This window comes from Capra hircus, chromosome 13 (genome assembly GCF_001704415.2).
Source record: "Capra hircus breed San Clemente chromosome 13, ASM170441v1, whole genome shotgun sequence".
NCBI classification, from domain to species: domain Eukaryota; kingdom Metazoa; phylum Chordata; class Mammalia; order Artiodactyla; family Bovidae; genus Capra; species Capra hircus.
The window spans coordinates 50,840,325-51,128,682 of NC_030820.1; the positions used below are offsets into that span (position 1 = coordinate 50,840,325).

The 288,358-nt window shown below is 42.3% G+C and overlaps 5 protein-coding genes and 1 pseudogene across 14 annotated transcripts; 3 read left to right on the forward strand and 3 right to left on the reverse strand.

The window, feature by feature from the left end:
- Window positions 1,767-20,112, forward strand: SIGLEC1 (sialic acid binding Ig like lectin 1). The gene is made up of 21 exons (XM_005688201.3): window positions 1,767-2,081; window positions 2,368-2,727; window positions 3,005-3,301; window positions 4,819-5,085; window positions 5,393-5,647; window positions 6,853-7,152; window positions 7,808-8,065; window positions 9,345-9,674; window positions 9,949-10,203; window positions 10,411-10,713; window positions 12,251-12,511; window positions 12,672-12,983; window positions 13,482-13,736; window positions 14,033-14,302; window positions 14,381-14,632; window positions 14,952-15,257; window positions 15,869-16,129; window positions 16,866-17,168; window positions 17,427-17,529; window positions 17,891-17,963; window positions 18,612-20,112. The coding sequence occupies exons 1-21, from the start codon at window positions 2,033-2,035 to the stop codon at window positions 18,684-18,686; spliced, it is 5,145 nt and encodes a 1,714-aa protein (XP_005688258.2). The 5' UTR covers window positions 1,767-2,032; the 3' UTR covers window positions 18,687-20,112.
- ADAM33 (ADAM metallopeptidase domain 33) lies at window positions 25,181-39,022 on the forward strand. Of its 9 annotated transcripts, XM_018057408.1 has the most exons (22): window positions 25,181-25,347; window positions 27,557-27,636; window positions 29,882-29,958; window positions 32,476-32,554; window positions 32,742-32,818; window positions 32,906-33,095; window positions 33,338-33,403; window positions 33,491-33,562; window positions 33,722-33,888; window positions 33,972-34,056; window positions 34,144-34,286; window positions 34,778-34,955; window positions 35,068-35,157; window positions 35,370-35,565; window positions 35,721-35,829; window positions 35,911-36,109; window positions 36,204-36,281; window positions 36,365-36,473; window positions 36,565-36,712; window positions 37,953-38,044; window positions 38,227-38,301; window positions 38,528-39,022. In XM_018057408.1, the coding sequence occupies exons 1-21, from the start codon at window positions 25,248-25,250 to the stop codon at window positions 38,262-38,264; spliced, it is 2,373 nt and encodes a 790-aa protein (XP_017912897.1). In that variant the 5' UTR covers window positions 25,181-25,247; the 3' UTR covers window positions 38,265-38,301; window positions 38,528-39,022. The 9 variants fall into 9 exon arrangements, with proteins under 9 accessions (XP_017912897.1, XP_017912896.1, XP_017912894.1 ...); XM_018057407.1 differs by having other exon boundaries at window positions 35,721-36,109; XM_018057405.1 differs by having other exon boundaries at window positions 35,721-36,109; window positions 36,204-36,489.
- GFRA4 (GDNF family receptor alpha 4) lies at window positions 41,712-46,420 on the forward strand. The gene is made up of 7 exons (XM_018056860.1): window positions 41,712-41,757; window positions 43,834-43,891; window positions 43,992-44,399; window positions 44,490-44,599; window positions 44,680-44,814; window positions 45,486-45,577; window positions 45,935-46,420. Exons 1-7 carry the CDS (start codon window positions 41,712-41,714, stop codon window positions 45,959-45,961), a joined length of 876 nt encoding a protein of 291 aa, XP_017912349.1. The 3' UTR covers window positions 45,962-46,420.
- ATRN (attractin) lies at window positions 54,336-239,349 on the reverse strand. Of its 2 annotated transcripts, XM_018057410.1 has the most exons (29): window positions 238,869-239,349; window positions 189,300-189,383; window positions 186,946-187,059; window positions 179,471-179,599; window positions 177,128-177,333; window positions 175,789-175,957; window positions 160,514-160,604; window positions 159,446-159,689; window positions 158,995-159,178; window positions 157,821-157,975; window positions 154,682-154,766; window positions 151,845-152,062; window positions 148,134-148,255; window positions 147,104-147,242; window positions 145,357-145,547; window positions 143,233-143,452; window positions 140,758-140,943; window positions 139,988-140,221; window positions 131,656-131,793; window positions 128,481-128,574; window positions 126,314-126,366; window positions 120,819-120,913; window positions 118,529-118,607; window positions 116,796-116,953; window positions 95,398-95,459; window positions 77,308-77,386; window positions 73,765-73,872; window positions 65,152-65,266; window positions 54,336-58,763 (listed from the first exon to the last, which is right to left on the reverse strand). In XM_018057410.1, exons 1-29 carry the CDS (start codon window positions 239,237-239,239, stop codon window positions 58,639-58,641), a joined length of 4,248 nt encoding a protein of 1,415 aa, XP_017912899.1. In that variant the 5' UTR covers window positions 239,240-239,349; the 3' UTR covers window positions 54,336-58,638. The 2 variants fall into 2 exon arrangements, with proteins under 2 accessions (XP_017912899.1, XP_017912900.1); XM_018057411.1 differs by lacking the exons at window positions 54,336-58,763; window positions 65,152-65,266; window positions 73,765-73,872; window positions 77,308-77,386 and adding an exon at window positions 91,016-92,151.
- LOC108633174 (ubiquitin-conjugating enzyme E2 N-like) lies at window positions 79,160-80,403 on the reverse strand. Its single transcript, XM_005688202.3, has one exon. The coding sequence runs from the start codon at window positions 80,315-80,317 to the stop codon at window positions 79,859-79,861; it is 459 nt and encodes a 152-aa protein (XP_005688259.2). The 5' UTR covers window positions 80,318-80,403; the 3' UTR covers window positions 79,160-79,858.
- LOC108637397 lies at window positions 96,618-101,130 on the reverse strand (annotated as a pseudogene).

Consider the following 288,358-nt stretch of genomic DNA (forward strand, 5'->3'; position numbering starts at 1 on the left):
GGTGATTGCAGCCATGAAATTAAGATGCTTACTCCTTGGAAGGAAAGTTATGACCAACCTAGACAGCATATTTTAAAGCAGAGATATTACTTTGTCAACAAAGGTCCATCTAGTCAAGGCTATGGTTTTTCCAGTGGTCATGTATGGATGTGAGAGTTGGACTGTGAAGAAAGCTGAGTGCCAAAGAACTGATGCTTTTGAACTGTGGTGTTGGAGAAGACGCTTGAGAGTCCCTTGGACTGCAAGGAGATCCAACCAGTCCATCCTAAAGGAGATCAGTCCTGGGTGTTCTTTGGAAGGAATGATGCTAAAGAAACTCCAATACTTTGGCCACCTCATGCAAAGAGTTGACTCATTGGAAAAGACTCTGATGCTGGGAGGGATTGGGGGCAGGAGGAAAAGGGGATGACAGAGGATGAGATGGCTGGATGGCATCACCGACTTGATGGACGTGAGTTTGAGTGAACTCTGGGAGTTGGTGATGGACAGGGAGGCCTGGCGTGCTGCGATTCATGGGGTCGCAAAGAGTCAGACACGACTGAGTGACTGAACTGAACTGAATGACTACTGATGTTGAATATCTTCTCATGGGCTTGTTGACCATTTGTATATCATCTTTGGAGAAATGTCTATTCAAGCCTTCAGCACATTTTTTCAAATTTAGGTTGTTTTTGGGGGGGGGTGTTTGTTGTTAAATTATAGGAATTCTTTATAAATTCCAGATGTTAATCCGTTATCAGCTATATGATTTGCAGGTATTTTCCTCCGATTCTGTGGGTTTCACTCACAGTTTTCACTCTCTGGATAGTATCCTTTGATGCAAAAAACATTTTGCATTTTGATTGAGTTCAATTTATCTATTTTTTCTTTTGTTGCTTTGCTTTTGGTGTCATGCTTAAGAAATCATTGCCTGCTACTAGGTCATGAAGATTTTCACCTGTTTTCTTCTAAGAATTTTATGGTTCCAGAGGTACTCTCTGGTGAAGGGCCTGCCTTCTTGTGCATGGCATACAGTAGGCATTTATCTCTTGTTTGTGAGCTATATGTCACGCAGGGTTCTTGTGTCCCCTGTCACACCAAACTTGCCCTGCCACCAACTCTAAACCCTCAAGGACTACACTCTTCTCTTGCCCACTGCTGCAGGGGGCGAGGGGCTCTGCACTGCTGCAGGACACATGTCCTCAGTCCCAAGTCCTGAGAAATGGGTGCTCACAGCTACAAAGAACAAGGCAAATACAGAAATGGCTCTAGGGTGGCTAGAGACCCCAAAGGGAAAGTTTCAGCTAGAAGCCACTTTGAAGACTGAATGAGATTTCAACAGGCAAAGATCATTTGTGGTGAAGCCAGAGCTGGATAGCTGGAGAGCTTGTGGGCAGAGAGTACCTGCCCCAGGGTGGGAACTGATCGCAGGGGGAGCATTAAATGGGGGCAGAGCTGGCAGTAGGAAAGGAAGGCCTTTTGGGGATGTAGGGAAGCCACATCTCATGGGCAATGGGGAGCCATAGTAGGTTTTTGAGTAAGGGAGGACTCTTGAAGGCTGAAGTTTTCTAAGTGCTCAAATTCCATTATGGTCTACAGCTGGTAAGACTGGTGGTAGGGAGACAAATTTCAAGTAAAAAACCATCATTTTTGCTGGATGCCTTGGAGTAAGTCTTTGTGCCTCTCTGGGCTCCAGTTGCTGGTGACTTGGACGGCAGGGAGGGGGCAAGGAAGTGGGGGAAATAGAGACACAGCTGTTCATCTTTGAAGAGGCTGGGAAAGCAGAACTTAGGGTGGGGCCAAGCGACAGACAGGATTTTCTGGGGCCACCAAGTGAAGGCATTCCTGGACACAGCCTGAGCTGGGAACATGGGCTCCTGGATGCCAGCTGGCAGCTGCCCTGCCCTCTCACTGGGTTTGCCAGCATAGTGTATGGGGAAACAGGACTGGGATCCCAGCAGGCTCTGAGACTGAGGTTCCCTAGGAGATCCCTGTGTGCCCAGCTCAGTGCTCCCCGACCTCGTAGGCAACAGAACCAGAGTGACAACCTGCTATGGACTTCCTGCTCCAGCTCCTCCTCCTGGCCTTACCCATCCCAGCAGGTAAGCTTTGCTGGCCTTTTCCTTCTCACAGGGCCTGGCCGCGGCGAGTTCAGCCTCTGTTGGCCTGGGCAGACTGAACTGTGTCTGGTCACAGGTTTAGCTGCTGAGGTTGAAGGATGGCATGAGGAGGCAGTGACAGGGTACAAGGATCCTCTCTGGGGTGCCCAGAGGGATTGCATTGCTGGGGGCAGGGCAGGATTTGCGAGGGCGTCTGGAACACCTTCTGGGGGGCAGAGCATGACCCCAAGCCTGCATTACGCTCTTTCTTGTCCTGCCTCTCCCTCAGACCTGACCTCGTGGGGCGTCTCCAGTCCTGAGACTGTGAAGGGTATGAAGGGGTCCTGCCTCGTCATCCCCTGCACCTTCAGCTTCCCTGCCAGTGTGAAAGTGCCTGATGGCATCACAGCCATCTGGTACTATGACTACTCAGGCAGACGGCAGGTAGTGAGTCACTCTACAAACCCCCAGCTGGTGGAGGCCCGCTTCCAAGGCCGTGCCCAGCTGGTGGGGAATCCTGAGCTCAAGGTGTGCAACCTGCTGCTGAAGGACCTGCAGCCTGAGGACTCAGGCTCCTACAACTTCCGCTTCGAGATCAGCGAGGTCAACCGCTGGGTAGATGTCAGAGGCACAGCAGTCACTGTAACGGGTGAGAGCAGGGTCACCGACTGGAAGGGACTCCAGGCTGCTCCTGGCCCCACTGGCTCATAGCTCCAACCCTGGTCCTAAACCAAAACCCAAACCCAAACCCAGCCCTAATCTTGGCTTCAGTTCCAGCCCATCCCTGTGCCCCCGAGCATTCGCCCCCAGTGAACCCCTGGCTTTCTCCTTCCCCTTGAAGTCCCCTGCCCTGGGCTGAGGTCTCCAGGGCAGGTGGTCTCAGGTACGGTGAAGGGGAGCCCCCAACCTCCTGTCTTTGTCCTCAGAGGAGCTCATCATGCCCACCGTTGCCTCTCCGGCTGAGCTACATGAGGGCATGGAGGTGGACTTCAACTGTTCCACTCCCTACGCGTGCTTGCAGGAGCCGGTCACCCTGCGGTGGCAAGGCCAGGACCCTGCCCGCTCCATCACCTCCACACTCCAGAAGCTTGAGCCCACGGGCATCCACCACCAGGAGACGCTTCACATGGCCCTGTCCTGGCAGGACCATGGCCGGACCCTGAGCTGCCAGCTCTCGGCGGCCAACCATAGGACTCAGCGCGAGATTCACCTCCAAGTGCAGTGTGAGTGAACGTGGCAGGCTGAGTGGGTAGCACATCCTTGTTACTGAGCTCACACACATCTGTGGTTCCCCAGTGGAAACCATCTGCTTCCGGCCTGCAGGAATAGCCAGGCTGTGCTTGGACTTCCAGGGCGGAGCAGGCGGAAAGACTGCTAATCCCCGAGAGTAGTACTGAAAGGCTCCCTCCACCTCCAGTCCCTAAAGCTAGGCTGGGCAGGGAAGGGAAGACTCAGCTGGAGCACTGGGGGTTGGGCAGTAGGGGCCCTGGGATTTAGACCAGCTCTGGAGGATGAGGAGGTGGTGAGGGTTCACCCCTTTCTTGCCTCTCACACTCAACAACCAGGGTAACACTTGGACGTGGCAAAGAGACAGTGGGAGGAATTCCAAGTTTTCACTTGATTATGCATCTTCCCATCACAGTAAAGATGGGCAGCCTGTTCTAGAACAACTGTTGTACATAGGCATCAGGCTGCTGGCTTCACCATTGACTAGATGAGCAAACTTTGGGCAAGTTACTTGCCTCTCAGAGCCTCTGTTTTCTCACTACCTCTCTGTAGTGGAGATAATAATAAATATGTTTTATCTCACAGGATTGTTATGAAAATTAAAAGTGTGCTTGGCACCTATTAAGCATGCAAAAATATTAGCTTCTATTATTTTCATAGTTACATAGATTAAGAACTTGAAAATACTAGCTTTTTTTTTTTTTTTTTGCCACACCACATGGCTTGTTTTGGCGGGAGGAGAAGGGGACGGCAGAGGATGGGATGGTTGGATGGCATCACCAACTCAGTGGACATGAGTTTGAGTAAACTGTAGGAGTTGGTGACGGACAGAGAGGCCTGGCGTGCTGCAGTCCACGGAGTTGCAAAGAGTCAGACACAACTGAGCAACTGAACTGAACTGAACTGAACTGAACTGCATGGCTTGTGAGATTTCAGTTCCCTGACTAGGGACTGAACCCCGGTCACAGCAGTGAAAGCCCAGAGTCCTAACTACTAGGCAATCAGGGAACTCCTGAAAATATTCGCTGTTATTAGCATAGTTACATAGAGAGAGGCTTGAGAACGAGATTTAAAGAAATGCAGTTTCTTTGTATCATTGGCATCTCCCAACAAATGAGTTAACTATTCTCAGAGAGAATTTGACTCTGCCTTTAGCCCTTGTGTTAGGTGGTTTGTCCCTTGCCAGCAGCTGCCACAAGCCACTAAAGCAAGCAGTGTGCCCATGGCCCTCAGATAGAAGAGATGGCGATGGACACGTCATGAGGCAGAAAGCCACTGAAGGCAGTGCAGGCTGAATGCTGTGCCAAGCATCACGGCATCAGGCTGTCAGTAGACAAGGACAGGAGCAGGCTTCCTCACAATGTGAGGCCAGGGCCTGCCCTGGACAGGGGACTGATGGGAGTTCCGATTTATCTGGGTGGGCTTCCTTAGGGCAGAGTGTTGAAAGAGGAGTGGGAAAGTGCCCCTGCCTTCCCTGGGCACCATACTCGACAACACCTGTCATGCTTTGCAGATGCCCCCAAGGGTGTGGAAATCCTCCTCAGCCCCTCGGGGCGGAACATCCTTCCAGGGGATCTGGTCACACTCATCTGCCAGGTGAACAGCAGTCACCCTCAGGTCAGTTCTGTGCAGTGGGTCAAGGATGGGACGCACCTCAAAACCCGGAGTCGTGTACTACAGTTGCCCCAGGCAGCCTGGGCTGATGCTGGCGTCTACACCTGTGAAGCTGGGAATGGTGTGGGCTCTTCGGTCTCACCTCCTGTCAGCCTTCACATCTTCAGTGAGTCCTGGGTGAGCCTGGGTCTTGACCAGAGGGTAGGGAGGCATCCAGGCCATGGGAGCTGAGGGAAACGAGGCCAAGGTGCCTCCTGGGATGCCTGTGAGGAGTTCCAGCTTAGCTTCTGACAGGTGACAAACCTCCCTGGCAGTAAACAGGGCAAAGAGATGCATGGCCAGCCCAGGAGGCTCCTCCTCAGTGGGGTGTGATGTACAGGGTGCGGAGCTTTAGGCCGATGGGCTGCAACCCTGAGGGGCGGGGCCTGAAAGTCCCCGGAGTAGCCCTCAGTGTGCTCTATGCTGCCCCCCAGTGGCTGTGGTCCAGGTGAGCCCAGCAGGCTCGATTCTGGAGAACCAGACTGTGACGCTGGCCTGCAACACACCGAAAGAAGCGCCCAGGGAGCTGCGCTACACATGGTACAAAAACCACGGCCTGATGAAGGACACCCACAGTCGCACCCTCCAGCTGCACTCAGTGACCAGGGCCGATACAGGCTTCTACTTCTGTGAGGTGCAGAATGCCCAGGGCAGAGAGCGCTCTGACCCAGTCAGCGTGGTGGTCCACCGTAAGTGGTGGGGACGAGGGCACTGGAGCTGGGAGCCCGGCCAAAGATTAGAGCCCCTGCAGGAGGGTTGGGGTCCTCGGCCGGGGTGCCCTTGAGCTCACGTCTGGGCAAGGCTTTGAACTCCCCAGGCCTCAGTGTCCTATTTTAAACAACTTTTTATTTTGAAATAAGTTCAAACTTAAAAGTTGCAAGGAAAATACAAAGAATTATCATACACCTTTAACCTCGACTCCCATTTTTTAACATTTGATTTTCTTTCTAACTATATATTATATTTGTGTGTACATATGTACTTACACACATATATGTATGCATATACACATGCACATATATGTGTGCACGCTTGCACACATTTTCGCTACATATACATTCTATTCACATGTGTATATACATATGCCCTCTATATGTATACATGCACACATAATCTATCTATGTATCCATTTATATTCTTCAGTCATAATGGCCCTTTACTCCTTAATTTCTCAGCATGTATTTCCTAGGGTCATTCTCATGCATAACCACAGCACAACAATTATATGTAGTCAAGAAACTTAACATTCATACAAGATCATTATCTAATTTACAATCCATGTTTAAATTTTACCAGTCGGCCCAATAATGTCCTTTATGGTAATTATTTTTCTGGTTTAGGATTCAGTTCAGGATCTTGTACTGCATTAAGTTGTCAAGTCTCTTTATTCTCCTTTCTTCAGTCTTTCCTTGTCTTCTTTGACATTGAACCCTGACGAGCACAGGTCAGTTGTTCTGTGATATTCTCCCCTTGCATCAGTCTGAATGGAGCAGACCAAGCCCGTGCACCTGGGCAGAGACACCACGGACATGATTCTGTGTCTGTCTCCCTGTGTCACCTCAAGAGGCACATGGGGGCAGTTTGTCTCATTGCTGGGAGTGTGGACTTTGATCATTTGCTGCTGTGCTGTCCCCTGCCAGCTTTCTTTACCAGTTTTCCCACCATTAAAGTGGGGTCTCTGGATCCCCACTCTCAGGGTGACTGCAAGGATTGACTAGGATGAACTAGGATAACAGAATGATTTGCCCAGTCTGAGGACAAATAGGAGCTGCTGGGGGTCACTAACTTTTCCCAGGGCATCATGGGACAAAGTAGGTGCAGGGGTCAGAGGCTGTAAGAGGAAATCAGGAATGCACCTGTTGAGGGTAACAGGCCTGTCCCTCATTCCGTGCAGACCCGCCCCTCACCCCACACCTGACTGCCTTCCTGGAGACGCAGGAGGGACTGGTGGGCATCCTCCAGTGCTCAGTGGTCAGCGAGCCCCTGGCTTCTCTGGTGTTGTCACGTGAGGGCCTCATCCTCGCCTCAACTTCCGGAGAGGGTGACCAGAGCCCACGCTTCAGTGTCTACTCTGCCCCAAACTCCCTGCGCCTGGAGATTCGAGACCTGGGGCCAACTGACAGTGGGGAGTACACATGCTCAGCCACCAATTCCCTTGGGAATTCATCCTCCACCCTGGACTTCCATGCCAATGGTAAGAGGGCCCCACTGGGGCTGGTAGAAGGAGCCTGAGGAGGAGGCCTGCTCTGGCCTCTTCCTCCTGAGAACCAAGAGGGCTCAACTGAGGGCCTGACCTAGCTGGCTAGAAAAAAAAAATCACATCAAAGATCTGAGCTATACAGTCATCCCAGTCCCAGAGTTTCCCCCTAAGTCAAAGCAAAACAAGAAACATGGCAGATTGAGTTATTCCTTTTGTATCCACTCTGACTCTGAACTTATAGGGTTTTTCAATGCGCATTCATTTGTTTTTTATTTACTAAACATCTGGAGCAGACTCTGTGGTAGGAGTCAGATGCAGAAGCCCAAATAGAGAGGCTGAGTCTTGGTGCACATGTTGGCCTTCCCTCCTTCTGAGGCAGGCATAGCTAACTGATCAAGCCAGGTTTTGACAAAGGCCTAGGATCTGGCCCAGAATCCTGCTCAACCATGCTGCAGCCAGCTACCAATAGATCTGAATTGGCATTCAAGGCCAAACCCTTCTGATCATCAAGAGATTTACAGAGCTGATGCCATGATGTTCAGACCTTCTGATAATTGAGTTGGGAGAAGCCCAGGAGGGCTTCCTACAGTGGGTGGCATGGAGCTGCAGACATGCAGGGGAGCTGAGCTTTCTTCTCTCCTCCCGCTAGTGGCCCGCCTCCTCATCAGCCCAGCAGCAGAAGTGGCGGAAGGGCAGGCGGTAACACTTAGCTGTAGGAGCAGCCTGAGCCCAATGCCTGACACCCGCTTCTCCTGGTACCGAAATGGGGCCCTGCTCCTCGAGGGGCCCAGCAGCAGCCTCCTGCTCCCTGTGGTCTCCAGCACTGACGCCGGCTCATACCACTGTCGGGCCCAGGATGGCCATGGCACCAGCGGGCTCTCCTCACCTGCTGTCCTCACCGTCCTCTGTGAGTAGCCTTCCCTCCAGCCCCTGCCTGCTGTGGGAAGATCAGCCACCAGAGCCCATCAGCCCCCTCCTCCAGACCTCCTGACTCTGTCCTGCCCAGAGTTCCGATGGAAGGCAGCCACGAACCTGGGCACCATGGCCCTGACCGCCCTAGCTGAAACATGGAGACCGAGTCTAGGGCATCCCATTTCCCCATCCCAGTCCCATTAGAGCTCTGCCTCTAGCCTCAGACCCATCATGGACACCATGTCCAAGCTGTAGCCTCTGCAGCTGGGCCCTGGGACACTACTCCTATATATGTAGACACGCCCCATAGGCGGCACCCTCACAGGTGCAGACACAAAGGCAGAGCCTCCCCACACAGGGCCTGCATCTTGTCAAGGGTGGATGCTCCTGAGCGGCTGACCAACATTCAGGACACACTCAGCTTCCAGCACAGCTTCCCTAACGTGTGCAGGACACATGTCCAGGGACTGTCAGGAAGAGCGGTCACCTCTTGGGGGTTTTCTAGTGTTCAGGGTGAGATCACCTGGGGCTCTTGGTCCCACTCTTCAGAAACTTCTAGGAGAAAGGCAATTTAGGCATTATCTGTTCTCATGGGAGCTGGCTTGGAGATAAGAGATAAGAGACAGGCAGGGTCTTAGGGGAGGGGGTGTGAAGAGAGGAAGCAGACAGTAAAACAGCCAGGGATTGCTCTGTAGGTACCCTGCCCAGGAGCACATGGCGGGGATGCAAGGTGGCTGCTAGCCCATACAGTTCTGACGATGGCAGCCCACTCCAGCACTCTTGCCTGGAAAATCCCAGGACGGAGGAGCCTGGTGGGCTGCAGTCCATGGGGTCGTGAAGAGTCGGGCATGACTGAGCGACTTCTTTCACTTTTCACTTTCCTGCATTGGAGAAGGAAATGGCAACCCACTGTTGGCAACCCAATGTTCTTGCCTGGAGAATCCCAGGGATGGCGGAGCCTGGTGGGCTGCCATCTATGGGGTCACACAGAGTCGGACATGACTGAAGTGACTTAGCAGCAAGATAGAAAAAGGCCCTCCTTCCTCTGGGAAGACTCAGGCCAGTGCTAAGGCATAGTTCAGCACACGGGCATGGGCTGAGGTCGTGCCACCCCGGTCCGGTGATCCTTGTACAATGCACTGTCTGCACAGCTGTTTGCAGCAGCTCCGGGTTCATGCCTTTGCTCAGTGTGTTCTGGGCGCCTAGCTAGCTTTGACTGTACCTGTGGGAGCCTGGCAGAGGCTGTGGGATAGTGCCCATACTCCTCTCTCCAGATGCCCCACGCCGGCCCACGTTCACTGCCCAGCTGGACCCTGACACTGCCGGAGCCGGTCAGCGAGGCCTCCTGTTGTGCCGTGTGGACAGCGACCCCCCGGCCCAGCTGCGGCTGCTCCATAGGGGTCGCGTGGTGGCCTCTGCCCTCCCATCAGGGGGCAGCTGTAGCGCCTGCGAGAGCTGTTCCTCACGCACAAAGGTTACCAGAGCCCCCAACCTGCTGCGGGTAGAGATCCAAGACCCGGTGCTGGAGGACGAGGGCGTGTACCTCTGCGAGGCCAGCAATGTCCTGGGCAACGCCTCTGCCTCAGCGAACTTCAATGCCCAGGGTGAGGCAGGGCAGGGAGCATATCACTTGGGGTCGGGGGCTGGTACTTGGGACCCTATTCATTTGCAACCCCCAGCTCCGAGGAGGGTCAGTTGGGTGAAACCACCTCCTGTCAGCGGAGGGAGTTCGGTTTCCTCCCCTTGCCACATGGGCACCCAGAGGGGCTCCTTCCCACCTGCTCCAGACAGGGAGGCAGGACCGCTCACCCTGGGGACTAGGGGGAAGCCATCAGGGTTGAGGCCCATCTCAGTGAGCCTGTGCTGCCTGCTCTCCAGCCACCGTCCTGGTCATCACACCGTCGCACACGCTGCAGGAGGGCACTGGAGCCAACCTGACTTGCAGGGTGAACCGGGAAGCTGGCGGCCCTGCCAACTTCACCTGGTTCCGAGATGGGGCCCTGTGGGCCCAGGGCCCCCTGGAGAACCTGACGCTGCTGCCTGTGGCCAGAACAGATGCCGCCCTGTATGCCTGCTGCATCCTCACTGAGGCCGGTGCCCAGCTCTCCACCCCTGTGGTCCTGCGAGTGCTCTGTGGGTGATAGGCAAGGGGATTTGGGCCCTTGGAGGGTGGAAGGGGCGGTCTGGGGCAAACAGGGCTGAGGTTGAGTTTGAGGAGGCAAGAACACAGCTTGGGTGTGGGTGCATGTGGGCCTGGACTGCGTATCTGGAGGACAGCCTGGCGGCTGAAAGGTGGTGAGCTGGGTAGGGGCTGGCCTGAGCTCCCCACTGTCTCTACAGACCCTCCAGACCCTCCAAAGCTGTCTGCTCTCCTGGATGTGGACCAGGGCCACACGGCTGTGTTTGTCTGCACTGTGGACAGTCGCCCTCCCGCCCAGCTGGCTCTGTTCCACGGCGAGCACCTCTTGGCCACCAGCCCGGGGCCCCAGCTTCCATCCCGTGGCCGCCTCCAGGCCAAAACCACAGCCAACTTCCTGCAGCTAGAGGTCCAAGACTTGAGCCTTAAGGACTCTGGCAGTTACCGCTGTGAGGCCAACAATGCCCTGGGATCAACTAACACTTCCCTTTTCTTCCAGGTCCGAGGTGAGTGTCCTCTGTAGCTGCGGTGCATCCAAGTGTCCTGGGGGCCACTCTGCATGCTTGTGTAGAGATGTGTCATATACGGGCTTCCCAGGTGGTGCTAGTGGTAAAAAAAGAAACCCTGTGCCAATGCAAGAGATGCAAGGGATACGGGTTTGATCCCTGGGCTGGGAAGATCCTCTGGAGGAGGAAATGGCAACCCACTCCAGTATTCTTGCCTGGAGAATCCCATAGACAGAGGAGCCTGGTGGGCTACAGACCATGGGGTCGCAGAGTTGGAAACAACTGAAGCGACTTAGCACGTGCATGGAATATGTAATCTGTGTGTTAAGTCACTCAGTCATGTTGGACTCTTTGTTACCCCAAGGACTGTAGCCCACCAGACTCCTCAGTCCATGAGGTTCTCCAGGCAAGAATACTGGAGTGGGTTGCCATTTCCTCCTCCAGAGGATCTTCCTGATGCAGGGATTGAACCCATGTCTTTTACGTCTCCTGCATTGGCAGGAGGGTTCTTTACCACTAGTGCCACTTGGGAAGCCCCATATAATGTGCAAATGATCACATTTGTACATACATTGTTGGTTGCTGTTTAGTTGCTAAGTTGTGTCTGACTATACATATATATATATGTATATGAATATATCCATATTCATTTATCTATCTGTATATATCTTCTGTAATAATCCTGCCTAAGTGAATAAGCCAGAAAAAACAAAGTTAATACCAATAATGCTGAAAAACAAAACCTTTTTTTTTTCCTCCCACAGTGACAAACATCAATTTTTGAACATTTTCCCTGGGACTTGTTTCTGTATCTCCTATTTATCATACCCTTTTCACAGGCAGAGAAACTGAAGGTCAGAGATCTAGGGGCTTGCTCACGGTCGCATGACCAGGAGGGGCCCTGTTAGCTCTGGATGAATTCAATGCTGGTCTCTGACACAGTCTGAGCTCTCAATCACCACTCTAGCTGTCCCTCACCTGCTCTCTTCCTGCCTTAAATCTGGGGGGAACCAGAGACAGCCCTTTGCCTGGTCTTCCATTCCTGGGCTCTCATGACTTGGAAGTTGGGTGCGGAGATGGGCTAGAGAGAGCTGCTAATTTCCCCTTCCAAGCTGTTGGTCACCATGCTGAGGTCAGCTCATGATCAGGACAGTGGTCCTTGGTTGGACCTAAGTCCTTACCATTTCTGTGCTTTATGGGGTCAAAACAACATTTGTCAAGAGCTAACACGTGCAGGTGCTGTGCATGGCACTAGGGTTAGACCCAGGTGAGGCTCACCCTGTGGTAGGTGAGATATGATTGACCAAGCAAAACCATAACTCAAGGTGATGGGCAGTGAATGCCAGGTCAGAACCAGAGCAAAGGAGTCAGGCGCAGGAGAGGAAGAGGTGTGAAGCTGCAGTGGGGCCCTCGGCAGTGGTCTGGTGGGTGAGCAGTGGCTCTGGCACGTGGGGTTGGGGTCTTGGTGTCCTCATGGGTACACAAACGCCGTCCCAGATGTGGAAGGCCCTCATCTGCTCTTGGTTTCTCCCTGTAGGAGCCTGGGTCCGGGTGTCACCATCGCCTGAGCTCCAGGAGGGCCAGGCTGTGGTCCTGAGCTGCCAAGTACCCACAGGGGTCCTGGAGGGGACCTCATACCGTTGGTACCGAGATGGCCAGCCCCTCCAGGAGTTCACCTCAGCCACAATCCATTTTGCAGCCATAACTTTGAGCCAAGCTGGGGCCTACCATTGCCAAGCCCAGGCTCCTGGCTCAGCCACCACGAACCTGGCAGCCCCGGTCAGCCTCCATGTGTCTTGTAAGCATTTTGATCCCGTTTGTGTTTCTTGGGGAAGGAGGGAGCCAAGGGCATGACTGGGGAAGGGGATATTGAGCCCTTGGTCCTGGACTCTACTTCTGAGAGAGTCCTAGATGAGGGAACACCTGGTTGGGCCCTGACCATGGTCTGCCTTGTGTAGACGCCCCTCGCCAGGCCACACTCACTACCCTCATGGACACAGGCCCTGGGCGACTGGGCCTCCTCCTGTGCCGTGTGAACAGTGACCCTCCAGCCCAGCTACGACTGCTGCACGGGGACCGCCTCGTGGCCTCTACCCTGCAAGGAGTGGGGGAGCTTGCAGGCAGCTCTCCCCGGCTACAGGTGGCTGTGGCCCCCAACACGCTGCGCCTGGAGATTCACAATGCAGTGCTGGAGGATGAAGGCATCTATACCTGTGAGGCCACCAATGCCCTGGGCCAGGCCTTGGCCTCAGCCACCTTTGATGCCCAAGGTCAGAATGGGGCTGTGAGTGTGTGAGTGGGTGGTTCTTTTAAGAGAAGAGGAGGCTGGAGAGGGTTCTGGAAGCCTGAGACACCAGCAGGAGGGCTGAACATAGGACAGTGCATTCCCACTCTTCTTAAGGGCAGCAATCTCCAAACTTGGTTTTCACTGAAGAACCTTTTTGAAAACAGAATTTTACATGGATGCTCACGGGATAAAACTAATCAGACGGGTCACTCAAGGAGAAACCACAGCAGGGCTTTTGAGGCCTGTGTTCTCCCAGGTGCCCTCCAACAGGGTCAGGGAGGGCTCAGGGCACTCCAGGGAGAACTCAGCTGGGGAACACCTGACAGGTGATAAGCTGTTTCCCAAGTTCCATCTCTGAGCCCCACTCACAGGCGAGTCACCTGTGCCTCCCAGAGGTTGAGAGGCTTCCCACCCTACAGGTGGCTTGCTTTACACAGCCTTCGGTATTCCCTGGTATCCCTGTGCCCTCTTCTCTCTCCAGCTGTGAGTGTGCAGGTGTGGCCCAAAGCCACCGTGCAGGAGGGACAGCTGGTGAACCTGACCTGCCTTGTATGGACCACTCACATGACCCAGCTCACCTACACATGGTACCAAGATGGGCAGCAGCGTCCAGATGCTGCCCACTCCATCGCCCTCCCCAATGTCACGGTCGTGGACGCCACCTCCTACAGCTGTGGCGTGTTGATCCCTGGCCAGACACTCCATCTCTCTAGGCCTGTCACCCTGGATGTCCTCTGTGAGTCTGGTTGGGTGCAGGGTGGAGCTTGCAGGGATGACAACAGCTTGTGGGGATCAGGGCATGGCCAAGTCCCACAGTCATCTACCCCAGGAACTCAGTACCCAGCTGGCTAGCACTGGACAAGGAGCATTAGAGTTGGGGGACACTAGGGTAGAGGAGCAGTGCTGCAGGTTGGGCAAGTGGAGGCCGTTGAGAGCAGAGAGCCAAAGCCTTCCTGTTTTGAATGCCACCTGCAAACTGGCCTCCTTACCGCTGTGGGCGCTGAACTCCTTCTCTGCCTTCCTGCATCGCAGATGCCCCCCGCAGCCTGCGCCTGACCTATCTCCTGGAGAGCCGTGGCGGGCAGCTTGCCCTGGTGCTGTGCACCGTGGACAGCCGTCCACCTGCTCAGCTGGTCCTCAGCCATGCTGGCCGTCTCCTGGCCTCCTCGACCACAGCCTCTGTCCCCAACACCCTGCAGCTGGAGCTGTGGGAGCCCGGGCCCAGCGATGAGGGTCTTTACAGCTGCTCAGCCCGCAGTCCTCTGGGTCAGGTCAACACATCCTTAGAGCTGCGGCTAGAGGGTGAGGCAGGGCCTAGCCAGGGGTGGGATCAGCTATGGTGTCTTGCTGGACCCAGCTGACCCTGTCTTCTTGGTACAGGCGTGCAGGTGACTCTGGCTCCGTCAGCCGCTGTGCCCGAGGGAGCCCCTATCACAGTGAGCTGTGAAGACCCTGCTGCCCGCCCACCCACCGTCTATGCCTGGTACCACAATAGCCGTTGGCTGCAGGAGGGGCCAGAGGCCTCTCTCTCCTTCCCAGTGGTTACACGGGCTCACGCAGGAGCCTATACCTGTCAGGTCCGGGATGCCCAGGGTACACGCAGCTCCCGGCCCACAGCGCTGCATGTCCTCTGTAAGCAAGGGTCCTTGCCTGGGGGTGCCCAGGGTGAGGGGAGGGCGCTTCTGGGCCCTAGTCCGGGTGGGCACAAGACTGCACAGGACTGAACCTGGGAATGGACACTTGGGGAAAAACATAGGGGATGAGGGAAGATTCCTGAGGGTCCTCTGAACCCTGCCTGGAGGAATCTGCCCACAGGATTCCTGAAGCTGTCACTCCCTAGAAGTGACCATTTCCCCAAAGGCTTCAGCCTCACCAATGCCAGGCAGGTGGGCAATGGATAGCACAGGGTTTCCAAGCAAGACCCTCAACTCTGCCCTGCTCCACCATCCAGATGCCCCCCGGGACGCCGCTGTGTCCTCCTTTTGGGACTCAAGGACCAGCCCCATGGCTGTGGTACAGTGCACCGTGGACAGTGAGCCACCTGCTGAGCTGGCCCTGGCCCGCAATGGCAAAGTTCTGGCCACCAGCAACGGCATCCCTGGCTTGGCAGTGGAGACGGGCCATGTCCAGGTGGCCCGCAATGCCCTGCGGCTGCGAGTGCAAGCCGTGCCCTCAGGGGATGAGGACACCTACGTCTGCACAGCTCGCAACTTGCTGGGCTCAGTCAGCACCACCTTGGGGCAGCTGCAGGCAGAAGGTGAGCCGGCCAGGAGGCAGGAGGGGCGCTGTTGCTGTGCGGTCTGAGTCTGTGTGTGGGGTGGGGCTCCCACAAGAAGAAGCTGGCTGGCCTGACTTGATAGGAAGAAACAGTGCCCACTGGAGGGGGGTTGCTCAGCCTGAGGGGGATAAACAGCCTGGCTTTTGGAGAGCTCCCTACAAGAGAGGTGGGTGGAGGTATGGCAACAGCTCAAGGGGAGCATGGGTAGAGGGGAGACATAACCTTGCCCTGAGAGAGCCCAGACTGGGTGGGAGCACAGACCTGCCCTGGGGAAACTGGGAATGGGAGGACTGATCCAATCTTACCTTCAGGGAGCTCAGTTTGCAGGACAAGGTGCAGCCCCATCCTTGGGGAGTTCAATCTGGGGGCAAGACAGAGCCTCATCCATCAAAAAGCCTGAATTGATGAGAGAGGGAGGCACTGCTTTGCCCCAGAAGTCCCCAGGGCAAGGAGAGGTAGCCCTAATGGCAGTCTGATGGGGGAGACACAGTCCCACCTTTGGGATCCAGATCCTATATTATGCACAGAGGACAAGCCAGAGGCTGCAGCTCCCACAGGCCTCCAGACCCCAACTGCATCTGCTCCTGCAGGTGTGCATGTGCTGGCCGAGCCAGGGCTAGATGTGCCCGAGGGAGCAGCACTGAACTTGAGTTGTCAGCTCCCTGGTGGCCCTGGGCTCATGGGCAACTCCACCTTCACTTGGTTCTGGAATGGCCGGCAACTACACACGGAGCCTGTACCCACCCTCGCCTTCACCCACGTGGCCCGCGACCACGCTGGGATGTACCACTGCCAGGCTGAGCTCCCCACTGGGGCCACCGCCTCTGCTCCAGTCACCCTCCACGTGCTCTGTGAGTGTCACATCCTTGACATCCTCCCCCTGCCTCAGTCTCCCTGCCTCTCACATGCTCTTCTGCCTGCAAAAACCAAGGGCTTCACAGCAATGGAGTCCTGGGTCAGAGAATCCCCACTGACTGGTGTGTGATCTTGTGTCTCTCTGCTTTGGTTTCCTTATCTATAAAATGTCAGTCCCCTCTCCTTGTGAGGAGTGCAGAAGGTAGAGCATGCAGCATGCCTGGCACAGAGTAAGCCCTCATCAGCCTTAGCCCCCTATTTTACTCTTCACAAGGGCCCACACTGTATTAGTCAGCTATTGCTGTGTAACAAGCCACCCCAAAACCTAGTGCTTAAAACAACAGCCACTTTTTATTTGCTCACAAGTCTACAGGTCAGAAATTTGGGCTGGGCTAGCAGTTCTGTGGCCTTATATCACGTGGCTGCAGCTATTTCATCTTCTTGGCTGGCAAATGGAGTGGGCTGTCAGTTGGGCCTCATGTGTCCAACAGGCAGGCCTGGGCTTCTACTTGGTTGTTTTCCAAGGAAAGCAGAAGCTGCAAGGCCCATTGAGGTCTAGCCCTGAAGTCACACAAAGGCACTTCTGCCTTCAAAGGGAGTCGCAGATTTAAAGAGTGAGGAAACAAGCTCTGCCTCTTAATGGAAGGAGCAGCAGTCGCCTTGCATGGGCTACAAGGAGGGAGGAATTGTGTAGTTGTTTCTGCAGTCACCACACACCCTGTCTTCCTGCAGATCCCCCCAAGACACCCACGATGACGGTTTTTGTGGAGCCTGAGGGTGGCATCCAAGGCATTCTGGACTGCCGAGTAGACAGCGAGCCCCTGGCCAGCCTGACCCTCCACCTTGGCAGTCGGCTGGTGGCCTCTAGCCAGTCCAAGATTGCTCCTGCCAAGCCACACATCCATGTCTCAGTCACCCCCAATGCCTTGAGGGTGGTCATAGAGGAGCTGAGGCCCAGTGACCAGGGGGAATATGTGTGCTCCGCCTCTAATTCCCTGGGCTCTGCCTCTGCTGCCACCTACTTTGGAACCAGAGGTGAGAGCCCCCGCCCTATCTCCTAGGCTGTGCTGCACAAAGGCCCAGCTCCCAGGTCCAGAGGCTTCCTTCTGAGGTCTTTCCTGAATCCCTTCCGCTTGTCGAGTCTAGACTGATTGCTTGAAACTCCTTTGCAGGGGGAAATTTCCAAGAAAAAGTAGAACTTAAAATAGGTTTCATCTTGGGGGAGTCCGCTTGGGAGGGAGAATCAGAGGCCTGGAGCCACAGCCACCCCCTAAGCCTCACCTCGTGTTATAGCCCTGCACCGCCTGCAGCTGTTCCAGCAGCTCCTCTGGGTCCTGGGACTGCTGGCTGGCCTTCTCTGCCTACTGCTGGGCCTGGGGGCCTACTACACCTGGAGGTGGGTCTGGAGCTAGAAGATGAACAGAGTAACCTCTTCCTTCCCCCGTGTCCCTCCCACCAAATTCACAAGCTCCATACTTTCTAGACTGTCCCCTCTCCTTCCCTCTGCTCCAAATTTGGGAAGCCCATCTAAAATTGTCTCTAAATCTATCTTTCCATAGTTTTCTTCTTTCCTTATCTCTGCTCTCTCACTGCTGAAGAAAGGACTGGGGAGGACGAAAGATCAAATAGCCTACTCTCCACAAATCTCCCCCACAGCTCTGTGTATCGAGCAGGGTGTAAGCTCACGGGGTCGGGGGATGGAACGGGGGCAGGCAGGGGAGGAGAGAGGCTCTCTGAGTCCACTCTTGTCCTTGCAGAAGGAGGCATTTCCAGAAGCTGAGAGAGGGTGAAAATTCAGTGGAGATGGCTTCTCACAAGGAAACCATGCAGGTATCCATTCACCATGTGGGCACGTGCAGCTGCAGTCCTTGGCTAACCTGCACGGTGGACTGGCACTGAGAGATTATTCTCATTTGTAGGACAGTGCTTGGGGCTGGGGGAGATTGGAGAGGGAGCACAGAGACCCAGCGCCCCCTGAGAAGACAGTGGGGGCCATATTCTGAGTAGAGCAGAGCAGTCACGGGCTTGCTGCCTGGCTGCCTGAATAGCTGGAGCAGACATTCTGACTGAGCAGCATCGCCGCTACTTCCAGAACACATCTTGCAACACAGGACCCCACCTGGGTTTTAGGGTCTCTCTTCCTCACTCCTGATTCTGCCCATCACCTGAGCAGGAGTGAAAGTCTGTTTCCCCTCCCCCGTGGTGTGTCCCTTTCTGTAAATAATCCATTTGGTGGGCCAGGGCTCCCAGCCACACTTTCAGCTATGCACACTCTCTCCAATCCCCTGGGGACCCATACCCAGGCCTGGGGACTTGGAGGACTGCCCTCCAGAGCTAGAGGTCAGGTGATGACTGCTCCCAGAGTCTTCTAGTGACCAGTTTTCTCGGTGGGAAGCTCATTGATCCTAATGCAGCCACATGTTGGACCTCATGCTGAGCTCCGCCCCTGAGCTGACCTGTGGCGTTTCCTGCCTTTAGGAGGAGGAAGTCACCAGAATCTGTGATGACTCGAGCCCTGTGAACAATGCAGCATTGGGTCCTGACTCCCTCTGAAAACATCTCTGTGGCATCTGACTTTCTATGATCTGGCTCCAACCCCCAAGAAAAATGGGTGGTGAGAGGTGGTGGTGAACCTCAATCTACCCAAAAGGGTGTTGACCCTGGGCAACTCTGAAGAGAAATGAATTGATCACGTTGTCTATTTCTCTTTCTCTCTTCTCTGGATCTCATCTCTCTATTTATCTTCCAATGCATTACCTCTTCACATCTTCTTCCTTCAAGCGCACCGTGGACTTCTGGGATGGATTAGAATAGAAGAAGAGCTTTCTATATCGTTACAAGCTGGTCAAGGCACCCTATAGTGACTAGAATATAAGCTAGGCTGCTCTAAAAAGACCAAATACAGTAACTTCAACATGAAAGAATTTGATTTTTCTCTCTCATACTAGTCTGCATATGTTATGGTGGTTTAAGATGTTGGAGCTCTGGATCCTTCTCTTTTGCTTTTCTCCATCCCTAAAATGTTGCTTTTGATTGTGAAGTTCACAATGATCCCATTGGGCTCATACTCCTTCCAGCAAGAAGAGGGAAGAGTGGAAGTGAAATGAAAGGCACACTCATTCCCATTGTGGATACAACCCAGAAGTTCTGGCTGGAATTTGGTCATATAGCTACTCCAAGCTGCAAGGGATTTTGGGAAATGTAGTTTTTATTATATTTCCAAAGGACTCCCAACTATGGACTCACCCCTGAGACTTTGAGAACACTGACGAGAATGCTGCCAGCAGGCCATATTCTGTCTCAGTGCCCATCTACTGAAGGCCAGGGCATGCCTCTGTCCTTTCTGGTCATGAGTCCTGGAGGAGGTAGTGCCTGTCACATATTAAGACTGAGAAAGTCAAGAAGGATTCATGGTCCCTAGGGAGAGGGAATGCCAGGCAGTCGAGTTGCCTGAACAGGCATCTTGTGCCAGGTCTAGCCCTTGAAAGAAGAGGTGCCCCCATTACACTCCCCACCCCCAGAGAGTGTGGGGAGCAGACATCGTGTCAGCATCCTTGTTTCTGCTCCAAGTGTATTCCTGTCCACGATCAAGCGAGCTCACATCCTCTTCCTGGAAGTGTGTGCACCAGGGGCTACTAAGACAAACAACGGCCACAAAGAAAGAATAACGTGCCCCTAGGGAAGTCAGTGCCTGAGGGGAACCAGTTCTCAGGTGGGCTAGTGACTCCTTTGGCATCCTGGTGGCAGATGGTGGGAGGAGCACAAAGCTCACCACTCTGGGATTTGAGTTGAGAAATGTGGAGAGAAGTGGGAAGTTGGCAAAGGAGCTAACAGGTTGGGAAGAGATTCGAGGCCAGGTGAGCTTATGCAGCGTAGATGGACCCTTCTGGTTCCAGGCCCCATTCTTATCAGTGCCCGATTGCCAGGCTCTTCCTGGGGTCTATCAAACATGTCCTCCCAATAAACATCCATCCTGTGACATAACTGGAATGAATCTTTTTCATTCTAATCCTGAACACAGAGGATTAGAATGTGAGTGGGGTTTCTTCTGGAAGACTGTCTGCTGAAGGCAGCAGTGGGTGCAAAGTACATAACATTTACCACAAACTACCTTACACTCAAGCGATTCGGGCTCCTTCCTGCTCCCTGAGGCTCTGGGCACTGCTCACCTCTGCTCCCATGACCAGCGCTGTGCTTGGCATGCTGTGGGCAAGCACTTGGTAAGGGGTGTTTTGTCTACATTGCTGTTAAGTGGAAACTGTGGGTTAAAATCAGACGGGACGGGGAGAGAGCAAACCAAATGCACCCGATTATCCCCTGGTGGCTCAGGTAAAGAATCTATGTGCAATGCAGGAGACTTGGGTTTGATCCCTGGGTTGGGAGGATTCCCTGGAGACGGCAATGGCAACCCACTCCAGTATTCTTGCCTGGAGAATTCCTTGGACAGAGGAGCCTGTCGTGCTACAGTCCATGGGGTCGCAAAGAGTGTGACACAACTGAGCATGCACGCACCTAGCAAGGAAGAGAGGGCAAGGGGAGGACCACGAGTAGACCCAGAAAGGATGGCTACTGGGGGATTTGGGAACATTTGACCTGGAGTCTTCATCTGCTTCTGTGCACCTCCAAGCGGGTGTAGGTCCACCAGGGATTGGAAGGTTCTCAGAGAGGTTAGTTGTGTCCATCCCCAGTGGTCTGAGCCTCCTCAAGACTGTTGAAATAACATTTATTTCAAGCGTAGCACACATAGAAAAGTGCACACATTTTAAGTGTACAGCTCAATGACTTTTCACAAAGTGAATATACCCATGCAACCAGCCCCCAGAGTCTCCTTTGTGTCCCTCGCCCAGTCACAAGCCCCCAAAGCTATCTAGAAAAAGACATCCCTCTTTTCTCCCCTTCAGGGAGGATTTGGGGAAGAGGTTTCGCAAGAGAATGTGGCTCCTGAGAGAGGGCAAATCAGGAAGCTACAAGTCCTTATCCACAGGAGGAGGGGTTGATGCCTCTCTAGCCTGTTTATACTGGAGCACCCAGGATAACCAAAGTGATCTATGTCTGTACTAGGTCTGGTTCCCCAAGACAAGGATTCATGTGCAAGTGACCTATTAAGGATATGTTCCCAGGGGAGACCAGCAAAGGGGTGGAGGAAGCAGGACAGGCAAAGGGAGGAAGTTAAGGACACACACAGCAATTTTTAATAACGTCTCAAAACTAAGAACCACCCAAAGGTCCAGCAACAGTAGTGTCAATGAAAAAAACACATGGTTATAGTCCACAATTGAATGCTACTTAGCAGTGAGTATAATTGAGCTGAAGTCATACGCCCCAGGCTGGATACATCTCACAAACTGGGAAAAATGTTTTCAACTCATACTCCAGACAAAGGGTTCATCTTCCTTATATAGAGAGTTCCTTCAAGTTGTTAAGAGAAAGACCTCAATAGAAAAATGAGCTGGAGATATGAATAGGCAATTCAGGGAAAAAGACAGACAAACTGTTCTTAAATGTGTGAATAAATATTCAACCTGACTCATAAGACAAAATGGAAATGAAGACTCCATTTTCACTTGCAGACTAGCAAATATCATATCAATAAAGTCTCGATAACTGTTTTGGGAAGGCTGGAGGAAAATGAGCACCCCAGATGCAATTGTAAACTGGTACAAATCGGAGGGCAGCTTAACTCTATCTGCCCAAATAACAAGAGCACATATCTTTTGACCCAGAAGTCCTGCTTGTAGGAAATCATCTCACAAATGAATTTGTGTATGAAACTGTCCACTACAGCATTGTTTGTAAGAGCAAAGGGATTGGAAACCATTTCTATGCCCAAGAGGAGACTATGAATAAATGACATCATTTAACTATTAAAACTGATGTAGATTTTAGCTATTAGAATGGCTAAAATTTTAAAGGTTGGCCAACACTAAAATGTTGGTGAGGATATAAAAAACTCTGACACATTGCTGGTGGGACTGTAAAATGGTACAGGTACTTTGGAAAATAGCTTCTTTAAAAAATTAAACATGCCTTTTACTGTATGACCTTTCAATTGTACTTCTAGGTATTTACAGGTGAGAAATGAAAACATGTTCATAAAAAGATTTACACAGTAATTTGTGGCAGCTGTATTTAGAAGAATCGAAACTGGAAAAGAACCCAAATGCCTAGCTGGAGAATAAAGAAACTGCGCTTCCCTCATACCACCGACCATGCTCAGTACTACAAAAGAGCAAATTACTGCTACATGAAACATCATAAATGAATCTCAAATGCAGAGATGGGAGGAAACCAGACACAAAAGAGTACATGCTTTGTGATTCTACTTGTTTGAGGTTCTAGAATAAGCAAATCTATAGATAGAAAATTTATCAGTGGTTGCTTGGGGTTAGGAGTGGGGGAGAGACTGCAGTCAGTTCAGTCACTCAGTCGTGACTCTGTGACCCCATAGACTGCAGCACACCAGGCCTCCTTGTCCATCACCAACTCCCAGAGTTTACCCAAACTCAGGTCCATTGAGTCAGTGATACCATCCAACCATCTCATCCTCTGACGTCCCCTTCTCCCACCTTCAATCTTTCTCAGCATCAGGGTCTTTTCAAATGAGTCAGTTCTTTGCATCAGGTGAACAAAGTATTGGAATTTCAGCTTCAGCATCAGTCCTTCCAATGGATATTCAGGACTGATTTTCTTCAGAATGGACTGGTTAGATCTCCTTGCTGTCCAAGGGACTCTCAAGAGTCTTCTCCAACACTATAGTTGAAGAGCATCAATTTTTCGGCGCTCAGCTTTCTTTATAGTCCAGCTCTCACATCCATATATGACTACTGGAAAAACCACAGCCTTCACTCGATGGACCTCTGTTGGCAACGTAATGTCTCTGCTTTTCAATATGCTATCTAGGTTGGTTACCCACTCCAGTGTTCTTGCCTGGAGAATCCCAGGGATGGCGGAGCCTGGTGAGCTGCCGTCTATGGGGTCGCACAGAGTCAGACACAACTGAAGCGACTTAGCAGTAGTAGCAGCAGCAGGTTGGTCATAACTTTTCTTCCAAGGAGTAAACATCTTTTAATTTCATGGTTACAGTCACCATCTGCAGTGATTTTGGAGCCCCTCCAAAATAAAGTCTGTCCCTGTTTCCCTTGTTTTCCTATCTATTTGCCATGAAGTGATGGGACTGGATGCCATGATCTTCGTTTTCTGAATGTTGAGCTTTAAGCCAACTTTTTCACTCCCCTCTTTCACTTTCATCAAGAGGCTCTTTAGTTCTTCGCTTTCTGCCATAAGTGTGGTGTCATCTGCATATCTGAGGTTATTGACTGGGAAGAGGCACAGGGAAATTATTTGGGGGTGATGGAAATATTCTATCTAGACTGTGGAAGTGATGACACAGGTGTATAAAGTTATCAAAACTCATCTAACTGTACACTTAAAATAAGTGCATTTTTATTGTGTGTAATAATGTTAATTTTAACATCCAAAGTAATAATAATAGAATAGTAGTAATAATCATAAGAATAGTGTTGATGTGGACTTCCCCAGTGATCCAGTTCCTAAGGCTCCCCACTTCCACTGCAGGGGCAGGGGGGTTCCATCCCCTGTCAGGAACTAAGATCCCACCTGCTGCCGCAGTATAGCCTCTCCCCCCTCCCCCTGCAAAAAAAAAAAAAAAGAAATAATGTTAATGAGATCTCCGATAAGAAGGATCTTCAAGGCATATTAACTGGGGGGAAAAAGGTGCAAAAAATGTTTAAAAAGAGGGGGAAAATGTTTGTATTGTCTTGGACACACAATAAAATAATCAAAAAACCTATACAAGAAGGTAATAATAGCTTTCTGTTGGAGGGATGTGGTCTGAGAGGATGCGCTGTTCCCTGTACTTGCCACCATACTTCCTGATGTTTGAATCAGGTCAGCATAGGTTACCCACCCCACTGCAACTCTTACTAACTGAATTTTGAATACTCAAAAACAATACATTTGCTTAGAATTAACATTCCTCGCTGTCAGAACACATGCTACTCCCTATCCAAATTTATTACTCAGTAAACAAACTTGGGCTTCCCTGGTGGCTCAGAGGTTAAAGTGCTTGCCTACAATGCAGGAGACCTGGATCAAACCCTGGGTCAGGAAGAACCCCTGGAGAAGGAAATGGCAACCCACTCCAGTATTCTTGCCTGGAGAATCCCATGGATGGAGGAGCCTGGTGGGCTACAGTCCACGACTGAGTGACTTAACTAACTTTAACTAAACAAACTTTTTTAAACAAGAAACAAATGTCAGCGAGGCCCAAAGGATCCCCCACGTGTGGGGGTCTATGGCTGTGCGCCATTCTTCGCGCCCTGCCCACCTCCCCACCCCCATCTGCCGCCACCAGGGCCACAGGGCGGCCCCACTTTCCGCCCGCCCGCCCTGCTGCCTTGCCTGTGCGGCCAGGGAACCCCAGGCCCGGGGCCTCCACGAGTCCAGCCTCCCCCCGCGCGCCTCGGCCGGCAGGGGCTGGGGGCCCTGTGGCACAGAGGTTAGCTTGGGGCCATGGCCGCACCTGGCCGTCGCGGCTACCCCGGCCTCCCTTCTCTTAGGGGCCGCCAGTCTCTCACCTGGGCAACTCTGGGCAGGACTGGTGGCAAGGTGAGGACTAAGGTCCGCCCCGAGAGACTGCGGAGGAGGGCGCTTCTCGAGCAGACACGAGCAGCCACAGGTGGCCCCTAGCACTGTCCCTACTTCCCTGCTCGGGTCCCCAGAACCCCTTCTTGGGGGCCCCTGCCCCATCTCACTTCCCATCCCCATGAGCAGGGGCCCCTCTGAAACTTAAGCTGCGGGTCGGCTCGGGAGGGTCTCCCAAGGCGGGGGGCCTGCACAGATTCCCGCCCCCGCCCCTCCAAGCTCTAGGAAGATGGATCCGGCTCCCCGAGGGCACACGCCGCCGGCCTGGGGTCAGGACGGATGGGCGGCGATGGTGGCAGGGGCAGGCGGGGCTCCGCGCAGGGTCCCGCGAGGAGGGGGTGCGAGCCAGAGGGCCGGCTGTATAGGGCGTGGGTCGGCGGCGATCCAGCGGGGGTGGAGCCGGGAGCCGGGAGCCGCGAGCCGCAGCGACGACGCTGGGCGCTCAGAGCTATGCGTCCGGGGTCTCGGAGAGCTCGAGGGTCGCCCACGTGGGGGCTGCTGCTGCTATTGGGACTACGGTGGCCCGTGTGGGGGACGAAGGAGTTTCAAGGTGAGTGGGAGCTCCCCAACAGGGTCAGGCGAGGCACTGTTGGGATGGAGATTCAGAAATCCCCGGGAATCCCGCGGGCCAGGAGGACAGGCCCTGGGGAGGGTTTGGGAAAGTCTCCGCAGGAATTGCCCAGGGACTTTCACCTGCAGTTGGGCAGACCTCTCGCCCAATCTTCCACACTCTTCCCAGATGCCCTGTGCCAATAGTTAGGCAGAGTGGCAGGGCCCTTTCTCCTCTGAGTAGCCGCTCAGCACCCCCAAGCCCCTCTGGATTCTCTGCTCTTGCCCATCTGCCAGTGTGAAGGTCCCTGGACCTCCATTTCCTAGGGTTCAGCGGGCCTTGGTCCTCCAGGAAGCCCCAGACCACTGGTGCCCTGGAGTCCCTGCTGCGGCCTCACGCTAAGGGACGAGCTGTGGCCTCCACCCTCCTGCATCATCCCATGTTCGCTGCTTCATCCCTGGGCTCTGGGGCAGTGTGTATGTTTATACTGTTGCCTTGTTTGGTTAGACAGCAACTGCTTCAGACAGAAGGTGCCTGATAGCAGGGCCCTGAGGGAAGTCTCTAGCTCTGTCTCTTCTCAGAATGGCCCCTCCAAACTCTGTGCGAGATGGGGTTTACAAAAATCTCTCCTGTGCATCAGGTGCCTGACCAGGGGGGCAGGAAGGGCAGGGCAGCCTGGTGGCAGTGGGTTCCAGAGCACTGTGCAGGGTGTCACAGTGAGAGGCACAGTGCTAGGATCCTGCTGTGTTCTGGCATGTGTGTGGGGAGGGACAACAGCCCTCAGGCCTTCAGGAATGGTCCACAGGCATTCCAGCGCTCCTTCTTCAGCCTGAGGTCTGGGGATGATGAAGGAACCCCTGGGAGGAATGAAGAGGGGCTCTGTGCTCCCCAACACCACACTGACTCCTCCGTTTCCACTCCCATCTACCTAGTCACCACAGTTCCATCTCTGCCTCCTTGCCCCCATCAAGGTACCAATGGCCAGTGTGTGTGCGCAGGGCCAGGAGAGAACCCCCAACCCACACTCACACGTGCACAGCTTTCCCTCTCCACCTTGGGAAGCCCAGGGCCAGTTGGATCTAGTTAAATCCTCTCTGGCCTGAGACCCCCACCATGGCTCCCATACATGCACTCAGACCCCTCCCTGCACCAGCCCTTCAGCCTCCATTCCAAGGCCCTGAACCTCCCAACCCAGACCCCCATCTCCTTAATGGCAACTGCTGATCCTCTCAAGGAGGACCTGGCAGAAGGAGAATTCCTGGAGCTGCTGCTATCCCAGGTCTTTGATGATGGGGTCTAGAGGAGGAGATGGAGAAGGAGAAAGGAGTTGAGGTGGCCTGGCAGGAGCTGAGCCACTTCCACAGGCAGCCATCTCAGCCTGGTCAGCACTGGGGGCAGGGCTCGGGGGTGGGGGGTGGGGAGTGGTCAGTTCTGGGAGCTAGGCTTCCCCAGGGACTGAGTGCCAGAGAGGCGGGAAGGTTGCCTGCAAGTTCTGGGCAGCCTAAGGTCTAATTCCTTCAGGGCGGGTGTGGGTGTGGTGAGAGTTTCTGGGGCCCACTAGGGGGGACTGGGAGCATTCCAGGGGAGCATTCCAGGCGCCCTCTGAGTAATGCTTGGCTCCTGGAGCCCCTTTAAGCATTCCCAGCCTGGGAGCACTCAGGCTCTGACTCCAAAACAACCCCCATCCCACCCCCCCCCGCCTCCACAAAGGGGGGCTTCTGGGCCAGGGTCCCTGGAAGCCCTGCCCCTAGCACAAAACCCCAGGGGAAGCTCTGGGCAACATCTGGTTGTTGTTTTTCTCAGATGGTGCCAGAGGAACAGGCGTCCTTTTTCACAGATCTCTCACCCTAAAAGCATTTGCTGCCCCATCTAAAAATACCCAAAGCTGCCTCCCATTTCCTTTACCCTCTGTTTTGGGGGCCTTGGTCTCTTCCTGGTGATCTCTGATCCCCGTTTTCCCCTCCCAAGGTCATTAGAGCTCCCGAGTACCCAGCTGAGTTGTTCTTCTCAGACTCCTCTCTCTTCTGCCTCCCTGGCAGCTCCTGGGTTCCAAGGATGCCCCAAGGGTAGTCCCCCTTCTCCAGGCTAAACCTTTGAGTATTGAAGATGAAGTGTCCTATTCCTGCCTGCTGACATCCTCTGACTCTACCCCTGTGTTGTCTCCAACTTCCCTCTCTCCCTCTTACTCTGTGCTCTGTCCTCACCCCAGGAAACACCCTTGGAAAGCCAGTCGTTCTGCATTGGAGCCTAGATGGACGACCCCAGCGCATGGTCACCCTGGAGGAGCCGGTCAGTGCCAGACCATCCCTTTCCATGTAGAGGCCCAGAGTCTCTCGGCCCCTTTGCTCCTCCCCAGATTTCAGCATGGCAGTTTTGCTAGGGTCCCTAGATTCCCCAGTCCTTTAGGCCCCTCCCCAAAGGTTTGGCAGGTGGGGGTGGGAGACATCTAGATGGAGAGAGGTTTCACACATGGAAGTCATTTTCCCGTTTCCTCTCCCCCACCTCCTCCCTAACCCTTTCTTTCCAGTATTATTCAGGCCACCTCCACCCCATCAGGCAGAGGTGGAGCCAGAGTTTGTGGGGCCTAAAGTTTTTCAGGGACATTTTTAAGAAAACAACAAAATATCTTCCTTTTGCAAAGTGACACTGGATGCATTGCTGTCCTCACCAAGACCCTGTCGTTTAGGGACCTGCAACTTCAACCTCACTGACTCATGCAAGATCTACTTCTGCCCTTAGATGCAAATCCACCCTGTTTTGTTTCTTGTGGATGCTCTACCTCAGTCTCCCAACAGTCATCCATCACACACTTCCAGAATAACCTTGTCCCCATCTGTATGTGTCGCACAGCTGTGCTGCACAGAGCCCAACATCCTTTGTATGCCCATTTCACAGAGGGGCAGACTGAAGCCCAGAAAACTTGGAGAAACTGCTCAAGGTCACGCAGGTCTTTAATCCATAAGCCTGAGACCTGCTAAGGTCTGAAAAACTTCAAACCATTGGCCAATGTCTCCCACGCCTTGAAAGGCCTATTCATCCTGAATTATCAGGAAAGAGAGGACAACCCACTGTCCAAACCTGCAAGGAAGAAGGCAGAAGAGCGCTGCCGTGAAGGCCAGGGTGCCCCCAGGCCCAGCACCTCTCAATCTAGGGCCCTCCCTGGGTCCCCCAGACCCCCAGAGCCTCAATTCAAGTGGTCAGTATGGTGCTGGCCTGAGATTTGAGACTGTTCCTCACATGCTGGGGCCAGCCTGACTGTAGACCTCCTTCTGGGCCTGGCCTGGGTTGTGACCGAACAGGAGGAGAATGCCAGAAGGGCTTTGCTTTCCCCACTGTCTCTGTCCCTGGGAAGCCAGCCAAGATGAGGACAGCAGACAGCGTGGCAGGGAGTTGTGTCCTTGAGGCAGGGAACACCTACATTTCAGGTTGGAGATGGAGTACGTGGTGAGGGGTAGGGCCACTGGAGGGGGAGAAATGAGGAGAACAGAAAGAGGGATGGGAGTGGGGCAAGGGGACGCTTTCCAGCTGGACTGCCTCCTTTCTCCAATACAAGAAGTGGCATTCCGGCCACATGAGCTCATGCTGGGGGCACAGGGGTGGGGGTGGGGGGCTTTAGGCTGGGGGAAGGGACTATCTGCTCCCCACCTGCAGAGGAAGAGCCCTCCCAACAAGACTCTGAGCCTCTTGGCCTGAGGCCCAGGACAGTGCATTGTGGGATAAAAGGGAAGGGCCAGCATTTCAAAGACATAGCCTCTCTTCAGGAGGCTCCCAGCTTGCTCCAACTCTGGGCCCCCAGCCAGGCTGAGTGGACAAAGTGGGGCAGATGGAGTACTCCTGCAGGGTGGAAGCAGCAAAGAAGGTAGGGGGAAGGAGAGGTGGGCAGGCTGGCCCCAGGCTCACACTCCTGACATCTAGCCGAGAAGAAATCCAGTGTTTTTCTCTTGGCCTGGGTTGTGGGTCAGGGTTTATGTTCCAGGCTCAAGGATGCAGGTGTGAGGTGAGCCTGCTAGGGGCGTAGGAAAATTTGGTGGCAGGGGGAGGAGTTTGTCAGCTTTGGAGGCAGAGGTGCTAAGTCTGAATCCTACAGGGAGTGAAAGGGGAGGTTGTGAGGAGGCCCAGGCCGTGGCTACCCCACTCTCCAGCATCAACGTCTTCAGGACCGCACTGTACTCTCTGTGTAGAGGGAGCCTTCTGGGCATGAAAAAGGAAGGCAGGCCAGAAGAGCCCAGGGCCCTCAGGCAAGGAATGGCATCTTTCCAAGACCCTTCATCTCTCCAGGGAGGATGCGGAGTGAACCTAGAAGGCTCTGTCAAATGGCTGCTGTTAGAACAGACATTCTGAGTTTGAGGACATCTTTGCATGTTCGCAGCCCATACCCATCCGCACCCACCATGGCAAGTGGAGGTCTTCTGCCCTGTGCCTCGGTGCTCTCCCCGTGAACTCCCTTGTCAGCTACCTCTATATTCCTCCTGCTCCCTGGCAGGCAGAGGGCCTGGATGCCCACCCTCTCAGCCCTATACTCCTTCTTGCCCAGGTCCCAAAGCTAGAAGTGAGGCTGGTGGCCTTGGAGGCTGAAGGTCAGGAGCTCCTGCTAGAGCTGGAGAAGAATCAGTGAGTATCAGGCTGGGGAAAGAGCTGGGAGCCAAGAACAGCCCCTTTCTCTGGGGAAGGATCACTGCTGGGGGCAGGGATGGATGGGAACCCCAGAGGGAGGCTGGATGGGGTGACAGCCCCAGAGGAGGAGGTGCAGGTTACAGGGAGAGTCAATGTTAGTCTCGACTGGCTCCCTCGAGACTGAAATGGGTTATTGAGGCTGGATTCACTGTAGGGCATATCTCTCATCCCAGCCCCAGGCACATCTTGTCAACTTCCTGCCACAAATGAGTGAGCATCACCTTCTGGGTGCTCTCAGGGTGTGGTGAGTCAAAAGAGAATCCAAGATGGACTCCAAGAATGGGCAGGTGGTCCAGAAAGCGGGAATGCCAGGCACAAAAGTACAGTGACTACAAAGGTCAAGGCACATTCAGGGGGTAGCAGTTTGTCTGGCTTGCCTGGGGAGTCTCCTTCTATAGAGAAGGGAGCAAAGAGAAACAAATTTGGGGAGTCCTAGTAGGGCCAGATTACAGAAGGCCATTTTGGTGCTGAGTGTCCAGGATAGTGCAAAGCCAAAGATTTTGAGCTGTGAATGAACAAGCAGAGCTGGGCTGGGTGAGGTGAGTGTCTAGGATGGAGAGTGGGTCCTTGAAACCATCTAGATTGTATTACCGACGTCTCTCATTTTCAATTGCTTGTTTCATCACAGGCACTGTTCTGAGCATCCTACATACACATTTTTTTATTCTCCCCCATGCACTGAGAACAAACTTAGGTTCCACCATGCCTAACTACAGTTTCTCTGCGGTTCAATATCCCCATGTGTTAAAAGAGGTGATCACATCACCTCCTCCCTAGGTTTGAGTGTGTGGGTGGAGTGGGGGAGCAAAGCTGGAGGAGGGGGAAGGACTGGAGAGTGGAGACGCAGGTATCACAAGTTTTTGGGGGCAGTTTTGGGGTAAAGAGGTCAAGGTGGAGAGGGATGAAGGATTTTCTTCAAAGAGAAATTGACTGAATGTTGATCTATCTTGGTGGGAAGGATGCTGGTGAGGTGAAGCCTGAAGATGAAATCATTACTTGAGTGGGGTCTGGAGAAGGAGAGGAGGAGGATCCCTGCTCACATGGGCGGGATCTGCAGGTGTGATTTCTGTATCCTCTGGAAGTAGGGGGTGAGCCTCAGTGAAAGACAGCTGGGGAGATATGTAGCATCTGGGGGCCTGAGGAGATTTGAAGGAACTTTGAGTGGGAGGAGGTGCCCCAGAGCAAGGGTCTCCAACCTCTAGGATCTAATGCCTGATGATCTGAGGTGGCGCTGATGTAATAATAGAAATAAAGTGCATCATAAATATAATGTGCTTGAATCATCCCTACCCCATCCCACCCCTACCAACCCCACCTCACCCCGGTCCATGGAAGAATTGTCCTCCATGAAACTGGTCCCTGGTGCCCAAAATGGTGGGAACTTCTGGGCTAAAGGTTTGTCCAGATATCCAACAAGGGGAGGCAGCAGCCAGGGCCAAGGAGTTCACACTTCCTTGTCTCCAAGGTCCGCCTTCTCGGCAGGGTTTCCTGACTCCTCTCCTCCTGCCCAGTCTAATACCCCTGACCTGTGGATCCAGCTGCCTGCCACAGGTCCCACGAAAACCACAAACTTTCCCCTGTTCCTGCTCCTTCCTGGTGCTCCCCACACTCCCATTTCCACATCTAAGCCCTTACCAAGACTCCTTCCTGACCTTCACCTTGCTCCCTCTTGCCCAAGATTCTTCAGAGCTAAGCAATGCACAATCACTCCTGTCCTTTCTTTAAGAGACACCTTGAAAGGGAAAGTTGCTCAGCCATGTCTGACTCTTCGGGACCTCATGGCCTATACAGTCCATGGAATTCTTGAGGCCAGAATACTGGAGTGGGTAGCCTTTCCCTTCTCCAGGAGATTTCCCCAACCCAGGGATCAAACCCAGGTCTCCCGAATGATGGGCAGATTCTTTACCAACTGAGCTATGAGGGAAGCCCATATAAGACACACCTTGGCTGCTTCTTAAGTGCTAGCCCTGTGCCTCACTCATCAGTTCAGTTCAGTTCAGTTGCTCAATTGTGTCTGACTCTTTGCAACCCCATGGACTGCAGCACGTCAGGCCTCCCTGTCCATCACCAACTCCCGGAGTTCACTCAAACTCATGTCCATTGGAGTCAGTGATGCCATCCAACCATCTCATCCTCTTCTCCCGCCTTCAATCTTTCCCAGCATCAGGGGCTTTTCAAATGAGTCAGTTCTTCACATTAGGTGGCCAAAGTATTGGCGTTTCAACTTCAGCATCAGTCCTTCCAATGAATATTCAGGACTGATTTCCTTTAGGATGGACTGGTTGGATCCCCTTGGGACTCTCAAGAGTCTTTTCCAACACCACAGTTCAAAAGCATCAAAAGACATTACATTACTTTGCCTCACTCAAAGAGCTACTCAATTAGCATTTAGAGAGGAAGACCAGAGGGTGAGGCAGGGCTGGATTAGGTAATTTCTGCAACACCCCCTCCCAGCAGGCTGCTGGCCCCAGGATACACAGAAACCCACTACAGCCCAGATGGGCAGCCGGTAGTGCTGTTCCCCAACCACAAGGTGAGATGCTTCCAAGGGCCCTGAGGACAGGGTGAGGAGTGCTGGGGAACACACCCCTGAGGGCCTCTCCACCATTCCCCCCTTCTCCTGTTCTAAGAAGCTGGAGCTAGTCCCCCACCATGCTTTCTTTCTTGCCCCTCCACTTCCGCCCTGGCTGAGATTTGGGGCTGGGTCTTTTGCTCTCCAGGATCACTGCCACTACCATGGGCATGTGAGGGGCTTCCCGGACTCCTGGGTGGTCCTCAGCATCTGCTCTGGGATGAGGTGAGGAGTTCTGGGGGAGGAGGCTGGACCTGGGGCTAGGGAAAGATGTCCCCTGACTGCCCTCCCCTGCACCCCTTTGCACCCTAGGGGCCTGATCACACTCAGCAGCAATGCCAGCTATTATGTGCATCCCTGGCCAGCTGGGGACTCCAAGGACTTCTTGACCCATAGGATCTTCAGGGTGGAGCAGCTGTTCAGCGGGAAAGGAACCTGTGGCCACAGGGACCCAGGGGACAAAAGGGACATGACCAGCCTTTCGTGTGCCACCCAGATCAGGGTCAGGGGCATGGGCAGGGGTGGGAATGCAGTATCCAAAGCCCTTTAAAATCAGAAGAGACAGGAACAGTGCAGCCCCAATTTAGGGCCTCCTGTCCTGATACTTTTATTTGCAAGCTGAAGGAACAAATTCTAGCAAAATATTTTAGAGTTAATTTTGTGCTCTCTGAGGTCTGGGGTTGGTGGTCAGGGTTCAAGCCCAGCAGCCTGCCACTAAGGATCACCATTGCCACCCCTACCCAGGAGAGGCGGGAGTCCCTCCGAAGCCCAAGGTACCTGGAGCTGTACATAGTGGGGGACCACACCCTGGTGAGAGGAGCCCCAGGGGGGTTGGAGAGCCTGGTTGGGGTCAGTTCAGCCTGTCGTCACTCCGCCGCCGTATCTCTCCCACTCTAGTTTTTGACTCAGCACCGGAACTTGAACCACGCCAAACAGCGTCTTCTGGAGGTCGCCAATTATGTGGATCAGGTTGGGTCGGCAGGGAGAGAGCCCTTCTGGGGGTGACTGCGAGGGGGCAGACTTGGAGATAGGGAGAGGGAACGGAGGGGAGAAAAGAGAGGTGCTCCCGTGGAGAAGCCCAGGCACCAAGGGGGTCCTCCGCTTCAGTCTGCTCCCCTGCGTCCGCAGATTCTCAGGACTTTGGACATTAAGGTGGTGCTGACCGGCCTGGAAGTGTGGACCGAGCAGGACCAGAGCCACGTCACGCCAGACGCGAACGCCACGCTGTGGGCCTTCCTGCAGTGGCGCCGGGGGCTGTGGGCGCGGCAGCCACACGACTCTGCTCAGCTGCTCACGTGGGTGCCACCTACCTCCACGCGGTCCCCGCTTGGCGGCTCGGACTCCCGGCCCGCCTGGTCATGCCGCCCTCCGTTCTCAGGGGCCAAGCTTTCCGGGGCGCCACAGTGGGCCTGGCACCCGTCGCGGGCATGTGCCTCGCGGAGAGCTCTGGAGGCGTGACGACAGTGAGCACCACGTGGTACTGAAGCGGGAGGAGAGGTGCTGGGGAGTGGTCCTCGCAGCCCGCAGTGACCGTAGCCATGCCCTCCCAGGACCACTCGGAGTTCTCCATTGGTGCTGCAGCCACCATGGCCCACGAGATAGGCCACAGCCTGGGCCTCAGCCACGACCCCCACGGCTGCTGCGTGGAGGCGGCGGTGGAGCAGGGCGGCTGCGTGATGGCGGCGGCTACCGGGTATCCTCGCCAGGCCGCGGTGCGGGGGGGCGGGGGCGGGGCTGCCGGGCGGGACCTGGGCCTTCCTCTGCTGCCTTTCTGTGGGAGAAATGGTTATCCTTGTTTCTTCCGTGAAATCGGGAGGATGGTAACAGTTCCCGCCCTAAAGCAGGCAAAGTGGATTCCCATGATGTGATAAATTATTTTCGGAACAACCTTTCGAGGTGACTCCAACTCCGGGAAGAGTGGCGTTGGGTCGGGATTTGACCTTGGGTCCTGGGCCGCTCGCTCTTGGCGTCACACCCTCCTGCCTCGCGCTCGCTGTGTGACTTTGCGGTAGTTACTTACCCTTTCTGGGTTCTGCCTCTAGAGAGCTGTCCGTCGCGCAAGCGGTGTCTGCGCATCCACCGGCTGCGTAGCCAAGCGCCACTGTGCTGGGGGGGAGGGACTGCAGACACGCAGGGGTTGGCGGGGGTGGTCTCCGCACGCCCGACGCCCTCCCCCGTCCGTAGGCACCCGTTCCCTCGCGTGTTTAGCGCCTGCAGCCGCCGCCAGCTGCGCGCCTTCTTCCGAAAGGGAGGGGGCGCTTGTCTCTCCAACGCGCCGGACTCCGGGCTCCTGGTGCCGCAGGCGCGCTGCGGAAACGGCTTTGTAGAAAAGGGCGAGGAGTGCGATTGCGGCGCGGGCCAGGTGGGGTCCGCAAGACCAGCCCCGGGGGACCAAACTGGTTCCCGCTCGCCCCCTCCCCGGAGGTTTGAGCGCTGCACCCTCACCTGGTCCCTCCTCGCCTTCCCGGCTCCAGGAGTGCCCCGACTCCTGCTGCCTTGGCCACAACTGCTCGCTGCGTGCGGGAGCCCAGTGCACCCACGGGGACTGCTGCGCACACTGCCTGGTGAGAGTATGGGAGGCTGCGGGGTGAGGGTTGGGGGCACTTGGGAGCCGGCCTGTTGGTCTTGGCTAATTGGCGCCCTTGGGTTCCCTTGTGGGTGCTGGCTCTGCTCTGTGCATGGGTTCTCCTGAACTTCCCCACCGGGCTCTCCCGTATCTCTGTTCTTTGTCTCTCTATGCCTCGCCACCTTCCCTTCACCCGGGTCACCTACGTAGCTGAAGCCGGCGGGCACGCCATGCCGCCCGGCTGCGGGCGACTGTGACCTCCCCGAATTCTGCACCGGAGCCTCCCCTTATTGCCCGCCGGACATTTACCTACTGGACGGCTCGCCCTGCGCCAGAGGCCGCGGCTACTGTCGGGACGGCGCGTGTCCCACGCTGGAGCAGCAGTGCCAGCAGCTCTGGGGGCCTGGTGAGACCGGGAGTGCGCGCTCCGCCCCCATCCGCAGTTCTGCGCTGCTTGGTGCTCTAGGGGAGGTGGGCGGGGGGTGGGGTGGGGTGGAAACTGAGGCAGAAGGGGCGTGGCTCCAGTCTGGGCTGTCCCCAGTCCCGCCCCTGCTTCCTCAGGCTCGCGCCCAGCCCCGGAGGCTTGCTTCCAGGTCGTGAACTCGGCGGGAGACGCCCAGGGGAACTGCGGCCAGCAGGGGGACGGCAACTTCGTGCCCTGTGCGCAGAGGTGGGGAGCGGAGGGAAGGGAAGCTGGGGAAGAGGGTGTGGAGAAACACTACGCGGTTTGCCTACCTCCGCTTCTCCCTAGGGATGCGCGGTGTGGGAAACTGCAGTGCCAGGGCGGGGAACAGAGCGCACTGGTGCCGCACGCGGTTCCGGTGGACTCCACTGTACACCTGGGCAGCCGCGAGGTGACTTGCAGGGGAGCTTCCGTGCTGCCCGGTGCCCAGCTGGACCTGCCTGACTTGGGCCTGGTAGAGGCAGGCACCCAGTGTGGACCTAGAATGGTGAGCCCTGCCCACCCAACCCCTCGCTGCCACTTGACTCCCATGGGTCAGAGCCTCACTCCCCCTCACTGCCCAGTGCCCACACTGCCCATAGGTGTGCCAGGAAAGGCGCTGCCAGAACACTACTTTCCGAGAGCTGGAGCTCTGCCTGATGGCCTGCCATGGCCACGGGGTGAGTGGCCTGAAAGGTGTGTGGGGGTTGACCCTGGGAGTCCCCAGTCTCATGGGACCCTCTTTTTCTCTTTTCCAATTCAGGTTTGCAATAGCAACCATAACTGCCATTGTGCTCCAGGCTGGGCTCCGCCTTCCTGTGACAAGCCAGGGTTGGGTGGCAGTGTGGACAGCGGTCCTGTGCAGCCTCAAAGTGTGCCCACGGCGGGGTGAGGGGGGTAGAGGGCAGGCAGGGAGGAGCCATGTGGTGCACTCAGGACTCAGACGTAGCCTGTCCTCCGCAGACCGGGATGCCTTCACACTGGCGGTGATCCTTAGCTCTGTGATGCCTCTGCTCCCTGGGGCTGGCCTGGCCTGGTGCTGCTGCCGGCGTCCGGGACTCTGTCTCCAGCGATGCTTCTGGGGCTCCAGGAGGGACCTCATGTGCAGTGGGTAGGCACTGAAGTCTAAGGTTCTGCTCCTCAGAGCTCTGCTGGACCTGGCATAGCTGGGGTGGGGTCTGTTCTCCTCAGGTGCAGAGAGGCAGGCAGAAGCAATGGAAAGAAGCCTTGAGCAGAAGGCCCCAGTGGTCTTCCAGTGAAGCCAGAGGTGTAGGTCCATGCAGGGCCCCCACAGCCCCCATTACTGTGGTTCAGTACCCCTTTTCCACGTCTCCTGTTTCTCCCATCAAGAGACTGCTTTATCCTTGGCTTTACCCTGTTTTTCACCAGCTTATGGTGCAACTCTTGTTCTACTGTGCTCTTCAAGGCCCCTCCAGTTTCTCTCTCATGAACTTTCAGCCCTCTGACATTTCCTCTGCCAAAATCTCTGCTGTTACCCCCTTCAAGTTCCCAAATGCTGGGGCCAACACACCTTTCCTTTCCTTGTCACTGGGCAGCTGTGGTGCTGGCTGCCTTGTGCCAAGGGCCTGCCCCTAACCAGAGCTCCATGACCTGGGATGAGGGCCACGTGATACCAAGTATTGTCAGTCTAGGGCGGCCTCCTCACTGGGTGCTGGGCAAGGCAGGCCCCCTTTGACCACCTCTGACACGGTCTGGCCTTGGGGACATTCTGCGCAAAATGAGGGAGAAGGCATGGTTTGGACTGGAGATGGGAATACAGGGCATCCCAAATAGGAGCAGGGCACAACTGAAAGGGCCTTGACACAATGAGAGTTGATTGTGGGTCTGCGAGCAGAGGATCAAGGTGGTCAGAGCTTGGTGTGTCGTCACTGGGAGCTTACAGGAGGCAGCGACTACATGTCATCACCTGGTAAAGTATTGAGATTGTTGTTTCAAAGAGATATCAAAGGAAGTGGTAAGGCCCTGGAAGATGAGGTGTGAGCAGCTGAGCATAACTCAGAGTCATCAAAGGCAGCAGGGTTACCCGATAGCAAGGAGCACAGACATGGGTACCACTGGGAGAGGAAGTCCCATCCCTCTTTGGGACCCGTGTGACATCAACATCTGGAAGATGTTCGGGTGTGCCAGAGTTTGGGGAAAATGTCAGGGTTGGAGAGAGAAAGTGTCTAAGGCCCCGGGAAGCATAAGTCTCTAGGGTTCCCCTCAGAAGGGAGTAGGAAGCGAACTGGGGAGAGTGATCTGGGTACAAGCCTCTACCACAGGGAAGCAGCCCCAGGGTGCCATGCTAACGGTCGCTGTCTCAGTCTCCTGGTCTCTTACCCACTGCCCAGATCCAAAGATGGGCCATGCAGAGGCCACCCTCTGGGCAGCATTCACCCAATGGAGTTGCGCCTGACAGCCCCTCAGGAGCCCCAGCCCTTGGGTGAGTGAGGCACAGTAGGAGATGGGGAGGGAAGGGAAGGGATGGGCTCTTGTCTTCTCTTTCCAGCCGGGCCCCTCCTCTCCACCTAGCACCCAGTCACCTTGAGCCCTGTGCCCCACCCTGCACCAGGGACTCTTGCCACCTTTGTTCACAGCACTGTTCCCCCACCTGTTGCTTCCCAGACCTTGAGAACTCTGCTAGAACCCAACAGCCACCTTGAGAAGCCTGTTCCTCATAGTCCTGCTTGTACCCCTAAGGTAGGTGGGGCCCTCCCCCTCCCATAGTTCATTTATCCTCCTCTAGCCCCTTATCTCACAGTCCCTGACTCTGTTTTGAACTTGTACATTATGGAAATGAGACAGACCTTGTGGAGAAGCTGTTGTCTGAGGCAGGTTGCGGGAGGGGAGGAAGAAGTTCTATGGTTTTCCCTGAGGGAAGAGAGAGGGTCCCAGCCCTTCCCGGGAACCTCCACCTCATTCTCAGCAGGTAGAGTCCAAAAGCCAAGATCCTGTCTCTGGTGAAGTGACTCCTGACATGAGAAGACTTAAGGACAAGTGGCTACTAACTGCCACTCCAAGGAACTCAGACCCCCAGGGGGAAGAGCCAGCAACTCAGCTGACTTTTTGCACCTTCAGGCAGCTTTGAAATTTCTTCCCTGAGTTGCTGACATACGACCTACTCCAAGACCCTGGAACCTCATCAGAATTTACACGATGCTGTCCCCAGTCCTCAGGGCTGTGGGATCCTCTTAAGAGTACACCTTCTAGCGTAAGCAAGAATCCATCCGACCCAGGAGTGAAGGCCATGTAGTCACTGACCTCCTGTCACTAGGGAGTGCTGGGTCAGGCTGGGCACCCAGAGAGGCCTCTCTGTCCCAGGAGTCTGCTGTTGTTGCTCAGTCCCCTAGTCGCCTCTGACTCTTTGTGACTCCATGGACTGCAGCACCCCTGGCCTCCCTGTCCCTCACCACCTCCTGGAGTTTCCCCAAGTTCATGTCCATTGCATTGGTGATGCCGTCCAGTCATCTTATCCTCTGATGCCCTCTTCTCCTGCCCTTGATCTTTCCTAGCATCAGGGACTTTTCCAGTGAGTCATCTGATGATCAAATGATGTTCACATCAGATGATCAAAATACTGGAGCTTCAGCTTCAGCATCAGTCCTTTCAGTGAATATTCAGGATTGATCTCCCTTAAGATTGACTGGTTTGATCTCTTTGCAGTCCAAGGGTCTCTCAGGAGTCTTCTCCAACACCACAGTTCAAAGGCATCAATTCTTTGGCATTCTAGCTTCTTTATGGTCCAGCTCTCACAACCATATGTGACCATTGGGAAGATCATAGCACTGACTATACAGACCTTTGTCAGCAGAGTAATGTCTCTGCTTTTCAACACACCGTCTAGGTTTGTCATAGCTTTCCTGCCAAGAAGCAATCATCTTTCTGATTGCATGGTTGCAGTCACCGTCCAGTTAAGTACAATGCAGTCACCTGAACAGAACTGTATAAAAGGAGTCTGTTACTCATACTTTATTCAGACCTAGCTCTTAGGAGGCCAGCAACTGCTAGACCAGAACCCTGGACTCCAGGGGCCCTATATTTCAGACTGAAGCCACTTCCCTGGAATCTTACCCCTGCAAAACAAACAAAATCCTTGGGACGTCCTTTTCTGTGTCCTATTCTCTCTTATCCCTCATATGCATCCTCTGCCCCACCCCATTCCTAGTCCTCTGGCGAGATTTTAGAGGAGCCCGGGGCTGCTGCAGTCCCCTCATTTTGGATGTTAATCAACCCCTCCTTCATTTCATGAGAGGGAATAAAGAGAGCCATTTTGGAGAGGACTTCGAAGAAGTCAGAAGAAAACCATGTTGCCCTTGGGCCTCTGTGAGTCTTCTCTGTCTGTAAATTCAACACCATGGGACTCCCTGAGGGTGACAAAAGGTGGTGTCTGGAACCTCGGATGACAGCCAGGACCCAGAGATACTGGGCATACGATGGTGTTGCCTTGCTTGAATGATCCCTTGTCTCCACCTCTCCTGCCTCCCTTGGACACTCTCAGAAGCCATTTACTGTCTCCCCTTGCTGCATACAAGAGTTGCTTAGTGACCTTCTTTATCAGCTAGATATTGCTATATAACAAAACCACCCCAAAACTTAGTAGCTTAAAACAATAACCAATTCTGTGAGTTGGCAAATTAGGTTGAACTCAGCTGCTGGTTTGATCGGTCTCAACTCACCTCACTTATACATTTGCAGTCAACTGTTGGCCATTGCTTTTGGGGTTGGCTGGCTTTTGGGTAGGGGGTTGGGGAGAGTGGGCTTTGTGTCTCTCATTTTCCAGGAGGCTAGCCCAGGTTTGTTCACAAATAGCTGGCGAGGGTTCTAAGAGAGCAGGAACAGGATTAGAGTGAAACAAGGGAGGCACTTATCTTGGGCACAAAAAAAGTAATCAAGATAAGTAATATTTTAATGTAATATTTTGTAAAGATCAAAATTAATACAAAAGTCCATGATGAGCAAAATAACAGGATCAGTTACCGAAAGCTTTTAGGAAACTGAAACAAACAAAAAAATCTGTAGTTGTGATCTTGAGGCAAGTACCTCACTCACTGCCTCCTGCAGAAGAGCATGTGGAAGCTTGCCAGGCTTCTTGAGAGTCTATGACCTGCACATTTTACTTCCATAACATTCTGTTGGTCCAAGCAAGTCAAGGATTCCAGGGGTTGGGAGGTAAACTCCACCTACACTCCAGGGAGGAGCAGCAAAATCACATTTCAGAAAATGTGAAGAATTGCAAAATTTTTGCAATCACTCGCTGGCAGCAGAGTAGCAAGCCTCAAGGCTCAGGCCTTGCTTTCCCTCTACCACCGAAAGACGCTGAATGAGACTGTTTGCTAAAGCCCCTTCCTACGCTCTCTATGGGATTCTGATTCATAGAGATGACAGAACAATAACACACAGAGGTTAGTGCCATTGAAAGAAGTTTTTATCACTTACAGTTCCCTCAAGAAGGGGGTTGCCCACCGAGCAGAGTCAGATAGGGAAGCACCCAGTTTGTAAGGAAAGACTGAGGAACTGCCAGATTGGAAGAAACTAAGGCAACATTGACCACTAAGTGCATCGTGGGATTCTGGATGGGATCTTAAAACAAAGGACATAAGTGGAAAGACTGCGGAAATGCAAAGGGATTTACAGTTAAGTGTCTTGTACCAATGTTAATTTCCTTGTTTTAGTAATTGTACTATGGTCAGGTAAGATGGTGATGTTAGGGGAAACCACCAAACTGGTTTTATATCCTTCACCCAGAAGGAGATAAAGGGAGCACTAGCATTTTTGCAGTGTTCTAACTTTTCTGTAAGTCTAAATATCAGCTAATAAAAAGTTAAAAATGAAATTATAAAAGGAGAAGAATTATGTTGTTCCATAAATTTAATAATTTAGTATGGCAGAGACAAGGTCAAGTGGCTCCCAGATCTATCTGAAGGTGCAGCCTGGGCGGGGACTCAGTGAGGGCAGCAGGAATCATTCCCAATACAAAGGCTCCTCCCACCAGAGGAACCGTCAGCGGAGACACCTAGGTTTCCATCACTGTGGCCCAGGGGTGCTGGGAAGGAGGCACCTGTCCGACAGGGGTTCTGCCTCCAGCTGTCCACTCCTGTTTGCTGCCCAGCATGGCCAGCTGCTTGGTACCTGCACTGCTACTGCTACTGCTTCTAGGTGAGTGGCTGCCTCCCCCCAGACCTCTGAACCTTGGCTTCTCTGTCCCGGATCCTCCTGATCCTCAAGAAAAAGGTGGGAGTACAAGAAGATGATTGTAGGAAAAGCCAAAATGCAGGAAGAGGCACCAGTGAGACACCTGTGCCCGAGGTTTGAGGACACACACAGCACCCTGCCTCCAGCTTCTGGGCCCCGCAGAGCCATGGCCTCCCAAATCTCGCCTTGGTAACTTTGCCCCAGGGACTTTCTTTTTCCTATTGCCTGCCCTCCTACCTCTGTTACCCTTCTCCCAGACCCAGCCCTCCACCTTCAGTCTTGCAGCTTCACACTGATTCCTTGCCCTGCATCCTCAATGTCTCCATGCCATGCATCTGCTGTTCCAACCACCTGGACTGTCCCTCCCCAACTCGGGGCATCGTGGAGGGAGGGGGTCACTTTACCAGGTGGTGTATGGTAGGGAAAATGGAGAAGGTGACGGAGATCTTGGAGCTGAGATGTGCTGTTTTGAGGGGTGCTCCTGGTGGAGGGAAACAGGTAAGCAAAGAACAGAAATGGCACCAAGACCACAGGAGACACTAGGAGCTGATGTGTGTGGCTGAGGCCTGGGGATGTGAAGGCTTGGTTGGGAGAAAAGGGCAATGTTTGTCTGCTGCTCTGAAGTCCTGGAAGGACGGGAGGGAGCTTGGAGCGGGGGGAGAGGAGAGAGAAAGGAAAGGCCAGTGCCAGAGAGAGCCCTGCTCCCAGATTTGAGGTAGGAAATACCCCACTACACACACACACACACTCGGAAATAAATGGGTGCTGAGCCAAAGTCTAAGGGGCCAGAAGCCTTCTCATCTGAGGAAGGCTCCTGGAAGCAGACAGAACCGAGAGGCAGGGGTAGTCTGGTTGGTGCTCTAGGGGGAAGGGGCTGCCAAATTCCTCCAGAGACTCTAGCTTGGCTGGATTGATTTTTATTTTAAAAAATTTAGTTTTGGTTGTGCTGGGTCTTTCTCTAGTTGCGGCGAGTAGGCGCTACTCTTCTCTTGCGGTGCACGGGCTCAGTAGTTGCGGCGGGTGCGATCTTTTCGGACCAGGGATCGAACCCGTGTACCCTGCACTGGCAGATGGATTCTTATCCACTGGACCACCAGAGAAGTCCCTGGCTGGATATAGATGCCCATGGCATTCAGTGCCCATGGCACTTCCAGACAAAGCTCACCCTCTGCCCAACAGACCCCTGGTATGTGACCGGGCTGTGCCAGGCACACTCTATCCACAGTGGAGTGCCCTACGGCTGAGGACTGAGCCCCATGGCCTGCCATCTGGGGCTTCTCTTGAATCCACACCCCGCAGCCAGGACTAAATGGCTCCAGTACCTGAGTCCTTGCCAGGAACCCCTCTTTTACTTGGCTGGTGGAGAGGAGAGAGGCCGGGGGAGAAGCCAAAGTCCCTCCAGGTGGGGCAGCACCGGTTAGATCGGTAAGAAGGGAGCAGTAGAAGAGGATGGAGGGGGAAGATGCAGAGGCAGGAGGATGCTCTAGAGACGGTCAAGAAGGAAGGGAAGCAGAAAACTATAGGTCACTCGAAGGGTCTCCAAGGGAGAAGGGGAAGGAGGGGCATCTGACAAGTCGGGCGTCTCCGCATGTCAGAGAAAGGAAGAGGAGCAGCCACTGTGCTCAGTGCCTCGTCTTACATTACTTCTATTTTTCTGATCTACCTTCAGCTGCACTGGGTCTTCCTTGCTGTGCCGGAGCCTCTCTAGTTGCCTGGCCAGGCTTCTCTTACTGCGGAGCATAGGCTCTAGTGCCCTCCGCTCAGGGGCTCAGCAAGTGCGGCTCCCGCGCTGGAGACTTGGCTGCTCTGGGGCATGTGGGATCCTCCTAACCTCTGGACCTCGGCGCCATTTCTGATAGTCTCCATTAGCCAGGTCCCCAGGAGCCTTGCTGTTTTCCGTGTGAGGTGGGGCCTAGGACAATGGGAAGAATCTTAAGGACCCCTCTTTGGATGGGTGAGGGGTGGCGCCTGGGGAGGATGGGTCTCAGCTTTTGGGGGAGGCCAGCCAGGCCCAGCCTCGACGCTCCGCATCCACCGCAGACGTGCGGCAGGAATGCCCGGAGGCCGTCGCTGCCCATCCTCGCAACGGTATAGGCCAGTCAGTGCCAGTCGCTAACGCGTTTGGGTCACATTCTGCCCATCTCGAGTTTTGAGCACCCCGCATCTTCTGAGGCCCTGACCCAGAGGAGGAGGTGAAGTGTGCGTGTAGGGCACGCCAACAACCGCAGCCTACCCGCCTCTCCAACAGGATCGCGGAGCTCTGTAGCACCGAATCCATGCGTGGACGCGGCCGACGCGTGCACCGCCGACGAGCGGTGCCATCGGCTGCGCACCGCGTACGTGGTGCAGTGCTTGGGTCGTGCCGCGCCAGGGGGCTGCCCCCGCGCCCGCTGCCGCCGCGCCCTGCGCCACTTCTTCGCCCGCGGGCCGCCCGCGCTTACACACGCGTTGCTTTTCTGCCCTTGCGGCGGCCCCGCGTGCGCAGAGCGCCGGCGCCAGACCTTCGTGCCCTCCTGCGCTTTCTCAGGGCCTGGCCGGGCGCCACCTTCCTGCCTCGGGCCCTTAGACGCCTGCGAGCACAGCCGGATCTGCAGGTGCCGGAGGAGGTGGAGTAGACGGGGTGGGGGGTGGGGAAGGGCGGGCAGGGGTCGGAGCCACTTGTGGCCCACTCACCGCCTTCCGACCGCGCGGCGCAGGCCCCGCCTCCTGGCCTTCCAGGTCTCCTGCGCGACCACAGCCAGCAGCCATGACGGCTGCCTCCAAGACCAGGCCCCAAGCTGCCTGCGCGCCTACGCCGGCCTCGTGGGTATGCACCGGCCGGAGGGGATCTCCCGGGGATGCCTCCGCCTGGATGGGCCGATTACCCTGTTTTCGGGGTTTGACCAGGCACAGCCATCACGCCCAACTACGTGGACAACGCAAGCGCGCGCGTGGAGCCCTGGTGCGACTGCAGAGCCAGCGGAAATCGGCGTGAGGAGTGCGAAGTCTTCCGGGGGCTCTTTACGAGGAACCGCTGCTTGGGTGAAGGGCCGAGGAACCGCTGCTTGGGGGCGGGGCCCTGGAGGGGCGGGGCCCTGGGGGGGCGGGGCCCTGGAGGGGCGGGGCCCTGGAGGGGCGGGGCCCTGGAGGGGCGGGGCCCTGGAGGGGCGGGGCCCTGGAGGGGCGGGGCCCGGGAGGGGCGGGGCCCGGGAGCCAAGCTGCCTGGCTGGCTGTGAGGAGACTGAGGCCTGTAGCGGAAGCCACGGAGGCCCATTTCCTCGCTTCTGCCACTTCCGAGGCGGTTCCATCCTCCAGGCACAGCCAGCTGCCCCTATTAATAGTCTTGCCTTTCTAGTTTGAATAGCTAGGTGGTTCGCTGACCAGTCTAGGAGTTAGGGAGTCTAAGTTTGAAGCCTAACCCTGCTGCTTACTAGCTGAGAGTTAACTCCTCTAAGCCTTTTTGTGCTCATCTGTAAAATGGGGGTGATAATTGTCATGCTTCCGTAAGGAGAGAAGGCTGCAGTTTGTAAGGCACTCTAAACACAGCTGTGTTTAGCATTGTCCATCTTGAACACCTTGCAGACGTCCTCTCTTCCCATATCTGCCTGGGGAGGACCCACGCAGGATGCGAAGCATCTCTCTCAGTTTGTCCTTGAGGAGCTGGGCCCTGTGCTAGGCTTTCTCAGCCAAGCTCACCCTGCATCCCTCCATAGACAGTGCCATACAGACCTTTGACCGTGGGTGGCCCCCAATCCTACGTAACCAGTTGGACTCCCACCAGAACCCTGGGCAGAGTCTCCTGCAGGTAGGTGCAGACAGGGGATGGTGAGCTGGCAGCCCCTGCACTGACTCCTTCCATGGCAAGTGGGCCTAGAATGAATGCCCTGGGAGGGTGGGGGTGGTAGAGAGCAGAACCGGGCTTCTTTCTCAGGTCCACACTCTGCTCCCACCTGCCAAGGTGTCTTCTGCAGATGTGCCCCTGGAGGGGAGCTCCCTGCTCTCCATGCTTCTTGTTCTGGCTCTCCAGTCCCTGTTCTGACTTGGACAGCAGACCTTGGACAACTGTCCCACCCTGCCTCATTAGTGGCCTACTGCCCCACTGAAAAGGGACTGGCTTGTCTCCTAAGCTGGCCCACTGCTCTTGCTCTACTGCTCTTTGCAGATCTGGACACTGTTTATCATGCTCTAAGGTGTACATCTGAACAGACTTGTAGGCAAAACTCGCTCTGGTACTCCAGCATTTTATGGCATCCTCCTAGTTAGGCACCACCCATCATGATAGACACCGGCACCGCATCACTAACGCTGGCAGATTGCTTCCTGTCTTTGATGTGCTGCTTGTTGGACACCACCTTGAGTGAGAATCCAGTTCCCTGCGTTGCACTGGCCATGTAGCCATCTTCCCTGTGGTTCAGCCCAGCACTAGGACTGACATCCATAACTCAATAAACCCATGTGCACTGAGACTGGCCCTGTTGTCATGTGATCTGTGTTCTGGGAGCCGGGAGCCCAAGGTCAGCTGCAGGGTGTGCCTCTGCTGGCCTCTGTGACCTTGGATGGCCTCGGAACCTCTCCAGGCATCATCTTCTCAGGACCTGTGGATGCTGAACTGAATCAACTGTCAGGTCCAGTGCCGGAGATCTTGGCTACTTGTTTATTCTTTCATTCTCTGCTAGTCATCAGATAAAGAAACTACATTTCCCTTGCAGTTAGGGGGTGGTTGGTGACACAGTTCTAGCCAGTGAGTAAAATTCACAGATAAGGCTTCCAGGAGAGCTCTTTAAAAAGGAACAGACTTCCTGACTGGGGCCCTTCAGCCTCTGGCCTCAGCTTTTCCCTCTTCTTGCCGAGAACTTGCAGGCGATGCCTAGGAACATGGGCACCATCTTGGAAGAGGAACCACGTGACAGTGTGGCACACCAGCCTGTCTGCCTTTCTCTGGACTGTATGTACTCTGTGAAAAAAATGATGTGTCTAATTTGTTTAAACTATGTATCCCCAGGTGTCTGTTATTTGCAGCTAAATATAGGCCCTGATTGACACACTTCCACCTATGGGGTGCCTTGGAGCCCCAGGATCGCCCACTGTGCTCACTTAGGGGAGCTTTCTACCTCAGTGCACACAGAACCCTACCCTGACAGACACTGGAAAGGAGTAATGGTGTTTGTTTTTTTTTTCCCTGAGTAATTGGTTTCTGTCCATGTGGAGAGTCAAATTCTTCCCTGGAGCAGAGCGACATTTATCACAAGGGTTTAATAAACAGTGTGTGGCCAATGTGGACCCAGTGGATGCTAAGGGCATTGTGTTAAACTACAGTTCTGTGGAGGAGTTTTGGGAGGAGAGGGCAAAACTATGGGAGCAAGGTACTAAGCTTTCCTCAAAAACTTGGGGACTCCTGATTATTTTCTGTGTCTCTGGGCTGCTCCATCTCAAACCTGGTTGGAATTTGGCAGGGGCCAGAAGATAGTTTGGAGTGGAAGCTTTTGGTGCCTTGCTCAGCCCTCTCTGGGCTAGTGCAACCCATCCCCGAGCTGCCTGGGATGTTGGCTGCTAACACAGCTCACAGCTGCCCACTTCTCTAGAAGAGACAGGCTGAAAGGTTACCCTCTGTTCCCAGAGGTGGACAGTGGCCAGTGACTGACTGAGGCCAGAGTTCAGAGGCCTGGCCTGTGTGCCTTGGGGGGCAGCTGTATGTGCCGGCCATGCTTCAGAGTTCCCTGGGACTTTAGGCTGAGGCTGGATCCCAGCTGAGACCACATCCTAGTTTAGCTCCTTCCCCTGCCCACTCCTGCTCCCTCATGTAGAGGTTCCCCTGAGGGCACTCCCTCCAATAAATCATGGTCTGAGAATCCCTGCCTTGGGCTCCATTTCTAGAGAACCTGAGCAAAAACACAGGGGTTAGGTACAGACCACACTGAAGCCCAGGCCTGGGGCTGTCCTGACCAGAAAAAGAGCCACTGGCTCTGAGACTGTGCAGTTAGCAACTCAGACCAAACCCACAGACACTACATGGGGCAGCTGTACCAGCCTCCCACCTTCAGCCAGTACTCCCTGGCTGGAACGAAACGCAGCTCAAACTGCCTTGGGCTTCAGGCACAGCTCTCTCCAGGGGTTCAGATGATGTTGCTCCTGCTGATCTCTGCTCCACTCTGAAGCCAGACAGGCTCTCACCCAGGATGTTGTCAGCAGCCCCGGATCTATGGTCTCTCCTTCAGCACTCTCAGAGGAGAAAAGCACTTCTCTTTCCCAGTATTTGTGGCCTAGAGAGTGACATCAGTCCACCAAGATCACCCACCAAGAAGGGGTAGGACATTTTTCAATGGGAAAAAGGAGGGATGTTGGATGGAGCAAAGCTCAGAGTCTACCCTGTCACCACTTCATAAAGAAGGAATGTTCTTAGCTACCTATATCTGTGTGGGAATGGACATTTGGAGCAGGGGTGGCTAGGCAAGTGAAAGTATTGCTTTGCCCTGTTTACCACCATTGTATGGTAGCCCAAGTGCAGATTAAATACCCATTAAGTGATTTGCTTTATGTGAGAGTGTGTTAAACTCTACTGAAAGTGTTAGTCGATCAGTCACATTTAACTCTTTGTGACCCCCCCAGGAACTGTAGCCCGCCAGGCTCCTCTGTCCATGGAATTCTTCAGGCAAGAATGCTGGAGAGGGTAGCCATTCCCTTCTCCAGGAGATCTTCCCAACCTAGGGATTGAAGCTGGGTCTCCTGCATTGCAGGCAGATTCTTTATTGTCTGAGCCACAAGGGAAGTCCTAAACTCTACTACTTCCATTTTTTACTCAGATAATTAGAATGAAATATGGGCATATGGGATCCCCTGGAGAAGGAATAGGCTACCTTCGGTTTCCCTGGTGGTTCAGATGGTAGAGAATCCACCTGCAATGTGGGAGACCTGGGTTCAATCCCTGGGTTGGGAAGATCCCCTGAAGGAGGGCATGGCAACCCACTCCAGTATTCTTGCATGGAGAATCCCATAGACAGAGGAGCCTGCTGGACTACAGTCCATAGGGTTGCAAAGAGTTGGACATGACTGAAGCAACTTAGCACCCACGTATAGGCATATACCTTTCAAAAGATTCATATATCTTTCAAAAGATTGGGAAGATAAAAGTGAATGGAACTTAGTAGAAAATAGCAAAATTGTTCATGGCACCTGGCTGTCTTCCTTCAGTACTTCTTTCCAACCAAGGCATGGGGTTTAATTAAATGGAGCCTCTTTAACATCAGACAGTGTGCAAGGTAAAGAGGCTTCCTCACTGGGTCCAAGGGGAGAATGAAAGTACATAGGGCTCTCATGTCAGCCTGGCTCTCTTATTTTTTTTTTTTTCCCCAGAGTGAATGTTCCTGCTAGGAGGCTGAGGCTGTCTGGGGCATGGAACTAGTCACCCTGGAGACAGAAGCCAAAAGGAAGGACTAGGCCCTGTGACTTGCAGAGGCTATCATCTTGCCACTTCTGGGGCTGTTGACTTTCCTAGGGTTTTGTTGTTGTAATGGGCTGAATGGTGGTTCCAAAGATATGTCCTCATCCTAATCTCTGGGACCTGTGAACATTACCTTATATGTAGGGAAAAAGAATGAATATTACCTTCTGTGGCAAAAGATGTGATTGAGTTAAGGACAGTGAGAGGAGGCACTTATCCTGGATTATCAGAGGGGGCCATAAATGCAGTTATGTGCACCTTTGTTAAAGAAAGGCAGAGGGAGATTACATATACACACAGAAGAGAGGGTGCTGTGAAGACACAGGCAGACAAGACTGAGGTGGTCACAAGCCAAGGAATGTGGGCAGCCACCTAGAGGAGGCCAGGAGCGGATTCTCCCCTAGAGCTGGGAGCAGTGCAGCTCTGCTCACAGCATGGTTTTGGACTTTTGGACTTCAGAATTGTGAGAATAAATTTCTGTCATTTAAAGCCACCAAGATTAGGTAATTTGTTACAGCAGCTTCAGGAAACTAGTGGAATTGTCTTAGGTGGTCAGAGTTTGGTGTCTGTCACTTCCATATAAAAAGGTTCTGGCTCATAACATGGTGTTGTCTGGCCAAACACCTCAAAGCTGAGTCCAGCTGCGGTCCTGACAACCAAAGAAGGGTCCTGCCTTGCTCCACATCTGAGTATCGGCCTTTGTGTCCCGCCAGATAGCCTGCTTGCTGTCACACTTTCTCATGCATTCTGGGAATTGCGGTCCTGGGCCTGGCCGCATCCCTGTGACTGGGTCTCTGTTAGCTGTTGTTAACACTGAGCCTCTAGCTGACAGGTGGCTGGGGATGGGAGTAGGCAGAAAGGCAGGTGCTGGAAGCACCCATGGATTTATGGGTGGAAACTTCACGGTTCATGAATGCTCACTCTGGCTTGTTGTCTTAAGTTGCAAGGTTAATGCAAAGCTGTTCACTGCTCCCCTCCTCCCGCCACCCACCCTAGTTTAGTCAGCTGTGGCCAAATTCAGAACTGGCTTATCTTTACAGGAAGGATGGACACTGGTGGGTGAAATTTCCAGAAGGCCAGGAGGGAAGGGGCAGGCAGGGCTACAGGAGAGGTGCCCTCAGCTGGACAACAACTTGCCAGTGAGCCTGGCATGCATGTGAAAGGAGACAGAACATGGCCCTGCCTTGCTGGGTTGCAGGCCTGGGAAGGCCTGTGTTGAAAGATGTCTAAGGAAGCTGTTCTGCCAGGGACATGTCACCTCACAACCAAAGGAGCCTCCAGTCCAAGGCAGAAAGTGAAAGTGAAGTCGCTCAGTTTTGTCCGACTCTTTGCAACCCCATGGCTGTAGCCTACCAGGTTCCTCCATCCATGGGATTTTCCAGGCAAGAATACTGGAGTGGGTTGCCATTTCTTCTCCAGGAGTTCTTCCCTACCCAGGGATTAAACCCGGGTCTTCCACATTGTAGGCAGATACTTTACCATCTGAGCCACCAGGGAAGTCCATTGGCAGGTTGGTATAAACCCCTGCCAGCTGCTGCTGCTAAGTCGCTTCAGTCATGTCTGACTCTGTGAGACCACATAGACGGCAGCCCACTAGGCTCCCCCGTCCCTGGGATTCTCCAGGCAAGAATACTGGAGTGGGTTGCCATTTCCTTCTCCAATGCATGAAAGTGAACTCCTAGCGACCCCATGGACTACAGCCTACAAGGCTCCTCCATCCATGGGATTTTCCAGGCAAGAGTATTGGAGTGGGTTGCCATGGCCTTCTCTGACCCCCGACAGAGTTTTTTCCATAAGCCATATGAGGTCACCGTGGAACCGCAGAGTAGGGCTCCTCATTTGCTTTGTGCAAGGCATGTCATTCATTCACACAAGCACACTGTAGAGTTAGTAAAGTACAGCAGAAAACATGTTCGCTAGGAGAACAAAGAATTAGAGCTCCAAGCATCCTTACCTTGTCCTGAAGAATCCCGGACGAGCCCTCAAGATAAAAGGTTGCTGCTGAACCACAAAAGACTCCGGGATTCTTGGCCTCCGGAGGATAATTCAATCTGGGGCCAGTGATGAGGCTTGATCGCGCAGAGCTTTTGTGTAATAAAGTTTTATTCAAGTATAAAAGAGATAGAGAAAGCTTCTGACACAGACATCAGAAAGGGGCAGAAAGAGTGCTCCACAAGGCAGAAAAAATTAAGATGAGAAGATGCCCACATGCCCACACAAGAAGATAAAATACACACAAAACCTCAGAACCTGAGCCCTCAAGGGACTGGGAATAAATAGCGGAGGAGGAGAGGCCTATAGGACATGCAAATGGGCCCCAGCAGACAGGGTGGAGCCCCAGCTCCTGGTGCAGCAAGCAACTTCATACAGTAATCAGGACTGTCTCAGCTCGTCCCTTCTCTGTGTTGGGAACATAGAAGGGAAGAGAATTCGTGCCAGGCATGTCCCACAGCTAGTGACACAGGGCTGCAGGGAGTGTGTCCGTCCACATGCAACCCAAGTGAAGACTCCAGAAATGACACTGCTCTTGGTGACAGAATTTTCCAAAATGGTGACCAGCTCTTGCTAAAGTTTTGAAGAGAAGTCCGGTCTTCCCTTATTTATACAGAAGTTTCATTTCTAGAAAACTTTGTGTTTATAATAGTGTTCTACACTAAAATAATTAGAAACAGATTTTTCCCCATCTACACAAACATCCAACAAGACATTTGAAACTTGGGTGGGACGCGGGTCAGTTCCTTGTTGGGTAGGACAGTTCTGCATGTCACAGGATGATGGTCCACCTTCAGGGCCACCTGCTAAATCACAGTAGCACTGCCCCTTGAAAGTGATGATCAGATTGCCCCAGCTCTTTCCAAGATGCCCCCCAAGGGGCAGTCCTACACCCACTGAGAACTAGTGCCCTTCAGGGCCAGGCTACCCTGACTCCTACCGCCGCTCTTGGTAGCATTTTGCTCCCCCAAGCCCCATATCTTGCCACTGTGCAGGCCCAGCGGTCTCGTTGCCTCCTCTGGGCCTCTCTGCATCTGCTGTTCCCTCTACTCAAAAGCTCTTCTCCTGACATCATGCCAGCTCCTTCCTTCATTCAGCTCTACGCAGCTGATACCTGCCCCAGCGACTCATTCCCACACCCCCACACTTTCTTCCCCAACCCTTCCCCAGCCTTTCTTCACAGGACTTATTACCTGGCATTGTCTTTGTGTCCCCTACTAGACTGTAGACTCCAGCAGGACAGATTTTGTCTGCCTTGTTCACTGTTAAGTTCCTGGCCCCTACACAGTGCGTGGCTGACGCACAATGGCAGGATGGGCAGAGGAGGAGGATGGCTGACACACTGCAGAGTCTTAACTAGACTTTCAACAGTCAGTGTTGGTTGTTTTCATTTTTTTAGGGTCAGGCTATTGGTTTCCTTGGGGCTTCCTTGGTGGCTTTGTGGTAAAGAATCTGCTTGCCAATGCAGGAGACCCAGGTTCAATCCCTGGTCTTGGAAGATCTCCTGGAGTAGGAAATGGCAGCCCACTCCAGTATTCTTGCCTGGAAAATTCTACAGACACAGACCTCCAATGTCTTTAACAGGTGACCATGATTTTGTGCCAAATTTGGAACTTCTTCCAAAATTTCCTGGCTAAAGCTCAGCTCATAGCCCTGACCTAACTGTAAGAAGGCAGAGATGCTGTTGATGCTGTGGCGAACTACCACACTGTTGCTAAATCACAGGTCTTGAGCCAGTCAGAAACAGCTGGTGGCTCCTGCAACCTGCCCCAGGACAGTATCAGGGTCCTCCCTAACTTGTCAGTGGCCTGTAGTTCAGCTGTTTCCCACCCCGGCTCAGGCCCACGCTCTGGTAGGCAGGCCTCCTCGTCTCCGGGCCTGGACCCGGTGCCTCACCCACCCTCCCCTGTACGAAGCATAGCATTTCCTCGTGCTTCTTCTGGACTCTCACTTACTTCATGCTGATTTTATCCTTCTAGACCTTTTTCCTTTTAATATGCAAAAGTGTGCTTTACTTGCACTAAGTATGAAGAACATTTTCAGTTCCTTTGGTTAAAAAAACAAAACAACAGAGAGAACATGAGATGACGGCACAGATTTTACACAAAATCTCAAATTCTCAGACATTCTGCACAAATAATTGTATATATACATATTTAAGGGCAAACCGCAATCCTGTTGAAAAAATCCAACTCCTAGTTTGATTTTTTTCTTCATTGGAGGATAACTACTTTATTATATTGAGCTGGTTTCTGCCATACATCAACATGAATCAGTCGCAGGTACTTCTAGACCTTCTGAACTCAGCATCAGGGCACTGAAATGGACTGCTCTGAACCTCTTCTGAGGGCAGGAGATGCACAGAGTGGGGCTGGAGGTACAGAATACATACAGACAAGTTTGTGAATGGACATATACCGTTGTCAAAATTCAAGATCAGTGACAATGCTGTGGCTGTGGAGGACTAAATCTATCTGCTTGAGATTTAAGCAGATTTTAATCTGCTCAAGATCTATCCTCCTGAGCCCGAGAGGACAGGGCTTCCCTGGTGGCTCAGTTGGTAAAGAATCTGCCTGCAATGCAGGAGACCTGGGTTTGATCCCTGGGTTGGGAAGATCCCCTGGAGGAGGGCATGGCAACCCACTCTTGGATTTTTACCTGGAGAATCCCCATGGACAGAGAAGCCTGGTGGGCTGCAGTCCATGGGGTCCCAAAGAGTCGGACACGACTGAGTGACTAAGCACACACATGAGAGGACAGGAAGCTGAACAGCCAAGGGCAGCTGGTGAGGCTCCGGCATCCGCGTGACGGTGCCCAGGCAGAGCTGTCCTGCATACCAGTCTCCGTCTCCAGCACTGGTGTGTTAAGGGCAAAGAGGGCCATGATGGGGACACAGGGAAATCTGCTCACAAACTGCTCAGGATTCCTCCCACACCGCATGGCCCAGTTTTGGCCAGAGGTGTCTGAGGTGCCCACCTGCTGATTTACACCTCTGTCAGACTGCCAAATGCTTCCTCTGAGGCAGTCTGAAAACTGGTAAACTTCTTAAAACATTTTTCTCCTTTTTCTTAAGGTTCTGTTGACCAAACTGTAAAAATTAGTGAAACAAAACAAACACTCAGAACAAAACCCACATTTTTATCAGATCTACTTTTATTTCAGAAGGAAGTTTGTATTATAGTATTTACTTCTGTTTATATACAAGTTCTTCACATTTATTTTTAAAATGCACAGACCTCCCTTAGTTCTCTTGTTCCTGCTTAAATTAGCTGTTATTTTACAATACAAAAAATACCAAAAAATTGCAGTCCTAAATGTATGTATAACACCCACAATCCCCAGCAATGAAATAGTTTACAATACTTACTCCATATTTACATGAGTGCAATATATGCTAAATTATACATATTAACAAACTAAGCTTGAATCCAAACCAAAAACTCCCCAAACAAAACAAAACTGTAAATAACTATAAAACATTTCCAGAGCCAGAATTAGTTCAACAGAACAGGCTTCACTAGTGTTTAGAATGTTTTGTGCACAAATTCAGTTATTGAAAGTCAATTCCATTATTGCCTTTAAAAGAGAAGGCGCCAGTTTTCCTCTCCTCTCCAATAAAATCATCTCCCTGCAGGTGAAGGGTGTTCACGAATTTGGACAACTCAGGGGAAACATCTCTTGGTGGGCTTGGCTATCTACAAACCATCATGGTGATTTTTATAGTTTGAGCCATTTGGTAAACTGAGTAAACATTTCAGGCTGAGAGCCGGTGCACGGTCCAAGGCTAGACCCTCTGCCTTCCTGGGTCTGTCCTCAGGTGGCCAATTCTCACAGAAACCACTGCAAGGAAAGGTCTCCCGGGATGACAGGTTTGAGGAGCTGGATTCTGCTGTAATTCTCAAGAGCTGCTTTTCCATCTGTCACTGCCCTAGTGTTAGCTTAGGTTGCCAGTGAAGTACTTAGTGAATATTTGTTGAATCATTCCCACCCCCTCTCTAAATACACTCTACTAAGTTGAAGGAGCAAGATTTGCACTGAAAGGTAGTGTCTTTTTCTAAAATACCGCTCTGGTCTTTCCATTTGCCCCAGATTTCCTGGTGCATCTCCGATCTTTTTACCTCAGGCCTTACCCACTGATATTCCAGTATTTTCCCTATGCTGACAGTCTCTGTCCAGGGCTGCTTTTCTTCCAGGTTAGCTCAGGCAGCATATGGTTGCTTTCTCTCCACACCTCCTCCCACATTTAGAGGTGATCCTCACAGGAAACAAAGACTTCTCCCCAAACAGTATGGGAAAGGGGCAGGAGGCGGGCAGGAGGCAAGGGTGAGGTTTTCCACGGGGAAACAGGAGGAGCTAATTATCAACAAAGCAGCTGCCCACTCCCACCCCCAGTTTGCAGTATAGTTAACTATGGTCCTAGGAAATGGTCATCAAAAATTTACACAAAATCACAACAAAACGCAGCCTGAAAAACCCCCTTATGGAAAATCTGACTAGATCTACGGTATAGTCTTTGTATCTTAAGTCTAAGAGAAACATTTCTCAGGACGAGACTGGTCTTTTCCCGGCTACCCACAGCACCAAGAGGCTGACAGAAGATTTACAATGCACTCGCAGAGCTGATAACAGTGACAGAGACATTCCAGCTGCCAGTGAGCCTCTTCACACACTGCCCACATTTTCATATGTGCACTGACAGATGAGTCCTGCTTTAAAAGTTATCCAGCTGGTCCCAGATGCATTTGAACACATGGGCACAATGGGGATGCCTTTCTCGGCTTTATTATCACTGTACGAGAGGACTTCTCTGAGCCTGGATAGCCATTATATGGCACAAAACACATTAGGTCAAACTTGGACACCGTTATGTTTAATAAAAATACATTACGATATTTTTGTTTTATGTACACTCTGAATGTCCAAACATTTGGACACTATTGTATAGTTATGTACAAGTGCAATATCTATGTTTTCATAACTATTTTAATTTACATACAGGCTCTGAAGTTCCAGATGACTTCCTCTCAGTAACTGGCTCTAAGCTGAGTGCCTCTTTCTCCTGCCACCCCCTTCTTCTGGCCCAAGCCTGCAGAAAGCTGTTTGCTACTGGCTGCAAAGGAGAAGCAGCTGGATTCAGTTGTTTCTCTACTGTTGGAGCAGAATTAAACTTCACTTGCTCCTTCTTTCCTTTTAAAAAATAAACATTATCTTTTAGAAAAAAAGAAAACCAGGTGGCTATGGGACACGGTGCTTATTATTTCAAGGCATGGAACTACCATGGGGAGGAGGCTTCTTTGCCAAGCAAACACTAGTCCTTTGAACAAACAAAGGACTTCCTTTGTGGGAGGGTCCTCTCCAATGGCCTTGTGGTAATTACAGGGTGAAGGGCCAGTCCATGACAGGCTCTCTGGGGTACCGTGATCTGGAGCAGAGATGTAGGGAGCTTCTAAGAGGAGGGATCTTCTCTAGAACCATCTGCTCTTTAACAATGATGTGATAAAGTAGCATTTTGAGAGGCAAGTCTCAAAGTAGAGGTGTTTTGTGCATCAGACAGTGTTTTATGGTTCGACATCCTTGAAAACATCTTTCCAGGCAATTCTTCATGGGAGGGGTTAGTGTTGGGGAAGAAATAATACTCCCTCTCTCTAGGTACTCCATATAAAGGTGAAATGCCACAGTTTTGCTCTTTTGAGTATTAATTTCTCCAAATTCACAAACTTGAGCATTGTTGTCTAAAGGTCTACCTTTCCTGAGCCTCTGCACACTGCCCCCTGCCCCTCGCCCCCAGGGTAATGCTAGAGAACTCCTGGGTTTTGAAGCAGAAGAGAGGTCCTGGGAGGCTGCTGCATAATGCCAGAATACAGAGCACCACGGACAGGACAACACGACATCCAGGCAGTGGCCTGGGGAGACGAGCAGGGACTGCCCTACCCCACTTCAATTTGGTCACGACTTCAATTTGGTCACTTCATTTGGCATGGTTTTCTCTCCTTTTCCATTTTTCTCATGCTTTTCATCCTTATCAGCACTCACTGCCCTCCCCACGGCCAGCCCTCGAATCTAGGAGGGCGCACAGGAGGCCTGGGTCCCTCCTGGGGGAAAGAGGACAAACAGCTCCAGGCCGCTCTCCAGGCTTTGGGCAGGTTCTGCCTGACAACAGGAGACCAACCTTCTCTAGGCACTCCACCTGCAGCCTGAGAATGAAGAATGACCCACCACCTTAAACAGGCTACAGAAACAAACTGCTGTTCTTTGATCAAGGGGTCCCAAGTGCAGTCATGCTCTTTTCAGCTCAAGAAAGACATGTAACATGAGCAGGGCCCTCCCTCTGTGGTGCCTGGGCAGGAGTGGCCAGAGGGGCTGAAGCAAACATCAGGCCCAGTCTGGGGAAGGGAGGCACAGGGGAATATGCCTTAGTGTCCTTTTTGAAAAACAGGAGCATTCACAGTTAGGTCCTTTCTGCTTTCCTCTCAATCCCTGCTACATTAAATGTTTCTTGGGGTGAGAAAACTTTCCTGGCTGCAAATTAGATTTTAGAAAAGAGCAGATTGCCAATGATAGCTGTTTAAAGTTTTATAAGAATGTAGGAATGCAATTATGTAAAAACTTATGTTTACTAACTTTCCAATTGCTAGATCTATTTAAAGTCTAGGCACTTAGTGTGTGTGTGTGTGAGAGAGAGAGAGAGAGCACAAGTGGCTGAGACAGAGAGAGGTAAAGAGAAAAGAGAAGGATAGGGAAGGAGAGAGAGAGAGAGAACCTCAAATGGATTAAGACTAAATTAATCACGTTGCTACAGAAAACTACATATTACATCAGTTTACATTCCAAGTAACACTGCTGACCTTGACATTTAAAATAGCCCCCTTCTATCTTATGATTCAAAAGAGATGGACCATTATTAATTCTCAACTAGAAAAAAAGTTACTCCCTGGAAGAGAGATATTTGCCTAAATCGTGCAAGAATAAATAGCACATCTTTTAAAAAAGATAGCAGGCTTCAGATGAAAAGTTAATTCATCTGACTAGTTTTTAAAAGACCACATTCAAGAATGACTGATGATAAATGTCTACTTGTAAACACTACATCTTTGTTTTTTGCACAGTTGAGACAGTCCCAAGGACAGTTTTCCACAAGTGAACCTGAGTGTCATTCCTAGCTCTCTCACTCGCTCTACACCGGCCTCCTCCAGCAACAACTGGATCACCCCGGACCTGTAACGAAATCAGTTATTTCCTATACGAAAGGAAAAGGTTAGATGCTGGAGTACAGATGGGAGAAACTGTCAAAGAAAGCTTGTGAACATGCAGAGGAGGTGGATGATTCGAGGGTTTCCAGTCTTCTGCCCCGCACAGCGTCTTCTCCCTGCCTGCTCCCTCCTGGCAGACGGCTCTGGCATGCCACTCCTTGCTCACAGGGAGTCCTGGCCCCAGCATCAAATGCAGGTCCCAGGCTGCGCGGGGGGCTGCTGTTTTCGGTTTCTCACTGCTCCTGACTTCTCTTTGTAGACGACTGGCATCTGCTGAGAAATGTCCACCAGGGCACTGGCCACTGCGAGCCCTTGGGAGAACCCAAAGAAGGAACACATGTTAAGGAACAGCTTGCTTTTATTTAGAAAATAATTTAAAAATTTTCTTTTTACATTCCCATGGCGCAATAAATAAATATATACATGGGAAAAACCTTACTTTTAACCTGTATCTCCCTCCATATTCCCCCTTCCATCAGAGTAACTGCTTTCGTTAGTTTGTATATATTCTTTCAGGGTTTATTTGTACAAATACATATTTCCCTCCTCTCCCCCTTTTTACATAAAAGGAGTATCTTACTTTCCAGCAGATCAACCAAGCAAAGTGCTCGGCCTAGTGGTGGAGCATTTAAGTAAGATTGCAGACATGCTTTAAGCAGTAAGTTTCACCTGTCTTTTTCTCCAAACAAAAAGCTGCACTATTTATGATGAAATTCAGATTCATTCCACATTGCCCAGCTAGCACTATTATTATTTTGGTATCTATACCACAATAAAGTTAGGATAGACTTTGGGGTCAGACTTTGGAATAAGCAAGGTTCTTTAACGTCCCAGTGCCTCAGTTTCCTCATTTGTAAATGGGAACAGCACAGGGCTTGTGTGAGGAGTCAATGAGTGAACTAATGGCAAGTTTTAGAATGGTACCTGGCTTTTCACCTCCATTATCACCTTTGCTTTAGGGACTGGTGAATCCATTCTCCCTCTGTATTGGTAACTGATTAACTCAGTGTTCACTAGGGAAGGCACAATCCCGGGGAAGTTGTATTCCTATGCTTGTGAAAAGGCCAGACAGGCTCATAGCCCTGTTGAGGCCTCCCGGAGCCATGCTAGAGGAGTTTCTTACTCCACTTGCTGAGTAGCTCTTAAGTGCCAGGTTTAGTACCCGGCATGCAGTGGGGAATCCACACCAGTGACCACTGTTATACCAAAGACAGAGCCAGGTGCTTTGGGAGTCCAGAAAAGGGCACTGTTTAAAATGGGGGTAAATGCTAGCCACAGCCATCAGTAAAGAAAAGAGATCCAGATTGGAAGGGAGTAAAACTGTTATTATCTGCACATGATAAGATACTATATACAGAAAAACCTAAAGTCTCCATCAAAAAACTATTAGAACTAATAAATGAATTCAGTAAAGTTGTAGGATACAAGATTAATACACAGAAATCTATTGCTTTTCTATACACTAATAAGGAACTACCAGAAAGAGAAAGCAAGAAAATAATCTCGTTTAAAATCACATCAAACAGAATAAAATTCCTAAGAATAAACTTAATCAAAGACTTTTAATCTGATAACTATAAAACATTTACAAAGGAATCTGAAAATAATACATAGAAATGGAAATACATCCCATGTTCTTGAACTAGAAGAATACTATTAAAATGTCCATACTATCTAAAGCAATCTACAGAGTTAAGGCAGCCCCTATCAAAATAACCATGACATTTCCCACAGAACTAAAACAAATAATCCTAAAATTGATATGGAACCACAGAAGACCCTGAATTGCCAATGCAATCTCATAAAAAAGAAAAAAGAATGAAGCTTGAGATATCATGCTCCCTGACTTCAGACAACACTAAAAAGCTAGAGTAATCAAAACAGAATGGTTTCCCCAGAAAAACAGACACATAGATCAGTGGAACAGAATAGAGAGCCACGAGAGAATAAATAATAGAGAATAAATTCATGCACTTATGGTCAATTAATCTATGACAAAGGAGGCAAGAATATATAATGGAGAAAAATCTGTTCTATAAGTGGTTCTGGGAAAACTAGACAGCTACACGTAAAAGAATGAGATTAGAACATCTCCTCACACCACATATATAAAGACCGAAGTATAAAATCTGAAACCATAAAGACCCCAGATGAGAACATAGGTAGAACACTCTTTATAAAAACTGTAGCACTATTTCTTTGGATCTGTCAATAAGGCAAAAGAAATAAAAGCAAACATAAATACATGTGATCTAATTAAACTTAAAAGCTTTTTTCTTTTTTAACTTTCCTTGAAACCCTGAGAAAATGAAAAAACAACCTACTGAATGGGAGAAAATATTTGGAAATGATACAACCAATAAGAGGTTAATATCTAAAATATATAAACAGCTCATAAATTCAACCAATTAATTCAACCCAATTAAAAAAATAGAAGACCTGAATAGACATTTTCCAAAGAAGTTAACAAGTAGCACAGAGATGGCCAACAGGCACATGAAAAGTTGCTCAACATCACTAGTCATAAGGAAAACGCAAATCAAAACCACGATGAGGCATCATCTCCCGTCTGTCAGAATGGCTACCATCAGAAAGACCACAAATAACAAATGTCAGTGAAGATATGGAGAAAAAGGAACCCTTGTATACTGTTGGTGGGTATGTAAATTGGTGAAGCCACCGTGGAAAACATATGGAATTTCCTCAAAAAACTAAAAGTAGAACTATCATGTGATCCAGTAATTCCATTCCTGAGTATACATCCAAAGAAAACAAAAATACTAATTCGAAAAGATACATGCACCTGAATGTTCACAGCAATGGTCACAGCATTATTCATAACAGCCAAGGTACGGAAGCAACCTAAGTATCCATAAATAGATGAATGGACATGAAGATGTGGTGTGGGTACACACACCCACTCACACACACACAAACACAATGGAATACTACTCAATTATAAAAAAGAATGACATTCTTCCATTTGCATAATATGAAAAAACCTAGAGACTGTTACACCTAGTGAAGCCAGACAGAGAAAGAGAAATACTCCATGTTTTTACTTGTATGTGGAATCTAAAATAAGAGAACAAATAAATATATATATAATGAAACCGACTCACAGATATAGAGAACAAAGTGCTGGTTACCAGTGGTGAGAGGGAAGGCAGGAGGGGCAAGACAGGGGTATAGGATTAAGAGATACAAACTGCTGCTGCTGCTAAGTTGCTTCAGTCGTGTCTAACTCTGTGCGATTCCACAGATGGCAGCCCACCAGGCTCCTCCATCCATGGGATTTTCCAGGCGAGAGTACTGGAGTGGGGTGCCATCGCCTTCTCCAACAAACTACTATGTTTCAAATATAAGCAACAAGGATATTCTGTATAGCACAGGAACATATAACCATTCTTTATTTATTTAAAGAATGGTTTTAGCTACAGAAGAATGGCTTGGATGTGAGGGTGGGGTGGGGGCGGGGCGGGGGCAGGGGCTGTGATTTTAGAGGTCAAGGGTAGAAGAAGCTGACTACAGGGGAGAGATGGCAGCTGAGACTAGAGTGGAGATGTGGCAGAGTAAATGAAACAAAGTGGAAGAGTGAGACTCCAGATGCAGGACTAGCAGAACTTGCCCATGAATTATACATAGACAGGTGAGGACTGCCTAGGACGACTCTTTAGTTTCTGACTTGAGCAACTGGCTAAATTCCTCAGTAAAGTGAATTCCTTTATTGAGATGTAGATCAAATGACCAAAATGGTTGGAAAGACATAAGCTCCATTCTGGACATTTTAGGTTTGATAAGACCTTGAAAAAGCAAGAGAGTTCCAGAAAAAACATCTATTTTTGCTTTATTGCCTATGCCAAAGCCTTTGACTGTGTGGATCACAATAAACTGTGGAAAATTCTGAAAGAGATGGGAATACCAGACCACTTGACCTGCCTCTTGAGAAACTATATGCAGGTCAGGAAGCAACAGTTAGAACTGGACATGGAACAACAGACTGGTTCCAAATAGGAAAAGGAGTACATCAAGGCTGTATATTGTTACTCTATGTATTTAACTTATATGTAGAGTACATCATGAGAAATGCTGGGCTGGAAGAAGCACAAGCTGGAATCAAGATTGCCGGGAGAAATATCAATCACCTCAGATATGCAGATGACACCACCCTTATGGCAGAAAGTGAAGAGGAATTAAAAAGCCTCTTGATGAAAGTGAAAGAAGAAAGTGAAAAAATTGGCTTAAAGCTCAACATTCAGAAAACTAAGATCATGGCATCCGGTCCCATCACTTCATGGGAAATAGATGGGGAAACAGTGGGAACAGTGTCAGATTTTATTTTGCGGGGCTCCAAAATCACTGCAGATGGTGACTGCAGCCATGAAATTGAAAGACATTTACTCCTTGGAAGGAAAGTTATGACCAACCTAGATAGCATATTCAAAAGCAGAGACATTACTTTGCCAACAAAGGCCCATCTAGTCAAGGCTATGGTTTTTCCTGTGGTCATGTGTGGATGTGAGAGTTGGACTGTGAAGAAAGCTGAGCACCAAAGAATTGATGCTTTTGAACTGTGGTGTTGGAGGAGACTCCTGAGAGCCCCTTGGACTGCAAGGAGATCCAACCAGTCCATCCTAAAGAAGATCAGTCCTGGGTGTTCTGTGGAAGGATGCTAAAGAAACTCCAATACTCTGGCCACCTTGTGCAAAGAGTTGACTCATTGGAAAAGACTCTGATGCTGGGAGGGAATGGGGGCAGGAGAAGAAGGGGATGACAGAGGATGAGATGGCTGGATGGCATCACCGACTCAATGGACATGAGTTTGGGTAAACTCTAGGAATTGGTGATGAACAGGGAGGCCTGGCGTGCTGCAGTCCATGGGGTCGCAAAGAGTCGGACATGACTGAGCGACAACTGAACTGAAGCACAAGTGGACACGTCATGTAGGCAATCTAATAACTGAGCTTGGTGAAGAGAACAGAATTAGAGATATGAACCTGGGAAAGACAGAAGGTAGAGGTTACTTAATAATGGGGAATATAAGCCCACACTGAAAGAGAAAAAAAGCCTTGGGTTTGGCACAAGGAACCTTAAGGTGTAGAGACTGGAAAGGAGACTAGCCATTATTTTGTAATAACTTTAAATGTAGTACAGTCTACTAAAAATACTGGATCACACTGAAAGGCTAATATAATCTTGTAAATCAACTATACTTTAATAAAAATGAATAAATAAATAAAATGGGGAAACAGAGAAGGGGGTGGCAGAGATGGCCCTGTCCCACTGGTAGGTCTCAAGCAGTGAGCAGGTCTTCATCAGACTGGGACACATCAGGCCAAGTTTGGAGCAGGAAAGGCCACAGTGCTGCACGTCTGTCACCCCTGCACCTCCAGAACCTTGCCCTCGGGAAGCACCAGTCAGTGTCTGCTTAGCTGGGCACTGACGGAAGACACTGCTCCAGAGCATCACGTCAATGGGCCCTTCTGCCCGTGACATGGACAAGGCCAAGTTAGGGGCTCAACTCACAGAAATCCCTAGATGAGGGCAAATCAAGCCATTCACTTATGAAATGAAGACAATAAACCCTGACCTGGCCATGTCTAATATCCTCCCTCATGAGAACACCACAGACCCATACCTGAGGCCTGCAGGATCCCTGCGACTGAAAGCTGTCTCAAACATTTCTATTATTTGAGGCATCCCTTCAAAGTACTCCATGATTAGATTAATCAAGACAGTTCCCAAACTGTATTCCACATTTCCTTTGTGTTCAACAGTAGAAGAATGTTAATCTAAATTATGATTCATGTATTTGATGGAGTAGTGTAAAAGCTGGGTAAGATATTATACAGCAAGTTATAAAAATGTTTAAGATAGTTACATGAAAAAAGAATAAAAATAGGAGTTATACAATCACTGCAACTAAATCGATGATAAGGGCTGGGAAGGAAACAGAACAGTGAAAATAGGTGCTGCAGTAATGCTTGAAATACCAATTTGAGAACCACTAGCTTGAAAGAGCTAGCTGGAAGCCATGAGAGTAAGATGACTGAGGAAGGGCACAGAGGGAGGAAGCCTACAGTTAAGGGACAGCAAAGAAAGGAACCCAGCCGGTGGGGAGGAAGAATTGGTGGCAAAGGAAGGTTTGGCTGGAAGCATTAATACCACTGGCAGGATAAGGAGGCTGACAAAGTGAGGAGATCCAGATATTTTCTAGGAAGGAATGGCGACCTTAGAAAGAGGGGTTAAGGAATACAGGGGCAATGGGATCATTTTTCCAAATCCTCACAATGACACGAGGCAGGCACTACAGGTATACCTCATTTTATTGTGCTCACAGATACTGTGTTGTTGTTTTTAAAAAAATTGAAGGTTTATGGCAACCTTGCATTGTCAGATAATAGTTCGCATTTTTAATGAATGATGAACCGTGTCTTTTTAGACATAATGCTATTGCATCTCAACAGACTACAGTATAATATAGACATAACATATGCACACTGGGAAAACAAAAAATTCGTGTGATTCACTGTCTTGTGATACTTGTCTTATTGCAGTTTTCTGGAACCGAACCTGCAATATCTCCTAGGTCTGCCTGAATGCAATATCACTTTTATAACCAAGTTCCCTATGAAAAAGAAGGAGTCTTCACACATCTAACACATAAACCTCATTTGTCAATAACCATCATCTACTCACCGGACTGCCCAGGAGGAGGTATTCCACCGAGGCCTCGAGGGAGCCTCACAAACACAGAGAGGACAGCAGCTTTGTTGCCAAAACACGGCTCCAGGGCAATGGGCTTGGGAACAGTCTGGTCGAAGAAAATAAAGAATTACCTAAAATGGTGTTCCCTAAAGACACCTTCATAGCCTTTACATGTGATTTTTAAAGACACCCCTTCGTTAGTTTCTATTGTTATGAAACATCAAACAAATCACAAACTTTGGAGCTTAAAACAGCATCTATTTATTATCTCAATTTTTTAGGTCAGAAGTCCAGGTGAGAGCTCTGTAGGGTTCTGGATATAGGTCCTATTTATGTCTTCTATCAGTTCTGGAAAGTAAAAGTCACTCAGTCGTGTCTGACTGTGACCCCATGAACTATACAGTCCATGGAATTCTCCAGGTCAGAATACTGGAGTGGGTAGCCATTCCCTTCTCCAGTGGATTGTCCCAACCCAGGGATTGAACCCAGGTCTCCCACACTGCAGGCAGATTCTTTACCAGCTGAGCCACTGGGGAAACCCAAGAATACTGGAGTAGATAGCCTATCCCTTCTCCAGCAGATCTTTAAGACCCAGGAATTGAACTGGGGTCTCCTGCATTGCAGGTGGATTCTTTACCAATTGAGCTATCAGGGAAGCCCCACCTCAGTTCAGGAAGAATTCTCAACTCTGTCTCACAAAGGTTCTGAGGGTCTCAGATCTTATCTTCAGAAGGTGGAACTCAAGTTACCAGCTGGGTTCCACTCCTACCCCTGGAGAAGGAAATGGCAACCCACTCCAGTACTCTTGCCTGGAGAATCCCATGGACAGAGGAGCTTGATGGGCTATAGTCCATGGGGTCGCAAAGAGTCGGACGGGACTGAGCAAATTCACTTTCACTTTCACTTTACTTTCCACTCCTACCAGGAGGCCCTGGGGAAGAACCAGCTTCAAGACTCATTCAAGTTGTCGACAGACTCTAGCTCCTCCAGGCTCTAGGTCTGAAGTCCCCATTGCCTTGCTAGCAGTTAGCCAAGGGCCACTCTTCCTTTGGAGGCCACTCATATTCCTCTTCACAAGGTCTCTCCAGCATGAAACCAGTGATGGTGCTCAAGTACTTCTCATGGTTCCTCTTCTGCCACCAGTCAGAGAAAGTGTTCCCTACATTTTAATGTCAACTACCCTCAGACTTTTAAAAAAAAACAATTTAGCTGTGGCTCTCAGGCCCTACAGCATGCAGGCGTCAGTAATTGTGGCTCATGGGCTTAGTTGCTCCACAGCATGTGGAATCTTCCTGCATCAGGGGATCAAACCCATGTTTCCTGAATTGGGAGGAGGATTCTTATCCACTGTGCAATCAGGGAAGTCTACCCTCAGACTTTAATTACTTCTGCAAAATCTCTTCACAGCAGAATCTGAAGTAGTATTTGATTGAATAAACTAGAGAGGAATCTTGGGGGCCATCTTCAGAATTATGCCATCAGTTTCTCCAAACTGGTTGAAGAAACTGCAGCACAGAGAAATGACTAGATGAGTAAAACGGCCGAAAGGGTGAAACCGCTTATGACCCAGGTGGGAGATGACAGTGGCCTAGATCAAGGTGATAGCTGACAGTGGTGGAAGTGGTGGCACAGGAGTCAGGACATAGTTTTGAAGATAAAGTCAAAAAGACTTGCTGATAGATGGGCTGTCCAGTGAGGATGAGAGCAAGGACAAGTCAAGGATGATTTTGGCCCGAGCAACTAGAACATATTGAGTTGGGGAAGTTATGCCAGAGGAGCAGGTGTGGGGAACAGTCTCTTGTTTTGAACACGTTAAGTTTGTTCAGATGCTTAGTAAGATATCCAAGTGGGAATACTGAGCCAGCGACCTGATATATGAATTGGACACTCACAGGAGAGTTTGAGTGGTGAGCTCAGGGTGTTTACATCCACAATGGATAAAAGATTGCTATTGTCTGAATATTCGTGTACCCCCCAAATTCATGTTAAATTTTAACACCTAATGTTAATATCTGGAAGTGGGTCCTTTGGGAGATGATCAGGATGAATGGGATTAGTGCCCTTAGAAAAGAGACCCTGAGAGCTCCCATACCCCTTATGTAAAACTATAGCAAGAGGGAATTCCCTGATGGTTCAGTGGTTAGGACTCTGTTTTCACTGCTGAGGGCCCAGGTTCAATCCCTGGTCAGGGAACTAACATTCTGTGCAAGTTGGGTGGTATGGCAAAAAAAAAAAAAAAAAAAAAATTTACAGCTAGGTGCCATCTATGATCCAGAAAGCAAGCCTTCATCAGACACTCATCTGCCAGTACCTTGATCTTGGATTTCCCAGGCTCCAGATCTGTGAGAAATTAATTTCTATTGTTTGTAAGCTACCCAGTCTCTGATATTTTGTTGTTAACAGCCTGAACAGACTAAGGCAATAACCAAAGCTGCAGACGTAAAAGATGTGAGGAGAGGCCCAAAGACTGAGTCTGAGACAGCTGCCCACTATTTAAAGATGTTGGAAGATGAGGAGGGCTGACAAAGAATACACAGCACGAACGGCCAGAAGGTGAGTGTGTGGGTCTTGACAAGAAATTCTAGACAGTGTTTTACTGGCTGTGCTGCAGGCTGCTGAGTGTGACACGGGGTGTCACTAAGGCTTGTCTATTCTTCTCAATCCCACAAATTATCACTATTTTATCAGGACAACATTTTCTTAGATTTACACAGGTTCATCAGCTGATTTACTCACTACTGCTTCTTATTCCAGCCTCCTGGGGTAACCTGCCTCCTTTCTAGCACATCCTTTATATTTTTCTTTCAAACAGGTTTGTTGGTGGCAAGTACTCAGTTTTCCCTGCAGTCTGAAGACATCTTTATTTTATCCTTGTTCTTGAAAGGTAGGTACTGGGTATACTTTTTGAGGTTGGCAGTTCTTCTCTTTCAATACTTGTAGCGTCTGAGAAGTCAGCTGTCACTCTGTCATCCCTTTGTAGTAAACTTTTTCCCCCTAGTTATTTTTTAATGTGGTAAAATACACACTACTTTGCTAGCGTGTGAGATGAGTGCAATTATGTGGTAGTTTGAACATTCTTTGGCATTGCCTTTCTTTAGGATTGGAATGAAAATCGACCTTTTTCCAGTCCTGTGGCTGCTGCTGAGTTTTCCAAATTTGCTGGCATAGAGTGCAGCACTTTCACAGCATCATCTTTTAGAATTTTAAAATAGCTCAACTGGAATTCCATCACCTCCACTAGCTTTGTTCATAGTGATGCTTCCTAAGGCCCACTTGACTTCACATTCCAGGATGTCTGGCTCTAGATGAGTGATCACACCATCGTGATTATCTGGGTCATGAAGATCTTTTTTGTAGAATTTTTCTGTGTATTTTTGCCACTTCTTAATATCTTCTGCTTCTGTTATGTCCATACCACTTCTGTCCTTTATCATGCCCATCTTTGTATGAAATGTTCCCTTGGTACCTCTAATTTTCTTGACAAGATCTCTAGTCTTTCCCATTCTATTGCTTTCCTCTATTTTGCACTGATCACTGAGGAATGCTTTCTTATCTCTCCTTGCTATTCTTTGGAACTCTGCATTCAAATGGGTATATCTTTCTTTTTCTCCTTTGCCTTTAGCTTCTCTTTTCTCAGCTATTTTTAAGGCCGCCTCAGACAACCATTTTGCCTTTTTGCATTTCTTTTTCTTGGGGGTGGTCTTGATCACTGCCTCCTGTACAATGTCACAAACCTCCTTCCATAGTTCTTCAGGCACTCTGTCTATCAGATCTAATTCCTTGAATCTGTTCGTCACTTCCACTGTATAGTCATAAGGGATTTGATTTAGGTCATGCCTGGATGGTCTAGTGGTTTTCCCTAGTTTCTTCAATTTAAGTCTGAATTTTGCAATAAGGACTTCATGATCTGAGCCACAGTCGGCTCCCGGTCTTGTTTTGCTGACTGAATAGAGCTTCTCCATCTTTGGCTGCAAAGAATATAATCAATCTGCTTTCAGTGTTGGCTATCAGATGATGTCCAGGTGTAGACTCTTCTCGTGTTGTTGGAAGAGGGTGTTTCACTTTGGCTCTGTCTTTTCATTCTTTCTGGAGTTATTTCTCCACTCTTTCCCAGTAGCATATTGGGCACCTATCAACCTGGGAGTTCATCTTTCAGTGTCATACCTTTTTGCTTTTTCATACTGTTCATGGGGTTCTCAAGGCAAGAATACTGAAGTGGTTTGCCATTCCCTTCACCAGTGGACCACATTTTGTCAGAACTCTCCACCATGATCTGTCTGTCTTGGGGGTCTGTACATGGCATGGCTCATAGTTTCATTAAGTTAGACAAGGCTGTGGTCCATGTGATCAGTTAGATTAGTTTTCTGTGATTGTGGTTTTCATTCTGTCTGGCCTCCAAGGCATAAGATGAGTGAGATTGCACTTATCTCACATGCTAGCAAAGTAATGCTCAAAATTCTTCAAGCCAGGCTTCAGTGGTACATGAACTGTATACTTCCAGATGTTCAAGCTGGGTTTAGAAACGGCAGAGGAATCAGAGGTCAAATTGCAAATATCCTCTGGATCATCAAAAAAGCAACAGAGCTCCAGAAAAACATCTACTTTTGCTTCATTGAATATGCCAAAGCCTTTGACTGTGTGGATCACAACAAACTGTGGAAAACTCCTAAAGAGATGGGAATACCAGACCACCTTACCTGCCTCCTGAGAAATCTGTATGCAGGTCAAGAAGCAACAATTAGAACTGGACATGGAACAACAGACTGGTTCCAAATCAGGAAAGGTGTATGTCAAGGCTCTATACTGTCACCCTGCTTATTTAACTTGTATGCAGAGTTCAGTTCAGTTGCTCAGTTGTGTCTGACTCTTTGCAACCCCATGGACTGCAAACACCAGGTTTCATCACCAACTGCCAAAGCTTACTCAAACTCATGTCCACTGAGTCAGTGATGTCATCCAACCATCCCATCCTCTGTCATCCCCTTCTCCTCCTGCCTTCAACCCTTCCCAGCATCAGGGTCTTTTCAAATGAGTCAGTTCTTTGCATCACATGGTCAAAGTATTGGAGCTTCAGCTTCACCATCTTTCAAATGAATATTCAGAACTGATTTCCTTTAGGATTGACTGGCTGGATATCCTTGCAGTCCAAGGGACTTTCAAGAGTCTTCTCTAACACCACAGTTCAAAAGCATCAATTCTTCAGTGCTCATCTTTCTTTATAGTCCAACTCTCACATCCACACACGACTACTGGAAAAACCATAGCTTTGACTAGATGGGCCTTTGTTGGCAATGTAATGTCTCTGCTTTTTAACATGCTGTCTAGGCTGGTCATAGCTTTTCTTCTAAGGAGCAAGCGTCTTTTAATTTCATGGCTGCAGTCACCATCTGCAGTGATTTTGGGGCCCCAAAAATCAAGCCTCTCACTGTTTCCATCGTTTCCCCATCTATTTGCCATGAAGTCATGGGACCAGATGCCATGATCTTAGTTTTCTGAATGCTGAGTTTTAACCCAACTTTTTCACTTTCCTCTTTCACTTTCATCAAGAGGCTCTTTAGTTCTTCACTTTCTGCCATTAGGAGTGGTGTCATCTGCATATCTGAGTTTATTGATATTTCTCCCAGCAACCTTGATTCCAGCTTGTGCTTCATCCAGCCAGCCCGGCATTTTGCATGATGTACTCTGCATATAAGTTAAATAAGCAGGGTGACAATATAGAGCCTTGATGTACTCCTTTCCTGATTTGGAACCAGTCTGTTGTTCCATGTCCGTTCTAACTGTTGCTTCTTGACCTGCATACATATTTCTTAGGAGGCAGGTCAGGTGGTCTGGTGTTCCCATCTTTTTAAGTACTTTCCACAGTTTGTTGTGATCCACACAGTCAAAGGCTTTGGTGTAGTCAATAAAACAGAAATAGATGTTTTTCTAGATGTTTGGACTGCAAGGAGATCAAACCAGTCAATCCTAAAGGAAATCAGTCCTGAATATTCATTGGAAGGACTGATGCTGAAGCTGAAGCTCCAATAATTTGGCCACTTGATGTGAAGAATTGACTCACTGGAAAAGACCCTGATGCAGGGAAAAATTGAAGGCAGGAGGAGAAGGGGTCGACAGAGGATGAAATGGTTGGATGGCACCACTGACTCAATGGACATGAGTTTGGGCAAGTTCTGGGAGTTGGTGATGAACAGGGAAGCCTGGTGTGCTGCAGTCCATGGGGTCGCAAAGACTCGGACATGACTGTGCAACTGAACTGAGCTGAAAATACACATAACATAAAAAGCATTATCTTACCCATGTTTTTTTAAAGCACTTTGTTTGGCTACATCAGGTCTTAGTTGTAGCAAGCAAGATCTTTGGTCTTTGTTGCAACACGCAGGATCTTTTAGTTGTGCCAACTGAACTCTTAGTTGCACCAAGCACATTCTTAGTTGCAGCATGAGGGACACTACTATAGTTCCCTGACAAGAGATGGAACCTAGGCCCACTGTATTGGGAACATGGAGTCTTAGCCACTGGACCACCAAGAAAGTCCCTATCTTAAACCACTATTTAGGTATACATTTTAGTAGCGTTATATGGTGCAACCAGCACCACCATCTATTTCCCAAAATCCATCTTGGAAAATTAAAATTTTATACCCATCAAATTGCAACTCCCCCTTCCTTCCTCTCCCCAGACCTTGGCAACCATCATTCTATTTTCTAGGAATTTGACTACTCAAGGTACCTCACATAAGTGAAATCATACAGTGTGTGTCTTTTTGTGACTGGCTTCTTTCACTTAGCATAATGTCCTCAAGGTTCACCTATGTTCATATATGTAGCATGGGTCAGAGTTTCTTTCCTTTTTAAGGCCGAGTGAACCTCCACTGTATGTATATACCATATTCTGTTTATCCATTCATATGTCAATGAACACCTGGGTTGGTTCCAACTTTTAGCTACTATGAATAAAGCGGCTATGCACATGGTGTACAAATACATTGTCAAGACCCTGCTTTCAATTCTTCAGGGTATATACTGAGAAATGGGATTGCTAGATCATACATAATTCTATTTTTGCTTTTTTGAGGAAGAGAAACACTGTTTCCCACAGTAGCTGCATCATTTTCATTCCCACTAACAGTACACGAGGGTTCCAAGTTCTCCACATTGTACCGATCTTTTTGTGTCCTGGCTAATTTTAAGATGTTCTCTTTGTCTTTGGAGTTCCACAGTTTCACTATGATAAATCCAACTGTAGTTTTCTTTCTCTCCTACCTCTCCTCTGCTTTCTTTCCTTACTCTTGCTTACAATACATTTTGTTAGAGTCTGAATAATTATGTCTCCCATCAGCTCTGGAAAATTCTCAGCTCTTTGAAACCTGCCTCTCCTCCATTCATTTGTTCTGGGACTGTAATAACATATATGTTAGGTCTTCTCATTCTATTCTCCATATTCTTATTATCTGTCATATTTTTCCATCTTCTCGTCTCCTTGTTCTACATTCTGTGTAATTTCTTCAGAGTCATCTTCCAGTTCAAAAGCTCTTTCCTCACTTGTCTCTGATGTGCTGTTTAACATGTAATCTGAGTCTTTCAAAAATTTCAACTACTGTATTTTCCATTTCTCTAACAGTTCTATTTGGTTCTTTCTCAGGTCTGCTTGGCCATTCTTGACTCATGGCTTCCTCATCTTTATGATTCCACCTTTCAGTTCTTTAAACATTTCATACAGAGCTTTATCATATTCATTAGATGTCAATTCTGTTGTTTCTGCTGATTCTTACTCATGGCTTTTCTCTTTCGTCCTTGGTGACCTCTGATTCTGTGGTCTTAATCTGTGGGACTCCTACATAGCTGAATTGGGTCTGTTTTTCCTCAGTCAGGATCCACATCTACTGCAGCTGAGAGACATGGTATCTTACCAATCTAGAACCACTTTAGACCATGCATGGTTGTGGTTTGGGTTCATGGTTTATTCTTTTCTGGAGGAGGAAAAGGAAAACAATCCCTGGAAATCTCACATACTTCCTGTAAGGTCAGTAATGCCTCAGTAAGTATGTTAGGACATACATGTGAGCACACACACACATATACGTACATATATGTGTCTGTGTATATATCTCCATAGACATATAATTGTTTCCTAAGGGTATCTGAACTATTTCATCATTTTGTTAAAAGTGAAAGTCTTATTATTTTCTTCATAATGGTGGAGGTGTTAGAATTCTTTATTTTCCACAGAATTCATAGTCAATTATGACTTTTACCCCCCTTTAAAAAAATCCCCTAAATACTTATAAAGGACAATGGTTCAATTCAGTTATTTTCAAATTTTCAAGTATTATGCCACATAAAACTTAAAAGAGAATACCAGACAAGTTATTTAAATTTTAAAATTCCCTGAATATAAGACTGCTTAACAACATGAAACAAATACTGGAAAATGAAAGCAAGAGAATACCTGACAGTTTCAGTGTGCTGACTTATTGCTAAGAAGAAACAGCGAGGACGAAGTAAGAGGCAAAAGAATGAGGCTCTTTCCCTCTCTGGCTCCTCAGACTGAGAAGCATGAGGTTTGATAAGTTAAGTTACAGGGACTTTTGAAATACAATCTCACCTTTATACTCCCCCCAATAAGATCAGGAGGCTCTTCATCTGTTTCCAAGGCGACATTTACAGAAGCAAAGGGACGACTGGCCATCTGCTGCATCTCTCGAAGAAGTTGCTGATGAGTAACACAGCAACCATTAATGCAAAGAGTACTGAGGGGATTTCATAGAGAATACTGCATATTAAAAATAGCTCATCTTCCCTGATTCAAACAAATCAATTCCAAAATGATATTTCTGAGATAGCTGGGGAAAACTGGACATGGACCAAGTATTACCTTTTTAATTTTGTTGACTATGATGACAATATTGTTGTTATAGTAAAGAAAAATTCCTTATCTGTTAGAGATATATATTAATGTACTGATGGGTATAATGCTGTGATGCCTGCTTGTTAAGAACATAAATTATCCTAATTCCTCATATTTTTATTACTAAAGCCAGGCTTTCTTTTTTCCTGCTGAAACTTGGACCAAATACTTACAGAGCAACAAAAACTATCCTTTGTTACACAGTATCTAGGAACTGAAAGAGCACTTTATTCAGAGAGGTGGTATAAACTAAACACATAAAACACATGAAGTTTTGCAGAGCAGAGGGACAAGTAAGGGCTCTGGATTCAGGCAGGCTTGGATATGAATACCTGCTCCAACTCTTTCCAGCTGTGTGATGTTAAAAAGTTATTTAAAAGTTTCTGGGCCTCAGTTCCTTCCTCTCTAAAATGGGGTTTTAATCCCATAAAAGTATCAGTAGGATTAAATGAGATGCTTTAACTAGCACAGTGCCTAGCTTATGGTGTGTAGTCAATTATATATCATTAGGGATATCAGAGATTTGGGCATGTCACTGAAGCTCTGAGGTCATGCTGTGGAAGACAATGAGGCCTTACTTAACTGCTTCCTTGAAACTATTTTAGAGACAGAATCTTGGGCTGGATAGAGCTATGTTTTAGAATGGCATTTCTGTTTTAGAAACAGAATGTTCTGTTTTAGAAGGGCATTTTTAACATTAAACATTTTGTTAAATATCAATAATCATGTCTACATCTCACAAAGCTATTTGTCCATTTACTCAACAAATACATATAACAATAATTCTCCTCCAGATTCTGTGCTAAGTGTGGAGTCACAGTGAGACAGAGTGCCTACCCTGCTTCCAGTTCCCAGTCTAGTTCCTTTATGACAAGTGCAGGAGATAATGTGAGTAAAGGCCCGTTAAACCAGAGCCTGGTATGTAGCAATGACTTAAGCAGTATTAGATGCTATTATTTTTGTTATTATAAATAATATCAAATAATTCTACAGTTCTGAGAGGGATAAATCATGAATGATATTTTAGAAAAGATGAAATATATTCTGAATGGACAGGTTCACAGTAACAGAGAAATTTTAAATCACAAAGGTAAAAGCTTAGTTTACTGATTGATCATCTGTGTAATTAGCGTATTTTTTTTTGGAAACCTGTTTTCTACTAAGTGTTTACCTCATTTTCTTTCATGTACGTTGTGATTATTTTCCAGTTGATTGTCTGTCTTCTACATTATTCAATTATTTTTACAAACTTTATTTTTATACATGTTTCTATGATGTTTCAATAATCTTATCTGAAAACAATAATTTTGTCCTCTTTCCAAAAGGAACAAAACTTATTTTTCTTTCTCTTAGTGCAGAGTCTAGAACATCCAGAACAAAACTAAGTGACTACTGGGACTACATAATGTTTAGAAGAAACATGGCCTTTGAAGACAGAAGTCTTAAGTTTAAAACATAGTTTGGTGTCTTTAAGTAACTATGTGATGATGGGTAAGTTATTTCGCCTCTCTGAGCCTTGGTTCCTTCATTTGTGAAACAGGAGTAATATCAGTAACTATTTTATAGGTTGCTGTAAGGATTAAATTACTTAATATAAAACCTCTTAGAACAGTGCCTACAACTTAGAAATGCTCAAATGTCAGGGTTTTTTTTTTTTTTTTCTTTTTTCTGTCAGTTCTTAATATGACTAACTTACCTGGACTTTATCGGGTACAACCCTGAGTATTTCTTTATCATGAGTGATGTTGGTTATCTGGTTATTTCTCAAAGTGTTGAGGAGGTATTATTTTTGAGTTTACTAAGAGTTTTGTTTTTAAACTAGGATGAGTGCTGATATTAATAAATGATTAAATGATTACTTGGTCACTACTGAAAATTTAGTTAGTTTTTATTTTTTTTAACACCCACAGATATAACATATCCTAGTAGGTCCTCTGGTATGAAATGATCCCTTTACTACACAGTAAACTAGACAACTGCACATTACAGTCATTATGCAACTGGTCTTTACTTTTTGGTGCTACCTTTCTCAAATTTTGGTTTCAAGGTTTTTATGCATAAAATGAATCAGGATTCTTTTCAGTTTCCCATCTTTTCCTTTACCCTGGAAACATTTATTTTTTTGGAAATAATTAAATCTCATAAACACCCAAGGAGGAATACACTATTATTATCTCCATAAGCTCATCTCAAATTAAAACTGCCTGTGTATAATAGCCTTTGTGGAGAGAGTAATAATCTGACTCTCTCAAAATAATTTTTGGATTCCTTCCCTGACTAGTTTATGTGGTTTCTTACTTCTTTATTACACATTTGGATAACTTATTTTTTTCAGAATATTGCATAATTCATTGAGATTTTAAAATGGCTTAGTAATAGAGCTATTAAAAAAACCTCTGAAAATGTTATCCACTGAATTTTTAAAATGGTCAAAAAGAGGATGCAACATTACTTCTATGGAAAAAAATCACGTTTACAGGGGTCAGAAAAGGTGTCATGGCCCCACCATTCATGTCATGAACAGTGCTGAGTGCTTGGGTATTTTGAGTCTAGACATTTCTGTTCTCTAAATCTTTCTACAGATCAGTTTTTTATAGAAAAAAGCATGAGTAGATATAGAAGATCAAAGAGCACAAAATGAAGATATCAGTGCACTTCTATTTAGCAACAATGCAACAGACATGATGACTAAAAGGCAGAGTAATAACACATGTGAAAGTTTCAATAAACAGCTTTTGTGTTGTAATTTTTAATCAAGTTTATTTATTTGACTTGCCAATTATAAATATTTGACTTAGTAATATTACTTCTGAAATGCAGCTGTGGAAATAAACCAACACTAAAAAATAAAACTCAAGCAAATATTTAATCAGACACACATTTATCTTTCCTTGAATAATGAGAAATTTTTGAGATGCTTAAATGGCTGATTTTATTCTCATTCTCATGAACGGTTCCTGTAAAAGCTGTGCTTTACTAAGCCTTCAGATCTCCAGCCTGAGTTAAGGAATCAGGGTCTGGGAGAAAGGATAAAACTGAGTCAATACAATCCTAAAACTTTCTTTTAAGAAAGTTAAAACCATGTGGTGCAGAATTAACATAGTTTACATAGTACTAATTGAAGTCTACTGACCATGTATTACTCTCTATCACTACACAGCTAAAACTGACATGCTTAAAGGAAATATGAAGGAAAAATCTCCTTTAGGGATTCATTAATCTCTATTCACTGAGGCTTACCTCTCTACGTCTGGAAGCCCAACAACTTTGTTTGATCTTCCAAACCACAGCAGCCACCAGGAGCAAAGAGAGGAAACAACTGTAAGAAAGCAAAGTACTGAGTTATTATTCCAGCCCCCAGAATCAGCATGCTGTCATCCACACCTCAGGTCAGTCAGGGACACAGTCCCCCAAATACCCACTCCAAGCTCCTCTCTGCTCAGTCATCACAACCAGTCCTGGTTCAAAGGAAACAAAGTATGAGAATGAGCTTTCCGACCCAATCAGTAGTCAATACTATCTCCACAAGGCACTCCCAGAGGAGAGGCCTTTATCAGAATGACATATCATAGCTTATCCCAAATAATAAAAATAATTCTATCATAATTATAACCAGTAACAAGCATGCTATTTAATCAAATCAGCAAAAATTTACTGATAAAGCCTAAAATCATGAGAAAAGTTAATTATCAAAGTAACAATCAGCTTTTCATAAGGAAGATGTAAACAGAGAATAAACTTATATGTAATAATAAGTATTCAAAGTAAATACATATTTTATAAATAAAATAAAACAACTAAATTCAAGCCAACAGCTCTTTTTTTTTTCCTTCTAATTTTTTTTTTTTTTTACTTTACAATACTGTATTGGTTTTGCCATACATCAACATGAATCCACCACGGGTGTACGTAAGTTCCCACTCCTGAACCCCTCTCCCACCTCCCTCCCCATATCATCCCTCTGGGTTATCCCAGTGCACCAGCCCCAAGCATCCTGTATCCTGCATCGAACCTAGACTGGCGATTTGTTTCTTATATGATATTATACATGTTTCAATGCCATTCTCCCAAATCATCCTGCCCTCTCCCTCTCCCACAGAGTCAAAAAGTCTGTTCTGTATATCTGTGTCTCTTTTGCTGTCTCGCATACAGGGTTATCATTACCATCTTTCTAAATTCCATATATATGTGTTAGTATACTGTATTGGTGTTTTTCTTTCTGGCTTACTTCACTCTGTATAATCGGCTCCAGTTTCATCCACTTCATTAGAACCGATTCAAATGCATTCTTTTCGATGGCTGAGTAATACTCCATTGTGTATATGTACCACAGCTTTCTTATCCATTCATCTGCTGATGGACATCTAGGTTGCTTCCATGTCCTGGCTATTATAAACAGTGCTGCGATGAACATTGGGGTACACATGTCTCTTTCAATTCTAGTTTCCTTGGTATGTATGCCCAGCAGTGGGATTGCTGGGTCATAAGGCAGTTCTATTTCCAGTTTTTTAAGGAATCTCCACACTGTTCTCCATAGTGGCTGTACTAGTTTGCATTCCCACCAACAGTGTAAGAGGATTCCCTTTTCTTCACACCCTCTCTAGCATGTATTGCTTGTAGACTTTTGGATTGCAGCCATTCTGACTGGTGTGAAATGGTACCTCACTGTGGTCTTGATTTGCATTTCTCTGATAATATGTGATGTTGAGCATCTTTTCATGTGTTTGTTAGCCATCTGTATGTCTTCTTTGGAGAAATGTCTATTTAGTTTTTTGGCCCATTTTTTGATTGGATCGTTTATTTTTCTGGAATTGAGCTGCATGAGTTGCTTGTGTATTTTTGAAATTAGTTGTTTGTCAGTTGCTTCATTTGCTATTATTTTCTCCCATTCCGAAGGCTGTCTTTTCACCTTGCTTGTACTTTTCTTTGCTGTGCAGAAGCTTTTAAGTTTAATTAGGTCCCATTTGTTTATTTTGCTTTTATTTCTAATATTCTGGGAGGTGGGTCATAGAGGATCCTGCTGTGATTTATGTCGGAGAGTGTTTTGCCTATGTTCTCCTGCCAACAGCTTTCTTTTCTTTTTTTTTTAGAATAACAAAAAATATTTTACTAAAACATAAGATTTACAGGAGTTTCCAGACAAGCCATACAAAATGGTCACAAGCTTTTTCTTGAAGGGAGGATTCTACACTTGACAGCAAGGTCACAATGTTATTAGTGAGGGCTGTGATGTCTGTTTAATGTTCCCATTTTGGTTCGAACAATCAAGCTTGTCCATCTACAGCATCTAAATAAAGTTAGACTTGGCTAGGGAGCATATTCTAAAGAACTGATTAGCTGCTTTTAACCAATGCAATTAGATCACCATAAAAAGGGGGAAAGGAGCCCATAAAATTAAAATAAAACTACCTTCCCCCCCTACCAAAAAAATAATAATAATAAAATAAAGAAAAACACCCACACCCCTGCAGCTAACCCTGACAACTACCTTCATTCACAGTGCTTTATACTTAAACCATGATGGGGGAAATGAATAAAAGCAGAGAGGGGCCACTGCTTTTAAACGTTTTGCAACAATCCAGATGATACTTCTAGCCTCTGCTCATGCTTTACAACAGTGAATCAGGACAAGACATAGATTTGCTAATGTGCATTTAATCACCAAAGGATTAAAGATGGCTGGGTTTTTATTCTGTAATGTTTCTAAGACTGTGTCCATTAAATGCAAACCAAAAAGGAAGAAGTCTTGGCAGAACAGGAGAAGTGATGCACACTTGACGATCGAATCGATTTAAATATTATTCATGGCATATAGCCTAGTCCATGCTCTAGCTGTTTCTATGGCTTGGGCTTCATTGGTCTTCCACTGCTCCGCTATGTCATTTGCTAATGGATCGTCTGGATTGGGAGCACTTAACAACGCCTGGATCGATAGCAGAACTGTGCGGATCTGCAGAGCTGGGGACCACTTATCTTTCAAAATATCTAAACATATTCTTCCCAACTTGTCTACATTAGGATGATAAATTTTGGTCATGAAACGTACTTTAGGGGCTGCCATTGGGTATTCTTCTGGAAGGAATAGTTCAAGTTTAAAAGTCCCTCCCTCAAAGGGGGAATCCTGAGGGCCGGCAATGGCCACATGAAAATAACGGGCGTTGCTCTCATCTAGTTCTGCTTTAATGCCGGGAACTGGTTCTGCCAGCAAACGCTGGGTTTCCTTGATAATCCTACGGGGCAGCCCGGCCATCTTGTCAGATCCCGAGTTCAGCCTCTAGTCTCGTCTCCGGCTCCACTTGCCTCACGCACGAGTGCCAACAGCTTTCTTAAAGATTAGGATAGACTAAGTCCCAGTGGTCTTATAACCGCAAATGATTTTAATGTTCTCTCATCAAAAGCTACTGTGACAGGAAGAGAAAGACTAACTTCTGATTAAAAGGACTAATGAGCCTAACAAATAAACCTCTTAGGTAGCTGTTTAAATAATTAAAAAACTGGCATTTTCATTCATTAATTTGTACAGTGTTCTGTTCCAGAGTGTTACAAGGAGATACAAGGCTCTCTGCCCCTGCAGTCGGGTACTCTTTGTTGAGATCTGTGTTTGCAGGATGGGGTTGGCTTTGCAGAGGCAGCTTCAGAGCACATTGCTGAAGACAGGCCGCCCCAGTTGGCTAGCGACAGGCCCCCTAAGGTGCTTGAGGACTGAACTTCCACCCTTTCAGAAATAGAAATTAAGCCTTCCTCAGCCCACCGCTTTCCCGAGAGGCACATAGTGCAGACCCCTTCAATGAGTACCCTGGCAAAAGAGAAGCACCTCCACCCCCCACCCAGATCACACCACTCAGTGGAGAGTCTTCAGCGCCTATCTTGTTGGGCCCCTCGGCTGTGCTGACACTGATGATCCTTCCATCTCTCTGATGGTTTCTGTTTTTCTTCTTATACAGTACTTTATTGAGGCAGATCCTGTTGTAGGCTCATGGAATATATCAGTGAACAAAACAAAGGACCACTTTCCCCATGGAGGCAAACAGTAAATAAAGTGAGCAAATTATACAGCATGTTAAAGGAGTAAATACTACACAAATAAAAAGAAGGTAAGGGTAAGGAGGTTCAGGAGTGATGGTGGTACTCTAAAGCAGAATGGTTGGAATGGGTGGACCTTAACTCTTGAGAAGGTGACATGTGAGCTAAGACGTGGAGGATGTGTGGGAGATGGCTTGTGAAGGTCTGCAGAAATGCGCCTGGGCAACTGGAATCAGCTAGTGCAAAGGATGTGCCTGGGATTTCTTGAGGAACCTCAGGAGGCTGGAGTGGGAAGGGGCAGTTATGCCAGGGATAAAGACATAGAGGTAAGAGAAAGGCAGATCATGAGGACCCTAAAGCCATCATAATGGTGTTGGCTTTTACTGAGTGAGATGAGCCACTGAAGATTTTTGAACACAGAAGTATCATGATTTAATTTATACTGAGGAGACCATTAAGGTAGCAACTCAGAAATAGAACAGGAGTCTAGGTAAGACATGAGGGTGGCTCAAATCAGGATGATGGTAGCAGGGGTACTTTGGAAAAGTACTTTGGAATCTGCACATGAAGGTCAAGACAGTAGGATTTCCTGATGGGCTGGATGTAGGGTACAAAAGAGAGAAGTCAGGGGGTGGGGACTGAGGAACTTATCATCACCTTATTCAGGGAAGATTCTGGGGGGAGCAGGTGTGAGACAGCAGCAAGTAAAGTTTTAGACATGCTGAGTTCTGAGACATCTACCTGAAAGCTACGGGGATATGTCATGAGTTGATATGTAAACCTGAGGGCTGGGTGTCAGGTCTGGGCTGGAGACAGCCTGAGAGTCATCAGCATGCATGTGTTATCTGGGGTAATGAATCTGCATGAGGACATCAAGGGAATAAATACAAATAGAGAAGAGTGTCTTGAGGGCACCCCAACACTGAGAAGTCAGGGAGGACAGGACGAAGAAGTAAAGGAGTCTGAGAATAGTAACCTTCTTAGTCTTTCACGGTGTATATGCATAATCCTGCCCCGCCCCATAATCTTGCTGTTTGTTACTTTTACTCAAATAGATAAACACAAGAAGACAGCAAACCTATATGGAAGAACATGAAACAAGCGAGTTGCTCCAGATGCTGCTGAGGCAGCTGAACCCAGGATGGCCTCAGGGGCCTCTTCTGGATGACCCTCAACACAGAATTGTGAAACAGAGCAGCTCAGAAGGTCTGTGCCCTTCATTCCCAAGAGCTTCTGTCATCAATGTGGGCCTGTTAAAAATACCAACAACCCAGTTCCTTCCACCTGATCCAGCTTTTCTGAGACACAAACGGCACATCAACAGACAATGAACATCCTTCAAAGCTGATACATGCATGGTTTCTCCTCGGGTAACACAACAATGAAGAATTTACTGCTGCTACTGCTAAGTCGCTTCAGTCGTGTCCGACTCTGTGCGACCCTGTAGACGGCAGCCTACCAGGCTCCTCCGTTCTTGGGATTCTCCAGGCAAGAATGCTGGAGTGGGTTGCCATTTCCTTTTCCAATGCATGAAAGTGAAAAGTGAAAGTGAAGTCGCTCAGTCGTGTCTAAGTCTTCGCGACCCCATGGACTGCAGCCTACCAAGCTCCTTCGTCCATGGGAGTTTCCAGGCAAGAGTACTGGAGTGGGTTGCCATTGCCTTCTCTGGACAGGTCATGGTGGAGAGTTCTGACAAAATGTGGTTCACTGGAGAGAGAATGGCAAACCACTTCAGCATTCTTGCCATGAGAACCCCATGAACAGCACAAAAAGGCAAAAAGATATTACACTGAAATACTCCTCGCCCTGGTCATCCAATATGCTACTGAGGAAGAGCGGAGAAATAGCTCCAGAAAGAATAAGGCTGAGCCAAAGTGGAAACAACACCCAGTTGTGGATGTGTCTGGAGGTGAAAGTAAAGTCAGATGCTGTAAAGAACAATATTGCATAGGAACCTGGAATGTGAGGTCCATGAATTAAGGTAAACTGGATATGGTCAAACAGGAGATGGCAAGAGTGAACACTGACATTTTAGGAATCAGTGAACTAAAGTGATGGGAATGGGCACATTTAATTCACATGACCATTATCTACTGCTGTGGGCAAGAATCCCTTAGAAGAAATGGAGTGGCCCTCACAGTCAACAAAGAGTATGAAATACAGTACTTGGGTGCAACCTCAAAAACAACAGAATGATCTTGGTTTGTTTCCAAGGCAAACCATTCAACATTACAGTGCCCCAACCACTAATGCCAAAGAAACTGAAGTTAAATGGTTCTATGAAGACCTACAAGACCTTTCTAGAGGAAAAACCAAAAAAAAAAAAAAAAAGAAATGTCCTTTTCATCATAGGGAATAGGAGTGCAAAAGTAGGAAGTCAAGAGATACCTGGAGTAACAGGAGTACAAAATGAAGCAAAGCAAAGGCTAACAAGAGTTCTGCCAAGAGAACGCACTGATCATAGCAAACATCCTCTTCCAACAACACAAGAGATAACTCTACATAAGGACATCACCAATGTTCAATACCAAAATCAGATTGATTATATTCTTTGCAGCCGAAGATGGAGAAGTGCTATACAGTCAGCAAAAACTGGACCCAAAGGGGACTTCCCTGTGGTCCAGGGGCTAGGACTCTGGGCTCCCAATGCAGGAGTCCCAGGTTTGATCCCTGGTCGAGGAACTAGATCCCACATACCACAACTGGGAACCAGCACAGCCAGGAAAAACAAAACAAAAACCAGGACCTGGAGCTGACTGTGGCTCAGATCATGAGCTCTTTATTGCAAAATTCAGGCTTAAATTGAAGAAAGTAGGGAAAACCACTAGGTCATTCAGGTATGACCTAAATCAATTCCCTTACAATTACAAAGTAGAAGTGACAAATAGATTCAAGGGATTAGATCTGATAGACAGAGTGCCTGAAGAACTATGGACGGAGATTTGTAACACTATACAGGAGGCAGTGATCAAAACCATCCCCAAGAAGAAGAGATGCAGTAAGGGAAATGGTTATGTGAGGAAGCCTTACAAATAGCTGATGATAGAGGAGAAGAAAAAGGCAAAGGAGAAAAAGAAAGATATATCCATCTGAATGCAGAGTTCCAGAGAACAGCAAGGAGAGAGAAGAAAGCCTTAAGTGCAAAGAAAGAGGAAAACAATAGAATGGGAAAACCTAGACATCTCTTCAAGAAAATTAGAGATAGCAAGGGAACATATCATGCAAAGATAGGCACAGTAAAGGACAGAAATGGTAAGGACCTAACAAAAGCATAAGATATTAAGAAGAGGTGGCAAGAATACACAAAAGAACTGTACAAAAAAGGTCTTAATGACTCAGATAACTACAATGGTGTGGTTAACCTAGAGCCAAACATGCTGGAGTGTGAAGTCCAGTGGGCCTTAGGAAGCACTATTATGAATAAAGCTGATAGAGGTGATGGAATTCCAGCTGAGTTACTTCAAATCCTAAAAGATGATGCTGTCAAAGTGTTGCATTCAATATGCCAACAAATCTGGAAACCTCAGCAGTGGCCACAGGACTGGAAAAGGTTACTTTTCATTCCAATCCCAGAGAAAGGCAATGCCAAAGAATGTCCAAACTACCATATATTTGCTCTCATTTCATATGCTATCAAGGTAATACTCAAAATTCTTCAAGCTAGGCTTCAATAGTACGTGAACCAAGAACTTCCAGATGTACAAGCTGAATTTAGAAAAGGCAGAAGAACCAGAGGTCAAGTTTCCAACATCTGTCGGATCATAGAAAAACCAAAAGAATTCCAGAAAAACATCTACTTTTGCTTCATCAATTACGCTAAAGCCTTTGACTGTGTGTATCACAACAAACTGGAAAATTCTTAAAGAGATGAATACCAGACCACCTTACCTGCTTCCTGAGAAACCTTTATGTGGGTCAAGTAGCAATAGTTGGAACTGGACAGGAACAACAGACTGGTTCAAAATTGGGAAAAGAGTACATCAAGGCTATATATTGTCACCCTGCTTATTTAACATATATGCAGAGTACATCATGCAAAATGCCAGGTCGGATGAAGCACAAGATGGAATCGAGCATCCTGGGAAAAATACCAATAACCTCAGATATACAGATGACATAATGGCAGAAAATGAAGAGGAACTAAAGAACCTCTTGACGAAGGTGAAAGAAGAGAGTGAAAATTCTATCTTAAAACTCAACATTCAAAAAACTAAGATCATGGCATCTGGTCCCATCAATTCATGGCAAACAGATGGGAGAAAAAGGAAACAGTGACAGACTTTATTTTCTTGGACTCCAAAATCATGGTGTCTGCAGCCATGAAATTAGGAGATGCTTGCTCCTTGGAATAAAAGCTATGACAAACCTAGACAGCATATTAAAAAGCAGAGACATCACTTTGCCGACAAAGGTCTGTCTAGTCAAAGCTATGATTTTTCCACTAGTCATGTACGGATGTGAGAGGTGGACCATAAAGAAGGCTGAGCACTGAAAAATTGATGCTTTCGAACTGTGGTGCTGGAGAAGACTCTTGAGAGTCTCTTGAACTGCAAGATCAAACCACTCAACTTAAAGGAAATCAACTCTGAATATTCATTGGAAGGACTGATGCTGAAGCTGAAGCTCCAATCCTTTGGTCACCTAATGCAAAGAGCTGACTGATTGGAAAAGACCCTGATGCTAGGAAAGAAAGGGCATGAGGATAAGGGGGCAACAGAGGATGAGATGGCTGGATGGCATCATTGACTCCATAGACATGAATCTGAGAGAATTCTGGGAGATAGTGAAGGACAGGGAAGCCTGGAGTGCTGCAGTCCATGGGTTTGCAGAGTTGGACATATCTGAATGACTGAACAAGAAGTTTTAAAAAAATCACGGGAATTTTCAAATGCACGAAAGTAGAGAGACCAAACCAGTTAATCTCTATATGTTCATTACTCAGTCTTGGCAATTATTAACATTCTTCTGGCCTTCAAAGATCATTCTAAAGAAGTCTATTGTTCTTTCAATGCAAGGACACTGGCCCTTGACTAGGGGTCTGACACTTCTTTTCAGCTCTGTACTTACAGTAAACCCCTTTGACCTATTTTGTCCTAAACCTGTCCGTTTATCAGAGGCTTACACTTCTCTGAGATTATTCTCAGAAATTTGTCTTGATTCAAGGTTGTTTTTTATACCTTTTGTACATGTCTTTGAAAACTCAGAATCTGTCTGAGAGCTCTGTGTTTGGAGATGTTTTCCACAAGCTTAATAGTGTATATAGAATGATACTTTTGAGAGTGCATTAAAATTTCCTTTTTCTGCCCTTACAAGTCTAGCCTTTCTAAAACAACATACTCACTTCTTGGCCTGGCTTTGACCTCCCAACCAATCTAATTATTAGACATTGCTGCTTCTTTCCAAGTTCCTATGATTTGCACTTTACCATTCTGATCTCAATTAGATCAGACAGGATCTAATCTAGTGACAGGATCTAATCTAGTGGCAGGACTTTGCATCACTTCTATCTTCTGGAAAAGGCTTCCCTGGTGGCTCAGACAGTAAAGCGTCTGCCCGCAGTGCGGGAGACCTGGGTTTGATCCCTGGGTTGGGAAGATCCCCTGGAGAAGGAAATGGCAACCCACTCCAGTACTCTTGCCTGGAAAATTCCATGGACTGAGAGGCTCTTCAGAGCCTGGTAGGCTACAGTCCATGGGGTCGCAAAGAGTCGGACATGACTGAGCATCTTCACTTTACTTTTACTTTTATCTTTTGGAAAATAAAGTGATCAACAACACATGGATCTGTCAAAATGCCCGCTGTCAATCTGGCAACAGCCTTAGCGGAAGTTCAGATAATTAGAAGTTTTACAAAAACATACCTTGCCTATATCAGGAATTCCCATTACAGTCCCTCCTTTTGGACATTCCCTGTTTCTCCTTTTTATTTTTATCCAAATGCTATCATCTAAGGCACACAGATTTCACAGAACATTACTCTGTTTCTCCCTCTTTACTAATAAACAGTTATTATGCTGACCACACTCCTACATCACTCCCAGATACAAAGCTCTTTCACCTACATCACCTCATTTGACTTTCAGAGCAAGCAAGCAAATGGGTCTTATTAATTCCCTCTTTACAAGGCTCCTACTGGAGTCTGGGGAAGCATCTAAAAATATGACAAAAAGAGGACTTAATGGATTTATCAGGATCTAGAATTTACTTTTCACTGTGCCAAAGTCTGGGAATTCTTTTCTAACTTACCTCACACTAATATTTTCTCACCGGAATCACTGAGCTATCCCCTTCTACTCCAACCCCAAAATCTAATCCTCTTTTCTGTATTCTATGAGCCATTCTTCGGTGCTTAGGATTACCTGGATAACTTCCCTTCTCCCCTTATGTTTCACGTATATGAACCTAGTTAACTTGCTCTAGGAAAATATCTGCTTCTTCATTCATGTTCATGAAAAGGACTCTATTCTCAGTTAAGTGCTCATCATTCCTAGTTCCTAAACAAAATGCAGAGAAATCAAAGTTCTGCGTTCTTTTCCAAAGGTTCCCACATTCAAAAAATAGGGGAGAAGTGATGAGAACACCATCTGTCCTTGTTTACTACACAAGATTCTGAGGTCCCTAAAGATGCTCCTCTGAACAATCCTAGTGATGTCATTCAGTCTTCCACCAATCAGCTGTGGTGATTAATCCTCACTGGGTTGGTACCTGGCAGCAGAGTCACCAAATTCTGTACACATGGTCCAAGAACATAACCCACCTGATAACCGGAGTTACTTAGCATACGGCCTCTACATTCCCATCAGCCAGAACCATGAGCTTTTTTCCCATGAGCTTTTTCAAGGTTGGTATCTATGGTTCCTCATGGCTCTGCACTTTTCCTGAAGGTCTATTTACTTTCCATATATATCTGAGCATGACTCTGTATTAGATGCTGAAGGTGTGCATGTATACAAGGGTGAACAAAAGAAAGACACTGTACCTACTCTTTTGAAGCTTAGAACCTAACAGTGGACACAGACAGTACAAAGTAAAACAGTGATAGCACCCTGATGAAAAGCAATACAGTTCCATGGGAGAGTGGAACAAACAAACAGAATTTAGTTTGGGGGTTCACTGATGGAATCTTGGAGGAAGTGACACTGTGTCAAAATTGGAAGATGAGTGGTACAGTAAGAAATATACATATGGTCTTTGTCTCAAGTTTCTGGCACAGAGCTCCTAAAACCCTTGAAATCTCCTATGTGACAGGACCATCCCCTCCCCTATTTTTTATACAAATGTTCATAATGGCCTTATCTGTAATAGTCAAAACCAGGAAACAATATAAGTGTCTATCAGGAGGTGAATAAACAAAGTGTGGTTTATCTTTACAGAGACTATTACTCATCTTTAAAAAGGAAGAACTTATCTTTAATTTTAAAACATTTTTAAAATGTATTTTTACCAGATTTATACATGAAGTAATTTAAATAATACAGAAGAGTATAAAAAAATTAGAGGGTCTCTGAGTCTGAATTAACTATTTTTTATAACACATTTATGAAGATGTTATTCAGGAGTGTCTTTTTTCCTCTCATGGGAGGGAAGGACCTAAATAGCTTCAGGACTGGGGCTGCCACCAGAAAAACTAATCATGTGATTACAGGGTTATACCATTCAGCCCCTATCACACCTCCCCCTCCAGGAGGGGAGAGTGGATGGAGGTTGAGTTCAATCACCAGTGACCAGAAATTTCACCAATCATGCCTATGCAATGAAACCTTGAAAAAATGTGGCATGTCGAGGTTTAGGGGGCTGATGAACACACTTACGTGCTGGGAAGGCATGGTGTCCAGAAAGAGGATGAAGTTCTGTGCTTTCATACCTTGCCCAATTAATCTCTTCCACTGGGTTGTTCCTGAGTTGTATTCTAATAAACCTGTTATTTTAAGAGTAGTCTTTTCCTGAGTTCTGTGAGGCAACAGCAAATTGGTGAATCTGAGGGGGATCATGGGAACCCCCAAGCTTGTACTTGGCCAGGCAGAAGTGTGGATAGCCTGGGGACTCATTTGTGGTTGATATCTGAAGTGGGGGGTAGTCTTGTTGGATTGAGCCATTAACGTGGGGTATGTACTAATTCCAGTGGGTGTCAGAGTGAACTGTAGGACAATCAGTTGACGTCAGAGAATTGGTTTTTGTTTAGAAAAAACAAGCAATGCATAAAAGTACATAGGCGAAGGGTAGGGAGAAGAAAATTCCAGAAAGAAGGAAAAATATGTACAAGTGCCACGAACTGGGGAGGAGTTTGGTGCTTTCTAAGAAATAGAAGGAGGCTCATGGAATGGGAATACAGAGAAGAACAGCTAAGGTGAAGGGAGAGAGGTGAACAGAGGTTCATGCAGGACCTTGGTTTTTATTTTAGATACAACCCAGAATCACTAGATATGAGATAAGTGGTTAGATACAAATTTATTTACGGTTTTAAGACCTCCTCTGGATTTTTTGTGGGTTGTAAGGGAGCCAAAATCAACCAAAATAGTCCTGGTCAGACTGTGATGGTTGGGATTAGGGTGGGGAAACAGAGGTAGGGCAGCTCAGTGTTTTTGATAGCTGTAACTGCTGGGATCTGGTAAGGGAATGCCTGCTGGGTGTGAAAGGGAAAGAAGTGACTTGGAACTGGCAGCATAATTTGTCAATTAGTGATGTGGGGAAGACGGGTGAGGAAGGATCAGAAAATTACGCTGCAGATGGAGCTGGCAGACTTTCACCAGAAAACACAGAGACGGAAGATGGCCAGGGTCAAGCTCTGGAAGAAAAGCAACAGTGAGAGGCTGAATAGAAAAGATAATTCAGGAAGGGAGGCAAGAAAGAGCAGCTTCAGGGTAGTATGTGGTCATAAAAGGCAAGAAGAAGGGTCTCACTGATAGAGTGGTCAGTTGATTGATGAAAAGCCAAAATGATAAGACGTGAAGAGCAACATTTGGATTTAGCAATAGGGCTGTGCTAGTTGCCCTTAATAACAAGAAAATTAGATGAGCTGTGGAGATGGAAGCCAGATAAGAGAGGGCTGAAAAGTAAAAGAGGGGCTCCAGTAAGGATTTTTAGAGCAGTAAAAACACTATATGATATGACGATGGATATGTCAGTATACATTTGTCCAAACCCCACAGAATGTACAAGACTATTAACTTCAGATGATTATGATGTATCAGTGTAGGCTCATCTTTAGTTAAAAAAAAAAAAAAAGTACAATTCCAGTGAGTGATGTTGAAAATGGGAGAGGCTATGTGTGTGTGGAGGCAGGGGCTATATAGGAAATCTCTGTACCTTTTTCTCAATTTTGTTCTGAACCTAAAATTTATTTTAAAAAATAAAGTCTCTAAAAATTAAAAGAAAAAAGGAAGGAAGGAAGGAGGGAAGCAGGGAGAGCGAGAAAGAGAAAGAAAAGGACAGTGAGTGTGTCAGAGAGGGAAAGAAAAGGGGGAGAAGGAGAGAAAGAAGGAAGGAAGAAAGAGAAAAAAAAAGTCTAGAGTATATAGATACAAGGAGGGAGAGAGTTTTGGGGAACTTCCAGAGTGCTGAGGGGACTACATTCAGAGTGGCCACACCAGATGGCTTCTTCTCTCCTCCCTGTTTGTGCTGAGCAACTGAAGACAGCAAATAAGGCAGTGAGCTCTGGTCCTTGGGCTGGAGAGGCCAGGCAGGATGGATCCTCTCTCATTCAGAAGACAAATTAACAATACATCTAATACACCAGCACACTCTCCATCTATACTCCACACTCACTGGAGGCTGTGACAGAAAGAAATGGCATCCATACACAAGTAAACATGGACTCTTCAACACGATAAAAAATCAGACATTGAGGAAAACGAACATTGTGAAAGAGAGGTACCAAACAACAACAGATGATATCTGAGACAGTTATTAATAGCACAAAATAAGACTTCAAAATAATACAATAAAATTTATTAGTCTCAGAAAGGAATATGAAAGTAAATGGCATTCATAAAATTGAAACAGGCTACAAGGAGTAATATATTAGAAATAAAATGCAAATGTTAAAAAAAAATCTCACCAGATGACTCAATAAAAGAAATGGACCCAATACTGAATTAAATTAATGAGCTGAGGAGCTCACCTAGAATGTAGTACAAAAGGAAAATGAAAAAGAAAATGAGAGTTTAGTTAAGAAATGCAGGACAGATCCAGAGTCTCACTCACTCATCCAACTAAGGCTGAGAGTCATAGATAACTTTCAAGTTCTCAGAACTCACTTTAAAACCTGTAGGGGAGATCTCCAATTGGCCCTGCTCATCTGTGCATGTCAAATCACATGTTCATTTATAGATGGGCTACCCCTGAGTGCTAGACTGTTAAAGGTGACTAAGCAGTATAATAAAAACATGAGCAGAGTGAAGTCCAAGAAGGGGTGGACTCTGGGGTGATTATGCCAGAAGATTTCATAGAGGAGTAGACAGGTTGGGCTCTTAATATGCCCTTGCGTCTAGTAACTGTGCTGAACTCATCTATTAATTCTAATAGTTAATCTGCAGATCCTTTACTTTCTATGAATACAATATTGTAAGTAATGACTTTTTCTAATTCTTATATATTGATTTTTCTTGTCTTATTGTATTGGCTAAAATCTCTATCAACAATGTTAAATGAACTAAGTGATAGTTTTTGTCTTTCTCTTGTTTCCAAACTCAAAGGGAAAGCTTCTAATATTTTACCATTAAGAATGTGAACTGCTGTTGGCTTTACATATTATTCTTTTATTAGATTTAAAAATTATGTATTTATTGTTGCACTGGGTCTTCGCTGCTGCACACAGGCTTTCTCTAGCTCCAGTGAGTGGTGGTTCCTCTCTGGTTGCCGTGTGTGGGCTTCTCACTGTGGTGGCCTCTCTTGTGGCAGAGCACTGGCTCTAGGCACGTGGGCTTCAGTGGTGGCAGCATGCAGGCTTAGCGGTTGAAGTTCACAGGCTCTAGAGTGCAGGCTCAGTAGTTGTGGTACACGGGCTTAGCTGCTCCACAGCATGTCTTTATCAGATTTTAAGCTTCTTTATACTCCTAGTCTCCTAAGAGTTTTTAAAATGGATATTAAATTTTATCAAATGCTTTTTCCCCATGGATTAAGATGATTGTATTAGTCTTCTTTATGCAATTAAGATGAATTACACTGACTGATTTTCTGATGCTAAACCAGCCTTGCAATTTCTGGAATAAACCCAACTAGGTTATGATATAAAAGTCTTTTTACGTTATTGGCGCGTTTTTGTTTCCTTATTTATGAGTGAGACTGGCTTGTAAATTCCATTCTCATATTATTCTTGTCAGGTTGTGCTAAGTTCATAAAATGAATTGGGGAGTATTTATTTTTTTCTATTTTCTAGAAGGTTTAGTTAATTATTATTTCTTCCTTAAAATGTTGTAAGTTACCAACAAAGCCACCTGGGCCTAGAGTTATCTTTGTGAGAAATTTTTAAATTATGTATCGTTTTAAAATAGATATAGGACTATTCAGTTATCTATTCCTTCTGTGTGTTGGTAAACTGTATATAGTTTCATTTTGTTTTTTAGTTGTTTCATTCCATCTGTTCCATTTTCAAGTTTATTTGCATAAAGCTGTTCATAAAATATTTTTCTAAAGGAAAAAATGTGTGCAGGATTTGCAGTAATGTCCCTCCCCCCCTTTTAATTTCTGATTATTTGTATCTTCTTTCTTTTTCTCTTGGTCACTCTTGCTAGTGATTTATCAATATTATTCTTTTCAAAGACCCAATCTGTGGTTCTTTCAATCCTCTCTACTGTACCTCTTCCCCTATATCATTAATTTTTGCTCTACTTATATTCCTTTCTTCTTTTCTTTAGGTTTAATTAGTAGTTCTTTTTCTCATTTATTGAGAGGCTTGTTCTTTCTTTTCCAACATATGCTTTTATAAAGTGGTGATCTCAACCTTAGCTGCAAGTCGAAATCACTTGAGCGTTTAAATGCTTGAGTTCCACCCCTACAGATTCTGGCTCTGGGATGTAGCCTGGGCATCAAAAGCTCCTCAAGTGATTCTACTATACAGCTAAGATTGAGAACCACAGATTTAAAGCTATATCCTCTAAATACACTTTTTGTTTTCTTTAAAAACTTTTATTTTAACTGAAGTATAGTTGAGTTATAATGTTATGTTAATTACTGCTGTTCAGCAAAATGATTATACATATACATTCCTTTTTAAAATATTCTTTCCCATTATTGTTTAACATAGGCTATTGAATGAATACAGTTCTCTGTGTTATACAGTAGGACTTTGTTGTTTATCCTTTGTATATACAGAAGCTTATATGTGCAAACCCAAACTTATCACTGCAACCCTCCCCCAACTCCTTCTCCCTTGGTAGCCTGTTCTCCATGTACCTGAATCTGTTTCTATTTCATAGATAAATACAACTTTAACTTTGTCCCACAACATAATTTTCTGCTTTGTTTTAATTTAAATAAAAAATTTTTAATGGGCAAATGCAATATATTGTTTTAGCTAGGTAAATGGTCAGCTTTGGGAAAGAGGGAAGGGGCTGTCACTAAGGTAAATATAAAGTAACTTCTAGGATACTTGTAATACCCCGGGGGAAAAAAAAAACTCTTGTCACAGGTAGTAGTTACATGAGAGTGTTCAATTTGTGATAATTATTAAGCTTACAATTTCTAAGTGTATAATATAAAAATATTATACTTCAACATACATTTATTAAAGAGAGAAGACAGATCCCATACAAACAGTGGGAATGATAATGACACTAACTTTCTCAATATTAATACTAGAAGCTAGAAGAAACAGCATAATGCCTTCAAAAATTCTTTTTTTTTTTTGGCCACAGTGTGTGGCACATGGCACTTATCTGACTAGGTATGGAACACATGCCCACTGAATTAGAAGCACCGAGTCTTAACACTGGACCACCATAGAAGTCCATACTTTCTAAATTCTAATGGAAGGTGTCTCTAACCTAGAATTCTGTGTTCAAAGTTTCAATAAAATGTGAGGGTAAAGCTAAGACATTTTTGGACAGGAAAGGTCATAGAAAAGTCATCTCTACATGCACCTTTCCTCAGGAACTTCCTGGAGAATGTGTATAAGGTGGGAATAAACAGGGAGACAAAGACATGGGATGAAGGAGACAAGAGACTTCAACATAAGAAGGCTAAAGAAATTCCCAAGACGACAGTTGTGCAGCAGGCCTCAAAAACTAGTGTACTTGGGAGCAGCAGGTTTGGGTTCTAGGGCAGAGGCAAGAGAATCTGTGATAAATCTCTTTATGTTTATGATTATCTAGGCCAAGAGAAACTAAAACCAGGAAAGTATCTTCTTGTGTTTGACCACATCAAGAGTGTTCAGTTCTGTCAGAGTATAGGGATAAGTCAAGGGTAGCTACATAGAAAACCAAACAATTAAAAATCCTAAATATGGCAAACATTACATTTAACACAAGCAAAAAGTGATTCCCCCATCCAAAAAATGGGGAAATATAATTAGAGTTCAACTCAGTAGAAAATGGGAGGTTTTTATGGTTATAACAACATAAAATAGTGACTCCTGATTTAGCCAAACATTGTGATATAACTATATTACAGAAGTGGGATGAAAGGGAATCTATATCTGTTTATAGTGTGTGGGGAGCTGCTGGGAGAGGTAACATAAGATAATAAATCCTTATCTTTGATGTTCTTATCAGTAGGACATCAAAAGATGACAGAATTGAAAAATCAAGAAAGAGTTTAAGCATGGAGAAGTAAAAAACAGCTAAAATAATTTAAAGCTGTGGGACATGATGCTATTGCTTCCTCTTACAAACACGGTAGCACTTTATTATGTGTAATAGTATTTTCTTAAAAATACTGTTAAACTGAAAAAGAAACTATAAAAACAAAAGGATCTCAAGGCCTAACAAATCACTTTTAGGTTTAAAACTCTAGATAATCACCTGAAACATCTCTTGAACAAGCAGCAGCATATATGTAGCTCACATCGTAATCATTATTTTCTGTTATTTCAACTCCAAATCTTCCCCATATGAAAAGTCAAATTATCTACATTTTAGTATAGGGTACATGAAAAGCTACCTCAGAAAGCCAGAACATACAAACCAAATGTCATTTTATCAAATTAGATTGAATGTACTGTAACTGACATGTAACTTTTCAGGAACATATATAAAGTTAGCTTGGTCTGTTCTGCAAACACAAGATTATTCATTTACCTTTCATGGGTTGATAATTAATTAAATTAAGTACCCAAATCAAAAGAACAGATAGTTTGTATAAGTGAAATTACCTGAAGAAGGTCACGAAGAACTGTACTAGGTCCATAAAATTGCTGTGCTGGGAGAATGCAATCTGTGACAGAAAACCAGGTAGAGTGATTAGGTTATAAGACAGAACCATCAACTCAGCCTTCTTGCTGAAGCAGGAAGACATTAACATTTCAAGAGATTAACGGAATTTTTTCACTTGAGGAAAAGCACCCATCCCTTATAGTTTTTCTTGCTTAATTGCCAAAGCAAAAGTGATATTCTGAGACTGAAGACAAATCCCTATAGCCCCTCTGCTTGACACCAGAACTCAGTTTTTAGTCTGACCTGGAAGACATCTCAGAGGCCTACATCTTAATGAGGTGGATGAACCTAGAGCCTATTATACAGAGTGAAGTAAGTCAGAAAGAGAAAGATAAGCATCGTATACTAACACATATATATGGAATCTAGGAAGATGGTACTGAAGAACTTATTTGCAGGGCAGCAATGGAGAAACAGACACAGAGAGAACAGATCTGTGGACATGGAGAGAGGGTGAGATGTATGGAGAGAGTAACACAGAAACTTACATTACCATATGTAAAACAGATAGCCAATGGGGATTTGCTGTACATCTCAGAGAATTCAAACAAGGGTTCTGTATCAACCTAGAGGGGTGGGATGGGCAGGGAGATCGGAGGGAGGTTCAAAAGGGAGGGGACATATGTTTACCTATATGGCTGATTCATGTTGATGTCTGATAGAAAACAACAAAATTCTGTAAAGCAATTATCTTTCAATTAAAAAAAAATTTATATGTAAACACCTAATGACAAGCAAGTGAGTTTATTTGCTACCTCCTTGTGCCCTTATCAAGACAAAATGCTCTCCCCTTTTGCTTCAAATTCCAATTCTTAGATCTACCATGAGGTGGGCAGCCTCCTTTAGTGTGCTTCAACCCTTCTGACACTTAATGTACCCAGTGGGTATTCACTTCAAGATAATGTCCCTTTAAAATAATACTTATCCCAAGTTTTACTACATTGGATATCATCTGACAGTCAATATAACACCAACTGGAACCTAAATAATTTTATACCAAGAATATTATAGGGACTTCCCTGGTGGTCTAGTGACTAAGATGCCATACTCCCAATGCAGCGGGCCTGGGTTCAATCCCTGGTCAGGGAGCTGGATCCCACACACCAAAACTAAGACCCAGCACAGCCTAAATAAATTATTAAAGAAAAAAAAAAAAAAAAAAGAACATTGTAAAATCTCTAACATAGCTCATCAAATCTAAGACACCACTAAAACAGGTATTGTTTTGTGTACTTTTAAGAAAACCACTGATTTATACTATGACACAATGCTTTTAAAATAACTGTTTAAGGTGTATCAGAGGTATCAGAGATATTAGAACATTAAAAAATGTGCAGCTTAGAATTTACTGCTAAGTATGATAATTGTGTCCTTACTACCCTATGACACACATGGTACTAGCCAGGAGTGTTCTCTGCTTATTTTTAAGGGACCACAGCTCTCCTTGGAGAGAGGATGGTGCTATAAATGAAACAATTATTGAAGATGATAATTATTCAAATAAACACAAGAATGACAAGAATCATAGAAGTATATGATTGGCATCTTCTTTTCTTAATCCTGGCTACACACCCCCATCCCTTGTCAACTCCCACTCTATAGAATGCAAGAAAAGTGCTACAGCCTGGGCCCCAGCACAGTAACAATACTTTGCAGTCTTTTTATAGTCAGATTCATAGAGGCTCAAGAGAGAAGAAGCGTCCAGTGTTTTTCTTTCTGATGCTCTTATTTTCTTTTTGACATTCCATAAATAAATAAAGGTCCAATACTACCTATTCAGGCCACAGAATAATATGGGGCTTAGAATCGGAAGTTTTTGTGTTTGCCCTCTAGCCACCACTTATACTGAAAAATACAAACATACATAGACATCATAGATAAGGAGAAACCATATTCTTTGCTTTTCTTTATTATAGTAGTCAATCCTTTAGGTTTCTTGAGACAAGGAAAACTGCAAAATATGGCTACAGTCATCACATAAAAGGTTTTTTTTTTTAATTAAGAAGCTGAATATTTTATTATTAAACTGTTTCTTATTTGCCTGCAAGGCTGTTGCTCCACTGTATAAAAATAGCACCAGCAAACACAGTATATTGCAAAATTAAGAAAGTAATATTCTTCATCGGACGCTAAACAACTAACAAAATTCCCCACTGCCAGTTATTTCTAGTAGGAAGATCATTTTGACCCAAATATAGGGATGGCTGTAAGCAAGTTACAATATTATACAAGGCTTAAGATAACCATGTTATCCTTCAATTACATAATTTTTATAACTAGTTTTATCCCAGATAATATTATAACTGGAGCCTAGCCTAAAAATCATCAGGTGCTGTAAAAAAGATGCACAATGTTTATCTGAAGTCATTAGGACGTTAAGGGGTATTTTCTTCAGGAAACATTGTTATAAGTAGTTTCTTTTGCTAAAAGTTGCTTTTTAAATATCTATCCAAGTTGTTTCAAGCTAGTTTATTTAGGGGTTCCATTTTCACTCAATAGATTTTAACCATTTCTCATTTGCTTCTTCACTCATTAGGTCATCTAGTTCTGAAGGGTTACTGAATGTCATCTTGACCAGCCAGCCATCTTCATAACAAGATTTATTGATAAATCCTGGATTTTCTGCTAGAGCTTTATTAATTTCAGTTATTCTCCTGATAAAGGAGAACAGAGTTCACTAGCAGTTTTCACACTTTCCAAAGCACCTAACTCCTCTTGTTTGTTCAATTTTGTCCCAACTTCAAGCAGAATACAGTAAACAACATCTCCCAAAGCTTCCTGTGCAAAATTGCTGATTTCCACTGTTTCAACACCATTTTCTGTGGTTACCCTTTCATGTTTTTCTGTGAATTTCTGCACCGAGAGCAGAGCGGGGCTGGTGCATAGTGCTGGTAAGGCACCCGCCGGCAGCCCCCAGGGCCTTGGCCAACAGCATGCGTTGCATGCTGAGATAGCGTGCAGGCTGCCCACCACGGCCCGCAGGCTCCTCGCCGCTCGCAGCGCCGTGTTCGCAGACATAAAAAGTTTTTAATAAGAATGGAGAAAATCAATTATATGAAAAACGTTATTCAATCTTGAGGAATGAAGAGTCCAGGTTACAAGACATAAAGACACAAATTCTAGGCCATCTAATTCTGTTAGATTTTAGTCTTTTAAAACAGCCAGTGTGGTTGGTCTCCAAGACTCACATCACTCTAAAAATGGCCTTCTTTTGTTGAATGTTCATTACCTAAGTCTCCAAAGTTACAAAATTTCATAAGAAAGCAAAACTTATAACAATGTTTATGACCACTTAGAAACATCTAGCCCTGCTTTAACACTCAGTCTTGTTGTTTAATCTCTTGATCAATGGGTCATGGACTTACTGTCCAAATTGAGAACTTCTGAGAGTGCAAGACAGTGTTACTAAAAATTACACTGTGACAACAGGCATGAATGGGGCTGTCTCCTATTCAAAGACTGTCAAACAAGGCAAACCATCTGCAAAATCAGTCATAAAAAATGAGATTTTAGTGAAAGTGCTATTGGAGAACCGATTACACAAAACCATTGACAAATGAAGACTTGGCAGAATTACCAAGTGAAGAGGGATGAAAGATACAGACTTCAAAAACCTTCAAAGACTTCAAAAAGTCCTTCAAAAACCTCTGAATATGACTGAGAGCATCTTGGGAAAACTGTTGAGACCTTTGGCTATTCTTTTTTAAATCAAGCTGTAAAGTCAAATCTGAACTGAAGGACTCCATTCCTGCTGTCTTATCTCTGAGAACCATATACACAACTTCTATATTTTATAAGCCACACTTCCATATTCTTATCTTGCTCAATTTTTCTTCACAGCCCTTAAACGTATACTTATTTATAGGCTTTTCTTCCACTAGAAAATAAGCCCCATAAGGGACTTTGCCACTGTCTATTATATCTCTAGTGCCTAAGGCAGTGATTGGCATGAAGAGGTTAAATAAATATTTGCTAAATAAATGAATATGATAATTGGAAAAATAATGACCCCATCTCTCTTCAAACTCTACAGCTGCAACCATAATTTAAATTTTTTTAACTGTAAAATTACATTTTGCATACTCTTGAGTTTCATTTTTCAAAATAATATCCCAATTTGACCTTTCTTTCATGATTTATTATAAAAAACATTCAAATGTGTTTGTGGGTTTTTCTGATACTAAGGATAATGAAGACCTCCTATAATAAAATCTATTTAATACAAAGAAGAAAATTCAATTACAATTGATAAATAAAAGTCACAATTAATTTCTTCTCCCTTTCCAAACAGTAAGTATCACTCTTCACACGCCATGTTTTCACACTGGCTATAGACTCAACTTTCAGCAATATGTTTGATTAAGATGTGCTTGCCCAGGGTGCTTTCTGAGTGTGCTATATGAAATGAAACACAGAAGCCCTTCCAGCCCCAGATCTGGGGTAGGATATTATAAACTTGCACTTCCCAAGCACTAAGTTTATGCTTCAGTGAAGCAAATGATTTCTGGTTGCAGTACCACTATTGTCCTACAACGTCTGTAACCAGGGTGCCTTCCCCAACCACCTGCAATGGTGGTGGTCACTGTTCAAACCTACAGTGATTGAGTCCTGTCCTTCCAAGTCCTTTGGGGCCTAGCACAAACACTTCCTTTCTCATCCAGCTATCCCATCTTCCACTGGAAATTGGCTCTCTTTTCTACATTCTCAGCACTTGATCCACTTCCCTTGGGGTATAGAATAATCATATTCTACTTACACTATGGCTGTGTACCTAGAGATATCTTGAAAAAGAGGATTCCTGTATTCTTCTATGAGTATATTAATTATTGGCTTTTAAATTGTTGTAGGAGAAAGAATGAAAAGGTAATTTCCTACCTCCCACACAAAAGCAGACACACTTTTATAGTCCAAGAACTAGACCATCCATGGTTCTCAAACTCTGCAGAGCTTCCAACAAAGTCAGAATCCTGGTCCCTTTTACCACTCCAATAGCTTTAAGCTCCCCAGGTTATTCTGATACTGGTGTCCAGGGGCCACACCTTAAGGAACTCTGAAATAAGGAATTATTGAAAAAAAAAAAAATCGGACTTCCCTGGTAGTCCAATGGTTAGGACTCTGTACTCCAACACAGGGGCATCCATTTGATCTCTGGTCAGAGAATTAGGATACAGCAAAAACCAAAAGGAATTAATCTGGATCTTCCCCAGGGGTGGGTGTGGGGGTGAAGGAATAGGAGCAGAGGAAGAGAGGCCTGGCCCAAACTTTAAGACTAGAAAACAGAGGGAAATGAAGGGAATGGAGAAGATGTTTTAGAGTTCTGAGAGTAGAGAGAAATAAAGGGTGACTGCATGGTAGGCTTTGGGAGGCTCTGAAGTACCAGGGATTATTTTGCACCCAAGCCTGCCACACGTGGGAGTGAGGATAGCTGCCTTCAAACAAACCTCATGGCTATGGGGCAGGGCACCAGGAGTAGCAATCAGTGAATGAAGATCTCTGGACCCAGTGAAGCCCTGAGATTTCTGCATATGCCTGAAGGAAGGGGATGGGACTCTGTGAATACAGGCTGAGAATGAATTTTATCAACTATGGTGGGTACAGGCTAAGCCCAAGTTTACTGTAAAAATAAGAAAATATGACATATTATATTCAGCTGCCACAAAACAATTTTTTTAACATTGGTATTTTGCATCTACTACATGTAATACAAAATACCAATGCTAGAAAATTTTTGTTTTGTGGCTGTTGAATATAATACACAGAAGAGCTGTACAAAAAAGATCTTAATGATCCAGATAACCATGATGGTGTGGTCACTCACGCAGAGCCAGCCTTTCTGGAGTGTGAAGTCAAGTGTCAAGTGGGTCTTAGGAAGTACTGCTGCCAATAAAGCTACTGGAGGTGATGGAATTCCAGTAGAGCTATTTAAAATCTTAAAAGATGATGCTATTAAAGTGCCACACACAATATGTCAGCAAATTTGGAAAACCCAGCAGTGGCCACAGGACTGGAAAAGGTGAATCTTCATTCCAATTCCCAAGAAGGGCAGTACTAAAGAATGTTCAGACTACTGGACAGTTGCACTCATTTCAAATGCTAGTAAGACTATGACCAAAATCCTTTAAGCTAGGCTTCAGCATTACACAAACCAAGAACTTCTAGATGTTCAAGCTGGGTTTAGAAAAGGCAGAGGAACCAGAGATCAAACTGCCAGCATTCACTGGATCACAGAGTAAGCAAGGGAATTCCAGAAAACACCTACCTCTGTTTCACTGACTACATTAAAGCCATTGACTGTGGATCATAACAAACTGTGGAAAACTCTTAAAGAGACAGGAATACCAAACCATCTTACCTGTCTCCTGAGAAACCCGTATGTGGCTCAAGAAGCAACACTTAGAACCTTATATGGAACACCTGACTGGTTCAAAATTGAGAAAGGAGTGCAACAAGGCTGTTTATTGTCCATTCAATGCCAGGCTGTATGAGTTACAAGCTGGAATCAAGACTGCAAGGAGAAATATCAACCTCAGATATGCAGATGATACCACTTTAATGGCAGAAAATGAAGAGGAACTAAAGAACCTCTTGATGAGGGTAAAAAAAGAGAGTGAAAAAGCTGGCTTAAAACTCAATATTAAAAAAAACTAAGATCATGGTATCCCGTCCCATCACTTCATGGCAGATAGATGGGGGAAAGGTGAAAGCAGTAACAGATTTCATCTTCTTAGGCTCTAAAATCACTCCAGATGGTGACTGCAGCCATGAAATTAGAAGATGCTTGCTTCTTGGCAGGAAAACTATGACAAACCTAGACAGTGTATTAAAAAGTAAAGACATCACTGCTGGCAAAGATCCGTACAGTCATGGCTATGGTCTTTCCAGTAGTCATGTATGGATGTGAGAGCTGGACCATAAGGAAGGCAGAGTGCCAAAGAATTGATGTTTTTGAACTGTGGTGCTGGAGAAGACTCTTGTCTAAGATCCCTTGGACAGCAAGGAGATCAAACCAGTCAATCTTAAAGGAAATCAACCTTGAATACTCATTGGAAGGACTGATGCTGAACCTGAAGCTCCAATACTTTGGCCACCTGATGGAAAGAGCTGACTCATTGGAAAAGACCCTGATGATGGGAAAGATTGAAGGCAAAAGGAGAAGAGGGTGACAGAGCATGAGATGGTTGGATGGCATCACCGACTCAATGGACATGAACTTGGACAAACTCTGGGAGATGCAGAGGGATGGGAAGCCTGGGGTGCTGCAGTCCATGGGGCCGCAAAGCATCAGACACAACTTGGCGACTGAACAGCAACATGTAATCTACAAAGCAGGTATAAATGAATGAATAGGGAAAGATCACTGTTTAGCATAGAAGGTTTGAAAAGAGAGAGGGAAGAACCTCTAATTTGCCTTTATCTCCTCTACCAAGAACGATCTTCACTGTTACTATCATTTAAGTCAGGGAGAGGATGGGAATGCTCTGTGAGCTAAGTTTTCTAGCTCCAAGGCAGCACCCGTCAGGCTGAAAGAAAACCCAGGGTCTATATGCACATGGCAGAATCTCTGTGGGCTACTTCCTTGATCCCCTGAGGCTAGCAGCTCCATCAGGGCCCAGCCCCACCTGGTCAGAGAGCCCTTCCAGACTGTGGCCCATCTGCTCCTCAGCTCTCCCTGAAAAGCCAGGCTCTGCAGATACTGAAGACCTGACATTAGGACCAGAGAGGGTTTAAGTGGTCATGGTGGCCCTCTGGCTCCTGGTTGGACCACGTCAGTCTTGCCATGTAACTCTGAACACTGCAAAGCCAGGAGAGGTCTGACTGCTCCCATAAGAACTTAGGCCTGTTTACAAACAGCTTTCCAGTCAGGCCTCACCTTTGCCAAGGATGGAAGATTCCATGACCACCGGCTGAGCTAGTGCTGCCACCACTGTGAGTTTCAGTGACACAAAACATCTTTTTTTTTTTCTTAAACCTAATTTCTATATGGAACTCTGTGTTGAGACCATAGGCCCTGGACTGGATCCAGTGACTATCACCTGGCTTCACATACCACCAACCTAATGCTGGTTTGTGTAGGCACAGAAATTGTATGCCCAAGCTTTGGTCAGAGCCTCAAGACTGGGTAATGCCACCGACCCGCTCATTCCTGACATGCAAGCTAACACTCACCATCTGTCCTCTGCCAACCTCTGGGCTCTCTTCCTCAAATTTCCTTCCAGCCATTCATTTTTACCACTCTCCAGAATCTATCTATTTTATCGTGTTCATCAGTAATTTAAAAACCACTAAGGGGTTAAAAACCACTCTGGTGGTCCAGATGTTAAGATTCTGTGCTCCCAATGCAGGGGGCCTGGGTTCCATCCCTGGTTAGGAAACTAGATCACACATGCTTCAACTAAAAAACCAAAAGAACCTCAAGAACATTAATAACTATATATACAAGATTGATTCCTGCCCACTCCCTCTTCTTCTTAAGACTTCTCTCCAGAGGCCCTCTCCTCTAATTAGATTTCTTTTCAGTTCTTCTGGTGGCAGGGAGGAATGGTTTACCTTTTTATCACTAATAACTTTTTGCTTTCTTTTGTAAAAATTGTTACTTCTTGATTTAGTTACTTTAGGCATCACTGACTAACTTCCTACTGTACTAGCCATCACTCCCTACTCCCCAACCCCCTAGTAGAGTTATATCACTGTTTTTGCTGCTTCTGTTATAATTTGTTTTTATTCTGAGGGTGACAGTGCTGGAAAGATGCCAAAACAGACAGGAAATGGACGTAATATCCTTGGATACAGGGAGAGGATGGGTCTTTTACTCACAAAAGGCTGTAGGAGCAGAAGGCAATAGGGTCATGGCCCACTGGAAAGTGGCTTCCCAAGCCTCACAGGCTCACTTGGAAGGCACCTCTGCTTGGGGGTTGGGTAGGGAGGGGAGGTCAGTAGCTCTTGGGTGAAGCTCCCTTTGCCATTTTCACCAAGGTGAAGTATGCTGGGATGAGGAAGAGGAGGTTTTCCTCCTGCCCTCTGATTGTTCTAAAACTGCCCAACAGTGGCTAATAACTGGTAAAACTCTTGTACAGTGTTGTGGGTTTCCTGAAAAGGAGAACAGAAGGTCACTTCTGAGATATGTTTCAGCTGAAGCATAATCCTGCAGCTACTTTTGGGAGGTTAAATAATGTACTTGTGTTGGGAGCCAGCGTGAGGAACTCCGCCCATGGCAAAGGCCATGAGGAAGGAAGCTTGGCATACGCAAAGGTGTGATCAAGCCTCAGGAAACCCCCTGTTCCTGAGCACCTACCCCAAAACCAGAGTACTTTATGGGGAGCTCTCCCCCATAACCATTTCTCTCAGAGAAGGAGTTAACTTGCAGCTCCAGTTAATAAAAATTCCTGGGCGTGGTAAGAGTGTTTCAACTTACGAACTCTGGAGGTTCTCTGGCCTGCCTGATCAGGCTCGTCCAGCCGCATGTGATTGTTTACAGCCTCCCAACTGTGAGAGGCACGGGATGTTTTAAAACTTTCTAAAAACAGACTCTTTTGAGAAGTTAGAAGATCATTAGTATAGTATTAGTAGGATGATTAGGAATTATATTGGTGAAGGGTTTTTTCATTTATCCTGCCAATAATTACTGCTGATTCCCTGCCCTGGGTGTGACAAGGATGTCTCAGGTCAAACCTCTCTGCTGACAGACTAGCTTGTGTGACAACCTCTCAACCATAAACAGCACAGAGAGTTTGGAGTATTAGCATAGGGCTTTTTTCATTGATGAGTCAATGATTGCCATCAGGCCTCCATATCCTTAGGCACCTGGGAATATATTAATCAATGTATTTGGAATATAGAAAAGGAAATATAGTAGTTTTGATGTTAGCAATACTAGACTTTTGAGTTAATGAATCTTCTCTTTTGTTATAGATCACTGTACTTTGTTATAAATCACTATGCTATGTAACTTTATCACTATCTTAAGACAAAATAGATCTTAAGGGGAACATTGGTGAAGGGTTTACATTTGTTGAGCCAATATTTGCTGCTAAAACTTCATATTCCTGCCTTTATAATGAATATAACTAGCATATAGGGAAAATAAGTATTAACCTTTAAGATTAATCATGTTAAACCTTAGGTTAAGTCAATTCCTTTCGTGATTGTAACTCACTACACCCTCACCCTATAGGAATGCAACTTTATTTGGAGGGTGGCGCCTGATTTAAGAAAAAATCACCCTTGGAAAAATAAGTTTTCTGGTTAACTGACCGGTATCAGAAAGGGCCATACAATGTCAGCAGACCTCATGGCCAAAAGATGATGAAACTCATAAGACCTTTGTATAATTTTATATGAAGCACCTGATTGTGACAAGGGTCAGGTCTGCTGACCCCCGTGTGACTCTCTATTCATCCGTATGTATAACAAAAAGGTATATAAACAAACCTGAAAAATAAATCAGATCAGTTTCTGGAAAGACTGATTCCCCCGTGTCGTTTCTTTCTCACTCCCCGTTTTCCTGGCTGAATTCCCATCTGAAATGTGGGTACTCACCAAGCCTGCTAATTCTGCCTGGGCTTCTGAGATCGGACCGGGGAGGCCTCAGTGCCTCCTCTCCTTTGGGAAAATGGAAAGAAGCCTGTGGCCTATGTAGGTGGTGATTGGTATTCCATGTAAACCAGTTGTTCAGCCTCTTTTCTCCACTAATTCTCCAACTACACTATCTGTTTCTAATCTCCCTCTATATCTGTAATTAAATAAGTTTTTTCCAGGACGCCGACTCCGTCCCCACCTTCGAATTACCCTGGATCCACCGGGGCTGGACCCCAGCATACTTGGACCTTTAATTTTTATTCAATCATCTGTATTATCTCTAAAAATTATTTTATTGTAGAAAATTTTTAAGTTTTTAATGAGTAGAGAGAATAATATAATGAACCTCAAGTGCTTATCACTCAGCATTAATATTTACAGCTCATGGACAATCTTATTTTATCCATACTCTACCTACTTCCCCAAGATTATTTTGAGGCACATCCCACATATCCTGTCATTTCATTCTTAAGCATTTCAATACAAACAGTATTTCTTAACTTACTCTTGTTGTAAAATTAGCAATGTTTGTGTCCTCATCTTTCTCTTTTCTTCTACTTCTCAACTCTTTTGAGAGTCTGACAAAATTCCAAACTAGAACAATTCAATTGTCTAACACCACACTGTGTAGATTGGGATGATAAATTCTTGGTCTCTAAACCCTGCTGGCTCTTTAGCACTGGTCAACAATTATGCAGACAATTATCAGAAAATAGCCTCCATTACCTATATAAATGCTACAAAAGTTGCCAAAAACCCCAAAGTTCTGATCCTGAGCATAAAGCTCTCATCTCCAATGATGCGTTCATCTAGTGCACATTTATGGAGTGTGAGGACACGGAAATATAAAAAAGCCCTTGCCCTTATAGAAACCTCTGTAGAGCGAAAAAAAAGACACATCTATCACTGTGGAGGCACAGATGAGGAAAGGAAGCTGCTACGGGATATGCCCCAGCCTTGTGAAAACTTCTGCCTGCCCTTCTCTCCAGGCTCCTTGCTTACAAAACTTGTCACTTCAGCTCTGCTCAAGTCCTAGTAGTTCTGGAAAGTGACTGGACATATCCCTCCCCAACCCTGAACACTGAACTCATGTTTCTTAGGACTTCATGCAGACTCGGGCACCACAGAGCATTCCCTTCTTCTCCCAGGGTGTCCAGCAGCATGGGGGCACACCCTGCCTCCCAGCATCTGGCACGGCTCCTGCTTTCCATTCATGGCTGCCTCTCTGGGTCAGAAGGTGAGCTAAGTGAGTGGATGTTAAAGGCAGTCTAGTGGGTCTTGGCTATGGAGATCACAAAAGAGAGGTCTGCTAGAAAAAGATCTACCCATCTCAGCCATAGGTGGTGTTCACAGATGGTGTGGATGGGGCTGTCCAGGGGAAAAGGGCCCAGAGGAAACCCAAGAGAACAATGGCACTGAAGACCTGAGAAGAAACAGTCAAAGCTGAAAAGCAGGAGAGAGGAGACTTTTCAGAAGAAGGAATAACAATGATCATGATGAAAACCATGAGCAGGACAAGAAGTTTAAAAGCCAACTGAAATTAAAAAAGATTTACACTTTTTTATTTTTTGGCTGCGCTGTGCAGCATGTGGGATCTTAGTTCTCTGACGAGGATTGAATGCATGCCCTTTGCACTGGGAATGTGGAGTCTCAATCCCTAGACCGCCAGGGAACTCCAGATTTACACTTTAAGTAGTTTAGTTCTAAATGTATTTCATAGCTTTATAATTCTTAAAATCCTTAAGATACAGATATCTAACACCAGGAGCTATGTGTATACATTATTATTATACAATAAATATGACTTTTAGACATGTATCTGACTGTTCATAAGAGCTAAAGAGTGAAAACAGCCCAAGTATCCATCAACAGATGAACAGATAAACAAAAAATGTGGTTTATCCATACAACAGAATACTATTCAGTCTTAAAAAGGAATGAAGTACTAAAACACTAAATATGGTTGCACTTTGAAAACACTATGCTAAGTCGAAGAGCCTAGCCACAAAGGACCACCTATTACATGATTCAATTTCTATGAAATGCCCAAAACAGGCAAATCTGCAGAGAAAGAAAGTTGACTGGTGGTTGCCAGGGACTAGAGGGAGGAAGAAATGGGAAGGGACCACATCTGGGATTGGGGTTTCTTTCACGGGTGATGAAAAGATTCTAAAATATTATGTGAATATACTAAAACCCACTAAATTGTGCACTTTAAATGGGTGAATTGTATGGTATGTGACTTATATCTCAATAAAGCTGCTACTAAAAAAAAAGTATATCTGAGTCAACAAAAGTTTCATACATCCTTTGCTTAGTGTAGCAATCCTATTAGCACCCGTAAACATAACTCTAACATCTATATGAATGCCCAGTTCTCAATATAAATTCTGTGCTGCCTTCACTTGTGAACACTAGCCTCTTACAAAAATAAACTAGCAAATGAAACAGCCGGCATGGAGAGGACTTTAATATTAGTTCCACTTTCAATAACAACCTCTGTTGCAGAGCCAGTAACAAGCCAGAATCTCAGCGCCACCACCCACCTTCCCACCTCACACACAATGTCTGTCTGTGCATTCTCTATCCTGAATACCTGCCCTTCCAAACTATAGCCGTGGCTGAAGAGGTGAATTCTGCTGACTCGGGGAACACCTAGAATCACTTTCAGAAAGCAAGGGCTAAGGAAGGGGCACTAACTTTCAAGAGCAACCAACCAGAAACCAGGCACAACTGACCCAACATACCCCCCACCCTCTGACACACAGGCCTCTTCAGTCTGGGTGGTTTTTAAAAAATTTTAAACTGAATCTACAAGGATTTTTATAGTTAGTTTCAAACTCCTTCGGTTAGCAGTTGTAGGTTTTGATCTGTTCCTAATTATGGAAAAGAATTCTGGGATCAGTTCAGAGTGAAAGAATTTGAGTTTACCATGACCATTTTTAAAGCACTAATATTTACACAAGTTGCTGAGTAGAGAAATAAATTGTCTCACTTTGCTTTAAATAATGAGAATCAAAGACAAAAAAAGAAAACAGGCTTTTGTCTGCATTGAAAGTCATACTGAAATTTAACTGAATGGGTTACACTGTACCATTTATACATTCCCCTGTTCTCTTCCTTAAATAAGTCTCTACATTAACTAAATCTGTACAGTCTCCAAGTGTGTATTTAAAAGCTAACTACACCTAAAAAGGCTAAAACTCTGAGGAAAATAAAGCAATAAAGAAAGGTACAGCCCTCTCTGTTAAGAACATGCTCACATCTGCCCAGGAAGATACAAGCTCAGTCCACCACTCAGCACACACCAGATACAGTTCTCAGTGTGGAGAGAACCAGCACTGATCAGGTTCTTGTATGAAAACACCAAAGGTCCAGCCACACTGTTTGTGAAAACTGCAGCTTTTTGTACCAAAGAGCAAAAACATATGTTTTCAAAAGAACTTACCTGTTTCTCAACGAAAGCCTGGCAAACTAAATGGTGAACATGCCATCATTTATTTTCCGAAGTGCTCCTGAATGCAGCTTTCATAAGTGGATCTTATTCAAGTGAGTGATCCAGTTCAGGTGAAGAGGACCAAAAAATCAGGCAGAAAACCAATATTTCGTTGAGTCTTAAACTTGAAATGAGTACTTAAAAAAGTGAGTGTGGGGAAGAGATCCCTCTAGAAGGGAATGACCATTTCAGTGACTTTCAGAGGGTGGAGCAACTGGGCATTGGGAGGAAAAAAAACAACTAGAACTCGGCATTGGCAACAGCACAGCTATCTCCAGCACAAAAGCCTGTTTATGCGCACAGAGCCCTCTTTCCAAATGGGAAAAAATACCAGCAACATAAGTCAAGATTGTCACTAAGAATCTTAAAAAATATTAATCATTTTTCAACTATAAGAAACAAAGCTTGAAGTTCAATCAGATTTAGAATATAACAAGATATGTCAGTATAAAAACAACTTCAACTTAAAACAAGTCAATAAATTATATTTAAAAATATTTTACAATAGTATGTGCTCTATAACTTGGCAGTGTTAGCAGATGTTATCAAAATGAAATTGTACTAAGTAGAGAGCCTAGAGTTCATATTCCCTAGGATCAGAGAAACAACCTAACCCTGCTAGCCCCACACTAAATATAGCCAGTGGCAGAGAGAATTTTAATAAGGCTCCTAAGATGCCTACTACACTGATGTGCAGAAGGCAATGGTGACCCACTCCAGTACTCTTGCCTGGAAAACCCCATGGACGGAGAAGAAGCCTGGTAGGCTGCAGTCCATGGGGTCTCAAAGTGTCGGACACGACTGAACGACTTCACTTTCATGCATTGGAGAAGGAAACGGCAACCCACTCCAGTGTTCTTGCCTGAATCCCAGGGACGGAGGAGCCTTGTAGGCTGCCGTCTACAGGGTCACAGAGTCAGACACGACTGGAATGACTTAGCAGCAGCAGCACACTGATGTGCATACCCTGTACAATCTTCTCCTCTGGAGTGTGAGTGGGTCTGATCTTATCTGATAAGCCCTTTGAAAAGAAGGTCCAGGAGAAGTCAAAGAAAGGTGAAGCTTCAGTAGGTCTGTATCTATTTTTGGTCTTAAATTTTTATGTTCAAATGTTATATAACTGGAATTATGTAGCATGTAAAATTTTAAGATATTTTTCCTACTCAGCACAATTTCCTCAGATTCATACAAGCTGTTGTATCAACAATTTGTTTCTTTTTATTCCTGAATATTATTCCATGATATGTATGTAGTACAGTTCATTTAATCATTCACCTGTTGAAGAATACTTGGGTTGCTTTCAGTTTGGGGCTATTATGAATAAAGCTGCTAAATATTGCTCTACAAGTGTCTGTATGAATATCAGTTTTTATTTCTCTGGGATAAATGCCCAAGAATATAATTGCTGGGTTAAGTATAGTAAATGCAAATTTAGCTTTATAAGAAAAACACCAAACTATCGATATTTTCCAGAGTGGCTGTACTATCTTACCAGCAATGTATGCATGATCTAATTTCTCTGAATTCTAACATTTGGTGTTATTACTGTTTTAAATTTTAGCCATTTGATAGGTATGTAGTAATATTTCATTCTAATTGTGGAGTGTGTGTGGTTTGTTTTTTTCTGTCACACCATGTGGTTTGTGGGATCTTTGTTCTTCAACTAGGGACTGAAGCTGGGGCCTCAGCAGTGGAATTGTGGAGTCCTAACTACTGGACCACCAGAGAGCTCCTCTTCTTGGCTTTAACTTGTATTTCTTGAACAGCTTTTAATGCTGAACATCTTTCATGTCATTATCTACCATATTTATATCTTCTTTGATAAAATGTCTCCATGTCTTTTGTCCATTTTCTGACTGGACTGCTTTTTAATGTTGCATTTTGAGAATTCATCTTATCTTCTAGATACAAGTCCTTTGTCAATAATATCTTTTGCAAATACTTTCTCACAGTATATAGCTTGTTTTTCATCCTACCAAGGTCTTTCACAAAGCAAAGCTTCTGATTTTGATGTGAGCAATTTTTTTCTCATAGGTCATGTTTTTGTTGTCAAATATGAAAATCTTTTGCCTAGCTTTAGGATATGAAGATGTTCTCCTTCTTTTCCCCCTTAAAGTTTTATAGTTCTACATTTTACACTTAAGTCTGTTATCCACACCGAATTAATTTTTGTATAAAATGTACGGTTTAGGTCAAAGTTCATTTACTTGTCTATGATTGTCCAACTCTTCTAGTAGCTTTTTGTTTGAAAGGCTATCCTTCTTCCACTGAACTGACTGCACCTGTCAAAAATCAGTTGGATGTATTTATGTGGTTCTATTTCTGGGTTCTTTATTCTGTTCTACTGATCTACATGTCTATCCCTCCAATAATAACCACAATGTCTTGATTAGCTAAATAGTAAGCCTTATTAATTTTCATATAGTAATTCTTCCCACTTTATTCCTCTTTTCAAAACTGTTATAGCTATTTTAGAATCTTTGCTTTTCATATAAATATTAGAATAAGCTTGTCAATGTCTAAAGAAAAAAACTCGCTTTTTTTAAACTTTAAAAAATTGGGGTAAATATTAAGATAAAATTTATTAATATTTTACTTTAACCAGTTTTAAGCATATGATTCAGTAAGCACAGATGCTGCAAAGATTGGAAGAGAGGACACTATGAACAACTTTGTGTCAGAAAATTTGAAAATATATGAAATAAATTAATATCTAGAAAAAATTAGCTTAATGGATGCAGATAAGAGTATCCAAAATATCCTGTAACTACTGGAATCAGCAGTTTAAAAAGAAAACAAACCACAAATAAAACACCAGAATCAAATGGTTTCACATGACAGATCACATACAATTCTAAAGTTATATGATTTTTTCCACAAATAAGAGAGCTAACTTCTCAACTTATAATTAATAAAAGGCTAGTTTAATACCTATAACAAAGACAGGAAAGGAAAATTATGGACTTTCTTATTGAGACAGATACAAAATTCAAATCAAAATATAAGCAAACTGAGTCCAGCAATGCATAAAGTAAAAAAAATAATACATCACTGCAAGTCAGGTTTGTTTCAGGAATGCAAATAAACTTCCAGGGTCATGGTTTACATAACAGGACAAATGGTTGTGCCATTCACTAGAACGAAGCACAGGGTTTGGGGCTAAGATTACAAGAATGACTCTCTGAGTACAGGGAGCTTATGAGTGGCCAGGCAGAAATGTCTAGGCAGCAACCAAGAACACTTGTCTGGTGTTCAAGCATAAGCAGGGCTGAAGACAGAGTACTGAGAATTACCAGGACAGAAGTGGTATAGTAAGTCTTACGCATGGGATAAAGACAAAGGAGAACCATGACCTGAATCCCAGACAGCCCTAATTTTTTAAAAGATTCCTTAAAAAGACAGACCAGAGAATGAGGGAAAGAAAGGACCAGGAAGGCAGGAAGGATAGTGACTCAAATCACGAAATGAGAAGGAAAAGAGGACTAAAGAATTCAGTCCCTGGAGTCCACCATGACAGGCAACTTCAGGATGTGGTGAAAGAAGAAGTTGAACTGATGGGTGAATGGAAACCAGAAACAGGGAGTGTGGTCAATGTTTACAAGAAGGCTAGCTGGAAAGGGAAGCAGACAGTGTGACAGAACGAAGGAAAAAGTAGATTAGAGGATAAATATATAGATCACCTAGACAGGAAGAGAAAACAGAGTGGGAAGTAAAATTACAATGCTGAGCCTGTCCCCACCCTCCAGAAAGGAAAAGAGTGACTGACTGTTCCTTAGTTACAGTCTCAAGGTGTGAACACACACCCACCAGAACTAGATTTCAAGCCCATCCCGACTGATCAGTGCAGACGTGCTTCACTAGACAGTGCCACTGAAAGTTGGCAAGTATCCACAGCCCCAGTCCAGCGACCACACTTCCACAGCTAAAGGTAAACCAAATGTTCAAAGTTCACCCTTCCCAAATTCCACCTTTCCCCAAAAGGAAAGGGGTTAAAACAGAAAGCACTAAGGCAAGGCCCCAAAGACACATGGCAGATGGTTATAAAGAGCACAAATGGGGCCAGGAGTGCACTAGGCCCCTGGGAACAGAGAAAAGGAGCAGGCTGGTAGCAGCAGTGGCTGCAGCAGCCAATAAGAACCTCAGACCTACCCTTTCACATGGAGATGCTACAGGAACAAGCCAGGACTAAAACCTGCATCTGTATGACTACAGACCTAAACTCTTAGGGTGACCTTAGACACTGCCCGACACTGTCCCCATTACCCTCCATCCTATCCTCCTCTAAACTCCAAGAGCATTTGGGGTTCTTTTCATATGGCACTTTCTACACTATAGCTTTCACTGGTATATTTGTTTGCTTCACTTATAGCCACCTTACTCACTCCAGAATTGAAGCTCTTTGTGTAGCTCTACAGGCTTTTAAGTGGCAAGACCTCAATGAAGAAATGAATACAACTGTAATTACCAAATGTGTTATACACCAACTTGCTTTCAAAAGTGCTTATAAATTTCCTTCATAAGTGATTTAAGCTAGCCCCACTACAATCTTCTTTATGGTCTGTGCTCAGCACTCCTTTATCACAGATATCACAAAGGCAAAGCAGTATTAATATTGTACATCTCATTTACAGCAAGTTACACATTAGTGACAAACCATTCAACATCACAGTAATCCAAGTCTACGCCCCAACCAGTAACACTGACGAAGCTGAAGTTGAATGGTTCTATGAAGACCTACAAGACCTTTTAGAACTAACACCCCCAAAAGATGTCCTTTTCATTATAGGGGACTGGAATGCAAAAGTAGGAAGTCAAGAAACACCTGGAGTAACAGGCAAATTTGGCCCTGGAGTGTAGAATGAAGCAGGGCAAAGACTAACAGAGTTCTGCCAAGAAAATGCACTGGTCATAGGAAAACACCCTCTTCCAACAACACAAGAGAAGACTCTACACATGGACATCACCAGATGGTCAACACCGAAATCAGACTGATTATATTCTTTGCAGCCAAAGATGGAGAAGCTCTATACAGTCAGCAAAAACAAGACTGGGAGCTGACTGTGGCTCAGATCATGAACTCCTTATTACCAAATTCAGACTTAAATTGAAGAAAGTAGAGAAAACCGCTAGACCATTCAGGTATGACCTAAATCAAATCCCTTATGATTATACAGAGGAAGTGAGAAATAGATTTAAGGGCCTAGATCTGATAGAGTGCCTAACGAACTATGGAAGGAGGTTCGTGACATTGTACAGGAGACAGGGATCAAGACCATTCCCATGGAAAAGAAACGCAAAAAAGCAAAATGGCTGTCTGAGGAGGCCTTACAAATAGCTGTGAAAAGAAGAGAGGCAAAAAGCAAAGAAGAGGAAAGATATAAGCATCTGAATGCAGAGTTCCAAAGAATAGCAAGAGATAAGAAAGCCTTCTTCAGCGATCAATGCAAAGAAATAGAGGAAAAGAACAGAATGGGAAAGACTAGAGATCTCTTCAAGAAAATTTGAGATACCAAGGGAACATTTCATGCAAAGATGGGCTCGAAAGGACAGAAATGGTATGGATCTAACAGAAGCGGAAGATATTAAGAAGAGGTGGCAAGAATACATGGAAGAACTATACAAAAAAGATCTTCACTACCCAGATAATCACGATGGTGTGATTACTCATCTAGAGCCAGACATCCTGGAATGTGAAGTCAAGTGGGCCTTAGGAAACATCACTACGAACAAAGCTAGTGGAGGTGATGGAATTCCAGTTGAGCTCTTTCAAATTCTGAAAGATGATGCTGTGAAAGTGCTGCACTCAATATGCCAGCAAATGTGGAAAACTCAGCAGTGGCCACAGGACTGGAAAAGGTCAGTTTTCATTCCAATCCCAAAGAAAGGCAATGCCAAAGAATGCTCAAACTACTGCACAATTGTACTCATCTCACATGCTAGTAAAGTAATGCTCAAAATTCTCCAAGCCAGGCTTCAGCAATACGTGAACTGTGAACTCCCTGATGTTCAAGCTGGTTTTAGAAAAGGCAGAGGAACCAGAGATCAAATTGTCAACATCATCCACTGGATCATGGAAAAAGCAAGAGAGTTCCAAAAAAACATCTATTTCTACTTTATTGACTATGCCAAAGCCTTTGACTGTGTGGGTCACAATCAACTGTGGAAAATTCTGAAAGAGATGGGAATCCCAGACCACCTGACCTGCCTCTTGAGAAACCTATATGCAGGTCAGGAAGCAACAGTTAGAACTGGACATGGAACAACAGACTGGTTTCAAATAGGAAAAGGAGTACGTCAAGGCTGTATACTGTCACCCTGCTTATTTAACTTACATGCAGAATACATCATGAGAAATGCTGGGTTGGAAGAAACACAAGCTGGAATCAAGACTGCCAGGAGAAATATCAATCACCTCATTTATGCAGATGACACCACCTTTATGGCAGAAAGTGAAGAGGAACTAAAAGGCCTCTTGATGAAAGAGAAAGAGGAGAGTAAAAAAGTTGGCTTAAAAGCTCAACATTCAGAAAACGAAGATCATGGCATCTGGTCCCATCACTTCATGGCAAATAGATGGGGAAACAGTGGAAACAGTGTCAGACTTTATTCTGGGGGGCTCCAAAATCACTGCAGATGATAACTGCAGCCATGAAATTAAACGACGCTTACTCCTTGGAAGAAAAGTTATAACCAACCTAGACAGCATATTCAAAAGCAGAGACATTACTTTGCCGACTAAGGTCCGTCTAGTCAAGGCTATGGTTTTTCCAGTGGTCATGTATGGATGTGAGAGTTGGACTGTGAAGAAGGCTGAGCGCTGAAGAATTGATGCTTTTGAACTGTGGTGTTGGAGAAGACTCTTGAGAGTCCCTTGGACTGCAAGGAGATCCAACCAGTCCATTCTGTAGGAGATCAGTCCTGGGATTTCTTTGGAAGGAAGGATGCTAAAGCTGAAACTCTAGTACTTTGGCCACCTCATACAAAGAGTTGACTCACTGGAAAAGACTCTGATGCTGGGAGGGATTGGGGGCAGGAGGACAAGGGGACGACAGAGGATGAGATGGCTGGATGGCATCACTGACTCGATGGACGTGAGTCTGAGTGAACTCCGGGAGTTGGCAATGGACACGGAGGCCTGGTGTGCTGCGATTCATGGGGTCGCAAAGAGTCGGACACGACTGAGCGACTGAACTGAACACATTAGTGAATTTAAGTCTCCACTACAGAGATTTCACCATCTTTGTAAGACGTAAAAGCACTTCTTACCTGAATTTTGATGGGCCAGGTGAAATTACTGACATAAACAAAGAAAGTGATATTTGGGTGGTTGCGAAAATCAAACTTCTCATTAGAGAAACTATCTTTGTACTCCTTAATGTTGGTTTTTGAAACAACAGGCATCTCTTCTCCAGCTTGGGTTCCAGCTATTAGGAAGAATAGAATGAAATAAGAGATTTTTTTCTTTTTTGAGCAGAATCTGCCCTCACTAATAATAATGATGATAGTTAGAATTTATTAAACACTGTGTTCCAGAAATAGCACTTAACAACTCAATCTCATTTAATTCTAACAATTATTATCCTCGTCATTTACACAACAGAAAACAAAGTTCAGGAAAATTAAGAAACTGATTCAGATCACACAGCTAGGGAGAGTTTGGATTTAAAGCCGGGTAGGCCGATACACAAGCCAGTGCCCTCAACCCAAATGGTTTTACCAGGAACCCCTACAACTTCTCCCACAAAAACAGGCAGCAGTAACTTTGAAGCAATGGCATTCACTCTGCCACTTCACCCGCTTTGAATTTACCCCTTTAAATCTGTTTGGCAGTGCTCCAGATCCTCCATACAAGGGACACAGATTCCACACAAGCGATGGCTAGCAGTGACCTTAAGTCTCAACACTAGCAGGGAAGAAGGAGTTTTAGGTGTCACTCAGTTCCTTCTGCTACCAACTACAACTGACTCTAAATCCTCCTGACCTGATATAAACTCATCCTATTCCCAAGCAGTCCTTCAACATTCAATATTGTCCCTCAGCCAGGAATTCTAGCGTCTATAAAGACTCATGAAACAGGCTTTTCCCATGGCTGGAGTCTGACCGTCATTGGAAATCAATCACATGCTCAGGGATGCTACCTTTCTCTAAACAAAGACTGTGACATGATAAACACAAAGTGATGTGCAAAGTAATGTTTTTGTTTCAGTCTAACTGGTCATATTTTGACCAAAAGACAGTATTGTGACAGTAATAATGATGATGAAACATAATTACCATTTGATGAGAATTTACCATGTTTCTAGTACTACACTGAGTACTTCATTTATTATCTCATTTAATCCTCAGGATATTCTACATGGCTGGGTATTTTCATTATCCCATTTCATACCTGAGGAAACTGGCTCAGAAAGCAGAGTTGAAGTAACAGGCAGAATTCATATCCAGGTCCACTGAGCTACTTCTTAACTACTATATCAGGGCCACCTTTTCTTTCTTTAGTAGGTTTTCTGCCCAGCAGATCTTCTTTAGTAAATCATAGTAAGGTAAACAAGACAGCAAAAGCTTTGCTCATAAAGCTTTATTTAATTCCCAAAGCACATTTTTCTTTGAACCCATGAAAATCTCATTCTATTAAAAATGCTGCATTTTTCACCTCTGAAGCATGGATGATAATGGTAGCACCAGAGCAGTGGCTATAGCAATGATATTAATGGTGTTAGCCAGGTGAGGTAGTGAGCATGTACTGGTCTTGCTACCATGGCAGGCACTGACAGGTACAGCTGAATTTAATCTACACAACTGCATAAGATAAGTATTATTACTTTCTTTTTAAGATGAAAAATTCTATGGGTCTAGAGATAGGTTTCAGATACTTGCTCAAGGTCTTCCAGCTAATAAGTAGCAAAGGGTTAGGGTTTCAAATCCATCTGTCTGTCTCCATAGCCCCTTTTCTCAACTCTTTCTCAATCAATTATCTCCACTTGGGAGGGCTTCTTTACCTGAGAAGCTGGCAGCCCAGGTGATGTTGAGGTTGAAGTTTTTGGAGGCATTGATGAACATGTCCAAATCCCTGTTTTGCTGGTGAGATGTACAAATAATTAGAAAATTAATTACTGTAATAGTTTCTTGGTTTTAAAGGGGTAGTTAAATTTTACTACTCTCAACTTTGTTAGTTACAAATAAAATTTTTAATGTCTTAAGAGAAACTCAACATTTAAAAGACAGCAAAATTTTTAACCTTAAGATAAGCAATAAACAAGTTTCATTTCCCTCCCATAAAAGTAGGAGATTTAATGCTTTATCAAATGCCAAACTCTATGAAAAAGTATCTTTTAAAAAAAGACCCTCACCAAAGCACAATGACCTACATCCTGTGACCTATATAAGGGGAATCAGTCTCTTAAGGACCCTTTTGGCAGCCTTTCCCAAATGTCTGGAGAGTAAGACACTTGATCAACTGTCATTTATAAATCAAATCTATGTACTTCTGAACCCATAGATTAAATACAGTGTAAAGTTCTCCAAAATGGAAATGGTTTTTAAGAAACAGCATATAAAGCTGAAATAAACTAAATTTTAACCTTTTTTTTAATTTTAAAACTTTTGATTGTCCTCACCCATGATTAAGAATATTTTTCTCTCACTAAAAATATTATTTCAAGAGAAATGACAGAATATGCTTTATTATCTTTGAAAACTTTGTATACCACTTAGAGATATAGCAATTTGAAGAGCTAGTTTATTTTGACTCTTGGTTTTAATGACTGAAAAAGGTATCTCTGAGGAATGTTCTGGGCCACCTGGAGAAAGAGCACTGTCAGCTGTGCTAGGTAAATCATGATACTAACTTTTAGTTTTCCCTAAAACTTGGCTAATAAATCTCTTTCTTGGGGTCAAAAAACTGTTGTTCCAAATGAGTCAAATGCTGTATTTTGTATTTTTGAATGCAATCTTGCTGAAATTCTTCACACTGAAAAATTTTAAAACGGGTTAGAAAATAAAGGTTTTAAAGAACATTCTTCTGATAGTTTTTCAGCATAAAAATTATAACAATGGAAGCATTTCCAAACAGCTATTTTCAAAACATGATTTCCAAACCAGAAGTTCCTCTCATAAAGCAGTTACCTTCTCATTTATTGATAAAGCCTCACCATCCTCTTGAAGGGACAGCTCAAGTGTATATCTATTTATTTGGCCACGTTGCGGCAGGTAGGATCTTAGTTCCCTGACCAGGTAATTACTAGCAATTACTTCTTTCCACGGAAAGGATTAGTAAACTTGAAATCCTGGTGCTTTTGTAAAAAACAAGACATATACACTGTATAACTCTGGAATATAAAAACAAATCTTACTTTCATTTAATTGTAAACATCCCATATGGACTTCATTTTTCTACTGATATATTTATTTCTTAAATTTAACCACGCTTGCTGATAACATTTGTTATCAAAGGAATATACTTTGGCTCATTATCATATTGTTTTCCATGTATTGTTATATTTATCATATTTTTGTAATGGTAAATGGCTTTGTGTATATTGATAATAAGAAGCCTCCAAGGAAGCACCTAAATAATTTATCATCAAGTTTAGTAAAATTTCACTATGTACCAGAGTAGGTATTAAATGACTTTACATCTCACTGAAGAAGTCGTATAGGTGTGTGTCCATGTTCTAGACACTTCACTTTTAAATGTCACACTGTGTTGGCTCCCTTTTACTTGTAGGTAACACCTTATGGCATGCTGGGGTTCGCCATTAACAACAATAGACATAAAAATATTTTTTAAACAGTTATTTAGTAGTAATTTTATTATTTCTGGCTGACTTCTTATGGGGCAACTAAGCCTTCACTGTTTTAACCTCCTAATGAGGGTAAGAACTCATTCTAGGAGCTTAAGTGTTACCTCTGCCTGCATCACTGGTATTAATTTCTATTTTAAAGCAGTAAAATTGGGTTCTGCCACTGCCCCACAAACAAGGAAGTTCCCCTTGCAGTCTCCTCTCCTTTCCTATATGGGGCTGTGATGGGCTGATGGATAAACCAAGTATGTGTAGAGTCAATTTCAGTCTGTGTATCAGACCATGGTAAATCTTAACAACACCATTCTTACCTTTTAACTAGAAAGGAAATAAGATGCAGAGTCTAACACTTCTTTCCTGTACCTCTAAACATTATCCTGTGGTCTCCACTCTGGAGACCACTGCTAAGGCAATGCTTCTATCCATAATGACCAAGGAAAAGATCCAGACAAATTCAAAACAAACTAAGAAGACTTTTATATCTTACTTCATCAGGTGTCGCCACAAAATTGATGGCTGTGTAATAGCGGTCATCTTCCTGGGATAGGCTAAAGGTGAACTGATAGTCAATAAGAAGAGTATCTATGGAAAGAAAGAAACGTGTATTTAAAAACTGAAACCACACACAGTATGTCTCTGGAGATACAGATCGATTTTCTCATAAATATTTAATAGCCAGGAAAGTACTTTTAGCAAAGTTGTGAGCAACAATGTTTTGTTTGAGTTAACCCACCAAAACCTCCTTGTATCATGACCCTGGTTGAGATTTTAGGCTCCCATCAAACTTACCTATAAATATTAATTGATCATCTATTCATGCTTAAAGATACAAAGCTATAAATTAATGGTATAAAAGAAATCAAAACTCCACATAAAAATGGTTGACTCCAGGTCCAGGGCAAGGAATACCTGTCTCAGTTAACTTATTCTAGAAAGCAAGGAAGCATTCAAAGACTAATGTAGCAAAAGAACAGAGCTTGAAAATGAGCCTACTGGCTAAACATGGTATAATTTAGTTCTAAAAAGTACTGCAAAACTCAACAACTTGATTTGAAAATGGGCAAAAGCCTTGAATAGATATTTCTCCAAAGATATACAAATTGCTAATAAACACATGAAAGGGTGCTTAACATCATTGATCATTAGAGAAATACAAATCAAAACCACAATGAAACATTATATCATCTATAGTCGAACAGCTACTACCAAGAAAAGTGTTGGTGAGGATGTGGAGAAATTGGAACTGTCGTGTACTACTAGTGGGAATGATGCATCTATTGTGAAAAACAGTATGACAGTTCCTCAAAAAATTAAAAATAGAATTAATGAATGATCCAGCAATTCCACTTCTGAGTATGTATCAAAAAAACCGAAAGGAGGATGCTAAAGGGCTATTCATACAACCATGTTCATAGCAGTCAAAGAAATTATAGCCCAACAGTGGAAGCAATCCAAATGTCCATCAACAGATACACGGATAAACAAAACGTGGTATATACAACGGAATACCACTCTCAGTCTCAAAGAGAAAGGAAGTTCTGACACATGCAACAACATGAATGAACCTTGAAGACATTATGCTAAATGAGATAAAATAAATAAATAAACAAGAAGACAAATACTGTGTAATTCCACTTATATGAGGTACCCAGGTACCAAATTCACAGAAAGTAAAATGGTGATTACTAGTGAGTAGGGGAAGAGGGGAATGGGGAGTTGTTTACAAGTTTATTTTTCACTACTCAAAAGACGGCCAAATGATTTTCCAAAGTGGAAAACCATTTTATATTCTCACAAAAACTTTATAAGGGTTTCGATTTCTCCACATCACTGCTATTGGCTTTTATTTTTCAAGACAAATATATTAAATGTACTAGATTACAAAAAATTAACTGATGTGGTTTCAGGTTCCACACTATAACCTCTAAGAACTGATCAGCTGCCTGGGTTTGGTACAGTATCAAAGGATAACATCTGTGAGTTCAGTTCAGTTCAGTTCAGTTCAGTCACTCAGTCATGTCTGACTCTGTGACCCCAAGAACTACAGCACGCCAGGCCTCCCTGTCCATCACCAACTCCCGGAGTTTACTCAAACTTATGTCCATTGAGTCGGTGATGCCATCCAACAATCTCATCCTCTGTCGCCCCCTTCTTCTCCTGCCTTGAGTCCTTCCCAGGATCAAGATCTTTTCCAATGAGTTGGCTGTTTGCATCAGGTAGCCAAAGTATTGGAGCTTCAACTTTAGCATCAGTCCTTCCAACGAGTATTCAGGATTGATTTCCTTTAAGGTTGACTGGTTTGATCTCCTTGCTGTCCCAGGGGCTCTCAAGAGTCTTCTTCAGCACCACAGTTCGAAAACATCAATTCTTTGGCACTCTGCCTTCCCTCATCCAGTTCTCATATCTGTACATGACTACTTGGAAGACCATAGCCTTGACTATACAGATCTTTGCCAGCAAAGTGATGTCTTTGTTTTTTAATACACTGTCTAGTTTTGTTGCAGCTTTCCTGCCAAGAAAACATCTTCTAATTTCATGGCTGCAGTCACCACCTACAGTGATTTTATACCCCAGGAAGAGGAAATTTGTCATTGTTTCCATTTTTTCCCCATCTGTTTGCCATGAAGTGATGGGACCTCATGCCATGATGTTAGTTTTTTTTAACATGAATTTTAAGCTGGGCTTTTCACTCTCCTCTTGCACCCTCATCAAGAGGTTCTTTAGTTCCTATTCACTTTCTGCCATTAAAGTGGTATCATCTGCATATCTAAGTTTGTTGACATTTCTCCTGGCAATCTTGATTCCACCTTGTGATTTATCCAACCCTGCATCTCCTATGATGTGCTCTGCCTATAAGTTACATATGTCATATGTTTATGACAATAAACAGCCTTGTCATACTTCTTTCTCAATTTCGAACCAGTCAGTTGTTCCATATGTGGTTCTAATGGTTGTTTCTTGAGCCACATACAGGTTTCTCAGGAGACAGGTAAGATGGTCTGGTATTCCCATCTCTTTAAGAGTTTTCCAGTTTGTAATGATTCACATTGTCAAAGGCTTTAGTGTAGTCAATGAAACAGAGACAGGCGTTTTTCAGGAATTCCCTTGCTTTCTCTATGATCCAGTGAATGCTGGCAATTTGATCCTTGGTTCCTTTGTTTTCTAAACTCAGCTTGACTATCAGGAAGTTCTCAGTTCATGTAATGCTGAATCCTAGCTTGAAGGATTCTGAGCATAATCTTACTAGCATTCAAAATGAGTGCAACTGTCTAGTAGTTTGAACAATCTTTAGTACTGCCCTTCTTGGGAACTGGAATGAAGATTCACCTCTTCCAGTCGTGTGGCCACTGCTGGGTTTTCCAAATTTGCTGACATATTGAGTGCAATATATTCCTTTATAGCATCATCTTTTAAGATTTTAAATAGCTCTACTGGAATTCCACCACCTCCAGTAGCTTTATTGGCATCAGTGCTTCCTAAGGCCCAGCTGACTTCACACTCCAGAAAGTCTAGCTCTGGGTGAGTGACCACACCATCTGGGTCATTAAGTTCTTTTTTGTACAGTTCTTCTGTGTATTCTTGCCATCTCTTCTTAATCTCGTCTGCTTCTATTAGATTTTTACTGTTTCTGTCCTTTACTGTGCCCGTCTTTGGATGAAATGTCCCTTTGATATTTCCATTTTTCTTGAAGAGATCTCTAGTCTTCCCTTTCTGCTCTTTTCCTCTATTCCTTTCCATTGTTCACTGAAGAAGGCCTTCTTGTTTCTCCTTGCTATTCTCTGGAACTCTGCATTAAGTTTGGTGCACCTTTCCCTTTCTCCCTTTCCTTCCTCAGCTATTTGTAAAGCATCCTCAGACAACCACTTTGCCTTCCTGCATTTGTTTTTTTGGGGGATGTTTTATTTGCTGCCTCCTGTACAATATTCTGAACCTCTGTTCATACCTCTTCAGGCATTCTGTTTACTAGATTTAATCCCTTGAATCTATTTCTCACCTTCACTGTATATTCATAGGGGATCTGATTTAAGTTGTACCTGACTAGCCTTGTGGTTTTCCCCACTTTCTTTAGTTTAAGCCCGAATTTTGCTGTAAGGAGCTGATCTGAGCCACAGTCAGCTCTAAGTCTTGTTTTTGCTGACTGTATACAGCCTCTCCATCTTCGGCTACAAATAATGTAATCAACCTGTACTGACCATTTGGTGATGTCCATGTGTAAAGTCGTCTTGTGTGTTGTTGAAAACAGGTGTTTGATATGATCAGTGTGTTCTCTTGGCAGAATTCTGTTAGCCTTTGCCCTGCTTCACTTTGTACTCCAAAGGCAAACTTGCATGTTATTCCAGGTATCTCCTGACTTCCTATTTTTGCACTCCAATCTCCTATGATGAATAGGACATCTGGTCAAGACTCCGCAATCCAATGCAGGTGGCATGGATCAAGCCCTGGTCCTGCATGCCGAATGGTGCATCAGAAATAACAACAACAAAAAACCACTCTGTCCTTTTCTTTTCATTTTATTATTTTTTACTTTACAATATTGTATTGGTTTTGCCATACATCAACATGAATCCACCACACGTGTTCCCAATCCTGAACTCCCCTCCCACCTCCCTCCCCATATCATCCCTCTGGGTCATCCCAGTGCACTAGCCCCAAGCATCCTGTATCCTTTTCAACTATATCTGGTGGGTCCAGGTTGTGTGTGTATGTGTGTGTGTGTGTGTGTGTACTTTAACCAAAAAGATCCTTTTCAACTATATCTGGTGGGGCCAAGTTTTGTGTGTGTGTGTGTGTGTGTGTGTGTGTGTGTGTGTGCGTGTGCACGCGTACTTTAACCAAAAAGACACAGCACAACAGACTGAATGCAGAAGCAGATATAAGAATCCAGTTTACTTCTATTAAGCTGCAGTATTGGCTTTTGATTTCAATAATACTAGGGGTATATCTCACTGTGGTTTTAACACACATATCCCAAATGTCAAATAATGTTACCCATTTTTTCATGTGCTTATTGGCAATTCATTTATCTTCTTTGGTGAAATGTCTTTCAAATCTTTGCCTGTTTTTAGCTGACATTGTCCTCTTATTCAGTTGTAGGAGTTCTTTATATATTCTGAATATAAATTCTTAATCAAAGATATGCTTTGTAAACATTTTTCTTAGTCTGTAGGTTGTTTTTAGTTGTTTAGTTTTTAAATGGCATTTCTTAAAAAACAGGTTTTAAATTTTTATAAGTCCCCAATAAAATTTTTTTTCTTTTATGAATTGTGATTATGGAATCATACTGAAAAACTCTTTCCCATATGCAAGGTCATGAAGTTTTTCTGTTGTTTTTTTCTAGAGAAAACACATTTATTAAGTTCTAGGTGGATGTGAATTTTGAAGGGATGCTATTTAAACCCAGATGGTATGGGTATACAATCATAGTAGAATATGAAAACATTAGCTCACTTTTCTCTGGTTCATAATCTGTCCTAGTATGTAGATTCTCATATAGGAAGAAAATGCATTTATCCACAAGGATCTGGTTTACCATGCATTGTTAGTCATTAGACATTTTATTTTACATATTAATTCCTAAAAAGGGGGTTAACACAAATCAGTTTCAGAGAGAATGATAACTTCAACTGTATTTTTAGAATTCTGTTTTTGATCAATCCTAAAATATGAAATATGATGACCCCCAAGCAGATAATGGCAAATGAAATAAGGTTTCAAGAGAATACAAATAAGGAAAGCCAGAGATGTTTATCTCTGTACTCTTCCCTGGTAACTGCTACAGACATATTAATATAAACCACAACCAGACTTAAAGCAGCTTAAAATAGTGTTCACATATAATATGACATCAAATTAAGAGCCACTTCCATGGGTGATTACTATATTTCTATAGCACTTACCATTCTCAAACCATATTAAAGAAAATAATGAAGTTTTATTAAATTACTTTCCTTCTAGACAAAGAAGAACTGCAAAAACACTTACAATAACACGTTCCTTTGAGAGGGTTTCCTTGGTATCGATTTTCTACCTCACACCTAGGGGAAAAAATGAAGATTATTTTCTATTGTTATCTACATTCAATAGTGAATCTACATTCACTTTAAAATCAAGCAGGTCCTTTTATATAAACTATACTTTTTGAGTCAGTACAATTACATTCTTCACTGTTGCTCAAATCAGATAGACTAACAAGAGTCTGCATTCACTTTCAATGTCGACTGCCCAGCAGTTCACACCACTAACAACCAACAAACATTTGCTAAAGCATATAAGATAAATTCAAATAAAGTTTAGACCCTATTTTTTTATCATGAAAACACATTTTCACTTTTGTATGGACAAATATTCTTCTAAAAGTGCAGTTAAAGCATTTTTCAAATCTATTTACCTGTGGTTAGTTGCTAATAAAGTTGTAAGCTTTTATCCATCTTGGAATGTGTATATGTGGATAAGATTGTGACAAAGGCAAACTGTTTAGATGAGACTATGCCAAAAGATGTAAATACTGGCTGAGTGAAAGAAAGGCTATCTTACATATGTTTTTCTCCTAGGGCCATCTAGCTCCCAGTTTTTATAACTGCAATAAAATCAGAGCTGTTATTGAAAAATAAATACATAAAAATAATTTTTTTCATATATTCATTTCTCACATTTCCTGTTCTCCATCGATAAATTAAACCTGATCTTTAAACACAAGTGAAAGAAGGCTAAACACCAAGGATCACTTAAAAAAAAAAAAAACAACCAAAAACTCTTGGATATGGTTCACCAGTCTGGAGAAAAAGTGTTCTAGTCAAAAAGAATTATTAATTTCCCCATAAATATCATCCATGAACATCAGTAAAACCCAAGCTCCCACTTAACAAAGTGATTCAGGAAGGCACAATAGCTAGGAACCATGATGAAAGGAGGGGAAAGCTTGAGTCAAGCACTTTTCCCAAATAAATAATTCAAGGATGTTTTATGTCTTTTTATCTAGTATTACCAGCACTTGTTTATATCTAAAATTTCCTAAAGAGAAAGTCTTTCACTGAGCCTATACCTCATTTCTTCATTGTATACCATTAACAGAAGGCAGAGGTGATTAAATTTGCTCTATTACATTTTTGTGTTTAAAGGAACCTAGATTTAAAAACTAAATTTAATCTCTGATTAGACTTTTCTTTACGTATTGGCTTCAGGGCAGCACAAAAACAGGAAACATACATATTACTATAAAATACAGACAAAGCAATTTCCTTCTGAATGCCACTATCAAAGTCTCAATCACTGGTGACATTACTAGCATTTTTTAAGAAAAACAAAACTTACCAGTGGCTATCTGCTTATATCAGGTCAATGTTTTGATACTATTAAACATTTCTCTCAAGTCTCTGCTTGAGAGAATGAGTGAAACTAGAACTTGTTTCATGAGGTTTTCTGGTGAGGCAGAGAGAAACTGAGGAACAATCTCTCGTTTCAACTCACCAGGACACTAAAAATAATTATCACTAAAAACAACTCACTATTGATAGATGGGGGAAATGGGGCTTAACACAAGTTAAGTGATTTGCTTCTACAGCACCCTAGTCAATTGGAGGCACAGCCAGGGCTGAATCTCCAAATCTGCCTGATGCTATTCGCATCTTCATGGATGGGGAGCCCAAACTCTTCCCTGGATAATGTTTGATATACATCACTAAGGAAAATGCTAGAACAGGGAGGGATGTTTTGAAAGCAAGAGGAACTCTCTACAATTAAACAACCAAAATGCTAAATAAAATCTTATCCTGGAATACCAGTTCTTCCAACTTTATCTTTTAAGAAAATCTCCTGACATGACAAAAATAGAGCCTTTACTGAAAGACTAATCCACATCAGCAATCCAGGAATTGTCAGTGTCACTCAAACATAAAAATGTGATTTAAAGAGCCATTAAGGAATTACTGCTAAACTGACAACCTCCTCAGTATGGAGGGTGACTAAATTAGACCTATCTGAAGCAGAAAGGGGAAAATTTCAAATCAATCAACTTGAGGATTCTTCAGAGCTCATGGAAACAAGGCCCAGGGAAGAGGGTGGCTCTTGGGGTTCAGGCAGTTTCACAGCCCCTTCACACTCCCTGGTGAGGTGTGGATGGTGCCAGGAGTCCCAGAAGTGTGGTACTTACAGCTGACATTCATCCCCCTTGACGCCCTTGGTGGTGCAGAAGCACTTGCCGGTGTTGGTATTGCATAGTGACGCATGCCCATTGCACCTGCATGCTGGGGAGAAGAAAAAGGAAGGGGTGGTCACAACTGGCTTAAAAGATAACCACTATCAGGCTTTCCTCAAAACAAGTAATTCTGTCTGAATTGGATTCAACTGGAAAGATAGGTAAAATAAAAGCATTCATTTAATAGGTAAAATTCTTTTTTTTCAAGCTGGTGATTTATCTCAAATAATGTCAGAGCCAACATTAAAGGAGTCAAAGTCACCAGTCAGGATGAAAGAGAACATCGGGGTCCACTGCCATTTGAGGCCGTGCCTCTCTGGGATGTAACAGACTCTGCTCCGATTCTATCACGATTCTTTCATCTACTCAATAAACATTTCTGAAGCATCTTCAGTGTGGGCACACAGACACAATCTCTGTCCCCATAGAGACCTCTGAGCAATGACTGCTCCCCACAGGGAGGGTTGGTCTGGCTAGGCTCTGGCAATGGCCACATTTCAAATCATACCAGGGCTCAGAGCTGAGAGAGGATTCCAATGGCAGGTCATGTTTCAGAGACCTTCCAGGACTCAGCACCCTTGCCTGCCTTCTTCTTAGCCTTCAGAGCAAACGACTCTTGTCATCGCCCTCCTCTAGCCACCTCTCATCTCCACCTTTCATCCAACATCTGCGTGTGACCGATGACAAACTTTTTACTCCAGCTGAAATAAATGATCTTTTCCCTCAATAGCTTTTCACTCAACAATCTGTTTTTCTGTGAATAAATTAAAAGTATTCGGCTAGAGATACATATACTTTTAAAATAAATCCCATGGAGAAAAATATCACCCAAAGAAACCTATGGGTGAGGAAAATTTATGTTGCAGTGGTGAAGTGCAGTGGTGAAGAAAATTTATGTTGCAGTGAGAAACACAAGGGTTCAACTCTGGGTTCTGCTGAGGATGGAGAGAGGTGCAATGTATTAACAAAAGCAAAGGCCTATCTATGGTCAATCTGCCCAGGTTTGAATTCAGGCCCCTCCATTTAGCTCCTTTTCTAAGTCGGCTTCCTCATTCATGTGATGGGGATAATAATAATGCCTATCCTGTAGGATTTTAGGGAGGATTAAATGATATAATACATCAACGAAATACAGTAAGCATTCAAAAAATCATCACTGTTATCTAAAGATTAAGGACTATACAGTTCTAAGAAGAAAACATTAAAGACTTGGGGCCACTTATAGTATTTTTAAATTATGCTTTCTGTTATAGACTGTGACTCTGAAAAATAAAGGTAGCTCTATGTCCTGGAAACGGCTTCCGAGATGGCTCAGTGGTAAAGAATCCACCTACTAATGCAGGAGACACAGGTTCAATCCCTGGGTCAGGAAGATCCCCTGGAGAAGGAAATGGCAACCCACTCCAGTATTCTTGCCTGGGAAATTCCATGGACAAAAGAGCCTAGCTTAGCAGGCTACATGATCCATAGGGTTGCAAACAGTTAAGACATGACTTAGCAACTAAACAACAACAACAGTAAGTTCTGGACAACTGCACTCTAGCCCTACAAATGCCACAGAGGAGAATGTAACTTTTTAAGGTAACAGTTGAACATAACAGGGATGACGGCACCCTCATCATAGTGGTACAACCAGACCCAGTAGCTAAAGTCACATTTCCTGAATGTGGTTCTCAGAATGGCCAAATCTCACAGTGAGAGCTTGGTCAGGCTACTCTACCCTGGGGAGAATAAAAGCACTGTTGTCTCAGGGGGCTGCCAGCACAATGCCTTGCATCAATATATATCAATCATTCTAAAATGTCAGGTACTCTTGATTACTAACTAATGGATGAAATCTATTCACAAGGAATAAAAAAGTATTTTTACTGACTCTTTTAATCTGAGCTTTACATAAGAATGGTAAGAAAGGACATCTGAAGAGTAATAATGATTGTTCACATCTACCTGTCATGTCCTGCTGACTGCTTTTATTTCAACAACTACCTACTATCCCTATTTTACAGATGAGGAAAATGAATCCCAGAGAGGTTCCACTAGGACACTAGCTCTCTTCTAACTGCTCTGGAATCAGATTTTCAAGGGCCATGCTAAGGAGTTTGGAGGTGGGACTTGGGGAGCAGTTAGCAATTTTCCTTTCTTACTTATTTTTTTCCTCAGATCTGATGGATCTTTCCACTGAAAACTAGAACAAACCAAAAAGTAGTTTATTGGTATCACCTGTTATTTTAAAAAAACATAATTTGTGTGCTAACAATAAGTGTCCTTTTGCTTACAGGAATCTATCTGACATGTATGGGGAGACACAGGGCTACTTAAATCTTTAAAAATGCTGAAGTATTGAGGAGTCTAGCTCCTGGTTAAAAATCTAAATGTGACTTTTGAGGCTCAACCATAGGCAACGATAAAGGTTTTCTCTGGTGGGCCTTACAGGGAAAGCTGCCTTCCCCACACCAGCCTGGCTGGAGCTCTCTAGTGGAGTTGAGTCAAGGGCTCAGGCCCCCTGGCCAGCCCCTCTCTATCACATATTTGCATTCCTAGCTCAGGTGCCTTCACTCCTAGGTCTCTGTATCTGAGGCCTCAGGCAGAGGTCTTCTTCAGGCACCTCTGCTGAGCCTCCACATGGAGGAGGAGGGGAACCTCAAAGAGGCTTTACCCACTCTCCGTCCCAGGTACTTCTTCACTCCTACTAGCCTTTCCCCCCACCATCTCTCCACTCCAGGGTCCTCAAAAGGCTTTCGCTGGACCTTTGGTTCAGGGCCCCCTCAATGGTATGTTGACCCCCAAGGCTATGCTAATTCACTTGATGCTCAAACAGCACACCATTCCAAGAAGGAAAGTAGAACAAGGGGAGTCAGTGCTCTCTCAGTGTAAGCCTTTTGCTTCCATCATCACAGTAACTGATTAAAGGTTTTAACTCCTTCATTTTTGACTAGATGCTTTAATATCTACTCTGACACTAGGCAGCTCTGCTCTCTCTCTTCCAGCTCAGCTGACCTCCTGACAAGTGTAACTTAAGAAAGGCATTATCTGAAACCAAGTGGCTTTCTTCCTTCAAGATAATCAAGACAAACAGACACATCATGTGCCACTTGGTTTGCAATCAGTGACCCTGAAAAATTTGACTTACGTTGACATTTTCCACCGTTGGTTGGATCACCATAGAAGCCAGATATGCAGGTCTCACAGTGCTTGCCCGTGGTCAGGTTCTCACACTTCTCGCAGATACTCTGATTAATGCATTTGCTGTGGCCATTGCACTGGCAAGCTAAAAGAAAGAATTTTAAGGGGCTTGTCCTATGGTAGAGCTGGGTGGAATACACTCCGCAAGATTTGTTTGTAACCATCTATGTTCCTTTTTGCCTCTAAAAACAATAATCAAAACTACCAAAAATTAGTTTGAGAAATAAGATCAAAACATCAGAAAAGAGCTAGTTCAGGAAAATCAGAAATATAAAAGTTCATAGCCATTAAAAAAAGTTTTGTTGTTATTCACTTAAAAATAATACATGCTCATGATAGTAAATTAGAAAAATACAGGAATTAGAAAAAAATCATATACAATTTCACCACCCAGAAATCACTGTCCATTTTTGGAATCTTTCCTTCCAGTATTTTTTTCTATACAGTTTTACACAGCTGTGTTTATATTAATATTCAATTTTGGCTTTTTAAAATGTAGATCACAATTATTTTACATTATTTCATCTAACATAAAGAAAACTTTAAATGGTAGAATAATTTTTATGAAGCCAAATAGCTACTTAACCATTTCCTTACATTCTGATAGTTTGCTTTCAACTTTTCATTTTAGAAAAATAACCATCTTTATAAGTAAACATTTTTATAAGTGGAATTATTGATTCTTGATGCATACAGGACTTCACAACTAGAAAGAAATATGACGCGTGGACCTCTCAGGGCTGCTCAGGACAACTGTGCACGGCAGAGTTCAGGTGGGGCCACTTATGTAGTGCACAATCTATAAGCAGACCTGTCTTCTCTTCAGCTCTATTGAGATATAACTGACATGGAATATTGTATAAATCTCAAGTGCACACTTAAAGTATACAATGTGTTGATTTGATAAAAACACTGAACAAATGCTTCTCTCTCTCTTCCCCATCAAATTTCACTGAAAGTATAGAAGAAATGTAAAAGCAAGGGTTTGGGATAAGAGGAAAAAGTGCTGTAAGAAGTAGAATGGGATACTTCTGAAGCACTGAATTTCTAGAAGTATTCAGAATACCCCAAGTGGAAGGGCCGTTAGCACAACCATGAACATGCCAAACACATCCAGACACCTGGTCTGATGCTCCTTCCTCCCTTCACTGAGGGAGGAACAGAGACCATTCATCCACAGCCAGGGCAGACCAGAGTTGGAGAGTCCTGGTACTAGCTAGCCAGCCTTTCCCTTGGGACATCACACCACACCTTCACAACAGCTCAGTATACCCAGTATTCGTAAGCCTAGACATTCAGTTAAAAATACAAATCAACCTTGAGGAGTCACTAGTCTGAGAAAATTACCAAGCTAAAGGCACCACCAAGATCAACACGTGGAACAACTAATTCTGAAGGAAGGATTAGTGCAAGAAATTTAAGAGAATGAAAAATATTAACTTTAGTAAATTCAGGGAGGCTTGAGGGATTACTGCATTCATAAAATAAGAAAGTAAGCTCTGAAAAAACTTCACAATATTTAGAAACTTTGCAAAAAGAAAAGGATAAAATAAAACCAGACACAAAACAAAAACCATTCAAAAGGCTAAATAGGAAAACACATATAGCTAAAATCTGCCTACAAGAAAATAATATGAACAGCTGTATGCCAAAAACTTGACCATTTAGATGAAATAGAAAAATTCCTATAAAATACAGGCTACCCAAACTGACTGAAGCAGAAACAGAAATCTGCCTGTATTATACTTTACTTATTATACTTTACTTACCTACTAAGTAAAGAGATTGGATGAATAATCAAAAATCTTCCCACAAAGAAAAATCCGAGCCCAGATGACTTCACTGGTAAATTCTATCAACACTTGAAGAAGAATTAATACCAACCTTTTTTGCAAATTCACTAAATGCAAGAGGAGGGAATACTTCCCAACTTGCTCTAAGAAGTCAGTACTACCCTGGTACCAAAATCAGACAGGCATCACAAGAAAGAAAACTATAGAACAGATCTATATCCTATATGAAAACAGACACAAAATACCCAACTAGAAAACTGAATCCATGTCAACGTACTGCAAAAACCACTACAATATTGTAAAGCAACTAGCCTCCAATTAAAATAAATTAATTTAAAAAACCCTGAATCCAGCAACACAGTAAAAAGAACCATACATCATAAGCAAATGGGTTTTATTCCAGAGATGAAAGGCTGGTTTAATATCCTTAAATCAATTAGTATAATGTATAGTATTAATAAACTTAAGAATAAAACCACATATTATCAAGATATAGAAAAAGTATGTGACAAAATTCAGCACCCAATCAAAGCCCTCAAAAAGCCAGGAAGAGAAGGGAAATTTCTCAACTTGAGAAAGGACATGTATGAAAAAACTAAGGCCAATATCATATATAATGGAAAAAGACTGAATTCATTCTCCCTAAGATCAGGAACAAGACAATGATGTCCATTCTCACACTTTTATTCAATATTGTACTGGAGTTTCTTGTCAGGCCAAATAGTCCTCCAAAAAACATTTTTTCAAAGAAGGTGTCCAGATAGGAAAGGAAAAAGTAAAACTGTCTTTTTTAGCAGACAATGAAATCCCTGTATAAAGAAAACCCTAATCAACTAAAGAAATAGTAGAAATAATAGTTTAGCATGGTTGCATGATACAAGATCAACAAAGAGAAATCAACTCTATTTCTAAATATATACTAACAATGAACAATCAAAAAACAAAATTAAGATACTTCAATTCACAATACCTTGAAGCAGTGTAAAATACTTTGCATAGTAAATTTAACAAAATAAGCATAACATATAAACACTGAAAACTATAAAACACTGTTGAAAGAGAATAAAAAACTAAAGAAATAGAAAGATTCCAGGTTTATAAACTAGAAGGCTTAATACTGTTAAAAAGGTATGTGTGTGCTAAGTCAAAAAATGAAGATCATGGGATCTCGACCCATCATTTCATGGCAAATAGATGGAGAAACAACGGAAACAGTGACAGACTTTATTTTCTTGGGCTCCAAAATCACTGTGGATAGTGACTGCAGCCATGAAATTGAAAGATGCTGCCTCCTTGGAAGAAAAGCAATGATAAACCTAGACAGTATATTAAAAAGCAGAGACATTACTTTTCCAACAAAGGTCCATATAGTCAAAGCTACGGTTTTTCCAGTAGTCATGTACAGATGCGAGAGTTGAACCATAAATAAGGCTGAGCGCCGAAAAACTGATGCTTCTGAATTGTGGGTTGGAGAAAACTTTATAGAGTCCCTTGCCTTGGACAGCAAGGAGATCAAACCAGTCAATCCTAAAGGAAATCAACTCTGAATATTCATCAGAAAGACTCATGCTGAAGCTGAAGCTCCAATACTTTGGCCACCTGATGTGAAGAGCTGACTCATTAGAAAAGACCCTGAGGCTGGGAAAGATTGAAGGCACAAGGAGAAGGGGATGGCAGAGGATGAGATGGTAAGACTGCGCCACTGACTCAATGGACATAAGTTTGAGCAAACTCTGGGAGATGGTGAAGGATAGGGAAACCTGGTGTGCTGCAGTCCCTGGGGTCACAAAGAGTCGGATACGACAGAGCAACGGAAGGAACAACAAAGCATGCTAAGTTGCTTTAGTAGTGCCCAACTCTGTGCAACCCTATGGACTGTAGCCCACCAGGCTGTTCTGTTCATGGGATTCTCCAGGCAAGAATACTCGAGTGGGTTGCCGTGCCTTCCTCCACGGGATCTTCCCGACCCAGGGGTCAAATCTCTCTCTTAGGTCTCTTGCATTGGCAGGTGGGTTCTTTACCACTAGCGCCAGCTGGGAAGCCCCATTAGGATGGCAACAGACTCCCAAATGGTCTATAGATTCAATGCAATCTCTTATGAAATATCAGCTGGCTTTTTGTTGATGTTACTGAAACTCACAAATTCATCCTAAAATTCATATGGAAATTCAAGGAACCCAAAATAGCCATGACCATTTAGAAAAATAAGAACAAAGTTGGAGGACTTAGGCTTCCCAATTTCAAAACTTACTACACTTACTACGAAGCTATAGAAATCAAGAGTGTGATACTAGAATAAGGACAGACATATGGTCAATAGAACAGAAATGAGAGTTCAGAAATAATTTCTTACATTCAACTGATTTTCAAAAAATGTGCTCCCAAAATTCAATAGTACACAAATGTACTCCCAAAATTCAATAGTAAAAAATTGTCTTTTCAGCAAATGTTCCAAGAACAACTAGCTAATCCCATGCAAAAATATAAGTTTAAAAAAAAAAAAAAGATAAGTTTGGATGCCAACTTCACATCAGATACAAAAATTAACTCAAAATGAATTATGGACCTAAATACAAAGAGATAAATCTATGTAACTTTAAAAAGAAAATATAGGAGTAAACTTTTGTGATTTGGGGTTAGTTAGGCACTGATTCTTTTATACAATACCAAAAGCACGCATAGGGTAAAAGAATACTTTTGTATTTCAAAAGATACCATCAAGAAAGTAAAAGGAAACTCCATGGAATGGGAGAAGATATCTGCAAACTATATATCCAATAAGGGGCTTGTATCTGGATTCACAAAGAACTCCTGTAGGTCAACAGTAAAATGATAATGCAATTTTTAAAACTGGGCAAAGAATTTGAATAGTTCTCCAAAGAAGACATACAAATGGCGAATAGGATGCTCAACTTCAGACTGTAGCCTACCAGGCTCCTCCATCCATGGGATTCTCCAGGCAAGAGTAGTGGAATGGGTTGCCATTTCCTTCTCCAGGGGATCTTCTGGGCCCAGGGATTGAACCCAGGTCTCCCGCATTGCAGGCAGACGCTTTACCATCTGAGCCATCAGGGAAATGCATATCAAAATCACAGAGTTTGCCAAGTGGTCCAGTGGTTAAGAATCCCCCTGCCAATGCAGTGGATACAGGTTCAACCCCTGGTGAGGGAAGATCCTACATGCAGCAGGGCAACTAAGACTATGCATGGCTACTGAAGCCCACATGCCTAGAGCCTCTGCTCTGCAACAAATGAAGCCCCCACAACGAGAACCTCGTGCACCCCAAAGAAGAGTAGCCCCTGCTGACAACTAGAAGCCCATGTGTAGCAACAAAGACACAGTACATCCAAAACAAAACAAAACAAAAAAACACTGTGACATGCCATTTCTCATATTCTCATACACTAGAACAGCTACAATCAAACAAGTGTGACGAGGATGTGGGGAAACCTGAACCTTTCTAACATTGCTAGTGAGAATGAAAAATGGTACAGCTACTTTGTAAAACTTTGAACCCATCATTCCCCAATTTTGTCCCTGGTCCTAGGCAATCACTAATCTATTTATTGTCTCTAAATATCTGCCCTTTTTTGGGCATTCCATATAAGTAATATGGGCTTTCCTGGTGGCTCAGATGGTAAAGAATCTGCCTGCAACACAGGAGGTGCAAAAGACTCAGGTTCGATTCCTGGGTCAGGAAGATTCCCCCAGAGGATGAAATCACAACTCACTCCAATATTCTTGTCTGGAAAATTCCATGGACAGAGGAGCCTGGTGGGCTACAGTCCATGGGTCCCAAAGAAGTGGACATGACTGAGCAACTAACACTTTCACTAAGTAACTTTCCTTATAGAAGTCTTCATAAACAGTCCAGTAGTCAGGGGCACTGTCTGGCAGGATTTCAGAGAAATTCTTATCCACTAATCTCTTGGGAGTCTTTTGCACCTGCCAGAAAGTGAAAGGGAAAGTGAAGTCGCTCAGTCGTGTCTGATTCTTTGCGACTCCACAGACTGTAGCCCACCAGGCTCCTCCGTCCATGGGATTTTCCAGGCAAGAGTACTGGAGTGGGTTGCCTTTTCCTTTTCCAGGAGATCTTCCTGACCCAGGGAATGAACCAGGTCTCCTGCATTGTAGGCAGACGCTTTACCATCTGAGCTATCAGGGAAGCCCACAGCTTCTCCCAATTGTTCTGGCAGCCCATCAGTTATTTTGTGCATTTACTGAAGTTTGAATCAAAGGCCACTTTCTCTGGGTTGGTTTCCAGGGCAGCTACCCCAGCAGATCAAGGCTCAAGTTTTACATCAACTCAAGGTTGATTCCTTCTTGCATCAACCACTGGGAGTGACAGAAATGAGGAAGGACTGGGAGAAGGGAAGAGAGGGAAGGAGTGGGGAGAAGGGAGAGAAGGGAAAAAGGAGGGAAGGAAGGAGAGAGGGAGGTAGATACGCAGGCTGAATTTTTCCTTTTTTCTGCTTGTCAAAGGAAAGAGGTTTTCCTTCTCCCTATTCTTAGAGCATTTCAGTATGAAAATTTGCATTTAAAAAACCTCGAATTCCTTTGAAACATATGTGTTAGTCGCTCAGTTGTGCCCAACTCTTTGCGACCCCATGGACTGCAGCCCACCAGGCTCCTGTGTCCAAGAGATTTTCCAGGCAAAGACACTGCAGTGGGTTGCTTTAAAACTTAAATAAGCCATAAGTCAGCATTACAAAGCAGACACGGTTTTTGTTAAGGGCTTAAGAGCCATCTCTTTGAAATGTAAACATCAAGCAAGCCAGCCACCCTACCCTCTCTCTGTGGGAATGGGTCCAAACTATAACCATCTGCTTGCATTAAAGATACAAGCTTGTTTTCCTTTTTGTTTTTTTCCTTTGGGTAAAGGCAATTAACTAACATAGGTGGCCACCCCAATTACCAGGTAAATTCACAATAAACTAGGAAAGAATGTAGAGCAAACAGTGGCATCAAGTCCTCTCACACAAAGACAAGTTACTTTCGTTTTGAGGACAAGTATAGAATGGACTGTATACGCTGGCATATTTAAAAGGATGGGATTTCTCTCTGTTGTATCTCATTAGTGGACTGCTGAAATGTGCACTACGATTTGGTTTAATGCTTACTCAGTAATAAAACTTTCTTTCCTACATCTGTGGAGAGGAATTTCTGGGTTGGCAGGAGATTTTATTTTTAATTTTTCCCCTAACAATCATCACATTGTATTTTTAAGTAAAAAAGAAAACTGCAGAACAATATATCATATGCATAGTATACTTCACAGTATTTTTTATTTAAAAAACTATAGATCTAAAGGTACCTGTATTACTGTTAAAAGTTTTTCCTTCTATGAAGAACTAGAGATGAGGAAATGCCGGGCTGGATGAAGGACAAGATGGAAATCAAGACTGCCAGGAGAAATATCAATAACCTGATACACAGATGACACGAGCCTTATGACAGAAAGCAAAGAGGTACTAAAGAGCCTCTTGATGAAAGTGAAAGAGGAGAGTGAAAAAACTGGCTTAAAACTCAACATTCAAAAAACTAAGATCATGGCATCTGGTCCCACCAATTCATGGCAAATAGATGAGGAAACAATGGACAGTGACAGATATTATTCTCTTGGGCTCCAAAATTACTGTGGATAGTGACTGCAGCCATGAAATTAAAAAGACGCTTGCTCCTTGGAAGAAAAGCTATGACCAACCTAGACAGCATATTAAAAAGCAGAGACATTACTTTACTGACAAAGGTCCGTATAGTCAAAGCTATGGTCTTTCCAGCAGTTATGTATGGATGTGAGCGTTGGACCATAAAGAAGGTTGAGCACTGGAGAATTGATGCTTTTGAACTGTGGTGTTGGAAAAGACTCTTGAGTCCCTTGGACAGCAAGGAGATCAAACCAGTCAATTCTAAAAGAAATCAGTCCTGAATATTCATTGGAAGGACTGATGCTGAAGCTGAAGCTCCAATACTTTGGAGACCTGATGCAAAGAGCCGACTCACTAGAAAAGACCCTGATGCTGGAAAAGACTGAAGGCAGGAGGAGAAGGGGATGACAGAGGATGAGATGGTTGGATGGAATCACCAACTCGATGGACATGAGTTTGAGCAAGCTCCGGGAGTTGGTGATGGACAGGGAAGCCTAGAATGCTGCAGTCCCTGGGGTTGCAAAGTCGGACACAACTAAGCAACTGAACTGAACTGAGAGATGAGGAATTATAGTTTTTATTTTATCTACATCTGTAATAGCTAATTTTTATAATGAACACATTTCATTACTTTTATAATGAAAGTTAGCAAAACAACTGAAAATTCTTAGTATTTTCATTAATTGACATTAAAAATATTTTTCACAGGAAACAAATAGTTTCTTAAACGATCTTTCTTTTTTTTTCCCCTTAAAGAAATCCATATAAATAATGTAGCTTTCAAGGCTTTATTCTTTGTAAGTAGGTAGTGAGATTTGGGACACAGAACACATCTTACCTGGACAATGAATGAAAGACCAGTTATATCTGCTGTCCTCCAGACACATGCTGGAATTGAGAAGAGGCTGTGGGTAGGAATTTCCTGTAGGGCCCTGAGAAGGCATCTTCACTGGTCCTTTATAGGAGCCCTCTATGCATTTCCCTTTGCCTGTATTGCTAGGATCAGTGCACCAGCCACAGCCTGGTTGCTCCAAGCAGTGACTACAGGTACAGTAGCCTGAACAATTTTCAGCTGCAAAAAACGTAAGTTACAATTTACTATCACATGTAAACTTAAATTCATAATGTGTATATTTAAATTATCTTTTTCTTTAACAGATGATTCAACTGTTAGTCAAAATTCCTATTTTATTGTGACTGTTCAAATGGCATAATAAAATTTTAAAGAGCCCAATATTTTGTCCAACCTATAATAGAGACGCCTCTCTTCTCTTGCAATCTTAGGATATCGGAGGCAGACTTTAGAGACCATCTCCTGGAAAGCACTTACTTTATGAATTAGGAGATAAGGATGTGGTGACATTCCATAGACTGGACAATATGATACTGAGATTCAGCAAGTTATTTCTGTACTCTGTGATCTATTCTACAATTGTTTACTTGTGTCACTGTATTTGATTCTATATGCAGGTTCATATCAGACAGTCTCTGGATAGACCTGAGCAGATGGTCAAGTCTGGTTTCATCCCTAGAAAGTTCAGAGGCTGACAGCACTGCCCTACACACAGTGTTGTCATCCACACTGCTTAGAGCTCTCTTTTCACTCACGGGGGCAGCTGCTCATGGTATACCACTCCATACACTGGCCAAAAGGGAAGGAGGCCACGTAGGCATTGGAGTCCACACACTGCTTCATGTTGCTGCACCACATGCACTCCGAGCTGCCACTGGTACACTCCCCACAGGCTGTCCGCAAGGCACAAGGGGTCCGACACTGCTTGGCACTGTGGTTAGCTGGGAAGTAAACCCAAGAGAGACATTTAAAGCTCCCACCATGTCAGCTAAGGTCAAAGGCTTTGCAGTGTGTGTTGTGCCCACTAATGTGTCATGAAGTCAATTCAGTGGGTTACATTAAACGTAGAAGAAAACACAAAGTCCTAGGTCATCAAGTACTGGTTAGTCATGTATATTTATATGCTTGGGGGGAAAAACTGTTTTTATTTTCAAAGACAAGGACAGATATGAGGGAACAAGCTAATTTTTCCATAATAGAAGGGGTTCTAATATAGGAGACCCAAGATGAACTTCACAAGTTTTACAACCCACCTGAATATGCAACACTATATCTCTGTATATTCTAGGGAAAGAACCACAACATTCATTAACTTTACCAAAGCACCCAGGATCCAAAATGGCTGAAAAATTTCCCTACAGGAAGGTTAAATAAATATTAATGTGACTCCACAGTGATCTCAATTCTCTTCCACATCCCTGCATTCCTCTCACAAATTATAATACCTTCCTAAAATGAGATATGATGTCAATGGAGTCCAGTCTTCCAAAAGCATCCACAAAACTCCAACTACTGCCTATCAGACCCCCTGCAGGAGGACAATGGTCAAGGGCTTGTCTGTGTGCTGCACATGCCACCCCATGCCTGTCTTTATGAAACTGAGATGTGCCTAGAGCGAAGCTTCAAGCCTGTGAAGCAACTCCAAGTGGAGGCTCCTTCAGCACTCTCCTGCAGCATCATTGCGCTAAAGGTTTGCTTTTCCTTTCCTGTTGTTCAGCTGCTAAGTCCTTTCGGACTCTTTGCTACCCTATGGACTGCAGCATACCAGGCTTTCCTGTCCTTCACTATTTCCTGTAGTTTGCTCAAATTCATGTCCACTGAGTCGATGATGCTATCGAACCATCTCATTCTTTGCCACCCTCTTCTCCTACCCTCAATCTTTCCCAGCATGAGGGTCTTTGCATCAAGTGGCCAAAGTACTGGAGCTTCAGCAGCAGTCCTTCCAATGAAAATTCAGGATTTATTTCCTTTAGGATTGACTGCTTTGACCTCTTTGCTGTTCAAAGGACTCTCAAGAGTCTTCTCTAGCATCGCAATTAGAAAGCATCAGTTCTTTGGCACTCAGCCTTCTTTATGGTCCAACTCTCACATCTGTACATGACTAATGGAAAAACCATAGCTTTGACTATATGGATCATTGTCGGCAAAGTGGTGTCTCTGCTATTTTTAATACACTGTCTAGGTTTGTCGTTGCCTTCTTTCTGAGGAGCAAGTGTCTTCTAATTTCATGGCTGCAGTCACTGTTCAAAGTGATTCTGGAGCCCAAGAAAATAATATCTGTCTCTGCTTCCACTTTTTCCCCTCTATTTGCCATGAAGTGATGGGACTAGATGCCATGACCTTAGTTTTTTTAATGTTGAATTTTAGGCCAGCTTTTTCATTCTCATCAAGAGGCCCTTTAGCTCCTCTTCACTTTCTGCCATTAGAGTGGTATCATCTGCATATCTGAGTTTGTCAATATTTCTCCTGGCAATCTTAATTCCAGCTGGTAATTCATCCAGCCTGGCATTTCACATGATATACTCTGCATATAAGTTATATAAGTAGGATACAACATACAGTCTTGTTGTACTCCTTTCCCAGTTTTGAACCGATTAGTTGTTTCATGTCTGGTTCTGTTGCCTCTTCACCCACAGGACTACACCAATTATTTTTCTCCCCATTGACACTATCTTTCAGTATCCCTGCAGTGATCTGCTTCTTTTCTGATTTTTTCTTTAGATTTTTTGTTCTATCTTCCACAGCATTTCTCTGCCAACACCTAGAAATTTGCCTTTTAGATCAATTCTCAATACTTTTTGTGGTTAACAAACCAATCAATCTCACTGTTAAATAACAATATTCTAATTAGAGTATTGTTGTTTAGTTACTAAATTGTGTATGACTCTTTTGCGATCCCATGGACAGAGTTCTTTTGTCCATGGGATTTTCCAGGCAAGAATACTAGAGTGGGTTGCCATTTCTTCTCCAAGGATCGAACCTGCATCTCCCACACTGCAGGCAGATTCTTTATTACTGAGTCACCAGGAAAATGCTAGTTATTTTTGGTTTTGTTCATAGCTCATACTACTTCCTTCTGCTTTAAAAATTCTGCATTATCCTCTGCTTCATATGCTTGAAATCAATACTCCACTTGTATTTTCATGAAAATTTCACAACACTTTATTATGCCTCCTACAGTTTCTCTTTCAATGAATGTCCAGTAATGCATAACACAACCATATACTTACCAGGCCTTTCACAGACACTACCATTGAGTGGATTGATGCAGGTTGCAGCCTTTAAGCCTCGAGTACTGGGTTCTGACAAGATCCCACAGAATCCAGCGTCACTGGGCTCAGACGGCATCCACTGTAGTGAACTATTTGTGAACGGGGACATATCTTCCCAGCACCAATAGGACACATTGATCTTCCGAAGGCCAACCCATGGGGTTAAGGTGAGCTTGGACTGTAGGCAAAACAGACTATGAATATAATCAATGTCTTGACCAAAACTAGCTTCTAGATAAAAACTACTAAGTTACATGTATCCAAAGGACACAGGAAAACCTCCTTATCCCAAATCAGTCATGGTGGATTAGTGCAGACGTTTATTTTTATGTTACTTATCATTCCTGGCACTTTAATATGGCCATTTAAAAAGGATAGGAAAGACATCAAAGATGTCAGAGAAGACATCAAAATTTTCACAGAGATTAACAGCAAAGTAATAATCAAGTTCCTAAATTTCTATGCTCTATGACAAATGCTATGAACAGATAGCCACCCTCAAGCTGGTTGAAATATCTATTTATACATGAAATACCGTAACAGTATGTATGAAACATTGGTTACATGCCCATTGTTATCTAAGCTTGTTTTGGGAGCTCTGGCTAGGTTAGATGATTGAAGATTCCCACGTTCAGCTAGGGAGGCAGAGCATATTGGCCGTCAATAAATTTTATAGGGAATAATAAGTCAATGAATTCCTGGGAATTCATTCCTAGGAAAGTCTGTCTCTTGCTCTACTGAAATGTCCTTCTTGTTGCAGTTTAAAAAAAAATTTTGTGCAAAGTTTAGTCCAGAAATAAAAGATATTTTAACTTTTGCTAGTTACAAAACAAAATGCACAGTATTTCCATTCTGGGGAGGAAAAAATAAACATGAATATTGTGTGCTCAGTCACTCAGTCGTGTCCAACTCTTTGCGACCCCATGAACTGTAGCCCCTTAGGCTCCTTTATCCATGGGATTTTCCAGGCAAGAATAATGGAGTGGGTTGCCATTTCCTTCTCCAGGGAAAATGCTTATTAAGAGACTTTAAAAATAGCAATAACAACACCACCCAAAAGTTGTTACTTTTAGTTGTAGTGAGTGATATTTATTTACTTATAGGGATAAAACTGATCTCTCCTAAGGCCCAGCTACAGCAATTCCTTCCCATTCAGTCTGCACCAGTTATGCAAACTTACCTGCAGCTCACCCCTCAATCTCCATATCTTTGATCAATGCACAGAGAGTCCAGCTCATTCCTTCTGTCTTCAGGAGTTACCTCTTTCTGTTTGTCAGCTTGCCTCTGTCCTACAGGTTACAGCGCCCTTTCTTATTTTTCCAAACAAACCAGGGCTCTAAGTCTAGATTTATAGCTGTGGAAGCACCTTACTTTAGTTGTCTCTCAACCGTTAATCTGATCACAAGACTATGAATTGGTGAAAGAGCACTGTCTTGTGGGTATCAGTTAACTGAGGGTGGGACCACTGTTCTAGGACTCTGGACTAAAAAACACAAAATGTCATTCTTGTATATCAACTACAAGCTGCCCAAGAGCAGTGGATGGACAGGAAGAGAACTTGAGGCCTTTCTGTGCTCAGAAACTCTTAAAAAGAAGATGCCCTCTCCTTTTGAGCTAATTAGATCTAAGAAAGACCCATAGATGTCCATTTTTTAGGATAATTAACATTAAATCATATTATACACTATAATAATCCCTGAAACCTGGCTTAATTCAACTCAGCTAATTAATAATGGCACCCAACTCCCCCATCCCAGCAGAACCTAGGGATAAAATAGATATGAAATAATCTACAGATACCACAGGATATGTGCATATGTCAACATGTTACTATTCAATATACATATAACTATTAATATGTAATTTAATCAAATATGACTAATAAAAATGTGTTGGAAATTTCAAGATAAGAAAAAATATATAATACTGAAGGAAGAGAATTTGACAGTGCCATTCTACAGTCTATTACACTGCACTTACTAGCATTCCTCCTCCTGCCAAGCACGTCACAGGTAAGCTGCAGTTATGCTCTCTGCAGAAAGGTGGATACTAGAAACTTAAGTTCCAAGGATTTTAACTCACCATGCTCTGTGATGACTGCATGATTCGCAGCTGCTTAAGGACAAATTCTACCTTCTTCTGAGTTGTAAGAGAAGCCAAAAAGGCATTGTGGTTCCTGCAGGACAATTTTGCATTGTCATAAGTCTCCTTGGCAGTAGTAATTTTCAAACATGAGTTTCCAACCAAATGCCAGCCAATGCCACAGATATTTTCTTTATTAAAGAAGGGAGAGAAAACAAAGAGGTTTAGAAATCACACAAAACTACTTATATTACCACTCTGAACCACTGGAAATCTAAATAGTATTTTTGAGTTCAATTCTAGATACTTCATTTGGACGTGGTGACTGTATCAGACATATTACCAAGGATCAAATACAGAATAAAAAGAATTTTTAAAATGTTTATCAGTCTTATTTCCTGGACCTCAAATGCATATGCTGAGGTCAATCTTCCCATGTCTTAGAGAAAAACATTTGTTTGACAAGTGTTAAACTTATAAACCATCTTTTGAAGAACAATTAGAAAGAACACTAAAATTCTAAATAAAAAGTAGAAAAATGAATATGCATTACTGAAAAGATGGGGTAGAAAACTACAAGAACAGAAGTGAGTTGGTGAGTGAACAAGTCTACAAAAGACACACTGTTTTCACATCAAGTGGGAGGTAAACTCAAGTTACACAATACATCCCAAAAGTGAGACGGAAAGAGCCTTTCGGGGAAGTAAGCCAAACCAGGTAAGTTTGTATCTGCTCTTGTGACCTCCCTGATTCCACAAAAAGAGCTGCACAGAAGTTATACATGTTTCCTGGAAGACAGTGCATGAGCAAAGCAACTTCATTAGAACAACAGTATCCTGGAGTACCCTGTTCATCAGCAGCCAATGAGATGAAGGGAAAGTCACAGGAAAGGGATCATTTAAGAGCAGATAAAGACTAGCTCTTCAAAGTGTGGCATCAGTGTCATTGCTTGTTGAAATGCAGATCCTAGGGCCCCACCACATATCTGTGCTAGATGCTGGCTTTTAGCAAGACCCGCAGGTACTCTGCTGTGTACTCAAGTTTGTGATGTAATAAGATAAAGAACAAGAAGTCCACTCCAGCAAGCAGAATCAGGTACTTCCAACGGACATTCAAGAGGGCCCAGTAGAGCCCAGCTACCCTATACTTCTATTGTACAGAGTCACAGCAGACCACCTCCTGGGCTTCCTGGCTAAGCAAATATATCATAGAGTTTTAGCCATGGCTGGTTGGCTTCAGGCTCACAACTTATCATCCTGAACCTCAGAAGTGCTATAAATTGGGCTATCTGGGGCTGGGGTCATTTCAGGAAGTGCTGCTGACAAGGGCATCTCTCCTTCCCTTCTTGTCAGAAGGTGCTGACAACCTGACCCCAATGGTCAATATGAAACACACTTCATAAAGTACCCAGCAGACTGGCCACTGAGACTGCTGCCTTCTACTCCCAGGTTACCACTCCAATGGGGTGGGGACAACAGAGCAGGCTCAACGACACGGAGTCAAGCCGTGATTCAATTCTCCACAGCAGCAGGAGATGCTTCACTTGCGTTCAAAGGATGGTAGAAGCAAATACTTAAGAAGTATATTTCTGCTTAAAAAATAACAACCACAATAATGGAGTGGGGGATGAATGGATAAAATGAGTTCTACCCTTTTGCTGGGTTCAATCTACATTGCACAGTATTGACAGTGAGTGCATGTGAAGTCTTTGGACCCATCCACATCAAGATGCCTCTGCAACGCCTACCGGGCAGGGCGATGCACTCCTGATTCCGGGGCTCCCACTGGCAGTTCTGGTCCAGGGCACAGCTCCTACAGCTGGTCTTCTTGTTACAATAATACATCGGGTTATCCTTGGGGCACTGATCATACTTGAAAATGGAGATCTAGAATACAATGGACAAAAGCTTTTGTCTTATATCCACAGAGAGAACTCATGGTGAGGGCAACGAGGATGCTAAAAACAACAGAGTCTAACTGAGGAAGCAAACTACAAACAAACAGATAAACAAATAAGATGTAGGTGAAGCAGCACTGCAGTGGAAACATTCCAGAGAAATGTTCAAGGACATGCAAGGATCTGGCAAGGAAATAATGGATTCTCTTAAACACCATGTTTCAACTTATGCATCAGTAAAATGTGAAAGTTGAACCTGCTGCTTTTTAAATCATCTCCTAAACAGTATAAAAATTTTATATTCTATGATATGCTTTACCAACTGACAAAGAATATCTTATAAACCGTCAAAAATTATAAAAGTTGAGCCATTCTTTTTTTTGCCTTATAATTTAATAAAAATCATAAATATAAGCATAAATTAGGCTGAGTCAAAATATAATGTAAGACAAGATTTTGCCAAGTCTATTATTTCCACAATTTATTTTGGCAGCTACACACCTGACTCACTTTTACTCTCAAGTCCTAAACTGCTCCCCAACCTAGCATCGGTAGAGGGAGCATGGCATTACAAACTTCACACCAAGAACCTAGCCCTTAGCCACAGCCATGCCTAGGGACTGGGGCATATTCAGAGTAACAGTCTTGCCTTCTTCTAAAACACAAACATCAATCCTCCTGGCTAGGAGAACCCTTGGAATTTGGACATATAGAGCATCTCTTGCTAAAAGAAACTTGACTCAACAGTAAAATCCAAATCAATACCAAAGATTTCAAAAATAATTCTGGGCTAGTATTTATACCATACATACTAAAATCTATATCTATATCTAACCCCACCTGGGATTTTTCTATCCTTTGAAATCCCTGAGAAACTGACCTGGCCTTCTGTGCAGCTGTGGTTCATAGGGACACAATGGTCATTGCACCACTGGCAGCCATTGGTGTTGGCTGTGCAGCTGTAACAATCTGTGAGCTGGTCACACCTGTCATGGTCAAAAACTGTGAAGAGAAGGAAAACTCATCAACTGTGACAGCTTCTTTTCAGAAAAGTCACAGTCCCTTACAGCTAATGTTGAGCACAATATGACTGATGCAAAACAACAACAAAAAAGTAACAAGGGCTGAAAGTAACATGAGGAGTGAAACTGGCAGGAAAATATATTGGTGTGTTCAGGTTTAAACAGTATTTAGAAATAAGTAAACAATATGAAGAAAAGCCATTTTGTACTCCACCCTCCCAACAAAAGTACACAGAAGATGAAAAGCAAAGATAGAATAATTCAACAATAAGGGAAATAGGTCTGGTTCTTTGAAGACTCTTCTTCCCAAGAAAGAAATCAACTAGCAATTCAGTGAACACCAAGAGCTGCCCAGGAGCCAAACAAAGAAGTATAGGAGACCAAGCCATTTCTCCTAGCTATTAAAGGCAAGGCTGCTCTGGGTGCAGGAAGCAGGCAGCACACAGAATCCCCAAAAAGGCAATACACTTATATGTAAGAAATTCTGGGTTACTACAGACCTGTTGATTTCCCAGTGACCCTAGATGGGTCAAGGTCAGCAATGAAAGAGAAGCTACACAACTTCTGGCTCATCTATTCAACCATTCATGGGCATGGCACATGGTAGAATCCATGGACAAGAAAAGGCAGGGCGCACCCTCACAAAGATCCTAGCCACCTGCTCCTGAGGCTGCTCTCCCTGCCCTTGCTATCACTCCATGGCCTGGGCCCACACAGAAAGCAGAGTAAACCAGGAAGGTGACACTGGAGATGAGTTCATAATGGATCATCTAAGGGAATTAAATACTATTTCCTATAAATCTGCATATTTAATTTGAACTTTTTGACATATGGTTAAAAAATAACTACTTCACTGCTTTTATCCCTTTTAGGAGATGGTGACTAGCCCTAAAAAGTTCTGGTCATCTTGGTTCTCCAGCACTCACAAGACCACCAATGAACCTGGAAAGTTGACTGGATGTTCTTACTGAGGATTTATGTTCAGTTTAATTTGGAACATTCCAGGATAGTTGAAAGCTGCCTCTGTCCATCATAACTCACATAGTAACTACTATACCATGGTAACCCTAACAGTTAAGAAATTCAATCAACATACTTTAAATAAACTGAAGTGAAAAAATAATTTGCAGAGACATTTTTCTTACTTTTAAAAGACTTTCTCACACATGACTTCACTGTACTGCACTGTGCTGATTGTCAGAAAAAAAAGGGTAATAAGAAGCTGAGTAGGTAAGGTGAAGAAAACTTGGACAATACAAGGGGTGGTTCTAGAAGCAGGGATCACTGTTCATCTTCAGCAACTGCCTGCCTTGCCATCACTGCTGTGCTCAACTAGAGAGGTTAGAAAAGAATAATACTTTGCAAAGACAGTAACTCTACCTCTACCTATTAGAACAATCTACTTCAACATAGCATTTCTGGATTAGCCCTCTTAATCTTATCCTTGATTCCAGCTTGTGTTTCTTTCAGTCCAGCATTTCTCATGATGTACTCTGCATATAAGTTAAATAAGCAGGGTGACAATATACAGCCTTGACATACTCCTTTTCCTATTTGGAACAAGTCTGTTGTTCCATGTCCAGTTCTAACTGTTACTTCCTGACCTGCATACAGATTTCTAAAGAGGCAGGTTAGGTGGTCTGGTATTCCCATCTCTTTTAGAATTTTCCACAGTTTATTGTGATCCACACAGTCAAAGGCTTTGGTATAGTCAATAAAGCAGAAATAGATGTTTTTCTGGAACTCTCTTGCTTTTTTCATGATCCAGCGGATGTTGGCAATTTGATTTCTGGTTCCTCTGCCTTTTCTAAAACCAGCTTGAACATCAGGGAGTTCACGGTTCACATATTGCTGAAGCCTGGCTTGGAGAATTTTGAGCATTACTTTACTAGCATGTGAGATGAGTGCAGAGTACAGCATGAGAAACGCTGGACTGGAAGAAACACAAGCTGGAATCAAGATTGCCGGGAGAAATATCAATAACCTCAGATATGCAGATGACACCACCCTTATGGCAGAAAGTGAAGAGGAACTAAAAAGCCTCTTGATGAAAGAGAAAGAGCAGAGTGAAAAAGTTGGCTTAAAGTTCAACATTCAGAAAACGAAGATCATGGCATCTGGTCCCATCACTTCATGGCAAATAGATGGGGAAACAGTGGAAACAGTGTCAGACTTTATTTTTCGGGGCTCCAAAATCATTGCAGATGGTGACTGCAGCCATGATATTAAAAGACGCTTACTCCTTGGAAGAAAAGTTATGACCAACCTAGATAGTATATTCAAAAGCAGAGACATTACTTTGCCGACTAAGGTCCGTCTAGTCAAGGCTATGGTTTTTCCAGTAGTCATGTATGGATGTGAGAGTTGGACTGTGAAGAAGGCTGAGCGCCGAAGAATTGATGCTTTTGAACTGTGGTGTTGGAGAAGACTCTTGAGAGTCCCTTGGACTGCAAGGAGATCCAACCAGTCCATTCTGAAGGAGATCAACCCTGGGATTTCTTTGGAAGGAATGATGCTAAAGCTTAAACTCCAGTTCTTTGGCCACCTCATGCGAAGAGTTGACTCACTGGAAAAGACTCTGATGCTGGGAGGAATTGGGGCCAGGAGGAGAAGGGGGCATCACGGACTCAATGGACGTGAGTGTGAGTGAACTCCAGGAGATGGTGATGGACAGGGAGGCCTGGCGTGCTGCGATTCATGGGGTTGCAGAGTCGGACACAACTGAGAGATTGAACTGAACTGAACTGAATCTTATCCTTAATGTCAAAACTGCGTAATTCAATGTGGTAGCCACTAACCACATGTAGTTTTTATTTTTTATTTCTTTTTGGCTGCCAGCATGCAGAATCTTAGTTCCCTGTTCAGAGATGTAACCTGTGTCCCCTGCTGCAGAACAGCGGAGTCTTAACCACTGGATCGCCAGGGAAGTCCCCACATGTAGTTTTTAATTTAGTTAAAATATAAAAATTCATTTCTTCAGCCACACCAGTCTCATTCCAAGTGTTTGATAATGACAGATAGCTAGTAGCTAAGATATGGGGACAGTGCAGAAATAAACATCTAGGTTCTGAAGTTGGTAGAAAAGGGGATTCCCTGGTGGCTCAGATGGTAAAGAGTTTGTCTGCAACGTAGAAGACTCAGGTTCAATCCCTGGGTTGGGAAGATTCCCTGGAGAAGGAGATGACAACCCGCTCCAGTATTCTTGCCCGGAAAATCCCATGGACGGAGGAGCCTGGCAGGCTACAGTCCATGGAATTGCAAAGAGTTGGACATGACTGAGTGACTTCACTTTCCTTTTCCTCTAGAGTAGGTATACAAAGTCTAGGCAATGTTAAAAATGTTTTTTCTTCATCATTAGCAAACAGCAGACATGGCATGTTTCCATCCACTACACAAATGTTTACAAACCAATTTTCAAACATCCATAAAGCATTTGCCTATGTTATTACTCGAATAATTTTGGATAATAAAATGAACACTGAAAGTTCACATAGGATAAGTGCCTTCACAATTGAGATAAAAAGATTTTAAATTAACTACATTTTAAGAAGAGGAACAAAAAAACATACCTCTTTTTGAAAAACATTCTGACTTTATCTTTTCTTGTGCTTCAGGTGCCAGCTCCCAGGAGACACACTGAGATGACCCTGTGTCCCACACACACCGGACACCAGGTCCTGCTGCAAGACAAGCAGCTTCACTCTGGTGTGCTTCACACTGTTCCGATGTGAATACTAGGATGTCACTGAGGAGGAGACTATTAAAACCACCAAATACATACATGGTTCTAAAAGAAAAAAAAAGAAAAAGAGTTTACTGGAAACCTACATAAACAAATGCATGATATACTTTTTATAATCTTTAGACAAACCTCACATATCAAAAGTCCTGTAAAAAGTAATATTTCAAGATCTCAAAAATCACTCTTATACCTTACTTCCCAAATTCCAACCTTTCACAATGGCCTATGACTAGTCAGAACAGTTACAATAACCTATCTATTCTTCTGGCTGCTAGCATAGATAAAGGCTCTCTAATCAAAACTGTGTAATGAAAACAGACCAATAAGAAAGAGATGAGTGCATATAGAAATTTAATGCACAGTACAAGCTGTATATCAGTGGAACAGATGATTTCTCTTCCAACTCTGATACGCCATAATCTGCCAGGAGTTTAGTACTAACCCACAATGAGGTATCAAGCAATTCATTCTCACTGTGTCTCAATTTTCCCCAAATCAACAGAGGACTAATTAAAGCATAAAGATTCCGTGGCTGCATTTTTACTGTATCTGAAAACGGACATATTTCAGTAACCAAAAACGAACACCAGGTTTAATTTTTAACTTCATATCGGCTTACTTAGTATCACATTATGTAGTATGGATTCAACTAGTCAATTTATTGCTTGAACCAAATAAGCACCATCTGCCTCCCAGTACAGCAGGTATTCTTAGCAATCCTGAATACTTCTGGTCACATCGGCCATGTGAGGGTAGGCAGAGTCCTTCAAAGAGGCTTGGAGCAATGAACTGGAAAGAAGAGCTGCATCTGCAGCAGTCTCAATGCCCCCAGCCCACGCTTCTTCCTGCCTCCCCCAAAACCACAAGGACAACAACTAAGCGAAGCACAGCTGGCCCAATCTGGTGCTCAATTAAGGGAACCATCATTCAAAACATGTGACTATCTTGTGAATCAAAGTTTCGCCTTAGGTAAATACTTCACAAAATTAAACTAACCATTACAGCAGAAATTAACACAACACTGTATATAAACTATACTACAGTAAGAAAAGTGTTGGAAAAATATCAAAATAACCATGGTTTTTTTTCCTACGTGACTCCCTTGTCATGCCCTGCCCCCTCCAACCCTATGCATACACACAGAAACATACAGGCTCAAAAACTCCGCTGGGATTATACAAAAATAAACACATTATGACTCAGGCAAGCCATTTCCAATTTTGATTCATGGTTAAACTACATCGTACGGTAAACTGTCAGCTCTCTGAGTTCATATAAAACCTCCAAATATTTTGATAGAAAATCCATTTATTTGCTAATTATCATTATGGTACTAATAGCTGCCATTTAGCAAATGCCTATTATCTGCCAAGTCCTATGCTGGGAAAACATAATAAAGATGAAAAGAGCTGAGGCCAGGCATCACCACAGGTAAGATGATAACAAAATTTACCCACCGCTTTTCCGATGAAAAGCATCAACAGGCATTTACTAGAAAACTTTAAGGCTTTTCCTTACTGAGGCAATACATATTACAATTTAAGATAACGTCTCAAATTATAATTTAAAAAATCCTTCCACTTTAATCTATACTTATCAAATATTTCTACTATAAGTTTCATTGCTAAATTTCAACTAAATGTTTATTTGTGAAAGACGTCCCTTTTTCCAATGTCTAAGTTTTCTTCTTCCTTCACATCTCCAAGATAGGTTGCTTTCTTTTTTTTTTATTTTTAAAATTTTTTATTATTTTAACAGCAAAACATTTTGTATCGGGGTATAGCAAATTAACAATGTTGTGATAGTTTCAGGTGATAGATTGCTTTCTTATCTTCCCTCATCCAAGGTCAATTACCTCATCTAACTTGAATTATGACAAAAGCAAATTTGAAAACAAAGGGAATCCTAACATAATATACATAGGCATTATAGCATTTAAATAGTTTCAGGACTGATAAGGCCAAGAATTTTAAAAGAAGTAAACAACAGTAATCACAACAGAAACAAAAATGAGAAAATTAACAACATGATTAGACTATTTTAACAAATAAAAATAAGGTACAAGTCACATAGCCACTTTGGAGCTCCTTTATAAGATGCTTTTCCAGGGGCAGATTTATGAAGAGCTCTGTGAGTTTGGGCCAGACACTTCCAAATGATGCAATGGAACACAGTGCAGACTTCAGATAATACAGAGACCTGAACTGCGTGAACCGCCACAGACTTGAGCTATATGAAGCACCAGAATCTCCCACCTCTGTTCCCATAACTAAGTTTTTTTTGAAGTGCCCTCTTTTTAAAAATCTTTCTTCACCACTCAGACAAAAGGTAAGAAATGCAACAACCTAAGCACCACAAATGATAGCAAATGGCAGAGGGTATAAGACAGTAACTGCACACAACTTTTGTTGTCCTATGCACTCAGACAACACCAAAGACAGCTTACTTCTAAAACCACATCAACAAACATGGCATTAGAAGTAATTCAAATCCACATCAAATATTTTAAATATAAATCAGGAAATCCATACCTAACATAATTCTGTGAAACACAAATGAGATAAAGTAATCCTGCAAATAATATGTAAGTTCAATATCACTTCACATTTTACTTCATTTTCATTTTAAACATAAGAGAAAAGGAGCAAGCTCTTCTTCAATTACCTGTTGTATAAGACTGCCGAGTGGCCAAATCTGTTGACATCATGGTGGAGATCAGGTCTGGGAAGCACTGACCATCGGTCACAATCTAGGAGCAAGAAAAACACACTTCAGAAGGGACCACTATTCATAATCAATGGACACTGGCATTTTCTTTGGGAAAGAAGACTGTAATAAACACAAACATAGCTCACAGTTTTTCTTAGTCACACCATTATTTCTGAGTTAAAACTCAGCAACAACAGATCAGCAAGGCATGAAAAAAAGGTAGGACTCGACAGCAATTCTAATTAATGAATGCAATGAAAACTCAGCACAACCAAAATTTAATACATAAATCTAATTAGTGAATGCAGCCAACTCCCATGACATCCTTATCACTCACTCTGTTGCCCATCAGTATTACCCACTACAATGTATTCTAACTTAATCAAATTTTACATTTTTCAAAGCTTACGTAAGTAAAGCATGTACATTCCATAATGATTTTCCATTCTATGTTGCTTTGCCCAAACTCAGTAACTAGAATAGGAAAATACAAGTAGAAAATTAAAACTACAATAATAATAATAATAACCAACTTTATCTAATTTTTAAAAGGTCCTTTCCTAGATCCCCCAGATCTACTTATTTTCCTTTGTTCTGATCCAAGCTAACAATCTCTCTTCTGGACCTTAATACCAACTAGTGTTGCCAAACCATACCAATGTCTGACTCACTGTCTCCTATTCCCAAACACGCAGACTTTCACACTCACACTCAATCTAGACATTTATTCAGCCTTGACAACAAAAGCTTTCACTGCTCCCACCCAGCCTAAACTCTGTGGTGTTCCTCACATGCAGAACAGAGGCCATCAACTCCCACAGCCTCCTGCTTCCTTCCCTAAAACCAGGGTGGCAGGAGCCCTTCCTCTCGTCACGCTTGACTTCTACCACAGCATTTAAATATGCCCTACGAGGCATTCAACTTACCCCTTTTCTTGCCTTCACTGACAAGGGTTTTTTTGTTTGTTTTTAAGTGAAATGTTTTAAGTGAAAACACTGCTGTGTTTATCTCAACATGCATTACTTCTCAGCTTTCTATATTCTGGATCTTTCCTCTGTGTCTAGAAGGTAATGAATGACCTCTTGGTTGCAAAATCTGAAAGACTCTTCAGTCCTTATTTTACCTCATCCCTCTGTCTGTCTCTTTGCGACCCCACCGATTGTAGCCCACCAGGCTCCTCTGTCCATGGGATTCTCCAGGCAAGAATACTGGAGTGGGTTGCCATTTCCATCTTCAAAGGATCTTCCCGACCCAGGGATTGAACCCAGGTCTTCTGCATTGCAGGTGAATGCTTTACCCTCTGAGCTACTAGGGAAGTCATCCCTCTGCAGCCACTGGTAACTGCTTCCTCACAGGTCCCCAGTCTTGCCTCACTTCTGTCCTACTTCTCCAACATGCTTTCGCAGTCTCCATTCTCTTTCAGGCTTCTTTATGGATCTACCCCTTGGTTCTTTGCTTGTTCCTGATGACACATGCTCCCTATAGAAAGTTCATCCCCTCCTACATTTTCCCCACTGATTTCTATACTTCTCTGTCTCACAGTCATCTCCACTTGAACACGCTCTCAAATTCAATTTACTCACTTCCTCCCAGATTCTGTCCTTCTAGTTCCAGTCTTAAGGGGAAAAACAAAACAAAACAACCATCTACTACGCCCACACCAGATATCAGAGAAGGATGCTGTCACTGCTTTCAAAACACAGATTCCTAGTAATTCTCAAACCCATTTGTCTCTTTATCCTCACTGTTACTTCCACAGCCTTGGCTCAAACCCTCCTAAGAACTTTTATCAATAGCCTTGTTACACATCCTACCCCTCCCCAACTACACATCACAATGCCACACAGAGATCTCCCTCAGACACAAATACAGTTCTATTACCTCTTCTTTAAGATTCTTCAAAAAGCATAAACCCTTCAGCACAACACAGCAAGTCCCTCAAGTTCTGACCACACAGCTGCTTGCTTCTAGTTCTGCTGGAAGCCACTCTTCCCTGATGTGCTGCTAGGATACAGCCAGAACTAACTATTCAGAGGCCCCAAGTTATGTAGCATAGTCTCTTAACACCTCTGTGTCTCTACACATGGGGTTCCTTTGACTGAGAAGTGCTACCTAACCTGGTCCAGCTGACTTCCCAGTGTTCTTAGGACCCAGCTTGCAAGGCCCTTCTCAAGAAGGCTTTCCCTACCATGTGTAAAATAGACAGCTAGTGGAAAGCTGCTGTATAGCACAGACAGCTCAGCTCAGTGCTCTGTGATGACCTAGAGGGGTGGGAGGAGGGAGCCAGGGAGGCTCAAGAAAGACGGGATATATGTATACATATAGCTGATTCACACTGCTGCACAGCAGAAACTAACACGATACTGTAGAACAATTATACCCCAATTAAAAAAAAAAAAAAAAAAAAGACTTTCCTGACTGCAACCCTTATACCTAAGAGTTATGGGATGTTCACAGGCGTTCTCATACGTTCTTCTCAGGCAAATAACACCCTAAATTGCAGTGATATTGTCTGCTCGATTCTCTGCTTTCCCCACCATGAGGCCAAGGACTGTAACTTATTCCCTTTACAATCCCCAATGTACAAGCTCAGTGGCTTGCGCTTAAATGTCTGTTAAAAAAGAACAGCTAACGATATTTACACAAAAGAATTTCTAATATTTGTTTTGCATGAACCAATATTGCCCTCTTCTGGTCAATACAATTACCACACCAAATATTTAAAATATGCCTGTCCAAGTATTACATCAAGCATGTATGAAAACAGTTTCAAGGGAATGAATACAGCTAGACTTAAACCAACTCAACACAATGCTGGTGGTCACAATGACATAATACACTATATAAGGCTTTTATTTATAACACAGGAGAGCCCAATCACCCCAATCCATCAAACGAGGGACTTTAAAAGAATCAGATATAGAAGTAATGCTTTTTAATATATTACGATCAGTCAATTTAACATTAAAAATTCCATCTGGACCTCTTTCAAACAGCTTGACCACTATTAACTACAGATATTTTCTGTTTCTTTTAAAATGCAGGTTATGGATAAAAACGATTCTTGAAGCCAAAATGGCTTTGGGAAACTTACCAATGTCATAAGCCATGAAATCTGAAGAGAAGCATTTGGCCCCATGGCTCATGGATGTGTCATTGTGTGTGTTTCCTCCAAACACCAGCATGGTTCCACTCACTATCACAGCTGTGTGCAAGTAACGGAAAAATCGGCTGTCCTTAAGAATGGTCCTTTTGAGTTTATTTAAAAATAATAAATACAAGGTTAGTTCTTTAGAATGTTTATCATCTATTTGTTAATACAAACATAACCATTTTCTTAACTTCAGATCCAAATGTGCAAATACTTTTACATTTTTCTCTGTATAGAAGTAATTTTTTCAACAATAAACATGTAAAATCAAAAGATGTAGAATTTTGATAAACTATGTTGAGTCTTAAAAATATTCATACCCTATCACTCTATAATTCTAGTTTCTGAGTAGAAATCATGTGAAATATAGATGGAAGCTTACATACAATCTTTACGAATAAGACAAGAGCTAGAAACCAAAACTATCAACTGTATAGGCTCAGTATACCCACATGATGGAGTATTACACAGTCACTAAAAATAACCATTTTAACTATAGATAATATGTATCCATACTGAGGTCTCAAATATGTAAGGAAATACAAAAAGCAGAGAAACTACTGCTTTATAATTATTTCATAACTCAAATTTGCCATATATTTATTAAGATTAGCATACTTTGTATAGACCAAAAGAGAGTAGAATGAGGTGAGCTCTAATCTTTTGGGTACTGAGTCCATCTCTGATGATTTCATGGAATGATACCAATAACTGACCCCAATGATAATATCTTGGTCATCAAAAAAAGGTTAAAAAGCAAACTTAAGTACAACAGTGTACATAAACTCAGCTATGTAGAACAGTTTATTCCTTAGGACTCTGAAGAACTAAGTGGTACTGAGTGTATGGAAACGGAAAAACAGTAAAAACAAAAAACAAAACACAAGGTTCTAATCAACTTACTACAAAATTATAGATACTACTACTTTATCACCTTCTGCTTAGTTCACAGCTTATAGATACTACTACTTATCACCTTCTGCTTGATTCACAATTTCTCTGATTACAATGATGAAGAGAGGTATCAGAAAGGCTTGAAAACAAAACTGGAACACAATTTTCCCAACAGTTGACAGAATTCACATTCTAAAGTGAAAGCTCAAGAAAAAGTACCCACCACATCTGGGTGTCCACATCGTATCTGTAGAGGTCATCTGCAAGCCGGTACTTATTGGCACTGAAAGCCTTGTAGCCTCCGTGAATATACAGGGCCTTGGTCCTATCATCATAGACACTGCTATGGCCGTAGCCGCCTTGGACAAGGGCACCCTGGGTGTGTAATATACTCCACGTGTTCTTATCTGGAAAGAGAGCAAACAGTTCAAGGCAAATGTTGCAGGCTCCTCCTCTCAAATACTTAAAATTACCAATTAGCTTAAGACAGAAGAGATTTCGGGAAACTTGATACACATAACTTTCTTTAATCATTTTTAAAGGAAGGCCACCTAAAACTTAATACAAACCCAGGTGGCCAAACATCTTTGGCTCCCTGCCAAATTGACAGTAACAAATACATACTACTTTAAATTTGACATTCAAAATACATTCACTGAAAAAAATATACCTACCCAAGTCATATTCCTGCACACTGCTTATATATCCATAGAGAGGGCAGTGACCAAAGATAACCAGCATGACCACTCGGCCATTTTTCAACGTGACAATGTGCGCCGAGTGCCCAACCACTGCATACTGCTCCTTTGCTTTGGGGGACAACAACACCCATGATTCATTATGAATATGAAACACTCTCAACTCATTGGTCACATTCCCTGTTGAATCAATTTTTCCTCCATACATGTAAATTTTATCCTGGGGAAAAAATGTAAACAAAATTCTAAAAAATATCAAAAGGATCAATTCTAAACACAGAAAAGTGAACAGTTCAAAACCTCGATATTATTTTTAGCTTAAAAGTGTTAGTGAAAAGCACCTTTCAGTGAAAGAACAAAATAAACCATTATTTTTATCCCTAATACTTGGCCACTTTTCTTGGATTTCCTCATACAAGACTTTTTACAATATAAAATGATTTGGAAAAATAAAGTTGAAATAAACTACAAAACAGGGAAATGAAAATGACTATTCAATTACATTGTAATTCTTGGCTAAACTTGCTAATGAATGTAAAAGCTAATCTACACTAAGTTAATTATTAATCATTTGGTACCACACTCATAATATCCCAGTCTGACTTATGAATCCATTTAAATCTCTCAGGTTAGACTCAACTTTAACTTAACCAATTATATACCCCTGAAATATTAAAGCTTTCCCCTAATTAAAACCAACAATGAAGTCAAAATCAGAGAAAGCAGAATGGGAGTTACCAGGGGTAGGAGGGAGGAGAGAATGGGGAATTATTGTTAAATGAGCATGGAATTGCAATTTCATAAGATCAAAAGAATTACAAAGATGGATGGTGATGATGACTCCAACATTATGAGCGAAGTTACTATCACTGAATTGTACACTTAAAAATGGCTAAGATGGTAAATTTTGTTATGCATAATTTACCACAATAAAAAAGATTAGGAAAAAAATCCAACATTAAAAAGCTATCAATCATATAATATGATAAGAGTAATGATGGAAGAGTTGAGTTTCTAGCTTAGTACAGAGTGGAGACATTTTACCTGGTATAATGCTAGAGAATGGCCATATCTAACAACCACACTGTTCACAGAACGGTTCAGTGCAAGCCACTCCCTAGAAGCAAGGTCATACCTACAAAACAAACAGATCATATTTTCACCCAAACAAGGAAACAGAACATCTTGGAGTCTTTATTTGTAATCTAATCCATTTTGGAGATGCTCTTTAAATCTATGATGGATGTGGGGAGGTATCTGAGCAAACATATCTAGTATCTGGGCCTATCAGGCGTTTGAGAACTCAGGAAGGGGCAGCGGGGCTACATTGTCTGGGAACAAAAAAGAAAACCAACTGAATTTTCTAGTGTTTCCTGAAAACTTCTATGCACTAGATCACTTGCAGGTTGCATTATAGTCAAGGGACTTTCATTACTATAACTTTTCTTTCATTTAACCATATAAAAATAAGTGAAAGTCACTCAGTGGTGCCCAACTCTTTGAGACTCCATGGACTATACAGTCCATGGAATTCTCCAGGCCAGAATACTGGAGTGGGTAGCCTTTCCCTTCTCCCAAGGATCTTCCCAACCCAGGGATCAAACCCAGGTCTCCTGCATTGCAGGTGGCTTCTTTACCAGCTGAGCCACAAGGGAAGCCCAAGAATACTGGAGTGGGTAGCCTATCCCTTCTTCAGAGGATCTTTTGACCTAGGAATCAAACCGGGGTCTCCTGCATTGCAGGCAGATTCTTTACCAACTGAGCTATCAGGCAAGCCCCATATAAAAGTAAAGACACACACTGAAAAAGGGATGACAATTAGGTTTAAAAAAATTTCTAGCCTTTCCTTTTCTTTGCCTAATTTACATTAAAAAAATTTTGTACTGGTGGATAATCACTTTAAAATGTTGCGTTGGTTTCTGCATATAACAATACAAATCAGCCATAAGTACATGTATGTCCCCTCCCTCTTGAACCTCGCTCCCACTCACCAACCCATCCTGCCCTTCCAGGCTGTCACAGAGCACTGGGTTGAGCTCCCTGTGCTACACAGCAACTTCCCACTAGCTATCTTTTTAAAATATGGTAAGGTATATGTTTCAATGCTACTCTTTCAATTCATTCCCCCCATTTACTTTAGAAAGTAATATTTTCAAGAAAACTAGAATATCATTATACCATCTCAATTACAGTATGAATACATTTAAAGACCTTTAAAATACAAAATGACCACATATTCTGTCACCTAGAAATGAATATTATTATGTAAACTTTCTTCCAGATATTTTTATGGATACATACAAATAGAAGAATAGATTGATAATATACATTTATACAAAGGGGATCATAATATAGGTGATAATTTTAATAAAGTGTTAACTTTATTTTATTTTTTTTTTAACTTTAAATCTATATAATTTAATAGAAAAAAGAAACCAAAGGGGAACCAATGCTATTTTTATATTTTAAATGTTTACATTCTATAGTTTTCCCGAATACAATTTTTTAAACTATGAAAAACATTACTATACGTAAATAAGGTATGTTTTATCACAACGTAATAGCAAAGAGGGAAATAAGTATCCATCAATAGTAAATGGATTAATCAATTATAGTACATCTATATAATAGCGTAAAAAATAAATATGCTCAAGCAACATATTATTAATATAAATCTTGAAACAATGTTAAGCTAAAAAAGCAAACTGCAGAATATTGTTTCTATAAAAACTAAAAGCAGAAAATTTATTAATGCTAAATATGTTCATATATATCAAAAGTCTCTTGTGTGTAATATGCTCAGTTGTGTTTGATTCTTTGGGACTCCATGGACTGTAGCCCACCAGGCTCCTCTGTTCATAGAATTTTCCAAGCAAGAATACCAGAGTGGCTTGCCATTTCCCATTCCAAGGGATCTTCCTGACCCTGGGATCAAACCTAAGTCTCTTGTGTCTCCTGCATTGGCAGGCAGATTCTTTACCACTGCGCCACCTGGGAAGCCCATATTCAAAATCTAAAGACATGTATGTGAACAAATGACACCACACTCTCAGGATACTGACTGTCTCTGGGATTTTTGTGGGGCATGCAGGGGTCTTAACTTTATCAGCAATGTTTTATTTTCTAACCTGAATGGTAAATATATTAGCATTCATTATTTTTCCCTAAACACTTCCCTTTATCTTAAAATATTTTATACATGATCTGAAGCAAACATAAAATGGTGACATTCATTAAATACGAATAACACTTAAATCAGTACCAGCTATTGTTTTATGTATTTTAATATTCCACATTTTAAAAAATACATGAAAAATTATTTAGAGAGTAAATTCAATTTAATTTAAAAATTATACATAATTTATTTTTGGACAGATTCCACTAACCTCCTGCCTTGAAAGTTGAAAACATTAGCACCTATATTTCCTCCCATTTCTTCTAATTTTTGTTATATTTACATTGTCCAGGTTCAAATCATGCACATTCCATTCTATAATTTCAGAATTATATAGTACTGGATCTACATTTTAGCTGAATCAATCTTCTCATATTCCTCTTACCACAATTTCTCCTTCTTGAGTCTTTATTAATTGGCTAGATTTCACTGCCAAATGGCTTCTCCAAGGGGAGCCCGTATGTGCACCTTCCCCTAAATTCTTTCATGTTGGAGAATATCTGCTTGCTAGCTTGAGAGGTGAATGTGTATAATACTCATGGGCCATCCTTTCTTTCCCACACACCTTGCTGATGCTGCTCCCCTGAATGCTGCTGGTACTGAATGTTGCCAATGGAGGTCTGAGGCCAGTCTGATTTTTTTCCACTCTTGTGTGGTTTGTTTTTCTGCTTAGAAGTCTAAGAAGTCTCAATCATTCTCATTCTCTCTCCCTCTCCTTTCTTTCCTCCCTCCCTCCCTTTCTCAATCAATCAATGCATTTCTCTATTTTCACCCCTCAGTTTCTTTTTTAAAGACACAGTACCATACTTTACTTACGGTCTAAATAATTTATACACATCTGGGTAAATGTTTTTAACAAAACGGACTGCATACTACTGCAACTTTTATGGCAATCTACAAAGCGTTTCCTGAGAAGAACTAGGATGACTTCTGAAAAACACATATATATCCTATGTTCAAGTTTGAAAGAGAGGAGCACAAAAACAGAAGCAAACGGTGAGAGCCCAGAAACAAGTCTCCACATGACCCAATCCATGTCTCTCTCAAGTGACATGGAAGGTGCTCAATCTGTATCTCAATGCATGTTACTTTTCCTCAGTCAACATGTCAGCCCGACAGCTGGTCAGAGACACTAAGGTGCTGGCAGGTCCCTATAATCTAGTTAAGATGAACTGCCAAAAGACACATAACAAGTTGTCACTCTTTCACAATACAGAAAAGCAAACATAAGACAAGAACAATGCTGATGCAACAAAATGTGAGAAATGCCATGTACTGAATAAATGCTCCTCCTTATGGGAGCTGAGTCCAAGATAAAGGAATATTCAATAACTGGTTCTAAGACTTGGACATGCAGTTAAGCAAAGACAAACCTCAGGAATTCAGAAATAGGTGTCTCCCATAAAGGTACAGCCATTTCTCTCACAAAGCTCCTCCCTGATGGCTGGTAACACAATGCTCATCCTGCCACAGGGCACATACTCTGCCCCTCCCAGTGGCCTGGTATTTCAATCTCAGTTTCTAGCCATCCAAAGACCACAGGATACACTCTGCAGAGACTGAACATGATCTCAGCCAGAAGGAGGCAAAGAACTACCTGAGGTTTCCCACCCAATAACTTGATCAAATTAGGTCTTATCACTGAACAATTATAAAATTCTTCCCGAAACATCTTGTGCTGTTTCAATCCACCTGTTCTGTTAGGTTCTTTTCTTCAGTCACAGCAACTATCTATATTATATTGGATCTTCTGTCTCCCATGTATCTTTGCTTTCCTCTAATTAACTTTATCTGTATGCACAGGAATCATGTCTATTGAGGTGTCAGCAGTTCAATTTTCATTCTAGGTTTTGCTGTAGGTAATTTATTTGTATTTCTTTACATGCGCAACCTCTCATTTCATCTCATTTTGTTATTATTACCTTCTTGTCTTCCAGCTTGTTTTCTGAATTCAGATTCTCATTATTTTGATTCATAGCACAAAGCAGCTAGAAGAAGTCTTCTGCTTTCAAGTTTGCTGTTCCTCTATGATCAGTTCTTGTCAGTTTTATATGCTGTGTTCTTTCCTTTTTACTTTTTTCACCATAGATATTTGCATTTGCAACAATGTCATTTCTTTCATCTTGCTGCTGTTCGATTGCTCTCCAGATATCACATTCCCAAAGTATGTGTGATTTTTCCTTTTTCCACTGTATCTAAGACAAGCTAATCTTTCCATCCTAGTTTTAGTGTGAGAGTTGGCATTTTATGTTCTTTCCCCTTCTCTGAAAGTCTAAAGAAATATTGGGGCTCAGATGTGGGTGGTGTGTTCAGTCTATTAGAATAATAATTCCAAAGTCTACTCGCCTCTGAGATTTTGTTTGTGTCCTTCCTCAGAGATCAAATTTTGGGATATCCAAATTACACAGAAGCTCTGACTTCTGGGTAGGGTCAGCCAGTTAATCAATTTCCCCACTCTTTACCTGATCCTTATCATCAACTACTTCTTCTACTATTCAGTTAAAAGGGTTTAAAAAAAAAAAAAAGAAAGAAAACCCACAGTGATACCCAATCAGTTTGCTTCTTTCTAGATTTGGGGCTATTAGTGTTAACTCTGAGAATTTCACTGTTTTCATTTTTCTGCGGGGTAAAGAGGAGTAGGTCTTACTGTTCCTATGTGCCTGTTTTAAGTTTATTGGATCAGGTGATACTCCTTACCTAGTTGCTCAATTTCCAATTTTATTTTTTAACTTAAAAAACAGCAACACAACAACACACACTTTTTGCTCAAGGAAAGGAAATTCAATGATGAAGCTTCAGTTGGAAATCTTAAACCAGAAGACCAAGGCCATTTACTTTGCAAGAGGACCCTTGGGTGACATAAAGGAACTGTTTTTTAACATAACAAAGTTTTGGGTTAACAGGGTCGTAGAGAAAAAAGAGTGAGGGTAATTCCTGAAATATACTTATCTAAGAGTATCGATGATCAAATTTACGATCTAAAGTTCCAGAAATATTTCTTCTAAAAGGTGTCACTATATTTACTTTTCGTGAGTCAGTAAAAATTTATCTGAAACTGTATTAGTATTTACACAAAATACATAAGGCTGTAAAATCACTGTAGTTTTGATCAATTACAAGTGGAAAACATGTTAAAAATCTACAGAATAAGTGTGGAGATATATTCGTTAGATTACTCCTTTCTGCCCATGGACAATGCTTTAAAGTCTCCCTCCTCCACTGCGGTCGTGTCTAAACCAAGAGTCTCCCAAAGAGCTGGAAAATCATGGAAGATCTTCATCACAGCTTTGAGTGTCGAAAAAAAAAAAAAACAGATGTGAGTCTGAGGAGTCATTCTGGGCAACAGGGAATGCTCACAGACTGTGTGGTAATGGGGGATCCAAATACCAAGTGCTCCAGAGGCTGCACGTTCATTGCGTATGTCATTGTGGAGGAGGTGGATGCAGCCATGAATGCAAAGCCACAAAGTGGATGGAAGAGATGTGTAACCAAAGAGGGAACTCAAGAGAAGATGTTCAAAGTCCTGGTGCCCATTTAACTATGAAAAAGATTTTTGCTGGTGGCATTACTAAAGACATTGAAGAACACTAAGAGATTATCTTCACAGTAGGGGAAAACGTAGGTCATGACTGACTGAGGCAGTGGCAAAAGAGAGGCTTTTGTTTTTGTAACCTATGATGACCATGACTCCATAGACAAGATTGCTGTTCAGAAATACCACACAGTGAATGGCCATAACTGTGAAGTAAGGAAAATCCTACTTAAGCAAGAGATGTCTAGTGCTTCATCAAACAAAAGAGGCTGAAGTGGCTCTGGAAACTTTGGTAATGTGAATGACAACTTCGGTTGTGGAGGAAACTTCAGTGGTCAAGATGGCTTTGTGGCACCTCGTGGTGGTGGTAGATATGATGGATGTGGGTACAGTTATAACGGATTTGGTAATGATGGAAGCAATTTTGGAGGTGGTGGAGGCTTTAATGATTTTGGAAATTACAATAATCAATCTTCAAGTTTTGGACCCATGAAAGGAGGAAACTGGAGATAGAAATTCTGGCCCCTATGGCGGTAGAGCCCAATACTTGGCCAAACCATGAAACTAAGATGATATGGTGATTCCAACAGCAGCAGTAGCTATGGCAGTGGCACAAGGTTGCAGAAGGTTTTAATTACTGCCAGGAAACAAAGCTTAACAGAAGAAGAGAGCCAGAGACATGACAGGGAAGCTACAGGTTATAACAGATTTGTGAACTCGGTCAAGTACAGTGGTGGCAGGGCCCAGCTGCTACAAAGAAGATATGTTTTAGACAACACCCATGTGTATGGATGAAAAACTCGAGGTCTGTATTTGCAACTAACTGTATAACAGGTTATTTCGATTTCTGTTCCATGGAAAGCATAAAGCATTCCAACAAAGGGTTTTAATGTAGTAGGTTTATTTTTCTTTTGCACCCATGCTATTGATAGCTAAATGTAATAGTGTGATCATAATGCTGAATAAGTGTGTCTTTTTTTATTAAAAATGTGCTGTGCAAAGTTAGTCTTCTCTTAAGCAATTTTGGTAAACAACCCCAATGGTATGAAGCTAGAATTATTTCAGGGTGATGCTAGGTTCCATTTGAAATTTATGCACAACCTGCTTGGGTAGAGAAGCCATTGTCTTCAGAAATCTTGGTATAGCTGAACTGACAGTTACTGTGTTGTGACCTGGAATTCACTGCTAAAAAGTCACCCAAGCAAAGTCATGGAGGTTTTTGGTTATTAACATAACTGTTGGTATATCCTATGTAATACATCTAAGTTGAATTATGGTAGCGATAAGTTATAGATGGGGATGAAGCTTGTATTGCTTACAGATTATAATCGGTGATTATAATCTGTAAGCAATAAACTAATATCCTCAAAATAATAACTTAAAATTAAAAAATAAATGTGGCTCATGAGGTTTACCAGTCAAATAAAAGTAACAGGTGACAAAAATATTTCTAAGAACAAATATTTGTGAAGGAAACAGATAATTCATTTAATCTCTCATTCACTTGATAAATAATTATTTGAGCACATTCTATGCACTAGGTCAAATTGAGTAAATAAGCAAGGTCTCTAATCTTGGAAAACACAAGGTAGAAAAGGCAGAAAATGAGCAAGTACAACAATGGGCATATTAGTAGAATTAAAGTAGAATTAAAAATTATGAACACTGCTCTAAAGAAAATGAGAAATATGAAAGGAAACAAGGAGCACCTGTCTGAACCGGCTTATCAGGGAGGACCTCATTGTGGCACAGTTAACTGACAGGGTATGTAAAGGGTAAAAGAAACTATCCCTGAGGTACAATGGCAGAACAGTCTAGATAGAGGAAACAGCAACTACAAGTAAGGAGTTTTAGGTAAGGAAGGAGAGTTGGTGGTGGCAGGAGGGGAACAAATTGGGTATCAGAAGGTAAGCAGTGGTCACATCAGGTAGGATCATTAAATCCCATGGGAAGCCACTGAAAGGTTTTAAGAAGGCCATAAATGATAAAATATATACCCTTCAAAAAGCATTCTAGTTGATATTTAGAAAATGGATTAAGAGGAATGAATGAAAGCAGATAGACTTGATAGGAACATACTGCTGAAGCCTAGATGAGACACTGACAAGCTGGTCTGAGAGAGAAAAGAATGAATATGCATGCATTTGGTGACAGATTGATGGGCTGGATAAGAGATTAATGTTAAAAGGAGGTGAAGGAGAGGAAATATCGAAACAACTCCTAGATTTCTTGCTTCAAGTGAAGATGATGTCAGGCAGAGGTACTAAAAATCACATAAATGGTAGAATATACGACTTTCATAATATCTAGTATAAAATGGAAGCAACAATCATTTTCCTATCTTTAACTTTACCTTTACTTCTCAGGGTGGCAGTACTAGAAGTAATAAGAAGTGGTTAGATTAGGGATAGATTTTAAGGGTAGGACTAACAAGACCCGCTGACATACTGTGGCAGATGGACAGGAGGGTGGGCCTCATGATCCCTGCCTCCTCATGTTCATGTGAGCAGGATCCATGATTTGCTTCTAACCAACAGAATACGGCAAAGATGATGAGATGTCATTTTCATGACCTCTACCCTGCTAGCAGGCTCAGTCAAAAGACTCTCCTTGTGGCCTGGTAAGCAGCCTTACTTCATTTTACTACTGGGAAAACCCTAGTGATAAGGAAATCTGGGCAGCCTCCAGGAACTATGAGGTGACCTCCAGTTGACAAACAGGAAGAAGTCAGGGCCCTTAGTCTTACAACCACCAGGAAATGGATTCTGCCAACAACTTGAATGAGCTTAGAAGTGGATTCCTCCCCAGCTGAACTCCTAAATTAGAACACAGGCCAGGGAACACCTTGACTGCAGTTAAGCCACGCCTAGACCCCTAACCAGCAGACACTATGAGGTAACGATGTGTGTTGTTTTAATCTTCTAAGTTTGTGGCAATTTACACAGCAAGAGATGACTAAACATATACTGATGTGGAGTGAGAAAAAACAAGAAGTCAAGGATAACTACAAAATTTGGGGGCTTAAGCAAATAGAAGAATAGAGTAGTCATTTACTGAGATAGGGACTTCTGGGGCAAGAAAAGGCTGGGAGGAAAGATCACTTTGAGACGCATGGCGTTTAAGATCCCTAATGGATAGACAAAGACTGAGAGGTCAAATGAAGAGGTAGACATATGGGAACAGGAGACAAATCTAGGGAGCAGATATAAACTTGAAAGTCACCAGCATAAAGGCCAAGATATAACATGAGATCACCGAGAGAATACATACACACACTCACCAAGAGGACCAAGAGGGCTGCGCCCTGATGCACATCATTCAGAAGTTAGTCAGCTGAAGAGGAACCAGCTAAGGAGGTCGAGAAGGAATGAGCAGTTGGGGGAAAAAAAAAACATCAAGGAAATGTACAGTTCTGAAAGCAAAGTGAAGAAACTGTTTAAAAGAGGGAGAGACTAGTCATATTAAATATTGGTGAAAGATCAAGTAAGCTGCGGACTAAGACCTGAAAATTTAAAACCCATTCCTTAGTCACACTAGCCACATTTCAAGTGCTCAAAAACATGTGGACAGTGACATAACAGTGAGACACGACAGTGCAAACACTGAACATTTTCGTCATCGCCAAAACAGAAACTGTCCACTGGAAAGAAACAGAAGACAGAAAAACAAGCAAAGATGCTGCTGTTGTGGTTCAGCTGCTAAGTTGTGTCTGAATCTTTGTGACCCCCACAGACTGCAAATTTCTATCCTTCACTGATGCCCAGAGTTTGCTCATACTCATGTCCATTGAGTCAATGAAACTATCTAAACATCTCATCTTCTGCTGTCCTTTTCTCCTTTTGCCTTCAATCTTTCCCAGCATCAGAGTCTTTTCCAATGAGTCAGCTCTTTGCATAAGGTGGCCAAAGGATTGGAGCTTCAGCAACAGTTCTTCCAATGAATATTCAGGGTTGACCTCCTTTCAGATTGACTGGTTTGATCTCCTTGCAGTCCAAGGAACTCTTGAGTCTTCTCAAGCACCACAATTAGAAACCATCAATTTTTTGGCATTCAGTCCTCTTTATGGTCCAACTTTCACATCCATACATGACTACTGGAAGAACCACAGCTTTGACTCTACGGACCTTTGTCAGCAAATGATGTCTCTGCTTTTTAACACAGAGGTTTGTCACATCTTTCCTTCCAAGGTGCAAGTGTCTTTCAATGTCATGGCTGCAATCACTGTCTGCAGTGATTCTGGAACCCCAAATATGGTATCTATCACTGCTTCCACTTTTCCCCCCTTCTATTTGCCATGGAGTGATGGGAACAAATGCCATGATCTTCATTTTTTTTTAATGTTGAGTTTCAAGCCAACTTTTTCACTCTCCTCTTTCACCCTCATCAAGAGGATCTTCAGTTTCTCTTCATTTTCTGCCACTAGAATGGTATCATCTGCATATCTGAGGTTGTTGATGTTTCTTCCAGGATTCTTGATTCCAGTTTGTGATTCTCCAGCCCAGGATTTCACATGATGTACTCTGTACAGAAGTTAAATAAGCAGGGTGACAATATATAGCCTCGTCATACTCCTTTCCCAATTCTGAACCAGTCAGTTGTTCCACGTATGGTTCTAACTGTTGCTTCTTGACCCACATACAGCTTTCTCAGGTGACAGGTAAGGTGGTCTGGAACTCTCATCTCTTTAAGAATTTTTCACAATTTGTTGTGAGTCACACAATCAAAGGAGTTAGCATAGTCAATGAAGCAGAAGTAGACTTTTTTCTGAAATTCCCTTGCTTTCTCTATGATCCAACGAATGTGAGCAATTTGATCTTTGGCTCCCCTGACTTTCTGAAACTCAGTTTGTTCATCTGGAAGTTCTTGGTTCACATACTGCTAATGCCTAGCTTGAAGGATTTTGAGCCTAACCTTGCAAGCATGTGAAATGAGCATAATTGTATGATAGTTCAAACATTCTTTGGCACTGCCCTTCTTTGGGATTAGAATGAAAACTGACCTTTTCCAGTCCTGTGGTCACTACTGAATTTTCCAAATTTGCTGACAAATTGAGTGCAGCACTTTAATAGCATCATCTTTTAGGATTTTAAATAGCTGAGGTGGAATTCCATCGCCTCCACTAGGTTTTTTTTTGTAATAATGCTTCCTAAGGCCCCCTTGACTTCATGCTCTAAGTTGTCCAGCTCTAGGTGAGTGACCACACCATCATGATTATCCAACTGATTAAAACCTTTCTTATATAGTTCTGTGCACTCTTGCCACCTCTTCTTAATCACTTCTGCTTCTGTTAGGTCCATACCATTTCTGTCCTTTATTGTGCCCATCCTTGCATGAAATGTTCCTTTGATACCTCCAATTTTCTTGAAGAGAACTCTGGTCTTTTCCATTCTATTGTTTTCCTCTATTCTTTGCATTGTTCATTTAAGAAAGCCTTCTTATCTCTCCTTGGTATTCTCTGGAACTCTACATTCAGTTGGGTGTATATTTCCCATTCTCCCTTGTCTTTTGCTTCTCTTCTTTCCTCAACTATTTGTAAAGCCTCCTCAGACAACCACTTTGCCTTCTCGCGTTTCTTTTTCTTTGGGTTGATTTTGGTCACTGCCTCCTGTACAATGTTACAAACTTCCTTCCGTAAGGAAATCAACTATGAATATTCATTGGAAGGACTGATGCTGAAGTTGAAGCTCCAATACTTTGGCCATTTGATACAAAGATCTGACTCACTGGAAAAGATCCCGAGGCTGGGAAAGATTGAAGGCAGAAGCAGAAGGGGGCAGCAGAGGATGAGATGGTTAGATAGCATCACTGACTCAATGGACATGAATTTGAGCAAACTCTGGGAGATAGTAGAGGACAGAGGACCTTGCATGCTAGCGTCCACGAGGTTGCCAAGAGTCAAACGTGACTTAGTGACTAAACAACAACAAACAATAATCATAAAAAAAGACTGCATGGAATGTATTCACAGATATCACAAGAAGAGATAAAGCTGAGTATGACCAAAAGGGGAGGGGGACAAGTGAACAATATAAACCAGTAAGGTAAACTTTATCTTTCAAAGCTGAAATGGGAATCAAGGTAACTAGCTCAGAAGGAAAATAGGAGAAAATGTGGTAGAGATCTAAAAAATGAAAAGATAATATGACAGCTGAGCAGGAGAATGAGAGAGGGAACGAGAAAGAATTAATGAAATGTAAACTCCTGTAGGAGTCAGGAATTAGTGGCATTTACCCAATCTCTTCAATCTGTACATTCATGTGCTTAGTCACTCAGTCATGGCCAACTCTTTGCACCCCGATGGACTGTAGCCCGCCAGGCTCCTCTGTCCAAAGAGTGTTGCAGGCAAGAATACTGGAGTGGGTTGCCATTTCCTTCTCCATCTGTACATTCATATCTTTTGCCAAACTTGGGCAACTGTTACTTCTTCAAATACTTTTTCAGACACACCCAGTTCCTCCTCTCCTTCCAGGGCTCCTCTGGTGACAGAAACGTTAAGATATTTTGTTACAATCCACAGGTCTCTGTAATTCTGTTCATTTTTTACAACGTTCTATTTTCTCTGTGTTGTTCAGATTAAGAAATTTCTACTGTTCTACCTTCAAGTTCACCAATTCTTTCCTCTGTCCTCTTCTTTCTATTGCTGAGAGAACTGTCGAAGCATTTTATAAAACGGCTGCTTTAAAATCTTTGTCAGATAAGTCTAATATATGTGTCACCTTGGTATTAATAGCTCTTGATTGTCTTTTCTCACTCAAGTTGAGATTTTCCTGGCACTCTGCTTATCAAATGACTTTCAACTAAAATCTGAACATTTTGGGTATGATGATGTAAGACTCTGGATCTTATTTAAATCTCCTGTTACAGCAGGCCTCCTCTGACACCACCCCAGGGGAGAGACAGAAGGTTCACTCATTCTTGTTATTGCTGCCAGGCCAGGGTAGAAATCCCCACAATGACTCCACTGATGTCACAGGAGTCAGGGAGACCTCATTAATGCCTGGTACAGAAAGTCCCGGCTCTCTAACTGGCCTTCTTTAACCCTACCTTGGTAGGATGGAGGTGGGTGGTTGGAGCACCTCACTATCTCCTAGCATTAAGTGGAAATTTAGACTCTACACTTATACTTTCCAGGCAGGGATATGGGTGAGGCCATAGTTCTTTCTATGGTGTTTGGATAGGGTAGAATGGTTATTATCTTAAAGTTTTTTGTCTTGCTAACCTGCCCCTTTCCTGGTCCTCATGCTAGAGAAAACAGAGTTTTCTTAGTTTTTTTCAGCTTGTACCTATTAACATTTCCAGACTGCTGATTTTTTCAACATCAAGTCTGAGAAAATACGAAACAAAAGGAAAATCCCTGGAACTTACCATTATGTCATTCTTTGGTTCTTGGGTAAGACTGCCTTCAGAGTTTTCTTATGTTTGTTTTGTATGTTGTTTTATATATAATGTCAAGGCTTTTAACTGTACTTACCATACAAAGAACAGGGCAAAACAATCTTCATTTATTTGTGATTTTAAAAATTTCTTTTTTCATATTCTATTTCTAAAAGAGTTATCTGCTGTGTTTACTGTGTGTTCCTTCTAAGTTTGTCTTTAATTTGGAAATTATTTTAAAATTCTTTCCTAACTTCTATCATCTCCTTTCTGAAATGTTCTAGTTCTGGTTATATTGTTCTTTACTGTCTTTTATAATTTCCTGGTATTTTAGCTTATTTTGGAATATTAAGTTATAATATTTATCAGTTTCGTGAATATATTTTTCTATTATGCTTATATGTTTGAAAGGGTGTTATTCTACTTATTCTCTTTTCTGTAATCTTTTCCATGAGATTTGACCATGATATTTTTCTGTTGCTGAACTTTGAGCAAAATTACTTTTTTCTGAACTCTTATAAGAGAAGATTTATTTAGCTAGTTTTTCTTAATTTCTCAGCTCTCTAGGTCCTCTTCTGTTGTACTGTACTGTCCAACTATCCTGCACCGTATTTGCTGAGGTCTCCTGGCTCTGTTCCCTTCCCAGACTGTTATCTGGACTCTCTTGAACTTTTCCTAGGCTGTCTCTGTCCTGTTTGATGTGAATTCTATTTCCAGCAGCGTTTCCAAAGTTTGGGGCTTTCTCCTACAAAGTCTTTGACTAGTTCACTTTGAGAGTTAATAAGTCAGAATCTGCTTCAGCCTCTTTAGATCCTACTACAGATCCCTTAAGCTCATCCCCCTACTAGAATATGCAACATCTTCCCAATTACAGTTGCTGTTCTCAAAGCAGCTTGCTGAGTTTCCCAGTGGGTTTTTAGGTTTACTGTTGGTGGGACCGCTGCTCCTCTCTGCTTACTGTGACAAAGATACTGACAGCACATTGGTCTTATAGCTGTCAATGGTTTAACTCCACCCATTTGAGTAGATGCCTTTTGACCAAGTTTGTTACAGATGCTGCCCCTGTGTCTTAGTTGTTTTGTGTTTTAATTTTTAAATTTTATTTATTTACTTACTTTTGGCTGTGCTGGGTCTCTGTTACTGCACAGGCTTTTCTCTAGTTGCGGAGAATGGGGGCTACTTTTTACTTGCAGTGCAGCGGCTTCTCTTTTTGCAGAGCACAGTCTCTCGGCTGTGCAAGCTTCAGCAGTTGTGGCTCCTGGGCTCCACAACTGTAGAGCACAGGCTCAGCAGCTGCGGCACACAGGCTTAGCTGCTCTGTGGCATGTGGGATCTTCCCGGATCAGGGATTGAACCCGTGTCTCCTGCACTGGCAGGTGGTTTCTTCACCACTGAGCCATCAGGGAAGCCCTCTGTGTTTTAATTTTTAATGACTATGTTTGAGGGATTCAGAAACTGTACTACCACTGTCATATTTCCAGAATTCCTTAAAAAATAGATGCGGATTTTTTACAACATTCATTAGCAGAAAATGTTTAGGAAAAGTTTCCAGGGTGCAAAATCAGCACAAGTAACTATTTATACATTTCTACTCTATCTCCATAACTAATCCCATTGTGAAAATATATTCTCCCTTCCGGATGAGCAGCATGGAACCAGTAAACAGACCTTGAACCCTGGGAAGTATTAGAGAATGACATAATTTCCCCCTCAGTTCAGTTCAGTCGCTCAGTTGCATCCGACTCTTTGCGACCCCATGAATCGCAGCACGCCAGGCCTCCCTGTCCATCACCATCTCCCGGCCTCTTTCGGTATCCAATCATTTTACCTTTTCATACTGTTCATGGGGTTCTCAAGGCAAGAATACTGAAGTGGCTTGCCATTCCCTAGTAAATTATAAATTCAGGTCACTTCACCTACAGAAATGCTAATTAAATTAAAAGGTAAAGCAATCCCTTATTTATCAAGAATTTACTACATGTACCTGAAGCAAATTATAAGATGGTATATGGAAAAGATGAATTATTCTTTATTACAACAATGAATTCTTTTGGACTCCCTTTTTCAAAATCTACGAATATGTCCCCAAAAGTCTAGAATACAACTGCCAAAATACTAACAGAGATTTTCTTCAGGAATGCAATTACTGATGATTACTTTTCTTTTTACTTATCTCTATTTTAACTATCTTCAAAATGGAAAACTAAGCTTCTTATAAAAATGTTTAAAACAACTTACGCTAGAACCATGTTGTAATCTGAGTGGTTGAACATATATCCGCCAACAACCCACATTGTATTTCCATTGACCACAGCTTTGTGAGAGGCTCTGGGGAGCTTTAGGTCAGAATATTCCTCTCGTGTCCAAAATGACTGATTAGCTGGTACAGGAACTGAACATCCAGGACCTAACAAAATACAACAAATTAGCTTTACAAAATGCAGCTTTCAAATTACTGGATTTCATGAATTCCCTGGTGGTCCTGACGTTAGGGCTCCACCCTTCCACTGCAACAGGCACAGGTTAGGGAACTAAGATCCCACATGCCGTGCAGCATGGCCAAAAATAGAAAATTACTGCATTTCAAGTTTTAATCACCTAAATAAAACAAATATCTAAAGAATACTTACAGTCTTTCCTTTAGCATCTAAATATCAGACAAATCCTTTTAATTTGCACTTTCAATTTACTCAAGGCTAGTGACCAAGGATAATCTCTAATAAAATTTAAAATCACACACACTCTACTGAAGATCTGACCATATTCAGGTTAGGATTTTTTAGTAATGAAATACTTGCTAAGCAGCTCTCAGAGGAAAAGAGTAGACAAAGGAATTATTAATTCAAATGAAAAACTTTATAGAGCTAAAATGTAAAGATAGTCCTGAATGTGTTATAAACTATCCATTTCCTGGAAACTCAAGAAACTCTATTTCTGAGAGGTTTGGCTTCTGCTCCAGCAAACTGGAAGTTAGTCAAATACTTCAATCGTTTAACTCCTCAACATAAGCCAAACTGAATAAGCTAAAGCATTTAAACAAGCATATTTCTGGAAATTCAAAATAAAAGTGTTCTGAGAAAGGAGTAAATGTATAAAAAATAAATAACTAAATCAGTAACAGCTGTTAATCACCTACCCCTTGAAGAATTTGCTAAAGGGGTTGTTTAATAATATCTACCTGCACTAACTGACTACTTTAGGATTCTACTGCATAATAAACTCCAATTTTCTGTGAATTTATTGAAAGTTTCTGTGGAGAGACCATTATAGCTCTTGTCCCACATCTTGGCATGGGTCTCTGCTATGTCTTGTGGCTGAGACCAAGTTCTCTAAATTCATGAATGAACTGTGAAGAATATTAAAGTGTTTCAAGACTCTATAAAGAGACCACAACCATACATTTATGAGATTCAAAGATTTGTAAGAAGTTGAATAAAGAGATATGAAAACGCCTCCTGATATTTGATTAATATAAATGTTACAGATACTAGGAACAAAGTGAATCTACGATTTATTAAGCTAAAAACATTCTGTGGATTAAAAGAAAAAAAAAAAAAAGAAAGAAAGACATTCCTACCCTGCCACTCTGAGAAGCAGGAGCATCCTCTGACATCACTTGAATTGCAGATGCCTCGATGAGGAAAACCACAGTTATTCACACAGTGAGGAATGTCACATGCTTCACCTTTCCAGTTTTCAGAACATTCACATTGAACAGTGTTGCTGCTATTACTGATCTTACATTCTCCTCGGCCTGAGCAATTATTCGGACACATGTCAAAACTATAAAAATAGTGGAGGGAAATTAAATCAACACAAAGCAACACTCTGATTAATTTAGCAGAACTTCCTCCTACATAAGGTTTAAGAAATCTCACTATCTAGCCAGTTTACTCACAAGCATAATTGCAGTACTTACCATTCAGCCTAAATGGGGTCACTCAACCCTGCAGAGCTAGGCAAGTAATAAAATAAAATGAAACCTGTTGGATTCTCGTAAAAAGAGACAAGCTAGCCCACAAAAGATGAGCATTATAAAACTGCCAAATGCATGTTTACAAGTCTGGACAAGAAAAGGAAAAAACCAACTAACAATACACTACCATCCTCATTCCTCTGGATTGTCTCTGAAAGTTTACAGAATTTAAGATTATTACACAGATTGGTGTATTGTAAATTTCTTAGTAAGCTTACCTACCTATCTCACATAGGAGAAAAGAGAAGGGCAGTTTAACTTTATACATGAGTTTAATCATAAAGTGTTGCATAGCAACATGACTTAAATATATTGACAACACTTTGAAAAGACATAATTCAGATTTTAAAAGGGGGAGATAACAGGATTAGAAGATACCATAAGAGTGTAAGGAACTTAAAAATTTTTTTTTAGCAAAGCATGTCAGAAAATCAGGAATCAATTACAAAAACAAGCTAATTAACATTCATGTGCTGTGCTGTGCTTAGTCGCTTAGTCGTGTCTGACTCTTGGCAACCCCATGGACTGTAGCACATCAGGCTCCTCTGTCCATGGGGATTCTCCAGGCAAGAGTACTGGAGTGGGTTGCCATGCCCTCCTCCAAGAGATCTTCCCAACCCAGGGATCGAACCCAGGTCTCCTGCATTGCAGGCTGATTCTTTACTGTCTGAGCCACCAGGGAAGCCCAAGAATACTGGAATGGGTAGCCTATTCCTTCTCTAGGGGATCTTCTCAACCCAGGAATCGAACCGGGGTCTCTTGCATTCCAAGTGGATTCTTAACTAGCTGAGCTACCAGAGAAGCCCAATTAACATTCATGAAGAAAGTGAAAATGTTAGTCGCTCAGTCATGTCTGACTCTTCGCAACCCCATGGACTATACACCACTAGGCTTCTCTGTCCCTGGGATTCTCCAGGCAAGAATACTGGAGTGGGTTGCCATTCCCTTCTCCAGGGGATCTTCCCGACCCAGGGATTTCCAGGTCTCTGGCAATGTGGGCAGATTCTTTACTGTCTGGGTGTAACATTCATGCCTACACCCACATGTCAGTTCATGATACATCTATAATAAAATTTTGAAAGTGTTTGTATTCAGTATTTTTATAATCTATGTTATAATTTAACACAATAAACGCACATGCCTACTTTTCAAGCCCGGGCTTGTGATGAGCTGCCCAGGCTGCCAAGTCACAAACCTTGGGTACCTGAAAAACTGAATCACCATACTAATCGAGATAAGGACAGCTTTAAACAGTCTTGAAAGTTTACTGAGATCCTGAGAAAATATGCAAGAAAAAGAACCTAGCATAAAGGTTACACAGGGGGGTCACAAGAGTTGTCAAATATATTATGAAAAAGGCCAAATAATATTTTAGGTTTTGTGGGTCACAGAAGTTCTTATCACAGATCCCACTGCTTATGGAATTTCATGAATTTAACTACTTATGAAAATAAACATTAGAAGGAAAAAAAGGAAAAGACAGAGTGAGCCTCTCTCCTACCACAACAAATTCCAAAAGCTGCTCAGAGTCTGTGGTCTACATTTCCTTTGTCATCAATGGGCCAATCTCTTAGTACATGAAAACTACTAATGTTTGTTATATTGCCCTTAGCCAACTCCTCCAATGTTTTTATCCGTTAGTGGGAATGGATAAGCCCCTCTTTTTCAGGAGAAACTCAACAGCAGCAAGACCTGGGTTGCAACTGCAGTCCCACAACTTTAGTTTACTTTACCTTTTCCTGCCAGTTTCTCCATTTATAAAAGAAGCAGAAAAACAGTGCCTGTATCTGAGTTTCTAAAAGAACTTTAAATGAGAAAATTCATGCAAACTGCTGGCACAATGCCTGGCACACTATAAACCTTCAATATATGTTAGTCATTATTGTTAAAACAAAGTATACAGTCTTCTGAAAAAATCACAAATATTAAACTTAAATATCTTACTTGTAAGTGATATTAAATCCAGTCAAGTTATAAGCAGCATCACTAAAAAAATGCAGCAGGGCATAACCTGATGTGGCCACAACCTCTGGGACAGTCTCATTGCCGTCTCTCTCAGGAACAATGAGGCCGCTGAAATGGAAACACATGTCTTATACAGGGAAGCACAAGAAGAGACACATCATACAGTGATGGACACAAATTCAACCGGATTTCACTCTTATAATTTAAAAAGTCATTTCTAGGAAGAAAGGTAAATTCCTATGATAAATGCACAGGAACAGATCTGAATCTTTTACTAGGCTCTCCTCTATTCTAGGATGTATTTCTAATGAGGTTTGAAATCAGTGACCCTAACATATACCACAAAAGACGTGAAAAGTAAAAATAGAAATAAAAGTCTGATATACAAACACCCATAATCCCAATACTATTAGCATTCTGATGTATTTTATTTGCCTAACTGATGCCATATTACACCTTATATTCTATTTTTCTAAGTAATAGTCCATAGTCTTTCTATGTCTCTAACTCCCTCAGAGTTTCTAGAACCTTACTCAGAGCTCAGCACATAACAGTATCTGTTGGGTCTTTGTAAAGAGAAGGAACTACTGAGTCCAAAGGTCTAAATGATGGTTTTAAGGCTCTCGATCCATATACCAACTTGCTTTCCAGAAGAGAGATGCTGACTCGAAATCCCACCAAGACACCTCATCCTGACAACAAGGAGGATTCAGTTCAGTTCAGTTCAGTCGCTCAGTCATGTCCGACTCTTTGTGACCCCATGAACCGCAGCACACCAGGCCTCCGTGTCCATCACCAACTCCCAGAGACCACCCAAACCCATGCCCATTGAGTCGGTGATGCCATCCAACCACCTCATCCTGTCGTCCCCTTCTCCTCCTGCCCTCAGTCTTTCCCAGCATCAGGGTCTTTTCAATGAGTCAGCTCTTCGAATCAGGTGGCCAAAGTATTGGAGTTTCAGCTTCAACATCAGTCCTTCCAATGAACACCCAGGACTGATCTACTCAGGATGGATTGGTTCGATCTCCTTGCAGTCCAAGGGACTCTCAAGAGTGTTCTCCAACACCACAGTTCAAAAGCATCAATTCTTCGGTGCTCAGCTTTCTTTATAGTCCAACTCTCACATCCATAGACGACCACTGGACCTTTGTTGGCAAAGTAATGTCTCTGCTTTTTAATATGCTGTCTAGGTTGGTCATAACTTTCCTTCCAAGGAGTAAGGAGTAAGCGTCTTTTAATTACATGGCTGCAGTCACCATCTGCAGTGATTTTGGAGCCCAGAAAAATAAAGTCAGCCACTGTTTCCACTGTTTCCCCATCTATTTGCCATGAAGTGATGGGATCGAATGCCATGATCTTCGTTTTCTGAATGTTAAGCTTTGAGCCACCTTTTTCTCTCTCCTCTTTCACTTTCATCAAGAGGCTCTTTAGTTCTTCTTCACTTTCTGCCATAAGGGTGGTGTTATCTGCATATTTAGCTTTAAGAGTCGGACACGACTGAGCGACTTCACTTTCACTTTTCACTTTCATGCACTGGAGAAGGAAATGGCAACCCACTCCAGTGTTCTTGCCTGGAGAATCCCAGGGACGGGGGAGCCTGGTGGGCTGCCATCTCTGGGGTCGCACAGAGTTGGACACGACTGAAGCAACTTAGCAGCAGCAGCAGCAGTTTAATATATGAAAGTAATCTTTTTAACTATGGTTTTGAGCTTCTCTTATGCTCCTGAGTTTGATTTTTTCCTATGTTTACTTTCCATCTTTTGCTTTTCTTCATATGCTCATATCTTTTGCCCAGTTATCGTTCAGTACTGCCATAATCTCATTCAGAAAAAGCCTAACTCCCTATCAGGCCCTGTGTAATCTGTTCCACACACACAACCCCATCCCATGAACAAACATCTCATCTATTACAGATGGTCCCCGACTTACGGATGGTTCGATTTAAAATCTTTTGACTATAATTTTTTGACTTACAATGGTACAAAAGGAACTCATTTTCAGTAGAAACTGTACTCAGAATTTTGAATTTTTACTTTCTCCCAGGCTAGTGATATGCTGTACGATACTCTCTCATGATGCCAGGCACCGGCACAGAGCTGCAGCCCTCAGTCAGCCACATGATCACAAGGGTAAACAATTACTCTGTACCCAGACAACCATTCTGCTTATCACTTTCAGTACAGTATCAGTAAATTACATGAGACAGTCAACATTAATTATAAAATAGGCTTTGTGTTAGATGACTTTCCCAACTACAGGCTAATGTACATGCTCTTAGCACATTTAAAGTGGGTGAGGCTAAGCTACGTTGTTCAGTAGGTGAGATGTATTAAATGAATTAAAATATTTTCAGCCTATGATGAGTTTATCAGGATGTAATCCCATCATAAGCTAAAGAAGATCTGTACTTTCTTCCTTTTATTCGCTCGACCCCAGACATGCTGGCTTCTTTTCTTTCCTAGAGCACACATTCTGGGGCCAACGACTGTCTTAAATGCTCATTCATTATGACCTATCAATTCTATTTCTTAGTAGAAGAAACACTTGCTCATGTACACAAAGACAAATATATAAGAATCCTCACTATAGCACTATTCAGAACGAGAACAGGTTGAAACCACATAAATGGTCATTGAGGAGCTGGATGAATGAGTTATTACATACGTGGAGGTTTCTAGGACTAACAAGGCACTCATCAAGCCATTCTGATGAGTAGGGGGAAAAAAAACAAGCATTAAGACAACAGGCCTAGTGTATATGTACATTTATGTATATTTATATAAGTGCATATAAAAATGAGTGGAAGAGCATATAAGCAGAGTGTAAGAAGGAAGAAGGGATAGGATGTTTGTTCAACAAGTTTTTAATATGAAGACAGAACTCTAGGAACGCAATGACCATGAAGGTGCTCTAGGGGTTGCAAAATAGTGAAGCATTTTCTACTATGTATTTAACTGACAAATACTAAGTACTTACTATAAGTAAGCCACTGTTCTAGGTAGTGAAGACGTCTCTGCCCTTACTGGAGTTCATCTCTCAGAGAAAGAATAAGCCTAGATAATCAGTCCCCTACGCCTGGCCCACAGGTGTGTATATGTAATGTCAGGCAGAGGTAAAGGCTATAAACAGAAATAAAACAGTGTGCTACTTTAGAAAGGGCATTTAGGGAAGGACTCTTGGAAGAACTGACATTTGATCACAGACCTAAATGAAGGTTTCAACCATCACCACGATTTCATCAGTTTTATACACCAGAACTCTAAAACACTGAGGGATAAGTACTTGAGAGAGTAGGATCACCCAGAAAAAGGCAAGTCAAGAGCAACCTTGGCATAACAACCACTGGCACAGGAAAAGACTGGGCTCTTCAGTCACAAGTTGGACACTCTCTGTTATTCTAGTATGAATTTTAAGATCACAGAGATGTGAACTCCAATTCTTGTTCCAAAAGCCTAGGCATGTTATTAACATCTCTGAGCCTTAGCTTCCTCAAAAGCACAATGAAAGAAATTCTAACTACCTCACAACCAAGTAATGAGAATCAAACTGTTAAAGCAAGTCAAGTGTTTAAATAGCGTCTCACACTAGTAGGTGCCCAGTAAGAGATGGCTTCTAGTACTTATTATTTATATGGTGGGGACATGTGTAGAACGAATGACTGAATGGGTGGCGGGAGAAAGGATGGAGAGCCACAGAAGGAGAGGGACTAGATGACCACACTGCTGAAGGGGACCAGCTTCCCTATTGTCAGAGAGACTCAGGCATTTGCTTCTTTTCTTGAAACTGTGACAGTTTCAGAATGTGCTTTCTCCCAGTGTGAAAATAAAATTGGTTTATGACAAAAAAAAAATAGAGGCTTCCCTGATAGCTCAGTTGGTAAAGAATCTGACTGCAATACAGGAGACCCCAGTTAGATTCCTGGGTCAGGAAGATCTCCTGGAGAAGGGATAGGCCACCCACTCCAGTATTCCTGGGCTTCCCTTGTGGCTCAGCTGATAAAGAATCCACCTGCAATATGGGAGACCCGGGTTCGATCCCTGGGTTGGGAAAACCCCCTGGAGAAGGGAAAGGCTACCCACTCCAATATTCTGGCCTGGAGAATTCCATGGACTATACAGCAAAGAACTGGACATGACTGAGCAACTTTCACTTTCATGACAAAAATAAACTTTTACAGAAAAAAGGAATATGAACATCAACCCAGTGTGCAAGGCAACAGAAGGTGTGTGGGTGAGAAAGTGATGATGCAGGTGGGCCATTCAACTGTGACCCAGAGCTGCCTTCACCTCCCTGTCCCCTGCCCCTAGACAGGTGAATAAACGCAGACTCAGCTTAGGCTGCAGCCAGCAGTTCAACTTGAGAATCAAGAACTGCTTGCCCTGGGGTTCTTCATAATCTTATATTTTAAACATAGAGTATCACTGTTCAGAACCATTTTTGAAAATCACTGAACTAAAGATAACTGTCTTAATTCAACATAACTGTCCCAGACTGACATGGACTCTCTAAATACACCTGGGGCACAACCTGACTTTGTGAACTACACTGTGTAAGTTTACTAGTAATCCTCAGTTGTTGTTTTTTTCTTTTTTAATATTTATTAGTTTGTTTATGTTTGGCTGTGTCAGGTCTTAGTTGCTTCTCTCTGGCTCTTTCTTGTGGCACACAGGCTTCTTTCTAGTTGTGGTGTGCAGGCTTAGTTGCCCCGAGGCATGTCAGATCTTAGTTTCCTGACCAGGGGTCAAACCCACGCCCCCTGCATTGGAAGGCAGATTCTTAACCACTGGACCCCCAGGGAAGTCCCAGTAATCCTCAGTCTGACACACCTGTCTGCTTGTAAAACACTACACTCAAGGACAGGCAGATGTGAAAGGTAAGCCAGATTCTTAAAGTCAGGGATGGGAGCCAGGGGATGGGGCCAGACAACATCTATATTTCTGACTGGTGAAGGAGGGTCTACAATCACAAAAGAGGTTTGACTTGCCACAGTCTGACCATGATTCAACATGGTGCTGGACACAAAGAGTGACTTCTGCTTTCATAAGACTTCCTCTAACAGCTCTTCATCACAGTCTAAACAACTGCCTCATCAATATTTGACTTTCTTAAAAACAACAAAAACTTCTAAAAGGAGTAAGAATGTTCTCAGAGAGGAAAACTAGTCTCCCTGCTGCACCACCACTACCACCTCTGCGTCTCCCTCCCAAAAGGTATGAGCAGAGCGGTAGGTGTTCCACACTTTCACATTTGTTGACATGAATGCACCACAAAATCATGTTGTACAACTGGATGAGAGTTGCTCCAGTGGTTCTCAAACTTGCCGAACAGTGGAACTCTGTTTGTTAAACAAACTTTATTCAGAACTTCATCCAACTCAACTTGATGGTTTGCAATACACCCAGTGAAAACACAGTACAACACTTTCAGTTTAGGCTTCAGAAGCTAAGGAACAAAGCACTTAAATGACCTGTTCAGACTCATGAAGAGACTTGGGCAGAACTCGGATTAGAAGTCCACATCTTCTGAATCCTGGGTGGCTCTCCTTTTTTTTCTTTTGGCTCTCCTTTTCTTTATTTGGCTGAACAATCTGCCGCCAAGCTCACTCTATTCTGGGCCCCACAGCACACTACACTGGTTTGAGTCCTCTAACCAAAGTCCTCCTGACCCAACGGCACTCCTCAGCATCCCATCTTTGTGAAAGTGCCTTATGACTAAACAGTTATTTTCACATTCTTTGGTATGTCAGTCCTTCAAAGGTTCTGTGCTTCAGGGAAACTTCAATTATTAAACATACATTGTCTCACTATGATTTTAGAAGATGCAGACTCAAATATGTCATAAGTTAAATTTTAACAATCAATAATTAATTTATACCTGTCAGTAAATAAACTATTTTTTTTAAAGAGAAACTTGAAAATCCTCCTGGTGTCTGCACATTTACCTTGGCTTCTCTCAGAAGTCAATGACTAAAACAGTTATACCCTTCTGCTTGTTTGTTGCTGCTACTGGTTCACATGTCTGCTCATTAAATATACAGTCAGGTGAACTATATGGTTATGCATACCCACTTGGCAGATGTTCCCACAGAGCTACTGGTAAGCTCATTCAAAGTGCCTGGCACACAGAAGGGACTCCATGAATTGTAATTAACAAATGCAGTTACTAAGTGAACCTTCAACATGTTCAACATATACTATTATCATGACAGCATCATACTACAGATATAATAGCTTTTGTGCCTGTGTTAAAGTTTGGCGTGCTTCTTGCTGTAAGACAAGGTGTGAGTCAAATTCTGGGATAAAGATAGATATGTCCAACATGTGGCCAATGATATTTTAATGCTCACTAGCATAGCCTATCCACCCTGTTCTTTAGTCCTCTAAGTGAATCTCTGAAACCCAGAAAATGACCTTGGTTCTCAGTTCAAAGATATATTGGAGAGATTTCTAAGCCAAAGGGAGTGGAGAAATACAGGGTACATTAGTCCTCTGACCTCATCTGTCCTTTGCCTTCTCGTGTTTGGCTTCTCGCCTTCTGTTATCGCCTCACTTACATGAGACATCAACCAGCCCCACGTGAGGAATACAAAAAATATTGTTAAATTGATTTCTTTTAAAGTCAGAGAACTACAATATTTGAGGGGAAGAAATCTAGAAAGTCAGCTGTAGATGAAAAACTGACAACTATGACTCTCTAAGGATATGCATTTCAGAAAACATATTTTAAAAATCTTCTGTAGAGTAAAAGGAAGAAAACTAGACCAGTTTTGAACTCATATGTGGTCAAAAATACGATAAATAACACAGCTATTGACTGTTGGTAAAGAGTAAAATGCCAAAACAATTCAGAATACACCATATATCAGTGTTAAACTGTTTAACTATAAACACAGAATATACTTTTTGAAAAAAAATCACAACACATAACTGGAATGTTTCTCATTCTTCACAGATAACCACTGCTCATTTATGTATATTCTTCCAAAACTTTTTCCTCACCCATATTAAGGTATTTACATAAATACATATCACACATACACACAACTACATATGAATACAACAAATAATTCTTGAATGCCTATGCAATGAGGAACACAACAAGTATCAAAATGAACATGATTCCTGATTTAATTTTTTAACAGAAATAGTATTAGTCAATATATTACAAAACATTTTCAGAGGTATACTTCACCACCACCATAAGAAGTAGGTAAACTTGATACTACTATCACAATTTTATAGATCAGGAAACTAAAAAGAGAGTATTTTGCCCCCCAAATTTACCCAGTAGTTACAGGCAACAAAGTCAAGACTAGCTCACAACTGATAGGACTCTGTAACTAATACTCTTTCCATGAAAATGTTTTAAGCGATAAAAAGGTGAATCCAGTAAGAATACAGTCTAGGAGATACATGAATTCATAAATCAAATAATGGTTATATGACTGAGCTTACCTAAAGGCAGCAACTAGGGGTGCATAAATTGAGTCCCCGTCATAAACATATAAATGGTCCCAACTACACTCTGTAGCAAAATGATTAAAACGAAGTCTCATTATTCTATTTGGCCTGAAAAACACAGAAAAAAGTAATTTATACTAATCATCATCACTCCCAAACATTTGAGGAAAAACAGTTTTTTAAAGAATCTATAGAGAAAATAAATTAATAGTATAAAATCAGCACTCCTTCACTTGTCAAAGATTTCCTCTGTACTTTCTATGTGCAAAAGATCACCAAACATGGAATGGTAAACAAAATATATACGGTCTATGTATCCTGGACCTTACAGTCACCATTCTTTACCAATTCATTAGCCCTTCTTAGTCAACTTAAGACTCCATACTACCTCATTTCACAAACATACCTGCCAATCCTCTAAACTCACCTGCCCCTCTGCCTTTTCATGGAACTCCCTGGAAAATCCCCAATCTAGAGAAAAAAGTTTATCTGCTTTGATCTAGACTGAATCTAGAGAAAAAAGCCATGCTGGAAAAAGTCACACCACTGGGTAGGCTGGTTCCAGTACTGATGCTCTGATTAAGTACTATTTCAAACCACTCAGTCCCATCTACCTGCTTATGCTCAGCACACAGACAAAATTTTCTCAAATTCCTGTTTTCCAAAATAGATACACACCTATCTACTTTTCCTTCTATCTCTGAAATATTTAAGATCTCCCTCTCTTCTGAAACTTCCGCACCCACACTTAAATCTCTTTAAGTATCACATATTTTATAAAAAACAACAAAACCAAAAAACTTCAAATCCCAACTCTCCTTCCAGCTACTAATGCACCTGTCCCTTTCTCCTCTGAAACGCCACAGAAGACTTTGCTTTCCTCAAATTCTTCACATCCCACTCTTCATTCTCCAACCTGGCTTTAGCACAAAGACTCTACTCAAAAAGTTCTTGGTACTATCAATATCATCTATATCTTGGTGATTTCTAACTATAAGTCTCCAGCCTGAATCTTTTGTCTACCTCATATTTTGTGTCTAACTAATCCCTAATCAAACATCTAAATACATACCTAAACAAGTTAACTCACATGGTGATGAATACTGCAAAGAAATTAAAGGAATGTGATGCATTAATAGTAGTACAACAAGTGGTGGGGAAATACTCCAAAAAGCTTTGGAAAAGATTAAAATAGTGAGAGGTAAGCCATGTGAAAAGTTGGAAAAGACAATGTTTCAGACAGAGAGAACAACAATCTTAAAGTCTTAGATAAGAAGTTGATGTGTCCAAGCAACATGAAGAAAATCAGCATGTGTGAAACACAGCAAACAAAAGAAGCCACATGAGATAAGAAGTGAGTGAGAAGTGTGCAAGGGACAAAGGTAAAAGCTGGAGCTGAAGGCTAATTTCAAGGCTTTTACAGTGGCCCAGGAGAAAAGAGGATGGTTGGTGGTTCTTAAAATAACTGTAGAGTTGAAAATGAAAGAGAAAGCATGGGTCCTACTACTAATGGAAAGAAAGGTACCTGCTGACTGGTAACTCCTGCCATGGAACTGTTAGGTTAGCAAGAAATAAACTTCTATAGATTAAATCACTAAAAATAATAATGAATAAATAAGCTAACCAACAAACAAATAAAAAGGGCTATCAAAATCTCCTGCCTTCCCTGCTACCTATTCAAGTGCAATTCTCTTTATATACTTCAACCATAATAATATATTCTGTTTTCTAACTATTACAATCGAAAATATACAAATTTCTGTATGTACAATTCATCTGCCAATCAACACAAATTTTAAAATTAACACTGAAGATTAAGAAAAAAAAATTTTTGTTGTTCAGTCGCTAAGTCGTGTCTGAGTCTTTGTGACCCAATGGACTGCAGCACACCAGGCTCCTCTGTCCTCCACTATCTCCCAGAGTTTGCTCAAATTCACGCCCATTAAGTCAGTGACAGAGAAGGAAATGGCAACCCACTCCAATATTCTTGCTTGGAGAATCCCATGGACAGAGGAGCCTGGCGGGCCATGGTCCATGGGGTCACAGAGTCGGACAGGACTGAAGTGACTGAGCACGCAAGTCGGTGATGCTTTCTAACCATCTCATCCTTTGCCGTCCCCTTCTCATTTTGCCTTCAATCTTTCCCAGTATCAGGGTCTTTCCAATGAGTTGGCTCTTCACATCACATGGCCAAAGTATTGGAGCTTCAGCTAATCAAATTGACTTGTGAAAGAAAAATTTATCAAATAAAAAATATTTTAAGTTGATACAGTTAATTTTACTTGTTGGAAAAGTAATCTCACAATGAGCTCTATCCTAAAAAAGAAAAAAAAGTCATTATTACTTACTGTCCTTCAATGAGCCATGTGCATTTTGTTTTATATTTATAATTTCCAGGTCCATCTGTTATAAATCCAGAAGATCCAGTTAGTCTGTAATTAAATAAAGTTCAAACTCATCAAAATTTAATGTATTAATAATATCCTTCTTAATTCTCAATACAATCCAAGTGGGTACACTGATACATATTATGGCCAAAAGAAAATGACTGGATAGTTATTTCATTCAGATTACACAAATCTGGATGAAACAAAATCTAGTCACATACTTAAGGGGATACAAACATATGAAAACCAAAAGGAATGAACAAAAACACCAAAATTTTTCCAGCTAAGACAGGAAAATCACATTTTGCACTATAAAAATGGCCACAAGAAGTTACTTATAAGTTGGTTTTTAAAAAACAAGGCCACACAGTTACCATTACAAGAAAAATGTGTTAATACAATAAACATGCTGTAGCCAGCATAATTGTGATGGGCAAGCACATCAATCCACAACACCCAACAGCTGAAGTGGCAATCCACGGCATTCCATTAGCAGTATACATCAGCACCTACTCCCCACACACATGCCAAGCTTGGAAGTTTATCAATATTTTTAGGTCTTGCCAATGATAGGCACATCCTAGTATCTCATTAATATTTTTACTGGTACTAATGCTATCATATGAGTTTTTTCTTATATGTTTTGATCATCTGCATTTTTTCCTTTGCAAATTAAGATTCCATATTCTTTACCTATTTTGCTACCAAGTTGTCGTCGTTGTTGAATCACTAAGTTATGACTGACTTTGCAACACCAGGAACTGCAGCATGCCAGGCTTCTCTGTCCTTCACTATCTCCCTGAGTTTGCTCAAACTCATGTCCACTGAGCCAATGATACCACCCAATCATCTCATTCTGTCACCCCCTTTTCCTCTTACCCTCAATCTTTCCCAGCATCAAGGTCTTTTCCAATGAGTTCACTCCTTGCATCACGTTTACGAGCTCTTTTTATATCAAGGAGCTCCCATTTGTATGGTAAATGTACTATAAATCTATTTCCTCAGTTTATCTTTTCTTTATACTTTGTGTCTACTATCTTTTGCTATATAGAAAATTTTAATATATAAGAAGGATGCTATCTTTCCTAATAGCTGTTTCCAGATCACTTTTCCTCCCTATTCCATCAACGTCAGCTTTTCTGAAACAGATGCTCTCTTCTGGATCTGCCTTCCTTACTTTCTGAGTAACCTACTGACACACCAATTACTCCTCTTCACCTACTCAAAACATCAGCATCTACTTCACTACCCTCCATTCAACCATAATAAAGATGTTCCACCCAAAGCCCAGCAACTCCATATTTTAACTTCACCATTAACAATCTTTTCCCCTACCCTACTTTAGCTACCAACTCTTTTCAGACCTGATGTTAGGAGTAAAAGCTCTACCACCAAAATCTCCATTTAAGGTGACCTATACTCTGATGACCATTTCTGCTTTCTCTAGTTCATTTAGCCTAGTTCCCCCTCTCCAGTGAATCTCCAGCCCCAGAGACCTCCAATCCACAAACGATCACTCTTCATGTTCATCACTCACACATTCCACTTTCCAACTTACCTAGTTATGATTCCTGGGTCCATCACAAATATCATCCCCGAAAATCCCTCGACTTCGCCTTCTCTCTCTTGCTGTACTTGCCTGATATAAATGTCTGTGTGTCTTATTCCCCAACATCCATCCCATTCCCAAAATGTCAGTCTAAGTCAATCATGATTTCCTGTGCCCTCGTGCCAATAAGAAATGTGTATCAGTTAAGTTCTAATGTAATTCATAGAAAAACCTAAATAGTAATGACTTTAACCAAGATATAAAGCCCAAACATAAGCAACCTGGAGCACATAAGCATTTCTGTGATCATTAGGGACCTTCTGTCTTGTTGCTCTTGTCCTCCTCAACATGTGCTTCCACCTCATAATCCAAGATGGCTGCACAAACTTCAGTTCAGTTCAGTTCAGTTGCTCAGTCGTGTCCGACTCTTTGCGACCCCATGAATCGCAGCACGCCAGGCCTCCCTGTCCATCACCAACTCCCAGAGTTCACTCAGAGTCACGTCCATCGAGTCAGTGATGCCATCCAGCATAATAACTCCAGTTATTATCTCCTTATTCTACCCAGCAGGAAGGAGTTGCAAGGAAACAAGGTACAAACCCCCTTTCCTCTAAGTCAAAAATAACCATTCAACTTACCCCCTAGCCAAAACTTAAGACATACCTAAATGTCCAGGGAGGCTGAGAAATAGAGCCATTAGCCCAGATGACCATGTATATACTCAGTGAAAAATCAGGACTCTTTACTGAAGAGGAGAAAGGCTATTATTTGGGTCACAGCATGTAATCTAATCTCAGATGTGAGGGGAAGTCTGATGGAAGGCTTCTAGGAAATATTTCCTCATTCCTACGAAAGATAAGTGTGGTAGACAGGAAGCTATGCCACATTGACCTCTTCTTCAAGAAAAGACTTATTGCCAGCTGCAGAAGTGATTGTGGTCCACAGACAGCATCCAGATGTCAGTTCCATCAGGAGTTGCCTTACCTCAGGTCATGCCCTTCCAAGTACAGTCCATCCTAGAATGGATATAAAGGCTGGGCATTTTTCAATTTAACACAGGACAACTCTGGCAAGCAATCATTACTCCAGAGCTCTCTTTTGTCAGGCCTGCATTGAAACTCAACTTCTTCCTTTGCCCAGTTCTGCTTCCTGCTCCTTCCTCACCTAGACGTTATACCTAACTTGTACTTCAAACTTTATCTCAGCAAATACTTTTAAGAAACCCAATCTGTGACAGAAATCCTAAGAGACCAGCCTTCTCCCACTGGACTTTGCTGTGTTTGGATTTTAATTTAGTCATCATGCCATGAGCCAGAACACAAAGGGTGACAAATCAAAGGTGAGTGGAAGGTCCCTGAAGAATCGTACAAAACAACCACAGAGACCACCCCAATTTTACAGGTAAATAAATTTCCCACTAGCTCAGTTTAGAGTATTCTACTATACTTCTTTTGCTCCTAAGAGTTTCTACAGACTTCACATGGACATGTTCAGGTATTTGCAAATATATATATATCTTTGGAAAAGGATTATTTTAAATATTTACTTTGTATCTTTAAACATACATTTACATAATTTTACAGATAATGAATAGATATGATCAGACAGGCTTTTTAGGGTCAACTAAAGGACAATTCTTTTTTTTCCTTTATTGCTCTCTCCAGGTACTTTCCCCTTCTTCCCACCAAGATAAACATTTAACCACCTCACAACATTCTTATTTTTCTTCATACATACAAGTCCCTGACAAGAATGTCCCTGATGAGTAGCCTCTGATGGTTCTCTTAAATCAGTTTTGGTTATACAAATTATTATTACACTAATCTTCTTATATAGTCGTCTTCTTCATTCAACAAAACTTTGTGGGAAATGCTCCAAAATATTGGGAACTGGTTTAATTCACGTAGCATAATATTCTACCCTACAATATATCATTTTTTTTCTGCCTTTTAGTTTCATTGATCTTTTCTATTGTTTTAATCATCTCCATTACATTTATTTCTGCTCTGATCTTCATGATTTCTTTCCTTCTACTAACTTTGGGTTTTGTTTGTTCTTCATTCCCTAGTTGCTTTACGTGTAAGGTTAGGTTGTTTATTTGAGGTTTTTCTTGTTTCCTAAGATTGTATAAGTATAAACTTCCCTCTTAGAACTGCTTTTGCTGCATCTCATAGGTTTTGGGTCATCCTGCTTTCATTTTCACTTGTCTCTCAGTAATTTTTGATTTCCTCAGTGATCCATTGCTGTTTTAATAGCATACTACTTGGCCTCCCTGTGTTTGTGTTTTTTAATTTTTTTCTTGGTAGTTGATTTCTAATCTCATAATGTTGCAGTCAGAAATGATGCTTGATATGATTTCAATTTTCTTAAATTTATCAAGGCTCACTTTGAGGCCTAGTATGTGATCAATCCTGGCGAATGTTCCATGTGCGCTTGAAATGAATTTGTATTATGCTGCTTTGGGATGGAATGCTCTACAAATATTAAGTTTAACGTGTCATTTAAGGCCTTTGTTTCCTTACTGATTTTCTCTGTGAATGAGCTGTCTGTTGATGAAAGTGGGGTGTTAAAGCCCCCCCCTCATTACTGTGTTACTGTCCATTTCTTCTTTTATGGTTGTTAGTATTTGCCTTATATATTGAGGTGCTCCGATGTTGAGTGCATAAATATTTACGACTGTTACATCTTCCTTTTGGATTGACCCTTTGATCATTACGTAGTGTCCATGTCTGTTGCAACACTGTTTAAAGTCTATTTTGTCTGATACAACTATTGCTTATCCAATTTTGATTTCCATTTGCATGGAATACATTTTTTCATCCCCTTTCGGTCTGTATGTGTCCTTAGATCTGAAGTGGGACTCTTGTAGACAGCATATATACATATAGGTCTTGTTTTTGTATCCATTCAGTCAATTTCTGTTTTTGGTTGCAACACTTACTCCGTTTACATTTAAGGTAATTATTAATATATATGTTCTTACTGGCATTTAGTTAACTGTTTTGGATTTGTTTTTTTAGGTGCTTTTCCTTTATCTTTTGTTCACTTCTCCTGTTATTTGATCACTAACTTTAATGTTGTGTTTAGATTCCATTTTTTTGTTTTCTGTATCTATTGAGATTTTTGGTTTCTGATTACCATGAGGTTTTCAAATAGCAGTCTATATATAACCAAGATCGCTATAAGTTGCTAGTTATAAGTTGTTATAAGTTGGAAATATTTGCGCTTTCCTCTTCTTAGAACTGCTGATTTTGACATATTTGTGTGTGGATGATTTCTTACCATCACTAATCACTTTATGTTTATCTTTTTTTTTTTTTTTTTTCGGTATGTTTACCTTTAATAGTGAGTTTTTCCTTTGTAATTTTCCAGTTTCTAGTTATGGCCTTCTCTTTACTGCCTAGAGAAATTCCTTTAGCATTTGCTGCAAAACTTGTTATGGTGGTGTTGAATTCTCTTAGCTTTTGTTTGTCTGTAAAGCTTTTGATTTCTCTGTCAAATCTAAATGAGAGCCTTGCTGGGAGGAATATTCTTAGTTGCAAATTCTTCCCTTTCAACACTTGAAAGATATTGTGCCACTCCCTTCTGGGCTGCAGAGTTGCTGCTGAAAAATCAGCTGATAGTCTTATAGAAATTCCCTTGTATGTTGTTTATTGTTGCTTCCCCTTGTTCCTTTTAATATTTTTTGTCTTTAATTTTGTCAATTTGATTACTATGTGTCTCAGTGTATTCCTCCTTGGATTTATTTGACCTGAGCCTCTCTCTGTGCTTCCCGGACTTAAATGACAGTTTCCCTTCCCATGTTAGGAAATTTTTCAGCTATTATCTCTTCAAATATTTTCTTGGGTAGTTTCTCTTTCTCTCTCTCTCTTCTCTTTCTGCTGCTGCTAAGTCGCTTCAGTCGTGTCCGACTCTGACCCCCATAGACGGCAGCCCACCAGGCTCCCCCGTCCCTGGGATTCTCCAGGCAAGAACACTGGAGTGGGTTGCCATTTCCTTCTCCAATGCATGAAAGTGAAAAGTGAAAGTGAAGTCGCTCAGTCGTGCCCAACTCTTAGCAACCCCATGGACTGCAGCCTACCAGGCTCCTCCATCCCTGGGATTTTCCAGGCAAGAGTACTGGAGTGGGCTGCCATTGCTTCTCTTTCTAGGACCCTTATAGTGAGAATGTCAGTACTTTTCATGTTGTCCCAGAGATCTCCTAAAGACTGCCCTCATTTCTTCTTACTCTTTTAATTCTGTTCCATGGCAGTGACTTCACCATTCTGTCTTCCAGCTCACTCATCCATTCTTCTGCCTCAGTTATTCTGACATTTATTCCATCTAGTGCATTTTTTCATTTCAGTTACTGTATTATTCATCTGTTTGTTCTTTAGTTCTTCTAGGCCCTCATTAAACATTTCTGTATCTTCTCCACCTGTGCCTCCATTCTTTTCCTCAATATCTTGGGTCATTTTTACTATCATTACCCTAAATTCTTTTTTAAGGAGACTGCCTATCTCCACTTCATTTAGTTGTTCTTCTGGGGTTTTATCTTGTTCCTTCATCTGGGACACATTCCTCTGTTGTCTCATTTTGTCTAACTTCCTGTGACTGTGGTTTCCATTCAATAGACTGCAGGGTTCTAGTTGCAGCTTCTGCTTTCTGCCCTCTGAAGATGAGGGTGTCTAAGAGTCTCGTGCAAGCTTCCTGGTGAAAGTACCAGCTGAAAGTGTACCTGCTCAGTGGTGGGTGGAGCTGGGTCTTGTCCATCTGGTGGGCTAGGCCATGTCAGAGCATGTGTTTCTTGGGAAGCTACTTACTCAGGAAGACTTTAAGCAAACAACCTGCTGATGGGTGGGACTATGTTCCCTCCCTGTTGGTTGTCTGGCCTGAGGCATCCCAGCACCAGAGGCAACAAGCTGTTGGGTGGGGCCAAGCCTGGTGAGAAAATGGCAGCCTCCAAGATGGCTCACACCAATGAGGGCTACCCAGGACTGCTGCCACCAGTGTCCCTGTCCCCAAAGTGAGCCACAACCACCCCCTCCACCTCCACAGGAGATCCTCCAATACTAGCAGGTAAGTTTGATCCAGTCTCTTATGAGACCACTGCTTTTTCTCCTGGGTCTTGGTGCACACAAGACCCTATCTACACCCTCTAAGACTAGAGTTTTAGTTTTCCCCACTCCTGTGAAATTTGAGTGATTAAACACTGCTGGCCTTCAAAGCTACATTCTCTGGGGACTCCTCCTCCTGTTGCCAGACCTCCAGGCTGGGAATCCTAATGTGGGGCTCAGAACTTTCATTCCTCTGGGAGAACTTTTGTGGGTATAATTATTTTCTACTTTGTGGGTTTCCCACCCCATGTGTATGGGACTTGATTTTGTCATGATTGCATCCATCCTACCATCACATTCTGGTTCCTTCTTTGTCTCTGGATGCAGGATACCTTTTTTGGTAGGTTCCAGTATTCTTTTGTTGGTGGGTGTTCAGCACTTAGTTATGATTTCGGTGTTTCCATCAGAAGGTGTGAGCTCATGTACTCTGCCACAGGCACACCTGAGGCCAAATTGAGGTCAAGGGTAGAGAGTAAAAGTTTGTTTCTATTAAACAGAATGTGCTTAGGTTTTATTTCTCAACCTAGTCTAACAGTTTCACAATATAGCCTATTCACATTTAGCATGAGGACAATTATATTGATTTAATTCCTTCCAACCAAATTTTTAAATCAACCTTAATAAGGATTAGTTTATACAGAATAAAATGTAATCATCAAATATGTACAATATAGTAAGTCTTGACAAATTTATACACATAGAAAATCCCCCAAACAAGATATAAAATAGTTCTATCATCCCCTCAATGTTCCCTCAGACCTCCTTGCAGGTAATCGCTCTCAACATTGATCTTGTTTCTATCACTGCAGACTAGTTTGACAAAACTTGATTTAATGAAATCATACCAAGATACTTTTGTGCCTTGCTTTTTTTGATCAGCATGTTTCCAAGTACTGTGTGTATCAATAGCTTGTTCTTTCCTATTGCTGGGTAGTATTCTGTTGTATGAATATACAAACTACAACATGTCTATCTATTTTCCTGTTGATAGACACCTGGATTATGTAGTTATAGATGCTTACGAACAAAGCTGCTAAGAACACCTGTGTACAAGCCTTTGTATGGACATTTCTCTAGGACAAATATATACTAAAAAAAGGAATCACCATATCGAAGTATAGATACACACCTAAATTTAAAGAAACTGCCAAAGTGTCTCCTAAGTGGTTACATCATATTAGACTTCCATCATCTAGGTATAAATATTTTCTGCTCTTAGGTCTCCCAGTACTCCCACAGCCTTAACAATACCTCCCTTCAGCAATATACTGGACTCTGTAAGTGAGAAAGACCTATTGCACTCCATGGAGCAACACTGCGTTTCCAGATCTGCAACTTTGTGACCCCTGCGCCTTGCTTCACTGGCCCAGCTACACTGCCTTCTGTGTCTAGAAGAATCACAACAGAATTTAGATCCCAGAGTTTCCTATAGGTCCCCACAGCAAGCTGCTTCAACATAAGCATGGAGCTTGCAGTTAGGAGAGTCAGGGAAGCAAGTCTCATTCAGGCTTCTTTCTATGTCTTTCCTCTCTACTGTTAAAGCCCATCTGAGTCTGGGTTTTCTTGCGCTTCTAACTGAAAGCATCCCAACTACTTATTTCACCAACTCCAAGATAAACATGTTTCTCTTAACAGCTCAGAAACTAGGATGCATTATAAAACATGCAGTTTAAATGATTATTTTTTTCTTTCTTAGAAGTACACAAGATACAGGTATATTTTACATTCAGTGGCATCTTAAGATACATTATATACACATGGCAAAACCTGGTTGAATCCAACTCTCTGCTCACTCTGTATATGAAACCAAGCAGCTAAATAAGGCTAGAGACAAAACACTGTGCTCACTGGTCTCACTCCATACTTAGAAACACATTTCTCAAGGAGGTTCCCAGCACTGTGGGAAAACCAATTCTTTCACATCCCTGGCCGATTCACTGCTATCCCTTATTATCGTTCACTTTCCAAACCCTCTTCCTTTTCTTCAATTTTAGCTGAGGATCCTCTGATTACTCCACTGTTTCATGTCTATTTACCTCCAGTGGAATATACATTTCATGACAACAAGGACTTTTGTCTGTTCTATTCATTATTCCTAGTGTCTAGAGGTATGTCTGGCATCCTAATAATACAAAGTGAATAGCTGTGGAAAGAAGAAATAAATCAGAAGAGACCTACATTTCCTTCCATTACTTTAATGCAAGTACTTTGCTTTCCCCTAGTTACAATGGATAGGGTCACACCCCTTACCTGGGTCCAGAATTCTTAAAACACTACTCAATCAAGGGCCTCACCAGAACAAACCTAATTCTAAATCTATGCTATACTTTTCCTATCTACTGGATCAGCATAAGACAAGCTGTTGGATTTCCTTCTTAAAAAAAATAAATAAACTCACTTGTCATGTTCTGCCTACTTTCTTACATTTACATCAAAAGTCTTCTTAAGAAGAATTATCTCCTCTTGGGAAATCCCTGGTGATCCAGTGGTTAGAACTCCACGTTTTCACTGTCGAGGGTGTGAGTTCAATCCCTGAACAGGGAACTAAGATCCTGCAAGCTGTGCAGTGCAGCCTCCCACCCACCCCCAAAAAAGACTAGGGGCTTCCCTGGTGGTCCAGTGGTTCTGCCTTCCTGTTCAGGGGACACAGGTTCAATTCTTGGTCAGGGAACTAAGATCCCACATACTGGAGGACAAATAAGCCCGCACCCCAGCTAGAGAGCCAGCATGCTCAGCCAGCACGCTGAGTCCATGTGTGACAACCAGAGAGCCCGCATGCCCCAACTACTGCATCTGCACACTCTAGAGCCCGAGCTCTACAACCAGAAGCCAGCATGCTGCAATTAGAGAAAGCCCATGTGCTTCAATGAACAGCTGGCACAATGCAATGAAGACTCAGCACAACCAAAAAAAGAATCATCTACTCTCACTGACAACACTCTTACCTCCTAATATCTAACCCCATTCCAATGGGGTCTAACCCTCACCCCTCCTCTGAAATCCTTTTGTTAAGGTACAGAGGGGTAAATTTTCAGATCCCTTCTTAATTCAACACTTGAAATAGCTGATTACTTCCACTTTTTTTGCATTTAATATTATGTTTTCTTCCAATTTTCTTGAGATATAATTGAAATACAGCACTCGATAGGTTAAAGGTGTACAGCATAATTATTTGACTTACATACTTCACAAAATTATCACAATAAATTTACCAAACATCTATCACCTCATATAGACACAACATTAAAGAAACAGAAAATTAAGTTTTTCCCTATGATGAGAACACTTAGGATTTAGTCTAATAACTTTTATATATAACAATCAGCAGTGTCACTTAAATATATCATGTTGTATATCCCTAGTACTTCCTTATTTATAGCTAGAAATTTGTACCTTTTGACTATTTTCATTTAATTCCACCACCCTCCACGCCCTGCCTCTAGTAACCACAAATCTGATCTCTTTTCCTGTTTGTTTTTGAAGTATAATAGAACTATAACGCATGTTAGTTCCTGTTACACAAAACAGTGTTTTGATATTTCTACCCATTTCAAAATGATAATGATGTCTAGTTACAATCTCATCATACAAAGATATTACACAGTTATTGACTATATTCTTCACACAGCACATTTCATACCAATGAGTCATTTGCAGTGACAAGTTTGTGCCTTTTAATCACCTTCACTTATTTTTCTCCTCTTCCACTCTCATCTCCTCTACCAACCACCTGTTTGTCCTCTGCATCTAGAACTGTTTTCTTATATTTGTTCGTTTTTCTTTTTAGATTCTACATACAAGAGAACTCATACAGTATTTGTCTTTCTCTTATTTCACTTCGTGTAATACACTCCATGTTGTTACAAGTGGCAAGATTTCTTTTTTTTATGGCTGAATAATACTCCATCCCAGGTGGTGCAGTGGTAAAGAATCTGCATGCCAATGCAGGAGATGCAAGAGACGTGAGTTTGATCCCTAGGTCAGGAAGATTCCAAAGAGTATGAAATAGCAACCCACTCCAGTACTCTTGCCTGGAAAATTCCATGGACAGAGGAACCTGGCGGGCTACAGTCCATGGGTCACAAAAACTCGGATTGAATACACATACACACAATATACATACATTCCACATCTTTATCCATTCATCTATTGATGGGCACTTAGGTTGCTTCCATATCTTGGCTATTGTAAATAATGCTGCAATGAACACAGGGATACATATGTATAATCTCTAACTGGTGTTTTCTTTCATTTGGATAAATACCCTGAAGTAGAACTGCTGGATCATATAATAGTCTATTTTTAACTTTTGAGGAATCTTCAATCTGTTTTCAGTTTTCATTCCAATCCCAAAGAAGGGCAATGGCAAAGAATGTTCAAACTGACACACAATTGCACTCATTTCACATGCTAGTAAAGTAGTGCTAAAAATTCTCCAAGCTAGGCTTCAACACTATGTGAACGGAGATCTTCCACATGTTCAAGCTGAATTTAGAAAAGACAGAGGAATCAGAGATCAAATTGCCAACATCCGTTGAATAATAGAAAAAGCATTCTAGAAAAGAATTCTAGAAAAACATCTACTTCTGCTTTGCTGACTACACCAAAGCCTCTGACTGTATAAATCACAATAAAATGTGGAAAATTCTTCAACAGATGGGAATACCAGACCACCTTTCCCGTCTCCTGAGGGGCCTGTATGCAGGTCAAGAAGCAAGTTAGAACAGCAAATGTAACAACAGTTTGACAACTGAGAAAGGAGTACATCAAGGCTGTATACTGTCACCCTACTTATTTAACTTCTTTGCAGAATACATCATGTAAAATGCCAGGCTGGATGAAGAACAAGCTGGGATCAGGATTGCCAGGAGAAATATCAATCACCTCAGATATGCAGACAACACCACCCTTATGGCAGAAAACAAAGAGGAACTAAAGAGCCCCTTGGTGAAGGTGAAAGAGGACAGTCAAAAAGTTGGCTTAAAATTCAACGTTCAAAAAATTAAGATCATGGCATTTGGTCCCAACACCTCATGGCAAACAGATGTACAAACAATGGAAACAATGACAGACTTTATTTTTGGGGGGTCCAAAATCATTGCGGACAGTGACAACAGCCATGAAATTAAAAGATGCTTGATCCTTGAAAGAGAAGCTATGACAAATCTAGACAGTGTATTAAAAAGCAGAGACATTACTTTGCCGACACAGGTCCAAATAGTCAAAGCTATGGTTTTTCCAGTAGTCATGTATGCCCGTGAGAGTTGGACCATAAAGAAGGCTGAGCACCGAAGAACTGATGCTTTTGAACTATGGTGTTGGAGAAGACTCCTGAGAGTCCCTTGGACTGCAAGGTGATCAAACCAGTCAGTATTAACGGAAATCAATCCTGAATATTCATTGCAGGGACTGATGCTGATGCTGAAGCTCCAATATTCTGGCTACCTGATGTGAAGAGCAGACTCAGTGGAAAAGACCCTGATGCTGGGAAAGATTGAGGGTAAGAGGAGAAGAGGTGACAGAGGATGACATGGTTGGATGGCATCATCGGCTAAATGGACATGAGTTTGAGCAAGCTCTGTGAGGTGGTGAAGGACAAGGAAGCCAGGCATGCCGCAATCCATGGGGTCGAAGAGTTGGAAACAACTGAGAGACTGAACAACACACTGTTTGCCACAGTGTCTGCAGCAATTCACGTTCCCACCAACAGTGCGCAGTGTTCCCTCTTCTCCACATCCTCACCAATTATTGTCATTTGTTGTCTTTTTGAAAACAGTCATTCTTGACCAGTGTGAGGTGATAGCTCACTGTGATTCTGATTTGCATTTACCTGATGTTAAGCATCTCTTCATGTGCCACTGGCCATCGGCATACTTGCTTTGGAAAATCATTTGTTTAGATCCTCCACCCATTTTTCTTCATGGCAAATAGATGGGGAAACTGTGGAAACAGTGACAGACTTTATTTTTGGGGGGTCCAAAATCACTGCAGATGGTGACTGCAACCATGAAATTAAAAAATGCTTGCTCCTTGGAAGCAAAGTTATGACCAACATAGACAGCATATTAAAAAGCACAGACATTACTTTGCCAACAAAGGTCCATCTAGTCAAGGCTATGGTTTTTCCAGCAGTCATATATGGATGTGAGAGTTGGACTACAAAGAAAGCTGAATGCCGGAGAATTGATACTTTTGAACTGTGGTGTTGGAGAAGACTCTTGAGAGTCCCTTGGACTGCAAGGAGATCCAATCAATCCATCCTAAAGGAGATCAGTCCTGAATATTCATTGGAAGGACTGATGCTGAAGCTGAAACTCCAATACTCTGGCCACATGATGCAAAAAGCTCACTCATTGGAAAAGACCCTGATGCTGGGAAAGACTGAAGGCAGGAGAAGGGGGCGACAGAGGACAAGATGGTTGGATGGCATCCCCGACTTGATGGACATAAGTTTGAGTATATTCTGGGAATTGGTGATGGACAGGGAGGCCTGGTGTGCTACAGTCCATGGGTTCCCAAAGAGCTGGACAGGACTGAGCGACTGAACTGAACTGACCCATTTTTCAGTCAGGTTGTTTTTTCATGTTGAACTGTATGAGTTCTTTGTATATTTTGGATATTAATCCTATACTGAATATACCATTTGTGAATATGTTCTTATTCAGTAAATGGCCTTTTCATTTTCTTGATAGTTTCCTTTACTGTGTAAAAGATCTTTAGATTGATGTAGTCCAATCTGTTTATTTTTGCTTTTGTTTCCCTTGCCTGAGGAGACATATCAAAAAAAAAAAAAAAAACCAAAAAAACTAAGACTGATGTCAAAGAGCATACTGCATATGTTTTCTTGTAAAAATTTTATGGTTTTGTGTCTTATATTTAAGTCTTCTCCATTTTGAATTTATCTTTGTGCATGGTGTGACAGTATTCCAGCTTGATTCTCTTGCATGTAACTGTCCAGTTTTCATCACGTAACACCATTTATTAAAGAGGCTGTTTTTTCCCCATTGTACATTATTGCTTCCTTTATCATAGATAATGCCTATGTAAGTAAGGACTCATTTCTGGGCTCTACTCTGTTTCACTGATCTATTCTGTTTCACTGCGTCTATTTTTGTGCCAGTACCACACTGCTCTATTACCACAGTTCACAGTACAGTCTGAAATTGGGGCACCTCCCTCTTTCTTAATACACTTTCTCCACCTGGTTTACCAAATCAAACCCTATACTCTGGACTCACAGGCAGCTTCTTCTCAGTCCCCTTTAATAAGTCCAGCTGCTTTTCCCAGTATCTAATTGTAGGAATGCCCCAAGGCTCCAATCTCAGTCTATGCCTCAACCTAAACTAACTAGGTAAGCTGATCTCAGATTGCCTCCGAAGATTTAAACGCCACCTATATATATTTTTGACAAAAAAATTTTCACCTCTATGATGGGAACATGATTCTTCTGGTTATCCTAGGCAAAAGCTATGATCAATACAGACATATTCCCTACAAAAAATGACTATTTCATTTTTTCCTTTCTAATGTTTTTATTATATTTTATTATTTTCTTATCTTATTGTAACTGGGTAAGATCTCCATTACTACAATGAAAAAGAACTGGTGATGGTAAATATCCCTGTCTTGTTCCCTATCTCAGGGGAAAGTTTTCACTATTTCACCATACACTGTGATATTTACCCTAATTTCTCTGTATGAAATCTTTATCAGATTAAAAAAGTATTTTTCCACCCTTTAAACAATTTTTTTTAACCACTAATGAGTCCTGAACTCTAATTCTTAAAAGAACTGTCCATCTAATGAAATGATCATTTGGTTTTTTGCATTTATTCTGTTAAATCTACTTTAATTTCTCAAATAAATCCAACTTGGTCATTATTCTTTTTATATTTTGCTGGACACAGTTGGCAAATATTTTTTTTTTAATACGTTTGGTAAGTTAGACTGACCTGCTGTTTCCATCCCTTATCAGGTTTTGATGACAAACATATGCTGGATGCACAAAAACAAGGAATTTCACCTCTTTTCCTTAGGCTTAGAAGAGTCTGTGTAACACCGGTGCTATTTCTCCTATAAAAGTTTGCAAGAATTCACTATTGAAGACATCTGGGCCTGAAGTCTTCTTTTTAGTAAGTTAGTTTTACTAGAGTTTGCCATTTCATCTACATTTTTCTAAATTTATTGGAATAAACGTAATAATATCCTCGTGTGATTTTTCAATGTCTGTAAGGATCTATAGTGATGGTCCCTTTATCATCACTGTTATCAGTAATTTCTATTTATTTTCTCTTTATCAACCTCTCTAGCAGTTTATCAATTTTAGTAGTCTTTTAATGCTTACCTTTATTAAACTGCTCTATTTATAGCTTTCATATTAAATAAACTTCTCATCTATTTCATTCTCATAACTTTCTAGCATATTTTGAAGTGTTTTTACTATATTTCTGAGTTGATCATTTAGACTACTAATTTAATCTTTCTTTTTTAATATATGCATTTAAAGTTGTAACTTTCATTCTCACCAAGGCACTACTGCTATCCTCAAACTTTAAGATAAAATATATTCATTATAATTCAGTTTGAAATATTTTCAAATTACCAGAGTGATTTTTTTCTTCAATTAATGAACATTAGAAGAATACAGTCACTGTATAGTGCACTATTCTCTATATGTCAATTAGGCCAAGGGTTTTCAAATCTTTCTTTTGTTAACTACTGGGTGAGGAATATTAGTCATTTTTAACATCATAGATGTAAAAAGCTGGAAGAAAATCTGATGTGGAGCAGGCTATGTGCACAGTCTTACAAAGTGTCTCCCCAATACTACTTAATATTATAGGAAGAATTAGTGGGAAAATAAGATAATACCTCATAAAGGAAAATAAAATTTATATTAAAAGTAAGGGACAGACAGGCACCGTATGCCTCTAGAAGTGACACCTGAGGATACCCCTCCACACCCAAGCAGCATCCTGGCCAAGAAGTGTAGTCTGAATCCAGCCACGACAAAACATGAACCAACAGCATGTTTAGCTGTCATGTCTTCTTAGTCTCCCTGAGCCTTTAAAAAATTAATTTAAATTTTAGTTGAAATAATGTATTCATATACAGTTAATGCAGTGATTCTTTGTATACTTTGCCCAGTTTCCTTAAATGGGGATATTCTTCAGAACTACATTATAATAAATATCACAACCACAATACTGACATTGATAAATCAATCTTATTCAGATTTCTACAATTTTACTTATACTCATGTATGTACATGTGGGTGTGTAAAGTTCTATACAATTCTGTCACCTGTGTATTCATGTATCCACCACCAGTCAAGACAGACAGTTCTAACAATACAAGGCTTCCTCACATTCCTCTCCTATCTTCTTTATACACTCCCCTTCTTAAGCCTTGCCAATGGTTAACTGTTATTTTTTATCTTTATGTAATATCTCTCTGTTTCTGGTAATTTCCTATACTCTAAAATCTAACCTATCAAGTATTGGTAAAGCCATTCCTGCTCTTTTTAAAAGTAATGTTTATATGGTATAGTTTTTCCATCCTTTTGCTCTCCACCTACCTACACTGTTGAACTTGAAGTGACTTTCCCACAAGCTGCATAACTTGGTCATATTTTTTCATCCAATTTGCTTTTATATTTAAGCTAATTAGTATATGTATGGTAACTACTGATACCCTTTCATGGATCACAGCCTTGTTGTAGCAAAAGGACTGGCACACAATGAAGCTATGAGGCATGCTGTGCAGGGCCATCCAAGACAGACAAGTCATGGTGAAGAGTTCTAACAAAACGTGCTCAACTGGAGAAGGAAATGGCAACCCGCTCCAATATTCTTGCCTGGAGGACCTCATGAACAGTATGTAAAGGCAAAAAGATGTGATACCAAAAGATGACCCCCCAGGTCGGAAGGTGTCCAACATGCGACTGGGGAGGAGCAGAGGGCAATTACTAGCAGCTCCAGAAAGAATGAAGAGGCTAGCCCAAGGTGGAAATGATGCTCAGCTGTGGATGTGTCTGGTGGTGAAAGTAAAGTCCAATGCTGTAAACAATACTGCACAGGAACCTAGAATGTTAGGTCCATTTAATCAAGGTAAATTGGAGGTGGTCAAGCAGGAGATGAAAGAGTGAACATCAATATATTAGGAATCACTGAACTAAAATGGACAGGAATGGGTGAACTTAATTAAGATGACCGTTGTAACTATCAATACTACTGTGGGCAAGAATCCCTTGGGAGAAATGGAGTAGCCCTCATAGTCAACAAAATAGTCTGAAATGCAGTACTTGAATGCAATCCTAAAAATGACAGAATGGCCTCGGTTCACTTCCAAGGCAAACCATTCGACATCACCATAATCCATGTCTATGCCATAACCACTAATGCCAAAGAAGCTGAAGCTCACCAGTTCTATGAAAACGTACAAAACTTTCTAGAACTAGCACAAAAAGATGTCCTTTCCATCATGGGATTGGAATGCAAAAGGACAGAGTCAAGAGATACTCGGAGTAATAGGTAAGTTTGGCCTTGGAGTACAAAATGTAGGCAAAGGCTAACACAGTTTTGTCAACAGAACACACTGGTCATAGCAAACACCCTTTTCCAACAACACAGATGATTCTACACATCGACATCACCAGATGCTCAATACCAAAATCAGATTATGTTTTTTGCAGCCAAAGATGGAGAAGCTCTATAAACTCAGTAAAAACAAGACCTGGAGCTGACTGGCTCAGATCATCAGCTCATTGTTGCAAAGTTCAGGCTTAAATTGAAGAAAGTAGGGGAAAACCTGACCCTGGTAGCTGAGAGGTTAAAGCGTCTGACTCCAATGAGGGAGACTCGGGTTCGATCCCCTGGAGAAGGAAATGGTAACCCACTCCAGTATTCTTGCCTGGAGAATCCCATGGACGGAGAAGCCTGGTAGGCTACAGTCCACAGGGTTGCAAAGAGTCGGAGACGACTGAGCGACTTCACTTTCACTTTCAGGGGAAAACCACTTGACCATTCAGATATGACCTAAATCAAATCCCTTGTGATTATACCGTGGAGGTGACGAATAGATTCAGGGGATTAGGTCTGGTAGACAGAAACTGAAGAACTATGGACTGAGGTTCGTAACACTATACAGGAGGCAGTGACCAAAACCATCCCAAAGTGAAAAAATCCAAGACAAAGTGGTTGTCTGAGGAGGCTTTTACAAATAGCTTGAGTAAAAAAGAGAATCAAAGGCAAGGGAGAAAGGGAAAAATATACCCAACGTAATGTAGAGTTCCAGAGAATAGCAAGGAGAGATAAGAAGGCCTTCTTAAATGAACAATGAAAATAGAGGAAAACAATAAAATGGGGAAGACTAGAGTTCTCTTCTTTCTGCCTTTTCATACTGTTCATGAGGTTCTCAAAGCAAGAATACTGAAGTGATTTGCCACTCCCTTCTCCACTGGACCACGTTTTGACAGAACTCTCCACCATGACCTGTCCATCCTGGGAGGACCTACACAGCATGGCTCACAGTTTCACTGAGTTAGACAAGCAAGGCTGTGACCCATGTGATTAGTTTGGTTAGTTTTCTGTGACTGTGGTTTTCATTCTGTCTGCCCTCTGACGAATAAGGATAAGAGGCTTATGGAAGCTTCCAGATGTTGGAGAGACTGACTGTAGAGGAAACTGGGTCTTGTTCTGATGGGCGGGGCCATGCTCAGTAAATCTTTAATCCAATTTTCTGTTGATGGGTGGGGCTGTGTCCCCTCCTTGTTGCTTGGCCTGAGGCCAAACTTTCAACCCAAGCCTCCAGAGAGAACAACAGAGGATAAGATGGTTGGATGGCATCACCAACTCAATGGACATGAGTTGGAGCAAGCTCTGGGAGTTGGTGATGGACAGGGAGGCCTCGCATGCTGCAGTCCATGGGGTCGCAAAGAGTCAGACACGATTTAGCAACTGAACAACAAAAACTGGTAATAACATTTTACTATTCTGATTGAAATATGGAAACCTCACTTTCATTTAAGTCCTTTATCATTACTATATTAAGTATCATCATATTTAGTCTCAGATAGTTCTATGTTTTTGATTCAATCATCAAATATGACTGCTAAAACTCAGGAGGAAAATTATTACAAGTATCCATTTGTTCCTTCTATTGCTCTCTTCATTGTTTCTTCTTTCCTGATGCTCCAAGATTTGATCTTTTATTATTTCTTTAGGTCTGCTAGCAACAACTTCGTTTAGGTTTTCATCAACTGAGAATGTTTTTATTTCCATTTAATTCCTGAGTGACAACTGTGCCAGATACAGAATTCACAATGGACAATTCTTTTATTTCAGCATTTTAAATATTGTGCCACTTCTACTGGCGCCCATGGTTTCAGATGAGAAATCTATTGTTGTGTGAATTGGTTTGTTATTTCCCATAGATAACTGCATCATTTCTATCTGTCCACTTTCAAGACTTCTTTTCTTTGCCTTCAGGTTTCTGGCCCTCTATTCTGTTCCACTTATCTATCTGCCTGTTCTTTTGCCAATACCACAATTTCTGATGGTACCACTGTAGCTTTCCAGTAAGCTCTGCTATCAGGTAGCATCAGCCTTCCCACTTTGCTCTCCTCCTTTAATCCTCTGTTGGCCATTTTGGGTTTCTCATTTTGCCATATAAACTTTAGAATCAGTTTTTTGATATTCACAAAATAATTTGCTAAAATTCTGAATGGGATTACACTGAATTTATAGGTAAAGTTGGGAAGAAATGATATCCTGTTAAGATTGAATCTCTCTATCCACAGGTAACATCTCTCCATTTATTTAGTTCTCTGATTGGTTCATCAGAGTTTTGTAGAGTTCTTCACACAGATCTAATATATATATAGTTAGATGCATACCTAAATATTTCACTTTTGATAGTACTGATATAAATGGCATTTTTTTATAAATTCAAATTCTATCCATTGCTGATAAACAGGAAAGCAACTGACTTCTGTATTTTAATCTTGTATCCTGTGCCTTTAGATATTTTTTTAAATTTATTTTTTAACTGAAGGATAATTGCTTTACAGAATTTTGTTGTTTTCTGTCAAACCTCAACATGAATGAGCCATGAAAGTTTAAGTTAAAGATAAGTCACTCAGTCATGTCCGACTCTTTGCGACCCCATGTAGCCTACCAGGGTCCTCCATCTATGTATGGGATTTTCCAGGCAAGAATACTGGAGTGGGTTGCCATTTACTTCTCCAGGAGATCTTCCCGACCCAGGGATTGAACCCAGGTCTCCCGCATTGTAGGCAGACGCTTTACTGTCTGAGCCACCAGGGAAGTCTGAATGAGCCATAGGTATATATATATATTCCCTCCTTCTTGAATGTCCCTCACATCTCTCTCTCCACCCCACCCCTCTAGGTTGATACAGAGCCCCTGTTTGAGTTTCTTGAGACATACAGCTATGCCTTTAGATTTTAAGAGTTTAATTTTGATGCATTTGGTATAGATTTCCTTGGGTTTATGCTGTATGTGATTTGTAGTTTCTTGGGTCTGTAGATTGTTTCTTTCGTCAAATTTGGTAACTTTTCAGCCATATTTCTTTCAAATACTCTTTCAGCCTCATTCTCTTTCCCTTTTCCTTCTGGGACTTCAATCACATAAATGCTATATCTTTTGTCCCATAGATCATTGTTTCTAGTCCGCTTTCTGTTTAGACCGGGTGAATTCTATGATTTTGTTCTCAAGTCCAGTGATTCTACCATCTATTAATGACTGTCATTCTACTATTGAGCCCATCCAGCCACTTTTTCTGCTGTTGCTGTTACTGTCTTTTCCAGTTCTAAAATTTCCATTTGGTTCTCTCAAATGTCATTTTAAATTTTATTCTAATGAATTTTACTTGGTATGTTGCTAAGATTTTGTTTTTTTATTTGTTTCAAGACATTTTTAACTGATTTTGAAGCATTTTTATAACAGCTAGTTTAAAATTCTTCTCAGAAAATTCCAACATCTGACTCATCGTTTTGGTGTTTGTTATCTTTTCTGATTCTAGTTGCAGTTTCTTTTGTTACTGACAGAAAGAGCGATTTTCTATTGTCTGCTGTATCTTGAATGTTCTGTCTAGCATGTTACACAGCACTAGCACAGGGGCTTATAAACATTAAATCTTTATTTCAGTAGACCGCCACCCTGTATAGTTTTAGCATGTGGATACTGGCCTACTTTTCTGGGCTGCTGTTCAAATGACAGGTTAATTTTCAGAGCCTCTGTGGTATTATTTGGCGTGCTTTGTTTATCTGTTGCCACTAGGCTCCCGCTGGTCCCTGAGGGTGCTGCCTGACAGGGCAAAAGGAGTTTCCCCAAGCCAAGTGGCCAAGATTCTCTAGGTGAGGAAAAGCTGGGATAGGCCAAAGGTGCCCCTCAGCTTCTCAGTGTCTCTGAGTAGAAAAGGCAAGCTTGAGCCCATAGAGACAAAGAGGATTCCCTGAATGTGCCCCTTGTTATAACTGGAGCCCTCTTGCCAGTTCCAACCACCTGCCCCTGTGTCTCCTGGATTGGGAGAAGTAGCTCAGGCCTACATAGGCAAAGAAACTATGGAATAGGCCACTTGTAGCTGTGTCCTTTTTGCCAGTAGTGCCCACTTCAGGGTCTCTGGGTTGGGGAGGAGAATACCAAGCCTTCAAGGACAAAGATGCTTCCCAGACTAGAATGCTTGCTATAGCAGAGTCTCTCTTGTCAGTTCTGCCTACCTGCCTTGAGAACTCTCAGTGAAAGAACTCTCAGGACAGGTGGGGAAGGAGTGTGCTTCTTCTTAGCACTCATATTCAGTAAGGGCTCATAACTGATCCCCCTCGGCAATGGCATCAAATTTGCACGATGTTTACAGAGGCACTCCCATTTGATTTGAGGGAGGCAAAAACTACCTGGAAAGTGTTCTGTTGCCAGGTTAGAGGGACTCAGGAAACACTAGATCTAGGTAGCCTTCTTTTGCGGGGCAAATGCAAAATGTCCTATGGCTAGGCTGTTCTTTCAGTCCTACAGTCCCAAACCAGCTCACCTTTCTAGGACCATTCACAGTTCTTTGGTTGTCTTCTGCACCAATTCCAGGACTTATAGTTGGATTTATATGGGAAAAATGGGTATATACCATCTTATCTGTTCTGGATGTATCCCTATGAGTCTTCACAATTATCTATTTTCTCTTTTGATTTTCATTCAGTTCTTTCATTTTACATTTCTGGTTATTTTTTAATTGAATGACAGACTAAGCTTTATAAATATTTACCATGCTATATATTACATATAGTTACATATACATATATTTCATATTATCACTAAGAATATAAAAACTATACAGATAACCTGAATCAGTGACTGATGACACTGTCTTCCTCCAGAGAAGATTTACATCTGCTTCCAGCAAGCAACAAAGCTAGGAACAGATCTTAATCCAATCAAGGACTGAGGTGATTTGAAAGCTTGCCTTCAGCTTTTTCTGAGAGCTGATCTATTTTGAGTTCACCTTTAAGCATGAAGTACAGCCTATCCTTCAGGGTTCCCAACTAAAAGCCTGGGGTGTTTTCTAGTGCCCTATTTCTTGGCAAGCTCTGAACTCCAATTTCATCCCCCAATTCTGCATGACTACCTTTGATTGTGCGGATCACAATGAACTGTGGAAAATTCTTAGAGATGGGAATACCAGACCACCTTACCTGCCTCCTGAGAAGTCTGTATGCAGGTCAAGAAGCAACAGTTATGACTGCACATGGAAAAACGGACTGGTTCCAAATTGGGAAAGGAGTACGTTAAGGATGTATACTGTCACCCTGATTATTTAATTTATATGCAGAGTACATCATGTGAAATGCTGGGCTGGATGAAACACAAGCTGGAATTGAGGTTGCAGGGAGAAATATCAATAATCTCAGATATGCAGAAGACACCACCCTTATGGCAGAAAGCAAAAAGGAACTAAAAAGCCTCTTGATGAAGGTGTAAGAGGAGAGTGAAAAAGCTGGCTTAAAACTCAACATTCAAAAACTAAGATCATGGCATCCAGTCCCATCACTTCATGGCAAATAGATGGGGAAACAATGGAAACAGTGAGAGACTTTATTTTCTTGGGCTCCAAAATCACTGCAGATGGTGACTGCAACCATGAAATTAAAAGACACTTGCTCCTTGGAAGAAAAGTTATGACCAACCTAGACAGCATATTCAAAAGCAGAGACATGACTTTGCCAACAAAGGTCAGTCTAGTCAAAGCTATGGTTTTTTCAGTAGTCATGTATGGATGTAAGAGTTGGACTATAAAGCTGAGTGCCGAAGAACTGATGTTTTTGAACTGTGGTGCTAGAGAAGACTCTTGAGAGTCCCTTGGACTGCGAAGAGATCAAACCAGTCCATCCTAAAGGAAATCAGTCCTGAATATTCATTGGAAGAACTGATGCTGAAGCTGAAACTCCAATACTTTGACCACCTGATGCAAAGAACTGACTCACTGGAAAAGATCCTGATGCTGGGAAAGACTGAAGATAAGAGGAGAAGGGAATGACAGAGGATGAGATGATTGGATGGCATCACCAATTCAATGGACGTGAGTTTGAGCAAGCTCCGGGAGTTGGTGACGGACAGGGAAGCTTGGTGTGCTGCAGCCCACGGGATCGCAGTCAGACACGACTAAGTAACTGAACTGAACTGACCCAAAACTCTGCTTAGAATCTCAGTCTCTCTCCACTACCACTTTCCACTCAACCTCTTAGCTACATGCCTCATATCAACTAATCCCTCTATGAGGAAAGCTATACCAAAAGTTAGCCTCATCCCTCTATCCTTGTTTGCCTTGCTCACTCTTCACAGCCGTTAAAAAATTTTTTTTCCAGCTTTTCTAGTTTTCAGCTAGAGTTCTGGCTTAGAAAAAGCTATTCTGTCACTGACAGAATCAGAAATCTCCCCAGTAGCTTGTTATGTGATACAATAATATGTTCCAGGCTTATGTATTTTCTGATTTCAACCTGAAATAGGCCATTTTTCCAGGTACCCCTAGGTTCTGTCTAGTAACAAAAGAATTATTTAGAGAACAGTCTGGCACCAGAAGTGCTTAATGCTACCAAGCTTAATTTCTGAGATTTTTCAGGAGAGAGAATTAGGAAATAATACATTTTTTAAAAGGAAAAAATACATCATGAGATCATACTGACATTTTCAACTCAAATTTAGGATCCTAACATTCTTACCCAACTTCTCTGATTATATCTCTTTCCCATTCAAAAATCTAGAGACTCAATCCAATATAAGTATTTACTTGCTTACTTTATAATACACACCTGCAAAATAATAATACCAATATCACTACCAATTATATGATTACAAAAAACTGTTTATGATATCTTTGCAGTTTTTTGTCCTTGGAACTATATCCCATTAGAAACAGCCAAACTGTTGTTGTTGTTGTTTAGTTGCTAAGCCGTGTCCAACTCTTTTGTGATGCCATGGATAGCTAGGCTCCTCTGTCCATGGGATTTTCCAGGCAAGAATATTAAAGTGGGTTGCCATTTCCTTCTTCAGGTGATCCTCCCAACCCAGGGATAAAACCTCCATCTCCTGCATTGTAGGTGGATTCTTTACCACTGAGCCACCAGGGAAGCCCAATGTCCAATTTACTACGCTTCAAAATCATCTGAAATAGTCTCTATGTGAAAGTGTTAGTCCCTCAGTTCGTGTCCAACTCTTTGGGACCCCATGGACTGCAGCCTTCCCGGCTCCCTTGTCCATGGGATTCTCCAGATGAGAATACTGGAGTGAGTCGTCATTCCCTTCTCCAGGAGATCTTCCCAACCCAGGGACTGAATCCAGGGCTCCTGCACTGCAGGTGGTTTCTTTATCAGCTGAGCCACCAGGGAAGATAATCTCTATGTGCTTAGCCTCAAACTTGATATACATTTAGATTCACGTTCCTGTTTCCGTTTGACTTTTAGGAATTGTTTCTTTCTCTCAATTTATCTCATTTTTGTTTATAATAGATATTTGCATGATTCTTAAACCCAACCCACAAAGTACATTCAGATGTCTAGGTTCTACACATGTTTCTGCTACACCATTCCCTTCTCTTTCCTTAGAGTAACGATTTTCCTTAGTTTTTGGTTTATCATTCCTTTGATTCATCTATGTATATACACAAAAATATAGGTATATATATTTATAGAGCCCTTTTATTTGAAAAATAGTGACATACAATGCCATTATTTTGCTCTTTGCTTTTTCCACTTAACAATATAGTCTTGAGATGACCACATAGCTGATATGGAGATTATCCTCAGTCCTTTTCATAGCTCTCCATTTATAGTACTACATTGTGTGAACATACCGTATTTTATTTGATCAGTCCTCTTAATGACCTGAGCCTAGACTAATTTGCTATCGAATTTTGTTTCATAATTTGACATAAAAATGCAAATGGTCCTACTGAAGTGGACAGATCAACAAACTTACTGGTATTCTGGCCTCTGCTGTCACAAAGAAACAAAATACACTAACATGTTTAGCGCCTGCCCAAATCTATGATATAGGGTTCTCAACTGGAGCATACATCAAAATACTCACAGAGCCTGAGAAAACAAATGATGAATGATAGGGCTGCAACATTAACCACTCTCAGACGGGATCTAGCGTTGTATTCACATCTTTAACAGCTCCACAAATAAGTCTAATACATACTCCAAATTAAGAACAAATCTTCCACATATAATCTTGGAATTTCTAGGTGTTAAAGTAAGTGGCTAAATTTTTGACACCAATAGTAAAAATATTTCTACATTCTAAAGTTTCATCTTTAGTTAAACATTTTTGATCTAATAATTCTTTAAGGTCAACATACAATGAGAAAAGTTCACCGTGAAAATTTATACTAATAGTCCCAAAATGAAACAGATTAAGCATGTCATAATTATTTAAAAAAAACAATGCTCTGTAATCACTATAAATGAGTGCTATATGCTTTAATGCTTAGGATACTCATCCATAATGATAATCAAAACTACCACAAAGTAATATGGATTTCTCTCATATGTAAAAAAATAATATATCATTTACCTCGAAAGACTCTAGAAAAGGGACAATTCCTTTGCTCAAATCCTGGGCTCTGTCACTGGACTTGTCCTGCATCCAATTCTCTATGATCCCCCTAAATGTAACCCCACATGCATTCACAGCTTCATCTATCGTCTATATGCTGACAACTGCCCAAACTGTATTTCTAACACAAAGCTTGGCCCATTTTAAGACCAGCAATTCCTATATTAAAATTTTAAGTAATTAAATCCACTTCTTTTTACCTTTTGGGTTTTTTTCCCTGATATTTTGTCATCATCCAACCAATCTTTCAAAACTTATCAACTCTTCCTTTACCTTACCCCAATCACTCAGCCAACAAAAAAAATCACTCTTATTTCTGTTCCTCTTCTATCCCCATTTGTCCCTCTTCTATCCCTAGGCCAATGCCCTAGATCAAATTCTCCTCTTCCAAGTTTATTCTTCTGCGATAGCCCAATCCCCTGACCTGACCAGTTCTCTATGGTGACAGTCTTAAATTCTGTCTGCAAACACATTAGCATTTAAGGGTAAAGACAAAATAAAGACAGGAGACAAAATTTGATAGCCTTGCCAAAAGAAAAGCTCATGAACATAGATACAAAAATCCAAAATAAAATATTACCATAACAAACCTAAAAAACCTATATTAAAAAATATATCATGCCTAAATTGAGTTCATCTCAGGAATACGAGCATGGTTAAACTATTAGAAAGCCCATCAGTGTAATTTAACACATTAACAGATTAAAGGACAAAAGCTCTGTGATTATTGAGGACTATTCTAGAAGATTTCTTTAAAGTCAGAAACAAGACTATTCAACAATGTCCTATAGATCTTAAACAATTCAGTAAGTAGACAAAAGAAGCACAGAGTATACAGATCAGAAATAAAGTATTACAATTTACTGGCAGCATAAATAACAACACAGAAAACAAGAGAATCCACAAACTATCAATACTATAAGAATTTAGTAAGGCTTCCTAGATATAAGTTAAATATATGAGAAAATCAATCCTGCTTTTGCACTTTCCTATTACAATGATTATAAGAATCAGACAGTTTCTGGTTCAAGGAGGATTAGAGAGTTGCAACACCGCATCTCCACCAGAAAGCCCAGCTAAGCTCATGCCTAGACCCAAACAGGTAAGTTCACTAGAGATCAGCCAAGTCTTCCAGACAACCACAATCATGAGCTAAATACTCCTTACTGTTATAATGACAACACTGATAAAAGTAATAAAAATTAAAAATTTCATTCCTATCTACTATACTAATCAATTAGGTTTAGCATTAGCAACAAAATTGTAGATCCAGGAGTAAATCCAATAGAAACAAGTATGTGAGACCATTCTGAAAAAAGTTACAAGAATTTACTTAAAGATATAAAATATACCTAAATAAATGGAAATATAAAGCATGTTCTAGATGAGAAGACACTATTCATAAAGATGACATATCAGTATCTGGTGAAATTTGAATTAAAAATCTCAACAAGGATTTTTGTTAAAATAAAAGGAACAAAGGGCTGAAAACAACAAAATGAAGTTTGACGTTTTATGTAACTAAGGTATATTTCAAATCTGTATGTGGCAGTAGGGGTAGTATACTATTATGTAAATGGGACTGGGACAACTGGTTACCAAAAAAAATTATTTATTGTTGTTCAGTCACTCAGTCATGTCTGACTTTTTGTGATCCCACAGACTGTTGCAATCAGGCCTTCACTGTCTCCTGGAACAGCGTGGTCAAACTCATGTCCTCTAATTCAGTGATGCCATCCAACCATCTCATCCTCTGTCATCCCCTTCTCCTCCTGCCTTCCATCTTTCCCAGTATCAGGGTCTTTTCTAATGAGTCAGGTCTTCGCACCAGGTGGCCAAAGTATTGGAGCTTCAGCTTCAGCATCAATCCTTCCAATGAATATTCAGGGTTGAGTTCCTTTAGGAATGACTGGTTTGATCTCCTTGCAGTCCAATGGACTCTCAAGAGTCTTCTCCAACACCACAGTTCAAAACATCAGTTCTTTGGCACTCAGCTTTCGTTATGGTCCAACTCTCACATCACATATGTGACTACTGGAAAAACCATAGCTTTGACTATAGAGACCTTTGTCGGCAAAGTAATGTAATTTTGAGCATTACTTTGCTAGCATGTGAACTGAGTGCAATTGTGCAGTAGTTTGAACATTCTTTGGCACGGCCTTTCTTTGGGACTGGAATGAAAACTAACCTTTTCCAGTCCTGTGGCATTAAGTTACTACAACAAACATAAAATATAAAAATAAACTGCAGGAAGATGAAAGATCAGAAAGTGAAAAATCAAACAGGGTCAGTAAAGGAAAGGAATTTTTTAATATAACAAAGAAAAGAACAAGCCATAAAGGAAAAAAAATGATAAAGTGATTACATGAAAATTTAAATTTCTGTTTCAATAGAAATAAGAAAGTTAAAGACAAGCCATAATTGCCACTGGTAATATAAATTGGCTAAATCTCTATGGAAAGCATTTTGGCAATACCCATCAAAATCTAAAATGCACATATCCTTCTGAAGAAGTAATTTTACTTCTGAGAATTAAACCTAAAGATAGACCTAGGGAATTCCCTGGTGGTCCAGTGGTTAAGAATCTGCCTTACAGTGACACGGGTCAGGGAATTAAGCTACCACATGCCACGGAGCAACTAAGCCATGTGCTGCAAGTAATAAGCCTGTGCACTCTGAAGCCCATGTGCCACTACTACTGAAGCCTCACTCTGGAGCCTGTTTGTCTCAACTACTGAGCCCATGCATCACAACTTGAGAGTCTATGACCGGCAACAAAAGATCCCGCATGATGCAATGAAGATTCTGCATGCCACAACTAAGACCCAATGCAGTCAAATAAGTAAAGACAGACAGACCCCTCCCTCAAAAAGAAAAGACCCAGAAATGTGTGAAATGACATGTATACAAGGTCAAACAACACCTTTACATAAATTAAGACACAACCATACAATGGAACACCAAAGAAACTTTTTTTCAAATGTACTGGTACGAAACTAGCTCTAAGATATGCTGTTCAGCGAGGGCAGAGAGGGAAAAGCAAAGTACAGAACTATGACACTATAGCCTGCAGAAAGGAGACTAAACACAGTTAGACAAAATGAGGCAACAGAGAAATGTTTAATGAGGGCCTAGAAGGAATGAACAATCAATCAGTGATGAACACCACAATAACTCAAATGAAAAATATATGAGAATGAATCAATAGAAAAATAACTGAGGCAGAAGAATGGATGAGTGAGCTGGAAGAAAGAATGATGGAAATGACTGCCATGGAGTAGAATAAAGAAAAAGAATAAAAATATGAGGACAGTCTCAGAGACCTCTGGGGCAACATTAAATGCCCCAACATTAGAATTATAGAGGTCTCTAATCAGAAGAGAAAGAAAAAGGGTCTGAAAAATATTTGAAGACATTGGAGTCGAAACTTCCTTAACATGGGAAAGGAAACAGTCACCCAAGTCCAGCACAGAGAGTCCCAAACAGGAAAAACCCAAGGAGAAACATGCCAAGACACAAATTAATCAAACTAACAAAACTTAAATACAAGTAAAAATATTAAAGCAACAAAGGAAAAGCAACTAATAACATACAAGGGAATCCCCATAAGGTTAACAGCTGATATTTCAGCAGAAACTCTGCAGGCCAGAAGGAACCAGCACTATATATTTAAAGTGATGAAAGGGAAAAACTTACAACCAAGATTTCTCTACTCAGCAAGGAACTCACTCAGATTTACAGAGAAATCAAAAGCTTTACAGACAAGAAAAGGTAAGAAAACTCAGCACCACCAAAGCAGCTTTACAACAAATGCTAAAGGAACTTCTCTAGGCAGGAAAAACTAGAGAAGAAAAAGACCTACAAAAACCAACCCCAAACAATTAAGAAAATGTAATAGCAACATGTGCGTGCATGCTAAGTCATTTCAGTTGTGTCTGACTCTTTGCGACCCTATGGACTGTAGCCTGCCAGGCTTCTCCGTCCATGGGATTCTCCAAACAAGAATACTGGAGTGGGTTGTCGTGCCCTCTTCCAAGGGATCTTCTCCACCCAGGGATTGAACCCTCATCGTTTAAGTCTCCTAAATTGCAAGGCAGGTTCTTTACCACTAGTGCCACCTGGAAACTCCAATACATACCAATAATTACCTTAAAGGTAAATGCTATAATGTTCCAACTGAAAGATACAGATTGGCTGAATGGATACAAAAACAAGACCCATACATATGCTGTCTACAATAGACACATTTCAGATCCAGGGACATATACATTTTCAAAGTGAGAGGATGTAAAATATATTCCATGCAAATGGAAATCAAAAGAAAGCTAGAGCAGCAATACTCATATCAGACAAAATAGACTTTAAACTAAAGACAAGAGACAAGGAAGGACATTATATAATGATCAAGGGACCAATCCAAGAAGATATAACAATTATAAAAATTTATTCACCAAACACAGGAGCACCTCAGTACATAAGTGCTAACAGCCATAAAATGAGAAATCAACAGTAACACAATAATAATGGAGGACTTTATAACAGTCCACTTATACCAATGGATAGACCATCTAGACAGATAACTAATATAGAAACACAAGCCTTAAATGACACATTAGACCAGACAGACTTAATTATTATATACAGGAAATTCCATCCAAAAGCAGCAGAATATATTTTCTTCTCAAGTGCACCCAGAATATTCTCCAGGATAGATCACATCTTGGGTCAGAAATCAAGCCTGGTGAACAAGAAAATTAAAATCATATCAAGTATCTTTTCCAACCACAACACTATGAAGTTAGAATTACCGGGAAAAAAAAAAAACTGTAAAAAAACACAAACACATGGAGCCTAAATAATATGCTGCTAAATAACCAGATCACTGAAGTAATCAAAAGGAAATAAATATCTAGAAACAAATGATGATGAAAACACAAAAACCCATAGCCTATGGGATGCAGCAAGAGCAGTTTAAATAGGAAAATTTATAGCAATACAATCCTACCTCAAGAAACAAGAAAAATCTCAAATAAACAACCTTACCTTACACCTAAAGCTACTAGAGAAAGAACGACAACAAAGTTAGTAGAAGGCAAGAAATCATGAAGAGCAGAGCAGAAATAAAACAAACGAAGAAAACAAAAACAAAGATCAGTGAAACTAAAAGCTGGTCCTTTGAGAAGATAAACAAAATTGATAAACGTTAGCCAGACTCCTCAGAAGAGAGAGAATTAAAATTAATAAAATTAGAAATGAAAAAGGACAAGTTACAACTGACACCATAGAAATACAAAGGATCAAAAAAAAAAAAAAAAACGAAATACAAAGGATTGTAAGAGACTATTAATACAAGCAACTGTATGTCAATAAAATGGACAACCTGGAAGAAATGTACAAATTCTTAGAAAAGTACAACCTTCTGGACTCCCCTCATAGTTCAGTGGTTAAGAATCCACCTGACGATGCAGGGGACATAGGTTCAATAACTCGTCCCAGAATATTCCACATGCCAAGGGGCAACAAAGCCCATGTGCCAGAACTACTAGAACAGCACTCCAGAGCCTGCAAGCCACAATGACTGAGTTTGTGTGCCTCAACTACTGAAGCCAGCACACCTAGAGGCCTATGCTCCAGAAAAAAGAAGCCACCATAATGAGAAGCCCATGCACCGCAACTGAAGAGTAGCTCCTGCTTGCCACAACTAGAGAAAGTCCACACGCAGCAAAAAGGACCCAGTGCAGTCAAAAAAAGAGTACAACTTTCCAAGACTGAACCAAAAAGAAACAGAAAATATGAACAGACCAATCACAAGTAATGAAACTGAAACTAATTAAAAAGTCTTTCAACAAACAAAATTCCAGGACCAAATGGCTTCACAGGCAAATTCTATTAGGTTGGTACAAAAGTAATTGCGGTTTTGGACTGCGAATTTTAAATCATTATAACTAGGCTCAAACATATCTTTATTGATCAAAATATGAACCCTTACTATCAACACATTTTTATCAAAGAGAAATAGAATTTTGTTTATTCATGTAGCATAAAAACCTGTGCTTCAGGATTCAACTCTCGGAAAGCATTTTCTGCCTCCTGCTGGTTGTGGAAGCATTTTCCCTGCAAAAAGGTTGTCAAGATGCTTCAAGTGATAGTCAATTGGCGAGAGGTCAGGTGAATACAGCAGATGAGGCAAAACTTGAAAGACCAACTCATTCAACTTTTGAAGTGAAGGTTGTGCAGTGTGTGGTCAAGCACTGTCATGGAGAAAAACTGGACCCGCTCTGTTAACCAATGCTGGCTGCATGCATTGCAGTTTTCGATGCATCTGACTGATTTGCTGAGCATACTCTCAGCAAATGGATTCAGACAGCTTATCACATCAGATGGGCAGCAGACCACCAAGCAGTGACCATGACCTTTTCTGGGTGCAAGTTTGGCTTTGTGAAGTGCTTTGGTGCTTCTTCTCAGTCCACCACGAGCTGGTCATCACAGGCTGTCATATAAAATCCACTTGTCATCGCACATTACAATCTGATCAAGAAATGGTTCATTGTTGTTGCACAGAATAAGAGAAGATAATAATTCAAAATGGTATTTTTGATTTCCAGTCAGGTCATGAGGCACCCACTTATCGAGCTTTTTCACCTTTTGATTTGCTTCAAATGCCAAATGACCGCAGAATGGCAGCTGTTGAGTTCTTTGGCCACTTCTCATATAGTTGTAAAAGGATCAGCTTTGATGACGGGCCTCAATTGGTTGTTGTCAACTTCTGATGGCTGGCCACTGTGCTCCTTATCTTCAAGGCTCCATCTCCTGTACAAAACTTCTAGAGCCATCACTGCAATCATCAGCAGTTCCTGGGCTAAATGTGTTGCTGATGTTGTGAGTTGTCTTGACTACTTTAGACCCATTTTGAACTCAAATTTAAAAATTGCTCAAATTTGCTTTTTGTGTAACACCATTTCTGTAGTCTAAAATAAATATAAAATAAACAGCAAGTAATAACCAAAACAACATAAAGGGGGAAATGTGCATTTTAAATATTTATAACACAACCACATTTATTTAAGAATGTATTCCAATATCAAATGGCAAAGTTCAAAAATGCACATCCACAATTACATTATCACCAACCTAATGGCAAACATTTAGAGAAGAGTTAACACCTATCCTTCTCAAACTCTTCCAAAAAACTGCAGAAGAAGGAACAAGCTCACTGTAGAAGGCTATGATCACCCTAATATCAAAACCAGACAAACATATCACACAAAAAAAGAAAACTGCAGGCCAATGTCACTGATGAACATACACATAAAAATCCTCAACAAAATATTACTAATAAACTAAATCCAACAATACATTAAAAGGATCATACATAATTATGTGGGATTTATTCCAGGGATGCAAAGATTCTTCAATATATGCAAATCAATCAATGTGATACACTACAATAACAAATTTAAGAAAACAAAAACATATGATTATCTCAACAGATGCAGAGAAAACTTTTTGTCAAAATTCAACACCCATTTATGACAAAAACTCCTCAGAAAGTGGGCATAAAAGGACCCCTACCTTAACAAAATAAAGCCCATATGTGACAAATCCACAGCAAACATCATTCTTGATGAAAAACTGAAAACATCTCCTCTAAGATCAGGAACAAGACAGTGGGGTCCATTTTGCCACTATTATTCTACATAGTTTTGGAAATCTTACCCATGGCAATCATTGAGAAAAAGAAATAAAATGAATCCAGATTAGAAAAGAAGTAAAACTATCACTGTTTGTAGATGACATGATACCATACATAGAAAATCCTAAAGCTGCTACCAGAAGATTACTAGAGGTCATCAATGAATTTGGTAAAGTTTCAGGATAAAAAATTAATACACAGAAAGACGACTTGAAACAATCCCACTTCCCACTACCACAAAAAGAGCAAAATACCTAGGGATATACCTACCTTAGGGGGCAAAAGACTTGAAGGCAGAAAACTGTAAGATATGGATGAAAGAAATCTAAAACAACACAAACAGATTGAGAAATATACCAAGTTCTTGGATTGGAAGAATAAATATTGTGAAAATGACTATATTACTCAAAGCAATCTACAATGTAAATTACCAAAGTCTTTTTTCACAGAATTAGAACAAAAAATTTTACAACTAGTATGGAAACACAAGAAACCCCAAATAGTCAAAGCAATCTTGAGAAAGAAAAGCAGAGCTGGAGGAATCAGGCTCCCTGGCTTCAGACTATATTACAAAGCTAGAGTAATCAAGAGACCATGGTACTAGGCACAAAAAAAGAAAATAGATCAATGGAACAGGACAGAAAGCCCAGTGATAAACCCATACACATATGGTCACCTAATCTATGACAAAGGAGGTAAGGACAGTCTCTTCAATAAGTGGTGCTGGGGAAACTAGACAGCTACATGTAAAAGAATGAAATTAAAACACTTTTCTAATATCATACGCAAAAACAAACTCAAAATGGATTAAAGACTGAAATGTAAGGCCAGATAGTATAAAACTTTTAGAGAAAAACATAGGCAGAACACTCTTTGACATAAATCAGCAAGATCTTTTTTGACCTACCTCCTAGAGTAATGAAATAAAACAAAAACAAGTGCACCCTGATTAAACTTAAAATCTTTTGCACAGCAAAGAAAACCATAAACAAGATAAAAAGACAACCTACAGAATGGGAGAAAATATCTGCAAAGCATTGACAAGGGATTTATCTCCAAAATATACAAACAACTCATGCAGCTCAATATCAAAAAAATAACTCAATCCAAAAATGGGTGGAAGACCTAAATAGACATTTCTCCAAAGAAGACATACAGTCGACCAACAAACACATGAAAAGATGTTCAACATCACTAATATTATAGAAATGCAAATCAAAACTACAACAAGGAATCACCTCACACAGGTCAGAACAGCCATCATCAAAAAATCTACAAACAATAAATGCCAGAGACGATGTGAAGAAAGGGGAACCATTTTACACTGTTGGAGGGAATGTAAATTGATACAGTTACTAAGGAGAACAGTACAGAGGTTCTTTAAAAACTAAAAACGTTAACTACCACATGACCCAGCAATCCCACTCCTAGGGATATAACTATAGAAAAGCGAAAGTGAAAGTCGCTCAGTCCTGTCCAACACTTTGTGACCCCATGGTCTGTATAGTCCATGGAATTCTCCAGGCCAAAATGCTGGAGCGGGTAGTTCAAAAAAGATACATGCACGCCAATGTTCACTGCACTACTTACAATAGCCAGGATATAGAAGCAACCTAAATGTCCATCAACAGAGGAACAGATAAAGAAGATGTGGTACTCTTCAATGGAATATTACTCAGCCATAATAAAGAATTAAACTGGGTCCTTTGCAGAGATGTGGACTGACCTAAGGGCTTTTCTGATAGCTCAGTTGGTAAAGAATCCACCTGCAATGCAGGAGACCCCGGTTCAATTCCTGGGTTGGGAACATCTGCTGGAGAAGGGATAGGCTACCCACTCCAGTGATCTTCGGCTTCTCTTGTGGCTCAGCTGGTAAAGAATCCGCCCACAATGTGGGAGAGCTGGGTTCGATCCCTGGGTTGGGAAGATCCCCTGGAGAAGGGAAAGGTTACCCACTCCAGTATTTTGGCCTGGAGAATTCCATGAACTATATAGTCCATGGGGTCCCATGCTGTATAGCCCATAGGACTGACCTAGAGACTGTCACAAAGAGCAAAGTAAGTCAGAAAGAGAAAAATAAATACCACATATTAATGCACATATGTGGAATCTAGAAAAAAGATGGTCTCACTTGCAAAGCAGAAACAGAGACACAGATATAGAGAACAAATGCATGGATACCAAAGAGGAGGTGGGGTGGGATGAATCAGGAGACTAGGATCGACAATATATACACTACTATGTATAAAACTGATAGCTAATGAGAATCTACTGTATACCACAGGAGAAAAATAAACAAAGATGACTAACAGAAAAAATAAATTAGACTTCATTAAAATTTCAAACTTTTGTATATCAAAAAGCATCAAGGTTGTTCTTAAGAAAAACAAGAAACAAAATGAGATGAAATTATTTGCAAATCATGTATCTGACCAGGGTCTAATATTCAGAACATATAAAGAACTCTTACAACTCATCAATAAAAAGACAAACAGTTTAAAAAGCAATGTACTTGAGTGGACACTTTTCCAAAGAAGATATACCAATGGTCACAGAGGCACATGAAAGGATATTAAGAACCAATACTCATTAGGGAAATATAAATCCAAACCATAATGAGATACCAGTTATACTCACTAAGATGACCATTCACTTATTTATACAAATAATTTTATAACAAAAAAATGAATAAATGAGTGAATGAATGTATGAATAAAACCTCAGAAAATAAGTATTGATGAGAATGTGAAGAAAATGCAACTCTCACACAGTGCTATTAGAAATGTAAACTGTTACAGTTGCTATGAAAAAGTCTGGCTTGTCCTCAAAAAGTAAACATCAATTTACCATATGACCCAGCAATTCCACTGCTAGGAAAACACCTAAGAGACATATCCATATATCACCCAAAAACTTATACATGAATGTTCACAGCAACATTATTCATAATAGGTAAAGACAGAAACAACCCAAATGTCCATCAACTGATGACTGGATAAATAATATGCGGTATGCATACAATTCAGCCAAAAAAGGAATGATATACTAATATGTGATACAACATGGACGAATCTTGAAAACATTACATTAAGTAAAAGTCAGTCTTTTACCACATACGATAACATTTACATGAAATGTCTAGAACAGAAAATCCACAAAGAGCAAGTAGGTTGTGGTTGTCTCAGCACTGAGAGGAAGGAGGATCAGGAGTGACTGCTAACAGGCATGGGGTTTCTATTCGGCACAATGAAAATATTCTGGAATAAGATAATGATGATGGCTGTACAACTTTATGAGTATACTAAAAATAATATAATTGTATACTTTAAAATGGTGAATTTTATCCATTTATCAGATCAGTGGACAGAATTTATAACCCAGATGGAAAAAACTGTATGGAATTAGGTAAAAAAGGGCAGGGAGGGTACAGTGCAAAATAGACTGTCAAAGCGTACTTTTATTTATTTATTTTACATACGTATTTTTAAAAAGAATGAGAAAGGTCAACAAAGTGGTATAAAATTTGCATGTACCAAATAAATTTTGCAAAGTAATATAATGGTTTTTTTTTTTCAGTAACTCTGTAATACACCAGAAATTATATTCTTGGCAACTACATAAAGCCATTTTTTTAAAAATGATGTATGTCAACTGTACATCAACCTAAAAGTATTCAAGGAAGTAAACAGAAGTTTTCAGTTATTTTGGTGGTGCTTCAAAAGTATGAAAACTCTAGAGAAAAACCATACATACACAGGTATACAAAAAGATGTATAAAAAGTGTTGATTGTAGCACTACTGGTAACAGCACAAGATGGTAAACTCTAAATACCCAGCAGCTGAAAAACATGTAAATAAAGGGGAATTCTGTAATCCTAATAGCTATGAAATCAACTAGAACTACTTTTATCAACATAAACATCTCAATAGCATAGAAAAACTAGGTTGGGCAGCAAGAAGTTATAGAATGACTACTTTATATATATAAAGCTTGAAAACATGATTTTACTTTTGGAAACAAGACATTGTGTGTGTGCGTGTATATATATGTGTGTATTTGTGCATCTGTAGTGAAAAAGAAACATGCAAGAGAAATAATAAACATCAACTTCACCACACTAGTTACCTCTGGAGAGAGTTAAGGTAAACAGAATTAGGGAGGAGTAATATAGTGACTCTAGTGATATCTATAATATTTTATATCATATAACTTTTATTATTATGTAGTAATAATAATATGAAGAAAATTCAGAAGAGCTAGGTTGCAGGCACACAGATGCTCATTTCATTTTTCTTTGTATCTCTTCCATAGGCTGGACCATAAGGAAGGCAGAGAGCCAAAGAACTGATGCCTTCAAACTAGTGCTGGAAAAGACTCCTGCGAGTCCCTTGGACAGCAAGGAGATCAAACCAGTTAACCTCAAGGGAAATCAACCCTGAATACTCACTGGAAGGACTGATGCTGAAGCTGAAGCTCCAGTATTTTGGTCACCTGATGTGAACAGTTAATTCATTGGAAAAGTCCCTGATGTTAGGAAAGATTGAGGGCAGAAGGAGAAGAGGGCATCAGAGGATAAGGTGGCTATGGCGTCACTTACGCAATGGACATGTACTTGGACAAACTCTGGGAGATGGTAAGGGACAGGGAGGCCGGGCATGCTGCAGTCCATGGGGTTGCAAAGTCAGACACAACCAGGCGACTGAACAAGAGACACATAAAACACAATGCTGCAGCCAGTGTAGCAGGGAGGGACTGAAAGTGGTCAACACCGTTTGGGAAAAAGAAACTAGAGACAGAATTAAAATTTTAAAGATAGGACCGGGGGACTCAAGACCTCTTGGATGAAGAGCCCTGTTCCTCAGAGCCACATCACCTTTATTTACTGTCTTGGCAAGCAAAAAGTATCTGTTGTACTACGATGAAGCCAGCCTCCTGTGCCCCGGTCACGTCTCCCATTTTATTGATTAAACTATCTTTGTTATTCTCTTGTACAAAGGCTATCACATAGCTGGAGGTCACAGACTCTCATAGGCCTTGGGAAAACATCTTAGTGTGTGCACAAGCAGCATTCTGAACTTGCGCTGACCCGGCATTCCAAGGTCCACACTATGTTCTTCGTTAGCTTAGCAGGGTATGACGACCCCAACTAATCAACCCAATGGACTTTTATTGGGGTTATGCAGTATTGCTAGATTTTGCTTTTATTCTTTCCCCTCTGTGATTTTCTCACAGCTTAGCCAGAGCAACAGGCAGCTGACTACTAACCTCTGCCATGTGATGTTTAAACATGTGTTAGGGAAGGGTATGAAATGATCTAATTCTGCAAATTTGCCTCAAGATAATGTTGCTAAACCTTCTGATCAAAATCCTTGTGAAACTTTGCAAGATGTCTCCAATATTTGAAAAACCAATGTGAAAGGGGAAAATTAAGCGACAATTACCACCAGTTTGGCCTTTCCATTAAATTTGGAAAAACCATCCACACAGGAAGTACGCTATTTGTAAAGGAATGCTTACAAACAGCTAAAAACCACTATCATTTTATCATTTAGAAATAATACCAAAAAAATTTCTAAAAATAATTTTAAAGCACAAGTGCATGAATAACAAACATAAGGACAGGAAAGTTGTGTATTCCTGAAGCATAAAGCAGAGCCAAATACAGTATCTATTTTAATATGCATCTGATCCCCAAATTAAATGTCACTTTTTATTCATCTATAAATAATGTTTTTCCTTACTCAATTAACTAAAAATACATTAAACAACATGTACCCACATGTTAAAGAGGGGAAAGTCAAATTTTTCTTTTTATATTGTGAATATCATTACAAGCTATGTTCAAAATGCATGTTATAACCTTTAATAGGAAATAACTTTTAACTCCATTTAAAATCATCTTGTCAAAAACAGGATACATTTTTTCATGTGTAACTAAGATAGTCTACAAGATTACACATTTTTGTGAAAGGATCTGTGAATCAGAAACTATAGGAAACACCGGTCCAGAGATTACTTTTGCATCCTTTAACAGTACCTGACACAATTTCAGCCTCTAATACTTACAGACTTATTAGTAAACATATTAGAAAATTCTTAATTAGAATGCAAAAAGGACCAAGAGGAATTGGAAAATTTATTCAACTTAATAACTGCACACTATTAATGTCAAATGCTAAAAAATAAAGATGCAATTCAGCCATAACTAAAATTAACTTCTATAAGACAAAAAGAATAAACATGTAAGTATATAACCTGTAAAACATGTAAAAATGTAAATGTAAATACAGCCCATGGGGTCACAAGAGTCGGACACGACTTAGTGACTAAACCACCAAACCACCACCACCACCAAAATGTACTTAAAAGAAAATAATAAGGAATAAAAACCAAAAGGATAAAATCAAACCAGAGACTCACATGTTTAAAAAAAGGCAGTTAAAAGTATATGACACTAATAAAATGAGGGAAAAGAAAAAAGCAAGACAAATAAAAGAAAGTCACTCTGAGGGGGATAAATTAGGAAACGTCAGGCTAATAACAAAGGACCAGTCTAAAAGTACAGGGAGAAAAGGAAAAAATAGAAGGAAAAAAAGGATTAGATTAGTATATAGTATATGAATAAGAGTCACTTATGCCAAAATATATCTGGGAAATCACAGAAATTGGTAAAGAATATAAATGAGAAACTAATGAATTTCTAGACACAATTATTTTGTAAAGCACAACCACAATTTCATTTTAGTTTTAGAAACAAGAGTGTGTTTAAAGAGAAAACTCAATGATTTCTGTTCAACCATGGTACAAATTTATTAAATAAGTTAGTCATAATTAGTAAAAGCTATTTGATCATAAACATAGTCTGCTTTTTTCCTGTATATTTATCTGTCTTCCATACTGTAGTAAATGCATTTGCTTATCTTAGGAACTTTTCACAGAGGTAAAGTTTAAATGTCAGGTACTTGTTTTCAAACATGTCATAATTTGTGTGTGTGCTCAGTCACTAAGTTGTTTCCAGCTCTTTTCGACCCCCTGGACTGCAGCTCACCAGGCTCCTCTGTCCATGGGATTTTCCAGGCAAGAACACTAGAGTAGGTTGCCACTTCCTCCTCCAGGGGATCTTCTGAATCTAGGGATCAAGCCTGCATCTCCTGTATCTTCTGCATTGGCAGGTGGATTCTTTACCACTGAGCCACCTGGAAAGCTCCTGTCGTAACTCAGGCAATTATATTAACACATTCTTGCTAAATTTTTCGTTTTACTCAATGAACATATTTTTACCTATTCATCTAAAAAAACTCTTCCAGGAATTAGCCAAAAATTTTAAAGGTCTATCATTTCAGTATTTTACATAAAGTTTTCACCCAAAATAAAAACTTCACATAGCATTAGCACATATTTTGTTGCCTCCTCCCATAATCCTATCTATTTTCCCTGTCACAAAATCAAGACATCAATAACTGCCATTCAATGACCTGGCTCTACTACACTTAACCACAGGGCAGTTCTAACTGCAGTAACCTCAACATTCCACACAGCGGGCCACTCACCGAATACATTTCTGATGAAAACTGGGAACCAACATCTCATTACACGATACAATATTTCCCAGACCATTCTCAACTTTCATCATCAACACTTACTGAGTATTCACCAAATAGCAGGTTCTACAAATATGCAGGGGCATCGCTGTCCTCACCTGCCCGCTACTGGACCCATTTTCTAGTAACATTATGTGTGTTTTCTTTTCTCCTTTCCCTTCTCAGTTCATACCATTTAATGGAGTTGGACCTCAACCCCCATCTCCAAGAGGTACTCAACTCAGGTCTGATTGGTCAGAACATTCCCAGGACCTGAGCCACAGTGACTGCTTCAGTAAAGGACAAGTGAGACTCTCACTCCTCCTTATCTGTTACTCGCTCCTAAAGAAGAGCTACTCTTTTCTAGTTTGATTTAGCTTTTGGAGACATCACATGAAGAAAGCCTGCCTGCAAGTGAGGCCAGTAAAGAGGCAAGGAGAGAGAGACTGGTTGCCTGGATTTAGCCACATATGAAGCCAACAATATTCCCTGGACTTTTCTGTCATAGAAACCAATAAATCTCTCCTATCTTTTTCTCTCAAGTTTGCCTGAGTTGGACATCTGTCAAAAATAGATTTCTGACAGAAAGTGTATCCAATACAATTCACAAATAGAGTGACAATTAACGAGCCTTTGAATGTGAAACTAGATTTTTTTTAAAAAGCTGAAGTATAGGACAGTGAGAACAGCCTGATCCCGAGCTGGAAGTTGGCAATCCCAGTTATGCAGAATCAAAGAAACAAGTTAAAAACACTGCCTGTGGTAACTTAGGGTTTGCATCATGTGCCCAACATGACTGGAACATTGGGAGACTCAGCATTACAAAGTCAGTAATTGAGACCATATTATCAAGTTCAAGAGGATAAGGCCCAGGTTGGCAACCCACTCCAGTACTCTTGCCTGGAAAATCCCATGGACGGAGGAGCCTGGTAGGCTGCAGTCCATGGAGTCGCTAAGAGTTGGACACGACTGAGCAACTTCACTTTCACTTTTCACTTTCATACACTGGAGAAGGAAATGGCAACCCACTCCAGTGTTCTTGCCTGGAGAATCCCAGGGACAGGGGAGCCTGGTGGGCTGCCGTCTGTGGGGTCGCACAGAGTCAGACACGACTGAAGCAACTTAGCAGCAGCAGCAGCAGCGGTGAAACAGATGAAGGGAGTTTAAAGTTACAAACACCTAATTATAAAATAAATAAGCCACAGGTATGCAATTTATGGGGCTTCCCAGGTGTTTCAGTGATAAAGAATCCAACTACCAATGCAGGAAGAAGCGGGAGATATGGGTTTGATCCCTGGGTTGGGAAGACTCCCTAGAGGAGGAAAAGGCAACCCACTCCGGTATTCCTTCTTGGAAAACTCCAAGGACAGACAAGACTGGTGGGCTGCAATCCATGGGGTCTCAAAGAGTCAAGACACGCTAAGCAATGGAGCAAACATGCATATAATAAACAGCATAAGGCATATGGTCAATAATACTGTAGTAATTTTGTATGGGAACAGTTACTAGACCTATCATAGTGATCATGATACTAACATAATATTGTACATAAACTATACTTCAATTAAGAAACAAAAACAGGGAATATCATGGTGGTCCAGTGGTTAGGACTCCTCACTTTCACTGCCAATAGTAAGGATTTGATCCCTGATCAGGGAATTAAGATATTGCAAGGTGCACAACACAGCTTGGAATAGAATGGAGTATACAAAACAAGAGGATAAAGCCCAAACTCCTTTGTATGGAATATAAAGACTTCAACGAGGACTTCCCTGGTGGTTCAGTGGTTAAGAATCTGCCTGCCCATATGAAAGACACACAGGGTCAGCCTCTGGTCCAGGAACTAAGATCCCACATGCCACAGGGCAACAAAGCCCGTGAGCCACAACTATTGAACCTGCATTCCAGAGCTCAAATGCCACAACTCCTGAGCCCACGTGCTGCAACTACTGAAGCCCATGAACTCTAGAACCGCAACAAGAGAAACCATCACAATGAGAAGCTTGTGCACCGCAATCAGAAAGTAGCCCCTGCTCACAACTGGAGAAAACCCACAGGCAGCAACAAAGAACCCAGGCACCACAATGAAGACCCAGCAGTCAAAAATAAACAATTAATTTTAAAAAATACTTTAATGATCTGGCTTATGTCCCTCTGTATATTAGGGATTGTTCTATATTGTAAGGGATAGGAAATCTAAATCTGACTTAAGAAAAATGTTACCTGTAGAACCTCATAAAACCACAAAGTGTAGCTTCAGTCAAGGACTTATCCAGAGATTCAGAATATCATTAGGTCTCCAGCTCCACTGTTCTACTATCTCCTCTCTTCTAGAATTGCACTGACCTCAAGTGGGCTCCAATCACAACAGCAATGCTAGCTATAATAGTTCTAGGCCCTACATCCTCATCACACAAACAGAAGACAGCAACACATCTCCTTCATAAATGCCCACAGAAGAGAGGTCTCCAGCAAAAGTCCTGAGATTCACTCTGACTGAGTCACCTTAGGTCACATGCCTACTTCAAAACAATCACCAAAGTCAGAGAGTGGCATGCTCTGATGGCTTAGCCTAGGTCAAGGATGCACCTTGAAGCTGGAGGTGACTGAGAAGGGAAAACCAATTACACTTTTCAGTCTCACACCCTTCCATTGTATCTCTTACAAGTTATGCTCCAGTGACACCCATTTACATTGAGTTCTCTAAGTGTTGTGAGTTGAACGATGCCACTGCAAAGGAAATGTTGAAGTCCTAACCACACCATACCTGTGAAGGTGACCTTATCTGGAAACAGGGCCTTTGCAGATTTACTTAAGAGAATGTCATATTCACACATCTAATATGACTGGTGTCCTTACAAGAAGAGAAGAGACCTACAGGGAGAGTGCCATGTGAGAAGGAAGAGATGGAAGCAGAAACTGAAGAGACTCATCTACAAGCCAAGGAATGCCAAGCATTGCTGGCAATTTCAGAAGCTAAGAGAAAAGCACGGAACAAATTCTCCCTTGGAACCGTAAGAGACAGCATCACCCTGTCAACACCTGATTTCAGGCTTCTGAACTCCAGAACTGGGAGAGATTAAATTTCTGATGTTTTAAGTCACCCAGTTTATAGTACTTTGTACCACAACCTTAGAAAACTAACACAACAAGTAAGAATAGTCCATGATTCTCTGACTTTGCACAAACTCTTTGCTCCTTCTGGAGTGTCCTCCCCCAGATTGTCTATTTACACTAAACTTCTCAGATCTGCCCAAATGTTCTCTTCTCTGCGGCACTTTCCACCAGAACCCACAGCACAGTTAGTCTCTCCACCACACAATAGTCCAGTACCACATATTGCCCACATTTATATTATTAAATTGTAATAGCCTGTGCACATAGCTAACAACATCAACCTTTCAGAATTATGAGCTCTTCAAAGGGAAAGCAAGACTTGATTCTAACCCACCTTCACAGCCTCAAGTCAGGGCACAGTATCTAACATATTAGTAATCAATCAGAAGCTACTTATGAATTGAATAGGCCGATGGCTCATCTCAAAAGATAACAAGCATGATTTCAGAGAGTTGGCTATTCTAGATTATAGAAAACTGAAGATGGGCCTTGAGGTAGAATCTAGATAAAAAAGAAGAAAAGAAAGAATGTGGGGATAGGATGAAGGGGGGTGATGAATTTAGCAAATATGCAGAAAAACTATTACAAAGTAGAAAGGTTGCGTTAGGGAAAAGGGGTTATATGTAAAGCATTTTAGGGCCTTCTGCTGAGGGTCATTTTACAGATAACGGAGTTAAAAAAAAAAGAAGAACATTTCTGACCAAGACAGCAACGTAAGTTCTCAGGGGATTATATGACACAGGGTAGAATGGATTCCAGAGGTGCAAGAAACGAACAGAGGCAGATCAGCAATGAGGCGAAGGGCCAGGTGCACTAGGGTGGAGCGGAAAGAACAGAAAGGAACACATTTCTAAGACTTTAAAGAAGAAAGAAAAACAGAAAGAGCGAAAGACTACTCCTAAGTTTTGATCTTTGGTTATCTAAACTAGGGTTTGCTACTGAAATAAGAAGTACAAAGGAAAACACTTTAAAAAAAAACACTTTTTTTTTTTTTTTAACAAGTTTGGTCTTCAATATGGCTCAATATGAGATAACAACACAACATCCCAATGAAGATGCCAAGCAAACACTGGAAGACAAGACAATGAAATTTAGGGAAAAAAAAATTAAAGGACAGAAAGACAAACATGGCAGTCATTCAGGTACATTTCTGAAAGTCATAATACATATGACTTGAAATACATATACACAGCAGAATTTCATTCCTTCACTCAATAGTTACTGCGCACTATGTCTCAGGCACTGCTCTAGGCTCTGGGAATATAACCGTGAGCAAAAGAGATAAAAATCCCTGCCCTCATGGGCTTATATTCTACTGCGAAAATTCATAAACATACACTTAGGGCTTCAGATTACTTCCTCTTAGTAATTACCATAAACAAGGTAAGTATTTATTTTACCTTTTTTACCATATTTTATTTTCCAGAATTTTCACTTCACTAGTTACAAAAGTATATGCATATCCTCAGACCAGTAGCCAGACAGATTCAATGAATTTAATTTTTCTTTTATGCTAGCTTTCCTGTTGTAACAAACCTATTTTCCCTCTTTTGTTTCTCAAAGTGCTAGAGAAGGAAACAGCAACCTACTCCAGTATTCTTGCCTGGAGAATCCCATAGACAGAGGAGCCTGGAAGGCTATATAGTCCATGGGGTCACAAGAGTTGGACGCAACTTAGCGACTAAACCACCACATAAGGTTCTCAGTAGGTTATTGTATTCCACCTGCCCAAAAGTTGTATAGCAGGAACTTAAAAAATTAAACGCATATTAACTTCATAAATGAGCTTAACATCTTTTTTTTTTTAAGCTTAACATCTTTACTTTCTAACTTAATGGGATATATTTATCCTCTAAAGAAAAACTTTGATAGAGATATTACAAGTAGAAAAACATGATTACTGAATGATAAGAATTAAAGATTTTAAAATTTAAAAAATAAAAAAATAAAATGAATGGAAGTGGCACTGCTCTGGAAATCATCCACAAAAGATTTCATAGTTATTTTTATTAAACTGACATCATTAACCTTATCCTCTGCAATTAATCATTTCTACAGTATCTTACATTTGGAAAAAAAATGAACTGACTTTCTAATTACAACCACACAATAATCCAAATTTTAAACAACATCCTCAGTTATCCTGAAGATTAAAAGGTACAATATACATGAAAATGTTTGGCCAGGTCTCTGGCATGCAGGATGGACTCAGTGATAACTTTAGGGAATCTAATCCTATTATTACCTATGTTCCTTTCAATTAATGAAAAAGATCTTACTACAACAATTGTAACACAGGATTTACGGAACTTAAAGGCTTAAAAAACATACCAACTTGATGCTGACCAAACCAGAAAGGTAGTCATTCTAATGTCTCTTAGGTTAATAACAAAGAAGTCTGTAAGTTAAATCAAGATACAAACTAATTTATAATCAAAACCAACATTTCACTCTTCCCCTAAAAAATCGTACAACTAAAAATTTAATGGAAGGTTTTTTTAAAGACTATAGACATAAGTTTCTCTTACTTTCACTTTTTAAAATGCAAATTTCAGAAGCCCACAAAATACAATGAAATTATCAGAATGAAGGTCTTAACTGTTTGCCCAGAAAAGAGCACTGACACTAGCTGGAACTGGCTCAAATGGAGCATCCTCAACAACCTGGGAAGCCCCTTCACTCTCACATGACACCATCTGAGACAACGTGCACCAAGACTGCCTGTTCCCCCTGGAAAGTGGCTCTATTCCAATCCTCTGGACAGTCCTCATGCACACTCGGACCTGCTCTCTCTATATGTAGATGACGCTAACACTTACACCTGTCCCACAGGTGGAAATCCTGAAAGTACCCCCTCCTCAGTGTGTGCAAAATTAAACACCTCAAATCTGTTCCTCCTGTGTCTCTGCGTCTGTTAATGATACCACCATCCCCTCAATCACCTAAGATAGGGTCTAGTTTTCATTCCCTCACCATCCCCCTCTCTTCCCAAGAGCAAGCCAGTTTCAAAGAAAGATCAGTCACTCACCTCTATAATACCACCTAGCACCTATCCCTTCCTCCATTCCTACAGTTTATCTTATGTTTTCATTACTCCTGACCTGACCCACGCCAAGGTTCCAATCGAGTTGCCCATCATCTCTCATGCTTAAAATGAGTCCACCTTCTCTGAACATTATAGACAGACTGATCTAGCAACATATGTCCCTCCCCACCCTGTGGGCCCCCACTGCCTACTAAGGCATCCTAAATTTTCAGAACTTGAAAAATTCCCTTCTGGCCCAACTATCCATTCACTTGGACGTGCTCAAATTCAAAATGCTTTGGTCCCATCTTCAAAGGCCATTCCTGCTCTGGCTCCAATCTGTAATGACTGTAATGTCATGAAAACAAGATGAACAATGCTATTTTACTGCTCACAGGCTAAAGGTCAAAACTTTCAACCCAACCGACAGGGCTCCACGTGGCCTGGTTCCTGCTTATCCCTTCGGTCTTGCCATGCTTCCCTTTGCTCTCTGCTCCAGCCACTTGGCTTTCTATCCATCCTGAAATGATCCCTCTTATCTTCAAGCCTCTGTACACACCGGCTCTTTAGCAGACCACCTCCTATGTAGGTAGTGGGATTTCACCCTTCAGATAGCAACTCAAAAGCCACTTATTCAAACACTAACCTTACTTTTCCAAACTAAATCAAGTCCTCCATTTGCTCCCTTCTCTTCACTTTCATAGCGTTAAGAAAAATGATAGGAAATTGATTACTACTTGCAAACTAGAATGTAAGCTATAGAGCTGGACAGTGTCTGTCTTGTTAACCACTGTAATTTCATAACATAATCCAGAGTTGCCCTCAACAAGTTGTTGTAGATTAATGTAGTTCATGAGCCAGAATTATATTACCCAGAACCCTAAGTAAGGGTACAAGGCTGGCCATACTGTACAAATCTATTTTGAAATCACTTGCTTTCTCCATAAACAACAAAAAACTCATTTGCTCAATGTTCTCCAAGTTCCCTTGAAGATATGACATTACATGAGCTTATAATTCTACTGTTCCAAACTTCTCTCTCACATTTCTCCTCTATATACCCTGCCACTAGAATATTTCACTTCTGGTCTCCACAATTTTGGTTGCATCCTTCGTTCCATCTGGAATTTTTTTTTCCAGCTCCACATTTCCAAATCCTACTTATCCTCAAAAGTTCAAAATCAGTGTCATCTCCTCCTCAAAATATCCCTGCATTCCCTCAGCTAATCACACTTTCTCCACTCCTTTGCTTCATTCAGGTTTCAGACCAAATGTCACTTCAAATGAGTGTCTTCTCCTAAAGTTACCAACTGGTTATAATTCTCTACACTGTCTTATTTTCTTGACAGCACTTACCATAAAATTATGTTATTTTATTTCGTCTGTTTACTTAACTGTCTCTCTCCCTTCTAGAATGTGAGATCTATGAGAGTAGGGACCCTGTCTGTCTTGTTCTCCCTATTTACCCTCTCCTCCACATTTGACATCAAAAATGTTCAGCAAATATCGGCCAAAGGCATGTAGTCCTTATGATTAGGGTTATCTATGCAACAGATTTTTCTCTAGCTATATTCCAAACTCCTTGTGGACCAGACCAAAGTCTGGCTAATCTATTCGTATTATCCAGCAATCCTTGCACAACGAAAGCAAATAATAGTTACTACTAATTAATGAATGATCTCTCCAAGAGGTACTGCCCTGAACCAGGCCAACTCAGAACTCCACATTCTCTAGAAACCAGGGCAAATAGGAACCTCCTTCGACGCCCTCTCCACGACAGACCTTGTTCCAATCGGCCTCCAGTGAGCGTCCAAAAGCTAGTTTCTTTACTTCCTTTAGCCAGTAACCACTGGTTCTTCTATCTCTAATATCTCACAGTCCAACCCGTTTCCCTTCTATCTCCAGACGACAAATCTCTCCAAGGGCCCTGTGTCTTCAGAGTACCCCACCATCTCCAGTAAGTCCGGGAATTCATCAGACCCTGGAGAACGAGGGGATGTTCAAAAGAAGTGTTAAGGTAGGCTGGCTCTCTCACCTTTTCTTTTACCTCGTTTTTTCCGAAAGAGGCCCAGTTTCATAGATTGGCTTTGATACTCTTCGGAATCGTAAGCTTTCGTCCCACGTAGCTTTCGTCCCTTTGGGGTGCCCCCACCCTTGCCTAGCACCTTTTCAACTTCTAGTACCGAAGACCCCAGGCCAGAGACGAAGATCTTCCCGGAAGCAAGTGGTCCTGAAACACGATGGGGCAGCCCTCCTCTCCCCACTTTCTGTGGGGCATCCGCCTCCAGCCTGGGGCCGTCTTGAGCGACCCTTAGCCTCGACCTCCGATACTACCTCCCACTCACCTGAAGCGGCCCCCGCAGTGCTGGCATTGCTCGCCCACCCAGCCGGCGGGGCAGACACACTGGCCGGTGCCAGGGTTGCAGCGGCCGCCGTTGACACAGGGCCGGTCACATTCCTTGGCCTCGGCTGCGGCTGAGCCCGACACCGCCGCCGCTGCCGCCGCGGCCTCAGCCGCCCAGGGAAGTAGCAGCAGCGGCGGGAGCAGCAGCAGCAGCAGGCGCCGCCGCCGCCGTGGGAGGCGCAGCCCGGTCCGCAGCCCCGGCCTTCCAGCTCTAGTCGCGTCCCAGTCCCGACACCGCCTGCCGTTCCTGCTCGTGGGCGCTGGTGTCACCACGGTCCTCCTCACCCTCGCCTCAGTCGCCGCCGCCACCATCTTCCCCGGGCTGAGACAGTGTCCCGTGAACACATATACCTACACACACACACACGCACACGCACACCGCACGGCCGGCTCAGCTTCGCCTGGCCGTGCGGGGCGGGACTCTGCCGACGGTGGCTCGGGCGGTCAATCCTGAGGGCGGGGCCAGAGCTGCTCGGGAGGCGGGGCCGGCGCGTGCGTGCGTGTGTGGGCGGGGCGAGCGGACTAGCGTCATCTGGAACGCGCTTCCCTGAAGGCGGTTCTGTAACGCAATGTGTGGGGTTTAAGGAGTTCTCCCCGCCTCCCTCGACCTTGGTGTCCGGGAGCTCTCGCGCTTTAGTTCTATTCATTCGCTTAGCACGGCCGCGCCTGGGTAGCAGTCATGAAGCACCCTCTTCCCGTTGGTTGCTCGGAGCCAGTCGCTTGTTAAGCCAAGCCGGCCGAGTTGAGCGCTGCTGTCCAGGGACCCTGGCTCCAATCATCACTCTACCCCAAGTTTCGCTGCGGGGCAGAAGGGGCCTAGGAGTCTGAGTCATGAAATGGTGCTAGCTGCGGTACTGTAGGAGTGCTGCGAGCCTCTGCTCTGACCTTTGTAATACAGTGTTAACGAAGCAACATGTCTTGAGAACCTATGGTCAATGAATGCCTAGAACTGAAGACACACAGCAAGGCTTTCCTTGATACAGCCTGATTCAGTAGCAAACCAGACCCCGCACCTTTAATTCGGTAGAGGAAGTTTGGGGTTACCTTGTTCCCCACTGTTTGCCCTCCAATCTAAAGGGTAGCATAAAATTAGGAACTGGAGCCTACCCCTTTCTGCCTCCCGGCCCGCTTTAAACACACAGGTCTGCTCCTAGAGCACTTCTTGTCTGGTAGTATGTTACTTTAGTAATCCGCAATGAAACATGCCTGCTGGCAGTATAACCTTGTGTGGTCCCCAACCCTGGAATCTGGACGGACCTGTGACTGGATTTAACCAAGAAGAAAGTGGAGGAAGTGATGATGGGCACGTTCCAGGTCTGAGCCTTAAGAACAACGCAGCAATCCTGATGTTGAGCTCTTGAAGTCCTGAGCTGCAGCTTCTTTTCCATTGTGCCACAAAGAGAGCATTTGGAGGAAAAGTAGGAGCCCGATTAACACCAAGAACTGAGATCCCAGACACAAAAATCTGGTAAATCCATCCCAGCTGCGGGACCAAGTCAGTGAAGAAAGAAGCCCTTGTTCCAGCCACCTGGGCACTTCCACCTTACCTAGAACAGAGGCAAGTCTTTCCTACTTTGCCTTATCCAAAATCCTGAGAAATTATACACTGGCTTCTGTTTTAAGCCTCCAAGTTTTAGAGAAATTTGTTACTCACCAACAGATAACCAGAACATTGTCTGACATAAGGCTTGTGCTGTGGCAGAAACTCCCATGGCAGCTGTCTCAGAGTTTGGGCACCTTGCAGTCCCTAGGAAACAAAGAAAGGCCCTCGCACACTTTGAAGCGTCTCTTCATAGAGCACAGAATTCTAAAATTCTAGGATGTACCTTATATATCCAGGTCCTGACCTCCCTCATTCTGCATCCCCCTGAAGCCTGGTAAAGCTGAACTGTACAACAGCCCGCTCTCCACCCACACATCCCTCCTATTCTTACATGAAACTGGTGCTCAGCCTAGGCCCTAGCACTGGTATTCTGATTTGCTACAGTGTCCTACTTGGGGATAAGTACGGATGAGACAGGAAAATGGAATATGTGGCCCTATCATGGGTCAGGCTGACATGCAGCCATGCCTTGGCTTCAGGAAGCAATGTTCCTCCAGGCCAGAAATGGAACCAGCCTATTCCACCACTCCCCACAGCAAGACAGCCCAGGGTGAGAAGTTTCACATGACTTTCCCAACACATAAGGTTAACAGGAAATGGCTTGCATCTATACAACAGCAGTATGACTATTTTTGCTTCAAAGCTCTCAAACCTTGCTGCAATAAACATTCTTTTTCTTACTTCCTTAATTTATTCCCTTCTCTAGTTCTTTTTCCTTAGCCTTCAAACATGCTCAAATTATCTGGTTCTTAAGAAACAAACAAAATATTTTCTTGTGAAGGGAAGTATTGATATTTTCTTTCTAAGGAGAAAGAAGCCATACTGTTGTCAGAGTCCGCTATACTTTATGTATGATGCATTAAAGATGGCTACAAATTCTTTTACAGTCTTTCAGTGGAAAAATGGGGACTAATCCCCCAGTCCTTGAATCTGGGGTGGCCTTAGTGATTTGTTTAATCAATAGACTATGATAGAAGTGATGGGCAGAGAATTTGAGTCTAGGTCATAGGAAGTTTTCGTTTCCTCCTAAGTAGCTCAGGGCACATACTCGGGGGAAATCCAGCTGCCTTAAAAGAAGTCTAGCTACTCTGAGACTTCAGTTCAATCACTCAGCCTTGTCTGATTCTTTGCAGCCCCATGGACTGCAGCATGCCAGGCTTTCCTGTCCTTCACCATCTCCCTGAGTTTGCTTAAACTCATGTCCATCAAGTCGGTGATGCCATCCAACCATCCCATCCTCTGTCATCCCCTTCTCCTCTTGCCTTCAATCTTTCCCAGCATCAGGGTATTTTTTAATGAATCAACGCTTTCTAGGTGGCCAAAGTATTGGAGCTTCAGCATCAGTCCTTCCAATGAATATTCAGCATTGATTTCCTTTAAGATTGACTGGCTTGATGTCCTTGCTGTTCAAGGAACTCTCAGGAATCTTCTCCAAAGCCACAGTTCAAAGGCATCAATTCTTAAGCGTGCAACCTTTTTTATTGTCCAGCTCTCACATCCGTACATGACTCCTGGAAAAACCATAGTCATCTATATATAATGCTGAGTGGGTTCTGGTACTATAACATCCAGTCACTCATAATGAAAGGGATCACTGCCTCTCTGAAAGTACATATGCAGGGACTCCTTATGCCTTATCACCTAGATCTGTGGCTGTTCTACCTGAAATCCCATGCTACCTTTGTTTCCACTAGTCCTTATCAAGGCAGCTACCTCCAGGTCCCAAAAAAGTTAAAGTCAATAGTCAAGAATTCTTAGCCTATGATATGGAACTGTTCTAAGTTCAGACTCTAAATAACATAGTTCTTAACAGCTGCATGGCCAAGGTTATTTGCCACTAAGATGGTGTGAAGTAGTCTCTGCTAGTTTTTTGGACTTTTGTTTTTTTCCCTCAAGAATAGCATTCTCTCTGTGTGGTCCTTTTGTTCTCTTTGATTTCAAGTCATCATTTTCTATATTTTTGCTTGCATTATAGCATTGTCTCCAGGTCATGGACATGAATGATTTTTTATAATTTTTAATTATATATTATGCAATGTCTTAAGTCCATTTCCCCAGGAGCAGAGCCTGAAATAGAATTTGAGTGTACAATTTATTGGGAGAGTACTCTTAGGAGAAAGACAATGAAGGAAGCAGGGAAGGTAGCTGATCAAGGATGCAGTCTTATCTGGAACTTCAGCCTGATCCTATGGAGAGTTATGGAGCATGAATTGTACCATAGAGTTGATCCCACCCTGAGGCAAAAGGGCCAGCATTTTGTATACATGTTTCATTTAGCAGCCCTCACTCAGCAGTAAGACGGATCCAGTAAAGGAAACTGGAAGGGGTAGCAGCAGTTTACTACGTACCATGAATATTTACTGAGCGTTATATACCAAGGAGGAATGCTCCCCTGGTAAGATCAATCTGATTAGCTGTTTGACGTTCCCTAAGACATCAGACAAAAGACCTTGCTCTGAACTGTTTGAAATATCAACATATTTTAGTATGCCAAAGGTCTTTTAGTCTACTAAACTATATTTTTAGTCTACATGAAATGAAGCAATTCCCTGATTACAGATGTCAGGATCTTACCTAACTGGTTAAGTTCTATATTGCCTAAAGAAAAGACTGATCCTGAAACTTTCCAATAATCACAGCTGGGAGGGTTCTAGGAATGAAGCTCAGTTGGGTAGCAGCTCCCATATGAGGGATAGATCAACCTATAAACATAAGATCCCAGTAATCCTTAGCAGGGTCTGCTGCTGCTGCTGCTGCTGCTGCTAAGTTGCTTCAGTCGTATCCAACTGTGCACTCCATAGACAGCAGCCCACCAGGCTCTCCTGTCCCTGGGATTGTCCAGGCAAGAACACTGGAGTGGGTTGCCATTTCCTTCTCCAATGCATGAAAGTGAAAAGTGAAAGTGAAGTCGCTCAGTCGTGTCCGACTCTTTGCAACCCCATGGACTGCAGCCTACCAGCCTCCTCCGTCCGTGGGGTTTTCCAGGCGAGAGTACTGGAGTGGGGTGCCATTGCCTTCTCCTAGCAGGGTCTAAGGGAAAGTAATTAGGGACGCTTGACCTGGGAGCTCAGAGCTATGTCAGAGCTCCTAGTGGCCTCCATAAACAAGCCCCACAAATATAAAGTGGCCTTTGTATCAGCTCAATGGACAAAATCCAGTCTTGGGAAGAAATAACCAATTTAAATGCAGAGGTCTTGAAATTTCTATTAGACGAACACGCCCACTTTCTCAAATTTCTACAGTAAAGAACTAAAATGGAGAAGGCAATGGCACCCCACTCCATTACTCTTGCCTGGAACGACTGAAGTGACTTAGCAGCAGCAGCAGAGAACTAAAAAGCTTCTCCTGTGTGTAGATTAAATGTTATGAAAACAGTAATAGCATTAAAAGACAATTGTCCTTGCTAAATAGTATACCCATGACGAATGACTTCAAATTAGAGCTTCCCAAAACTAAAGTCATTTCCCCTCAGATTTATTGCGATATGATTACATAACAGCAATGTATACATTTTAGGTGTACAGCATGATGATTTCATTTTCATACATCATGAAATGATTATCACAATAAATTTAGTAGAATATCTATCATCTCATATAGATATAAAATTAAAGAAACAGAAAAAATACTTTTCCTTATAGTCAGAATTCTGAGGATTTACCTTCTTAACAATTTTCATATATAACACAGAAGAGAGTTTACTATATTAATCATTTGCATATTGTATTTGTAGCACTTATTTATCTAATATGTGGAAGGCTGTACCTTTTGAATGCCTTCAATCCAATTCCATCCCCCTCCAACAACCTCCTCCTCTGATAACCACAAATTTGATCTCTTTCATGATAAGCTTATTTGTTTTTGAAGTATAATTGACCTGAAACACTGTATTAGTTCCTAGTGTACAACATAGTGATTGGTATTTCTATAGCTTCCAAAAAGATCATGATGATAAGTCTCAGTACCATCTACCGCCTTAAAGGTATTATATTATTATTGACTGCTTTCCCCGCACTGTACATTCCATTGTTGTTGTTGTTCAGGCACTTCGATGGAGCGCAGCAGGCCAGGATTTCCTGTCCTTCACTATCTCCCAGAGTTTGCTCAAACTCATGTTCTTTGAGTTGATGATGCCATCCAACCATGTCATCCTCTGTCACCTCTTCTCCTCTTGCCCTCAATCTTTCCCAGCATCAAGGTCTTTTCCAGTGAGTCAGCTTTTCACATCAGGTGGCCAAAGTACTGGAGCTTAAGCTTAAGGATCAGTCCCTCCAATGAATATTCAGGACTGATTTCCTTTAGAATTGATTGGTTTGATCTCCTTACAGTCCAAGGGACTCTCAAGAGTCTTCTCCAATACTACAGTTCCAAAGTATCAATTCTTTGGTGCTCAGCCTTCTTTATGGTCCAACTCTTATATCCGTACATGACTACTGGAAAAATCATAGCTTTGACTATTCAGACCTTTGTTGGCAAAGTGATGTCTCTGCTTTTTAATATGCTGTCTAGGTTGGTCATAGCTTTTCCTCCAAGGAGCAAGCGTCTTTTAATTTCATGGCTATAGTCACCATCTACAGTGATTTTAGAGCCCAAGAAAATAAAGTCTCTCACTGTTTCCATTGTTTTCCCATCTGTTTGCCATGAAGTGATATAACAGATGACATGGTCTTAGTTTTTTTGAATGTTGAGTTTTAAGCCAGCTTTTTCACTCTTCTCTTTTACCTTCATCAAGGGGCTCTTTAGTTCCTCTTCGCTTTCTTCCATAATGGTGGTGTCATCTGCTTATCTAAGGTTACTGAGATTTCTCCTGGCAGTCCTGATTCCAGCTTGTGCTTCATCCAGCCCAGTGTTTTACATGATGTACTCTGCATAGAAGTTAAATAAGCAAGGTGACCGTATACAGCCTTGACATACTCCTTTCCCAATTTTTAACCAGTCCATTGTTCCATGTCTGGTTCTAACTGTTGCTTCTTGACCTGCACACAGATTTCTCAGGAGGCAAGTAAGGTGGTCTGGTATTCCCATCTCTTGAAGAATATTCCACAGTTTGTCATGAACCACACAGTCAAAGGCTTTAGCAGAGTCATGAAGTAGAAGTAGATGTGTTTCTGAAATTCTCTTGCTTTTTCTGTGATCCAGAAAATGTTGGCAATTTGATCTCTTGTTCCTCTGCCTTTCCTAAATCCAGCTTGTACATCTGGAAGTTCTTAGTTCATGTACTGTTGAAGCCTAGCTTGAAGGATTTTGAGCATTGCCTTGCTAGCATGTGAAATGAGCACAGTTGTATGGTAATTTGAACATTCTTTGGCATTGCCCTTCTTTGGGATTGGAATGAAAACTGACCTTTTCCAGTCCTATGGCCACTGCTGAGTTTTTCATATTTGTTGATATATTGAGTGTGGAACTTTAACAGCATCGTCTTTTAGGATTTGAAATAGCTCAACTGGAATTCCATCACCTCCACTAGCTTCGTTCATAGTAATGCTTCCTAAGGCCCACTTGACTTCACACACAGGATGTCTGGCTCTAGGTGAGTGACCAGACCATCATGGTTATCTTGGTCATTAAGATCTTTTTTGTGCAGTTCTTCTGTATATTCTTGCCACTTCTTAATTTCCTCTGTTTCTGTTTGGTCCTTAGTATTTCTGTCCTTTATTGTTCCCATCTTTGCATGAACTGTTCCTGTGCTATCTCCAATTTTCTTGAACAGATCTCTAGTCTTTCCTGTTCTATTGTTTTCCTCTATTTCTTTGCATTTCAAGCCTGTGGCCTTCATTTTGGAACTGCAAGGTTTTCCTTCTTAATCTCCCTCACCTATTCTTCTCTTCCTCCCACCCCACTCCTGAAGCTACCCTTTTTGATAAAACTTCTCAGAATTATCGGTAACAACCTGTATTAGTTTTCTGTGAGTCCTATAACAAATCATCAAAAACTTGGTAGCAAAAACAACAGGAATTTATTCCCTCACATTTCTGGGTTTCAGCAGGGCTGCATTCCCTCTGGAGACTTTAGGGGAGACTCCCTCCTTGACTGTTCTAGCTTCTGGTGGCTATTGGCATTCCTTGTCCTCCTTGGCTTGTGGCCAGATCACTCCAGTTTTTGTCATTGCATTGTCTTCTCCTGTGTGTTCTCTTCTCCTGTGTGTATCTCTTATAAGTACCATTGTTATTAGACCTAGGGCCCACCTAGGCAATCCAGAATGACCTCGTTATCTCAAAATCCTTAATTAATTTCATCTACAAAGACCCTTTTCCAAATACACTAACATTCATGGGTTCTTGGGCAAGAATGTGGACAAATCTTAGGGGCACCACGATTCAGCCCTATACATGAAATCAACTCATTCAATTTATTCATTTATGCAGCTAGTATTTATTGAGTGTCTGCTATGAACTAAAGATTGATCTAGGCTCTGGGAAGGCAACAGTGAAAAAACATATGAAAGGAAATCCTCACATCCATTAAAACGGCTGCTATCAAACAAACAAAATACAGAAAAATAACAAATGACAAGAATATGGAGAAATTGGAACCTTTGTGTACCATTAACATGAATGTTAAATGGTACGGCTGTTATGGTGAATGGTTTGGCAGTTCCTGGAAACATTAAAAATAGAATTACCATACGGGCCAGCAATATCATTTGTGGCTGTGTATGTATATATATGTATATATACTTGCAAAATAATTGAAAGCAGGATCTTGAAGAGATATTTGTACACTCATGTTCACTGCAACATTATTTTTGTACAATAGCCAAAAAGGTAGAAGCAATCTGGGCATCCATCAGTGGATGAGTGGATAAATAAAATGTGGTAAATAATTACAGTGGAATAATATTCAGCCTTAAAGAGGAAAGAAATTCTGACATATGCTGCAACATGGATGAATCTTGAAGACATTATGTTAAGTGAAATAAGTCAGCCACAATCATGTATGATTCCTTTTACGTAAGGTAACTATGGGGAGGAGAAAGTGGGCCCTGGTTATTTAATAGATATAAAGTTTGAGTTTTGCAAGATGAAAAAGTTCTGGACAACAATATGAAACTACTTAACACTACTGAACTGTATACTTAGAAATGTAAAGAGAAACTTCCCTGGGGGTCCAGTGGTTAAGAATCTACTTTCCAATGCAGTGGACATGGGTTCAATCCCTGGTCAAGAACTAAGATCCCATGTTGTGGAGCAACTAAGCCCACACACTGCAATTACTGAGCTGGCACACCTCAACAAGAAAGAAGCCTGTGTGCTGCAAGTCAGACCTGATACAGCCAAAAATAAATAAGTAAATATAGTTTTAAAAACCAGTTAAGATGATACATTTTTAGATATGTTTTTTTAACCACAGTTAAATAATTTTAAAATTGTGTTTAAAAATTCCATGCCTTCATCACCTCAGTTCAGTTCAGCTCAGTCACTCAGTCGTGTCCGACTCTTTGCGACCCCATGAATTGCAGCACGCCAGGCCTCCCTGTTCATCACCAACACCTAGAGTTCACTCAGATTCACGTCCATTGAGTCAGTGATGCCATCCAGCCATCTCATCCTCTGTCGTCCCCTTCTCCTCCTGCCCCCAATCCCTCCCAGCATCACAGTCTTTTCCAGTGAGTCAACTCTTCGCATGAGGTGGCCAAAGTACTGGAGTTTCAGCTTTAGCATCATTCCTTCCAAAGAAATCCCAGGGCTGATCTCCTTCAGAATGTACTGGTTGGATCTCCTTGCAGTCCAAGGGACTCTCAAGAGTGTTCTCTAGAACAGCTAATTAGGTGGCTACAGAGATAGAGATATATAGATTTTTTTTTCAGGCCACACCATTTGACTTGCAGAATCTTAGTTCCCTGACCAGGGATTGAGCCCCAGCCCCAGCAGTCAAAGTGCCATGTTCTAACCACTGGACCTCTAGAGAAGTCCCTCACCCGACTTCTAACACTATAGATTAGTTTTGCTAGTTTTTTACTTTATGTAAATATAATGCTACAGTATGGACTCTTTCGTGACTTTCACTTAGCATTATGTTTATGAGTATCACCTATATACAGCAATATGCTGTATATAGTAGCTCATTTTTTTTTTTTTCATTTCTCTACAATGAACAGAGTAGGAATCTCACACAGGTCTCTTGATGAACATATTTTCACATTTCTATTGGATACAGAAGACATACTGATGAATGTTTAACAACCAGCTTGCTAGGGGGGAAAAGCCTTCAGGTGTAGTATTTGTTGATTCCTACGGTGTAAATACTCCCATCACGACCTATTTCAGTCTTCCAACATGATGTCGCTGAAAGTGGTGCTGGGAAGCCATGCACAGAACCTGCTCCCACAAGCCAGTGGGAATCAGCTCCAGCACTATGAATGCCTAGAATCCTACCAAGAAACAGATTCCAGAACAGAATTAGTCCAAGAGACTTATTAGGGGAAACACCTGTGAAGGATAACAAGCAAGGAAGCAAGAAATGGCAAGGAGAGGATTCAGACTGCAATAAAACTCTGACAGCTGTGAAGGAAAGAGGAAGGAAGGGTTGGTTAAGAAGAGTCTCAGACTGCAGGCAGTTGCAAGAAAGCCCTGTCTGGTCCTATGGGGAGTGCTGAAGGCAAAGGTGCTGATTGGAGTAGTCCTGAATCTCATAGTACGAGGACTCCATTAGTACCAGGGCGGTGGTGGAGCCAGAACCTAGCAGCTGGGCTGCCAATTACACTCCACACAGCAAGAGCTCCAAGCACTGTATTTTCACAACCTTCACAGCTGACAGTATTCCCTTGTGCCACCTCCCTGGAGATGAGTGGAATGGCTTCTCAATCAGTGTCCTCTCTAGACAACCTACTTTTCACAAGTTGGATGAACAACTCTGACTTGTTTGAAAGCTGGACTGGCCACTTGAGACTGAATAAACCGTAGGTCCCTTGGGTAACTCAGTGAAAAAGAGAGAGCGATTCTAGAGGAAGACACCAGAGGAGTTGACCATATTTTATTCTTAATTGATGATTTGTATCTTACTGATTACATAAGGAAAGGATAGAAAAATGGACTTAGCTGGTCAGAAATAGAAAATGGAAAAGAACTTATAATCCAAGTTATAGTTAGCTATTGGACTAAAAGTAATGTGGTGCTTTATAAAAAAAACTGTCCACAAATTCTTTGATACTCTTTTTATCTTTATAAGTTGGAGTTTAGTTCCTCTCTCTAGTATGTAGGCCAGATTTTAGTGACTCACTTCTAACAAATAGAATGTGGTAGGATGTGACCATACAAAGGATAGTCAGTACCCCCTTCTCCCCCTCTCTCTCCCCACAACCCTTCTCTTTCTCTCTTCACTTGCTTTGGAAAAAGCCAGTCCTCACATCACAAGGTCACTCAAACAGCCCGTGGAAAGGCCCAGAAGGTGAGGAATTGAGGCCTCACATCAAGAGCCAGCACGAACTTGCCAGATATGTGTGTGAGTCAACTTGGATGTTGATCTTTTAGCTCCAGTGAAGGCTTCAGATGGTGGCAGCTCTGGCCAATATTTTAACTGACCTCTTGAAAGACCCTAAACCAGGACTGCCTAGTCAAGTTGCCCTCAGATTTCTGACCCACAGAACGCATGAGAATAATAAATTGTTGTAAACCCCTAAATTTCGGGGTAAATTTATCACGTGGCAAAAGAAACTAAAAACAGGCAAAAAGAGTTTGGAAGCCCCCTGCATACAACCAATGCCATAACAGACAATATTAGCATTGAGACAGTATGGCAAACCCATGGAAGATGTTCATTTCCTTATTTCCTGCTCTTAGAGAAGACTTCTCCTCTCCAAGCTGACTCTATCAAAATTCACTATCCTGGTGCCGCTAGAAACACCATCTCTGTTTCTAGAGCTTGCCCAAGGCCCTAATACAGATTACTGCCAGAGTTGTGATCAAGGCCTTGGATGCCTACACAGAGATCCCCATTTCATGCTGCTGCTGAGCCACTGGCACTAGCTCCCATCATCTGAGAAGCCACTGGCAGCGACGCAGACTTCTAACAATGAAGTGGTTCTTGCATTCACTTATACTGTGACTGTGGCAAGAACCCCAAGGTCAGGGGGGAGTGGCAGATAACCCTTTATGCAAAGCCAGCTGACCAAAAGCCTGGCCTGTGACAAAAGGTGTGGCCCAGATCGTGGTGTTTACCAAGTTAAACAGGCTGAAGCCAGATCAGCGTATCAAAAATGGCTCAAGTAACAGGGAGAGTCCAGCTGTGAACACCAGCAAGTCACAGCCAAGGGCATGGATTATGGACAAGGTCAAAGAGGACAGAGAACTGCAAGAGATCCATGGGTCACCTTTGGAGTCTGAGCCTAAGCCATGGTCTGGGCTTCCTCACCTTCAGGCCTCTTTTGAAACCATCAGGGCCCTTTCTTCCATGTACATTTCAAGGGAGTCTAAAAGTTTCTTTCTTGCAGGAAGAATTCCTCACAGAGTTACCAGGGGTCAGATTTTGCTCCATGCTGGCAAGGAGCTTGAACAATTTTATGTTACTTTAGGTTCCCTCGAAAGAAAGCACTGAGACAAGTATTCAAGGTTTCTGTGGGATGTAATCCTAGAAAGCAGTTAGGGGTGTGGGGAAGTCACACATGGAAGGGAAGGAAAGTCAACACAGAGTGCTAGTTTCAAGGGAAACTCTGAGGAATGGTGTAGGACGAAAACTCCAAGGAGGCAAGAGGGCTTGAATATTTGAGGGTATTTTACACCAACTGCAGTCAACCATTGAGGGCTGTTAGAGGAAGGGGTGTTAATTATTGTGGTGACCAAAACAGAGTTGTAGATACTGGTTGATTAATCTTTTATCTGTTAATTGGTCACTTAGGTCTCTCCTTTTGTGAATTGTATCTTCATATCCTTTGCCCATTTTTCTATTAGTTTTTCTATTTATTATTGATTTATATATTTAAACTCTTAATTTTTTCTTCATTGTACATCTGACAAATATCATTTTCCAGATTTTTGGTCAACTTTTCACTTTCTTAATGGTATCACTCAATAAATAGTCCTTGCTTTTAGTGTAGATTAATTTATCAATCTTTATAGTCTTTGCTTTTTAAGTCTTGTTGAGAAAGAAATCCTTTCCTATCGTTTTTTTTTTTTTTTTACTTTATTTTAACCTTTCCTATCTTGAAGTAACAAAGATGATAATTTACCAGGCATTTTTGCTTTTTGCAAATAGTCTTTAACACACTTGGAAAGTAATTATTTGATGATGCAATATAGAGATTCAATATTTAACTTTTGTCATGTTAATATGAAGTGTCACAGAAATAACAAACGTACACAAAAATAGAATAGTACAACAAACTCAAACACACAGTCTCAACAATTATTAACTTGTTCTAGTTGATCATTGCTGTGCAGCAAATTACTCAGCAAGCTAGAAAATTAAAACAATAATAAACATTCCTTTTCTCACACAACTTCTGTGGGTCAGGGTTTCAGGAATGACTTATTGGGTGGTTCTGGCTCAGGCTCTGTCATGAGGCTACAATTAATGGCCAGGGCTGCAGTCATCTGAAACTTCAACTGTGGCTAAAGGATCTATTTTAAGGTGGCTCGTACCTATGGTTGGTAAGGTGTTAGTAGGAAGTTTCTTTTGGCCTGGGCCTCTCCATAGAGCTGCTAGTGTGTCCTAATGGCATGGTGGCTGGCTTTCCCCAGAATTAACAGTCTGAGAAACAGCAAGGTAGAAGTTGCAATACTTTTATGATGTAGTCTTGGAAGACACAAAAGATCACTTCTATGACATTATATTCATTAGAAATGGGTCAATAAATCCCACAGACATCCAAGGAAGGGGTGGAGAGAGGGGATTAGGTTCTACCTTTTATTTTAATTGAAAAAAAAAAAGAAAAGTGAAGTTGCTCAGTCGTGTCCAACTCTTTGCAACCCCATAAACTGTAGACTGCCAGTCTCCTCTGTCCATGGGACTCTCCAGACAAGAATACTGGAATGGGTTGCTGTTTCCTTCTCTGGAGATCTTCCTGACCCAGGGATTGAACCCAGGTCTCCTGCACTGCAGACAAACTCTCTACCATCTGAGCCACCAGGGAAGCCCAATTTTAATTGGAGGATAAGTGCTTTACAATGTTGTGTTGGTTTCTGCTGTACATTGCTAATCAGCTTATATATATATATATCCCCTCATTCTTGAGCCTCTCTCCTACCCACCCGTTAGGTCATCACAGAGCAGCAGACTGAGCTCCCTGTCTTACATCACAGCTTCCCATTAGCTATCTATTTTGCACATGGCAGTGATATATATCAATGCTACTCTTGGTTCATCCTACCCTCTCCATAAGACCATCCTCTAGGTCTGCATCTCTATTTCTCCCCTGCAAATAGGTTCCTCAAAAGTTCTACCTTTTGAAGAGAGGAATATGAAAAATTAGTGGACATTTTTAAAACCAGCATATAACTCATGGTCAATCTTCTTTCAATTTTTTACTATCACCCAATAGACACTTACTCCTTAGAAGGAAAGTTATGACCAACCTAGACAGCATATTAAAAAGCAGAGACATTACTTTGCCAAAAAAAAGTCCATCTAGTCAAGGCTATGGTTTATCCAGTAGTCATGTATGGATGTGAGAGTTGGACTATAAAGAAAGCTGAGTGCTGAAATTGATGCTTTTGAACTGTGGTGTTGGAGAAGACTCTTGAGAGTCCCTTGGAATGCAAGGAGATCCAACCAGTCCATCCTAAAGTAGATCACTCCTGGGTGTTCAGTGGAAGGACCGATGGATGTTGAAGCTAAAACTCCAATACTTTGGCCACCTCATGCGAAGAGCTGACTCATTGGAAAAGACCCTGATGCTGGGAAAGATTGAGGGCAGGAGGAGAAGGGGACGTCAGAGGATGAGATGGTTGGATGGCATCACCGACTCAATGGACATGGGTTTGGGTGGACTCCAGGAGTTGGTGATGGACAGGGAGGCCTGGTGTGCTGCGGTTTATGGGGTTGCAAAGAGTCAGACATGACTGAGCAGCTTAACTGAACTGAACTGAATAGCCACTAAGCATTCAAACTTTCCTGATTTATTTCCACCTTCTCTTCTGCCCCTCCCTTTTCACAGTTTGTATCAGATACTCTGTGTGTAACTCCAGATCCTCTAGGGAAAACTTGTCTCTTAATTTAGAAGTTGTTGCCTGGATCAGTTCTTCACAGGCAACAACCAGCTTCAAACAGGTACACCCTGGAACCTGCTCCTGGCTTCTCATTGATGCTATAGTACGGGCTACTGTGGAAATCTGCTTGGCACCTAGCCATGCACAAACCAGAAGTGCCTCAAATACTCTTTGAGGTAAACTTTGACCAATGGAAAATGAAAACCAATGAACTTTTTTTTCCCATCTTTTATCCCCAGAGCTACTGTCCTAAGACACAGTACATGTGCCTCTCAGAAAGAAGGGTAGGATTAAGAAATCACCCTTTAGTGGTTGCCAACTTAATCATGCTTTCTTGTGTTGGATTTCCTGTTTCACTTAGCACCCCTAACTCCAGATCCCCGAGATCACACTGCTCAACAAAGTGTGTTTGTACAGACAGAAAAATAGATAAAGAAAATGTGGTACATATACACAATGGAATATTACTCAAGCATAAAAAATAATGAAATAATGCCATTTTCAGCAACATGGATGAGCCTAGAGATTGTCATACGAATGAAGTAAGGCAGAGAAAGACAAATATATATTGCTTTTATGTGGAATCTAAATAACTATTACAAATGAACTTATTTATAAAACAGAGATAGAGTCACAGATGTATAAAACAAACTATGGTTCAGTTCAGTTGCTCAGTCGTGACTGACTCTTTGAGACCCCATGGATTGCAGCATTCCAGGCTTCCCTGTCCTTCACCATCTCCCAGAACTTGCTCAAACTCATGTCCATTGAGTCAGTAATGCCATCCAACCATCTCATCCTCTATCATCTCCTTCTCCTCCCACTTTCAATCTTTCCCAGCATCAGGGTCTTTTCCAATGAGTCAGTTCTTCACATCAGGTGGCCAAAGTATTGAAGTTTCATCTTCAGCATCAGTCCTTCCAATAAATATTCAGGATTGATTTCCTTTAGGATGGACTGGTTGGATCTCCTTGCAGTCCAAGGGACTCTCAAGAGTCTTCTCCAACACCACAGTTCAAAAGCATCAATTCTTCATCGCTCAGCCTTCTTTATGGTCCAACTCTCACAACCATACATGACCACTGGAAAAACCACAGCTTTGACTAGACAGACATTGTCAGCAAAGTAATGTCTCTGCTTTTGAATATGCTATCTAGGTTGGTCATAACTTTCCTTCCAAGGAATAAGTGTCTTTTAATTTCATGGCTGAAATCATCATCTGCAGTAGTTTTGGAGCCCCCCAAAATAAACTCTGTGACTGTTTCCATTGTTTCCCCATCTATTTGCCATGAAGTGACAGGACAGATGCCATGATCTTAGTGTTTTGAATGTCGAGTTTTAAGCCAACTTTTTCACTCTCCTCTTTCACCTTCATCAAGAGGCTCTTTAGTTCTTCTTTGCTTTCTGCTATAAGGGTGGTGTCATCTGCATATCTGAGGTGATTGATATTTCTTTTGGCAATCTTGATTCCAGCTTGTGCTTCACCCAGCCTGGCATTTTGCATGATGTACTCTGCATACAAGTTAAATAAGCTGGGTGACAGTATACAGCCTTGACGTGTTCTTTTTCCAATTTGACACCAGTCCATTGTTCCGTGTCCAGTTCTAACTATTGCTTCTTGACCTGCATACAGATTTCTCAGGAGGCAGGTAAGGTGGTCTGATATTCCCATCGCTTTCAGAATTTCCACACTTGTGATCCACACAGTCAAAGGCTTTGATATAGTCAATAAAGCAGAAGTAGATGTTTTTCTGGAACTCTCCTGCATTTTTGATGATCCAATGGATGTTGGCAATTTGATATCTGGTTCCTCTGCCTTTTCTAAATTCAGCTTGAAAATCTGGAAGTTCATGGTTCATATACTGTTGAAGCCTGGCTTGGAGAATTTTGAGCATTACTTTACTAGCATGTGAGGTGAGTGCACTTATTCAGTAGTTTGAACATTCTTTGTCATTGCTTTCCTTTGAGATTGGAATGAAAACTGACCTTTTCCAGTCCTATGCCCACTGCTGAGTTTTCCAATTTTGGGGCATATAGAGTGCAGCACTTTCACAGCATCATCTTTCAGGATTTGAAAAAGCTCAACTGGAATTCCATTACCTACACTAGCTTTGTTCATAGTGATGCTTCCTAAGGCCCACTTGACTTCACATTCCAGGATGCCTCGCTCTAGGTGAGTGATCATACCATCGTGAAGATCTTTTTTGTATAGTTCTTCTGTATATTCTTGCCACCTCTTCTTAATATCTTCTGCTTCTGTTAGGTCCATACCATTTCTGTTCTCTATCGAGCCCATCTTTGCATGAAATGTTCCCTTGGTATCTCTAATTTTCTTGAAGAGATCTCTAGTCTTTCCCATTCTATTGTTTTCCTCTATTTCTTCACATTGATCACTGAGGACGGCTTACTTATCTCTCCTCGTTATTCTTTGGAACTCTGCCTTCAGATGGGTATATCTTTCCTTTTGTCCTTTGCCTTTAGCTTCTAAACTATGGTTACCAGAGGAGAATGGGGAATGGAAGGAATAAACTCGGAGATGGGAATTGACACATACATAATACTATATATAAAATAGATAACTAATAAGGACCTACCTTATAGCACAGAAAACTACTCAATACTCTGTAATGACCTATATGGGAAAAGAATCTTAAAAAGACTGGATATATGTTTATACATAACTGACTCACTAGCTATACAATAGAAACTAACAAACCATTATAAATCCACTGTATTCCTGACAAAAATTAAAAAAAAAAAAAACTGAAGCAGAAAGAGGGATCCAGCCAAAGAGATGCATGACTTAGACAAAAGAGCTGCTTCCTACCAGTGTGGGGAAAGAAAGTCACCTGCCATATCAGTAAACAAAGACTGTTGCATCCATCATGCCACTAAAGCAACTCCAAATGTTCACCTATTATATCTACTACTGCGGGCAGGAATCCCTTAGAAGAAATGGAGTAGCCATCATGGTCAACAAAAGAGTCTGAAATGTAGAACTTGGATGCAGTCTCAAAAACGACAGAATGATCTCTGTTCATCTCCAAGGCAAACCATTCAATATCACAGTAATCCAAGTCTATGCCCCAACCAGTAATGCTGAAGAAGCTGAAGTTGAATGGTTCTATGAAGACCTACAAGACCTTGTAGAACTAACACCCAAAAAAGATGTCCTTTTCATTATGGGGGACTGGAATGCAAATGTAGGAAGTCAAGAAACACCTGGAGTAACAGGCAAATTTGGCCTTGGAATGCAGAATGAAGCAGGGCAAAGGCTAATAGAGTTTTGCCAAGAAAATGCACTGGTCATAGCAAACACCCTCTTCCAACAACACAAGAGAAGGCTCTACACATGGACATCACCAAATAGTCAACACCAAAATCAGATTCATTATATTCTTTGCAGCCAAAGATGGAGAAGCTCTAGACAGTCAATAAAAACAAGACCAGGAGCTGACTGTGGCTCAGATCATGAACTCCTTATTGCCAAATTCAGACTGAAATTGAAGAAAGTAGGGAAAACCACTAGACCATTCAGGTATGACCTAAATCAAGTCCCTTATGATTATACAGTGGAAGTGAGAAATAGATTTAAGGGACTAGATCTGATAGATAGAATGCCTGATGAACTACAGATGGAGGTTCGTGACGTTGTATAGGAGACAGGGATCAAGCCCATCCCCATGGAAAAGAAATGCAAAAAGAGCAAAATGGCTGTCTGAGGAGGCCTTGCAAATAGCTGTGAAAAGAAGAGAAGCAAAAAGCAAAGGAGAAAAGGAAAGATATACCCATCTGAATGTAGAGGTCCAAAGAATAGCAAGAAGAGATTAGAAAGCCTTCCTCAGTGATCAGTGCAAAGAAACAGAGGAAAAGAACAGAATGGGAAAGACTAGAGATCTCTTCAAGAAAATTAGAGAAAGCAAGGGAACATTTCATGCAAAGATGGGCTCGATAAAGGACAGAAATGGCATGGACCTAACAGAAGCAGAAGATATTAAGAAGAGGTGGCAAGAATACACAGAAGAACTATACAGAAAAGATCTTCACGACCAAGATAATCACAATGGTGTGATCACTCACCTAGAGCCAGACATCCTAGAATGTGAAGTCAAGTGGGCCTTAGAAAACATCACTATGAACAAAGCTAGTGTAGATAATGGAATTCCAGTTGAGCTATTTCAAATCCTGAAAGATGATGCTGTGAAAGTGCTGCACTCTATATGCCAGCAAATTCGGAAAACTTAGCAGAGGCCACAGGACTGGAAAAGGCCAGTTTTCATTTCAATCCCAAAGAGAGTGAAAGTGTGAAAGTGAAGTCACTCAGTTGTGTCCGACTCTTTGCGACCCCATGGACTGCTGCCTACCAAGCTCCTCCATCCATAGCATTCTCCAGACAAGAATACTGGAGTGGGTTGCCATTTCCTTCTCCAGGGGATCTTCCCAACCCAGGGATCGAACCCGGGTTTCTCACATTGGAGGCAGACGCTTTAACCTCTTGGCCACCAGGGAAGGCTGCATCCCAAAGAAAGGCAATGCCAAAGAATCCTCAAACTACCACACAATTGCACTCATCTCACACGCTAGTAAAGTAATGCTCAAAAATTCTCCAAGCCAGGCTTCAGCAATATGTGAACCGTGAACTTTAAGATGTTCAAGTTGGTTTTAGAAAAGGCAGAGGAACCAGAGATCAAATTGCCAACATCCGCTGGATCATGGAAAAAGGAAGAGAGTTCCAGAAAAACATCTATTTCTGCTTTATTGACTATGCCAAAGCCTTTGACTGTGTGGATCACAAGAAACTGTGGAAAATTCTGAAAGAGATGGGAATACCAGACTACCTGACCTGCCTCTTGAGAAATCTGTATGCAGGTCAGGAAGCAACAGTTAGAACTGGACATGGAACAACAGACTGGTTCCAAATAGGAAAAGGAGTACGTCAAGGCTGTATATTGTCACCCTGCTTATTTAACTTCTATGCAGAGTACATCATGAGAAACGCTGGGCTGGAAGAAGCAGAAGCTGGAATCAAGATTGCCAGGAGAAATATTAATCACCTCAGATATGCAGATGACACCACCCTTATGGCAGAAAGTGAAGAGGAGCTAAAAAGCCTCTTGATGAAAGTGGAAGTGGAGAGTGAAAATGTTGGCTTAAAGCTAAACATTCAGAAAACGAAGATCATGGCATTATTCTCCTTTCTCAAGATTGTTTTGGCTGTTCAGGGTCTTTTGTGCTTCCATACAAATTGTGAAATTTTTTCTTCTAGTTCTGTGAAATATACCATGGGTAATTTGATAGGGATTGCATTGCACCTGTAGATTGCTTTGGGTAGGATAGTCATTTTGACAATATTGATTCTTCCAATCCAAGAACATGTATATCTCTACATCTGTTTGTGTTGTCTTTGATTTCTCTCATCAGTGTCTGATAGTTCTCTGCATATAGGTCTTTTGTTATATTAGGTAGGTTTATTCCTAGGTATTTTATTCTTTTGTTGCAGTGGTGAATGGGATTGTTTCCTTAATTTCTCTTTCTGATTTTTCATTGTTAGTGTATAAGGATGCAAGGGATTTCTGTGTATTAATTTTATATTCTGTAATTTTGCTATGTTTCTTGATTAGCTCTTAACAATTTCCTAGTGACCTCTTTAGGGTTTTCTATGTATAGTATCATGGCATCTGCAAGCAATGAGAGTTTTGCTTCTTCTTTTCCAATCTGGATTCATTTTATTTCTTTTTCTTTTCTGATTGCTGTGGCTAGAACTCCCAAAACTATATGGAATAATAGTGGCAAGAGTGGCACCTTGTCTTGTTCCTGATCTTAGAGGAAATGCTTTCAGTTTTTCACCATTGCGAATAATGTTTGTTGTGGGTTTGTCGTATATGTTTTTTATTATGTTGAGGTATTTTCCTTGTATGCCTACTTTCTGGAGAGTTTTTATCATAAATGGGTCTTGAATTTTGTCAAGAACTTTCTCTGTATCTATTAGGATGATCATATGATTTTTATCTTTCAGCTTGTTAATATGGTTTATCACATTGATTGCCGGGAGAAATATCAATAACCTCAGATATGCAGATGACACCACCCTTATGGTAGAAAGTGAAAAGGAGCTAAAAAGCCTCTTGATGAAAGTGAAAGTGGAGAGAGAAAAAGTTGGCTTAAAGCTCAACATTCAGTAAATGAAGATCATGGCATCTGGTCCCATCACTTCATGGGAAATAGATGGGGAAACAGTAGAAACAGTGTCAGACTTTATTTTTTTGGGGGACTCCAAAATCACTGCAGATGGTGACTGCAGCCATGAAATTAAAAGATGCTTACTCCTTGGAAGGAAAGTTATGACCAACCTAGATAGCATATTCAAAAGCAGAAACATTGCTTTGCCGATTAAGGTCCGTCTAGTCAAGGCTATGGTTTTTCTAGTAGTCATGTATGGATGTGAGAGTTGGACTATGAAGAAGGCTGAGCGCCGAAGAATTGATGCTTTTGAACTGTGGTGTTGGAGAAGACTCTTGAGAGTCCCTTGGACTGCAAGGAAATCCAACCAGTCCTTTCTGAAGGAGATCACCCTTGGGATTTCTTTGGAAGGAATGATGCTAAAGCTGAAACTCCAGTACTTTGGCCACCTCATGCGAAGAGCTGACTCATTGGAAAAGACTCTGATGCTGGGAGGGATTGGGGGCAGGAGGAGAAGGGGACGACCGAGGATGAGATGGCTGGATGGCATCACCGACTCGCTGGACGTGAGACTTGAGTGAACTCCAGGAGTTGGTGATGGACAGGGAGGCCTGGCATGCTGCGATTCATGGGGTCACAAAGAGTTGGACACGACTGAGCAACTGAACTGAACTGATCACATTGATGCTTTGAGTATACTGAAGAATCCTTGCATCCCTGGGGTAAAGCCAGTTGATCATGATGAATAATCCTTTTAATATGCTGTTGGGTTCTGTTTGCTAGAATTTTGTTGAGGATTTTGGCATCTATGTTCATCAGTGATATTGGCCTATAATTTTCTTTTTTTGTCTGGTTTTGGTATCAGGGTGATGGTGGCCTTGTAGAATGTGTTTAGGAGTTTTCTTCGTCTGCAATTTTCTGGAAGAGTTGACCAGGATAGATGTTAGCTCTTCTTTAGACTTTTGATAGAATTCACCTGTGAAGCCATCTGGACCTGAGCTTTTGTTTGTTGGAAGATTTTTGGTTACACTTTTTATTTCTGTGCTTGTGATTTATCTGTTCGTATTTTCTATTTCTCTCTGATTCATTTTTAAAGGTTATACTTTTCTAAGAATTTGTCCATATCTTCCAGGTTGTCCATATTATTGGCATATAATTGCTCTTAGTAGTCTCTTATGAACCTTTGTATTTCTGTGTTGTCTGTTGTCAACACAGAATTAAACAGTTTCCCCTTTAATAGTTATTAGCATTTGCCTTATGTAGTAAGGTGCTCCTATATTGAGTGCATATATATTTATAATTGTTATATCTTCTTCTTGGATAGATCCCTTGATCATTATGTAGTGTCCTTCCTTGTTTCTTGTAACAGTCTTTATTTTAAAGTCTATTTTATCTGATGTAAGTATTGCTACTCCCACTTTTCTTTTGATTTCCATTTGCATGGAATATCTTTTTCCAGCCTCTCTTTCCGTTTGTGTGTGTCTCTAGGTCTGAAGTGACTCTTTTGTAGACAGTTTATATAGGGGTCTTGTTTTCGGATTCATTCAGCCAATATGTGTCTTTTGGTTGGAGCATTTAGTCCATTTACATTCAAGGTAATTATCAATATGTATGATCCTGTTACCAGTTATTTTATTGTTTTCTGTTTGCTTTCGCAGTTCTTTTGTTTCTCTTGCATTTCCTGTCTTTAGCATTTATTGTACAGCTGGTTTGGTGGTGCTGAATTCTCTTAACTTTTGCCTGTCTGAAAGCTTTTGATTTCTTCTTCAAATCTGAATGAGATCCTCACTGGATAGAGTAATCTTGGTTGTAGGTTTTTTTCTTTTTATCGCTCTAAGTATATCTTGCCACTTCCTTCTGGCCTGTAGAGTTTCTGTTGAAAGATAAGCTATTAGCCTTATTGGGATCCCTTTGTATATTATTTGTTGCTTTACCTTTGCTGCTTTTAATATTTGTTCTTTGTATTTAATTTTTCTTAGTTTGATTAATAAATGTCTTGTCATGTTTCTCCTTGGGTTTATCCTATATGGGACTCTGGGCTCCCTGGACTTGGGTGGGAGCTTTCCCTAACTTTCCAATGCTAAGAAAGTTTTTAACTATAATCTCTTCAAATATTTTTTCATACCTTTTCTTTTTTCTTCTTCTTCTTCTGGAACTCCTATAATTCTAATGTTGGTACACTTAATGTTGTCTCAGAGGTCTTTGAGGCTGTCCTCGTTTCTTTTTAATTTTTCCTTATTCTTCTCTGCTTCAGTTATTCCCACCATTCTATCTTCCAGTTCACTTATTTGTTCTTCTGCCTCAGATAGTCTACTATTGGTTCCCTCTAGTGTGTTTTTAATCTCAGTTATTGTGTTGTTCATTGCTGGTTGTCTATATATTTAATTCTTCTAGGTCCTCGGCAAACATTCCTTGCATTTTCCTGATCCATGCCTCTGGTGTATTTATCTGTGCCTCCATTTTATTTCCAAGATTTTGGATCATGTTTGCTATCATTACTCTGAATTGTTTTTCAGGTAGACTACTTATTCCCTCTTCATTTATTTGGTCTTATGGGTTTTTACCATGTTTATTCATCTGATGTATGTTTTTCTTTTCATTTGTTTAATTTACTGTGTTTGGAATCTCCTTTCTGCAGGCTGGAGGGTCGTAGGTCCTCCTAATTGTGGAGTCTGCCCCTAGTGGGTGGGGTTAAACTAGCGTCTTGTGAAGCTTTCCTGGTTGGGAGGACTTGTGCCTGTGTTCTGGTGGATGGAGCTTGATCTTGTCTCTCTGAAGGGCAGTGCTATGTCTAATAGTGTGTCTTGGGGTGACTATGGGCTTGGTATGGCTTTGGGGAGCCTTTCTAATAATGGGCAGGACTGTGTTTCTGTTTTGCTAATGATTTGGCATGAGGCATCCAGCATTGGAGCTTTCTAGCCTTAAGGTGAGGCTTGATCTTTGTGTTGAGATGGAGGCGTTTAGGAGAGCTTTCGTCAATTAATGTTCCATGAGGTCGGGCATTCTCTGGTGGTTCAAAGTCCTTGATTCAGATTTCCCACCTCAGAGATTCAAGCCTGACTCCATACTGAGGCACCAAAACCTCACAGGCCTCAAAGCACAGAAGACGAAACCCCAAAACTAATGGTGAAAGCAACACCTCAATAGGCAGAGCACCCAAAGAACCTTGCACATGAGTTTTATGTGATCTATATACTCCTTTCCAATGGTCAGGGGCTCCTGCCAGCTCTCAAATGGTGTTTTGTGAGATCTTCTGCATCAGAAGATATATTCCTGATGCAAGCATGGAGAAAGAAGTACTTCACATTCACCTGCTTGTCTGCCATCTTGTTGTCCATCCTGACTACCTGGTTTATGTTGCAAAAACTCCTCACTAACTTCTTTGGAAAATGTCCCTCAGAGCTACTGGAGAGGCTGTCTCCCAGGCTTCAGTCCTCAGTGTGTCTGCTGAATAAACAGAATTCTCAGCTTTTTTTTTTTTTTTTTAAGTGTTTTCACATAACTTTTTAAAAATTTGGGTTATGCTTTCTAGGGGACCCAGACTAAAAACGTAATTGGTTCCAAATACGGTCCACCCTTAGCATTTGACTGATCTGTCTTTTAGCTCTTTAATTTACAGCTTCCATGCCCTTCCACTTCGTTTCTCTTGCACTTATTTGGTTATTATAATAAATCATATTGCTTGTTCTGATGAGTTTTCCACATTCTAGATTTTGCTGACTTCTCTTACTATGGCGTTGTATATCATCTTCCTCTGTTCCCTATATTTCCTAAACTGGTAGTTAGATCTATAATCTTGATCATATTCAGAAGCTATTATATCAAGCAATGCAAGTATTTCCATCATCCAGAAGGCTATATTAGACAGAACTTGCCTAGAGTCATTAATTCACTTTAATTCTAATATTTACAATGTCTAGTATTTCATTCTATCATTCTTTATGTATTTGTTAACTGTGATTGTTCTATAAAGAATAACATTTCCCCATGAATTACTTACTTATTGTGATGTATAGTTTGTACAGTAAAGGTATGATAAGCACAAAGTGCTTATGTGCCTTTGTTTACCAATAATCAGAACAATGAAATAATTCCCTGGCATCCTCTGAAGCTGATCAAAATATTTTGTTGTTCTTATTGTTTTGAATATTGTGGTATATGACTTATCTCATGTCTTTCAGTTAATTGTAATCACTCTTCTTTCTGATTCTCAAATTGTTACATATAGTAGGTTGGTTTCTACAGTAGTATTTAAAGTCCTCACCCCACCCCCGGTGCCAAGCATGGCTTGTGAATTTTTAGTTCCCTGACAAGGGATTGAATCCAGGCCACAGCAGTGAAAATCCCCACCACTGTACCACCAGGGAATGCCCCAAAGTTTTCTCATTTCTAATACAAGATATTTCAGGCTCTTGTACATTTTATGCCCTAGACATGGAATTAGACATTTTTTTCAAATAGTCCTGGTTCATTTTAGAGAAAAACAGTATTTATAGATCACAATCCAGATACTAGCAGTACTCATTCCTAGAGACATGGCAGCTTTTGTTTTTTTAGCATACAGAGCTAGAAAATTTTGTTTGTTTAAAGAAAACACATCTTAAATTCATGGTAATTTCCAAATTCAAACTTGAGACTACAAGATTTTACTTTAATTTGATTCTATGTTTGTAGCTCTTTTTTCCTGAGCTGAGAATCTTGGTTCCTAATGTTCTCAACACAAGTACCCGTTTCCTTTGTCCTATAAACTATGTTAATCTGAATAAGTTGTATCCACAATGTACTGATTGTTAAATATCTTGACTATCATCCTTACCTTATGACTTTCAAATTCTGTGAGTTAATTGTTCTTTCCCTGAATTTTCTCATTTACGGTGAATTGCTATCCTCCTGCTGCTGCTGCTAAGTCGCTTCAGTCGTGTCCGACTCTGTGCACTCCATAGACGGCAGCCCACTGGGCTCCCCCATTCCTGGGATTCTCCAGGCAAGAACACTGGAATGGGTTGCCATTTCCTTCTCCAATACATGAAAGTAAAACGTGAAAGTGAAGTCGCTCAGTTGTGTCCGACTCTTAGCGACCGCATGGACTGCAGCCCACCAGGCGCCTCCATCCATGGGATTTTCCAGGCGAGAGTACTGGAGTGGGGTGCCATTGTCTTTTCCAGCTATCCTCCTACCACCCATGATTTAGTAAACCTATCAGGCAAGGAACTTAGCCTCCCCTTCTATAGCAGTAGAAAAAAATCCCAGGCCATGAGAGAGTTAACACCCCATGCATGAACTTTGGCCAGTGTAAGATAAGAGGAAAGAACCAGCAAATAATCTTTCTTTTTTATCCCTCAGTGGAATATTCCAATACATGGCGGGTCTGCATAACATTTAAAGAAGACTTTTGTGTAACTAAGCAACCAGGTATGTTTTCTTGAAGCTTTGGTGGGTCCAGTAATAACGCAGCTTGCATTTACTTTCTTTCCTTCCCCATATTTCTATGTTCCGTTGCTCTGGGATTGTACTTCATTGTACCTTACCGTAGTACCTAAGGCTCTATTATGAAATCTTTGCTTCTTGCTCTGTTCCCTAGGGAATTCAGGCAAAGACAATTTCCCAGGATCTTTTCCTTTAGAATAGAGAAGGCTAATTCTGGTGCTTTAATATGTACCACAGCTGAGTCTTATGATCAGGCAAGTATGGATGACAATACCTTAAAGCATCCTCAGGTTTCAGATCTTGTGTCAACAGGAAATGATCTGCTAAAGCTGTACAGAATTCAGAAGGGGATCCATGCCAGAAACTTTTATTGTTGAATTTATTTATACATTCATTCAGCAAATACGTATTGTACGTATATTTCGTGCAGACAAAATTCTAGATAAGGAATATGCATTGGTGAACTAAAGAAAAAGCTTCTTCTCAGAAAGCTGGATTCTAAGACTGGATATCATAGAGATGAACACAGAAATCTCAGCCACAATACTGGGCCATGTGGGCACACAGTAAATGTTGAAACCACTAGTAATAGCAGATACCATAATGAAGTTGGAAATGAAAGGCATTTACGGCAGCTCACAAGTATCACGCCAGAAACTTTTAGATATGGCCATGAAGGACAATGAACAAGACGATCAGCACAGAGAGAAGCCAGGAGGCATTAAGATGGAACTGACCAAAAAACATTGTCAGCTGCCAAAGCAAAGAGTACTTGCATCAACTATAAATAGTATTAATAGTAAAGAATCTGCCTGCCAGTGTAGGAGACCCAGGAGACCATGATTCAGTCCCTGGATCAGGAAAATCCCCTGGAGGAGGAAATGGCAACTCACTCCAGTACTCATGCCTGGGAAATCCCATGGATAGACGAGCCTGGTGAGCTACAGTCTATAGGGTTGCAAAAAGTCAAACATGACTAAGTGACTGAGTGTGCACACACACACACACATTTAGTTGGGAGGTAAAGGAGAATACTGGTAGAAGAGTAACAAAGTGACACAGGAAAAGTAAGACAACAAATACAGGGTGTATAATCAAACCAGTTACCACTGTGTATAATTAGATCTTAATCCCACAGGAAACTCTGGGAGCCGCTGCAGAACATGCACCACCGTGTTATTCCACTACAAAGAGTATGGGAGCTGAAGTGTTCGTGTATCAACTCCTGTCATTCATTGGTTGAGAGCAGCTCTCAGGGAGGGAAAAACATTAATTCCTCTGTTCTTCTGGCCTACTGTGTAGGTGATGAAATAGCCAATAATGAGAGAAAGCCCTTATTCAGAGAAGCACACATACTGGCTGCTGGAAAACTGGCGAATATGCACTGAAGTGGTAAGGACAAGGGGCTTTGGTTAAAGCAATAACAGCATTTGCTGCAAGAAGTGAAAGAGATTCTTTTCAATTGTGATCTAACTGCATCATCTTAAATAGGGGCATTTTAAAAGTTGCAGGCATGTGTGTGTGAGTGCTGAAGGGAACTACAGACAATATCTGACTCTGCTTTTTAGAATCCCCCTTCTCCCATTTCTTATGATTCTGATGGGGCTGTCACTCAAAAGGCTTATCTCCCTGTGACAAGGTGTACAAGTGACCCAAGCTGACCAATCGTGTTAAAATATTGTAGTAGACACTGTTGGCACCCCAGTTAGATTCCCTTTACTGGTCATTCTCCAGTTCAGGTGAGTGTTCCTGATAGCTGCACTTTTCCTCAGAGAATTGCCCTCAGCAGGAAAGGGCAATTTGCATACACCTATTCCTATTCCACTTCTAAATACAAGGAGACACAAAAAACAGATCACTTGCCTCACATGGGAAGTGGGGAGAGACAGTTCTGCAGAACAATTTGGGCTTCAGCGCTCCCCAAGAGGTCAGGTTAGATGGCAACTGGACGCTCACCTTTGCCTGGTCTCTTCCCTGGTCCCATTCTCTTTCCCTCACCTGCTTATAGAACCTTTCCTGAGAGTACTCTCCAATCAATCGGGTGCAACTGAATCCCTGGCTCATGCTCTGCTCCTAGGATACTCAAACCAAAACCATTCAGTGAGATACAATGATGGATTGACCCAGGGGAAGACACAAGACCCTGGCATAACTAGAGCCTTTGAACACATTGATATGGACTCTGGGAAACCTGTCTTTAAAGTTATGAGCTACAGTTAAGAACATTGTGCTAGGTGTATGTTTACTCCCTAAAATATATTTCACTCTTCCTCTGATAACAGCATGTTGATTTTAGAAGAGGAAAGGAACTACTAATACTTCTTTCTCTTATTCTTGGCTCCTCTACTTTGAGAGGAGGTAACTTCTTCTTGAGCCTGTAAGTGGGCATATGACCCAGACTGACCTTCCCATGGCTGCAGAGGTTGTTTGGCATGGTCATGTGACCCAGTCAGAGCCATTGAAATATGGTGATTGGTAAGAGAGAGAGAAAAGAGAAACTTCTTTTTCCCCCTGGGACTAAGAGCATCAAGGATGAGCGGAACCTAGGGCTTCTGGGGGTCATCATGAGGAATCTGAATATAAAGCCAGCACAGCAGAAGGCAGGATACTGTGGAGGGGGTGAAATGAGTCCTAGCTGTTGTTGTCAGAGCTCTTGGTTCAAGTTCCACTCAGTCTTATTTTAGATTACACTTCTTTGATTACACAGGCTGAGTTCCCTTCTTTGTTTAAACCAATTTGGGTTGGATTTTATAATACTTACAAGCAAAACAATTCTGACAAATACAATGATATCAAGCCTGCAGCTGCAAGAAAATATATTGCTGCCATGTAAAGAGACCCTTGGTGACAATAAAACCTACTCATAAGAAAGAATTAGAACTAAGAGATGGAGAGAGGTATTGCTATGGGCAATATCTAAGCAACAGAATCCTGTCATTCCTGAAGTATATTGCTCCTTTGGGTTCTCAATTATATCAACATAAAAATTTCCCCTTTTTTTTCTTAAAGGAGTAGGAATTAAGATTTATCACTTTCAAAGGAAAGGGTTCTCACACAATACCCTTTTCTCACGTTTCCTTTGTGCCACTTCATTTTATTTTACAGAGTTGAAGGCTTTCTGTTTATATTCTGGCCTTGATCTTTTGTCATGGTTTGCTATACATAATTTATTCTACCACTTATCTTTTACTTTGTTTATGCTATTTCTCATTGCTGAGAAGGTCATAGTTTTATTGGATTTAAATCAACAAGCTTCACCTTTATCATCTTCGGATTATTGGACATGGTTTCTTGGTTGAAAGTGATGCAAACCCAACTTAATCTAGTTCTGATAAAAAGACAATTTATTGGCTAACAAAACTGAGAATTCTAGAGATATTTGGTCCTAAGTCACAATTAGAATCATAATTCCAACCGTGTCATTAGGATCATTTCTCTCTCAATCAATTCAATTCTCTGGGCTTCTTTCCCCTTGAAGCTTCCTACATCTTTTTGGAAATGTGGCCCATATTATTACATTTCATGGTTCCAAAGGAATAGAGAAAGACTGTCCTGATGGATTGGGCATAGGCATCCCAGGAGAACCTGCTAGCTATTATGGGCACTCTGGCCAATATGTATTGTATCCCTATTTCTCTGTATGGTGACTGGTTCAGCCATTTCAAGCTACTCAGAACATGAGTCAACCATGCAAGTTGAAAGAGTTTGGTTTTGGAACAACTGGAGTAAGGGAAAACCTAGTAAGCTTATGATAGCTACTGTGCTTAGCTCCATCTTTTGTGTCTTATGAAAATCTTCCTTTTCCCAAATTATATTTTTTAATATTTTATATACAGATACATGTGTATGTTTATATATTTTAAATCTACTCATACTTTTTACTTTTAAAAATTGTTTTTATTTCAAATCTGTATTCCATCTAGAAAGTATTTTTATTTATGACATGACTTAGATATATAACTTAATTTTTCCCCATATGTTAAACCTATTGTCTTAAAACCATATGTTGGACAGTATACCTTTCCCCATAATTTGTAATAAATGCTATATTCATTACAAACTAGATTCTACATTTATGTAGGTATGTTTCTTGACCATGCATTGCTCCATTGATCTGGTTTTCTATCCCTGTAGTCTTTCACTTGCCCCTAAAGTTCTGGCAGGCATATCTAGGGCTCTGATTCTCTTTGATTTCATCTCCATTTATCTAATTCTATACAACAATGAAATTAAAAGACGCTTGCTCCTTAGAAGAAAAGTTATGACCTACCTAGACAGCATATTAAAAAGCAGAGATGTTACTTTGCCAACAAAGGTCCATCTAGTCAAAGATATGGTTTTTCGAGTAATCATGTATGGATGTGAGAGTTGGACTATAAAGAAAGCTGAATACCAAAGAATTGATGCTTTTGAACTGTGGTGCTGGAGAAGTCTCTTGAGAGTCCCTTGGACAGCAAGGAGATCCAACCAATCCATCCTAAAGGAAATGAGTCCTGAATATTTATTGGAAGGACTGACGCTGACGCTGAAACTCTAATACTTTGGGCACCTGATGCGAAGAACTGACTCATTTGAAAAGACCCTGATGCTGGGAAAGACTGAAGGTGGGAGAAGAAGGGGACAACAGAGGATAAGATGGTTGGATGGCATCACCGATTCAATGGACATGAGTCTGAGTAATCTCTGGGAGTTGGTGATGGACAGGGAAGCCTGGCGTGTTGCAGTCCATGAGGTCACAAAGAGTCAGACATGACTGAGTGGCTGAACTGAACTGAACTGAATAGAATCTGATTCTTTCAATTTTTCTTTATTCGATAGTTTAAATTTTCATTTAGAGAATCCCCTGTCAGTCTACTGGTTAAGACTCTGATGCTTTCATTGCAGAGGGCATTGGTTCAGCCTCTGGATAGGGAACTGGAAAAGAAAAAGGAAAAAGAAAGAGAAAGAAAGAAAAAACAGACAAACAGCTGGCCCACTGACTTATTTTGTCTGTTTTGTCAGTTTCTGAAAGAAGTACGTTAAAATGGCTTACCTTGATTATGGCCATATCTACTTCTAGTTCTGTCTATCTAGCTTTTAATATTAAGGACCATGTTATTAGGTGCCTATAAACTTATTATATCTTCCTGGAAAATTTAACATTTTGCCATTATGAAAAAAAATCTCCGTTTCTAGAAATCCTATTTGCCTTCAAGTCTATTTTGTTTGATATGAATATAGCTACATTAGCTTTCTTTTGGTTAACATTTGTATGGTATGTGTTTTCCATCCTTTTTTTAATTCAACTTTTCTCAGTTCTTTCCTTGTTTTCTTGACCTTTCTCTGTGAAGAATAGTGACTAAATATTTTGTCCCTTAATTTGTCTGATGTTTTCCTCATGACTTGACTGTGGTTATAGGATTTGAGGATGAAAAACACAAAGGTAAAGTGACCTTCTTATCACATCATATTGTTGTTGTTCACTCACTAAGTCGAATCCAGCTCTTTGCGACCTCATGGACTACAGCACGCCAAGCTCCTCTGTCCTTCACTATCTCCCAGAGTTTGCTCAAATCCATGTCCATTGAGTCCCTGATGCTATCTGACCATCTCATCCTCTGTCACCCTCTTTTTCTTTTGCCTTCAACCTTTCATAACATCAGGGTCTTTTCCAATCAGTTGGCTGTTCACATCAGGTGGTCAAAGTATTGGAGTTTCAGCTTCAGCAACAGTCCTTCCAATGACTATTCAGAGTTGATTTCCTCCAGGATTGACTGGTTTGATCTCCGTGCCATCCAAGGGACTCTCAAGAGCCTTCTCCAGCACCACAATTTGAAAGCATCATTTTTTTTGTCGCTCAGCCTTAGTCCAACTCTCATATTGATACATGACTACTGGAAAAACCATAGCCTTGACTATATGGACCTTAGTCAGCAAAGTGATGTCTCTGCTTTTTAATACACCCACTAGGCTTTCCTTCCAAGGAGCAAACGTCTTTTACTTTCATGGCTGCAGTCATCATCCACAGTGATTTTGGAGCCCAGGAAAATAAAACCTGTCACTGTTTCCACTTTTTCCCCTTCTATTTGTCATGAATTGATGGGACCAGATGCTATGATCTTAGTTTGTTTGTTTGTTTGATCTTAGTTTTTTTAATGCTGAGTTTCAAGCCAGTTTTTTCACTCTCCTCTTTCACCCTCATCAAAAAGCTCTTCAGTTCCTCTTCAATTTCTGCCATTAGAGTGATATCATCTGCATATCTGAAATTGTTGATATTTCCACTGGCAATCAACTTATTATTGTTGATAATAACTTTGATCACTTAGTTAAGGTGCTGTTCTCCATTGTAAAATTATTATTTTTTCCCCTTTCATATTCTATTATTTGGAAGTAAGTTACCAAGTTCAACCCACACTCACAAAGGACAGTGAAAGGAATTAAACTCTCTTTCTGCAAAGGGGGAAGGATGTCTGCGTATACTATTTGACATTATTCCATAAAGGAGATTTGTCTCATCTCCCCCAGTTGTTTGATTGTTCAATCATTTTGTTGTTTTAAGTATAGACTCAAGTATATTTATTTTATATCTTGTGCTATAATTCAATATCACATTATTTATTCTGTTTCCCAATTTGTTTCAGCTTTGGCCGTTAGGAACTCCTCCAAGTTGACTCTAGTATCCCTTTGACTTGCACCATCTATTTTCATTGTTGTAGTTTCTGAGCAATTCCTTCATTTCTGGTTCTTTAAAATGCTCTAGGCTCATTTTGTATTTTCCTTGCCCCAGAGCTAAATTCAGTCATTTCTCCAGGGAGTTTCTTTTGATTGGAGAATGGTATTAGAAACCAAGATCTCAGCATTGGGTGTATTTGTTTCTATTGTAGTGTCACTGCTCGCAGGATTTCTTAGTAGGAAGAGGAAATATATATGTGTATACCTACCAATGTAGATACACATGTATTTCTAAAGATATTCCTCTATCTATTCATCTGTATATACGTTAAACTAAACGTGAGTTCACGTCAAGGCTGTATATTGTTGCCCTGCTTATTTAATTTCTATGCAGAGTCCATCATGAGAAACGCTGGCCTGGAAGAAGCACAAGCTGGAATCAAGATTGCCGGGAGAAATATCAATCACCTCAGATATGCAGATGACACCACCCTTATGGCAGAAAGTGAAGAGGAGCTAAAAAGCCTCTTGATGAAAGTGAAAGAGGAGAGTGAAAAAGTTGGCTTAAAGCTCAACATTCAGAAAACGAAGATCATGGCATCTGGTCCCATCACTTCATGGAAAATAGATGGGGAAACAGTGGAAATAGGGTCAGACTTTATTTTTGGGGGCTCCAAAATCACGGCAGATGGTGATTGAAGCCATGAAGTTAAAACACGCTTACTCCTTGGAAGGAAAGTTATAACCAACCTAGACAGCATATTGAAAAGCAGAGACATTACTTTGCCAACAAAGGTCGGTCTAGTCAAGGCTATGGTTTTTCCAGTAGTCATGTATGGATGTGAGAGTTGGACTGTGAAGAAAGCTGAGCACCGAAGAATTGATGCTTTTGAACTGTGGTGTTGGAGAAGACTCTTGAGAGTCCCTTGGACTGCAAGGAGGTCCAACCAGTCCATTCTGAAGGAGATCGGCCCTGGGATTTCTTTGGAAGGAATGATGCTGAAGCTGAAACTCCAGTACTTTGGCCACCTCATGCGAAGAGTTGACTCATTGGAAAAGACTCTGATGCTGGGAGGGATTGAGGGCAGGAGGAGAAGGGGACGACAGAGGATGAGATGGCTGGATGGCATCATGGACTCGATGGACGTGAGTTTGAGTGAACTCTGGGAGCTGGTGATGGACAGGGAGGCCTGGCGTGCTGCGATTCATGGGGTCGCAAAGAGTCGGACACGACTGAGCGACTGAACTGAACTGAACCATGAGTTCATATTAGTTGCCAGTGTGTATATTTTTAAATTCATTTATTGTGTGGGAATCCTGATAAGACCTTTCCAACCAGAAGCTTCAGTTTTGAGAATGAAAATATCTCCTTGAAAAGTTCCTCTCACCATTTTCTCATCTCTCTCTGTTTCTCAGTTTCTGTCCTTTTGTCCCCTTCTCTCTCTGTGTGTATATATCTCACTATCTTTGCTTCTGTCTCCCTCTGTCTAAATCTATCTGGTATTTCAAGGATGTGCTGGTAAGATGCCTACTTGTTTATATATCTACTCCCTGCCTGCCCCATCTTGTGCTTTCAGGAGACTGACCCTCATAGCTTCTCAGGCTCCCTTGGTCTATGGGAGGCACTGGCAGGAGACTGCAAGGTGGGAAGAATTTCCTCAAGTTCATTTTTTCAGTTTGTTTAAGTCTCTGATTTCCGTGTTAGTAGCTTTCCATGTTAGGGGACCTATGACCATCTGTTCATATACCCATGAACTAAAGCTTTGTGCTTGTGGGTGAAATTTATCGATTGTGGCTTCATAGTAACAGATGGGCAGGACCTGGGAAGTCTCATATGGGGACTCCCCCGAATTTTTGTAAGTATTTTTCTCTGGGTTGGCCAATTTCTCTAGAGAAGGCTCCTCCTGTGAAGCTGCCTGGTAGGGAGTAGTGTGTGTCAGCAGAAGGGAGAAAGTGGGTAGTGGTAGAATCTATGTGGCTCAGAGCAGGGGATGATGCTAAGGTCTCCATTCAGAGTTCAGACTTCGTTCAGATCCCCCCATAGTCCTCCAGTAGCCTCACCCTCAGCTGTGCCTGATCTCCCTAAACTAAGAGTTTTGGGATCCAGCCTTTCCAGATGACAAATTCCGGTTTTCTGTACTGATACACAAGGACCAATATTTTCAGCTATGTTCCCCATTCCACCATGACATGTGGTATTTCCACTGTCTGAGCATCTCTGGAGTACTGAAGCACAAATTGGCTACCTCTTGTTGGCTCATCCCCATTTACTTTGCAAAAGTGAGAAAACTGAAAGCAATGTTAAACCAAAATTCTGAAACTAGATTGTGAACATCTATCAGAATTTTATTTAATTTCTTAAAGAAAAAGCCAGCAGATAGAAAAAAAAAAAAATACTAGTTTGCCAGTGCTTGAAAATGGGTGTGTGTGTGTGTGTATAAATAAACATAGAGTTAGAGTTGATGAAAGGAATTCTAGAGACAATTTGCTAGATAAGATTGAAAACTGGTTAACTTTCTGCTGCTGCTAAGTCACTTCAGTCATGTCCAACTCTGTGCGACCCCATAGACGGCAGCCCACCAGGCTCCCCTGTCCCTGGGCTTCTCCAGGCAAGAACACTGGAGTAGGTTGCCATTTCCTTCTCCAATGCATGAAAGTGAAAAGCAAAAGTGAAGTCACTCAGTCGTGTCCAACTCTTTGTGATCACATGGACTGTAGCCTACCAGGCTCCTCTGTCCATGGGATTTTCCAGGCAAGAGTACTGGAGTGGGTTGCCATTGCTTTCGCCGGTTAACTTTCTACATGGCCTTAAAATCCTTGTGTTTAACTCCACACCCAGGCTATAAAATCATCGAGCTTGTTGGTTTCTAAAGTTGAACTATAGGGACTTCCCTAGTGGCCTGCACTCCCAATGCAGGGGGCCCAGATTTGTTTCCTGCTCGGGGAACTGGATCCCACATGCCCCAGCTGAAAGTTCACATGCCACAACTGAAGATCCCAAGTGCCACAACTAAGACATGGCATAGCCAAATAATAAATAAATAAAAATTGGTATTTAAAAAAAATAAACTGTAACTATTGCTGGATCATGGAAAAAGCAAGAGAGTTCCAGAAAAACATCTATTTCTGCTTTATTGACTATGCCAAAGCCTTTGACTGTGTGGATCACAATAAACTGTGGAAAATTCTGAAAGAGATGGGAATCCCAGACCACCTGACCTGCCTCTTGAGAAATCTGTATGCAGGTCAGGAAGCAACAGTTAGAACTGGACATGGAACAACAGACTGATTCCAAATAGGAAAAGGAGTACGTCAAGGCTATATATTGTCACCCTGCTTATTTAACTTCTATGCAGAGTACATCATGAGAAACGCTGGACTGGAAGAAGCACAAGATGGAATCAAGATTGCCTGGAGAAATATCAATCACCTCAGATATGCAGATGACACCACCCTTATGGCAGAAAGTGAAGAGGAGCTAAAAACCCTCTTGATGAAAGTGAAAGAGGAGAGCGAAAAAGTTGGCTTAAAGTTCAACATTCAGAAAACGAAGATCATGGCATCGGGTCCCATCACTTCATGGGAAATAGATGGGGAAACAGTGGAAACAGTGTCCAACTTTATTTTTTTGGGTTCCAGGATCACTGCAGATGGTGACTGCAGCCATGAAATTAAAAGACGCTTACTCCTTGGAAGAAAAGTTATGACCAACCTAGATAGCATATTGAAAAGCAGAGACATTACTTTGTCGACTAAGGTCTGTCTAGTCAAGGCTATGGTTTTTCCAGTGGTCACATATAGATGTGAGAGTTGGACTGTGAAGAAGGCTGAGCACTGAAGAATTGATGCTTTTGAGCTGTGGTATTGGAGAAGACTCTTGAGAGTCCCTTGGACTGCAAGGAGATCCAACCAGTCCATTCTGAAGGAGATCAGCCCTGGGATTTCTTTGGAAGGAATGATGCTAAAGCTGAAACTCCAGTACTCTGGCCACCTCATGCGAAGGGTTGACTCATTGGAAAAGACTCTGATGCTGGGAGGGATTGGGGGCAGGAGGAGAAGGGAATGACTGAGGATGAGATGGCTGGATGGTATCACTGACTCGATGGACGTGAGTCTGCGTGAACTCCAGGAGTTGGTGATGGACAGGGAGGCTTGGCGTGTTGCGATTCATGAGGTCGCAATGAGTCAGACACGACTGAGCAACTGAACTGAACTGACGTTAAGTTATCAAAACTACAACCTCCCTCTTGTTTACATTTATGATAGCACCGTAGGCATTTGGTTCTCTATCTCAATTTTTTTCATTTAATGATGTACCCTGAAGGTCATTGCATATCACCTGTCATCTTCACTATCATAATTCTGAATTTTTTTTTTCAGGAAAGTTGCCTATTTCCATTTCATTTAGTTGTTTTCCTAAGGTTTTGTCTTGTTTCTTTATCTGGGACATGGCTTTCTGCTTTTTCATCCTGATTAACTTTCTGTAATGCGGGTTTTGTTTTAGCTGCTGTGAGACTATGATTCTTCATACTGCTTCTATCTGCCCTCTGATGAAGGAGGCTGAGGCTTGAGTAAGCTTCCTGATGGGAGGGACTGAACGGGAAAAACTAACTTGCTCTGGTGGGCAGGGCCTCAGTAAAGTTTTAATCCAATTATCTACTGATGAGTGGGGCTGTGCTCCCTCCCAGGTTGTTGTTTGGCCTGAGGCGACCCAACCATGGAATCTGCAGGCTCTATGGCCAGGTTAAGGGCAACCACCAAGAGGGACCTTCCTGGACTACTGCTGCCAGTGCCCCTGTCCCTGTGGTGAGCCCCTGTCGACCCACACCTCCTCAAGAGACCCTCTAACACTAGCAGATAGTTTCAGTTGAGTCTCCTGTGAGGTCAACTCCTGCTTTCTTCTGGGTCTTGATGTGTGCAAGATTTTGTTTGTGCCCTCCAAGACTGATGTCTCTGTTTCCCCCAGTTCTGTGGAAGTCCTATAATCTAATCCCACTGACCTTCAAGGTTAGATTCTCTGGGAATTCCCTGTCCTTTGTGGGATCCTCAGACTGGGAAGCCTGACAGGTGGTTCAGAACCTTCGCAACAGTGGGAGAACTTTTTTGGTATTATCATTCTCCAGTTTTGTGGGTCACCAATCTGGCTTGTATGAAATTTTAATTTATTGTGATTGTGCCCCTCCTACTGTCTCACTGTGGCTTCTCTTTTGTCTTTGGCCATGGGGTCTTTTTTTGATGGGTTCCTGGGTCCTCCTGTCAATGGTTGTTCAACAGCTAGTTGTAATTTTGGTGCTCTTGCAAGAGGAGATAAGCACACGACTTTCTACTCTGCCATTTTTAGTATACTTTAGATTTTTTAAAAAAATTATTAGCTATTATCAAGAGCAATATTAAATAATGGTGGTGATAATGAGTGAAATTTTAATGGGACTATTTCTAGTATTACATTGCTGGTTTTGTTTTTAGATAAAAAATTATTGATCATTTGGGAATTCTCTGGCAGTCCAGTGGTTAGGACTCAGCACTTTCACTGCCTGGGGCCAGAGTTTAATCCTTGGTCAGGGATCTAAGGTCCCACAAAGATCACAGCACAGCCCCGCCCAGAAAACTTTTTTTAGTCCTATGAATTAATTAATATCTGCTTAACTAAGAATTCTGGGACTTCCTTGGTGATCCAGTGGTTGAGAGTCCACCTGCCAATGCAGAAGACATGGGTTTGATCCCTGGCCTGGGCAAATTCCAAATGCCATGGGGCAACTAAGCCTGTGTGCCATAATTACTGAGCCTGTGCTCTGGAGCTCAAGCTGCAACTTCTGAAGCCCACGTCTCTAGAGCCCATTCTCCACAATAAGAGAAACCACTGTAGTAAGAAGCCTGAGCACCGCAAAACTAGAGAGTAGCTCCCCCTTGCTGCAACTTGAAAAAGCCCATGTGTAGCAACGAAGACTCACTGCAGCCAAAAAAAAAAAAAAAAAAAAATGAGAGAGAGAATTTCGTTAGGAACTGATGTTACATTTTATTAAATGCCTTTTTAACATCTGTGAATATGATCAGATACTTTTTTTTCTTTGTGCTACCAGCACAATGAATTATATTAATACATTTCCTAAATTTAACCATCTTTATATTTCATAAGCTTGTTTGTAGTGTGTAATTCTTTTATTTGTGGCTGGCTATTTTTTTTTTTTTAAGATTTATTTATTTATTTGGTCACGGTGGATCTGTGCTGCTGCAGGTGGACTTTCTCTAGTTGCAGTGAGGGGGCTACTCTTCATTAGGGTATGTGGCCTTCTCATCACAGTGGCTTCTTTTGTTGTGGAGCACAGGCTGTAGGCACCCGGGCTTCAGCAGTTGCAGTATGTGGGCTCAGTAGTTGTGGCTTGCTGACCCCGAGTGCATGGGCTTAGTTGCTCCTCAACTAAGGGATCTTCCTGGACCAGAGATTGGACTGGTGTTTCCTGCCTTGCAAGGTAGATTCTTAATCACTGGACCACCAGGGAAGGCCTGTGACTGGCTATTTTAACCAATATATTTTATTGTGATAAAATATACATAGAATTTACCATTTTTAATGGTAAATTGGTACATATGATGCTAAGTCACTTCAGTCGTGTCTGACTCTGTGTAACCCCATAGACGGTAGCCCACCAGGCTCTCGCGTCCCTGGGATTCTCAAGGCAAGAACACTGGAGTGGGTTGCCATTTCCTTCTCCAATGCATGAAAGTGAAAAGTGAGAGTGAAGTCGCTCAGTCGTGTCCGACTCTTAGCTACCCCATGGACCATGTAGCCCACCAGGCTCCTCCATCCATGGGATTTTCCAGGCAAGAGTACTGGAGTGGAGTGCCATTGCCTTCTCCGAATTGGTACATATGAATGTACTTAATTACAGCTCAGTGGAATTAAGTATATTCATATTGTTGTACAACCACCACTATCATCCATTTCCAGGACACTTTCACTACCCCAAATGAAGTTCCATTCCCAACAATTAAAAAGTCCCCTTTTCCTTCCCCCCAGGTTGTTGTTGAATGGCAAACAACATTCTACATTCTGTTTATAAATTTGACTCCTCAAGGTACCTCATATAAGTAGAATCATACAGTATTTATCCTTTTCGGACTGACTCATTTCGCTTAGTATCAGGTCAGTTCAGTTCAGTCGTTCAGTCGTGTCTGACTCTTTGTGACCCCATGAATCGCAGCACGCCAGGCCTCCCTGTTCGTCACCATCTCCCAGAGTTCACTCAAACTCACGTCCATCAAGTCGGTGATGCCATCCAGCCATCTCATCCTCTGTCATCCCCTTCTCCTCCAGCCCCCAATCCCTCCCAGCATCAGAGTTTTTTCCAATGAGTCAACTCTCCGCATGAGGTGGCCAAAGTACTGGAGTTTCAGCTTTAGCATCATTCCTTCCAAAGAACACCCAGGGCTGATCTCCTTTTGAATGGACTGGTTGGATCTCCTTGCAGGCCAAGGGACTCTCAAGAGTCTTCTCCAATACCACAGTTCAAAAGCATCAATTCTTCAGTGCTCAGCCTTCTTCACAGTCCCACTTTCACATCCATACATGACTACTGGAAAAACCATAGCCTTGACTAGATGGACCTTTGTTGGCAAAGTAATGTCTCTGCTTTTGAATATGCTATCTAGGTTGGTTATAACTTTCCTTCCAAGGAGTAAGCGTCTTTTAATTTCATGGCTGCAGTCACCATCTGCAGTGATTTTGGAGCCCAGAAAAATAAACTCTGACACTGTTTCCACTGTTTCCGCATCTATTTGCCATGAAGTGATGGGACCAGATGCCATGATCTTTGTTTTCTAAATGTTGAGCTTTAAGCCAACTTTTTCGCTCTCCTCTTTCACTTTCATCAAGAGGCTTTTTAGTTCCTCTTTACTTTCTGCCATAAGGGTGGTGTCATCTGCATATATTTCTCCCGGCAATCCTGATTCCAGCTTCTGCTTCCTCCAGCCCGGTGTTTCTCATGATGGACTCTGCATAGAAGTTAAATAAGCAGGGTGACAATATACAGCCTTGACGTACTCCTTTTCCTCTTTGGAATCACTCTTTTGTTCCATGTCCATTTCTAACTGTTGCTTCCTGACCTGCATATAGATTTCTCAAAAGGCAGGTCAGGTGGTCTGGGATTCCCATCTCTTTCAGAATTTTCCACAGTTTATTGTGATCCACACAGTCAAAAGCTTTGGCATAGTCAATAAAGCAGAAATAGATGTATTTCTGGAACTCTCTTGCTTTTTCGATGATCCAGTGGATGTTGGCAATTTGATCTCTGGTTCCTCTGACTTTTCGAAAACCAGCTTGAACATCAGGAAGCTCATGGTTCACATATTGCTGAAGCCTGGCTTGGAGAATTTTGAGCATTACCTTACTAGCATGTGAGATGAGTGCAGTTGTGCAGTAGTTTGAGCATTCTTTGGCATTGCCTTTCTTTGGGATTGGAATGAAAACTGACCTTTTCCAGTCCTGTGGCCACTGCTGATTTTTCCAAATTTGCTGGCATAGTATAATGTTCTCAAAATTCATCCATAGTTTAGCATTTGCCAGAATTCCCTTCCTCTATAAGGCTGAATAATATTCCACTGTATATATAAGGACCTTTTCCTGCAGTCCAAAGTATTTATGTCATAGATTGGGTTCTCTGGAATCAGATACTGAGATGGAGTCTAGGGTGCAAGATATTTACTATGGAAAAGAATGGAATAGAAGCCAGACTGGGCAGAGGAAGAAATCAAACAATGATGCAGGCCCAGTGGGGCCTAGCCAATCTGGCAGGGAGTTTTTAAGTGAGTATTGCCTATTAAAGCATTCCACAATAGACCAAAATAGCCAGACCTTTACACCTCCACCTGACCAAATCATTGAACATAAGCTGTCTTGAGAAAGGCATGACCTTGGAAGGGATGTTTTTCTCCAGCTAAGACAGACCCTGAAGCAGCTAACAACTGGAGGCTGGCTGCTAACATGGTCTCTGCAACTGGGCAGCCAGTCCTTGAAGGAGGATCTGAGTAACACATTTCCATGTCCACCATAATTCGTCCATCCTGGTGGGGTGCTGGTGAAGATTTGATTTGTTTCAGGGCATAAACAAAGATAATTTTTTCTCAACTTTGAACAATAGAATTTTGCTATATGTAGAGTTTTGCTATTTATCAATAGGCTCCAAAGTGGGGCATGAGGGAAATAATTTTCTAAATTCTTTTAGCTCCATTTGCTATATATCAATAGCTATCAGATTTGAGCATATCTTCCATAGTGTGCTCTCATAAACTTAGGCCTTGGCCTAATGGTGTCATGGAGAAGAAAAAAATGGAGAGGCTACAGAAAGAGTATATAGAATGCTTGGGCCCTGTCTTTCTGTTCTAGACTTCAGCCTGGAGAAAGACAGTTCAAGAATTCAGCTATGCTTCAAGGGCAGGAGGAATCACTCCATTCAATATTTGGGGTTCAGGGAAGAGGCCACCATGTAGAAGAGCAATGCTTTAACCTGCTAGAACCTGGTAAAGAGCAACGTGCACAGTGGTTTCAAAGGGATACAGATTTTGGGGGGATCTCGGAGAGGGCAGTGGCACCCCACTCCAGTACTCTCGCCTGGAAAATCCCATGGACGGAGGAGCCTGGAAGGCTGTAGTCCTTGGGGTTGCTGAGGGTCGGACACGACTGAGCGACTTCCCTTTCACTTTTCACTGTCATGCATTGGAGAAGGAAATGGCAAAACAATCCAGTGTTCTTGCCTGGAGAGTCCCAGGGACGGGGGAGCCTGGTGGGCTGCTGTCTATGGGGTCGCACAGAATCGGACACGACTGAAGTGACTTAGTAGCAGCTGTTATGACTCCCATGATCATTGGGTGGAACAAATGCTAGGTGGGAGCCAGTGTGTCTGTCAGGCGGCAGCAGGGGCTGATGGGTGGACTGAAAACCATGGACAGGAACAGAGGGGACAGGACAAGGGCTAAGAGTTGTCCAAAGAGCAAGTAAAACCCAGTGAGAGGCTAAAGACACCAGACACAGCTCAAACTGAGAAAGAATGGATCTCATCAACTATAAGTGTCAGCAGGTAGGAGATGGACATGTAAGTCCATCTCCCTTTGGTCATACCGATGTCTTCTTGGAAAATGAGATGGGTGCAAAAAGCTAAGAATTTGAACATTTCTTCTTTAAAAGATACTTTTAGTCCATACTCCTGCTATTCAACAAACAGTCCCAAATCACAATGACTTTTAACAACAAGCTTTCATTCCTTACTTATAGGTCTGAGGTTCTGTTGGGCTCTTAACTGGGATGAGCTGGCCTTGGCGCCAGGCCATGAGTAGGATTCAAGTTTGTTCCACAAGTAGGATTCAAGTTTGTTCCACAAGTCTCCTCATTTTGGGACCAGTGCCTACTGTAACATTCTCTTCTCAAGACAGTGGTAAGGATTGCAAAAGGCCAAGCCAAAGCACACTCACATTTAAAGACTCTATTCACATCACATCCATTAACATTCCACTAGCTAGGGTAAATGTTACAGTCAGGTCTGAAGTCAATGGGTCAGGAAGCATAATGTATATTAGGGAGGGAGTGAAGAATTGGGAACAATACTTCAATCTACTGCAGGGACTTGGTATTACCTAAAAGAACCAACAAAATTATTATATTACACTAAGGTTTCTGGACAGGGCAGAAACAATTTTTCCGTCTACCTAGTAGATGGGGACTTGTCTTGAGTCAAGTTCACTAGAAGGAGAGCCTGAGATGGGGATTCTTGTGCACATAATAAAAGATGTATTTCAGGGAGAGAGTGATGAATATGGTCTTAGCTGGAGTCTAATCTCAGCCTGATCCCACAGGGGAGTTCTTGAGTTAGAATTGTATCACATAATTATTCACCATGAAGCAAGAGTTGGGGTTTTTTACCCCATGTCAGTAATCTTGTCATCAGTTGTCTCTCTCTCCCCTTTGGGATAGGTATAACCTCCCACATACTTCTTTGTGAGGTAGCAGCTGTAGGCCAAAGACAATTCTCTGAAGAAGGTAGCAGTTGTGATCTGAGGTCAATAATAAGAAACATAAAAAAATATAAATATGCTGATAGGAACAGGGAAGGTTAATGTAAAAAATACCTGGGTACCAATCACCCAAATGAACAAATGTTGATATCCTGTCATATTTGATTCAAATTTACTTTTAAAGAAATAGAACATTGTAAATGAAGGTGTATTAACCAAGTTTACCTTCCCAAGTCTCAGAAGCAATAACTGTCATGTTTTCATACTTTTGCTGTAGTACATGGTAGTACACTTACTTTAATTTACATTAATCGTGTTGTGGTAGTTAATTCAATGTGCAATTTGCCTGGGTCACAGGGTGTCCAGGTAATTGGTTAAATAATCTTTCTGTTTGTCTGTGAGGGTGTTTTTAGATTGAAATTATTATTTGAATCAGTCTACTGAGTAAAACAAATTGACCTCCCCAAGGTGGGTGGGAATCATCCACTTGGTTGAGGGCCTGAATAGAAAAACAGATGGAGAAAGGGAGAATTCACTCTCTCTGCCTAACTGCTTTAGTTTAAATGTCAGTCTTCTGCTCTCTGCCTGGAATTTTTATACCATTAGCACTCCTGGCTCTCAGGCTATTGGAGTCAGACTGGAACTATACTACTGGCTTTCCTGAGACTTCAGTTTGTAGACAGCAGACTGTGGGACTTCTCAGCCCCCATAACTACAGGAGCCAATTCTTTATAATAATACATACAGGGGACTTCCAGGGACTTCCCTGGTGGTCCAGGGGCTAAGACTCAGAGCTCCCAAGGCAGGGGGCCCAGGTTTGCTCCCTGGTCCCACATGCTGCAAGGAAGTGTTCACATGCTGCAACTAAACGATCCCACATGCCACAACTAAAGAAACTGCATGCAGCAACAAAGATCAAAGATCCCGCATGCCACAACAAAGACCCAGCACAGTCAATAAATAAATATTAAATATATATACATATATATATATAACTAGTTTGGTTTCTCTGGAGAAAGACTATTGTAGGTGTCATATTGCAAATATTCTTTTGTAGCTTATTGAACTCTGTGTTTTTGAGATTTATCCATATTCATTTAACTGTTGTATAACATTGAATGAATATTCTACATTTGATCCATATTTCACTATTGATCCCCGATTGATGAATAGCAAATCTCCTCTCCCAAATTTTACCATTACAAACAATGTGCCATAAACACCTGTGGACTTACTTCATATGCTCCTCTATGAAAAATTTGTTTGAAAGTGGAATTGCTGGGTTATAGAGACTTGTAAGCATCTTTACTAGGTATTACCTAATTGTGGTACAAAGTGGTTATATGAATTTATACTCCCACCAGAAGCATACAAGAGGTCTAATTTTCCAAGTTTTTTTCCCCAAATTAATAAGTGTAATCAGTTCAGTTCAGTCGCTCAGTCGTGTCCAACTCTTTGTGACCCCATGAATCGCAGCACGCCAGGCCTCCCTGTCCATCACCATCTCCCGGAGTACACTCAGACTCATGCCCATCGAGTCAGTGATGCCATCCAGCCATCTCATCCTGGGTCATCCCTTCTCCTCCTGCCCCCAATCCCTTCCAGCATCAGAGTCTTTTCCAATGAGTCAACTCTTCGCATGAGGTGGCCAAAGTACTGGAGTATCAGCTTCAGCATCATTCCTGCCAAAGAAATCCCAGGGCTGATCTTCAGAATGGACTGGTTGGATCTCCTTGCAGTCCAAGGGACTCTCAACAGTCTTCTCCAACACCACAGTTCAAAAGCATCAATTCTTTGGCGCTCAGGCTTCTTCACAGTCCAACTCTCACATCCATACATGACCACAGGAAAAACCATAGCCTTGACTAGACAGACCTTAGTCGGCAAAGTAATGTCTCTGCCTTTGAATATGCTATCTAGGTTGGTCATAACTTTTCTTGCAAGGAGTAAGCATCTTTTAATTTCATGGCTGCAGTCACCATCTGCAGTGATCCTGGAGCCCCCCAAAATAAAGTCTGACCCTGTTTCCACTGTTTCCCCATCTATTTCCCATGAAGTGATGGGACCAGATGCCATGATCTTCGTTTTCTGAATGTTGAGCTTTAAGCCAACTTTTTCACTCTCTTCTTTCACTTTCCTAAAGAGGCTTTTTAGTTCCTCTTCACTTTCTGCCATAAGGGTGGTGTCATCTGCATATCTGAGGTTATTGATATTTCTCCCAGCAATCTTGATTCCAGCTTGTGCTTCTTCCAGCCCAGCGTTTCTCATGATGTACTCTGCATAGAAGGTAAATAAGCAGGGTGACAATATACAGCCTTGATGTACTCCTTTTCCTATTTGGAACCAGTCTGTTGTTCTATGTCCAGTTCTAACTGTTGCTTCCTGACCTGCATATAGGTTTCTCAAGAGGCAGGTCAGGTGGTCTGGTATTCCCATCTCTTTCAGAATTTTCCAGTTTATTGTGATCCACACAGTTAAAGGCTTTGGCATAGTCAATAAAGCAGAAATAGATGTTTTTCTGGAACTCTCTTCCTTTTTCCATGATCCGATGGATGTTGGCAATTTGATCTCTGGTTCCTCTGCCTTTTCTAAATCCAGCTTGAACATCAGGGAGTTCACGGTCCACGTATTGCTGAAGTCTGGCTTGGAGAATTTTGAGCATTACTTTACTAGCATGTGAGATGAATGCAATTGTGCGGTAGTTTGAGCATTCTTTTGCGTTGCCTTTCTTCGGAATTGGAATGAAAACTGCAAACTTTTCCAGTCCTGTGGCCACTGCTGAGTTTTCCACATTTGCTGGCATATTGAGTGCAGCACTTTCACAGCATCATCTTTCAGGATTTGAAATAGCTCAACTGGAATTCCATCACCTCCACTAGCTTTGTTCATAGTGATGCTTTCTAAGGCCCACTTTACTTCACATTCCAAGATGCCTGGCTCTAGATGAGTGATCACATCATCATGATTATCTGGGTCTTTTTTTTAGCAAAAACAATACCCAGTTGTGGATGTGACTGGTGATAGAAGCAAGATCCAATGCTGTAAAGAGCAATATTGCATAGGAACCTGGAATGTCAGGTCCATGAATCAAGGCAAATTGGAAGTGGTCAAACAAGAGATGGCGAGGGTGAACATTGACATTCTAGGAATCAGTGAACTAAAATGGACTGGAATGGGTGAATTTAGCTCAGATGACCATTATATCTACTACTGTGGGCAGGAATCCCTCAGAAGAAATGGAGTAGCCATCATGGTCAACAAAAGAGTCTGAAATGCAGTACTTGGATGCAATCTCAAAAACGACAGAATGATCTCTGTTCATCTCCAAGGCAAACCATTCAATATCACAGTTATCCAAGTCTATGCCCCAACCAGTAATGCTGAAGAAGCTGAAGTTGAACGGTTTTATGAAGACCTACAAGACCTTTTAGAACTAACACCCCAAAAAGATGTCCTTTTCATTATAGGGGACTGGAATGCAAAAGTAGGAAGTCAAGAAACACCTGGAGTAACAGGCAAATTTGGCCTTGGAGTACAGAATGAAGCAGGGCAAAGACTAATAGAGTTTTGCCAAGAAAATGCACTGGTCATAGCAAACACCCTCTTCCAACAACACAAGAGAAGACTCTACACATGGACTTCATCAGATGGTCAACACCGAAATCAGATTGATTATATTCTTTGCAGCCAAAGATGGAGAAGCTCTATACAGTCAACAAAAACAAGACCAGGAACTGACTGTGGCTCAGATCATGAACTCCTTATTACCAAATTCAGACTCAAATTGAAGAAAGTAGGGAAAACCGCTAGACCATTCAGGTATGACCTAAATCAAATCCCGTATGATTATACAGTGGAAGTGAGAAAGAGATTTAAGGGCTTAGATCTGTTAGATAGAGTGCCTGATGAACTATGGAATGAGGTTCGTGACATTGTACAGGAGACAGGGATCAAGCCCATCCCCGTGGAAAAGATATGCAAAAAAAGCAAAATGGCTGTCTGGGGAGGCCTTACAAATAGCTGTGAAAAGAAGAGAGGCGAAAAGCAAAGGAGAAAAGGAAAGATATAAGCATCTGAATGCAGAGTTCCAAAGAATAGCAAGAAGAGATAAGAAAGCCTTCCTCAGCGATCAATGCAAAGAAATAGAGGAAAACAACAGAATGGAAAAGACTAGAGATCTCTTCAAGATAATTAAAGAAAGCAAGGGAACATTTCATGCAAAGATGGGCTCGATAAAGGACAGAAATGGTATGGACCTAACAGAAGCAGAAGACGTTAAGAAGAGGCGGCAAGAATACATGGAATAACTGTACAAAATAAAAATAGGTGTAATAGTATCTCATAATTTTAATTTTCTTTTCCTTCATTACTAATAATGTTGAGCATATTCATATACATGTATTGAATTTCCCCATCTTTGAAATGCCAATTCTAATTCTTTGTGCATTTTTATCTTGGGTTGTTTGTCATTTTTATTGCTTTATAAAATTCTTCAATATAATCTGTCAGTAATATTCATTACAAATGTCCTCTCTCAATATGTGGTTTACCTTTTAAAAAAAGTTTTATTGAGCAATAATTCACATACCATAAAATTCATCCATTTAAAGTATACAACCCATTGGGCTTTAGTTATAGTTGCAAAGTTGTGCAGGCATCACTAGAATCTAATTTTAGCATATGTTCCCCTTCCCCCAAAGAAATCCTGTAGTTACTAGCAGTCACTCTCCATTCCCTCCTCTCCAAGCCCCTGGCAAATAGTCTACTTTCTGTCTCTATGGATTTGCTTATTTTAGATCTTTCATTAAAATGGAATCAAATAATATGTGGTCTTCTACAACTGACTTCTTTCATTTAGCATAATACTTTCAAGTTTCATTCATGTTATGACATGGATGATTAACTTGGTTATATGATATATTGCACAAGTTTTGAATTTTGATTTGATCAGATGTATCAGTCTGTTTTTCAGATTTCTGATTTTTCTGTCTTAAGAAATCCTACCTTTTCTCTGAGTTATAAATATATTCTTTAATAATTTCAAGCTTCAGTTTTCATATTTAAACTATCTGCAGTTTATTTTGTATATGTCACATAAATATTTAGTTCTTTTACACATTGGCAGTCAATTGTCCAGCACTACTTATTGAGTAATCTACTAATTCCTTCAGTGTTTTGTAATGCCTCTTTTATTACACAGTAAGTTCTCATGCATGTTTAGGACCGTTTACTTCTCCCTGTGCCATTTTGATAGATTTATAGTAAATCTTAAGATGGAAAAGGCATTCAATTTGGTAGGGCGTGTCCTCTCCTTTTTCTTCTTTTTTGCAACTAATTTTGTTGTCAGTGACCATAAGGATCTGGTTTTTAAGTCCCATTAAAAATATCCTGTTAGAATTTTGTTTGAAATTTCACTTAATTCAG

Coding starts and splice junctions, on each gene's coding strand:
- ATRN (XM_018057410.1), bottom strand. CDS start 239,239: ATGGTGGCGGCGGCGACTGAGGCGAGGGTGAGGAGGACCGTGGTGACA. Junction 179,600..186,945: donor CCCCTAGTTGCTGCCTTTAG/GTAAGCTCAGTC, acceptor TTTCCATTTCAG/CGGCCTCATTGTTCCTGAGA. Junction 152,063..154,681: donor TCGGCAGTCTTATACAACAG/GTAATTGAAGAA, acceptor TTTTTCTTTTAG/AACCATGTATGTATTTGGTG.
- ADAM33 (XM_018057401.1), top strand. CDS start 25,248: ATGCGTCCGGGGTCTCGGAGAGCTCGAGGGTCGCCCACGTGGGGGCTG. Junction 34,287..34,777: donor GTGATGGCGGCGGCTACCGG/GTATCCTCGCCA, acceptor CCCCGTCCGTAG/GCACCCGTTCCCTCGCGTGT. Junction 34,956..35,067: donor GCGATTGCGGCGCGGGCCAG/GTGGGGTCCGCA, acceptor TCCCGGCTCCAG/GAGTGCCCCGACTCCTGCTG.
- GFRA4 (XM_018056860.1), top strand. CDS start 41,712: ATGGCCAGCTGCTTGGTACCTGCACTGCTACTGCTACTGCTTCTAG. Junction 41,758..43,833: donor GCTACTGCTACTGCTTCTAG/GTGAGTGGCTGC, acceptor CATCCACCGCAG/ACGTGCGGCAGGAATGCCCG. Junction 45,578..45,934: donor CTGGGCAGAGTCTCCTGCAG/GTAGGTGCAGAC, acceptor TGCTCTTTGCAG/ATCTGGACACTGTTTATCAT.
- SIGLEC1 (XM_005688201.3), top strand. CDS start 2,033: ATGGACTTCCTGCTCCAGCTCCTCCTCCTGGCCTTACCCATCCCAGCA. Junction 8,066..9,344: donor TGCTGTCCTCACCGTCCTCT/GTGAGTAGCCTT, acceptor TCCTCTCTCCAG/ATGCCCCACGCCGGCCCACG. Junction 17,964..18,611: donor CTCACAAGGAAACCATGCAG/GTATCCATTCAC, acceptor TCCTGCCTTTAG/GAGGAGGAAGTCACCAGAAT.
- LOC108633174 (XM_005688202.3), bottom strand. CDS start 80,317: ATGGCCGGGCTGCCCCGTAGGATTATCAAGGAAACCCAGCGTTTGCTG.